This window comes from Phoca vitulina, unplaced genomic scaffold (assembly GCF_004348235.1).
Source record: "Phoca vitulina isolate PV1807 unplaced genomic scaffold, GSC_HSeal_1.0 scaffold7, whole genome shotgun sequence".
NCBI classification, from domain to species: domain Eukaryota; kingdom Metazoa; phylum Chordata; class Mammalia; order Carnivora; family Phocidae; genus Phoca; species Phoca vitulina.
In genome coordinates this window covers 44,169,309-44,455,296 of record NW_022589710.1, presented here as the reverse complement: position 1 = coordinate 44,455,296, position 285,988 = coordinate 44,169,309, and the positions used below count along the sequence as shown (strand labels likewise).

The 285,988-nt window shown below is 44.1% G+C and overlaps 9 protein-coding genes, 1 non-coding gene and 1 pseudogene across 16 annotated transcripts in view; 3 read left to right on the top strand and 8 right to left on the bottom strand.

The window, feature by feature from the left end:
- Positions 1-2,666, bottom strand: part of ZNF410 (zinc finger protein 410) — a 41,489-nt gene extending 38,823 nt beyond the window's left edge. Inside the window, exon 1 of the mRNA XM_032405536.1 lies at positions 2,588-2,666. The gene's annotated coding sequence lies outside the window, so the exon portion shown is untranslated. The remainder of the gene's footprint in view (positions 1-2,587) is intronic.
- Positions 2,667-4,675: 2,009 nt separating this feature from the next.
- Positions 4,676-28,357, bottom strand: PTGR2 (prostaglandin reductase 2). Of its 2 annotated transcripts, none has more exons than XM_032405540.1 (10): positions 28,237-28,357; positions 24,409-24,492; positions 22,596-22,714; positions 14,496-14,687; positions 11,530-11,700; positions 10,538-10,747; positions 9,510-9,631; positions 8,360-8,447; positions 6,757-6,796; positions 4,676-4,815 (listed from the first exon to the last, which is right to left on the bottom strand). In XM_032405540.1, the coding sequence occupies exons 2-10, from the start codon at positions 24,443-24,445 to the stop codon at positions 4,739-4,741; spliced, it is 1,056 nt and encodes a 351-aa protein (XP_032261431.1). In that variant the 5' UTR covers positions 24,446-24,492; positions 28,237-28,357; the 3' UTR covers positions 4,676-4,738. The 2 variants fall into 2 exon arrangements, with proteins under 2 accessions (XP_032261431.1, XP_032261432.1); XM_032405541.1 differs by lacking the exon at positions 28,237-28,357 and adding an exon at positions 27,990-28,224 and having other exon boundaries at positions 4,701-4,815.
- Positions 28,358-77,673: 49,316 nt separating this feature from the next.
- MIDEAS (mitotic deacetylase associated SANT domain protein) lies at positions 77,674-140,082 on the top strand. Of its 4 annotated transcripts, XM_032405533.1 has the most exons (15): positions 101,925-102,881; positions 117,521-118,779; positions 119,196-119,292; positions 121,030-122,711; positions 123,860-124,159; positions 129,260-129,605; positions 131,572-131,638; positions 132,130-132,272; positions 132,377-132,480; positions 133,012-133,087; positions 133,773-133,861; positions 135,993-136,142; positions 137,322-137,534; positions 138,974-139,170; positions 139,565-140,082. In XM_032405533.1, the coding sequence occupies exons 4-15, from the start codon at positions 121,263-121,265 to the stop codon at positions 139,743-139,745; spliced, it is 3,315 nt and encodes a 1,104-aa protein (XP_032261424.1). In that variant the 5' UTR covers positions 101,925-102,881; positions 117,521-118,779; positions 119,196-119,292; positions 121,030-121,262; the 3' UTR covers positions 139,746-140,082. The 4 variants fall into 4 exon arrangements, with proteins under 4 accessions (XP_032261426.1, XP_032261424.1, XP_032261425.1 ...); XM_032405534.1 differs by lacking the exon at positions 119,196-119,292 and having other exon boundaries at positions 117,521-117,630; XM_032405535.1 differs by lacking the exons at positions 101,925-102,881; positions 117,521-118,779; positions 119,196-119,292 and adding an exon at positions 77,674-77,791.
- A 3,778-nt stretch (positions 140,083-143,860) lies between these two features.
- PNMA1 (PNMA family member 1) lies at positions 143,861-146,484 on the top strand. The gene has a single exon (XM_032405531.1). It carries the CDS (start codon positions 144,637-144,639, stop codon positions 145,696-145,698), a length of 1,062 nt encoding a protein of 353 aa, XP_032261422.1. The 5' UTR covers positions 143,861-144,636; the 3' UTR covers positions 145,699-146,484.
- Positions 146,485-147,710: 1,226 nt separating this feature from the next.
- Positions 147,711-188,572, bottom strand: DNAL1 (dynein axonemal light chain 1). The gene is made up of 8 exons (XM_032405530.1): positions 188,479-188,572; positions 181,176-181,214; positions 177,892-178,001; positions 175,120-175,175; positions 168,649-168,704; positions 158,861-158,987; positions 157,422-157,562; positions 147,711-153,449 (listed from the first exon to the last, which is right to left on the bottom strand). Exons 1-8 carry the CDS (start codon positions 188,479-188,481, stop codon positions 153,409-153,411), a joined length of 573 nt encoding a protein of 190 aa, XP_032261421.1. The 5' UTR covers positions 188,482-188,572; the 3' UTR covers positions 147,711-153,408.
- A 2,456-nt stretch (positions 188,573-191,028) lies between these two features.
- On the bottom strand, positions 191,029-198,129 carry LOC116633143 (acyl-coenzyme A thioesterase 1-like). Of its 3 annotated transcripts, none has more exons than XR_004299576.1 (3): positions 197,328-198,129; positions 193,598-194,392; positions 191,029-191,433 (listed from the first exon to the last, which is right to left on the bottom strand). XR_004299576.1 is itself a non-coding variant. In XM_032405528.1 (3 exons), exons 1-2 carry the CDS (start codon positions 198,039-198,041, stop codon positions 193,817-193,819), a joined length of 993 nt encoding a protein of 330 aa, XP_032261419.1. In that variant the 5' UTR covers positions 198,042-198,129; the 3' UTR covers positions 191,029-191,433; positions 193,598-193,816. The 3 variants fall into 3 exon arrangements, 1 of the variants encoding a protein (XP_032261419.1); XR_004299575.1 differs by having other exon boundaries at positions 197,470-198,129; XM_032405528.1 differs by having other exon boundaries at positions 197,625-198,129.
- Positions 198,130-201,221: 3,092 nt separating this feature from the next.
- ACOT6 (acyl-CoA thioesterase 6) lies at positions 201,222-207,597 on the bottom strand. The gene is made up of 3 exons (XM_032405527.1): positions 206,447-207,597; positions 203,835-204,037; positions 201,222-202,308 (listed from the first exon to the last, which is right to left on the bottom strand). Exons 1-3 carry the CDS (start codon positions 206,901-206,903, stop codon positions 201,703-201,705), a joined length of 1,266 nt encoding a protein of 421 aa, XP_032261418.1. The 5' UTR covers positions 206,904-207,597; the 3' UTR covers positions 201,222-201,702.
- A 13,634-nt stretch (positions 207,598-221,231) lies between these two features.
- Positions 221,232-226,674, bottom strand: ACOT4 (acyl-CoA thioesterase 4). The gene is made up of 3 exons (XM_032405526.1): positions 225,843-226,674; positions 224,717-224,919; positions 221,232-222,121 (listed from the first exon to the last, which is right to left on the bottom strand). Exons 1-3 carry the CDS (start codon positions 226,294-226,296, stop codon positions 221,516-221,518), a joined length of 1,263 nt encoding a protein of 420 aa, XP_032261417.1. The 5' UTR covers positions 226,297-226,674; the 3' UTR covers positions 221,232-221,515.
- Positions 222,174-222,244, top strand: LOC116633435. The gene has a single exon (XR_004299713.1). It is a non-coding gene; the product is annotated as a small nucleolar RNA SNORD56 (small nucleolar RNA).
- A 44,217-nt stretch (positions 226,675-270,891) lies between the features above and the next one.
- Positions 270,892-276,243, bottom strand: LOC116633136 (acyl-coenzyme A thioesterase 1-like). The gene is made up of 3 exons (XM_032405525.1): positions 275,319-276,243; positions 273,225-273,427; positions 270,892-271,592 (listed from the first exon to the last, which is right to left on the bottom strand). Exons 1-3 carry the CDS (start codon positions 275,887-275,889, stop codon positions 271,008-271,010), a joined length of 1,359 nt encoding a protein of 452 aa, XP_032261416.1. The 5' UTR covers positions 275,890-276,243; the 3' UTR covers positions 270,892-271,007.
- A 337-nt stretch (positions 276,244-276,580) lies between these two features.
- Positions 276,581-277,410, bottom strand: LOC116632758 (annotated as a pseudogene).
- Between the last annotated feature and the right edge of the window lie 8,578 nt (positions 277,411-285,988).

The window sequence follows — 285,988 nt, the reverse complement described above, 5'->3', positions numbered from 1 at the left end:
AATTGTAAGCTCCATAAACAAGGGCAGGAACTAGTCTGTCTTGGTCACAACTTTACCTTCCACTACCTAGCACTGTGCCTGGCAAAGTATTATATGTAATTCATAAGGAATTTAGGCCTCCGAGTCATTTCTGATACTGTGAAGCCCTAAAGTTGGCTTTACTATGAGATTTAAGGGCTTCCATACAAACTTCCCTGCAAGCACCTAGTAAGCACTGAATAAATATCTGTACAGTGAACGAATGACATGCAAATAATACCGAAATTTTTGTCTCTACTCCTCTTCTGAACTCCAAATTTTCATTTCTAACTTCTTATCTCCCCACGGATATCCATCTCAAACCTAACAATGTCCAAAATCGAGATTATCATCTCTACCACCAAACTTTTTCTTCTTCCTGTATTACCCATTTCAATTATTGCCCAATCTTCTTCCCACTCAGCCGCAAATTCTAGGTCTTTAACAATGTCTCTCATCCTCCATATTTAAATAACCCCAGTAGTTCTGATTCCCCAAATTTATTCCTCTTGTAATACCCTGTTTAGGTCTCATTATCTTTCAACTACACTATTAAAACAGGCTTCTAACTGGTCACCCTGCCCTAAAAATTCCCCCTTTCAATCCACCTTTTAATGCAGCCACTTGAATTATCTTTCCAAAACAGAAATGCTTATGTTAGTTACTCCACTCACTCAAAATTCAGTGCCTCAGAATACTAGTCAAATTCCTAAGCATGGCATTTCAAATATTCTACAATATATCCTCAAATACTGTTCCAGTTACAGCACTGTCCATATTCTCCAATTAACCCTTTACTCCATCCCACATGGACTGGCTTTTGGAATGAACACCAGCCTATTTCAGTGCTCAAGTCTTTGCTTAGAATAGTTCTTCGACCAGTAATAAACACTCCCGGGGCGCCTGGGTGGCTCAGTCGTTAAGCGTCTGCCTTCGGCTCAGGTCATGATCCCAGGGTCCTGGGATCAAGCCCCGCATCGGGCTCTCCGCTCAGCGGGAAGCCTGCTTCTCCCTCTCCCACTCCCCCTGCTTGTGTTCCCTCTCTGGCTGTCTTTCTCTCTGTCAAATAAATAAAAATCTTTAAAAAAATAATAATAATAAATAAATAAATAAACACTCCCAATCCAGCTGTGATATTTTGAAATCCTTTCCAGCCTTTACAATACAACTCAAGGGGCGCCTGGGTGGCTCAGTCGGTTAAGCAAGTCGGGCTCCTTGCTCAGCAGGCAGCCTGCTTCTCCCTCTGCCTCTGCCTGCCGCTCCCCCTGCTTGTGCTCTCTATCTCTCTCTGTGTCAAATAAAAATAAATAAAATCTTAAAAAAAAAAAAAAAAACAACTCAAATGCCATCCTCCACTAAGACATCCCTCAAATCAAAACAAATCTGTCCTTTTCTTTGGTGTTTTCGCAACACAGTTTCACCTCTCTTTAGCAACTACTCCATCCCGCCTTGGCTGTTAGTCTACATGCATATTTTTTTCACCGGTTAAGGTCGTTGAATTTATTCATTCTAACGCTCATTAACCTAGTACGATGCTTTGAACAAACTAAGCATTCAGAAAGTATCTGCTGAATAAATAGGTAAGCCTCTTCACCTACACAGGAGGAACAAAAGCACTAGAGATCAAGTAACTTGTCAAAAATCAAACATGTACTTAAATCAAGAATTCTTAAAAATTAGAACCTAAATCTTCCGTTCAGTTGACTTTACTCTGTCCACACTAAGATAACACAAAGTGGAATTTCTCACTCCCTAACAACAAAATGCCACTGACTCTATTTCAAAATGTTTCTTTTACTCTCCTTGCAAATATGTTACATTGACCCATGTGCCAAAGTGATGAAGTACAAATTCTTAAGTCCCAGGTTAGTAATATTTAACTTCCAAATGGTGCCTAAATGCATTTCAGGCCTCATGAGCAAGTAGGATAAACTTTAATAAACTAACTCCATTCCTTCCTCTGAAGAAACTTCAGAGGATAAATTCAACCGGCGAACGCATACGGGCTGTAAACACAGCCCACAGCCTCGCCTTGAAATGACAGGCGAAGGAGAAGCCAGCAGCCAAGCCCCTCAGAGCCGGCAGCCTTCCTTCTTCTAGACCCAGGAAATAAGTGGACGTATGAAAGAGGGTAGCTCTGGGCTGAAATATCCAGGGCAGAGTCCTCTTGGCATCCTCTTTCCCCTTCCGCAAAGGCCTTAGTGTAGGGCCCCAAGGCCCGCGGGCAGGGCCCGGCTGCGGGTGCAGTCCAGCAGCCCCTGCCCTTAGGGACTCGCTGCTGACTCCAGCTTTCTCAGGACCGTCTTGTTCCTAAGTCCCTACCCCCAAAACCAAGCAAAGGAGCAATCACATCAGCCCCAACGCCGCGAGGGGAAGGGCCGAAGCCATAGGGCTTCAGACCCGCCGCTCCCGGGCCCGCCAGATCTGGGAGGGGTGCCCAAGGGGGGCGGTCTCCCTGTCCTCTCCGAAGGCGAACTCGGCCCGAGCCCCTGAGGAGCCGGTACTGGCTCCCTCCCTCTCGGGGACCACCTAGCTGCGCGGGTGTGGCCTGGCCCAGCCCGGAGCTCACCTTCCCGTCCGGGGCAGCCTGCTAGCCGTCAGGCGGTCCCGAATTCCGTCCACACACAGCGTCTTCCGGCTCCCGCCGGAAGCAGCGGCAGCGCGGGACAGGAAGTTTGGCCGGCCCCCAACGCTCACACCCACTCGCTCGCCCCAGGCAGGACCTCGGCGGCCCGGCGCGGGGTTCCGCCCGAGGCGTAGAGGGAGGGAAGGTGGGCGGGGGCCGGGCTGTCTGCGCAGGGCCGGGCCCCCGGACGCTAGGAGCTGTGGTCTCCTGACCCCTATTCATTCCGGGCCTTGGGGCCCCAAGATCTGCGAAGCCCAAAAAACGGGGTCAGTTCATTCCAGCCGTGACGTCACTGCTTCCTTGCAGCAGCAGATGGGGTAGTTTTTCCTGTCAGCTGAGAGCAGAACTAGTTACAATGGAGGCCAGCGAGAAAGAGAGCACTACTTCAACATTTACCAAAGTTCTCACTGAAGAGGACCTCAAAGCTTCGCTGCCTGAGAAGGTTCCCTTGCAGAATCTAGTTCTGCATTCCATTCGGGACGGGGTAAGAATTGAGACTCAGGTGTACAACTTTTCTTCTAATATGAATTCCCTTGAGTCTGGATTCCCTATATGAGGATGGAAAGAGCTCTCGAATATCCACACTGGGGACTAGAACACTTGAATTCCAGGCTGGATGCCACCACGTTAGAGCTTTATGCGGTTGAGACTTTTTTGAAATTACTAATTTTTAAATACTTGCTGTGTGCCAAAGGATGAGGAACTCAGTTACTAAGATAGTGGCAGTGGGAATTAAAGGAGTTCTCGAAGGCATTTTCAAGGGTGACAGGCCTGACGACAGGCATCTGAATGAGTGAAGGAGTATTAGTTTGGGTGCGCAATGGTGATTTAAAAACAAAGTAGAAACACGTAAGAGGAAGGTAATTCCTCTTTAGATAAACAGTTTATCCCGGGTGCCAACAGGATATTTTACTTGGGTGGTCCTAAGCTCAAGTAAGAGGTCAGAAATAGAGATGCAGATTTGGGAGTTATCAACATACAACGCTCTCTGGAGATGAAATGGTCCAGGAAAGGTATATAAAAGAAGAGGACACTGAGGTCAACTGGAGTGACTGATTACTAACACGGTTTGAATCTACGTCCTACATATGTTGCAGACAAAAGTATATAGCAGGGTGTAAAAAGGTGACCATAAACCAGCACAACACTTGAAAAATATCTTCAATTTTATTGTTGAAAAGGGTTGATTATAATTAATGAAACAAACCGTCTTATTTAGAGGTACATTAGATCTTGAACATTCATGTTTACAACCAATTGTTAATTTGCTCAGTCAGTCCTGTCATTTTCTAAAGCTGTCTTTGGTGCCTAAATCTTTCTAATCACCTAAAACTTCAAGTGATGTTTGTATCTATTTGCTCAAAATCTTTACACTATTTGACAGTATGTAACTGCTAACCTAAAACAAACATGCTTTTATTAATATACATTTGAGTTTTTAGGCTATACAGTAAATTATTTAGCAAAACTAGTCTGTAATAAACTAGTCTCTTCATCAACCTGACTGACCTGCTTTCTTCTTAACACAAAGCCTCTGCTCTCCTATCCTAAAAACTGCTCCACAAGCTCTAAATTCCCCCCAAACCCAACACATGCTCTGCCATTAAATCTCTTTTTCATCTACAATATAGAAAAGCCACCCCAATTCTATTCTTATACCAAGTTACAGTTCAAGAATTATGTAAAGCATTTTCAGGTCAACATATATTTACTACGTGTCTTCTCAAGCATTCTATTTTAAATAAAAGTTATTAACTGTAAAAATCGATTTATAAGGTTGACCCATTAAACACTTGTATCAAATCTCCAGTGGTTTCAGAATATCTGATCAAATATCATATATCAGTTTTAGTAAAAGAAAGAAAAATAGGTCATGTTGACTTCAATCTATTACTGTAAATAATCATGTTGGATATAGAGAACACATACGATATTGAAGATATAGGAAAAAATTATGCAACTAGAAAATATTACCAATGATCACATTTAAATAAAAAGCTATCTGTATTCTAAGATTTTTTAATGTATCTTAAAAATCTTTGTGCAAAATGGAAAGAAATCTGTGTATTTCCTTGATAAAGATGCTTATACAGATTACACAGAGGTTTCTTCTGAAATGCAAACTATCTGCTTTCCTATGTTACCTCCTGTCATCATGGACTGGAATGCAGCTAGAAAGAAAAAAAAAACCTAGGTTATATGAAAACATGAGTATCACTATCATACATGTTTATTAGTACATGAAACACATACAGTTAATTTGAATAATTTCTGTGATGATTTTAGTATTAAGAATAGAAGGAAACTGTCATGAAAAGAAGTTACAAGATAGGGCGCCTGGGTGGCTCAGTCGTTAGGCGTCTGCCTTCAGCTCAGGGTCATGATCCCAGGGTCCTGGGATCGAGCCCCGCATCGGGCTCCCTGCTCAGCGGGAAGCCTGCTTCTCCCTCTCCCACTCCCCCTGCTTGTGTTCCCTCTCTCGCTGTGTCTCTGTCAAATAAATAAATAAAATCTTTAAAAAAAAAAAAAAAAAAGAAGTTACAAGATAAACTAACCCAATTTATATCTTAAAAATGTGCTTTTACCCAAACTATAAATATTTATATCTACCTCAATATTCACTGTTTACAGAGTCTGAAGACTAGAATAAATAAGTATGAGGATAAAATGTCAGCAAAATCAATTTTTCAAAAACTATTAAAAATAATAGAAATCTGGGGCACCTGGGTGGCTAAGCGACCAACTCTTGATTTCCACTCAGGTCCTGATCTCTGGGTGGTGATCTCTGGGTCATGAGGTGGAGCCCCACATTGGGCTCTGTGCTGGGCGTGGAGCGTGCCTGGGATTCTCTCTCCTTCTGCCTCTGCCTCCCCCCACGTCCCCGCACTCCCTATCCCCACTCGTGCACTCTCTCCAAAAAAAAGAAAGATTATAGAAATCTAGGGGCGCCTGGATGGCTCAGTCAGTTAAGTGTCTGCCTTTGGCTCAGGTCGTGATCCTGGAGTCCTGGGATCTAGCCCCTCCATGGGGTCCCTGCTCAGCTGAGAGTCTGCTTCTCCCTCTCTCTCTTCCCCTCTTCCTGCTTGTGCTCTCTCGCTCTGTCAAATAAATAAAATCTTTTTAAAAAAATAGAAATCTAATCATAAAGTTTTACTAAGTAAAATACACATCTGTTTATGCCAGGAAAATGAGTGAAATTTATATTTCTGTTTGGTAAACATATTGATCAAATGTATTAAATATTTTTTCTGAAAAAGTCAAAAAATCAGTTTAATCTCTTTCATTTGAAACAAAGAATGTTGAAATCTGTGTATATTAGGGAAAAAAAAAACCTAGGGGCGCCTGGGTGGCTCACTTGTTTAAGCTTCTGCCTTCAGCTCAGGTCATGATCCCAGGGTCCTGGGACTCGAGCCCCATGCCAGGCTCCCTGCTCAGCAGGAAGTCTGCCTCTCGCCTTGTCTCTCCCCACCCCACCCCCCCAACTCGTGGCTCATGCTCACTCTCTCTTTCTCAAATAAATAAATAAAATCTTAAAAAAAAAAAAAGAAACTTGAAAATCTGTTTAATATAATCTTATGATGCCTTAGAACCATTCAACCTCGGGGCACCTGGGTGCTTCAGTCCCTTAAGTGTCTGCCTTGGGCTCAGGTCATGATCTCAGGATCCTGGGATTGCCCAGCGTTTGGGCTCCCTGCTCAGCAGGGAGCCTGCTTCTCCCTCTTCCTCTGCTCCTCCCCCCTGCTCATGCTCACTGGCTCTCTCTCTCAAATAAATAAATAAATAAATAAATAAATAAAACCATTCAATCTGAAAAAGTTACCTAGAAGCTAAATGACTTTCATGATTCTTACATTTTTTTCATAACTTGTTTCAAAACCAAAGAAACACTTATTTTACGATTTGAAATGTGAAAACAATACTTCTTAAATGCCTCTAAGCTGAACTTTAACAGAGTTTGATGAAGATATTTAAGTAAACCCGCAGGGTGGTTTTACAGGAAAGAAAGAAATGATTTAAAAAGAAAAAAACACCAGTGAAGTACAGTTCAAGGAAAAAAGGGAGTATTTGTGCCAAGCTCATGCATATAATAAATAAATCGACATCCATCTTACCTCCCATGTTTTCCAATCCATTTATCACAGTCTCTTTGATCTGAAAATCAAAATGGCTACATATAATACTCTTTAGGTCAGTGTATCTATTTATAGTTGACCCTGAACAACATGGGTTTGAACTGTGCACATCTATTTATACACAGATCTTTTTTATAAACACGGTACAGTACTATATATGTATTTTCCCTTCCTTGTGATTTTCTTAATAACATTTTCTTTTCTCTAGCTTACTGTAAAGAATACAGTATAGGGGCGCCTGGATGGCTCAGTAGTTAAGTGTCTGCCTTCGGCTCAGGTCATGATCCCAGGGTCCTGGTCCCTGGCTTCAAGCCAGTGGGGAGCCTGCTTCTTCCTCTCCAGCTCCCCCAAGCTTGTGTTCCCTCTCTTGCTATCTCTGTCAAATAAATAAATAAAATCTTAAAAAAAAAAAAAGAATATAGTATAAATTACACATAACACACAAAATATGTGGTAATCAACCGTTTATGTTATCAGTAAGGCTCCTGGTCAATAGTAGGCTATTAGTAGTTTTGGGGGAGTCAAAAGATATACCGGGATTTTCAACTGCATGGAAGGAGAGAGTGTCAGCACCTTTAACCCCTGAGGTGCTCAGGGTCAACTGTAATATTCTTCATTTTTGCAAAGGGCAGCAACACTATTTAGCACTTTCTGTCTAAAAATAGATATTCCTCATTTCATGGAGGTAGCACAGAAAAGTTTCCTATGAAATGATTTTTAAAAATAAAATCCTCTTGGGGCGCCTGGGTGACAGTCAGTCAAGCATCTGACTCTTGATTTCAGCTCAGGTCGTGGGACTGAGTCTGGCATCAGGCTCTAGGCTCTGGGCTCTGGGCTCTGTGGCGAGTCTACTTGAGATTCTCTCCCTCTCTCCTTGCCTCTCCCCACCGCTCACAACGGTCTCTCTCTCTCTCTCTCTCTGTAGAACAGGTAGATAAATCTTTTAAAGATATAAAAATAAAAAAATAAAATCCTCTTTTCCCACTGTCTCATCTTCAACTGGTAATATCACAAACTATACAATCTCTTTTCAAAAAACAAAGTACGTAAACATAAGCACATACACATATAACTTTGCCTATCATTTGCAAGTTTCAAGAACATCCTAGGTCAGGATCTCTAGACCCCAGATTAATAACTTGATCTTCAGCCAGCAACCAAGATATATCAGAATATCAGGGAGGGAACAAAAGATGTATGGTGCTAGAGGGTTAGGGGAACAAGGAGGTGCTTATAAGATTTTTGAGAAAGCAGAGCTTCTAACACATAGTAGCATTCCATAAATATTTGTTAAAGTAATGAATATTAAAATTTGGAAAAAAACACCTATTTACCTTGTAATATAGTCTAAGAAAAGTAAAGGTTAATGAAAAATGAAATCTTAGATAAAGGTACTAACAGGAAAGAGTTTCTCAATTAGGAGGTTATACTCACCTGGGAGTAAACTTAATTTACAATATTTAGTACAATTTTGTAGGAATTTTTATTATGAAGTTATGTTTGCCATCATAAATTCAAATAACATAAAAGTATATTAAGTAGCAGACAAATGATATTGATAAACAACAGAAACAAGTTCTACCTTTAGCTTCCCTTCTTTAAACCACTGACTCAGCTGTAGAATGCCAGACTCAAATTTGTCCTTATAGTTCAACACCAGAAATCTTTCTCTGTAGTGGGGAAGAAAAGGATAATGATCAGAGACTATGGAGGGTGAAATAGTCCAAAACCAAATCATTCCAGAACTCTAATATCTGTTAATCTTTCAAACATTAGGACTTAATCACACAGAGTCTGGTCAGATACAGTTTTAGGTGTAGTTACAGGTTTAAGTATAGTGAACTTCTATTGTTTTGTCTGGCCAGCATCCAGAACTCTGTTTGGTAATTAGCACTGTGATTTAACTTTGTGGGTAGTATCCTTTCCTCACCCATCTGTGACCAAAGCCAGGCCAGTCTGAGCCAGTAAGTATCAGCTTTGGGACTTAACAAAACCGAGAGGAGAGAGCTGTTCTCTTTTTGCTTGGGTTGCTAACCTGGTATAAGACAAGAGATAACAGTCATCCTCTTGCTGCGCTGCAAAAGAGCCTGCGAGGGAACAGAGCCAACCCAAAAGAAAGCACAGCCCAGAAGTAGAGAAAAACTGAGTAGCGATGCCACTACGCACACCTTTTATCCAGCCAAATCTAAGTCAATACTAACACCGGACTTCTCAGAAACACGAGCCAATAAATTTCCTTTGTACTTAAGCCAATGTGAGTTGAGTTTCTATCACTTGGGGAAAAAAAGACTTGCAAAAGACTGATAGAACAGATGCATTTTTAGAAAGTTTTCTGCCAGGGCACTAGTTGACAAAAACCTAAATATTGAACTGGCTTAAAATGTATGTTTTCAAGTTTTATTTAATAAGGGAAAATTATAGGGGCGCTTGGATGGCTCAGATGGTTGAGTGTCTGACTCTTGATTTAGGCTCAGGTCATCATCTCAGGGTCATAAGATCAAGCCCTGCAGTGTGCTCCACGCTCAGCTCATCGGGGAGTCTGCTCTCTCTCCCTTCTCTCTCAGCCCCTCCCCTCTGTGTGAGTACAAGTGTGCTCTCTCGCTCTCTGAAATACATAAATAAATCTTTTTTAAAAATAAAGAAAAATTATATATGAAGAACATACATTTTATATACATCTATGATCTTTAAACTCATGAACCTGGTAATAAGGGGAAAAGGGTAGACCATACCTTGTGATGTTTCTTTCTTTTTGGATTGCTTCTACAGCAGGGGGTAGTGGAGGAGGATAAGGCACATCTTTGTTGTACTGAGAAATTTGACCACACAGGATGATATGGCTGTTCTGATTCATCTGTTCAGAGAAAACTGATTATTATACCCTAAAATATATGCCTTACCTATGTTTCCTGATTTTATGGCTGCTTCAATGAAAGCCTCCTTGATTATTATATTTAATCAATTGGTGCCAATTAACTGATTTTGCTTTGCAAATTTATGCCTTATATGTTTTTAAGAGTTTTAATTAACTAGGAAACAAGTCCCCTCCAAAGGAACATAGAGGTAAGTGAGAGTTCGGTCACGTGCAAAAGAATTACACTGGTGTTGCCATTGTTGCTACCATCAGTAGTAGCTGTAAAGTCTTTTCTTGGATTTAAATAACCTCAACTGCAAATAATTTTACATATAGTAAAGGACAATGCAGTGTTAATAGCTAACATTCATATTTTATAAGCTTGTCAATAAAAATATGTAAATACCTGTAATCTATGAAAATCCTTTCCCTACCCGAAGTCAGAGGCCATGGCTGTGAGTTAGTTGATAGGGAATTAGGGTCAAAACTTCACCATTTGAACAATACAACTGTAATTTTTTTTTTAAAGATTTTATTTTTAAGTAATCTCTACACCCAGCATGGGGCTAGAACACACAACCCTGAGATCAAGAGTTCCATGCCTGACCAACCAAGCCAGCCAGGCACCACTACAACTATAATTTTTGACAAAAATAAATTGCAGGTAAAAAATATAATATTGCTAGCAAAGAACTGAAATTGATGCTCATGTGCAAATCTGCAAGCAAATGGAAGTAGGTGTCAGCAAGCTTTTCGGTATCATCTAATTACAATACTGATCATTACGTTATTTCTCACAATAAACCCTAGAATTTTACAGTTTTTTTTTCTCAGTATCAAGTAAAAAGATAGCACATCAAATAAAACATAGTATTCAAATTTATAACAAACAAATCGGCACACAACCTGACTTATCACTGCATCACTGATGTCACCACCAACATTGTCAAAGTAAACATCCACTCCAGCTGGGCATAATTCACGGAGCTGTTCTGCCACATTCCCCTTTTTATAATTAACTGCAGCATCAAAGCCTAGTTCTGAGGTCAGAAAGAGGCACTTCTCCTGTGTTCCACAAATTCCCACCACTCTGGAACAGCCCATCAAATGGCCAATCTAGGGGGGAAATTTTTAAAAATTAAACAATTTTCTGTTGCCACATTTAAGTGTAAAAATGTGAAAGCATACAAGATATTACAAGTATATGAGAGTATTCATCACAATTAGGTTTGATTACAGAGCTGTTGGCTTAAAGTAATTTGAAACCAAAAGAATTGAGACCAGATATAATGTCACTCCTAAAAAAATGAAGACTGACTAACATTAGACTTAGTTTTTAAATCACACAATTTAAAGCTGATTTCATAAAAGGAATAGTCAGACTCAAAACATCACTATCTTGCAGTTCAATATTTTTCAGGCCTCTGAGGAACTAAAAATCACCACTATGATAAAATGTTTTGTTTCAATGGTTTTCACACTATAAAGGCTGTTATTCATAAAACAATTTACTTTAAAATTCTATCATAACCCTTACTATATTTCTAGAACCCAGTAAGTGCCCTCTTACTTGAAGATTCTTTTCAAAAATATGAGTTTGCCTTTTAAGTCATGAATTCCAGATAGGTACTCTATGAGCTTCTTCCTTATATTGATTAAAGCAATGCTCTAGCATTTATCATGTCTATTTTTGGTTAACAGAGAACAAGATACAGAAATCTACGTTTTTCATGTTGTTATGAAGAGAGTCTAAGCACGTAATAACATCATTTCTACCCGAAATGTGTAAAATAACATTATACATTTGTTCAATTTTCTATTTTAAATTATATACATGTATCCAGAAATTTGATTATGACCACTTTTTTAGAAAATCAAGTAATTCTCAGAAATGTTACCTGCCCGGCCAAGGATCCACAAGCACCGGCAGCTCCACTAACAACCATTGTCTGATTAGATCCACCAGTTATATGACCTTTTTCCTGTATCCCAATCAAGGAAGTCAAACCAGGCATACCTATAGCTCCAAGAAAGTATGAAAGGTTCCCATCCACAAGTTGTGGGTCTACCTAAAATAAAATATATAACTTTAAAAAATAATACTAGGAATTCCTGTTTTAAGTCAACAAGGTAGAAACAACCTGTTATGGACTGTTGTATCCCCCCAAATTCTTATGTTGATGACCTATCCCTTAATGTAACTATATTTGGAGAAAGGGTCTTTATGGAGATAATTAAGGTTAAATAAAGTCGTAAGGAAGGGGCCCTAATCCAGCAGGACTTGTTTCCTGATGAGAAGAGGAAGAGACACCAGAGCTCTTTCTCTGTGTGTGCACAAAAGAAAGGCTGAATGCCCTGTGAGGACACAGCAAAAAGGCAGCCAACTGCAAGCCAGAAAGAGAGCCTTCACTACAAACCAAATTTTCCAGCACCTAGATCTCAAAGTTTTAGCCTCCAGAACTGTGAGAAAATAAATTTCTGTCGTTTAAGCCACCAGTCTATGGTATTTTGTAATGGCATTCCAAGCAGACTAATAAACAACCCAATACGGTTTCCAGAACAGTGAGCCATTCTTCAGTCTTGCTAAAATTCTATAATTTACTTGTACAAAGTAAAAAAGAAATGAATATTACTTCTCTTTATAGTAAAAAAACAAACAAACAAAAACTTTAAAGAATTCCCACATGGGGGGTGCCTGGGTGGCTCAGTCGGTTAAGCATCTGCCTTCGGCTCAGGTCATGATCCCAGGATCCTGGGACTGAGCCCTGCATTGGGCTCCCTGCTCAGCGGAATGCCTGTTTCTCCCTCTCCCTCTGCTGCTGCCCCTGCTTGTGTGCTCACTCTCTCTCTCTCTCTTTGTGTCAAATAAATAAAATCTTAAAAAAAAAAAAAAGAATTCCCACATGAAACACACTAACCATTCTTTCTTGTCAATGCCCCAAGTACATAAAAAGAGAAGAAATATTTAAGGGGAAAACACTAGGCAGAGTTGGAAGGTTTTAAAATCTCTGAGCAATTCCAAAGTAAACATTTATCCATATAAAAATCAGCTCAAACCCTACTGATGCTTAAAGTGTACCATAAAAATATAAGGAAAGTGTGATACATTCCTTTTAGTTTAATTACAGAATAAAATGAGGGCTCTCTCAACTTTTTAGTATGTAGCATTGATGTTTATATGTTTACCAGGCCCTATCAATAATTAATTATACTTCTACATTCTCTGTGTCTGTTTTCTTTTTTCCTTTTTTTCTTATTAACATATAATGTATTATTTGTTTCAGGGGTATAGGTCTGTGATTCATCAGTCTTACACAATTCACAGCGCTCACCATAGCACAAACCCTCTCTCTGTGTCTGTTTTCTTATCTGTAAAGTTAGGAGGAATTGGATCAAGAGAAATGATATGGAAAGACTCCCTACCATAAAAATTTTATAATAATTTTTTAAGAAATTGAATAGTTTGGTAAAAACTTAATAAACCACCAAAAGTAATTAAGATTCACCATCTTAATTTGATTTGTACTTAAACTGTCATAAATAAAATGGCAGTTTGTATTCAGCAGTCTTAAACAGCTATCAGTTAAATCTAGTATGTACATAAAGGTAATTGAGATATTAAAGTCAACAATACTTAGAAAGGTCTACACAGAAATATTTCATGTAGGTAATAGTTATTTATTAGTAAAGCCAATATAAAAACATTGAAAGATATGTTTGTGTTAGCAAATATCCTTTCTCCATCCCTTTTGAATTCCTCTTCCTCATTTCTAATACCTGTGCCTAAAGCCTTTTAAGCTCTCCCCAACTGCTCCATTTCCCACCATAGCACAATGACAGGGAAAACCAGAACCTGCTGCATATTTCTTTCTCACTTCCTGGCTAAGAAATTTCTAGTTAAATATATTTTACTAGTACCATTAAGTTGAAAATTATTGTATAACGTCTGCCACATATCATTTATATCTTGTCACCTTTAACTGACAAGAACTTGTAATAATAAAAAGTACTAAGGGCACCTGGGTGACTCAGTCGCTTAAGCGTCTACCTTCAGCTTGGGTCATGGTCCCAGGGTCCTGGGATCGAGCCCCATGTGGGGCTCCCTACTCAGTGGGGAGCTTGCTTCTCCCTCTCCCTCTCCCTGTGCCCCTCCCCCGCTCCCACTCGTGCTCTCCCTCTCTCAAATTAATTTTAAAAATTTAAAAATCTTAAAAAAAATACTAAAATTTTATAAAACTTTTAAGAAAGTCTTAGTCATATTTCTCATAGCATCTAATTTCCACACTCATTTGTGAGAGAGCTACTATTTTCATCTTGCACATGAGGAAACTAAGGGTCAAAGGCATAAAGTAACTTCCCTGACGACATATATGAGGTTGAATTACATGAAGCTGCCAGGTTTTATAGGTCAAAACAGACAAATAATGGTAATTTCACATGATTCAAGTAGTAGCAGAAACTGAACTCAGGACTTTCATAGAAAAAGTAATTTCAAGAACAAACCAAATGCATTTCTTAAGTCAAATGGCAATTTCTCAGGAAACTTTAAAGCACACAACTCTAAGGGGCCTTCTGGTTGTTGGCATAAAATATTTTTTGATGCTTACAATTCAGGTTTTATTTTATATATGCAAAATTTGAGAAATAAACACAGAAAACACCACCATCCACTAATAATCTTAAGAACTGTCATATATAGTTATGGCCCACAGTGCAAAAGAAACAGTTTTCCACATTTTGGAAGCTATCTAAAAGAAAATATATGCTTTTATTATTTTTCCCTGATAACAAACTGAATGCCAAATTCACAAAGTAAAAATTAATGGGGGAGGGGGGAATCCAGATATTGTATATTATACATCACCTTTTCAAGGCTATTTCCATCCAGAATAACCTTGGTTTGCCAGGGCCAATATGAAGAAATCACAAAATCGCCTTTGGTAAAATTTATGTGTTTGCTTTCTTCTACAATCCCAATACCTCCACCATCAACCACTTGAGACAACTGCCAAGCTCTTATATAATCAGTACCAGTGTCTTCATTCATTCTGCAACGCTAAAAAAGAAAAACGTTGATTAGAATAATTCTGCCTGATAATACTGGGCAGTTTATTAATTTACCTGGTGACTAAAAGAAAGGTATATAGTCAGTAATGTTAAATAAAGTCTTAGTCAAACAAATCATATTTATCTTAAATTCTATCTTCCTTTCAGTTATTTTTTATCCTGAAAAAAAGATGTATCCCCTCTCTAATCAGTAAAGAAGTACAATTAGAAAGGTCCACAACTTTGTGAACAGACTAAAAACCACTGAATTGTACACTTTATTTTTTTTAAGTTTATTTATTTATCTACTTATTTTTAGTCATCTCTACACCCATCATGGGGCTTGAACTCATGACCCCAGGATCAAGAGTCACATGCTCTTCTGACTGAGCCAGCCAGGCGCCCCTTAATTGTACACTTTAAATGTATAAACTGTATGATAGATGAATTATATTTCAATAAAGCTGTTAAAATTTTTAAACAATTAAAGAAATGTTAAGTACTAATACATTACACTAGCAAAAATAATACAAAATACTGTGTCAATGGCTTCAATGGATTGTGGCAAATTACCTACACTTACATGTTGCTATTACAAAACTGTATATTTTTTATAGAAAATAAACTGGCAACATATAGACCATAATACTACTCATTTCTATTGGCCTAGCAATTCTGCTTCCTCAATGAAAATAACCCAAGAAGAAATGAAACTACTTTTACACAGTTGTTCATCACAATTTCAGGCCAAGCATTACATCATACCCCAAAACCTTAGGTGGATGTTCTCTTTATTCTATGAAGACAAAATATCACAATGTTACCACACCTTTCCACAGGACTAGAGCTAAAGATCTCTCTGGGAAGCAATCAAGGCTTTCTTCTTCTCTGTGGCTCACTCTTGCCCACTCATGAAGGCCAAGATGTAGAGGCCCACAGTGTGGTCCAGGAGATAGAAAAGATAGAAGGCTACTTGATTAAGGGGCCCCATGTGGTATAGTATTCACCAGGGAAAAGGACCAAACAGGGAATTGAGGCAGAAGCTTCTATGACAATACACTTCTGCTAGTGTGCCCCTCCCAAGTATTCTTAGAAAGCAAGAGTAACAGCCACTGAATACTGCCAGACCAAAGACCTGACCCTCTTTCTCTTCTTTTTTAAGGTAATTTATTTTTATTTTTTAAAGTAATCTCTACACCCAGTGTGGGGCTCGAACTAACAACCGCGACATCAAGAGTAGTCACATGCTCTACTAGGACCTGACTCTTAAACAAGGCTAACAGAAAAAACAGGAACAAGTAATTCTCCATGGGTGAGCAAATGATGTCAACACAATAGAATATTATATAACCACCAAAATAATGATATTTGGACTGGTTTTTCATATGAAAGTATGTACATAAAGTCACTTAAATATCAAAGTAGTATATATACATTAAATACAACCATGTAAAATACTGTGTACACATGGTGATTAAAATTAATTATGATCTTGCTTAATAAGGGCAGGAAGTAATGATGCCAGCTGTCAGCACAGTAAGAATAAGAACTAATAAATGGATTTGGAAATTTGAAAAAATAAATAAATAAAATAAAATTAGTTATGAATTTGGATATATTATTTTTTTAAGAACAATGTCTAGTAAAAGCAACCAAAATTATTTTCTTTCCTCCTTCAATACTTAATAAACACCATGCTGGTGACTAGAAATATAGTGATAAATAAGACCTCTGTCTCCTTAAGTTTACTCTTTATTAGGGAAGACAGACATCTAGTAACTACACAGATAATTCTTCATTACAACTGGGATAAATGCTATAGATCAAGGTACTGTTTTGAGAAAATGTAACAGAGAGAGGACTAGTCTGAGGGATCAAGGTAATTTACCAAAGCAAATCCTTTTAATGCAGGCTTTGAGGGAATAACAGGAGTTGGCCACGTAATGGGAGAGGCGTGGGAGGAAGACAGAGGGACAGCATGTATGAAGGCCTGTTTTAATTTTTACTCGGGATTTTTAGTCAGGTATAGTAAAACAACAGACACGGAGACAACTGCCTCGAAGGAAGAGTTTATTACTTACAATTCCCAAGAGGAGGAGCCCTGTGTGGTAACACAGGGCCACACAGGGAAGCACCAGAGTTAGTCAGGAAGAAAAAGCAGCAACAGGAGAGCATGGCCCAGAGTCTTTTTTTTTTTTTTTTAAAGATTTTATTTATTTATTTGACAGAGAGAGACACAGCGAGAGAGGGAACACAAGCAGGGGGAGTGGGAGAGGGAGAAGCAGGCTTCCCGCTGAGCAGGGAGCCCAATGCGAGGCTCGATCCCAGGACCCCGGGATCATGACCTGAGCCGAAGGCAGACGCTTAACGACTGAGCCACCCAGGCGCCCCTGGCCCAGAGTCTTTACTGTGGTTTCAGGGGGAAGAAATGGGCAAGACAGGGTAGGCAAACTTGAGTAAGTTTAGGATTAGACAGTTTGAATAATTTCCGTGGGCTCTGGCTTATAGGAGTGGTCCCTAGTTGTCTGGCACCTGGCCCTTTGGTGATTTGGGGCACAGAAAATATTGGGTTGGTGTGTGAGAATTAGATGAAGGAGGTGGTTGGTATGTTCCAGGCAAGATGTTTGTTATCTCTAAAAATATGCTGGTAGGGGCAGTCTCTCCAGGATTAGGAAGACCCCTAAGATATGAAAGCATTAAAAAATACAGAAAAGGAAAAACAGGGCTAATATAAGGCTTGAGCAAAAAGGGCCACTGGTGTGTTATACACAATAAGAGGCCCAGTGTGGCCAGGGTACAAGAGGAAGAAGTAAAGTAGGGTATGGTAAGGCTGGGCAGGCAAACAGGGACCAGACTATGTAGCATCTTTTTTTTTTTTCATCAGCAAGTATTTATTTATTCTATGAGTACAGTGTTATGGTAGATCTTGTTAATAACTGACCTAACATTTCATTAGGCTATTTTGATTTATTTTTTAAATTTTATTTTATTATGTTAATCACCGTACATTACATCATTAGTTTTTGATGTAGTGTTCCATGATTCACTGTTTGCGTATAACACCCAGTGCTCCATTCAATACGTGCCCTCTTTAATACCTATCAACAGGCTAACCCATCCCCCCACCCCCCTCCCCTCTAGAACCCTCAGTTTGTTTCTCAGAGTCCATAGTCTCTCATGGTTCGTCTCCCCCTCCAATATCCCCCCCTTCATTTTTCCCTTCCTACTATCTTTTTTTTTTTTTTAAGATTTTATTTATTTATTTGACAGAGAGAGACAGAGCGAGAGAGGGAACACAAGCAGGGGGAGTGGGAGAGGGAGAAGCAGGCTTCCCGCGGAGCAAGGAGCCCGATGCGGGGCTCGATCCCGGGATCCTGGAATCACGACCTGAGCCGAAGCCAGCCGCTTAACCAACTGAGCCAACCAGGCGCCCTATCTTTTTTTTTTTTTTAACATATAATGTATTATTTGTTTCAGAGGTACACGTCTGTGATTCATCAGTCTTACACAATTCACAGCGCTCACCATAGCACATACCCTCCCCAATGTCTATCACCCAGCCACCCCACCCCTCCCACCCCCACCACTCCAGCAACACTCAGTTTCCTGAGATTAAGAATTCCTCCTATCAGTGAGATCATATGATACTTGTCTTTCTCTGATTGACTTATTTCACTTAGCATAATACCCTCTAGTTCCATCCACGATGTGGTGTGTATATATATATATATATATATATATATATGTATATATACATATACATACACACACACACACACACACACACACACACACAATGGAATATTATGCAGCCATCAAAAACCCCGAAATCTTGCCATTTGCAACAGACTATGTAGCATCTTAGACCATGTCCAGAACGTTAGTCTTTATCTCAAGACTAAAGGAAAGCCATTCAAGATAAAGGTGACATGATTAGTTGCTTTGTAAAAATATCTTTCTGGCTGCAGTGTGGAAGACCATGTAAGGGGGCAAAGAGTGTATGCAAGGATACCCCATTGGGAGAGGAAACAATGGTCATTCAGACTAGGTAGATGCCCTTGGAGTTTACAGGGAAGTGTCCTGAACTGAGATGTACTTAGAAGTAGGATCTGCAGGACCTGAGGTTGACTGACAGAATGACTAGAGAGAACAAAGAGACAAAATTCTCAAGAAAAACTCAGTGCTTTGTAGCATGAAATGAGTGGATGGAGGAGCTATATACTTCCCTAGAGGAAAAAGAGGTTTTCTGTTTTTGTTGTTTTGAGGTTGAGGGTATTTAGAAGTGGAGGTCATGAATTCAATTCATGTCATAATCTTAGTTGTTTCATCATCTCTCCTAAAATCTTTGGGTCATAAATTTCTCTCACTGTAAGACTCTCAGAGGGAATTCTGCTGAATAGGAAGTTTGTTCCAACTTAAAGAATACTGTGTAAAACACATCCTTTCTGCTTGTTTTCAACTATTCCTTTTTGACTGCTCTGTTTGATTTTTAAAACCCTTCTAACCTTGAACCTTGGCTTTATTTTGGTAAATTTTATTCTCTTAATTCACTTTGTACTTATTATCCTGGGCTTAAATGACATGCTTTACATTTTGTTCATCAGGGCATGGGTAATCCTTTGTGCCCTGAGCTATGTCTTATACACTGAAGAGGTGAAGTCTTAAGAAATCCAAACCAGTCATCATCAAGAATTGACTCTAAATACTAAATAGTGCACTGTCATTTTTCTCTTGAATTTGTGGTAATTATTCTCCTCATGTGATTTGCTTAGCACAGTGTTGAGTGTGTTGAGAGTGTTGAGGCCCATAGCTTGACTGAGCTTGTCTTAGCTGCCATTGAAAGGTGGAGCATCTTTAGGTCTGCGGGAAATCATTTACCCCTCTGTATCAACTTGAACATTTGTCTATTTAGAATGTTCTAGACCAATCACCACCTCATTTCCCTAGCCCATAAAGAAAAATTTCTTCCTAGCCCAGGTAAGAATTTTGAATGAAGTCATCAATTTGCTTTCCACTGTTAGCATAATCGAGTGTGACTGGTGTCACTCAAAGAGGCTGAACTGCACTCCTGGATCAGAGGGAAAAGGAGCCTTCCCAAAGCTACAACTCTCCTGGCAGAAAACGGCACTGTCATTGGGTATCCACTGTAAATGAAGCCTGAGAAGAGGCAAGCCAGGATTTTCTTTATCCCTTACAACGGCACTTTAAAAGCCAAAAGGAGGAGGCAAGCAGACAGTACAGAAACAGTAATACAGAAAAAGATTATAAATCGCTTATTTGTTTCTTTGGCCAACTTTCTACTTTTCAAAGACTAATGTATAGGAGCTTTCTGAATGTCATTCATTATCATCTTTTTTCTTATTTATATTGCAAATTTTTCTAAGTTTGCCATTTATCTTTTGATTTTGTACATGCTATTTTATTGTGTCTTACAAAACTGTTTTTTTAAGTAGTCATATTTATCAATCATGTTTTTTCGTATTAGCTGGGTTTGCTGTCATTCTTACAAAGTCTTTCATTCCCCAACACCATTCAATTGTTTACCCAGACATATATAGGGAGAGAGAATCTTTTTTTTTTTTAATGTTAGTCACCATACATTACATCATTAGTTTTTGATGTAGTGTCCCATGATTCACTGTTTGTGAATAACACCCAGTGCTCCAAGCAATGCGTTCCCTCCTTAATACCCATCACCCGGCTAACCCATCCCCCCACCCTCCGAGAGAGAGAATCTTAAGCAGGCTCCACATCCAGTGCAGAGCCAATGCATGACCTGAGATCATGACCTGAAATCAAGAGTCAGATGCTTAACAACTGAGCCACCCAGGTGCCCCCTAAAATTTTTTATAGTTTCATTTTTTTAATTTTTTTATTATCTCTTGGAATTTATTCTAGTGAAGGATTGAGATAAGAACGTAATTTTTTCCCAAAAGTATACAGTCAACTGATCCAACACAGTTTATTGAATAAGCTATCCTGATTTTCTTTCTTTTTTTAAAAAAGATTTTATTTATTTATTTGACACAGAGAGAGAGATAGCAAGAGAGAGAGAGAGAAAGAGAGAAAGAGCACAAGCAGAGGGAGCGGCAGGCAGAGGGAGAAGCAGCCTTCCTGCATGAGCAGGGAGCCCGATGTGGGGCTCGATCCCAGGACTCTGGAATCATGACCTGAGCTGAAGGCAGTGGTTTAACCAACTGAGCCACCCAGGCGCCCCTAAGCTATCCTGATTTTCTCTTAACTTTTTATTTTACATAAATACTCACAGGAAGCTGTAAAATTAGTACAACGAACAGAAATTAATGAAATGGACAATAGGAAAACAATATAGAAAATCAACAAAACCGAAAGTTGGTCCTTTGAAAAATTAACAAAACTGACAAAGTTTTAGCTAAACTGACCAAGAAAAAATAGACAAGACTTAAATTACTAAAATCAGGAATGAAAGAAAGGGTATTACTACCTATCTTTCAGAAATAAAAAAGGATTATAAGGAAATACTAAAAACTGTATGCTAATAAATTACACAACTTAGATGAAATGGACAAATACCCAGAAGCTGACTCAAGAAGAAACAGAAAATCTTAGTAGACCTAAAACAAAGATATTGAACTAGTAATTTTAAAACTCTCCAAAAAGAAAACCCAGGCCAGATAGCTTCATTGATGAATTCTACCAATCTATTCAAGAATACCAATTCTTCACAAACTCTTCCAAAAACAGAACAGGAGGGAATATTTCCCAACCCATTCTGAGGCCCATAGGACCCTGATACCAAAGTCAGGCAAACACATCACAAGAAAACAATAGACCATGAATCTTTAATGGACACAGAATTTCTGTTTTGGATGATGAAAAAGTTCTGGAAATGGAAAGTGGTAATGGCTGCACAACATTGTGAACGTTCTTAATGCCACTGAATTATACACTTGAAAATTGTTAAAATGGCATATTTTGTTATATATATCTTATCACAATAAAAACAAAAACAAAAAACATCCCTTTATGATAAAACATTCAACAAACCAGGAACCAAATCAGGAATAGGAGGAAATCTCCTTAACCTGATAAAGGGCATCTACCAAATCCCACATCATACTTAATGGTAAAAGACTGAATGCTTTCTCCCTAAGATCTAGGAACAAAATAAAGATGTCCACTCTCACCTCTTCTATATAACATTGTACTGGAGGTTCTAATCGGGCAAGAAGATGAAATAAAAAGCATTTGTACAGGAAAAGGAGAAGCAAAAACTATCTCGGTATAGTCTGAGTCCATGTGCCTGAGGGCTTCTCAGCAGCAGTCCTAAACAGTATTTTTCAATAAATCTCCTTTCTCTAAAAGTGAGTCTGTTCCTTCAAAAAGAGACCAACTAGTGGGGTGCCTGGGTGGTACAGCTGGTTAAGCTTCCGACTCTTGGTTTTGGCTCAGGTCGTGATCTCAGGGTCATGAGACTGAGCCCCGTGTCGGGCTCAGTGCAGAGTCTGCTTCAGTTTCTCTCTCCCTCTGCCCCTCCCCACCGCTCTCTCTAAAATGCATAAATAGGTCTTTAAAAAAAAGAGAGACCAACTAGAATAAAGGTCTTATACACAGCCTGCCTTGTAAATTAGATCAATCTGAGAGAATGTCCAATCCTAATTTACTATCTTTAAGCTTTATTTACTACTGGGAAGTGATCTGGACATTTGAAAGAACCTGATTAACCACATGTACTACTATTATGAAAACATTCTTTTATAACATTCCTTCATAACACTAGTGAATTTAAAAACAAAGGCAACCTGTAATTCCCAGGTATCAAGATATAATTGCTCAAATATTTATTAATCATAAGGATTACACAATAAAATTGAGATGCAACATGCAAAATATGAAAATAAAATTAATTTTCACCCAGTCGCAAAATCCTGATTCTTACCATGTATGGATCCACAGAAAGATAAAGAGTTCTCACTTGTACTTGTCCTTCATTGATATTATCTGATAAATTTACTTCTTCTACTCGGAAATTTTCTGCCACTGGATTACCATTTTTTCCTAAAATATTAAGGAAAATATAAAATCAAAAAGTTACCTTCCTATGTAGTTATTTATTATTCTTTAGAGGGTAACTCTAGGATTCAGATAACTCCCCTTTAATACAGACATGAATAAATCTATATTATTTTGTAATTTCTCTGTAATACAGTATAAATTCTTCAAATAGTTTCAATTGCTCTTGATTTTCCCCAAGAAGTTCCTGTGGAATATTGCTAACAACCTCAAAATTTCTTTTTAAAGATGATTACAGATAAATCACCTCATCTGTTTTAAAATTATAGGATTTCTAAACGTGAAAACTCACAGCCAGTTTAAATTATGAAAATCCAAAATTTACAAGATAGCAGAAACACCACATCAGCCAAAACAAATAGTTAAGTAAACTTTCCTTCCTCATTTTAAGAAGAAATGGAAACTTAAATGAATGCAATTTTTTAAAAAAGTAAAGTCTTGGGGCACCTGGCTGGCTCAGTTGGTGGAGCATGCAACTCTTGATCTCAAGGTTGTGGGTTCAAGCCCCACACTGGTGTGGAGCCTATTTTAAAATAAATTAAAAAGTCTTGAAAACTAGAAAATTTGAAATATTGAAAGAAAAATCTGTAAGCAGAATATGCCATCACTAATGGGCGCCTGGGTGGCTCAGTTGGTTAAGCGACTGCCTTCGGCTCAGGTCATGATCCCGGAGTCCCTGGATCGAGTCCCGCATCGGGCTCCCTGCTCGGCGGGGAGTCTGCTTCTCCCTCTAACCCTACCCCCTCTTGCGGTCTCTCTCTCACTCTCTCTCTCTCTTAAATAAATAAATTAAAAGAAATTAAAAAAAAAAAAAAATGTTTAAAAAAGAATATGCCATCACTAAAAATGTATTCTCACTCAGTTATGTTTAATATAAGCAAACTTCCTATTGATTAAATCATCAAATGTCTAAGGTGGGAACAGAATATAAACATTTTAATCTAACAGCTCACTTTGCTAAAACTGAAGTCAGAAAAGGTAAGTGGGGGCGGGGAGGAAAAACAGACAAGGTAAGTGATTTCCCCAGGCCACACACTAAGTAAACAGTAAAACCAAAGCAGCACGCACCCAAACCTCCCAGGTTATTTCCACACCTAAGTTCCTATGATTCAGGTTAGATGTCAGCACAGACATAGGTCAGTGCTTTTCACATAAAACAGAAAGGCAAATTTTAAGAATCAGTGATACATACTACAAAGAAAAAACAAAAGCTATATATATTTGTAGTATAACCTTTTAAATATAATAATTCCAAAATACCTTTTCTTCTTCAACAAACAGCCTTGATAAATAAGTAACCACTTTAAAAACTGATATTACATTGCTTAAAGAGTTTCTTCTAATATCTCTACTACGGTTAATATCTTCCTAACTTAATTTACCACATTGACTATTACTTTTTGTTCCTTCATTTTCATTAATAATTATCAAAGACTGGGGTGCCTGGGTGGCTCAGTTAGTTCAGTGTCCCACTACTGATTTCCGCTCAGGTCATGATCTCAGAGTAGTGGGATCCACCGACCTTGGGCTCCGTGCTCAGCAGGGAGTCTACTTGAGATTCTCTCCCTCCCCCTCTCCTTCTGCCCCTCCCTCTGCTCTCTCTCTCATAAATAGATCTTTAAAAATAACAATAATTATCAAAGACCACAGCTGTTCATTCATCACAGACAAATACATACCAGGTCGGGAATTCAGTACCACTCTTTGTACAATCATCACCTTGCTGCACAGTGGTCTCACAAGATTTCTGTATAAAATAACTCCTATAAACAGAAAAGTTTTTAAATCAGAGTTTTAAAATATTCAGCAATTAAAAAAAAAAAAAAAAAAAGCACATTTGTGTTTCTGAACAAGGAGAAGAAAAATCAAATTTAGGATCCAGAAAAGATATAGTCTACTGTCAGAGTTTGCCTCTGCAAATATGTAAAGAAAGACTAAATCTAGTTAGAATTTTTGGCTAATAGGAACAAGTTCAAAAGACTAAGACAAAATGTTTTTGGCCTCATAATTCAAGCACATTCATTTTATACCATCATGAGTAAGCCTCCCACTGTGGCTTGATTAAAAGAAAACATGATAATGAAGGGGGGGAAATCGGAGGGGGAGAAGAACCATGAGAGACAATGGACTCTGAAAAACAAACTGAGGGTTCTAGAGGGGAGGGGGTTGGGAGGAGGGGTTAGCCTGGTGATGGGTATTGAGGAGGGCACGTTCTGCATGGAGCACTGGGTGTTATGCACAAACAATGAATCATGGAACACTATATCTAAAACTAATGATGTAATGTATGGGGATTAACATAACAATAAAAAAAATTAAAAAAAAAAAAGAAAACATGATATATTCCTCCAGAGTCAAACAGTTAATCTAGTAGCAAAATAAAAACACTAGCTGCTTGAGATGTAACCAAATTTTCAAAAAATATTTTATTCATTTATCAAAATGGAAATTAACAGTTTTGTTTATAATAGAAGTAAAACATCAGAGGTGCTTGGCTGGCTCAGTTGGAAGAGCATGTGACTCTTGACCTCGGGATTCTGAGTTCGAGCCCCATGTTGGGTGGAAAGGAAAACATAAAAGCATTTTTAAATCCTCACATCATAGGAAATTCTGTAATACAGAATGGCACAATAAGAAAGTAAAGGATCAGTTTATTCTGGACTTTCAATTTGAGCTAATGAAAGAAACAAAATGGAGTTCCAGTGCTGGCACTATCTGACTTGGGGGAAACAGCCCTGATCTTAGGGAGTGTTACTATGTGCCAAGCACTACTGTGAGTGCTATGAAATATATACACACACATACAAACATACACACACACACACACACACACACATATTCATTTAATATTTCATGTATATATTCTTTTTTCAAAGATTTTAAGTAATCTCCACACCCAACGTGGGGCTCGACCTTACAACCCTGAGATCAAGAGTCACATGCTCTACTGACTAATCCTGCTAGTCCTGACTGATCCTGATCCCCAAATATATATACTCTTTTAATCTCCTAACAATCCTATTAAGTAGTATTATTATCCCCATTTTACAGAGGAGGAAACTGAGCCTTAAAGGGTTTAAGCACTTTCCTAAGGTGGTGGAGCTAAACATGTCTTTTTTTTTTTTGCCAATTGTAGGCAATTTATTTAGTTTATTTTCCCCCTTTTTAAATTTAAATTCAATTAATTAACATATAATGTATTATTGGTTTCAGAGGTAGAGGTCAGTGATTCATCAGTGTTATATAACACCCAGTGCTCATTACATCACGTGCTCTCCTTAATGTCTATCACCCAGTTACCCCATCCCCCCACCTCCCTCCCCTCCAGCAACCCTCAAATATGTCTTTTTACAATTGGTTCATTAGAATCAGGATTCAAGGTGCACATACTACCTTTTGAGTCTCCTCTCCTTTTTTATTTCATGCCATCGATTGTTGAAGAAACATTTGTTGCTTAATTCCTTTGTCTATGGAATGTCCTTTGATTGCTTCCTCATGGTGTCATTTACCTCATTCTTCTATCTTCCCCATCCATACCCCCCACCATCCCTGACTAGTAGTTAGATCTAGAGATTTGATTAGATGCAGGTTCAGTTTTTTAGGCAAGAATCTTTAAAGGTGATGCTGTGTGCATCCTATTTCATCACATCAAGAAGTCCAAAATGTTTTGTGGGGCTAAACATATTTTTAAAAGGAAATTTTCTATTGAATCACCTTATGTGTAAATTATGGAAGAATTAAAAAGCAAAATTTTCCAATTTGATGCTGGATCCAAAGGTAACTTGCCCCGAAGTGGTTATTAACAGCACCATAATTTTCAATCAAAGGAGTCTTCCCAAGTGAAGTTTCATATTTGCCCTCTTCCCTGATTACTTTCAATGTATGCTTTCTTTAAAATATGCATACTGTAGATTTGTCCAAATGCTGTTTCTCAGAATTAAAAGTACACTATCAAATTTCTCTCCTTCTGTATTAAATTAGAAAGTTTTCAACTGCCAAATACGAAAATTAACTAAGATAGGATAATTGCACAATATCCCTTGATAGGACAACAAACAACACATTTAAAACATAAAGAACTTGATTTAGTAACAAAATTAAAATCTTAAAATATGACACACCTAGTTCTAGAGCTGAAAGGAGACGTAGTGGTGGTGTTACATTCATCCCTAGTAGAGGAGTGGGGAGGGGACACTCAACTCTTTATTGACTGACATTAAGCACACCATGTTTGTTTGGTCTGATATTAAGTGGATTTCCAATTATGTTAAGTAATATACCAAAATAACACCAGATCAAGAATCAACTGAAAAATTCACTCCCGCCCCCGCATCAGGCGTCCCTGCTCAGCGGGGAGTCTGCTGCTTCTCTCCCTCTGCTGCTCCCCCTGCTTGTGCGCGCTATCAAATAAATAAATAAAATCTTTAAGAAAAGAAAAGAAAATTTCACTCCTGTGCTGGTCATAAAGAGTGTGTTGTTCGAGCGTCTACCTTGTAGCCTAGTATTAGGAAAAGGGCACTGAACTAAGGAGACAGAACTTGGCCGGGTTCTAATCACGTGGGATCTTAGGAAAGGCTCTTCTCTCAGCCAGTCTTCTGAAATGCTACTAAGTGCCAGGAACTGGGCTAAAGTTTTTATAATCATTGTCTCGCTTAACCCCTCTATGAAGATGGTACCGTCATTTATCCCCATTTTCTAGACGAGGAAAGGGAGTAAACAGAGCGGTCGAATAACTTGCCCATGTTTGCACAACTGGTAATGACCGACACTGGAACCCACACTCAATCAAACACAATACATCCCACTTCCATAACATGAGCTTCTTAATATCTTTTTAAACAAAACACTTCCCTATCCTGATCTCGTTCAATTATCCTGCCATAAACGGCTCTGCTGACACGGCCTTGTTATAAAAGGTGGAAATCTCTGGGATTTCCTCCACTCTTTCTGGCTCGCTGGTCGCTCCCTCTCCCTTTTGAGTGTTCTGGTTTCCTCCTGCTGCCCAAGTCTAATATCTGGGGATTCCTGCCTGGCTCTTCCCCTTTCCCATACTGACCTCCCCTTCCTCTCTGGCTCCCACTACCAACCATTCACATGGAAATTAATAAAAATCTGCGTCTACAGCCCAAATTTCAAACTGGCTTCCCTGACTGTAAGCGCCGAGAGGATACGGTTTGTGTCCACGATTTATGTTCACTCTCTGTATGGCACATGATAGGGGGCTCAATAAATATGTGTTAAATGAACGTCCCAGACGCACCTTAAACACGTCCAAACTCGAGGTTGCTTACTCCCAACAGTTAAGAAAAAAAAAAAAAAATCTGCCTCTGTTCCTTCTGGAGCATTCCCTAGCCTAGTGACCTAGGCAATAACGCCCGCGACGCCGCAGCTCCGGAAAAAAAATGGAGGCCACCCTGGCTCCTCGATCCTCCCACACCCGGAAGGCGCGAGCCAGCCCAGGGCTCCCCGGCCAGCAGCTGTGGGGCCGCCCCTCTCCCGGCACTCACCCCCACGCAGCTGGGGAGGAAATCTCGCGCGGCGTGTGGAGCTTGCGAGGGGCCTGCCGCGCGACCTCGGTCCTCCGAACCCAGTACGCAGGCGCACTGCAGACCTCTGCTCCTCGCCTCCGCCCCCTCCGCTCCAGCGGCGGGCTTTTACAGTTTAGGCAAGTTTCCTGGGTTCCCACGTTTCGGAGAGAGGTGGGGAAGGTGCGGAGTTTTAAAGGATCCTCACTTGTCTGGGCAGTGTGTTGTGGGGTTTTTTGTTGTTGCTGGCGGGGGAGGGGCAGAGGTCTGAGAGTCATGACCTGAGCCCAAATCAAGAGTGGGTGGCGTACCTGACTGAGCTACTCAGGAATTTAATTTGTTGTATGGACATCTCTCTGAGCCTCAGATTGGGGAAAATTACAGTGAGACAGGGGCCATCAAGCCTATCCCTGGTTTTATAGACAGGGAAACTGAGACTTGGAGAGCTGATGTGGTTGGACCACCCACTTTTCTGCTGGTTAGGGGCAATGTTGGGGTTAAAATTGCCTCTCCAGATTGCTGGGCTAGGACCCTTTCTCTTACAACGGGGCTGTCTTTTCTTTCACAAAGAATCCCAGCTTCCTCAAAGATGGATTACCCAATGTTGAAAGAGGAATTCAACTGCTTCCTTTTTGACTTTCTAATTGATTAAATTCTTTCAAGTCTATCTCCTAACTCAGGCAAAAGATCCTGCAGGCAAAGCATCCCCTCAAGCAGTAAGGACTGCCCTGAGCCAGCAAGACCCCAGTGACTGACCCCAAGACAATGACTGATGTGACCTTACTGCCCACCTGCACATACCCATGACCTTTGCCCCACATTTTCCTTATATAAACCTGGAAGTATTTTCAGCACTTTGGAGGCAGTCTTTGAGACACTAGTCCACTGTTTTCCCAGTGTTAGCCTCACTGAAATAAAATGCCTTTCTCCTTACACCATTGGTCTCTCTGCCTTTGGATTTTATTAGCGGCAAGTGGCCAAACCTGGTCAAGTCCCCAAAGCCAGGTACTCTTGCACCCCTGTGCCCCTGCTACAGTGTGAACTGATTTCTCAATTTCATTAATTATTAATTGCCTTTTGTGTTGAACTGGGTTGAGCAAGACTTATTCCTAAAACAGCTTGGATCCCCAGGGACTTTAATAAACCCTAAGAGAGACCATTCTGAATTAGGCAGGTGAAGGAATTGCTATTTATATTGTATTCATGTCAGAGCTAATAGCTCAGCATACATCATGGTATTCAGTAGCTGAATGATGACTGGGGTAGTGAGCAAGAGGGTAAGAATCATTCAACAGGTTGGAGCTTCTGGTAGCTTTATCTCTTAAAAATTTTTTTTAAGATTTTATTTATTTATTTGACAGAGAGCACAAGCCCGGGGAGCGGCCCGCAGAGGGAGAGGGAGAAGCAGGCTCCCTGCTGAGCAGAGAGCCCAACACGCCACTCCATCCCAGGACCCTGGGATCACGACCCAAGGCAAAGGCAGACGCTCAACCGACTGAGCCACTCAGGTGCCCCTCATCTCTGAAATTTTTAACTTCTTTGAGAAAGCTTCAGGAAAGGACTGGAAAGATTATAGTACTTTGCAAACTCAGGCAGGAGCTTATCTCTTATTGGTCTTGTACAGGTAGACCTTCAATAACATTTTTTTAATAACTTGAACCAATTGATGAAAAAAGAAAATGCTGGGCGCCTGGGTGGCTCAGTCGTTAAGCATCTGTCTTCAGCTCAGGTCATGATCCCAGGGTTCTGGGATCAAGTCCCAGATCGGGCTCCCTGCTCTGTGGAGAATCTGCTTCTCCCTCTACCCCTCCCCCCTTCTCCTGCTCTCTCTCTCACTCTCTCTCATGCTCTTTCTCTCTCAGATAAATAAATAAAATCTTAAAAAAAAAAACTCTAACAGACTAAAAGTAATAGCATAAAGTAAAGGTAGTCTAGAACTTGATCTTGAAAGAAACTTTTTTTTTAAGATTTTATTTATTTATTTGAGAGATAGAGGGAGCATGTGCGGGGGAAGGGGCAGAGGGAGAGAAACAAGCCGATTCTCAGCTGAGCAGGGAACCGGACCTGGGACTCAGTCCCAGGACTGTGGAATTATGACTTGATGACTTGAGCGAAGGCAGACACTTAACCGACTGAGCCACCGAGGCACCCCTAAGCATCCAACTCTCAATTTCAGGTCAGGTAATGATCTCAGGGATGTGGGATCTAGCCCCACATTGAGCTCCACGATCAGCACTGAGTCTGCTTGTCCCTCTCCCTCTGCTCCTCTCCTCACTCTCTCTCTAGAATAAACAAATAAAATGTTTTTTAAAAATAAATAAATAAATCATGATCTCATGAAAGGAGAGAAACCTATCCAGAATATACCTAGCTAAACTTCTCCCAAATTCCTGAACCTCAGAAACTGTGTGAGATAATAATTAATGTTATAAGCTGCTAAGTTTGGGAGTAGTTGGTTATGCAGCAATAGATAACTAATATGCCCATTAAAAGAGAATTACAACCCCTTAGAGAAATGGCTGATTCCAGGGCTGGGGCAGGATAGGTACCAAATGAGCCTAGAACATCTTTTTTGCTAGAAATTAAGGAAGTGTTGAAAAAATGAAGCATATCACGGGGACACAGAAGCCAGCTTGAAGGGAATCCTACTGGCCAAATCTGGGACAATTTGAGCACCAAAGTAATTAAGTAGAATAATGATTTCTAAACATTGTAGAAATAGAAATTCGTGATTCTGTAACAATAATAAAAAAGAGAGAATGGAGGGTTCTTGCTTACAGCAGAATGCTGAGGACCAGCTAATAAATATAAAGGAGAGTACTAGAGTTGGAAAGTTATCCTTTTATAGCTTTCATAGTAAAGATTGGATCAGATAAGAATTATCAATGGATGGTAAATCTAGGAGGACTAAGATTCCGCACCCAATCCAGTGGTGGGTGGGTACTTCCCACACACTGCCAAACAATGTTCCAACACCAGCTGGTTATCCTACAATTCAACTCAATTTCGGTGCTATCTATCTGGAGATAGCATCAGATCCCACAGGTTAAGGGCTCAATCCTACAAGACTGCCCCCCCCCACACACACATACACACACTTCAGATACTAATTGAAAGTCTAGGTTGTCACCTATGCTCCTGACCAAATGTCTATAGATTGGAGGTTCTAACAGCCCCTCCTTGGATTCGATTAAGTTGCTAGAATGGCTCATAGAACCCAGAGAAACACTTTACTTACTAGATTACCAGTTTATTATAAAATGACATAACTCATGGGGCACCTGCCTGGTTCAGTCAGTGGAGCATGCAACTCTTGATCTCAGGGTCGTGAGTTCAAGTCCCACAATGGGTGTGGAGCCTACTTAAGATAAAATAAAAACAAAACAAATAAAATAAAATAAATGATATGACTCAGGAACAGCCAGATGGAAGAGGTGCATAGGGCAAAGTATGGGAAAAGGATGTGGAGCTTCCATGCCCTTTCTAAGTTCCACACTCTCCGTGTATCTCCGCATGTTTACCAACCCAGAAGCTCTCCAAACCCTCATCCTTTTGGGTTTCTATGGAGGCTTCATTACAAAGGCATGATTGATTAAATCATTGGCCATTGGTGATTGAATTCAATCTCCAGCCCCTGTCCCCTCCCTGGATGTAGGGTGGAGGGAGGACTGAAAGTTCCAACCCTCTAATCACTTAATTGGTTACCCTGGCATCTTTAGGTTACCTAGGCTTTCTAAAAGTTACCTCATTTTTTTTAAGTTTATTTATTTATTTTTAGTTCTTTCTACACCCAGTGTGGGACTTAAACTCATGACCCTGAGATCAAGAGTGGCACACTCCACTGACTGAGCCAGCCAGGCTCCCCTAGAAGTGACCTCATTAACATAACAGAAAACACCTAGACCATTCTCATCACTTGGGAAGTTCCAAGGGTTTTAGGAACTCTGTGCCAGAAATGGAAGAAGACCAAATATATATTTCTTATTATAAATCACAATATAACAGGGACATTGTGTTGAGGAACAAGATATTTGCATGGTCATAAAGTAGAAAAATCGAACAATAACTTAAGCAGGTAATCAAAATTAACATCACCAATGAAGGACAGATGTATATTGAATGGCTCCAGACATGATAAAGTATACTACAGTATATTTCAAACTATGCTACAAAATACTATACTAGATGTAGAGTATAAGTATTAGATATGAAAATGATCTAAATCGTCTTTTTTCAAAAAATAATCTCTATACCCAACATGGGGCCTGAACCCACAATCCCAAGATGGAGAGCTGCACGCCTCATCAACTGAGCCAGCCAGGCTGCTCAGTGGGGAGTCTGCTTCTCCCTCTGCCTCTGCTCCTCCCCCCCGCCCCCCGCTCATGCTCTCTCTCTCTAATAAATAAATAAAATCTTAAAAAAAAAAGAAAACATTTTCAACACAAAAATAATCACATTAAGATTAAAAGTCAATATGTTCGATTATATTCCATGCTCTCTGTGTGTACCTAATATCTTCTTTGTTAAAGAAGAAAAGAATTTTGTTTGAATTTTTCTTAAACCAGATTTAACCGATGAGTCTAAGGGCTTTTATTCCAAGAAAGAACCATCTTGCTTTATGGTGTCAACACCAGTCACCATAGGTTGGAAAGAAGCTACTGGCATAAAATTGTTCATAATATTTCCTTAGTGAGCTTCTTGGATGTATAGATTAATGTTTTTCATCAAATTTAAGAAGTTTCCAGCCATTATTTCTTCAAATATTCTTTTCTTCCCCTTTCTCTCTCCCCTCTCCTTCTGGGACTACAATTGCATGTATGTTAGTATGCTAATATCTCATAGATCTCTGAAGTTCTGTTCATTTTTCTTTGATTTTTTTCCTCTCTGTATTCAGATTGGGTCATTTCTTTTTTCTTAGATTTGGGGGGCAGGCAGAGAGAGAGGGAGAGAGAGAATCTCAAGCAGACTCCACACCAAGCACAGAGCCTGACACAGGGCTTGATCTCACAACCCAGAGATCATGACCTGAGCCAAAACCAAGTTGGACACTTAACCCCGACTGAGTCACCCAGGTGCCCCCAGATTGGGTCATTTCTATTGATCTATCTTCCAGTTCATTCCTGCCACCTCAAATCTGCTGTTGAGCCCTCTAGTGAATTTTTCAGGTATTGTACTCTTCACTTCCAGAATTTCCATTTGGTTTTGTTTTAAAAATTTCTATATCTTTATTGAGAATCTCTTTTTGTTGCTACATTGTTGTGTGTTTTCCTTTAATTCTTTAAACATGGTTTTCTTTAGTTCTTTGCACATATATAATTTTTAATTTTTTATTGTTATGTTCCTATCTTTTTATTAGTTATTGCCCAATTGATCTATCAGTTTTTGAATAAGTTATATTAAAATTTTCCATTGTGATTGTGGTTTTGTTAATTCTCCTTGTAACTCCAGTTAGTTTTTTTGTTTTTGTTTTTGTTTTTAATTTTTTATTGTTATGTTCCTATCTCTTTATTAGTTATTCTTTGCACATATTTTTAATAGCCGCTTTAAAGTCTTTGCTAAATTCGGGGCACCTGGGTGGCTCAGTCATTTGGGCAGCATGCTCTTGATTTCGGCTGGGGTCATTATCTCAGGGTCCTGGGACTGAGCCCCATGTCAGCCTCCATGCTCGGCAGGAAATCCACTTGGGGATTTCTCTCCTTCTCCCTTTGCTCCTCCCCCTGCTCCAGTTTTCTCTCCCACTCCCTCTCTCTTAAATAAATAAATCTTTATTTTTTTAAATTTTTTAATTTTTTAAAGATTTTATTTATTTATTTGACAGAGAGAGACACAGCGAGAGAGGGAACACAAGTGGGGGAGTGAGAGAGGGAGAAGCAGGCTTCCCGCCGAGCAGGGAGCCCCATGAGGGGCTCGATCCCAGGACCCTGGGATCATGACCTGAGCTGAAGGCAGACGCTTAACGACTGAGCCACCCAGGCGCCCCAATAAATAAATCTTTAAAAAAATATATTGCCATCAGTTGTTCACCTCTGTTCTTCTTTTCATGTGCTGTTGCTATGGCTACAATGACCAGGACTTTTATAATAATGAATAATGGATCAAAACTATGCCGGTTTCCCACTCTTGTTACCAATCCAGCACTCGTTTCTAAGTCCTCATTTTTTTTATTTTTTATTTTTTTTAAAGATTTTTTTATTTATTCATTTGAGACAGAGAGATACAGAGAGTATGAACAGGCTCCCTGCTGAGCCAGGAGCTCCACGCAGGGCTCGATCCCAGGACCCTGGGATCATGACCTGAGCCGAAGGCAGACGTTTAACCATCTGAGCCACCCAGGCGCCCCTCTAAGTCATCATTTTTAACAAAAACAATACCAGATCTAAAATCTCAAAAACATAACAATGGACAGAAAAAGCAAGTTACAGAAGGAAACAACAGTATAATTCCATTTATATAGAGTTTAAAAACATGCAAAACAATACTGTATGTTGTTTTTTAATAAAACTTATGTTGTAAAAGCATAAACACACCCAAGGGGATGATAAACTCCCAATCCATATTGAGAATGGTTACTTCTAGAGGGAGAGAAATAAGATCAGGGAGGAGGGGACTAATACAACTGTATTTCTTAAACTTAGTGGTGAGTATCTGGATGTTTGCTATATCATTCTACAAACTGTGTTTATAAAAGATTTAATGAAAACAAACAAAAAAAAAGTTAAATACCAGACATATTGTTTTAAGGAGGCCATGAGAGTTACATTTCAAAGAAAAAGATCAAGTTGGCTTTTGGAGCTTACAAGCATCTAAATAAAACAGATTTTTTACCCTACTCAATGTCTTATCTGAGGAGACTGGAGACTTTACTTTTGTGTGGTTAATTTTCAAAGACCTTTTTTTTCTTAACCCTTTTTAGATAAACACTAAGCCTTCACACAATGAAGCCTTACATTGGAGGATAAGTTGAGGGGTCTTCTAGTGTCAGGAAAAATTGTGAAAGACTTTGAAAGACTGGGTGAAAAAGATTACTAGGTGCCCAGTCTAGCAGATTATCTTCACCTTTCATTGTCTTTGAGCTATTTTACAACTCTGAGTTACAAAAAAACTGATACCAGTAAAGATGATTCTTGCCCCTAAAAATGCAAATGCAAAGCATTCCTAGAGTACAACTGATCTCTCTCCTCCTCACCCAAGAAACCAGTGTTGTATCTATGAAGCAAATTAATTTCAGCATTGCTGATTGTCTATACATTGTCTGCTCTTTGGAATATCTTTTGAATCAGTTGTAATATCTTATGGTTCTCTCATTAATTAATGCATTTAATCAAATCTTAGACACCTGTTAATTTTATATTTCTATGAGTCATGATTTTACATTTAAAAAATAATTATCCTTTGGGCGCCTGGGTGGCTCAGTTGGTTGAGCAACTGCCTTTGGCTCAGGTCATGATCCTGGAGTCCCGGGATAGAGTCCCACATCGGGCTCCCTGCTCGGCGGGGAGTCTGCTTCTCCCTCTGACCCTCCCCCTCTCCTGCTCTCTCTCTCTCGTTCTCTCTCTCAAATAAATAAGTAAAATCTTAAAAAAATAAAATAAAATAAAACAAAAAAAATTATCCTTTAACTGGAGGGAAGAGGGCTCTTTCACCTCATTTCTGCCAAACCACATCAATTGCACAATACCTGAGGCAGCTCCTTCCTGGCTGGAGATGCCTGCCCCTCGGGTTACTTAATCCTATTATTTTTCTCTTGCTCCTTTCTTTTTTCTCTATGTTAGGGACTTTTTAAAGAATCTATTGGGATGTCTGGGTGGCGCAGTCAGTTAAGCCACCAACTCTTGATTCCAGCTCAGGTCATGATCTCAGAGTCCTGGAAGCAAGCCCCGGGTCAGGCTCTGCACGCTCAGCGCAGGGTCTGCTTGGGATTCTCTCACTCTCCCTCTGCCCCTCCCGCTCATGCTCCCTTTCTCTCTCTCTCTCTCTCTCTCTCTAAGATAAATAAATCTTAAAAAAATTTTTTTTTAATCTATTTTTAAACCTTGATTCCTTGCTCCCTTGCCAACTGGAAATAACAAATTTCCTTTACTAAGCTGGTAATAGATAAGGTTTTCTCCATCATTAAGACCATTATTTACAACTACTATATGATATAAAAAATTGCCGTAGTTATAGCAGGTTTAAATCAGACTCATTTCCCAGCTTCCTTCTCACCAACCTCCTTCCTCCCAAACTTCACATTTGCTTTTAACATTGTAAACACACTCTATATACTTGTTAAATTAATTAACAAGTAAATGGATGTCCACCGTGTGCTTAACACTACTTAGGTGTTACGTGGCATATCACATGCAAGTTCAAGTCCCTGACCCACGGAAATTTACAATCCAGTTGGGAAGGCAGGGAAGCGCCAGTATATGCCGTATATGATAAGTGCCAAATGGAGTGAGATTGGCAATAAATGCTTCATTCATTCATCCATTGAGCAAATAATTCTTTCTTACCCATTACATGCAGGTGCTGTGGTATGCAATGGTGAAAAAGACCGGCACAGACTCTCCCTTCACCAAGCTCCTTCTAGAAGGGACTAGAACAAGTAAGCAGCTACGTCCAATACTGCATTGCCGGGGCTACAATGGGGAAGTGCAGGATGTTGTGGCAGCACATGGGAGGAAAACTAATCCCTGACTTGGGAGGTTTGGAAAGCTCTTTAAACTGAAATTGGAAAGATCTTAGGCCAAATTAGGCCAGGAGTGGGCGGGGGGCAGAATGGGGTGTGGATGGGAATCAATCCAAACTGTGGGAATACTACGTATTAAAGTCTGGTGGTAAGAGACAGCAAAGCATATTCAGGGAACTTAAAGAAGTTTAGTACGGCTAAGGCAACGAGTTTGAGGGGAGAGCATGGAAAGGAATGAGGTAGGAGAAGCCGAAAGGGACCATCGGATTACATGGAGCCTTGTGAGCTGTGTTAAGGAATTTCAGTTTTATCCTAAGAACAATGGAGGAACTATTACAGATTTGTTGTTTTGTTTTAAAGATTTGGACCTGATTATATTTGCATTTTTTAAAAGAGTTTATTTATTTATTTATTTGAGAAAGAGAGTAAGCAAGGGAAGGAGCAGAGGGAGAGAGACAAGCAGACTCTGTGCTGAGCCCAGGACACGGGGCTTGATCTCAGGACCCTGAGATCACAACCTGAGCCGAAACCAAGAGTTGGACACTTAAACGACTGAGCCACCCAGGTGCCCCTGTACTTGCATTTTAAAGGGGTCAGCCCTGGCTGGAATTAGGAGAATGGATTTTTTTTTTTTAAAGATTTTATTTATTTATTTGACAGAGAGAGAGAGCGTATGCACAACCAGGGGAAGCGGCAGGCAGAGGGGGGAAGCAGGCTCCCTGCTGCGCAAGGAGCCCGATATGGGACTCCATCCCAGGACCCTGGGATCATGACCTGAGCCAAAGGCAGACACTTAACCGACTGAGCCAACCAGGCACCCTAGGAGAATGGATTTCAAATGGTGGGGACTGGAGGCAGGGAGTCTAAGCAAAAGATAGTGGTGCCCTAAATAAAAGTAATGGTTCTGGAAATGGGAAGAAAAGCACAGACCATGGGATGTTTAGGAGTTAGAATCAACAGGACTTGATAAAAGATTGAAGTGGACATAGCCAACAGGTAGAGATATACAGGTTTATCTGGATTTCAGACAGACAACTCAACTAGAGATAGAGTGGACAGTCAGGATTCCTAGGACAAGATTGCTCAGAAAGAGTAATAGAAATATAGGGAGAAAGCCCACTACAGAGTCCCGTAAAGGATTGCAAGAGTCTGCGAAGAAGCAGAGAGGTGGAAGGAAAACCAAGATAACAAAATGCCACGAAGGTCAAGGGAAGAGAGGGCCTCAAAAATAAGGACAAAGTCAACAGTGTCCAAGGCTGCAGAAAGACCAAGTACATGAAAACTGAGCGGTGACTTTCAGATCTGATGGGTCTGAAGCAGAATATGTCACCCCCAAATATGACTGTAGGAGTTCAGGACATGCTGCTGCAAAATAGGCTCCTTTGGTTTATGGGTTATTGTGAGCTGTAGGCACTTGAAAAACAGCAAATGCAGAGAGGGGTTTTCTCTGAACTCCCCTGTATGCCTAAAGACAGATCCTCTGAAAGGAACTCACTTGTCATAGATACCCTCCCCTGGAGTTTCATTAACCAAGGAAGACTGGCATTTATCATAGGAGAGGAGACTAGAAGTCGACACCACACCCAGACAAACTTTGTCACAAACCATCATACCTCCCATCTGTTCGTCTAAGGGCCCATTCATCTTCCCTAGAGACCTACAACCCTCCTCTCCTTTCCCTATTAAGATGGTCTTTGATCCTGAGTTCTAAACCATCTTGGGGAGTTCCTCATTTTTCCTGGGTATCTCCCATGTGTACATGAGGTATGTATGATAATACACTTCTGTTTGGTTTTCTCTTGTTGATCTTATTATAGGCATCCAGCTAAGAACTAGAAGAGTAGAGGGAAAATTAATGTTCTTCCTTTACTGATCATTTAGCCACAGGGACCTCACTGGTGATCTTGGTCAGAGTATTTCAGTGGCATGTGAATCGTGTTTGCAGTAATGGAGTAAACTGATGGTACTATTTTTTGACACTTGTTTTGTAATTACCAGAAAAAATATCTCTGTGGCCTCTCTATCCTGTATAAGTGTGTTGTTGCCCCATTTAACAATTATCTACATGTCTTTCTTACTACTAGACTTGAGCTTCTTGAACCTAGGAATTTTTACTCAGGTTGATAATCCCAGGGGCTAGCACAGTCTTTGATATATATAAAGAGTGTAATTTATATTTATGATTGGATAAAAAGTCTAGGGGCTGTCTTCCAAATCCAAGTTGTCTGCAATCTCTCAGCCAAACCTCTAAGCTCTGTGGTCAGAGTCTGGAACTTTAGGTAAGCAATCGAGGACAGGAGCTGAAACCAGGAATCCGGTATCTGCATCCTCCCTGCAACTTCTCGTTCATCCCAGGCCAGTTACAGAGCCTCTTGACTTAATTTTCTCATCCACGAAGTGACCACCTTTATATTCACTATCAGAGGCACCGAGAACCTTAATTAACATTTGGGAAAGAATTTGTAATCCTTATAACATGAGACCCATCTAATCGAAAGCCCATACCATTATCATGGCCCATTTCATTTTATCTGGATTTTTTTTTAACTGGATTGGTTTTACATTTCAACATGAATTAGTATGCAGTGCTACTGTTAAATTGAGTGTTGAATTTCACTCCCCAGAGTGTTTTCTCCTTCAGTAATGCAAAAATGAAGCATACATTATTGTGGTAATAACACCCTCACTGTGATCTTGTCATTTTCACAAGAATCTTAAAACAGGAGTTCAGCTGAATTATTGCTTAGAAGAGAGACCTTCAGAGAAAAGACATATGCTTTATGAACAACCTTAACTGCTCTTGCTTGCATAATCTTTTTCCCTTTTCTATTTCCACACTCAATTTGTGAGAAGCCAGGAGAAGATGAGGCCCAGCATCAGAGAGCCTCAAACACTTCTTTTAAATAGTTCTCATTTCTCCCCCCACCTGCGCCGCAAATCCTATAAGGCTCCTCTCGGGGACCTTCCAGTACTCCAGAAAGGACTTCCTAATACTTGGTCCCGGCTATTCCTCCTAGCTTGCTGGCCACTGAAAGAATAGTGGGCAAAGGCTTTTGCCCTAACAGCTGCGGGTCCACATGTCAGCACCCGCTCTCTGCAGCACCAGGATGAGATGCAAGGTGCTGCCCCGAACGCTCTGCTTCGGTGTTTCTCATGGCAAGAGATGGTTTCCTAAAAGATGTAAAGATGGAGAGATTATAGTGAAGTAAAAATAGTTGAAGACTGTGCGCAAGTTATCACGTAGTGTCTTTCTCTTTAGAAAGGTGCACATAATTATTCACAAGGGAAAAGGACCTGGCAGCAGGAGATGCTCACTACGCCCAGGTGAGCAGCTCATGTCACGCGAGCAGCGAACTCGAGTTTTCAATCAGTTATCAGTTTACAACTACAGCCTACATTTTTCCTGATACCACTAATAAACCTCCCTCCTCTAGCTGATTTCAGCATTTCATCAGCCTGAGCGCAAAATCAGGAAGCCAGCAATACACGAATGTCTTCTGACAGCACAATGCCAGAGAGCAGATGTGCCGGGCTGCGTGGCGGGTGGAGGGCATACCTAGGGAAGGGCAGGGGGAAGGGGCTATGTGAATAAAATCGCGAGTGAAATAACACGAAAGGAGTGTCAAGTGCAACTAGTCTGAAACACAAGTGCAACCAAATCCTTGGCAACAGTATGAAATTACTCTCAGGGAGAATATTCAATTAAGCCAGTATTTTCAGACTCCGGTTGGAAAAGGATTGCCAAGCAGCAGAGTACTGAACATCATCCCGAGCAGCAGCTAGATGACAGATACATAGTAAAAGTGGATAGGTGAACATGTATATAAAGATGTAAGCATTTTTGTGTGTTGGAAATTATAGTATTCTGAGTAAATTAGTAAGAATTTTATATTTTAGGGGCGCCCGGCTGGCTTATACGGAAGAGCGTGCAACTCTTGATCTTGGGGTTGTGAGAGATTGCTTAAATAAGTAAATAAATAAACTAAAAAAAAAAAAAAAAGAATAATTTAAGTCTCAGCCGGAAGAAACTAAGTAGCTCCTTAAGTGTCAACAGATGATGTAGCCATACCGTATTACTCTGCAGGCTCAGTGCTGCGCGCAGTGCTAGACTTGCTGAGGTTGCTATCTGAGACACCCGCATACACAGTCTCCACATATCACATATGTATGCAAATACAGTGCATCCTCTCTTACTGTAAACAGCATAACGTCCAGCTCATTGCATGTTGGCATCACCGGAACACCTGAAAGCTTGCTGCCTTTTTTCCTGGAGTCTTCCTGGGCTGACTTTAATTCTGCACCTTTAGGTAAGGTCTGCCTAGACTTGTCTTAAATCCAGCTGCTTTGGTGGTTCCAGGGCTTGGCCTAGGTGGGTCAGGTATCCACTGGTATGAGATCCACTGAGACGGTTTTTTCCCTTTAATTCATCTTTTTTCTCTATGCTTCTGTCACATATAATCTGCAAATGCATTTCATTTAGCGGGTCTCGCTTCGGTCAAGCCCTGAGTTGGTGGCTGACTGAGTGGCTGTAATTTTTTTGCTGGGAGGAATAAAAACCCAAGTGATCAGCAGGTCTCAGGGCGGGGTGGTCACCGAGGCAGGAAGGCTCGCCATGCCGGCAGAAGTCTGGACTACCGCTATGGGCAACAAGATGCATCATGTCCTCAACAGCGTGTCTGTCTCTCGGCCCCTCAGGGTATCCAGAAGTTTCCTGTGGACTGAAGGCCTCACGCTGGAGCCACTCCCTCCCCACATCGCCTCAGTACAACTGGGAGAAGCAGGCTGGGCAAGGGGGCAAGGCAGAGAGTGTGGTGACAGCCAAGGGGGATGCTGGCTTCCGGCTCTAGCTGCTGTTCCCACAAAGCGTCCTCATCCAGACACAAAGAAAGAGCCACCAGGTGGCTCCAGGTGCCTGGACAGTATGTATTTTAAGAGATTAATTTATGGGATTTTTTTTTCCCTCTGTCTCCCTGTATATTCTCTTCCCATCAAGCAGGGAGCTTTTATGCTTTACTGCTACAGAGAAAGTATATGAAATGGCAGAAAGCAGAGACTTCGGTTTCTCATTTACCAAGCACTTAGAAGAATGCGGATTTGTGGTAGAAGCAGAATGAAGAGAAAAGAAAAAGGTTCAAGAGTTTTACAGTGGAATGTCTTTAAGAAGGTTGAAAGGAACAGACCCCTTCAGTCTTGGCTTCCTGGCAAGGCCCCAGAGATGTGACAAAACTCCAGAGAAGAAAAGCACTGGGGCCCTCAGCCAGGCAAACAAATCCCATGTCCCAAGTGAGTCACGGAAACAATGACCCAGTGCCAGCAGGGCGCCGCCAACTCGGAATTGGGGAAGATTGCAAAATCTTCACCAGGTCCCCGAGGGGAAACACCAGGCATGACTGTCTGTCAGAATGGGGCTCCGAGGCAGAAACTCAATTGATGTGGAAAACAAAGAAAATGCTGTGCTGCGAGTCGGACTTTGTAGACCGAGAATCGTCTTCTCTGCACATTCATTGGGAGAATTGTGGAGGGATTTTACCGTGTCGCTGGAGCTACATTTTCCAGAACTCCCTCCCCAGTGTTGTACACACTGGGCTTGGCCACAAGAGAAAGATCCCGTGAGATTTGGAAGGCAGAAGCGAAGTGGCAGCCCTGAGGCTCTGGAGGTCGTTTAGGGCCCTGGGTGCCGCTGCCCACCTCCGAGGTCACCTGGCGGGTCGCGGGCAGCCACTGGGCCCACAGTTCCTCCAGGTCCACTGGCGCTTCCCGGGGTGCCTCCCAAATAAGTAACTCACACTCAAATCATCCCTGGCTGGCCTCTGACAAAACACAACCTGAAACAGACCTCACCGGGTGGAGGAATGGACTGAGCCTGATAAGTTTCTTTTTTCTTTTTTTTTAAATAAAGATTTTATTTATTTATTTATTTGACAGAGAGAGAGAGAGAGGAAGAGAGAGAGAGAGACAGCACAAGCAGGGGGAGCTACAGGCAGAGGGAGAAGCAGGCTCCCCGCTGAGCAAGGAGCCCGATGCAGACGCTTAACCTTAACGACTGAGCCACTCAGGCTGAACCTGGTAAGTGTTGATGTAAAGATGTGCCCTAAGTTTTCAAAAACCACATCTCCGTGGCTACAGAGGAGATGCTCTAATCACTGCTCCAGCCAGGGGGCCACCAGAGCAGCTGTCAGCCACGCCTGCTGGGAAGTCCAGGGGTTCCCCAGGGTCCCAGGTTTTCAATGCTTTTATGTCCTGCACAGCTATACCAGTGGAATACATGTTGTTTGTGCATAGGATGCTGCTGGTGCAGATAGAGAAGCACGTGAGTGTGACCCAGATACACTCACGCGCCCCCATTTCCTTCCTTAAGGCCTAACTTAGCACTGCATCCTGGTCAAAAGAAACACAAGTCTGGGGGTGGGGGGGATGGGGTAGCTGGGTGACGGGTATTAAGGAGAGCACGTGTTGGGATGAGCATTGGGTGTTATAAGCAACTATTGAATCGTTGAACACTACATCAAAAACTGATGATGTACTCTATGTTGGCTAATTGAACATAATAAAACATGTAAAAAAAAGAAAAAAGAAACACAGGTCTGACTCCAGGCAGCCTTGAAAGTCACTATGCCTTTAGCAAAAAATATCTCCCAGAGAGGTCAGTTGAGGAAGGAATAATACTATATTACAGCCGCTGCAAGTTCACCAGCCTCCAGAGTTCCACCCATAAGGCAGTTTCCTAAATCTTCAGTTTTCCAAAGGCTCCAGGCTGCAGGGGGCTCTCCCCCTCCCCCACCCCACCCCCCACCCCCGCGCCCCAGCATGCACCAGCCCACTGGCCATGTCACACAAACCAAGGTTGTCCTCAAAGAGGTCGGGATGAGTGAATGGGTAGGGTTGGGGGTGGGGAAGACAGCCTGACTATACTTCAAAAATTTTTGTCCGGGTCACATGTGAAAATAAACTGTTTAAATTGACCATAATTCCGGATCCACCACACCCTCCCCACCAGAGAGTCAGGCCTCCTCTCAGCAAGAATTAGCATAGAGTTACACTACATCTACAACCCAATTTACCTCTCCCTTCCACTGGAAGCTAGTCTCAAGTTCAAGTAAGTATTGCAGAAAGGGTTGCTAATGACCTCCAAGCCCATTAGCCACATGGTTTATGTTGGCTTCAAAAGCTGATGCAGGTAATGTGACCCACTGTCCCTTGGCACCACGCACACCTCTCCGTCTGCCCTGGCCCCATCAGGCTCACAGTTCTCAGGTAGCATTTACTCTTGTCCAGACAGTAAAATCCAGGCAGGTACAAAGGGTTTTAGAAGTTGGCCGACCTCTGCGTCCTTTCCTATTTTGTTCTTTTCGGCACCGTTGTATGAAGTAGAAGTTTATGTGGTTGAGACAGTGCCAAGACTCCATTTTCTCTGTTAATGGCAAGAGAGTAGGAGAAAACACAAAACAGGCTCCATTTGCACGGAGCTAACATCATCATTCTCACTGGGGCTCATTTGCTTCCTGGGCAGCTTGCCTCTGGAGAGGAGAGAAGGGCTGGTGGTGGTGGAGCCAGGAACTTCAAGTTGGGTCAGAAAGGGTAGCCAATGCCCATGAAGGCTGAGCAAATTCCCTGAGGCACCCAAGCAGTAGGCAAAGGAATTCAGAGGTGGCAAACCCTTGCTGCTTCTGTCCCTCCCACCTAGAAAAATGCAGGTGACAAGCCATAGAATGGGAAAAGATCTTTTCAACGAGCAAAGCCCTAATATCCAAAATATATACATATTCCAGTATATGAATAAGAAAAAACAGGCGGGTGCCTGGGTGGCTCAGTTGGTTAAGGGTCTGATTCTTGATCTCAGCTCAGGTCTGGATCTCAGGGTCGTGAGTTCGAGCCCCGTATTGGGCTCCACTATGAGAGTGGAGCCTACTTAAAAAAAAAAAAAAGATAACCCAGTAGAAAAAAAGGGGCAAAAGACTTAAACAGACATTTCACAAAGATAAAAAATATATACAAAGATGCTCAACTTCATTAATTATTAGGATAGTGTAAATAATAATGAGGTAACTTTACGCATCTCATAAAAGCAGTAAGGTTAAAAATCCAACAATATCAAACAATAGTGAGCATGTAAAACAATGGGAACACTACATCACATCCTTCCAGGGAGAGGATAAACTGGTTCAACCACTTTGGAAGACTGTTTGGCGGTATCTAGTAGCGATGCTATGAATATCCCCCTGATGCTATGCACAGAGCCTTTTGCCACCTGTCCCAAACCCGAGCCCCCTTCTTCCAGGTCTCCTAGAACCTGGTCTGGATTAGCTATGCAAAGAAATGAGGTCTAGTTTGAGGGACTGGCTTCCCTGCCCTCCCTTCCTTCTTTCCCTCCTTCCGTTTAGTTTTTTTCAAAAAAGTGAGATAAAACATATATCCATACAATACATAAAACGTATTTGTAGAGTTTAACAAATAATTGCAAGGCCACCGTCTGTGTAACCAGCACCCAGATCAAAAGCAGCAAGTGTCAGCATCCAAGAAGCCTCCTGTGGGTCCCCTGAGTCATCACAGCCCTCTCCCTCCTCATTAGAATTAACTACTATTATCCTGTCATTCAGAATATTAATTTTCTTTGTATTCTCTGTACTTTTACCCCCTATCTGAACTTCACGTGTAGGGGTTCCTATTGAATACATTCTTCTGTGTCAACATTATTTCCCTCAACACTATGTTTGTGAGATTCAAACAAGTCACTGGCCCTCGTGGCAGGTCACTCCTTTTCATCACTGCATTGTATTCCATTGGATGAAGACACCACAATGCGTCTTTCTCTCCTCTTCTTGATGGATAGGGTTGTTTCCAGTTTGAGTCTATTACGAACAATGCTGCCAAGAACATTCTTGCACGTAAATCCTGGTGTATGTGTGCAAGAGCTTTTCTAGGGCGATGACCTAGCATGGCTTCCTTTTAATCCAGGCTTAGAGCATTCCTGTTTTTCCCCTCTCTCCTCTTTCAAAACTAGCTCTCAGGAAAGACCACAAATTCCCTCATGCTAAGGTAGGAAAATGGCTGAGAACTTCTATGTAGCCTCTCCCATATCATTGTGAACTGACATCAAATGAAGTAATTTCTAACTGTAGAATTTTAGGTATCTGGAAGCTGAGGGAGAAACCCATCAGGGTTGGCCCTGGGTAGAAAGGGTCACATAGCTGTAAGGCCATGAATCAAGAAAACGAAACCCCAGAGAACCGAAACCACAACAAAACAAACAAGAAGAAAAAAATAGCTGAGGTATTACATTTAGTATTTTTTTAAAAAATCTTATTTCATGCTTTCCAGAATCTTTTGTGGAAAACAAGGAAAACTATAAAGGCTGTTGTTCTGTGTGAAAGGTCAGAAACCAGGCACAGGAGGTGACGCCTTCTCCAAGGGTCAGTTGGCAGTTAATGGCTAAGCTACCTGGAGTGGTGAAAAGGAAATCCTTAAGACCAGACACCCACGCTTGAGGCTGAATTCCATCAACTAGAGAGTCATCTTTTCCAAGCTGGTTTCCTCTGTGAAATTGACATGACGAGAGTACTTATTTCATGAGATGGTTGTGAAGATAAAGTAAGGAAATGACTGAGCTGCGTTTCACACAGTGCTTGCCCCTGGTAAGTGCTCAAACAGTGTTCGATGGTTCTGCTTCTTTTTATTATTTGAAGCTCAGTGTGGGCACTCTCTGTGAGGACAGGTAAACAGATGATCTGAGCAGGGTTCACTGACGCCATCCGGGATCCTGGCAGGCTTAAAGCATAAACGCAAGAGAAGAGGGAAAGAAAGTAGCACTGAAGCCAGAGAGAGACATGACAGGAGCGCATCTGCTGTGCAGGAGGAAAGGGCCCAGTTTCCAGAGGTGAGCCACTGAGGGCCAGCCAGGGGGTGAGCGAAGTGGGGGCTGGGGTTAGCGCGGCCCAGGGAACACTGCACTAGGTCCAGCCCCGGGAGAGGTTTGAGCGGGTCTCGCTGGGTCAGGACAGAGAGGTCAGATGGAGTCCAAACATGAATAGCAAGGTATGGCAGGGCGGGGAAAGTGGGTCAGATGAGAGCTGGCAGACAAAGATGTGCACACTCCCAGGGCAGCCAAAAGTCAACAGCTCCTATGCATGCTGATGGCTTCCATCTCAAGCACCAGCGAGTCACACAGCTTTTTTGCCTCGGGATTTCTCCTAGCTTGGAAGCTTGCTCAGTCGGCTTGCAGGCAGCTACAGCAGGAAAGTGTGGTGCATGTGGGTGTGGGGATGCCACCCAGGGGCAACTCTCAACCAATGGAGGATGAAGGTGGATGGATAAATGTCCCAACCTCCTATATTTCAGAGGGGCATTTCTAGGTGGTTTTTTTTTTTTAATATGGTATTTCAAAGGGTCTTGCCAGTTGTCCACAGTGATAACTAGCTCAATAATGCATCTTTCATTGGCTTTCCCCTCTTCCCTATGTCACTCTCCCTTCTTCTTCATTGTCTTCTTGGGATAGCCTCACAAATAAATGATTGTCACCCACGTCCTTACCTCAGTTCTGCTTGAGGAGGAACCCAAACTAAGTTATATTATTATCATCTAACATAAACTTGGGAGCTGAGATTCCAACAAAACGAAACAAAACAAAACAAAAAACCCAACCCCTGCTCAAACCCTAGCTCAAACAGTGTTCAAAAAACATGGTCAAAATGGAAATGAGGAATTAAGAAAATTTCAAAAACGAACAGAGTCAAGATCATAGCCAAAGCTCAATGTGCTGACATAGACTAATCAAATGTGGACGGGCATATAAATAGAAAAACAAACAAACAAACAAAAAACAACCCCTATACAGGTACTAGAAGAAAATGTAAGCAATCTGGAAACACATCCTAGAGGACCTCTCACATAGGACTGACCGTCCATGAGGTTGTGCACTGCGGGGCTGTGGTTATGGGAGTTCAGGCTCCAGGGGCTCACTGGTGGGGGAAGGTTGAGAGAAGCAGTTAGCAAGAAATAATATGTACCAGTCATGTGGATAGCTTGTAAAGCAGTGTTGAATGGAAATAGTAAGAAATAGAATCAGGTCATGGCATAGCATCATTTCCAAAAATATTCCATATATATACTACATACTTTATAAGGAAACATACAAATACTGTCATACCTATCTAACACATCAGAGTGATTATCTATGGTGGGCAGGGGGAATGGGAGCAGGAAAAGGGAGTTTAAAAAAAAAAGTGTCTTTCATGGACCAATGATGACTGTGTGGAGTTCATACTGAGGAGCCAAGGAGTGTGATCAACTCAGCTCTTCACCAGAGGTCCAAAATGAGGGGAAAAGAAGGAGGAGGAGGGGGAGGAGGAGGAAATATAGAAAGACACAATTCTAACCTTAGAATAGGGAAGGCCTCTTAAACCAGTGGTATAAAAGACACAAACTAAAACTATGAAATTATGACTTTGACTATATGTACAAGGAGGCATCTGTAAGGATTTCTTTTTTTTTAATTCTAAGATTTTATTTATTTATTTAATTGACAGAGACAGCGAGACAGCGATAGAGGGAACACAAGCAGGGGGAGTAGGAGAGGGAGAAGGAGGCTTCCCGCAGAGCAGGGAGCCCGATGTGGGGCTCGATCCCAGGACCCTGGGATCATGACCTGAGCTGAAGGCAGCCACTTAACAGACTGAGCCACCCAGGCGCCCCTATAAGGATTTCAACAAAGCATTTTAGTAACACCTAAAAACTGGAAATGACCTAAAGGTTCATTGAGAGGAAAATGGTTAAGCATGTCCTATTCATACCATAGAATGCTATTCAGAGGTCCCAAAGAAAGAGGCTGACCTGCGTGTAATGACAAAGGCCACAAAATGCAAGAAGGCCATTCTCAATGTCCTGCGGGTCTCAGTTGTCACACTCTGGTACTGGCCCTGCCCGGAGATATCGATAGGTGAAAACAGTAAGTCAGAGAATACAATTATTGCATTAATTTACAAAGTGCAACACAATACAATTTATACTATAAAACAGAGGGGGGAGGGACAGCACAAAAACATCTGTTTTTATCTGTACATTCTATCCATATATAAATGCTTAAACTAAAGTCTGACATTTAAAAAACAAATATATGTGTTAAAAAAAGGGGCAGGGAGCATGAAAAGATTGCTACATGAGTAGTGTCCCTGTGGCAAGGCCTTCCAGAATAGTTTTGAGCAATAAGGCCAGTTTTTCTAAGTGTCCCTGGGTTTGTAAACACTCACGATCTCTCAGGGTTTCCCCAGAGAAACTACCTGGGCCAGAGCCTGCACTTTCCAGAGTTGTCCAGCAGGGGGCAGAAGCACCATGAGTGGGCTGCCCTGAGACCTGACTGGCGTTTAGGGCTGGGCCAGCCTTCTCCAGCAGCGGACATTTGGCCTGCTTCTCCACCATTAAAGGCTGATTATTTTTAAGTTTTCCTGCAGAGTAGCAGATTCAAATATATACTCTTGGCTACCTATTTTAAAAATTCAGAACATGCATTTGAATTCAGGGTAAGATGTAATTCTTTTTCTTTTTTTTCTTTCAAAAATAGAAATCGTCCAATTATTTTTTTATTATGGAAGTAAAATATATTCATTACAATTATTTACTTATCTATCTATCTATCTATTTATTTACTTTTTAGTATAAACTGGAACACTTGTAGTTTTATTATCTGGAGAAACACTTTAACATATCTCTTTCCCAGACTTAAACACATATAAACAGTTTACAAACAGGGCCATCATACCATTTTATAGTTGCTTCTTTTCAACTAGATCAACAAGATCTCATAAGCTCTCAATTTTAAATCAATTTTACATACATGTTATTAACCCAGTTATTTCCATTAAAAGGCATTCTGACAGTGGGTGAGATGGGCCAAGACCCCATGCCATTCTTTGGGCTTTGGATCCTGGTTATGTTGTCCTGGCCACAAGAGCCTGGCATGTCACGGAGCAAATCAGCAGCAGAGGAAACCAAGTCCATCCTTGGATCGACACTTCTAAATGGCATGGAGTTTTAACAGCCAAGAGCTTATGTGCTCTGTGGTCTTTTGTAGGTTTCCCCACACAGTGGCTTCTTGGATGGTGGATGCGATTTCCCTTTATTGGATAACAAAAGATAATCACAGATCAGCTTCAGAATCTCTCTTGGAAGAGTGACTGAGCTGTCTATCTGATTATTGTATGGGCTGGCTTACTAGAAGGTGAAGATTTTGGATGGCCAGCTTCTAGCTGCTTCTCCCTAGGGAAGGTGATTACCTCATTGTAGAAAGTTATAAATGTAGCCCTTGCTCACTATGTTGTTTGGGGAGGTTTGGTTCAAAAAAGGATAAAATAATGGCTTCATATGTAAAGATATATCAGATTTAAACTATCTTTCTCTCTGGTACTCTTCTTCCAGTTGTGTTAAATCTAAATCCTAGAAAACTTAGCCAGATGAAAAATAGAGTTTGATTTTTTAAAATGAATTTATTTCTTGTTTTGGAAAGGATTCAAATAAATAGAAAGTTGAAGGATTGGCTGATGAATAGGAGAAAAAACATACCATTTTGAAATGACCAACAACCATACAAAAACCAATGTCCAAGGCAACTAAGACTAATTTTGTTATCAACTTTCAAAGACCAAGGAATGCAGGGCTTAGAGAAAATGTGGTATCATTTGCTCAGAGGCATAATAAAGGATTTTCAAACCCAAACATCTTTGCAGACAATGGCTCAGACAATGGCTGAATTGAAAAACCAAAACCATAGGAACAATAAGCCACAGATGCAGAAAGGGACCTGGGTGGTCCGGCTTGTGGTGAGGTGACAGCTTGCCAAGCATCAAGGTCCCCCGCTGATGAGTTCTGCAGTTGTATTCCTCCTTCCTCGAGATTGAGGTCACAGGAGATTATCTGTCCTGGTTTAAGCTTCAAACCACCTCCAAAAGGGTTAACGCCTGGAGTATCAGCCTGATTGGATCCTGAAAAGCATATTTTATTACATATGTGTTGGTTTTTGGCATGATGGAAGCCGAAGGTTGCTGAAGGTATAAATGTCTGTTTCACAGAACAACTAAATATGAACAACTTCTTTAAGGAAGTGTCTCATCCCAGGGTAAAGACAACAGATGAGGCAGAGAAGAGTACCAAACATACTGCTATGAAATGCTTTTGACCTTGGGAAATGATAAACCAAAAATAAGAGAGGGGATCATAAATCTAAATGTAAGAGCTAAAAACTATAAAACTCTTAGAAGAAAACAGGAACAAATTCTCATGACCTTAGATTGGACAAGTTTCTTAGATATCACATCAAAAGCACAAACAACAAAGGAAAAAAACAGATAAAGTGGACTTCCTCAAAATTAAGACTTTTGCTCTTCAGAGAACACCATTAAGAAAGTGAAAAGAGGGTGCCTGGGTGGCTCAGTTGTTAAGCGTCTGCCTTCAGCTCAGGTCATGATCCCAGGGTCCTGGGATCGAGTCCCACATCGGGCTCCCTGCTCGGCGGGAAGCCTGCTTCCCCCTCTCCCGCTCCCCCTGCTTGTGTTCCTGCTCTCTCTATCTCTCTCTCTGTCAAATAAATAAAATAAATAAAATCTTTAAAAAAAAAAAAAAGTGAAAAGACCACCCACAGAATGGAAGAAAATATTTGCAAATCCTGTGTCTGATGAAGGACTTGTAGCCAGAATATATAAAAATTCTTACAACTCAACAATAAAAAGACAACTCAATTTTTAACTGAATAGACATACAAATAGTCAATAAGCACATGAAAAGATAGTCAACATCATCAGCTAGCGGGGAATTGCAAATCAAAACCACAGTGAGATACCACATTACACCCACTAGGATGGTTAAAATAAAAAAGACAGATAACCCCAAGTGTTGACAAGGATATGGAGAAATTGGATCCTCATACAGTGCTGGTGGGGCTCCAAAATGGTACAGCCTCTTTGAAAACATTCAGCTGTTCCTCAAAAAGTTAAACAAAAAGCTACTGTGCACTCTTAGGTGTATATATATATATATATATATATACACATATATATATCCGAGATCATGGAAAATATATATTTACATAAAAACTTGTACATGAATGTTCATAGCAGCATTATTCAAATAGCCAAAAAGTGGAAACAACCAAAACGTCCACCAACTGATGAATAGATAAATAGAATGTAGTATGTCCAGAAGATGAAATATTCATCCCTAAAAAGGGAATGAACTACTGATACACGTTACAACATAGATGAACCTTGAAACTATTATGCTAAGTGAAAGAAGCCGGACACAAAAGGCCACATATTGGATGATTACATTTATATGACATATCTAGAACAGGCAAATCCATAGAGACAGAAAGTAGATTTGTGGTTGACAAGGCCTGGGGAAAGGGGGTTGATGAAGGACTGTTGATGGGTATGAGGTTTGGGGGTAATGAAATGTTCTGGAATTAGATAGTGGTGATGGTTGCACAATTCTGTGCATATACTATGAATATACTAAAACCAATGAATTGGTGGGTGGATTTTATGGTGTGGTATCTCAATAAAGCCATTACGGTAAATAAATAAATAAATCAGGAGGGACATAAATGAGTGAAAAAATGAATGAATGAATGAAGGTCACAGACAGCCAGATCCCTTCTCCCTAATGAGCAGGAGCCTGGGGCTCTAGGTATTGACCTGGGTCGGGTGATCAGACCTGGCCCACACACCAGCTGTCAAGGAAGGAGTGAAGAACAATCAGGAGATGCCCACGGGCAGAAGTGTAACCAGCGCCTCTTAACCCCTTCTCAGTGGGAAAATCCTGGTAGGTGGCAACCCATGGAAACTGAGGAAACCAGAACTGAGCAAGAGGGATTGGCATGAAAGTAGGAAGAGCCGCCGGGATAGTCCCTGAGTAAAAGAACACAGCCAATTTGATAACTGCCAGGAACCAGCTGTGAGTAGAGAAGGAGATGGTAAGGGCACCAAGCAGAAATTGTGTGTGACTTGTGGAAGTAGTCATCCATTGTCCCCAAAGTGATTTGTGACATTCATTTCATTCAGAAAGCTGGTGGTACCCACCAAGTGCTAGCCATGGGCAATAAAAGGAAACTAAGAGCCAGGAGCTTTGCAGCCTGGTAAGAAAGGCAGACAATAAGTTACTCTATAGTACAATGGGTGCAATGGTGAAAGTAGGTGCCAGAGCACAGAGAAGGGTCACCAGATTCAGGCTAGATGGTCAAGGAGGGCTGCCTGGAGGAGGAAGTACTTGAGAAGAATCTGTGCCTTTGAGGAGACGCTACCATTTCAGGAAACTGCAGCCTAGGGAAGCTGGCTAAATCTCTTCAGGTAACCCAAGAGAGAGCCAGTCAAGAGCCCATTCCCTGCTCACAAGCCAGCCATCTGTCCTCATGCTGAAACCTTCATCTTCCATGAGGAAGGACTTCAACCCGGAGAAGACTGTGATCCTGGGTTCTAGCTCGGATCCTGGACTAGGCTCTGGACTGCTTTGTGATCTTATACACTTTAGATCTATTCTAGATCTAAACTGTAAAGTTTCCTCTCCTAAGGAATTAGAACTGTGGCTGTTCTTCATAGAGATGATCCAATTTATGCTGGTTGTTTCCTTTCATATAGGTGAATTGGGTGTATGTGAGGAAAAAGTCTGGAGTCACCAAGTGGAGAGCCACTGAGGGGGAGAATTGGGGTGGTAGAGTCAGAGTCCTAGATTGACATCTGGGTACAATCATCTAGCCCTAGGCATCCCTTCCAGGACCCAGTAGGTAGGTGTCTAGAGGTAGCTAGAGGAGACTTGTCCCTTTTCCCTAGTGCTTTCCAAATGCTACCTTTTCTCCCTCTGTGTGCCATGATAGAATGATAGAATAGGAATGAGGAGCATTGATTTAGCAGCGAAGGCATTGCCAGCCATGGAGCTCATGAAGGGCCAGAGACTGATGAGTAAAGAAATTTTTTGTCCTAATGATGCATCTAATGATTGTTGAGCTTCTGCTCTAGAAGAAAAGGCAGGAAATGAGTGTGCCAGAACTGAGTTACCCACAGTTAGCATGACCCTTGGACTCGAGTTCTAGAAAACAGCTGGCCAGAAGGGCTTGGCCAGACGGGCTTGGCTAATACTTTGGGAAATTTGGTCAATTGGAGCCTGATGCTTCCTATCCACTTTCAGAAGGTAGTAACCAAACAGGTAACAATTTGATTTTCTGGGTCAACTGGGTCACTGAATCCTGTTTTAATTCTGACATGTTCCCATACTGCCCCTGTTATGAACTGGATTATGTTCCCCTCAAAAAGTTACATTGAAATCTTAATTTTAGTCCCTCAGAATCTGACCTCCTTTAGGAATAGGTCATTGCAGATGTGATTATTTAAGATGAGGTCATACCGGAGTAGGAAGAACCCCTCATCCAATATGACTGGTGTCCTTCTAAGAAGACAGTCGTGTGTAGGCAGACACACGGGGAGAAGGCTACGTGATGGCTAGAGGCCAAGATTTCTTGCAAGCCAAGAAATGCCAGGGATTGCCGACAAACCACCACAAGCAAGGCAAGGAAGGACTCTCCTACAGGTTTCAGAGGGAGCGTGGCTTTGCCCACACATGGGTTTTGGACTCCTTCCCTCCAGAACTCTGAGACAATAAATTCCTGTTGTTTCAAGCCGCCGAAGTTGTAGTACTTCCAGCAGCCCAAGGAGACGAATCATACAGACTCCCAAGCCTGAGGTTTTTCAGTGTGCACAAAAAAGCTTGTAGTCTTCATCTGAAGGGCAGCAATTTGGCATTTGTTCCCATAAAAATTATTTTTCACATCTCCTGGGACTCTGGTGCTGTTCTTGAGTGCTGATGGAATCCAGGGCTGTCTCTCCTGCCTCTTCCTCCTGTGACGTGGGCTCAGCTTCCTTGAGAAGCTGCTGGAAATGCCATTTTCAGATCCTCTGTGAGACTGACTGAATGAAAAAATCGGGCTTCTTTTTTCTAATTTTTAACACACATTGCACAACTTTCCTATGCACTGACAGTCTTTCTCATGCTCATTCATTCAGCAAACCCTACTGCACACCTGCAGCCAATCAGTGACGGACAGCCCTGGCCTCTGGCCTCCCTGGGCCTCCCGCCTAGGGGCAGCCTCACACTGCTCCACCACTCCACCCACATCGATGCTGCCCCTACACCTCCCCAGGCCTCCTTCCTGAGTAATGCTGGCCTAACAATGACATATTCCCAGTGGTAACAAACCTCCATCTTTGCAGGAAGAGATGAGTTTTTGGACCACCCAGAGTCCTTCAGAGCCATGTCTGGGGAATAAGATGTGTGATTAAGCTGAAAAAAAAAAAAGATAAAATATAATTTAAAAAAGTTTAGGTCTTTGTTTTTCCTCTAAAAACCTAACAAAAAAATCCCAAAATATTTTAATAGCAGTATCAATGGGATACTTTTATAACTTATAAGATGATGGTGTGGCAGGGCACCTGGGTGACTCAGTCGGTTAAGGGTCTGACTTTGGCTCAGGTCATGATCACGGGGTCCTGGGATCAAACCCTGCATTGGGCTCCCTGCCCAGCGGGGAGTCTGCTTGTCTCTCTTCCTCTGCCCCTCTCCCCACCCGTGTCTCTCTCTCTCTCTCAAATAAATAAATAAAATCTTAAAAGAAAAAAAAAGATGATGGTGTGGAAGAACAATGTTATTCAGATTTTTTTAAATGTCTTATTCATATAAGGAGACCCTTTCAACTCAAGCCCAAGGTCTTTACTCAGTTGCCTTTCATCATCTTTCTTTCTTTGTTTTTCCTTTGCTCTAGAGAGGGGAGCCGCTGAGGGAACAGGATCTTTATCTCTTCTTTCTCTCTTTTGATCTTACTCTTGAGTAAATAGATGGTGCCAGGCGCAGGTCTTTCAAAACAGCCAGTGCTTCCCAGAGTGAGACTCTTGATTGCCCAACTTGACCAGGGATCTCCTTCCAAGGTCGTGATATAATTGTGATGCAAGCCTCATCACAGCTGCCATAACACGTCACAAGACATGCACATGGCAGACACTCAGAATTGAAGCTATAAATCAAAACCGGAAGCAAGCTGGGCTTTCCATCGCGGACAGAAATGTCTCCAGGTGCCTGGGAAAATGATTCTCCATCTTCTGCTCCAGTGAGCTGTCCCTTGTTTCTAAGTCTAAAATATTCCTTTATGGTAGGACGCCTGGCTGGCTCAGTGGATGGAACATGCGACTCTTGATCTCAGGGTTGTGGGTTTGAGCCCCATATTGGGTGTAGAGATTACTTAAAAATAAAATCTTTAAAAAATAAAATAAAATATTCCCTTATGGTGTATTGAGATGGCAACAGTTAAAGTCCGTGTTTCAGGAGGCAATCATATATCCAATAATCACATTTTGTGAGATGGCCTGAATATAACCGGGACCAACCGGCTATGCCCTGGAGACCTATCCCAGCATTCAAATCACCTGCTGCAAAGGCATTCCCTGAGCAAGCAAAGGACAGGCACATACCACTCATCACCGACGAGACTTCCTAATCACCCTCTTTTTATTTATTTCATTGTTGTTTTCCGTTTGTTTGTTTTTAAGTACCCTCTACACCCAATGTGGGGCTCGAACTCACAACCCTGAGGATCGAGAGTCGCATGCTCTACCAACTGAGCCAGCCAGGTGGCCCTCACCCTCTTTTCAAAATGTCTCTGCTTCTTTTCTGAGGTGCCACTCGCCTTGCACTTGCCACATCCGGGTCTTATCTCATCCCACCCTGAAAGCAGGATCTTAGCCTTTTCTCTCCTCCCCACAATACCCCTCTGCTTGCAACCTGGTTTAGTAAAACAAGAATTGACCTCAAGTGTCTCTCAAGATTGCTTCTGGGGAGGGCGCCTGGGTGGCTCAGTTGGTTAAGTGACTGCCTTTGGCTCAGGTCATGATCCTGGAGTCCCTGGATCAAGTCCCGCATCGGGCTCCCTGCTCGGCAGGGAGTCTGCTTCTCCCTCTGACCCTCCCCCCTCTCATGTGCTTGCTCTCTCTCATTCTCGCTCTCTCAAATAAATAAATAAATAAATAATCTTTAAAAAAAAAAAAAAAAAGATTGCTTCTGGGGAGCCTCGATTCACTGTGTCTGCAGGATCGCGAAGTGTAAGGCAGGAGGCAGGAGACCAGAGAGGAAGCTGGAGTCAGTCACGTGGCCCTCATAAACCAGACCATTTTTCTTAGTGGCTGTTCCTACCCTTGACCTTCTGAACCAGAATCCAAGCAAACCTCCCCTGCTTCCCTCCCTCCTTCCCTCTTTCTCTCTGTCGAAAAAATTGGGTGGTCTGTCCTCACCAACTGCATTCTGCTGATGACAATGCCAAGGTGGTGTAGTTTTTAACATATTCTTCTGTCTCCCATATTTCCTGGTAGTTAGATTTTTAAGACTTTATCAGATTTAGGTCTGATTTTTTTTTTTTTTTTTTTGGCTAGACTACTTCTAGGGTTGCCAGGTATGGTAAATAAAAATATCAGATGCCCAGTTAAATTTGAATTTCAGATAAATAATAAATAGTTTTTATTATGTCTTATGGAATATTTGAGATATACTTATACCAAACATTATTTGCTATTTATTTGGAATTCAATCCTAACTACTTCATAAGAGATATTGAGTCCATCCATCAGGAGGCACATAATATCTCATTCTCTTGGTTTGTGATGTTAGCAGCTGTTGGTGATCATGGCCTAGATTGGTTATTTCCCTAGAGGTTGTAAAATTGTGATGTTCCAATTCTCTTTTTTTTTTTTCCTTCATTTCTTAGCTGGAATATGTCTATAAAGGGGAACATTCCCTCATCAACTATTTGGTTTACCTGGTCATTTTCATATAGGAAAGGTGGGATACATGCTTAATTCTTTACTTTTATTTGCTACTTCTCAGAATAGAACATCCTCCAAGGGGAGAAATGGGAGCAGTGGCTGGAGAGAGATGGAGGCGCAAGGAAAGGTATATTCAAGATGGGGGATGCTGTGTAGTAACAAAGATGGTCTTGTGTAGCAGGAGATTCTCATGACACTGTACCGAGAAGCCAGGGCTGTAGGAGACTGTTGGAGTAATCCAGGCAAGAAAAGATGTTCCAAAAATGCATCCTCCAAAGGTGACCAATGAGTTGTGTTCTTTCTTTCAAAATCATCATTCGGGTGCCTACGTGGCTCAGTCAGTAGAGCATGAGACTCTTGATCTTGGGGTTGTGAGTTTAAGCCCCATGTTTGGTGTAGAGATTACTTAAAAATAAAAAATAAATTAGAAAAAGAATCAGGGAAAGCAGACTATTAGTTCAAGAAGCTTTGTGGTAAAGGAGAGAAATGGAAGCTGGAGAGAGATGTAAGGGGAAGGAAAGGGTATATTCAAGATGGGAGATGTTGTATAGTAACAGAGATGACCTCACATCATGGAATATTCTAATGATGCAGGACTGAGAAGCCAGGACAGTAGGAGACTGTTGGCATAATCCAGGCCAGAAATAAGGGCCCGAACCAGGACGGGGAAACGGCACTGACTGAACGTATAAAGTGGGTTGACTAGAGATCTCCCGACTCCAGACCAGGAGGCAAATGTCAGGGTGTGTAATTTCCCAGGATCCAAACCTGCCTGCTAAACAGCCTTGCCCCTCCTCACCCCAAATAAACACACAGACCGAAACATCACACCCTTTCTAAAAGCAGAGAAAGCAGGATGCACACTGGGATCCTGGACAAATGCCCGACTGCCCCTAGGACGGCCTGATCTGGGTTCAAAGCCAAGAAAGCACGCAGGGTCTCCTCGTGTCCTCCACTGGATTTAAGTGAGTTTTTAAAGCTCCCTTCGCTGGCTACCCCGGGATTAGCCATGTGTTTCAGCAAGTGATTTAAAATCATTACTCGTCTCTTTTGGTTGAACCTCAAACTTTTGAAATGTACACAGCTTGGCAGGCTGGCCAGGGCAGCTGAGCTTCAAGAGGACGTGTCCCAGCCATCTGTTGCCCCACTTCATACCAGCCTTCTGCCCTTCCCACTGTCCAGGAGCGCAGGGCTTGACAGGCAAATGCAGCACAAGGCCAACTGCAGCCCTGGCTTCCAACAGTTGCCGCACAGTGGTTTGGGTGTGGTGGGGGAAGGGAAGAGAGTGTGTTTTGCTTTGCCTTGAGGTTACAGAGTTTTAGAGATCCAGTGTTCTAGGGACAGACAAAGGACATATCTGTGATTTTTCCCTCCATCAGAGCAGTTCAAACTGTACTCAGCTACTCAGAGGTAATCCAAGGATGCAATGTGAAGATTAGAAGTTTATTTGAAACAATAGTTCAGTATTTTAAAAACTGCTATTAAAAAGTGTTTAGCGTGTAGCAATGTGAATGCATGAAATATACACATCTAGCCGGTCAAGACCTCCGTGGTTTAAGTCGCACTGCCAGGTAAACTAAGTTTTTTGAGGCGAGGGCAGTCGATTTTATGATCCTTTTTTATTAATAGACTTTATTTTTATAATTATTATTTTTTAAGTAGGCTCCCCAAACAATGTAGGGCTTGAACTCAACGACCCTGAGATCAAGAGTTGCATGCTCTACTGACTGAGCTAGCCAGGCACCCCAATATAGATTTTATTTTTTGAGAAAAATTTTATTTATTTTTTATTTTTTTAAAGATTTTATTTATTTATTTGTGAAAGAGAGAGAGCGCATGCACAAACAGGGGGAGTGGCAGGCAAGGAGCCTGTCACGGGACTGGATCCCAGGATCCTGGGATCATGATCTGAACCGAAGGCAGACACTTAACCGACTGAGCCATCCAGGCATCCCAGAAAAATTTTAGATTTAGAAAGAAATTGAGCAGGTTGTACAGAATGCCCATATCACCCTCCCCCTTCTCAGCACTCACTTTCTCCCATTATTAACATCTTACATTTGTGTGGTACATTAGTCAAAATTGGTGAATTAATGTTGAGACATCATTATTAACTAAGGTCCATAGTTTATTCAAATTTCCTTCGTTTTTACCTAATGTCCTTTTTGTGTTCCAGTATCCCAAGTAGAATATCACATTATATTAAAGAGCCATGTCTTCCTGGGTTCCTCTTGGTTGTGACAGTTTCTCAGACTTTTCTTGTTGATGATCTTGTGAGTACTGGTTGAGTTTTGTGGGATTTTTGTAGGATACACAATTTTCTGTTGGGATCTGTCTTATGCTTTTCTCACAAGTAGACTGGGGTTGTAGGTTTGGGGGAGGAAGATAACAGAAATAAAGTGCCATTTTCATCACATCACACGTAGTGTACAAAGATACATACCACCGACATGGTTTATGATTATTGATGTAGATCATGACCATCCGGCTGAAGTAGTGTTTATCAGATTTCCCCACTGTCAAGTTTTCTTTTTTAAAAAACATATAGGGGCGCCTGGGTGGCTCAGATGGTTAAGTGTCTGCCTTCGGCTCGGGTCATGATCCCAGGGTTCTGGGATCGAGCCCCACTTCGGGCTCCTGGCTCAGCGGGGAGCCTGCTTCTCCCTCTCCCTCTGCCTCTCCCCCTGCTCATGCTCTCTCTCTCTCTGTGTCTCAAATGAATAAATAAAAAAAAAAAATCTTAAAAAAAAATAAAAATAAAAAACATATAAGTATGGACTCACAGATACTTACTTTATACTTTGGGCTATAATCTAATGCGACTTTACTTTGTTCCTCAAATTGTCCTAGCTTTGGCCCCTGGGAGGTCTGTCGGTTGATTCCTATGCCCCTGTGGCATACCCTCATCACTGTAGTATTTTTCTGTAAACTCAGTTTTGTGCTGACTCTGGCACAAGCTCCTGCTGGCATCTCTGAGCCCAGACTGGCATGGATCGTGGGTGTGCCTTGTGAGGTTCCGCGCTGCGCCAGCCTGGGCATGTCTGCTTACGAAGAAGAGCAGAGTGCTTCCTGCACGGGGTGCCCTGGGCTCCATAAACCACCAGGCTTATCCCAGCGAATACGAAGCGATAAAACCGTCTTGTTTGTTCAGTACTTGTAAGTTTTACTTGTTTATTGCCTGACTTCTATGATTATGATGCGAATAAAGAGCAGTTGTTGGATATTTTGATAGTTACTCATTCAACTTTGAAACAAAAATTTATACTACTCTTTCTAGCTTCTAGATCGGTTTAATTGAAGACTGTTGTAATCTCAAAGACAAACTGAAAAAAAAAAAGCTGTTAGCAGGAGTTAAGAGCACAGATCCTCATGTAGGACTGTCTTGATTTAAACCCTTGAGTTTGGGCAAATTATTCCATTCCTCTGTACCCCAGTTTTCCACTATAACAGGAGAATGTTAAATGATAGATCTACCTCAAAGGTTTGTTAAGTGAGTTAATATATGTAAAGTGTGTGGAATAGGGCCTGCCATGTAGTGGGTGCTATGTAATGGTATCTATCATTATTACTTATAACCATCTGCTATGGTCTGAATGTTTGTGTTCCCCCTGAATTCTTACGTTGAAATCCTAATCCCCAAGGTGATAGTATTAGGAGGTAGGGCCTTTGGGAGTTGATTAGGTCATGAGGACAGAGCCCTGATGATGGGGATTAACACCCTCATGAGAGAGGCCCCACAGATCTCTCTAGCCCTTTCTGTCGTGTGAGGATCTGACAGGAAGTCTGCTACTCAGAAGAAAGCCCTCACCCGACCATGCCTGGCACCGTGACCTTGGACTTGCCACCTCCAGAACTGTGAGAAACAAATTTCTGTTGTTTTGTGAGCCTCCCACTCTTCAGTATTTTGTTATAGCAGCCCAAATGAACTGAGATACCACCCATTTATATGATCAGAATTTTCTCAGAGCTGGGTGACCAAAGCAAAATAGAAAAAGAACTTGGATGCCCAGACTGACTTAAGACTGAATCAGCCAGGGCTTTGATTTAAAAGCACAACAGGAACTGGCTCTGGATGAGTAAAGCTGAAGAGGCATTTATGGAAAGGATGTTGGGTAGCCCATGGAATCTCCGGGAAGGCCGGAGAACCAGGCACAGGGCATGAATGAGAACGAAGTGTGCTCCGAAGCAGCCGCAGCCAAAATTGCGGCCCAGAAGCTCTCCAGAGCCCTGCCCTGGCCTCAGAACCCTGCGAAGCTTGTGCCACAGTGAGGGCTGGGCCTGAACGGTGACCCGGCTGCGGCTGCCACCCTGGAATCTGGACACGGCTGCCACAGCGGCTACCACCCGCGGGGGAGAAGGTTCTCTAAGGGGTTCTCTCTGCGCTCTCGCAGTCAGAATGCAGGTGGTGCTCCTGATTGGCCAAGTCCAGGTCACATGTCTGAGTCCTGCCAATGAAGGAGGCTGGGAAGCAGCCTGTCTTAGATTTCGTCTCTACAGTGAGAGGTGAGCAGCGAATTCGAACTTCCACTAAGACTCATAAGGTGGAGTCTTCCGGGGCGCCTGGGTGGCTCAGTCGTTGAGCCTCTGCTTTCGGCTGGGGTCATGATCCCAGGGTCCCGGGATCGAGCCCCGCATCGGGCTGCCTGCTCGGCAGGAGGCCTGCTTCTCCCTCTCCCACTCCCCCTGCTTGTGTTCCCTCTCTCGCTGTCTCTCTCTCTGTCGGATGAATGGATGGAATCTTAAAAAAAAAAAAAAGGTGGCGTCTTCCACACACCTGGGAAGGGATTCTGAAGCTGGACAGGCAAAAAGTGACAAATGTCACCTATCACTTCTGCTTTCAGATTTTGTTCCATCATATTATCATTGGTGAACTTTATAATAAGTAAAAGTTTGAAAAACACTGGCCCAGTGCTCTGGTGTCCCTTGTATTTTTCAAGCTGGAGGTATAAGAGACTAATTTCTGTGAGTTCTAAGGAAGATAAAAGCTCTACTGGTTGGATTTGGGTAGGAGCTTTTCACAGGGACTGTGATTCTGAGCCTCAAAGGATGTTGTACCCTGGGGTGCCTGGGTGGCTCAATCATTAAGCCTCTGCCTTCGGCTCAGGTCATGATCCCGGGGTCCTGGGATCGAGCCCCGCGTCGGGCTCCCTGCTCCGCGGGAAGCCTGTTCTCCCTCTCCCACTCCCCCTGCTTGTGTTCCCTCTCTCACTGTGTCTCTCTCTGTCAAATAAATAAATAAAATCTTAAAAAAAAAAAAGGATTTTGTACCCTAATTTTTATGAATGACAGTAGATGCTTCTGTGAATAACAAAATGCAGTTTCCTTTAAAGGATTCAAAAGTGACTTTTTTTTTTTTTAATCATTTTGCATTGTTTTTTGGATCAACAGGTACTAGATTACCATTGCCATCCTGTTGGGTCTTTGAAATCTGCTTTGAAAAAGAAGACTTCATATTTTAAGGTTGGAGAAACCCTTAGCACTCTCTCAACCTTCCTTTTCTTTTTTTTTTTTTTTAAGATTTTATTTAATTAATTTATTTATTTTTAGAGAGAAAGAGAGAGAACATGAGTGTGAGGAGGCGGGGAGGGGTGGAGGGAGAAGGAGAGAGGGAATCTCAAGCAGGCTTTACTCCCAGTGCAGAGCCTGGCGCGGGGCTGGATCTCCTGACCCTGTGATCATGACCCGAGTGGAAATCAAGAGTCCAATGCTTTAACCTACTGAGCCACCCAGGCGCCCCTTAAAGATTTTATTTCTAGGTAATCTTTACACCCAACGTGGGGCTGGAACCTACAACCCTGAGATCGAGAGTTGCACACTCCACTGACTGAGCCAGCCAGGCACCCCCCAACCTTCCTTTTCTAAATGGAGGCCCAAGAGGTGAAGTGACTTATGCAAGGCCACACAGCTGGTCTAGCGGCAGACTCCTGGTCTTGAGCCAGTCCTCAGCGTCCCCCGCATCATGCTGCCAACAGCTAGCCCAGGAGGAGGCCCAGCTGTCCAGCTCCACAGCCACTGCCTTCCTGAGGTAGGTCTTGACAGGAGACCCAAAGCTGCCTTATTTGCCCTTACTTTTTGGAGCAGGAACCCCCCAGTGACTTTCTCTCTGCTTTCTCTCTGCTTTCCTCCCTGGACAGAAGTAGGAGAAGGAGAAGAGGAGGAGGAGAAGAGGGAGGAGAAGAAGAAAGAACAAGCAGACAATAGCCCCCATGCTGGTGTTGGGCTTTACCTGCTGGATTCCGACCTTTGCCAGTCTCAATTCTGCCTTCTCTCAGTGTGGCTCACCTCCTGCCCTAACCTTGGAATTGCTCCAGATCCTGGGAACCAGATTCCCTGGTCCTGCATTCACGTCCTGGCTCCTAGCAGTGAGGCTAGGTCAGATCCCAACATCTGCCCTGTGTCCCTTGCAATGGGACTGCCCATCTCTTTGTCTGACCAGCCAGATCTGGACCTGGCCACCCCTGAGGAAGCTCCCTGGAAGCAAGGCTCATGCCCTACCCTTCCTGGCATCCTCAACACCCAACAGGGCATGACCCAGCAAACCCTTGTTGAAGGGATGACTGACCTGCTCTGTTTGGGTGCTGCCCACAACTAGTCATGACAAACTAGAACCAAGGGAGGTAGAGGTGCCAAGAGGACGAACTGCATGAGATCTTTTCCTTCTATACCACCTGGGGGTATTTCTGCTTTGTACTGACACCAGGTGTTTCCATCTGAAATCACAATACCATAGACAAGATTTGGGCTCTGGCCTATCCAGAGCAGGGAAAACTGTCTTGGGAATCCAAAGAGAGCTTCAGGATCAGGTAAACTCATCTGAGATAAACCAGGGAGCAAGACATTCATTCATTCATTCATTCATTCATTCTGAATTGAGTACTATATGTGTCAGGTTCTATGCTGGGCACCCAGAGATTCAATCATGAATGAGACACATTCTGTGCCCTCAAGATGCTTAGAGTGAGAAACACAAAGCAGGGGACTTGTATTTATAATAGATTATGATGCATGTTGAAATAATAGTAGCTAATATTTATTGAGGGTTTACTATGTGCCAGACTCTGCACTAGGCCATTACCCATACCTTGTTTCAGGTACTCCTCACTGGAATCCTATTAGTAGGTATTATTGTTATTTCCATCTTACCAATGAGGAAATGGAGGCACAGAGAGGTTAAGCGACTTGCCCAAGGTCACATAGGTGGGGTGAGTGGCATACCTAGAACTCAAATCCAAGTAGTTTGACTCCAGGGCCTATGTTTTCAGCTCCTCCGCTATAGTTCTGCCTCATCATGATAGAAGAAAGCACAGGATACTGTCAGAACACATAAAGATGCACCTAACACTGAGAGGGCATGGAAATCTTCTTTGAGGAGGTGACATGTAAGCAGAGTCCAGAAGAATCAGTCAGAATGGTTGGGAGAATGGGAGTGGGAGTGCATTTCAGACTGAGGGAACAGCACATGCAAAGCCTGGAGGCAAGTGGCCATGGTGCATTAATTACCGTTTGGTTAGCACTGACTGTATGTCAAGGATATCTAGAGGCACTCAGAGACTATAACTAGTGTCAACATGACTGTCTCATAGTAAGTGGAGAGAAGACTCAGTGAGAAGAGGCTGAAGGGTTCAGGAGACACCAGCTTACAGAGGTCTTTAAAAGCCAGGCTAAGGGGTCATGACTTTATCAAAAGGACAGTGGAGACATACTAAAGGATAAGCAGGAGAGTTTCATAATCAGGTTGCACTTCAGAAAGCTCAGGTTTTTTGTTTTTGTTTTTTAAGATTTTATTTATTTGACAGAGAGCTAGAGAGAGAGCACAAGCAGGGGGAGTAGCAGAGGGAGAGGGAAAAGCAGGCTCCCGGCCGAGCAGGGAGCCTGATATGGGGCTCGATCCCAGGACCCTGGGATCATGACCCGAGCCAAAGGCAGCTGCTTAACCGACTGAGCCACCCAGGTGCCCCCAAAAAGCTCAGTTTTAACTGTACTTTGGAGAAGGAATGGAGTCAAGCGAGACTGGAGGCCATTTTGGTTGTCCAGGCAGGAGATGATGGTGGCCTGAAATGGGCCGTGAGAGAAGTAGCCTAGGTTGAATTACTTTGTTGGAGGGGAGGTCATCATCAAACCAGAAGACTGGCGGGGACCTAGACACCTGGGTGAGCCTCAAAGGGTAAATGGTTAACTTTGGTCCAATGTTAGGCCACTGCTCAACGTCTCAACAGGGAAGTGGATGCTAGAAAATAAGTCCAGGGCCACTTGGCTGGCCCAGTCATGCAATTCTTGATCTCGGGGTTGTGAGTTCAAGCCCCACATTGGGTGTAAAAATTACTTAAAAATGATAAAGAATAATCTCTAAAAAAAAAAAGAAAGAAAATCCAGCAGAAGGTAGTGGGGACTCAGCAACAGGAATAAGAGGCCAATGAAAGAACTTCAGCCCCTGGAGAACTGGATGAGGAAAGAGAATTTTCCACTGGACCAGTGGAAACAGGAGATAATGGGAAACCAGAACCAGGAACCAGGGTCCCCATCACTGTCCCAGGGTGGCAGCAAGACCCAGGATGCTCATCTGTGAGACAGGGATGCAGAGTTCCCGTGTCCACCTCACTCCATCTAGAGCTGGGTGGATCCTATTTAGTCAGGTCTGGCTTCAAGGTTGGTGGGGACAGGGAAATGCGGTGAAGGGGAAGGGGCAATGCTCTGCCATCAGAGAGATGAGGGTTTGAACCTGGTCTGGAACCACTTACTAGTTGTATGACTCCAAGCAGGCTACCTAACCTCCTTGAGCCTCAGCTCACTCCTCTGTAACTTGAGGATAAGATATCTACTCCACAGGGCTCCTGAACGAGAATGACAGTACCTATTAAACGGGGTTATGGTAGGAATGGGGGAGTTAACACATGAAAGGACAGAGCTCAGTCAGCTGTCAACCATCCCCTTTATCAGAAGTCTATGTGCTGGGCCCCGGGCTGAAGGTTTTAGGTGCTATGTTCCCTCCCTCTTAACAAATCAAGGGAGATATTCTTATTCCCATTTCGTAGGTCAGGAAATAGGCTCAGAAAGATTAAGAGGCTTGTCCGAGATCACATTGTTAGCAAGCCCACCAGTGTTTTCCCGAACTTTAGTCCACATCTTCTGCACAACTTTTTCTCTATCAACTCCCCACCTATATTATTTTTTGCTTAATAGTTTATTTAAATCAGTCTCCCTTTCACTTTTTAATTAATTTAATTTAAAAACAGCTCTGAGATATTAATTCATATACCATCTAATTCACCTATATCAAGAGTACAATTCAATGTATTTAGTCTATTCACAGAGTTGCGCAACCATTACCACAATCAATTTTAGAACATTTTCATAATTAATTTACTTTTAAAGGAAACTATCATTCCCATAAACGGGAAACTTATTTACCATAAGTGGAAGGCAAAACAAACATAAGTAAAGCAACAAGCTGAGCGAGGCCATGTTACTGAGTGTTCTCTAGCCAGGGTTGCCTGTGCAGTGTCTAAGCTTCAGACTTCTTTCTCTTTGCCAAAAAGGGAGATTAACAGGTATTACAGAGCTGCTAAAGACACAATAACACTCAACCGAGACACTCTCTTTGGCATAATCAGGAAAATAAAAAGAGAATTGAAAGGAAACTTACTTTCTCACTGTGTAATTTCATGCCACATCCCTGAGCCACTGAAAATCATCTTTTGCGAAAATCATCTTCCCACGCTTGCCTCCTCCAGGTAAGTTGAGTGACTTGTCCAATGTCACACAGCAAGGTAGTAGCGGACTGGATCTAGAATTCAGGCTTCTTTACCCTTTTCTTTTTTTTTTTTTTTAAGATTTATTTATTTCAGAGAGAGAGGGGTGTGCGCACACTCACACATGTGCACACGCAAGCAGGGGGAGAGGCAGAGGGAGAGGGGAAGCTGACTCCCTGCTGAGCGCAGAGCCCCACACAGGGCAGGGGCTCAATCTCCTGACCCGAAGATCACGACCTGAGCCAAACCAAGAGTCGGATGCTTAACTGACTGAGCCACCCAGGCACCTCCAGGGCTCTTAACTTGTAATGTTATCTTCTTTCAATTAACACCACAGTCCTCTCTGCAATCATTATTTTAAATTAAGTCAAGTGCCTAATTCGTGTGCTAGACAGATGTGTTACAAATTCATAAAGCACATATTTTATAGCTAAGAAGGAACCTCAGAGAATATGAGCCAACTCATTCCGTATAGGAGAAAACCAATGAATTTGTCCTTCTAAGCATGTTTAGAATTGCCTGCCAGTCAGTTGAACATATAACCAAAAATGTAGCTCTATAAATAGTCCAGAATTGCAATTATTCTCCTCTAGTTTCAAGCTTAAACCAAACTTCCTGATATCTCAGTCCTGCCCTAGCTTCAGTCTTGCTCTTTAATTTGATCCTTTGGTCTGTCCTGAACTCTGTATGAGTAGTTTCCCCTTGGCCCAAACTACCAAGATGGCTTTAAGGATCACAGGCATGAGGGGAATTAGTTGGTGGGTCGAGGGGGTATGCCATATGAGAAAGAAATGAGAGGTTGTCAAGAACTCTGAAGGCTCTGAAATTTAACCCTCCTTGTAAGCTAACAAGTTAGCCTGCCACAGTTTCATGGAAGCTGGCAGAACACACAAGACTTCTGGGTCAGAAACAAAGGACTGCTTTACTCACAGCAATAGCAGCAGCAGGAGCATTGGCATTTTCTTGTGCTGGTTTCCCGATTCCCAATTCCCAAAGGCAATGCAAAGAGGACCATGAACATTTGTACACACAGTGAGGTCCATTGCAAGAGAGGAACCCAAAAGCTCAGGGAACCAGATCTTAAATAATAGACAGTAAGCATGCCTATACTTTGCTCCGAAAAAGATACTATCTTAAAAAAGATAGTCTGAAACAAAGGGCATTCCATGACTCTGCTCATAAGGCATGCAGAAATGTGATAGACCCATCGAGAATTGTCTCCCAACAAGTGTTAAATACAAATATGGAAAGTGAGGGGCGCCTGGGTGGCTCAGTTGGTTAAGCGACTGCCTTCGGCTCAGGTCATGATCCTGGAGTCCCGGGATCGAGTCCCGCATCGGGCTCCCTGCTCGGCAGGAGCCTGCTTCTCCCTCTGACCCTCCCCCCTCTCATGTGCTCTCTCTCTCTCATTCTCTCTGTCTCAAATAAATAAATAAAATCTTTAAAAAAAAAAAAAAGGAAAAAAAAAACAAAAAACAAATATGGAAAGTGAGCTCACAGTCCTCCAGCCATATCAGAAGACAAAGGATGAGGAAGATAGGGATGTGGAAGTGTAGGTTAATCAATCCTGTCCTTTCTGTATCGATTCTTACTGGTGGTCAGTTATGGCAAGAGCACGTGGAGGCTCGTTTGTGGAGTTTGTCATGTGTCTCCTGTTTTGATGTATGTAGCCCTCAATCCACTGCCTTAACAGGGTTTAGACGAATCAGATCATTTCTTTGCATAGCTGTTAGAAATCTCTAGAAGCTCCAAAACTCCACAGAAGAAAGAATGCAGCCTTCCAAATATTATCAGCTTCCTGGAGATAGCGTGTGCTGGGAGAACGCACAGTGGCCACACTGCAGGTGGGTGAGGGGGTGAGGGTTTTGGACCCATCCTTTGTATCATATCCATCAATACCTATAATAAATGTGGTAAGGGGTACTCGCCACTGTGACACAGTCCACAAGAGCCCTGACCTGGTCTAGCCTCTCATTTGAAACCACAGCTAGATGGGCCACGATGTCAGGCTTTATTTGTTACCTGTGCTCAGTATTTGAGGCAGCTATTTTGTATCTATAACTAAGATCCAGAATCCAGGCTGCTGGCTGACAGGCCTCAAGGCTGTTAATTTTGTTCCTTTGCCTAGAGGAGGATGAATTCCTAGGCTGAAGGCAGGACAACGCAGCTCAGGACAGGAGCTCATAGATACTGCCAGAACCACAACAGGACCTGGGATATGGTCCACAGAGGGATTCTGTGGCATTCCACTGGTCCTCAGGCTCTTTACAACCACATCAGATGGGAGTTAACCAATCAACTGGAATCAGGCAGTGAGAACCTGGCAGGTGAGTCACTGATCACACCCTCTATCTGGGGGCAAAGGGTAAAAATTATGTCAAGAAACTAGGCAAAGCCCAACACTGCCCAATACGGGGCAAAGGCTATTCAGGTGGGTTGGCCTTAGAGAGTGATTCTAAAAGCGTGATAGAGGGTGACCTCAGATGACCCAGCTGAGGTGGTGGGCTGCTCTAAATATAAATGTATTATAAATAATAATTTAGAGCTGGCCATCCAAAGTGGCCCTCCCATCTCATTAAAGAGCTCTATTTAGAATTTAGGAGGTAAGGGCCCCTGGGTGGCTCAGCAGGTAAGCGTCTGACTTTGGCTCAGGTAATAATCGTGGGGTCCTGGAATTGAGCCCCATGTGGAGCCCAAAGTTGGGCTCACAACTCAGCGGGGAGTCTGCTTGTCCCTCTCCCTCTCCTTCTGCCCCTTCGCCTGCTCGTGCTCTCTTTGTTTCTCTCTCAAATAAATAAATAAAATCTTTAAAAAAAAAAAAAGAGGGCGCCTGGGTGGCTCAGTTGGTTAAGCGACTGCCTTCGGCTCAGGTCATGATCCTGGAGTCGCAGGATCGAGTCCCGCATCGGGCTCCCTGCTCAACGGGGAGTCTGCTTCTCCCTCTGACCGTCCCCCCTCTCATGTGCTCTCTCTCTCTCATTCTCTCTCTCAAAATAAATAAATAAAATCTTAAAAAAAAAAAAAAAAAAGAATTAGGAAGTGGAAGGAAATGAATTAGAGGGCCCATGGGGTCTTTTGCACTGTTCAAGCAATCCACAAACTATAGCTTTTACACAGTTCCTTGGAGCTACTGTGAAGAATTTTAGTTCATGAAGATATCCCCAAAGAGCTGTAGCTTCTTACGGACAGACGCTATATACTGCCTCAGTATCCAGTCCCTTGTTGTAATCTCTAGATATTACCCCACCCAGGAGAGGAGGACTTCCTTCTTCCTGTAAGAAGTCATGAGACCCAAAGTAATCTCATGAATGTCTAGCAACTTCTTGGCCTGAGACATCAAATGACACTACCCATGTTAATGCTGGGACTCATGTCCCAGCCAATATATATTACTGGCATATGATTGTGTAAGGGCTTCCACCCCAATGTGCAGTAAGCTCAACCTTTGAGCTGTGCACACCAATAGAGAGTCACCTGTCTCAAACAGGAAAAAGCAACCTGTGCGGGGTGATTGAACCCTGGCATTGCTAGTCAACCTGGATCCCAGAAATGCTGTGCACGTTGCCTTGACCCTTGAGTTTGTGTTTTTCTCTTCATTGTGAAAAGAAAAATGCATTTACAAACTCTGGGTGGTGGTATAGCCTTGCTGGGGAACTGTGGTCATCAAATGCACAGAATTTCCACAACAGCTTTTGACAATTAACTCTGGTTTACTTTTGTTTGCCACTTCTACACTCCGCCTCCACGTTGTGGCCCGCTAGCAACAACAGTTAGCAAGTCTGAGAAGAAGCTCCAAGAAGTGGTTTGTGGATTAGCGTTCATGCCTAAGCCAGGGGACTGCTTACAGATTGAATGTCCAAGGTACTGGGTTTCTAGTGGCTGTTACTCATCATGGGACCTGGCCCAGCCAGCCAGCCTTCCTTTCCAAGTCATGGTCTGAAAACTGGAGCTCCTAATACACAATGTAGCACATGCAACTAATACATGAAGCAAATACTTCCCAGAAAACACCATATTTAGGAAATGCCATTGCATTCGTTTTCTGTGGCTATTGTAACAAATCACCACAAAATTGGTAGCTTAAAACAGCCCAGGCTTTTATCTTACAGGCTGAAACCAAGGTGTCCGTAGGGCTGCATTCCTCTCTTGAGCCTCTAGGAGACAATCTGTTGCCTTGCCTTTTCCAACTTCCAGAAGCCACCCACATTTCTTGGCTCATGACCCCTCTTCTCCAGCTTCAAAGCCAGCAACATGGCCTCTCTCTGGCCATTCTCCCAAAGTCGCATCTTCCTCTGACTGATTCCTCTTCTGCCTACCTCTTCTTCTACTTCTAAGGATCCCTGTGATCACATTGGCCCATCCTGACAATCCAGGATAACCTCCTTACATTCAGATCAAAACTTAATCCTATTTCAACCTTAATTCCTCTTTGTCATGTAACCTAATATATTCACAGGTTCTGGGGATTGGGACATGGGCATATTGGGGAGGACTATTATTCTGTCTACCAAGTCCCTTCCTGAATTACATTTGGACAATCAGAGGTGAGTGAATGTGAAGACTCGCTCAATGTCTATCTTCCCAGCTGGTCTGTGTAGAGGGGGCAAACATTTTCACTTGTACTATGTCGTGAATGTACGATCTATAGCTGATTTGATTCTCCCCATAAGCTGATGGTTGGCGGGGGGTGTGGATCTGTAACAGAAAGTCCAGTTTGGGGGTCTTGGAGACATGTGATATCCATATAGAATCCTTTTTGTTGGTGAATGATTTACTTATTTAACTGACACTTAACATATGTATCAGAGCTTTACAAACTAATTTATTCTTACAATAACCTTATCAAGTCCGTAAAATTGTTATCATCATCCTCATTTTGCAGATAAGGAAACTGAGGCATAGAAAGGCTAGGTAACCTGTCCAAGGTCAGACAGGTAGTATGTGGCAGAGGTGGGACTTGAAGCTAGGCAGTGTGTGGACAGTCCAGAACCCTTGTTCCTAACTACCATGCTAAGCTGCCTTGTCCTCTTGGTTTCTGCCTGTCCCCAGGCCCCTGCTGCTACCAGCTCTGGTAGGTGAACTGCTGGTCCATTCTTCAGCAACACCCCTTCCCACCTCCCATCACTGGCTTCTCCCCTTTGCAACTTAGTGCTCTTTCCCCCCTGTTCTCTGTGATGCAGACCCCTGACCCTCCCCAGGTTGCCTTGCCCCACCAGTGCAGTCACATAGCAGGCTGCTTGCTCTCAACGTGATGTCCATGCCACGTGGGAACCATGGGGACTCAGGAAAGCTGAGCCTCAGAGCCTCTCTGCTTAGCCAGGCTTGATCACCAGGTCACTTCGATGTGGCTGCCCCTAGTTTGGTATAAAACCACCTTCGGGGGCGCCTGGGTGGCTCAGTCGGTTAAGTGTCCGACTTCAGCTCAGGTCATGATCTCAGGGTCCTAGGATTGAGCCTCCCATTGGCAGGCTCCCTGCTCAGAGGGCAGTCTGCTTGTCCCTCTGCCCCTCACCCCGCTCTTGTGCTCTCTCTCACTCTCTCTCTCAAATAAATAAATACACTCTCAGGGCAGATTCCTCTCAGAATCCCAGTGGGAAGCTGGGTGAAGGCCCCTGCCCTGCTCGCTGTAACATTCATTAGGTAATGCACCTTTCCTGCTCTCACTGAAGACCTGGAGAGGAGGAAAAAGCATGATGCGCTTCTGACCCTCCCCTCTCTCCTCTTTCTCCTTCCCACCATCTGGCTGGCCAGAAAAGGGGTGGCTACTCTTTCCCTGCCTTAGAACTGGCCTAACAGTCCTGGGGGGCAGGGCCGGGTGCTCTGTTCAGAGAGGAGTCAAGGAGCTGCTCCTTCAAGCTTGGCCTTGATTTACTAAGGGAGGAGAACTTGGAAGGATTTGGAAAATCTCTTAAATCACAGCTAGTTTCTTCAACTACCCAATGCAACAACACTTTGAGCCAAGCCTGTCATAAGCCCCCAGTGTTTGGGGGTATTTATTACTCTCTAAACCTACAACTTTCACACTTCTTGGCCTGCATATAGGAAATATGTTTTACACTGTGACTCACACAAATGTATACATATATGTTATCAACAAGCGAACTAAAAGCTACACAAACAATACTTACTGCTTAATGCAATGCATCTGATCATTTTTAATGTACGCTTTTTTTAAGAAAAAGAAAAACCCTGGTGGTGACCCATCATTCCTATCCCCAAGCCAGCTTGCTTCCTTCTCTGGGATCCACGGTGCCCTATGCGAAGCTCCATTGTAGCGCTTCTCAGGTCACATTGTAATTTACATGCCTTTCTCTCCCACTAGGGAGAGACTTTGTCCTTTTCATCTTGGCATGGCCAAGCCCAGCTACCAGCAGACATTAGTAAGTGTTAATCAAAGGGGTGGAATGAAAAAAAAAGGCCAGTGTTTTCTCTTTTCATAGCACACATCACCTCGTTCTGGGGTAGAGAGCTTGGAGCCTGTCAGTGAGAGACCTGGGCTCGGGGCGGGATTCCTGCGCAAGTTAGTTCATACGCCTCCTGCAGAATGGACCGTAATGTGCAAAGCAGGAAGACCAGAGACTTTATTTCCCCTCCTTGGATTTTTTTTTCTAAGCTGACCTGTTTGCATCCCCATGCCGGAATGCCTTTATGTCCTCCTCCACGGTAACTGAAGGCTGCCAGACTGTGGGGACGCAAGATCCAGGGCACTTGGCATTTTTGCAAAGCCAGACTCTAGGAAATGTTCCCATTGCTGAACACACTGGATGTGGTTTAGGTAGCAAAGCAAATGACCTAACAAGGAATATATGTGCTGAGCCTAGTTCCTGTTAAATTAATAGATTCACGTTCTGGCACATCCACAACCTCACAAGTCATAGCAACCGGATGACGGCATGGCAACCCAGCAGCTGTGGCCATGGCACATGAGAAAAATCAGAGCCTGGTGTCTCCAGAGAGAAAATGATTTCTACGATTGCCAGCTTGTACGGGTTGGCCGAGGGGAGGGGGGACGCGGGGGCAACCACAAGTAGATGCCTGCCCTAGTTAGGGATGAAGGAGTAGAACATCTCTCCCGCTTCCTCAAACTTCGTTTTGTATTTTCAAAGTGAATAATTTGCTCTTGTCGGAGAGGAAATGATGTGGAGAGCAAGATACCATCACGTGGAGAGAATGTTCTTTGGGGCCCTGGAAGCAGTGTGGAGGCGATTCTTATCAGAGATTGTCCACCACCTGCTCTTCAGCTGCAGGCCCACGAGCCTTTCTTTCTAGTTTTAGACCTGCTCTGAATTCACCACCTCTTCCAGCTGCCAGGCTTGAAAGCCCTTCTTTCCAGCTCTCCTTCCAGGACCAAGGCCTGACCCCACCAGCCCCCGGGGGCGTGCCAAGGCCTCAGGAGCAGGGTAACTGCTCTGAGGAAGAGGGAGAGGACACCCGGACAGATGGCAGTTCTTGTGAAACAAACACATCTGCATGTACTATCAGGTGGGTGACACCCAGCCCCCCAGGGCCGCCTGGGCCTGAGCAGCAGCCCACACCCTCTGAGCTGGTTTAAATTCAAGGATGACCCCGGCTCTGCAAAAGGGGTGAAGGCTAGGCCTTCTGTACTTGGGACTCGCGTGTTCCCCTTAGGTCCGGTCCAGGCCCCTGCCTCTTCCTCCATGTTCTGCTTTTTCCAGGGAAGGGACCAGGAATCTGTGTGGGGTTGTCATTGGGCCCACATTGACTTCTCTTTTGGCCTGTGCATTAGTTACTCACGGCTCTGCGACAAATGACTATAAAACATCGCAGCTTAAAACAACAAACATTTATTACTTTACAGTCTCTGTGGGTCAGGAATCCAGGCAGCTTGGTCGGGTGCTTTTGCCTCAAGGGCTCTCTTGAGGCAACCATTGGTTGGGGTTGTAGGTCTCATCTGAAGGCTCGATTAGCATAGGGGGTGGGGGAGGTATCCCAAGCTAACTCACAATGGTTGTTGGCAGACCCTGCTTCCTCTCCACAGGGCTGCCTTAGGACCTGGCCACTGGCTTCCCCGCAGTGAGTGACCCAAGAGAGAGCAAGAGAGAGAAAGAGAGTGCCCAAGATGGAAGCCACAGTTTTTTATAACCTAATCTCAGTAGAGATATCACATGATTTCTGCCATATCCTATTTGTTGGAATGGAGTCAGTTAGTCCAGCCCACACCCAAGAAGACAGGATTACACAAGGGTGTGGATACCAGGAGGCAGGGGGTCATCAGCGGGGGATTGACTTTGAGACCTTTGAGACCGCCTACCCCAGCTTCCACACTGTGGTGCTCCAGCAAACGCCACTCTACAGAGAAAAAGCAATGTATGTGTGTGCATATATACGTGTCAGGCCTCCACACATTTACGCCATCTGCTAATTATTCCTGGGCATGCAGAAATCCTGAATATTCATGAAATTGTGACTGAGAATTCGGCATCACAATACGGAACAAAGAAATATTCTGCTCTAAAAAAAAAAGAAAGAAATATTCTGCTCTTGTCTGTATTTGCTAGCAAATACAGAATATCACATGATTGTTTTTAGAAGTCTGGGTGACATATTGTCTTTACTCCCCTTGATTATATTATTGCTTGCTGTAGGCAGAATGCACGAAGGAAGGACTTCTGTCTATCCCAAAACTGAAGTGGGCAATCTCTCCACCCCCATCCCCACAAGAGTGTGATGCAATAAAAATTTCAGAAAATTGTAATTATTAAGAGTCAATAATGCATGTATACTTCTCAAAGCAACATTATTTTTCCTACGTGGTACATTTTGTATTTATAATGTGCCGTTAATAATGTCTGGGTAGAAGTCAGAACTAGTACATAAGGGCTGCAGTGTGGGGGATTTCATGTTGCTAGGAGAGCTTCATTTGCATACTCCCCATCTTTGGGTGAGTCTGCATTTGTGGCTTCCCATTAGGTATTAACGCAGACCTGGGGATCATTGCCCAGATGTCACTTTTCATCAGTTTCACATCCATCTTTCTGGACAAAGCCTTCACTCTATGGAAAAAGATGAAGCATTAGAACGGGAGGTTCTGTGATCCTGCCAATGTGCTAGTAAAAGCAGTTATTTGGGGAAAAAGGGAAAATTGTTGAGCCCTAACAGATGCTTTTCAACCACCTTTAAAAAGCTCCCTGTTTTCCACAACAAGCTACAATGAAGCTAATGTTTCTGTTATGAAAGCCCTCCACTGCAGTTTCGAATGTCTGCTGCTTTTTTTTTTTTTTTTAAACCGCAGCAAAGGCTAACCCCATTTTCTCTCCAGCTTTACCGGAGAGAATTCTTCCCTAAAGACTGCTGTTTAACTACTTTGTTGCTATTTATCAGAAACCAAAAAGGTGGGGTTTTTTTGTTGCAGTTTTGAATACAGTGAGCGAATTTATTTTGGGCAACGGTAAATTTCACAATTATTATTGCCTGAAGCTCGTCTTCTCAGGACTCCACCCTCTCTACCTTCTAAGTCACTTTTGGCCCGCGATGAAACACGGAATGCATCAGGGCCCGAAGAGATCTTCTGAGAGTTGAGCGTAAAGGAAGAGGTGGAAGTCGCGGGGGAGGATGAGAACATTTTGCAGCCCCAGCTTGGACGCTGAAATAGCCCCCCTGAAGTGTGATAAATGGTAACCGTCCTGTGCACTTACAACCGGTGGAAATGACGAAGGACAAGCGTGCAGACCTTTGGAGGGAAAGTGGAGAGGAAACCCGGGTTTTAAGGCCCAGCTTAGGCTTTATTTGGCAAAACACAGAGCACTTCGCTTTCTGACTTGACCTTCTAGCCTCAGCGCGAAACTGAAAAACTTTCTCTTCCTCCTCTCCCACCCTTTTGCTTGTGGGGTGGGTGTGTTTCCCCTGGAACCCCCAGCTCGCCGGGGTCCCTGAACCCCAACACCACCTTCCAGACCCAGCCTTGAGAATCCAGGTTCGGTCGCATTTCTTCCGCGCGGAAACCACCCGGAGGGGTGCAGGCTCGCCGGACGACCGCCCGCGGCCCCCCACAGCCGGGGGCGCGCCAAGCCGGGCAGTCGGCGCCGGGGCAACCGGGGCGCGCAAAGCCGGGGGCGCGGGCGGGCTGGCGGCTGCAGGGCCCGGCGCGCCACCGCGCGAGCTGCTGGGTCACACGCTGGGCCGCGCCGCCCGCTCCGCGAGGAAGTGACGACTGCGCCGTCCCGAGAGCAACAAAGTTTTGAGTCTGCGGGCCGCGCTCGCCTGCGCCCTGCGCCCTGCGCCCCGCGCCCCTGCGAGCGGCCCCGGGATCCAGCGCGTAGGTGAGCCGCGGGCTGGGCGCCCCCTCTGCCGCCGGGGCGCCGGCGTGGGGCTCGAAAACGCGGGGGGCCGGGGCTTAGCCCCGCGGGCGGGGTTGTGGGGGGCCGGGTTGGGCCGGTCGCGCTGGGCGCGGGGGTGCGGGCAGCGCTGCACGGGGGCGAGGGGGGTGCGGCGCGCTCGGCGGCCCGGATCGGGGGCCCCAGGCTGCTCCCCTGCTGTCGCCGGTTTGCCGCGGGGCTTAAAACAGTCGCGGCTGCAGCCGGGCCTCTCCAGGCGCTGTTCGCGAGAGGAGGGGTGCAGGGAGGGGCTGCCCGCGGCCTGCGTGCGGGGCTGGTCCTCCGCCCGCCGGCCCGCATCCCCACAGGCTGGGCGCAGCCGCCCCCCTCCCCCCAGCCTTGCCCGGTGCTTCCCAGGGAAACGTGCTCTTCCTCTTCGCAGCCCTCGGTGAGGTTGCAGGAAGGAAGTTAAAGGAACTTTCCCCCCACTTTTCTTCGTTTGGCCCTGCAGTGACGAAGAGCAGAGCAACTCGGCCGTTTGGGAAAACAACCCTACGCACTTCCCAAAAGCAAAACCAGAATTGCCTCCCAAGCCCCCTTTCAACAAATCCCTCCCGACTCCCCCCCCCCCCCCCCACACACACCAACGTCCCGAACCTGACAGTGATCCCTAAGGCCTAACACTTTGCAATTTAGCCATAAAAACTGTCAGCACACCCACGTACATATGTGAGTGTTTTCTATATAAAACCCCGAAGCCCGCTTCCAGTGCACTCTGTGACATCTCGCTCTCCTGTTTTCTAAAACTGCTAGGGCTGCAGGATTGTGCTTGCGAACTTTGCTGGTGGTTCCCGCCGCCCTCGGTAGCCTCGTGGCGCAGGGCTTTTTAAAGACCAGCTGAGAAGTTTATGATATCTCTGCAGAGTAACGCGGGGTGGCAGGCCAGGCGGGGGGCGTCGGGGCTCCCTGGATGGGAGGCTGCAAGCGTAGCAGCCGCAGCGGCGGGACGCGTCGGGGTGTGCCGGAATGTCGGTCGGTGCCGTGGAGACTCCCGACGTGGGACGTCTAGAGGGTGAATGGTGCAGTTCCTAGCAGCAGCTTCCTGCCGGCCTGTAATTACAGCGTGATTGCACAGTCCGGCATTGTTGGCATGGATGTTTATACGCAGGCTATTGTGCAAGACCGTGGTGGCTGCGAACAGAACGCAGATTTGCATTGCAAATGCCCGGGACAGATCTGGGCTTGAGCTGCAAGTCACCAAGTTCTTTCTGGCCTTGCACCTTAGGTAGGTGATTTATTTCCGGGCCTCTCCCTTAATCTGGACCACTTGCCAAACACCAGAGAAGTGAGGTAGACCCAGGAGGGCAGCAGAGTCCCTCCACTCCCATCTTAGGCAGCCTAAAAACTATCCCAGGGATTGTACCCTTATTTGTGTCGGTAGAAAATGTGGGATGACGTCAGCAGGAAAAGGAGATGGGAGATGGCTATCAACCTCCCTAAACGGGAAAGCAGTTTGAATTAGCAAAGTTGCACGGTGGCTGAGTGGGGCCTGGTTGCGAAGAGGACACGTCAGACTTGTGTGACTGAGCTGGCAAGCTAGACTTTGAGCCTTGAAGTGTCAGCTGCAGAAACTTAGTAGGTGGGTCCTAATTCCTTTATTGTGTTCTGGGCAAAGGGAAAAGTGCTGGGGCTTGGAGACCGGGTTGTCGGTGACGGTGTCTGGGGTGGGCAGGATGGGGGTGGGGGTAGGGAGTGACAGCCCCCCCAAAGCAGTGACTCAAGTACATTTTGTCCAGAAGAGCCCCAGGCCCATTTCCTGAGCCAGGCCTGCAGCACAGAGAAGGGTGGGGGTCCTCATACCTGCTGAGCTTCTGTGCTGCAGGGAGGGAGCCAAGCCTGCAAGTGTGGAAAGAAGGCAAACAGGTTTTCCTGCAGGGCCTCCGATGTGGCTAACGGTAGTGGAGGGATTTAAAACACAGTCAAAAAGCATGTATAGGATACAGGCAGGGCTATTCTGCTCCTACCCCATGTCTCAACCCGCTCTCTCTTAGAGACAGAGCGGCCTAGGTGGAAGATTCTCGTGGGACCGCGCTCAGCCCCGCAGCACGGGGGTGCTGTGTGACTCCGGGGCACCCTCCCACGGTGCTCAGGCAGCCTCCCTGCTCAGAGTGGCAGGAACCGATAGCCCGGGCACCCTGGAGCTTCCCCATGCCTGGCCTTCTCCCCAACCCAGTAACTGAGTTTCACCTGGAGGGAAAATGCTGTTTTGCAGCCTCGTGCCAACTGTGTGTTATGGGCACAGTGACAATTTGCCAAAGCAAAACATTAGGGCACAGTCCCTGGCAGTCTCCTGTGTGCTTCCAGAGACTCGAGGAAACACATGTGAAATCAGCACATTTCTAGGAAGTCTGGGATATACAAGCCCAGTTGCCACAGGGCTTAGAGCAAAAACACCACTCTGGTAGGGGGTCCTGAGCTGCATGGCTCCTGTTCCTGGTGCGTTTGGGTTTTTCCTGAACTTGACTGTCAAGGTTCTGGTCAGCTGCATCCTCTGACCTGGTTGCTTTTGTAAGAACCTACTGGTGCCCAGCACTAGCCTTGAGGGGCAGAGGAGGGGAGCATTCCCTTATGACCTCAAAGAAAAGACAGCTTTGAGTCGCGGTACTTTGCGTTAATTTAGAACCTGCGGAGCCTAGAGGTGCGGAAAGGCCCTCCAGCGGTGTAGGCAGGAGAGCTGAGGAGAGGGACCCCTTGCTTGTAAAGGCCAGAGAAAGAAGGAAGGAGATTCCCCGGAGTTGCGGCCCCACCAGCAGCCGTTGCCTGCCCACATCTTCAGGTCGGCCTGGCTAATTTTTGTGCCTAACTCAGGCCCTTCTCTTGGCTTGCCCCGATTTGCCTCGGCGTTCAGAGAGCTTGCCCCGCAGCCCAGGGCAAGGCCGGAAACAATCCTGACTTCCTCTCGCACCTTACGGAAATGCTGACTTACGGCCCGGAGTTGCTGCCCAGTTCATGGCCTCTGAGCAGCCCTGCTGCCTCGCCATGCACAACTAGGAACGATCTTGAAAAAGCACTGAGTCAGAACCTGACAGTTTACAAGTCATTTTGTTTTAAGGGGAGAAACCATTGGAGGTAACTCGCAAGCTCAGCAACTCTGTCAAAAACCCCTGTGTGCCACTGAGACAGGCGGATGAAGTCCCCTGCAAGACGGTGGTCTCCAAAAGAAGGCCTTTTACGCTCCCCAGGCCTGATAGTTATATTTCTGCTCATCTGCCTCCTCCCAGCTGCCTCACTCCCTACGCCACAATCCAGTGTTTTGACACCACAACTAACCTCCAAACAAGGAGGCAGAACAGCCCCAGCTAAAAGAGGGCGTGCCAGACTCTGAAGAAGGTGCTGCAGTTTTCCAGATGCCTGGCGGTTCTGTGCTGCACATTTGTTTCCTTCTTTAAAATGTTCTCCCCTTCATTTCTTGTACTCGCTGAAGCATGTCTTTGTGAGACCCTTAAACCATTTTTTTCCTCGTCTACATGACACAGGGCTTTGCTTTGCGACTTTCTGTATCAGGTGCTACTTGAAATATACACAAGGCTTTGCATAAGCCCGGGATAAAGGGCTCTCTGTAATGTCACTTAAAATGCCTGGTTGCAAGGGTCACCCTCTTGCTCAGCAACCTTCAATGGCTCCCCGCTGTCTGCATGGTAAGGATCAAACCTCTAGGCTAGCAGTCAGGGCCTTCCACACAGGGGTCTGGCTACCGCTGCTCTCCTGCCCTAACCCTCTGCTCTGACCCAGTGACCCACTCTGTGTGTTTGTCCAAACTGCCGATGGCAAGCATTCCTACCTCTCATGCTTCCCCGGAAGACTGGAATGCCTTTTTCTTCTGTTCTGCTTGGCTCGCTCTTGCTTTCCCTCCAGCCCTGTTCATGTTCCCCTCTTTAGGAACTTCCCCTGTCCCATCCTGTGCTAACATTCGTCTGGGCCCTGTACTGAAGAAAACCTAAAAACCTGGACTAAAGGATTTTTAACATTGCCTTTGGGCTTCAGTCACACACTTCATTCGGCTTCTTTTTTTAAAAAAAAGATTTTATTTATTTATTTTAGAGAGAGAGAGAGAGTACGAGCATGAGGTAGGGGAGGAGCAGAGGGAGAGACACAAGCAGACTCCATGCTCACCATGGAGCCTGACACAGGCCTCTCGTCCCAGGACCCTGAGGTCATGACCTGAGTGGAAATCAAGTGTTGGACACTCAACCGACTCAGCCACCTAGGTGCCCCACCTTCACCCAGCTTCTTAAATATGCCTTTGGGTGGACCACTGTTAGTCTTTTTCAACTAAACTGGAAGTCCCTGTTTTAAGTGTATTTGTATCTCCAGGCCTGGTGCTCTAACTCGTCGCAAGTCCCAGTAACTATTTGGTGCTGATGATGACGATGATGATAAAATGGCAATAGCTGTCCAGTACCGGCAGCTTGTGTATAGACACACGCGGCCACGCCAAGCACCGAGGACCATGGTTCCTATCCTGTGTTCTGAACATTTACCCAGCTTTGTCTCCTCCTGCCCATTAGCCTCTCTGGCGCCTCCTGGTTTTGCACTTCATCGTTCTGTTCCATTTCCAGAACCTCTTCCTGTGGGTGTCAGATGGTATCTGTCCAGCTTCCACACTGGCTCCTCCTTGTCCCGATTTGAGCCCAGTTGACCTGCCCCACAGTGTCCTGTGCCTGAGCACCAGCTCTCTGGGGAGAGCCTTCGTCATCTGTTTGGCCTGTCCTTCCAAGGGAACCAGTCCGATAGGAGGTAGGGCCAACTCTCAGGCAAGACTTTGGAGGAAGACAAAGAGGTGCTTCCTGGTTCATTGCAGGTTTGTTTTGGCCAGAGAGGCATTGAACCTACAAAGCTAGGCTAAACTATAAAACTGAGTCTCTGGGATATCCTGGCTAAAACCCTAACATTGGCCTTGACTGGGCCAGTTCTCATGCTGTTAATCTCAACTTTGTCATATAAGCTAGATTCTTTTTGAATTGAGATATAATTCACAGACCATAAAATGTACCCTGTAAAATAGATTCCTAAAAAAATTGTTTTATTTCTTTCATTTTTTCAGAAGATTTTATTTTTAAGTAATCTCTACACCCAACATGGGGCTCGAACTCACAACCCCAAGATCAAGAGTCACACACTCTACCAACTGAGCCAGCTGGGTGCCCCCCAAATTTTGTTTTATTTAAAAATAAAATCTGGTAGATTCTCCCCCCCCATTTTCTATTTAAAAAGGTAATATATAAATAGGGTTCAAAATTCAAAAGAGATAAGTTATATAGTATAAAGTAAGTCTCAAAAGTCATTTCAACATTAGACAGGAGATTACTATGTATATTATGCCCATATACACAAATGCAGTAGAATTAGAAAAATAAATATCTATTTCAACCTTGAGGGAAGGAAGACCTTCTTAAGAAAGATATAAAGCAGAAGCCATAAGAAAATATTGATAGATCTGATAACACGAAATTTTCAAAACATAAATTTCCCATTCTCTAATGTTCCCCATTTCTTCAATCCTTCAGTGTCCTTGTCTTAGGCAACTATGATTTGTCATTTTTCAACCATGCTTCCAGAGGTAGCCTCTGCAGATTGAAGAAAATCTGAATATATAAGCAAATTCTGGCGTACTATACACAGGGTTCTGCGTTCTGTTTTTCACTTAATGTATCTTGGAGATTATCCTGTAACAATGTGTGTAGAGCTTCCTCATGTTTTCCTCTGGCTAGATTGTATTCTCCTGTATGAAAATGCCATCATTTATGTAACTAGTGTCCTACTGAAGAGCATTTGGGCTGCTTCCTGTCTTTCTAGACTACACACAATGTTGCAGTTAATATGTCTAATGGACTTTGAATTGAAAATTCTTGAACAACATACATGAGTGAAACTGGGATTTACATAGAAACTATTTCTGAGAAGTTATGCATCAACTACATTTAATAAACCAATAATCTCTAGAATCTGCGGTTTCATTAAGTAATCAACTTTTATTTATTTATTTTAAGATCTTATTTTTAAGTAATCGCTACACCCAACACGGGGCTTGAACCCACAACCCCGAGATCAAGAGTTGCACGCTCCACCGACTGAGCCGGCCAGGCGCCCCTAAACAATCAACTTTTAGAGTTGACTAGGACCTCAGGGACTCTTTCCATCTAGCCCGTTTTACAGTACCCATGGTAACAGCATCTCAGAGAATCTGAGGTTAAGAATTTAAAGCTGGGAAGGGCACTTCTAGTAACTCTCATTTTTAACTAAGGTTCAGAGATGAAAAGTGTCTTCTCTAAGGTCACACAGCTGTTGAATGAAAGGATTGGGGCACAAACCCCACAATCCATTTCTTTTTGCCATCATGCATGGATCATCTTAGTCACCATAATCATTAGTTCCACCATGTCTGTAAGTCAAGGATTCTATCTCTTCGGTTTCCTTAAGGCAGTACACAAAGATTTAAAAAGAAGAAACTTGGGGCACCTGGGCGGCTCAGTTGGTTAAGCGTCCGCCTTCGGCTCACGTCATGATCCTGGAGTCCTGGGACTTGATCCCGGGATCGAGCCCTGAGTCAGGCTCCCTGCTCAGCAGGGAATCTGCTTCTCCCTCTCCCTCTGCTCGCCCCTCATGCTGTCTCTCTCTTGCTCCCTCAGTCTCAAATAAATAAATAAAATCTTAGTAAATAAAAAATAAAAAAATAAAAAGAAGAAACAAACAGCAACAAACAAGGGGGGGTGGAGGGGGAGGTCTTTAAGAAGAGAGTGGGATGCTTTTTTAATAGACTTCTTACCATTTTATTATCTCATTACAATCTTCATTGATCTTAACTGCTATCAACATATTGAGTCCCTAAAAACTCCTAACCAGGCTCAGTTGGCCAATGAGATTACTTAGTATTTTCTAAGCGCAGGATGTGGGTTGGGCAACACTGAGGAAATGGAGAAATCCTCCCAGTTCCTAAGATCCCAGTCGTCTCATGAGGGTCCCAGGAGAAGGCCCAGGAACACACTTTTCTCTGCCCTAAGGCACTAGCCCTCTGTCCACTCTGTCCCCTCCCCAGTCTCCCTGTCGCAGGCCACTGTAAGGAGCCTGCACGGATCTTCCACGTGAGTCTGTGTCCACTTTCTCTGTGGCTTCCCAAGAGCAGGTGTTCCGTGACAACTGAGGAGGCAGCAGCCACTCCCCAACCCCGCTTCCACTTGCCCTAGATGTGGTAAAAAGCTCAGAATTTCCTCTACCATTTCCTCAGGAAGGCTGTGCTGAGCCACCCGGCTGGCATTTCGGATCTGACTTGCCCAGTGCCAGAGAAAAAGAAAACCGGCCAGAGCAGCTGTGGTAACCCCGCCCAGCATGGTTTGCAGGGTACTTTCCCTCGCGTTCTTGATTCGCTCACTCGCTCATGCAGCATGCATTTATTGAATCCCTACTCTGTGCTCTGGGCTAGGTCCTAGGGGTACAAAGATCAAGATTCAGCCTCCCCCTTCAAGGTGCTCACGGTCTGTGAGGGAGACAGACATGAGCAAAAGCCAAGGACGGTTAGTGGCATGGATGTCCGTGTGAATGTGTTCAGGGGTCTGCTGAGGGACTGGTCACTTCTGCCAGGCCAGAGGAGACAGGAGTGTGAAGAAAGGTCCAGGGTGGCCCCAGTGCCTTGCATGGTGCCTCTGCTTGGTGAATGCTGTGGAATGAATGAATGAGAGGCTTCCTGGAGGTCCTGATTTTGAGTGGAGTTCTAAGAAACGAGTAGGTGTCCACCAGGTGGCCAAGAGAATCAGGGCATTCTCCACATGGGGAGCAGCCCAGGCAAGTGGAGTGGAGGCGTGACATGGCCTGGGACGCTCTGGGAACTGCAAGCCGCAGGGTATGAGGGAGCACTGGTGGGAGAGAGTGCCGAAGGGGCAGGCAGGGGTTGGGTCTCGCAGCAGCCCTTCGTCGGCTAAGAGGTTTGGACCCTACTGTGAGAGCAGTGGGAGCCACAGAGGACTCTTGGGGGACGGGGGAGAGGGAGATTGATTTTCTTTTTGAAAGATCATTCAGCTGTGATGTGGAGGGTTGACTAGAGATGGGGGAAGATGGGCAGCAAAGAGACCAGTGGGGAGGTCATTGCCGTCCCTGGGGCAAGATGGAGGAGTCTGAGCCAGAGCAGTGGGGGAGGGAGGAACTGGATCAGGAAGCATTCAGGGAGTTGGGTTGACAGGCCTTGAGGACCAACCAAATGTATAGAGCAAGGGAGAAGTCAGAATATTTGCTCAGGTTTCTACCTGAGATATAGGAGGAAGAACAGATTTTAGGGGAGAGACAATGAGTCTAATTTCAGACATGTTGAGTTGGAGGTACATCCAACTCATGAGATGGGACATCCGAGAGAGAGAGGTCTAATGGGTAGTTGGACATACGGGTCCAGGCAGGAGATCCCAAGAGATGACGAATGGGGGATGTTGCCCTTCTGTGATCCCTAACTAAGCCATCCCAAATAAACATCATTTAAGTAAAAATGATTACTCACCAGGGCGCCCAGGCGGCTCAGTTGGTTAAGCTTCTGACTCTTGATTTCGTCTCAGGTCATGATCTCAGGGTCATGAGATCGAGCCCTGTGTCCGGCTCCGCGCTCAGCGGGGAATCTGCTTCTCTCCTTCTCCTTCTCCCTCTGCCCTTCCTCTCTCTCTCGCTCTCAAATAAATAAATAAATCTTTTAAAAAAATGATGACTTACTGTGCAGCTGCAGCTTCAAGACAAGTTCCAAAGAAACCCAATTACCTCCCTTTAGCCCCTCTGTCTATCAGACCTTCTGGAGCAGACATTTGGGGATCCCAGAACATAGATGGCAGTGGAGGTGGGGAAGCTGATGGCAACACCCAGGAAGAGCATACAGTAGAAGGTGAGAGGATCACCATTTAAGAGGTGCAGTGTGAAGGAATCAGCAGTAGAGACTGGGAAGGAAGGAATGGTGAGGAAGGAAGAACCCCAGGAGAGCATGGTGTCATAGAGCTGAAGGAGGGGGGAGCTTTGCATTTTATGAAAACAGGGACTGTGATTTTGTGCACCTAGTATGGCCGGTGGCACATGGAAAGTTCTCCGTCTAAGTATTTATTAAACTGAGTTGAAATTGATCAACTGTTGATCACTGGGGACGTCAAGAAAGAGAGGACCGAAAAGAATGATTGACCTAGGAATTAGGGGGCTTCTGGGGCTTTGCCATGGGGGCTTCTCGTTTGATTTCACCTCCCTGTGAAATAGGTGGTGCAGGGATCACCTGCCCCAGGGTTGAAGTGGCACATGCAAGTTCTAGAAGCCAGGTTTCCTGGCTCCACGTCCACCTTTCCCTGAGTTGGTGGAGAACTAGGGAAGAGTCCAAGGGAGTGGCAGTGCCTTTAATTTCTGATACTAATGCCCCAAACCAGTAGAACCAGGGATAGGGAGGTTGTTATATCCAGCACTTACGGCATTTGTCCATATTTGTGATGATTAGGTGGCTGCAGTCCTCTCAGATGTGTGGGTATTTAAATTAGACTGCCTTCACAGAGGAAAAGATAGAAGCTTGAGTGTAGGTGTTATCTTGGGGGGCCAGAGGAACCATTGTGGAGGTAAAAGGGCGTAGTGGGGTAATCCAGGCCTTAGGACTCTGGCTAAATTAGGGAGAAAAGGAATGCATCGGGACAATACACGATGGATCCCTGAAAGCCTGAAGAACAAGGGCTCGGACATCGGTCAGGACCGTGGGGGTGTTGGGTGGCTGGAACCAAAGTGAAGGGGGTGACGCTGCTGGCCTTGCATCTCTGCCACCGGCCGACCCTGGACACTGCTGCCCCCTCCAGAATGAGTTCTGAACGCTCCCTGCTTTTCTGTGCCACTCACTCCAGAGGCAGAACCCAGGCCGAGCATCTGGTTGTCCAGCTCAGGTCACGCGCCCATGATCTCCCTGCTGGGGGTACTGAAGAATGAGGCCCTGGAGGTTACGGGCCCCCCAGCAGCAGGTGGAGCTCTGCCTCCCACCAGGGCTCACACTGCCCGATGCCTGAAAGTGGACATGGGAGGAGGAGACGGAGCATCCCCCTTAGGCTATTGAACATATCTACATCTTGATCGTAATCTTTTTTTTGACATTTTTCTGAATCTTTTAGCCTCCAGCTAAACTGCAGGATTCTTATATGCTCTGGAGAGCTAAGCGTTTCATTAGCAATTAGATTTCTGCTCAAGGAGTCTGAATGATTCCAGTGGAAAAGAGAGGTTATCCCAGCATCTGGATCCTCCCTGCACATTTGACTCCACTTGGAAAACTTTATCGCTGCCTTGTGAAGATGGAGTCCAAGGCTTGGCTCTCCCTAGCTAATGGCTTGAGTTCTGTTTCTCCTCTAGGGTGGGGCAAGACTCTCAGGGCCATGAGGTGCTTGGGAGGTCCTACCTTGCTTTTCAGACTGGAGGTTGGCGGTCTGGCTTCAGGCTTGGTTTGTGGCATGATTGAGGTCCCTGGTGCCCCAGCTGTCCAAAGCAACAGGACTGGGCACCTCTCCAGTCCTGAAGATGTCAACCTCGTTGAGATGTTCTACCCAGTATCCTGCCTGAGAGGGAGAGCTCAAGGAGCGAGAACTTGTCTGCCTGGGGCTGTCAGCATCTGCGGTCACATTCCTGCCCAGTTTCCTCATCCACACAATGAGAGGGCATTGGGTTGGGTGAGTGCTGGCTCCCTTCTAGCCCTCCGATCCTCTGGTTGTAGCTCTTTGAAACAAGGGCACCTGGACCGAAATCTTGATCATTCAGTCCCAATAGCCTTAGACAAAGGATTTAATTTCCTTTAAAAAGAAAAAGGAAAATGTAGTTTTGAACTTCCTGGACTCAGGCTGGGGGGACTGCCAGCGATGCAAGAGTCCTTCCCCCTGGTCCCTGCAAGTGGGAGCTGCTGCCTGTGGGAAGCCAGGTCTGTCACAGGCTAGCTGCTGCTGCTTCTTTTTTTTTTTTTTTAAAGATTTTGTTTATTTATTTGACAGAGAGAGAGATAGCGAGAGCAGGAACACAAGCAGAGGGAGTGGGAGAGGGAGAAGCAGGCTTCCCGCCGAGCAGGGAGCCCGATGTGGGCCTCGATCCTAGGACCCTGGGATCATGACCTGAGCCGAAGGCAGACGCTTAACGACTGAGCCACTCAGGCACCCACGGGCTAGCTTCTTACAGCCTGGACTGGAGGCAGTCCTGAGGCGAGGCTTGGTTGCCCCTGTGGGGTCAGGATGGCCCTCCAGAAGGACAAGCAGGCGTGTTCCTGGCCGGGACCCTGGCACAGTTTATACTAACTTGTGCGTTTTTGCCCCCGTGACATGAAATCGTGTTCAAAGCAGCACTGAAATGGAGAAGAAATCTTGAAGGACCTGGTTATTTTACTAAAACAAAGCTTTGCTCACATCCCCCCTCTTACAGACCTTTGCAAGCTGCCCACGTCCTGCAGGAGAAAGCTCACAGTCCTCAGAATGGCGCGCAAGGCCCTCTTTGGAGGCCCAGTGCACCTTCCTGCCTCTTCCCCTGCCACCGTCCCCTTCCCCAGCGTGGCCCGTGTTCTCTCTGCTGCTCAGTGCACTTCTGCTCCTCTGTGCCTGGTGTATTGTTGCTCCCTCTCCCAGGGATGCCCTCCCTGCCCTTTTCCTCCTGGCAGACGCCCACAGGAGCCACCGGAAGTCACCTGCTTCCCCGCTGCCTTCCCGAGCCTCCACCCTAGCGTCTCTGCCATGGAACTTACCCACGGTCGGGGGCTGGCTCCTCACTGGTGCAGCACTGTGCCTGGCCACTGTAGGTGTCCCGTGGTGGGACCGGAAGGGCAGTCTGCGGGGACGGGAGGGAGCAGTGGGCAGGCCCAGGACCTGGCGTGGACCAAGTGGAAATGTGTGGTGGGTGAACTGTTGGTCTCCATGGCAGCCCTCCCTTTGCACCTTTTGGTGGAGTCACGGCCTTGGTGGCTTTGCTGTTTGTCTGAGCCTGCCAAGTAGGCCCCGGTGAGGGTGGGAAGGGAACTTAGGGCCCCAAAGCCTAGCACCTGGGTCCCCCTCACGCTGAGGAGGATTTTGAGGAGACTTCTGTGATGAGGAGCTGGGTTAAAGGTGGCACCCTCCTCCTGATCCTTAAAAAAGGATAAATACCAGCTTCCCTTAGAGAATCCCTTAGTTTTCATGCCTGGCGCTGTCTGCTGGCCTTGCACAGGGAAGGAAATAGGGAAAACGAGTCAGCAGACCATGAGAGAAAAGACTGAGGCTCTTTAAATTGAAAGCCTTATTTAGGCGCCTGGGTGGCTCAGTTGGTTAAGCGACTGCCTTCGGCTCAGGTCATGATCCTGGAGTCCCTGGATCGAGTCCCGCATCGGGCTCCCTGCTCGGTGGGGAGTCTGCTTCTCCCTCTGACCCTCCCCCCTCTCATGTGCTTGCTCTCTCTCATTCTCTCTCTCTCAAATAAATAAATAAAAAATCTTTAAAAAAAAAAAAAAAAAAGAAAGCCTTATTTAATCTGGTGACAGGACAGGACAGGCTGTGGCTCTTCATGTTGAGTGAGAAAGAGAACCAGATCCTCCTGACAATGATTGCAGGGCACAGCGGGAGCCCCAGAGCAGGGACTTGGGGTCTCAGTGTGTCTCTGAGAGGCTTGGACTACATGTGGTTCTTTCCTGCTCAGAAATCCCACAAGCCTATGAACAGAGTCTGGCAGGCGGTGTCCTGATCGTGCATCACAGTGAAACCTGATTGCTCTCAAGGGCATTCCTGGGATTGAACAGTTGTCTGGGGTCTGCATGCCACTTAGAGAGTACTGACGAGAAGCATCTTCCTGCCATGGCTGATGGGGTGGACTTTTTTTCTTAAAGTTGAACCACACTTAGGGCTGAGCCCGCACATGCATGGGCCTCCTTCACTAGTGGTGAGTGCATGGCTTGTATTGTTTGCAGAGTATGTTTCCAGAACTTAGAAACACGTAGTATTTCTAAGGTCTTTAGGAACCCATTCAAGCGTGTTTTTGTTCTTGGCTCCTTGAATCAGCTTAGGGGAAGCTTGGGTGGTAGGGTAGGTTTGATGTCTAGGGAGGTACTGGCTTGTTTTGGAAGGGACAGCCTGTGGGATTTGCCTTTGTTTCTGCCTCCATGGGGCCTACTGCTCCCTCCTATCCATCCCAGCCCTCTGCCTCCCTACCCACATCTCTCTGTCCTCCTTCTTCATCCCTCCACAACAAATCAGTTGAGTTACCTCCAACATCCATGCAATCCTAAGATGTGTGCTCCAGATGCCTGACCCAATGGGGACTTGTGGAAAGTAGATTTTAAGAGTAGACCTTGGAAAAAAAAAAAAAAAACAAGTAGACTTTGATTGGTAGGATTGGGAAGTATTGTCAGGAAAACTACCGTGGAAAATAGGCAATCCAGGTAACTGACACAGATATATATATATATGTATATATATATATATATAATTTTTTTTCTTTTTTTTGAGAGAGAGAGAGAGAAAGAGCATGTCTATGCAAGTGGGGGATGGGGGAGGGGCAGAGGGAGAAGGAGAGAGAGAGAATCCCAAGTGGGCTCCATGCTCAGTGAGGAGCTGATACAGGGCTCAATCTCACGACCCTGGCACTCCTGAACAATATATTTTTAAAATGTAGAATTTGAGGGGCACCTGGGTGGCTCAGTTGGTTAAGTGCCCGACTCTTGATCTCATCTCAGGTCTTGATCTCGGGTTATGAGCTCAGGCCCCATGTTGGGCTCCGTGCTGGGCATGGAGCTTACTTAAAAAATGTAGAACTCGAAGCTATTAAAAAAATGTTAATTTCCGGGGTGCCTGGGTGGCTCAGCCGGTTGAGCGTCTGCCTTCGGCTCAGGTCATGATCCCAGGGTCCTGGGATCGAGCCCCGCGTCGGGCTCCCTGCTCAGCGGGGAGCCTGCTTCTCCCTCTCCCTCTGCCTGTCTCTCTGCCTACTTGTTCTCTCTCTCTCTCTGTCAGATAAATAAATAAAATCTTTTAAAAAAAAATGTTAATTTCCTTTTAGCTGTAAGTATTACTCTTGGGAATTTCTTCTTTTTTTTTAAAAGATTATTTATTTATTTACTTATTTGAGAGTGAGAGAGAGCACACACACGAGTTGGGGGAAGAGCAGAGGGAGAGGGAGAAGCAGACTCCTTGCTGAGCAGGGAGCCTGACTGGGACTCCGGGATCATGACCTGAGCTGCTTAACCAACTGAGCCAGCCAGGTGCCCCTCTTGGGAATTTATTCTAAGGAAATAATTCTAAAGAGGAAAAAAGCTATATGCATAAAGATATTTATAGCAACATTGTTTAAAATAGCAACAAACTGTAAACAGCCTAAATGTTCCACATGGTTATGTAACTCATGAGTTCGTGATAACCTAGATCCAGTGGAATATTGTGCCATTGTTAAATTAATATGAAGGTGATACTAATTCATAGGAAAATGTTGATGAATTTTGGTGAAAGAGTGGTTTTTATTTTAGCAGGCAAAATTGCAGATACACTTGAGTGCATCAAAACTGATTACACTGGCCATAGTATAAATTGGCACAAGGTAAATACTGGATTTAGGTGATGTGGCTATGAATAGAGTATTTTGTGTGTTTGAAATTGCTTTAAAAATATATATACTTTATATACTTTTTTTAAAAAAAAAGACCTTCATGTATCAAAGACTTTGGCTCTGGGTGGGAAGGCCAGGGGGAGGGAGCTCCAGGCCTCCCATCTGTTACCGCCAGGAAGACAGAACTGCTGTGTCTTATCAGCCACCTGCACCGCGGGGGCTGGAGGCTTCAGATTGGCTAACTGAGTCTTTTAGTGATGGAAAGCCTGACCTCACAGGCTGGCTAATTGTATAACTTCGGGGCTCCCAGCGTGGACTCTGCCTGGTGGAGGTGACCTCCAAGTGGCCTCAGAGCCCCAGATGATTGCTCACACCTGGTTTTCCAGGGAACCAGCCCCTTGAGTACATGTGGCCCTGAGACTCAGCTCTGAGCCGCCCGCTCACCTCCAGGCTGCCTGCCTGGTCCTGGGGGCCTCAGCCACAGGGGGGAGGCAACCTATTCTCTCTTTTGCAGTTCCATAGGCAGCAGCGAGGGTGTGCTTTGCACACTGACCTCCTGCGGCCCTGCTTAACCCAGGTAGGGCCCTAGTGAGTTAGCGTCTTGGGTGTTTGCAGTATTGTACATATTTATTATAGGATTGAAACTTTGAGTTGCCCTTTATTGCAAGCCTTGGAAAGCCCCCCACATTTATCCAGTCTACCTCTACCTGCTTAGCAGTCAGGGCTCTCTGAACCCCCATCTTGCCATGAGCTCTGCTGGGACCTGCAACTGTAGGTGTGCCCTTGTGGCTGAGCAGCTGACCCTCTTCTGACCACCTTCTCATATCTCTGGCATCTCATAACCTTGGGACGCCTAGTGAATAGCCTTCTCACTGTCCACCCCACTCTGGTCCTGCCTCCCCATGTGTGTGTATCCTTTTCTTCTTAATGGGGCACTTTCTTGACATGTGGAGTGTCTGTGTGGAGGGCCCTTGATTGTCCTTTCCCTGTGGCCAGTGTGATTCAGGGCACGCAACGGAGACTCCTCGGTGTTGTTTGGAGTCCTGAGGTGGGTGGGAGCTGGAGAGCCCTGGGCAGACCTTGCGTAGGCAGGTCGGAGCCTGCTAAAACAGAGGCCACGGCAGCAGTGCGTGTGTGGAGAGATGTCGGGGCCCTGCTGGGGTCCCGGTTATCTCGAGCACCTATCTGCGGAAGCCAAATTCCAGAACTGTCAAAGGTCTGGAGTTTCTTTGTTCAGAGATCAGACCGAAATGGGCCCTTGTGGCTAGAGGTTGGCCAGGGTCAGGGAGAAGTTGGAAAGCTTGGGGGCTCAGGGCTCACCTGGATGCTCCTGAGGGGTACGGAGGCCAGTTTCATATCTTCCGTGATGTGTTTGGAGGCCGGGCGGGGGTGGGGGAGAATATCCATGTGCTTCCCTGGAATGTTCCTAGATGCCAAAGTCCCATCCCCACCCCATACAGCGGCCTCCAGCCTGCTCTCATGGGATCATTGCTGGTGGTGTGGACACAGTCTAAGTAACAAGCTGTCTTCCTGAGCCCAGGACCCAGCAGTAACTGCTCGTCTCAGTTCCCTAATTTAGAGACCACGTGCGTGCCCCAGGGCTGTCAGCAGCTAGATTTCTTGAAGCTTGAAACACATTTCCATAGAAACAATGCTATAAATGGTGGTTGGGTTCCTAGGCTAGCCCACAGAGAGCCCCGGTGTCACCTCTGAAGTTGCTGAAATAAGGTATTAGTAAAATTGAGAGCGAAAATGCAGCAGCGAGATCTAGCCCCAGGACGTTAGAGGTTAAATGGTGTGGGTTTATTTGTGTAACTTTGTTTCTTTAGCGGGAGGTATCTTTTCCAGCCCTCCTGCTAAGGGAAGCTCTGGGGCCATCCTCCTGCCCACAGTCATAGCCCTGTCTCTCCCAGCTTGCATCCGTTCTTCCTCCCTCCTCAGGCCAGGAGCCTGGGCTCACCTGCTTCCCGGGAGCTGGGCTGGGTATCTTTATGGTGAGGAAATCCTATTCAATGGCCCTGACGTTATTATCATCGTCATCATTGTTATTTAAACCATCTCCATCTATTTAGAGTAAACATCACACCTTTGCAATTTGTGCTGTTCAGGATTTCTCTTCTGACTGCTGCTAATGTTCCTGTGGATGTTTTAACCTAGTTTGTAAGTCCACCTTTACTATTTCTTTGTGCTGATTTTGTCACATAGCCTGATCAAATGGTTTCGTCAGATTGCTTCCATGTGCCGAGCCCTTTCAGGTTTTGTTCTGTTACCATACCATACCATAACCGGAGTGGATTTCAGTTTTGGAGGGTCTGCAAATAGGTGCTACGAGCATCGTTTGTAAAAACTCCTTTGTGATGCTATTTTAGATTATTTTCATGGAATCTGGTCTCCCAGTCATAATTACCTGATCAAGGTCTTCAACTCTTGCAACACAGTGCCAAGTCACATTCTGGAAAGGTTTGGACAGGTTCGAGGCACAGCAACATCTGTACGACTGTCTCCTGATGGCCCTGCCGTCAGCAGCTTTCTTATTTACTTATTTGCACGTGGAGTCCAGGTCATAATGGGTCCTTAATGGTGTTCTAATTTGCATATCTTAATTTGCTGGTGAGACTGTACATTCTTCCTCCTGATGATATACTGTTTGTGTTTCTTCATGTGTCAAACTCTGTTCATCTTTGTGTCTGTAGAACCTCCCCACTTCCATCTGTCTCCTTAAACCACTCTCCTATGGAGAGACACAATGTCCTGCCTTCCTTGCTCCCTCGCTCCCTCCTGGGTGGGGCCCTACCCATGGCCTGGGCTAACCGGACTCCGCACCTGCCTGGCTCACCCCCTAACTGGCTGAGACTGGTGCTCTGGGTGTGGAGGGAGGGGAAGGGGAGGGACAGACACTGGAGGCCCAGTAATGGAAGTCAAAGGGGAGGTAGGTGTGGTGCCGGGGCTTGCCTGAGTGGTTCCAAAATAGGTTCCTAAAGTGACCTCCTTGTGGGGGGCTGCTGGGGAGGTTCTGGGGGCAGCCACGCAGGTTGTTAGGGCTGGAGAAGGCATTGCAGTTCATCTGGTCTAAGCGTCACCCACTCCAAGGCCCATAGGGAACAAGGACATTCTCAGTAAGAGAGGCTGGCTGGCTATAGGAGAACAGCACAGGTGAGATGATAAGTGGCCAAGGAAGCAGTGGAAAATTGGGGTGTGGGAGTCCCACTGCAGTGCTGCTCCTGTCTAATGCCACCCCCCTCGTGTAGCTACTCTGCCCCACCTCCAAGTAGGAGGGCTCAGTGTGGCCAGTGTTCCAGTTTTTTTCATGACAAACCAGAAATCCTGATTTTTTTTTTAATTTTTAAAAAGATTTATTTATTTGAGAGAAGGAGAGAGAGCAGGGGAGGCAGAGGGAGAGAGAGTCCCAAGCAGACTCCGAGCTGAGCATGGAGCCTGACACAGGGTTCGATCTCACAACCCCAAGATCATGACCTGTGCTGAAACCAAGAGTTGGACACTTAACCAACTGCGCCACCCAGGCGCCCCCAGAAATCCTGATTTTTAGTTCAAATCTCCTGATTAAAAAAAAATGTTAATAGTAAGTTTAATTCACTTCAAATCAAACACATTATATGAGTCAAATAAAATATATCTGGGGGTGAGAATGGATTGTGAGCCTCCAGTCTGTGACTCCTAATTATTCACCTTCCTTACTGGAAAAACACAAGCCCAGGAAGGTATCCTCATATATCAGAGAGAAGGACTTGGAGAGGCCAGTGATTGAATTCCATCTGTGTGACCTTGGAAGAGGTGTTTAACCTTTTTGAACCTCAGTTTCCTTATCTGTATAATGGGAATCATGGCTTCCTCTCAGGGTGCTGGGTGGACCCATTGGGCTCACATCACATCAAGCATTTAGTAGACCTTTAATAAATGTGTTGCTAGGTGCTGCATGGGACCATCCAGAAAACTAGAGGAAGAACCAGGCTTAGAACTTTGCTCTCCTGACTCCCAGTCCAGAGCTTGTTCCACATCACATTGGCCTGCTTCCATGGGAGTTTCTGGAAGTGTCTGGAACAGGGGTCCTTCTGATCCCTGTGAAATTGCAAATCACTTTATGAAAGCTTGATTGCCGCACAGCTCCTGAGCCCAGGCAGTGGATCCTCTCAGCTCTGTGGACTTCGCCTTGTGGGCTCCAGAACCCAGGAGATTGAGGCTCGGTAGTAGTGGTGGTGGTAGGAGTAATAGCAGTAGGAGTGGTGGTAATAGTGGTAGTGGTGGTAGCAGTAGGAGTATTGAACCTGAGACACCAGTAATTATCAGATGCACCGTTATTTTATGTACAACTAAGAAAGAAAAAGCTGCTGATTAAACCATGACATGCACTCTGAAAAAAAATTTAAAAAAATAAACCATGACATGCTCTGTTGGTTGTAAGATGCATCCTGATTTCGGAGAGGTTAAAACGTGCATTTGGAATGGAAGAAATAGTAATGAAAGCAGTGATGATGATAATAATAATAATAATAATGTTACATTTTATTGCTTACCTCAAATTTTCACATGTATTCTTTTATTTGTGCATTTATCAACAAGAATTTACTGAGTACCCACCATGTGTAGGCGCCAAGGATACAAGGCGACTAAGATCTAGACTGTGCTCTGATCCTAGTAAGGAGATAGCTCAATAAGCAGAACAATATATCAGGATGGAGGAAAGATGAACAAGGGGGTGCCACGGGAGTTCCTTAGGAGCAGGGACAGAGGCAGTGAGGGGTGCCTGGGACTGACTTAGGAAGTGCTTTCGGGGAAGGGGATGAAGGAAGCAGGCTAGAGCTGGGGAGGACGTTATGCAAAAGCAAAAGAAGGATGTGCCGCAGCTGGAGCTCGATAGCTTCAGCCAGACCCCACAGGGATCCCAGAAGTATGACTTGCACCATCACAGAATTGGTTCCACCTTGAGATGAGGGGGCTGAACTTTTCGACCCATCCCCTTGCCCCACCCCCTAGTCAATCACTGGCTCTAGAGCTCTCTGCCAGCAAAGGCTCCCTTTGAAAAGGGGGCAGCTATGAACCCTTAGTAAGTAACACAGTAGCTGGGGGATTGTGCACCAGTCTGATAAAGGAGATCCAGGAGGGCTCCAGCTGTATGTACTCCAGTGGCCTTCCTCTGCTTGGAGTGGTCAAGGAAGGCTTCCTGGAAGAGTTGCCATTGAGCTCAAGTCTGATGGGAGACTAGGGGTGTGGGTTTACCTGTGGATGAAGGTGCGGGGAGGAGGAGCATGTGTGAGCAAGCAGGCGTCTTGAAGAACTTCAGCTTGTTTGGCTGTGTGGCCCTGGGGCTGGGAAGTAGGACAGAGCCAGTCATGCCTGAAGTGTCCACACCTAACAGTTTGGCTAACGGGCTCAGCCTTTTGCGGAAGAATGCTGGGAACTATTGAAAAGGGATGTAAGGGCTCTAATGGCAGTGAGGATGGTGAGTGTGCGAGGCCAGAAGCAAGGGGATCGATCCGGAGATGAGAAAAAACAATGGCCAACACTTACAAAAGACTTCATGTGTGCCACATACTGTGAAGCTCTTGTCTCCATTTTGCAGATGAGAAAACCAAGCGGTTAAGGAACTTGCTCAAGGTCATCAAGCTAGCATGAGCCAAGATTTGGATTTAGGTCTCAGCTTTTGCTCTTAACCTGTACAGTCCCATGAACACGAGCTTGGGATTCTAGTCCATGACCTATCAGTATTTGTTTTCATTTAAAAATAATGTTTTTAAAGCATGCCCCATTGCACACACTCGATCTTGTGGGTCCTGTTCCTCCTGGCCCACGGCCACAAGGTAGGGAAGCTGAGCTCCCGCGAATAGCCAGTGACGGAGTCCGTCTGGGGCTGGTTCCGCAGGGGGCGTGGAACCGCGCTGAAAGGAGGCCTTGGCTCTGTGAAGAAAGGGTGCTTCTGTCCCCGTGGCCCTGCTGGCCCGCCCTCCCTGGCAGCCACACCTGTTGTGTCCTTCCCACTACGCCCAGCCAGACGTTGCTCCCAGAGTGACAGCAGCAACTGGGGACATCTGCAGAAGCTCCCTCTCAGGCCTGACAATGGCACTAAGAACCTAGCCCGGGCCTGCAAGAGAGGGAGGTGGAGGCGAGGGTAGGTGGGAGGGCCAAAGGATGCAGCCAGCTGTGGGCTGGTGTGGCAGGCGTGGCCCTGCCCCAGAACAGGTGACGTAAATGTGAAAGGAGGAGGAGGGTCTCCCGGGTGTTCAAGGGTAAAAGAGAAGACAGTGCAGGGACTTCGTGGCACACGGTGGCTTAACTTACTGGCTGGGGTGGTTTTGAGCTCCCTGCCCCCTCAGAAAGGACATGACAAAAAGGGGTGAGGAGAAGGCAATGGCCATCCAAAGAGCATCCCTCCTCAGGCTGGTGGGTGGCATTGGGGAAGAAGAATGGTGGAAAGGACACGAAGAGACTGGGAGGCGAGCCTTGGAGGGACACCCGGATGGAACTCTGTGTCAGGGTTGGAAAGAGTCTGGGCTGAGCCCAGCAGAGGGTCACCCTGAGGCGGATGGGGATGGACTCAGGGGTCTTCAGGGGGGAAAAAGATCTTGCCTGGACTAGGTTCTTGAAAGAAAGAAGCTAGTTTTCGGAGAAGGGGATATAGGCTAAAACAGTAGAAATAAGAACAGTTGTAAGCCCTTAAGTGTACATAGCATGATACCGTCATAAAGCAGTTTTGTTGCCCTTGGAATTCTCCCAAGCCCATAGAAGGTGTGTGTGCTCTCATTGTCCATGTAACAAATTCAGTACATCTGTTATGGGCCCGAAAAAGTGAGGCTCAGAGGTGTCAACTTTCCTAAGATCACGCAGGGTGTTAGCGGTAGTTTGGCAAGACTCCGTCCTGGTTCACTGTTTTTCCCACAACCTGTCTTTTCTTCTGTTGTAACTGTAGGTAATGAGGTCTTCGAGGCGGCGCCTTTATTCTGCAAAGGGAAACGACAGCGGGGACACAAGGAACCCAGCACTGTCGATTTGTAATTTCCCCAACTGTATTTGTTCCTCAGTTCCCCAGACTCCAGTAAAGGTTGCTTATTCGCTGAAACACACCATTTGTGCTGGCCTCCATGGAAAGATCCTGACAGAGAAGGGACAATGGAAAAAGGGCAGGAATGCAGGCTGGGGTTTGGGGGGAAGAAAACCCCTGTTGAAATAGTGACTGATGGCAGCAGAAAGTTCATGGAGGTGGGTGTGTGGGTAGGGACGACCTGGCTTCCTTGGAAGCTTTTTTTCCCCCTCTTAATAACACCTTTATTGGAATATAATTCAATACCACAGAATTCACCCTCGGAAGCTTTTTAATGGTCTTGGGCTGTCCCAGAAGTGGACACTGCTGATGGCCACTCGGGGCAGTGACGGGCACTCGGAGCCAAGTCCAGAGAGCTGGTGCAGCCCCAGGAAGCCTCTGTAAGGCCATTTTCTGCCCTCATCGGGACCCAGAGTTTGTAAGCCTGTCTTGGGTGCTTTGCCTCCCACACTCCCTGGGACCTGGAGCTCTGTGCTCCTCTCTTCCCTGCAGCTTGTAAAGGTCGAGAGAAGCCCGCTCTATGGGGAAAGTCCCTAGAACACCTTATTTTCTTCTCCAAAGGGCACCCTTCTTGGCTGCCCCAGAGACTAGAGCTTCTAAAACCAAAACTTTCACTTCACATGTCAGTGATTCTGCACTGTCATATCTGCAGCCAAACTGACCTCCAGGGCTTTCTCGGAAGAGCTGCAGCTGTCTGTGCACATCCTCATCGGCCTGCCTGTGGGAGGCGGACTTCTCCTGCAGGGGGGTGGGGGGGCGTCGGACACCATCTTGAGCCCTCCTCCCCTGCACGGACACGTGCCCCTTTCCTTCCTCTCCTCTTTCTGAAATGGCCTGAGTCTGGAAGTTGAGTTGGGGTGAAGGGATGTGCTGTTCCCAGATGAGTGGGACTCCTCCGGGTCCCTGACTTCTGTTTCTTATGCACCCCTGCCACCTTCCCCCCCTACTCCTCCTGCTGCTTCCTGGGCCGGGGGCCCAGCAGCCCCGGGCCCAGCAGCCCGGCGTGGGACAGGGAGGAAGTCCTGGCGGGACGAGGCTGAGTGAGGAGTGCCCTTTGGAGTGGCTCCCACTCGTTCCCTTGAGGTTGGGCCCTGGCTTCATGGTGGCAGGCTCTTCTAGGAATGTGCTTCCCAGCTGGGTTTTCTGGTTGGTTGGGAACATCCCTGGGCTTGCTCTGGGCTGGCTTGAGGCCAGATTTCAGGGTTAGGCCCTGGGGGTGGGGGAGAGGAGGACAGGATGGCCAGAGGCCTGCAGACCTGGCAGCCGTGGGCACTGGACACCAAGTGGCTTTGCTTTTGCTTCCCTCACTTGGATGAGGTGTCAGTGGGAATGAAGAAATCAGACAAATGGAAAAAAACAAAAAGCCTTTACACCAAACCCCTGCCTAGGAGTCCTGAGAGTCTAGCCTCTACTTGGGGGCCGGGCCTGCATGCCTGAGCACCCCAGTCCCTCAGCTGCTCACTGTCTTCCTCTGGGGGAGCTGGGAAGAGGAACAGAGAAGTGACAAATGTTTGGCTTGCCCTGTGATCTTGCGCAAGTCACTTAACCTATCCAAACCTCCATGTGCTCGTCCATAAAACGAGGGGGATAAAACTCTCACACACGTAGGGTTGTTGAGTAGGCTGTGTGTGGGGACGCACTTTGAGTATTGTCAGGAACAATACCGTCATTGCAGATGCTAAATCCTAGAGCCTGGGCTTTTCTTTGTTGGAGGCGGGTTCCCTGGCTCCTCCATTCACTTTTTATAATCACGGAATCCTGGATTTTAAACTGGAAGGGAGGTCATCTGGTGCAGTCCCCTGGCATAATTATCTCTATTTGGAAGATGAGACTGCTTTAGGTAGTTCTTCTTTTGCCATTTCTGTTCTACCCTCGTACAGTAAGCCCTCTTCCTCCTGGGTGAGGTGTGAACTCTGGGTGCACAGAGGTGCTCCAGCCAGCAAAGGGGTGCTCCTCAGGAGCAAGGGTGGGTCTCTGTCATCTGCTCCCCAGGGGCAAAGGCCCTTGCCCTGCAGGCTCAGAGGATCTGGGAGAATCCCATTCCACTGCCTCTCCCCCTTCTCCCTGAGAAAGCAAGAGATGCACTTGCTCCTCAGGACTGGCCACGGGGGAAAGCAGCTGCCAGGACATGGTGTTTTTTCCTTCAAAGGCAAACCTCCTTCTGACCCATCTCTTTGGGAAAAAAACCCCAAAAACAAATGGAAAGAACCTCCCCTGGGCTTTCTCCTGGCCCTGGAGCTTCACTGAATGTAGGGGCCAAGAAGAACCTCCTGAGCAGCAGAAATGTTTCTCATCTTCCCACCAGCCAGGCAAGGGGGCATGGGATTGGGGGGGGGGGGGGGTTAGGAGGGAAGGGAGGGGAAATGTGGGCATGCAGTGAAAAGCTGCCCCAACTGCCTTCAGTTGCTATAATGAAACCCAGGAGCTTTTCATCACCTCAGTAACTGGGTCTTTTATAGGGGCTGGGACGTTTCTCAATAACCTTTACACCACTAGGATGCTGGTGAGCCAAAAGTGAAACTTGGGGAAACTTAAATAAAGTGCCTTAGAGAGGACTGTGCATGATTTACCGTATCCCAAACCAGAGTTCTCTTTGTGGAAGAAAGCGACTTGTGTCCTCCCCAACATCACATACACACTTTCCTGGCAGGCCCGATGGGTTTCCAAGCATTTCGTCACCGTCTCCTTCTGACCTTGATGTGAAAGGAACGAGCCGCGTGGCCTGTTGGTTCCAGCAAAGCCATCGGGGGCGCCGGCCTGGGCTGAGGGAGGAGGGCGACCCACTCGGGAGTGGAGGCGAGGTCTGCTGGAAATCCCCAGCCCGGCCAGCCGCCCGAGGTTTAAGGACGCCTTCTCCGGCCTTATTTGGTCGCAGGAAGTGGGCGGCGCCAGGCCTGCCGGCTGTGAGGCCGACCCGAGACAGTTGTGCTGATGAAGTGGTGGAGCTGGTTCCTGCTCGCCGCCGTGCCGCGCGCGCCGGCCGGCCGCTGGGCGCTCCGCGCTCCCAGCCCGGAGTTGTGCAATCCTTTGTAGCACGCCAGAGAGTCCTCCTCCTTCGCTGTTGCCTCTCGCCCTCTCTCTCTCTTTTTTTTTTCAAGCTGTGAGCTCAACCGATGAGTCAGAGCAGTGCAATCCTGACACTGCATCGCAGGACTGGGGGTGACACGGAGGGAGGGAGAGCGATCGCGAGGCAGACACCGCGGGCGCGGGGTGCGCCGAGGCTCCTGCGCCGCAAGCGAGGGGTGACAGCCCGCGCGTCCCGCCCGGGCCCCGCCAGCAAACTTCCCAGCCTTGGGAGGCGCGGGCTGGCGGAAGCCCTGCGAGCGCCGCGGGGAGGCGGAGGCGCCTGTTTGTTTTTAAAATCGGGAGTGCGTGCAGGCGGCTGGAGCCTGGGAGGCGACCGAAGGCGGCGGCCCGCGGCGGAAGGGGGACAGCCGATGCTGGAGCTCGGGCAGGAGCGGGGTAAGTGGGGTTGCCCGGCCGGCGGCCGAGGCCTGCACGCGGCGAGGCGCAGCCCGCCCTGGCGGCGGCGGCCCAGGGACCCCGGGCTGCGCGCAGGCGGTGGCGGCCGGGCGCGCGGGCTGCAGCTCTGCAGGCGCGGCCGGGCGCGGGGGCGCGGGGCTGCGGGGGGCGCGGCGCGTCAACTTCTGCGGCCTGGGCGGCCGGGGCGGGGTGTGCGTGTGTACGTGCGTTCGCCGCCCCGCAGCCCGCGCCTCCGCGGCCCGCACCGCCGGCCCGCAGCTCCGTGTGCCGCGCCAGCCCGCCGTGTTTGTGCAGCTACGCAGCTCGCGCGCGGCCCCCGCCCACCCGGGCGCGGCCCCGGCAGGAAAACCCTCTCGAGCCGCCTGGCCCGCCGCGGTGGCGGCGGCGGCGACTCGGTATTACGGCTGCTCCTCCGCCGGAGAGAAACGTGGTGTCCGGGGGGACCGGCTTGCGTGACCGAGCCCAGGCCCCGGAGGCGTCGGGAGGGGCTCGCGCGAGCTGCGGGAACTTGGCGCGGGAGCCCCTTCCCCACGTCCTGCCAGTGTGCACGGCAGAGTGGACAGGGAAACTGTGCCCGCGCCGGGAGTTTGGGGGAACAGACGTGCAGGGGCGGCGGGGAGCTGGGGCAAGTGCAGCAGAGGCCTAAGCTGGAGCGCTTAGGGCGGGCGGGCGGGCCGGCCTCACCCCGCGCACCCCGGCGCTGCGGGCGCACCTCAGACCTGTCATCCTTCTCGCCCGCCCCCGCACGCCCGCGCCTTTGCGGCCTGCCCAGCTCTCCGCGCGCCTCACCGCGTGCTGTGTTTGTGGGTGCCCGCCCGGAACTCGGGGGCCCGGGTTTTGTCTGGTCCCCGCACATGGCCGGCTTGGTGGAGGTAGTCATATCCTCCCAACTCAGGCTTACAGGAGCGTGTGCACCAGGTTGCTCCCTCCTTGGGGCCCCCCACCCAAGCCTCTGGCTAAGGGCCTGGTGCCGCCCTGGGATTTTGAAGCCTCAGCCCCAAGGAAGGCAGACCTGGAGGAAGTACCTGCCTCCTGCCAAAGTGGAGGCTCCTGGGTACTCCAGCCCAGCCTCCAGAGCAAGCTGCTGGAAGGGTGAAAGGGGAAGTTAGTCGCCCCATTTAAAACTTTGTTGGTCACAACTTTGGTGGCTACTTCCTGCTTCCACCATCCCACATCGGATCAGTGTGCCAACCTGTGGAGCCTGGCTCTGGGGCCGGTGGGATGGGAGGAGAGCTGGCTCGCCGTGGCTGACTGTGGAGGCCTCCGTGGCACGTGTGTGCAGGGGATCCCTGTTGGCAATTGTGGCTGGGGGGAGGGGAGGTCTGGCTTGCTCCAGCAGGGGGAGCCTGGCCTGGTGGCAGCCTGGAGGGCTGGCCTCTCCTTGTCCCTGCAGCTTCAGGATTGAAGCTCAACTGGAGGCCTGGTGAAGGTGGAGGGACTGCAGCTCTGAGGAGAAGCCTCTCCTCCCCTGTGGGGCCAGGCTGAGGAGAGAATGCCACCTGTCCTGCTCCAGAACCTCCCAGGAATGGTGTGGCACAGAATCAGAGAAATGCACCCTTTCCACAGGCAGTTAGATGGCTTCAGGACCAAGGGGGAAAAGAGAAACCTTTCCAGGTTGCGAATTTACCGGTCCTCTTTTTCCTCCTGCTCTGGACAGTGAATAATAGGGGTGTAAACATTCAATTACTGTGATAAACCATCTCATTGCATGGTCCAGGCCCTGTCTCCATTGTAATTGGATTGGCCTCTGGCTGGTTACTGTGATCTGAGTAGCTCCTAGGGGACAAGGGGGTGAAGAACCTAGAGGGTGCCCCCCCCCACCATACAGCTTGCTCTGGGACAGTCTGCCCACTGCCCGCTGTGGCTTTTCCAAGTGCCAGGCAGAACTCTCACCTCACTTTAGGAAAGGGTGCCCTGGAATGAAAAAAAAAAAAAAAAGGCATATGCAGTTACAGATTCAGTTAAGGGCTGCCTGTGCCCGCAGAACCCAGGGAAGGGCTGCCCTGTGGGGCCAGGAGAAGAGAGGAGTGGGAGAAGGATGGGGGGGGAGCACCTGGGGCATAGTATCTTGGAAGGGGAATGGGCCAGTCTGGGAATCTGGCCTTAATGGCCCCTCTCCTGCAGCTTGGGTCCCCCAGGAGGAAACCTTGCTCGCGGAGCCTTGCTCGCGGAGCAGTGGGATGGCCACAAGTAGCTGGGAGATTCCTGCTGATCCTTTTAGGCCTGTTTCAAATGACACTTATTTGGAGATGCCTCAGCCTTCTTCTGAACACTCATTTCCGCCTTATGTAGTCATCTGTGTACATACTGTACTGCGATGCTCAAAACATAAACTCACAGAGTCTCTGAACTCCTTTGCACGGTTGCAGTGAAGTTTCTGTACGTGAAACGCCGAAAGTCCATTTCGGGATTACCATAATCTCTGCCCTAGTGTATGTTCTGTGTTGTTCTCACAGTGCCTGGCTTCTAGTAGGTGTTTAGTATATGTTAGTTGAACAAATGAATGAAAGATCTCCGTGAGAAAAATGAGGGCTTGTGTGGGGTGGGCCCAGTGAATCCCGATGCTGGGATTCATAACATTGGTTTCAAGAGGGTCAGTCCACGAGTGAGTCTGGTGCCGGTGAACCCAGTTTCTTGGCCCTGCACTACAGCTGGCCTTCCAGAGAGCTGGAGAATATATCTGATCGTTCTGACCCCAGAGGGACCTCGGAGTGAAAGAGTGTGAAGCCTCCTGCCTGGGAATCTGCTAACCTGGGCATTTCCTTTGGCCAGGCCAAATTGGCGTCCTTTCTGTGTGTGTGTGCATGTGTGTATGCACGCGAGTATCAGTGTAGAAGCAGCTGGGGGGCTCCATTCCTCCCTGACTCACCATAGGCTGCAGGAAATGCAGCCAGGGGTTGCATTCCAATGGAGGGGTTGCTCCTGCCCAGTGGAGCAGTGACTCTGTGCGGCTGAACTAAATAAACTGCACACAGGGCTGGAGCTAGGTGGACCTGAAATCCCCAGGTCTTACTTAAGGGATCTGCGTTTGCATTCGAGGCAACATTCAGGATACCCTGAGACTGTGAGCTCATTTTATGAATCAGAGGCATTACAGCATAACTTTGGTGTTGGAAACTGCTATTTGGAATCCAGATCACCCTCCCTCTACCCCAACACACGCACACTTACAGGGGCTCTCACAGCCACACACTTGGGAGTGAGAACAGTTAGTGGGGCGTCAGTTCGGATTCCAGAGCCATCAAGCAAAATTTGGCCACACCCAGTTCCGCCCCCACACTCAGAACACCATTCCTGGATGGTGTGTGGACAGTAACCTGGGCAGTGACTATGAAGGAAGCTCAGTAGGTGCACAGGAACGAGGACTGGGCAGACCTGGGCTTCCTACTCCAGCTTCTCTACTTCCTGTGTGGCTTTGGGCATTGCTTAACTTCCTGAGCCTCAGTTTCCTCACCTGTAAAATGAGGATGATAATAGGTAATAGATAACCCTTGACTTCGTAGGGTTGCTGTGCAGGTTAAACAAGATCATGCATGCAAAGTGGTGCATAGTAGGTACTCAACAGATGGTGGCTATCATTTCACTGGTCCCTCCCAAGTTCAGCTGTTTGCCTTTTGCTCTTCCCAGGGAAGAGGAAATGAAGCGTGTCCTGCTTATGGTAGGAGGATGCTCCTCCAGGGCATTGGGGCCTGTGTGAATGAAGCTCCTTTTATAACTCCCTAGGCCCTGGGTAGAGCTGTGTGATCCTCGCCCACCTAGATGGGCCCAGATCCTGGTGCCTATGTGCTTTTGCAAGGGATTCTGTCCCTGCAGCCCAGAGTTAAGGGCTCAACTTCCCAGAGATCAGATTGTGCTCTCGGGAACCTACCCACCCAGGCCTCAGGCTGAACTGCTCACGTGGGTGGGAGGAAGGCTGCTTTCTCAGCCACGGAAAAAGTCCCCTTGTCTTTGCTTCACCTGAAGCCTCCCAGTGTGACCTCAGTGGAGGCTTGGGTGGAGCTGAGGGTGGGAGTTGTCCCTCTAAAGAGCACTTTGGCTCTTTCACCAATTGAAATAGCAGGGGTGGAGTGGGGTAGGGGGGTGGGGGAGACACCGAGATATTATATAAGAAGAAAGTTGGCACATGTCAAAAAAGAGCTGGGTTTTTGCTGGGGTGGGGGTGGCGGGTCTCCCTGAGGGACTCGATTACCGGCTGTGGTTTGCGAGGGGAGTGGGGAGCTGGTGGGGAAGAGGGGGGCTGGGGGCCTGAGGCTTCCCTGGCAGCCCTTCTTGCTCTTGCTCTTCCTGGAACATAGCCCCGTGCTGTGGCCGGCTGGGGAAGGTGCTCCCTGTTCCCTCTGCCTTTCTCCCCAGCCGCTTGTGGGGAGCTTGTGGGTTATTTTTTCCAGGCTGTGCTTCTTCCTCCAGGAGTCTCACGAAGCGGGGGAGGGGAGCAGCCAGGGCAAGATTTGACCAGGCCAGAGCTTGGAGAGGGGGAAGGATACCAGGCTTGCAGCCAGAAGGGGGTTCCCTGTGAGGCTGCCCAACTTCTCTGGGGAAATGGGGTCCGGAGAGGAAGGAAGATGGTGAGGGATTTCGATTCCCAGTTTTTTCCAGCAGTTGGGCAGACAGAGGCCCAATCCAGCCTGCTGTTGCCAGAATTTGTCAGTTCCTTGAGGGGGAGGGCCCCCGAGCTCAGAAAGGAGCTCAGAAAAGCTTAAGTGATAACTGGCAACTCTTGAGAGTGCATGTAGGCTGGCTTTTCTCCCCCCTTTCTTCTCTCCTACCTCTTCCTCCTCTTCCTCCTGTCCCTGGTCCTCCCCCCCCCCCCCAGCCTTCTGGCAGCTCCTGGGGAATGTACCTGACTACTGCTCAGCTCCTCCTCCCCACCTGACCTTACTGTGTCTGACCTCCGCAGCTGGGCCCGGGTCACAGTCCTGGGCTCCCCAGCTCCCAGGAGTCATGCCAGAGCTGGAAGACACTGTGGGACATGGAATCCCACTCCTTCGTTTTCAGATGGGGAAGTGCAGAGACAGTGAGTTGCTTGAGGTTCCCCTCTGTGTCCACTTTCACCTGGGGCGGGTGGAAAGAGGAGCTGCTCCAGCGTCCCGCCCCTGGTCCCTGTCCCTCCCAGTTTGGAAGGTGGGAGGGCTGCCCGGAGGAGTCGTCTGCCGCTCCTGGGTGTGGCTCAGTCCCCAGCTGGCTGCTGGCTCCCTGCTTATTTATTTGTGTGTGTGTGCATGCCTGCGTGTGTGTGTGCGTGTGTGTGTGTGTGTGTGTGCGCGCGCGTGTGTGTGTGTGTGTTTCGTGGTTGGGAGACTGGATCTGAGTGAAAGCAGAAGTACCCATGCTATGTCAACTATGTGACAGGCAGATGGGACCTTATGGGGACAGTCGGGAGAGGAAGAAAGGGGGCCGAGGCCTCCGCTGCATGGTGCTCTTTCTGTCCCCGCCTCAGTGCTTGCACGCTGGAGCATAAACAGCCCTTCCATGTTGCTAGCAGCTGCCTTTCCTTGCTGGCTTTGGGCAGAAGAGGTGCCAAAAATAACCAGGCGGGCACTTGCACTTGTGGGACATTCACTGTGGTCGCCTTGGGACAGGCTTACTGGCCGTCTACAGGCCGGGGTGCCCTTGGTGTCCCTGCTCATACTTGCTCTAGCCACCCCTCTCCCCAGCTTCCCTCAGGTGATGGTACTTTCCCTTTTATTGCTTTTCTTCGGGTGAGCCCAGGAGGGTGGAGGCTCCATGATGGGCCCGGATGCTCTGCCCGGTATCATCCGGGGACTCTTGTCTCACCACGTCCCTGTAGGCTCTGCCGGCGCAGCGGAGCCCGGGAGGGGCCTGTGCTGGGTGTGCCCCTCCTGCGTCCCTAGGCCAGATGCCCCGCGTGCCTGCAGAACCCGACACCATCGCTGGGACCGCTCAGCTCCTTGTCCTGCTCTCGAGGGCCGGCCCTGTGCTCAGCCAGCTGCGGGACTGAGAGCATCAGACGATTCAGGTCCTCCCGGGGTGTTGAAGACTGATAATGATGCTACTCCTGCCCAGCAGAGGGGAAAGGAAAGCACATTTATCGAGCTTTTACTTTGTGCCAGGCACTCCATATATGTGCTAACCTCATCTAATTCCATGGTAACTATGAGGCGAGGATATTGTGCCCATTTACTGATAGGGAAACTGAGACCCACAGACAGGCTGGTGATTGGAGAAGCTGGGATGCATTTTGTCAGACCCTAAAGCCCTGGCTCTTTTTACCCTGCAGCTCACACTTCCTTGGGCTGTTTTCACGTGCACAGGGAACAATGCTTTGACCCTTGGAATGAAGTGCTGATGGTAGGAATTCAGGCTCCTTTAGACCCGCTGATTAGGGGAGATATTTTGGGCTGGGAAGGGCAGGGGAAGACCCCTCTGAGGCCTCCCTCTCCAAACACTTCACAGGGCCGTCAGAAGCCCAGCCTGAGCCACAAGGCCCTCCTGCAGAGGGCAACAGACACCTGAGGGTCAGCTGTGGGTGTGTTGGCTGGCGGGGGGGGGGGGGGGGGGTTGCTCATGCATGGGAGGGATGGAAAGGCTTGGCTTAGGTCTCCCTGAGACTTTCCAAGTATCTCCTCCTCCCCAGACATCCCAGCCTCTGTAGTCAGCCCTGGGATCAGTTCTAGGACCATAGGCCGGGGGTAGGTGGGATCTTGGGTCTCTCTTCCTGGCTGTTGGGTCTGACCCCTGGGGTCCATCATTCCAGCAGGCTGGGCCCTGCTCTCAGGGAACCTGGTTGGTGTGTACTTGGGGCCTGGGCTGGATGATCTGCCGGTGCCTGGTGCCAAAGGCCTCTGGGTGTATTTCAGGAACAATAAAGAATAAATCAACACAGGAAAAAAGGCCCTGCAGCAGCTGCTCAGAGACTGAAGAAATGCATGGAATGTGTGAGCATTTGGCAGAGGCCCTGGATCTTGACCGGGGCTTGAGAAAGGGCGCGGCTCCGACTGGCTGGCTGGGCCAGTGAGGCAGGCGGCTCTGCCCACCTCGTAGCTCTTCGTGGAGGCCCAGGCAGCCATGCTGACACCCCCTCTGCTGGCAGCAAGTTTTTGTGCTTTTCAGTCACTAGCAGATATTGGGGAGCCATATTGTCCCCACTCTTTTCCTCCAGACCAGCAAGACACCCTCCTCACTGCCTGCCCCAAGCCACCAAGTTGGTCTTGGTACCTTCTGGAGCTGACCACACAGGAGATCCTGGGCCGATGCAGACACCACACGCTAGACAGCCCTGTTCACCTCCCTCCCAAGAAGGACATGAGCCAAACATCAAGAACCTGGGATTGCCCGGAAGTGCTGGGTGTGAGAACATCCACCTGGGAGGCCCCGACCACGCCTCTACCCCAGTAATCAGCTGTGTGTCCTTGGGCAAGTCACTTCACCTCTTAGGGCTTCAGTTTTATTCACCATGAAATAGAGATGTGGACCAATGATTTTTGGAGCGGATGGGCATTGTCTGTCTCCCGTAATTAGGATGTGCAATGAACAGCCCTTATTTAGGAATTCAAGTTCTTGAGAGGAAGCCTTTCCGAGAGCGCTATGCAAGAGGCAGGTTGCTAGGCTTGGGGCTGATACTCAGTGTCCTGGGTAGGGGAGGGGGCATTGTCACCAGGAGGAACCCAGTCACGGAGCTGACCTGAGCCAGACTTTAGGGTGCCAGGGGAAGGGACAGGAGCCTGCGTCCCTTGAGGGCTTAGGTTGTCTGACAAGCAGGGGAGAGTCAAGGTTTTACGTGTAAAGAGCTGTTTGCCAGCCGTGGATGTGGGGTTGGGGAGTGTGGGAGGGGTGTGGCTTCCTCCTGAGCAGAAGGTGTTGGGCCTTCGACAGACGGTCCCCTGTGGTGGTCACCAGTAGCCTCTTCATTTTCAAAGCTGCTCACTTTCCGCGCCTCTCTCAGCCACCATACTTGCCCAGCCACGCTTCCAGAACACCACGGTGGTTCTCAGGCCCGCTGAAGCTGCTCTCCAGGGAGATGTGAGCAGTCCAGGGGCTGTGCCATGGATCCCAGCTGCCAAGCAGGAGGCTGAGCCTGAAGCCCTGGGGAGGAAGTTTGCAGAAAGGGCCGTGGGTTCCAGTCCCTGCCTCACCTCTATACTCCTGTGGCCTCGGGCAAGTGACTGGACCCTTTGGATCTTCAGGTTCCTCCGTGGAAAAAGGGGGAGAATACTAACACCTACCTTGTTTTTTAAGCAGCGTCACGGGTAGAGCGCTTAGCACCATCTTGGCACATAGTAGCACCCTCAGGAAATGTTAGAGATGCTGATGGGGGTAAAGGAGAAGGCCTTATTTTTTTTGTGATGTTGGGATTTCACCTTGGCTCCAGGCCCTGCCCAGTGTCTTGCCAAAAGGTGTGGCCTGCCTAAGTGGAAGCAGGAAGCCTTGTTATTGGAGTTCTTGATTCTGGGCCCTGCTCTGCTCCCGGCTGTGCATCCGCAGCCTAATTTCTTTCCTTCTCTGGCTGCTTTGTGGAACGAGGAATGGACTAAGTGAACATTGGCAACCCTTAATATTTGGAATCTGTTCAGCTTCCCCAGCTGGGCCCGGCTTTGCCGGTTGGCTCTGAAGAGAGGCACTAACCACCTTTCTCCATGTGGTATGGAGGCTCTTATTCCAGCGAGTGAGAATCTACTGAGCCTGCTGCTCCTGACTCACCTCTGCTGTCCCCTTCCCTCCAAACCCTGTGGGCTTCCGGGGACTTTTACAGATAGCCCGTTTCTGACAGACTGGGGCTGGGATCATTTCTTGGTGGGAGTGTCACAGACTACGCTCCACTTGGAAGTGCTCCCAGGAAAAGCAACAGGTGGGAGGGAGCGTGATTGAAGGGGAGGGTCCACAGCTGGCTTTGGGGGGTTCTCATGTGTAGCATTCCTTCTGAAGCCCACAACAAGTGTGGAATTGGGATTTTTCTGGAAGAATGGTGGAAAGACCAGGAACTTTGAAGGCAGACAACAGGGACCTGCATCTTGCTTCTGCCACTTGAGCAGCAGAGCCTCGGGTTTTTTTGTCTAGAATGGAGACAATAAGATGCCTAGATGGGAAGTTTGTAAGCATGGATTAGGGCATGTCAAGTGCCTGGCATGGGGCAATTGCTCTATAAATGTTTGCTTCCTTCCTTTTGGATATTCTGTAGACTGGCAGGGGGAGTGAAAATATTTGCCTGTGGCCTTTTTCCCCGGGGAGAAGCAGGCTGCATAACAAGCTGTTACAGCCCCACAGGCCTCTCCCTCCCACGGCTGTTTTGATTCTAGGGTCAAGCTTGGGGTCAGGTGCAGTGTGTGTCTGGTATGGGGGATGGGAGAGGGGCTACCCGGGCATTTGCAAAACTCTTGAGATCTGCAGCTTCCTAGGGCTGTGTCCAAGGCGTAGAGAGCGTGATCTGAGGGAGTGGACTTGCTGGGCTGGGAGAACTTGACAAGTTACTTATAACCTTCATTTCCTGTAAATTCCCCACATTTCCTTCTGTTGTTGATTTTTAATTCCGTTTCATTTTGATTGGAGAACATGCTTCATATGGTTTCACTTCTTTTGAATTTATTGAGACTTGTTTTATAGGCTAATTTATGATCTATCCTAGAGAATATTCCATGTGTTCTTGAGAAGAATGTGTATTCTGCTGTTGTTGGGTGGAATGTTCTGTAGATATCTGTTAGGTCTAGTTGCTTCTTGGTGTTGAAGTCTTCTGTACCTTGTTGATCTTCTGGCTAGTTGTTCGGTCCATTATTCAAAGTGGACCGTTATTGAAGTCTCCAGCTATTACTGTTGGGTTGTCTTGTCTCTCCCTTCCATGCTGATAGTTTTTGCCTAGTATACTGGGACTCTGTTGTTAGGTGCATGTATGTTTCTAACTGTAATATTCTCTTGAGGGATGAATGCTTTTATCATTATAAAAGGCCCTTCTTTGTCTCTGGAAGAATTTTTGTCTTAAAAGTCTATTAGCATAATATTAGCATGGCCAGTCCTGCTCTCTTTGGTTACCCTTTATATGGTCTATCTTTTTCCATCCATATACTTTCAACCTATTTCTGTCCTTGAATCTAAAGTGTATGTCTCTTGTAAACAGCATATAATTGGATCGTGGTTTCTTTTTTTTTTTAAACCCATTTTCCCCACCTCTCCCTTCTAAATGCGTGTTTAGTGTACATTTAAAATAATTATTGATAGGGTAAGGTTTATGTCTGCCATTTTGCTATTGATTTCTGTCTTATGTCTTTTTTGTTTGTTTCTCTGTTACTCTATTACTGTCTTCTTTTGTGTTAAATAGGTATTTTCGAGTGTATCGTTCCTGACTTATAAAATAGGACCGAGGAGAGTGAGGGTTCAGTGAGATGTTGCTGGCACTGCACTTAGCACCATGCCTGACAAACAGTAAGTGCTCAGTAGACACGGCACTCCTGTGGGCTTCTGGCACTGTCAGAGTCATGGTCACCCCGGGGCTAACTGAGAGCAAAGTCCACCCAGGGCTCCATGGGACTCCTCTCATCTCCTGGGCAGGGTATGGCCCTCTGGCAGTTGGCTCCTTGGGGGAGGAAGGAACAGTGGGTCCTTGGAAGCCACCTTACGCCCTTCCCTGACCCTCTGGTCTTTCCCCTGCTCCAGCACATGGCACCACCTGGGCTGCCTAGGAAGCATCGCAGCTTCCCACCCCGACCACTCCTCACCAGACCCATAAACCCATCTCTTAGGGTGGGTTTGAGAGATCTGGTTTGGAGTTGGCAAACTTAGATTTGAACCCTGGCTCCTCACTGTGTTCTCAGGCTGTGACCTGGAACAAGTGACTTTTCAGAGCCAACCTTTTCTCATCTCTCAGATGGGAACAGTGGTTACACAAGTGAGCAATACTCACACTCATGGGGCATGTGCTCAGTGCTGGTGGCTAATGTTTCATGTCGCAGTTGCGGGTTAGGAAGGTGTTTGTCCTGCCTTGTGCCCTGCCCCCCACACCCCGCCCAAAGCTCCTAAGCTCCTCAAAGGCAGGAACCGGGGAGCTGCAGCTCCTTGACCAGACACCTGTGACCTGACAACCAGTCCATGGCACTCGCCATTGGGCCACACTGCCTCCAGGCCCTGAGTGCCCCAGTCTTGGTGCAAAACAGAGGGCATTGAAGAAGTAGTTTGGGAAAGTGGTTAATATGGAGCAAGAGCATGAAGATTCAGAAAGGGTGAGAACTGTGCCCTAGAGGCTGCCCTTAGGGGAGCCTCTTCCTACCTTGAAGGAAGGTAGACTGTCAGCCTGGAAGCAGGGGAGGGCCGTCCAGGTGGAGGGAACAGCACGGTCAAAGGCTCAAAGTCAGGGAACTCTCCCCAGGCCACCTGTTCCTTGTATTTCTTGCCCCTGCATGGGCTACTGTGCATTGTAGTCAGTGTGTGTTTCTGTGTCTGTCTTCATTAGACTGGGAGCTCTGTGCAGGTAGGGACTGTGCCCGGTCTCCCTTGTCTCCCCAGAGCCTGGAGGGCTGCAGAGGTGTGTGTGTGTGTGTGTGTGTGTGTGTGTGTGTGTGTGTGCGCGCGCGCGCGCGCGCGTGCGAGATGGGGGTGGGGAGTTGGGTGGGGAGGGGGAGCTGTTAGGTAGGCAGGGTGAGGCCATGTTAAGGGAGGCCCGTGTGAGATAGCTTGTCTGTGTCCTGGCCTGGGGCAGACTCTAGCACTGGGGCTTAGTTAGGCGCAGACTCCAGAGAGCCCTGCCCTAGACCTGCTGGGGAGCCCGGCCTTTCTAAAGGGGAGGGAGGGGTTGGAGCAGCCTGGGGGGTGTGTGTGTCAGTCCCTTAGGGCACAGAGAAGGTTATCAGGAGACCAAGGGCTCCCCACGAGGCCCTTTCCAGAGGTTCAACCACTTACGGACCTTAGTGATACTTGCTTTATCTCTTCTGGAGAAAGCCAAAACCTGCCAGCTTTGACCTTGGTCCCCTGGGACTCCCAAATCCTGCTGGAAGGGATTTTCCTAGGCTGCCTGTGATTGTTGGTGGCCCTTGCCTAGGAGGGAGGCAGCCAGTCCCCTCCATGTGGGCAAAAGCTGAGCCTGGAGGTTTGATCCTTTCCAGGCTCTTCCTGGGACTCTGTTTTCTCTTTCCTCCCCCCCCCCCCCCCAAAACAGACCTGGCCCTCGTGGCTTCTCATGGACATCCTGGCTTCCTATGGACTTTCGGAGGGTGCTTGCTGGCAGTGGAGGAGAGGGACAATGAAGGCAGATGCCTGAATGAAGCCCCGAGAGTGCCTCATAAGACAAAGGATTCCCCTCTCACACACATCCCTTTAAAAGCATCTCAGTGTTGACATTATTACCGTCACAGCTCAGGCTGCAGCCAGCTGGAACCCTGGCCAAACCTTCTGAGCCTGACCAGCCTCATGGCTGAGACCTGATCGGCCTGGGCTCTGCATTTCAGAGCTGAAGCTGAGTCCGGAGAAGTGCTAATCTGGGGACTTTCTGGACTGGGAATGGGTAGATCATATGGCCTGCTTTCTCATGCCGCCCCCCCCCCCCCGGGGGAAGTGACACTTGTCAGAGTCAGGTCTTTGTCCCTGTTGCTGGTGTCTCCTTCCTTACCAGTTTGCAAACTCCTTATGAACAGGACTTATGTGTCCAGTGGTTTGGAGACATGGGGCCCTTTAGCCTGGTATGAACTCCCAGTTAAAGGGGGAGGGGGGTGCAGCATTGCAGATGACTGCACTATGTCCAGAGGGAAGGTTTATCTAGGGCCTGGACAACTCTAGCCAGCCCAAGATGATAGTTCCAGGCTACTTGCCTAGTCTGGTTGTAGCCACAGACCCAAGAGTATCTGGGAGAGAACTTTCCAGGATATGAGTGTAGGCTAGAGGGCCAGCTGGGCCATGCTGGGCTCCTCTAAGGAGGGCCCCTCATCACTGCCCCTGGCATCCTAGCCAGACACCTTGGTGTCTCGAGGCCCAGCCCAGCCATGTCAGGGCATGAAGTAAACAGATCCACAGGCTCATGTCCCTGGCTATGGTCTAAGCAAGGGTGGGAAGCCATGGGGGAAGAAAAATTGGACAGGGCAACAGAGGGGCTGGCACTTTTCCAGTTGGCCGGCATGTGGTGTGGGGCAGCAGGTGATAGTCAAGGGGCAAGGAGCTTGTGGGCCAGCAATTCGAAAAGGATTCATGTTCAGCTTCGTTGGAGATGGCCTGGGGCTACTACTGATGGGATGAGGGGGGGTGGGTTTGGGAGGTGGGACCTTTTCACTTCATCTCAGGATCGTGGGGACGTCTGATGTGCATCAGGGAGAGAGACTGGGAGCCAGGGTGGGGCAGGAGCCCACGGTGAACACGCTGGCCATGAGTGGTGTGTCTGCCTGGGCACGACTCTGACTCACCTTGGGCGCAGTCTTGAATGAGCATCCCATGAGGCAGGTACAAGCCAAGTGCCAAGGTGCAACGGTCCGCACACTCTGCTCCATGGAGCTTGCTGTCTGCTGAGGACAAAGAAATAGGCATCCGGAATTGCGTGCGCTGAGCGTGGTGGGGGGCGCGGGATGGTGGTTGGGAGGTGTTACGGGTGCATAGGGAAGTTCCTGTCTCGGCCCTGGGGTGAGGGAGGACTTCCCAGAGGAAACAGTGTCTCAGACCTGGAGGACAGGTAGGACTTGGCCACATGAAATGGTTGGGAAGGTGTCATAGGCAGGGGTGCCGCCTCGCCAAGGACCTGGACGCAAAGCGGGAACACCGCTGAATGAGGGCTCAGGCATGGCAGGTTGAGAGAGGTGGCAGGAGTCTGCAGGACTTGTGGGCAGGATAGGGAGTTTAGACTTTGTCCTGACATAGCCTCTCTGGTGCTCAGGGAATTGGCTGGTCTAGAGATTTGTTAGATGCCATAAATAGGCGTGTTCTGTCTTGGTTGCGGACGCATGAGCTCTGACTCTCCGTCTCCTAGCGCTGAGTTTGTGGGGCTGGGAGTGGCCCAGGTTGTGAGAGCAGGAGCTCTTTAGCAAGAAGGGTCAGGAGGGTCCTCCAGTCAGCTCTGATTCCTGGGTCAGAGCTGAGTCCCTGAAGCTGCTAGGACCAAGTGAAGCACCTCCTTCCTGGCCTTGTAACCTTGACTCACAATGGTCTTGTCTCTCAGATGGCCGCAGTCAGTGTCTCGAGCTTGTGGGTGGCCCTGGTTTCCTGGTGGGCATGGCCTGGCCCCGCTGCGCTGTGGTGAGGGTTCACTGGACTCTCCAGCCAGTGTTGGGCATGTGGCGGGGCTGTTGAGGGCACTTGGGGAGCTGCATGTGTTCTAGTTTGCCCTCCCTGGAAGGCATGGTGTCACCATCAGCATAGAGCGCCCAAAGACCTTTCCGGCACCTTCCCTCATGTGTCTGCAAAACACATATGCGGGTTCAGCACTGTTTTCTTTTCTTGCACGTTGCTTTCTTCTGTAGAGAGAAAGTGTTTTCCACCACAGATCCTCCTGAAAGCCTCATAGGTCCCTGGTCATTGATAACAGACTTTTGCCTTGTCTTCAGCCCAAGGGCATCTCTGGGTCTGGTCAGGGATTGGTTACCGCAGTGAGGTGCCTGGAGGAAGGGAGAGTGAATAGAGCTGGGACAGACAATCAAACAGACTGATAAGTGGGTTGCACTGTCTGGGGCCCCTTGGTGACTGTGGGTTTCCTTTTGCAGTGTTCCTGCATCCGCTCTTAGAGACCCTGCAGCTGGGCCCGTGGGTGAGCTGCCTGCAGAAGTTCCTCATTACACCCTCTTCCCTGTACCCTCAGGGAGTTGGGCCACAGGTCAGTAGCCTTCGGAAAAGATGGCTTCCTTCCTCTTCCTCACTGGGAGGAAGGCCAGGCTGACTTCCACCTGAGGAACAGAGAAGTGGGGCTGGGGCACAAGAAATGAGAGGAAGTGGCTTAGTCCTGCCCAGAGTTGCAGGCTGTGAGGTACAAGTAGGGTATGAGAGCTGGAAGCCCCACCAGCAGCAACTAGATCTGAGGCAGGAGTGAGCTTGCAGGGGCTGGAGAGTCCAGGCCCAGAGGGCTGGGCTGAAGTGGCCCGTGCAGTCTCAGACCTCCTTGTGGGTGGCCCTTCTGTGGTGAAGCCCCATTTCTTGCCTTCCTTCCTGTAGGACTGAGGACCTCAGCTGTATGGGAGGAGAAATAGGAGAGGTTTACCTGCCGACGGTTTGGGCAGGGGTGAGGGGCCTGTCAGTGAGGAGGGATATTTGTGTCCAGAAATCCTTGCTCTGAGATGGTGGGGACTATGTTGTAGAAGGGGGGGATGCAGAGAGGGACCTGGTGTCCTTGTGGCATGTCGTAGGGACAAGGAAGAAGAGCTTGGCCTTGGAGGCAGACAGACCTAGGTTCAGGTCCTGGCCCTGCAACATAATTACTGCGTGACCATTGCCAAGTCACTTAGCCCCTCTGAGCCTCATCTAGCTCATCTGTAAAATGGAGGTTAAAATAGCAGTGCTTCCTGCTTGGGCTTCATGCTGCCTTAGAATGCTGTTGTGGAAACTAAACCTATGCAAAGCACTTGGACAGGCCTGGCACAGGTGCCTTGTTCTGCTGCTGCGGCTGCGGCCACCCCCGCCGCTCCTTGGAGCCCTGCTGCCTTGGTGTGGCTCCTCCCCTCCTACCTTTAGGGTTCCCAGGCATCTTTCACTCTTCTCATCCCCCCAGATCGTGACCTTTCTTCTCTGAGGGTCCCAGGTCTGGGTGTCTGTGCTCTTGATACTCTTAGCCTTCCAGTGGGGGTGACAAGGAAGGCCTCTGCAGAAGCTTCTGGGGTGATTCAGCCTCCCCAGAATTTGCCCCTTTGGTTTCTTATAAGCAAGTTCCCAGCCCAGCTTTGGAAACCTACTGTGGGATCCTGAGTGCTGGTCCTTCCTGACATGCAGGGCGGAGGATGGGAGGCCGACCAGCCTGACCAAACAGCTGCCGGTGAGCCAGCGGTGGGGCCCAGGGCCCCAGGGCCGGAGCAGCCCTGTCCCGGAGCTCCGTCCACAGACTCCGCCTCCATCTCCCTCAACCCAACCTGCAGCCCCCCCCCCCCCCGCCCCGAGCGGCCATCCCCCCGTGCCTGTGTGCCCTCCACCAGGTGCACACTCACACGTGCACACAGCCTCATCCGCCACGTGGCCCTCCCTTTCGTCCAGTCCCCGAGCGAGCCCGAGACAGGGCTGTAACTGCGGAAGGGGGGCAGCCTGTGCCTGTCAGCGCAGGGGAGGCACAAGGGCACGTGAGCACCTGAGGGGCACCCGGGCCCCCTCGAGGCACGTGCACAGGCCAGCTCCCCTCCTGGGCACCCTCCCCCTCCCCTCAGGCACATTCTTCCTTCCTCTGTCTTGCTTCTGCAGATGCACACGTCTAGTTTGCTCACGCTGATTGGAGAGGCAGAGCCTGATGCCTGCAGCCGGGACAGTCGCAGCCTGCAGCTTCACCGTGGCGCCCAGGGTTATTTTCATCGGGGGAGGGTGGCTTTGGGGTCTCTGCTCTGAAACGGGCTGCCTGTCGGGGAATGAGAGTTTAAAAGCAAGAGAAAGGGGTTTGTTCTAAAGGTGGTTTCTCTGGCCCTCTGCACTCCCTGCTTGTCCAAATTGTCCCCCTGCTGCCAGGGCCAGGGTAACTTGGATGTCCACCTAGTCTCTTCCTCCCTCCCCCGATGTCCATAAGTGAAGACGAAGGGGGTGCTGCTAGTGGGAAGCACGGTCTGCTTATTGCAGGGCCCGGAGCTGAGGAAGGAAATGGAGGAGGAAGTCCCTCCCCTTCTGGGTGCTGGTGAAAGTGAAAGGCAGGTGGAGGGGGGGGCTGGAGTGAGTCACTGCAGCTCCGGGAGGGGAAGGGAGGGGAAGGGAGGGGAAGGGCTGGGAAGCTGCGGAAGCCTGTGAACGGGTGATAGGGGGCCTCGCAGCACTGAGAGCCGGCCCTTACCGCCCAGCCCCAGCCCCAGCCCCAGCCCACCCTGGCTGGGCTGGTTTCCCAGGAACTCCTGGGACTACTAACTAGGTCCTGGAGCTTCTAGGGTCTGAGGCCTGAGGTTGGTCTGGACCTGCAGATTTATTCCTCAGGGCTTCCTGAGCTCCCCTCCCCTCCTTCCTTCTCCCTCCTGACCTGACTGGCCCAGGACCAGAATCTTAGCAGTGTTGGGAAGAGGTGGGCTGCGTAGCTCCCACGATCACAACTTCCCAGGGAGGGAGAAAAAAAACCCTCTGAAGAAAGACAAAGTCTTTGAAAATACACGTAGGTAATAAAAATACATGTAAGTTATAAAATCCTGGTCTTGATTTTCACTGTCCTGTAGCAGGATAAATAGAGCAAACTGTTTTTTTTTTTTTTTTTTAATCAAGTTAGAAAATAAACAAAGACACTGTGAACGCTTTAAGTCATACCATGTCACAGAAAAACATTTCAGACCTAAGTTCTAGCAATCTGCATCTCCTCAATATCGTAGTTGTGCTAGTCCTTTGCTCAGGACACCAGGAGCTCTGGCAGTGGAGGAGGGTAGGTGAGGATTGCTGACCAGGTACCCGGCTGGATCCTGCCTCCAGCCAGCCAGGGCTGCAAAACAGGTTCTGTGCTGGTTTGGGGAAGACTCTGGCAGCCACAGTCCCACCCAGCAGCTCCTCCCAGGGGTGGGGCTAGAACTGCACATACCCTTCTAGGGCCTCACCTACATGCCTCCGCGCAGAGGACGTGAGCCTAGCCCTGGGTCCTGGACTCTGCAAGGACCTGGTGGGCTTCCCACCCTGGAGCCCCATAGTTAGGAATGACCCCTGTTGTCTCCACTTCCTGCATCTGAGATATGCTTGGAGCATCAGAGGAGGCACGGTCTGGATAAAACTCCTTCTGGGTCTGGTGGGGAAGCTACTTCATGGACAGACGTGCTCAGCCCATGGGCAGCCAGACCTAGCCTAAGAGAAGGCCTTTGTTGCCCCTTGAACCATCGTGGCTGGGTCTCAGCCCCACTTGTTCCCTGGCAGGTGCCTTCGTGCAGTGTACAAATTACACACCCAAATGCTGCAGGGCGAGGTGGTGGGACAGGAGAGTCACAAAGCGCTGTCTTTTCGTTCCCCCAAGGCCCTGGCTCCTGCCTCACGAGGGCTGCTCTGTGAACGTGGGCCCCTCCTGCACACTTGCGCTGACGTCTGGGGCTGGGATGCCATGGCTGACACTGTCGTTTTCTCTCTGCAGGCTCCAGGGCCCTGTGGAACATCATGAGCTGGGAAGAGTAGCCGAGCCCAAGAACCTCTCCACGACGAGCAAGGAAGAGCCGACAGTTCTTTCTGCCTGTGCCTGACCCCACCTCCCTCCTGCTCTGCCCCCACTGGCTCCTGGACAAGAGCTGGACTTCCAGCAGGACCTTCCCACGGGGGATGGGCAACTGGTGAAGTCGGGCTCACTGCCGGGGCCCAGCTGGCCACACCATGAACCTCCAGGCCCAGCCCAAGGCTCAGAACAGGCGGAAGCGTTGCCTCTTTGGGGACCAGGAACCAGCTCCCAAGGAGCAGCCCCCACCCCTGCAGGCCCCACCGCAGCCCCCAGCCCCTCCACAGTCCACCAGAGTGAAGGAGGAGCCTTACTTTGGGCACGAGGGTCCGGCGGGGGCCGCCCCGGTCTCCCAGCCTGTGGAGCTGCCCCCTCCCAACAGCCTGGCCCTGCTGAACTCCGTGGTGTACGGTTCCGAGCGGACCACGGCAGCCATGTTGTCCCAGCAGGTGGGCTCCGTCAAGTGGCCCAACTCGGCGGCGGCTCCCGGGCGGGGCCCCGAGCGCGGGGGCGGTGGGGGTGTGAGCGACAGCGGCTGGCAGCAGCAGCCGGGCCAGCCTCCGCCGCACACGACGTGGAGCCGCCACAGCCTGCCCCTCTACAGCGGACCCAAGGGGAGCCCGCATCCCGGCGTGGGGGTCTCGAGCTACTACAACCACCCCGAGGCGCTGAAGCGGGAGAAAGGAGGGGGGCCGCAGCTGGACCGCTACGGAACTGCGGTGCGGCCGGTGATGCCGCAGAAGGTGCCGCTGGACGTCGGGCGGCCCCAGACGCCCCTGAACTCTTTCCATGTGGCCAAGAAGCCCCCAAACCAGACACTGCCCCTGCAACCCTTCCAGCTGGCGTTTGGCCACCAGGTGAACCGGCAGGTCTTCCGGCAGGGCCCACCGCCCCCCAACCCGGTTGCGGCTTTCCCACCGCAGAAGCCGCCGCCGCCGCCGCAGCCCGCCCTCCCCCAGATGCCGCTCTTTGAGAACTTCTATCCCATGCAGCAGCCCCCCTCTCAGCAGCCCCAGGACTTCGGCCTGCAGCCGGCCGGGCCCCTGGGGCAGTCCCACCTGGCTCACCACAGCATGGCGCCCTACGCCTTCCCCCCCAACCCTGACATGAACCCAGAACTGCGCAAGGCCCTCCTGCAGGAGTCGGCCCCACAGCCTGTGCTACCTCAGTCCCAGATCGCCTTCCCCCGCCGCTCCCGCCGGCTCTCCAAGGAGGGTGTCCTGCCTTCCGCCCCCCTGGATGTGGCTGGCACCCAGCCCGGACAGGAGCCCACCAGCAACCTGTTCCTGCATCACTGGCCCCCACAGCAGCCGCCCCCCGGCCCCCTGGGGCAGCCCCATCCTGAAGCTCTGGGATTCCCGCTGGAGCTGAGGGAGCCGCAGTTGCTGTCTGATGGGGAGAGGCTGGCACCCAACGGTCGGGAGCGGGAGGCTCCCACGATGGGCAGCGAGGAGAGCGTGAGGGCCATGGGCACAGGGGACTGTGGGCAGGTGCTACGGGGTGGGGTGATCCAGAGCACTCGACGGAGGCGCCGGGCGTCCCAGGAGGCCAATTTGCTGACCCTGGCCCAGAAGGCAGTGGAGCTGGCCTCACTGCAGAACGCAAAGGTGAGAGTGGCAGGGGATGGAGGTCTGGCCTGGCAGAGGGTGGCGTGAGCCTTGTCTGGGGCCAGGGGAGAACAAGGGATTGCAAGTCCACAGGGCAGTTTTCTCACTTCGTTGAAGGAAACAGAAAGAACCCATAGGCTTCAGGGAGTTCTGAACTCCCTGCGTGCAAAGAATCTCCGCATAGGTACATCCATACCTGAAGGACAGGGGAAGTTTCTACACACAGGCTTGCAGGCGGGAAGGTGCAGTGCACCATCGTGGGTTGGCTTCTTCCATTTGGCACATGAAGGATTGGGAGTAGGGGCAGGTGAAACCATTGCCAGATCTGGGATACTAAGACAAGGTGGCAGTGGTTACACAGGTGCTTATACTTGTCAAAATGCTTCAAACTAATTAAAAAGAGGTGCATTTTGTTGTATGTAAATTTTGCTGCAATCAAGTTGATTTAAAAGAAATGACAATAACAGTGGGGAAGAAGAATGAACAGAATCTGAGCACCTCTCTTGTAGTTTCTTATACTTGATCACAAATAATTTGTCATCAAACCCTGTGACAGGGATGCTGCCATTATCCCGTTTTATTGCTAAAGAAGCTGAGGCCCCAGGAGTATTTCCCGAGGTCACATAAAAGTGTAGTATCTGGCTCCAAAGCCAGTGTGTGCACCTTCCTTCCCTAGGAGTGTCAGCCCTCCCACACTCCCTCCCCCCATGCCTATGGGCCAGGCTGATATGTCAGAGGCTGTAGAATTTGACTTCCCTCCAGCCAGTTGCCAGTGGGGAAAAGGTACAAAGACCACCATTACCTGGTAACGCTTCCTTGCTTACTTTCTTTTGCAGAGGTATGTTTTGAATTTAGATACTATTTCATGTGCCATGCCCCGTGCAGGCCAAACAAAACATATCTGTAAGCCACTTGTGGCCTGAGGTGGCCATCTGGGGACCCCTGTGCCAGGCCAGAATCAGAGGCCCTGGCAGAAGGGAGGTTATGGAGAGTATTTGGGAGTGTAGTGAGAGAAAAGGTATTCAGGGAAAGACCATTGGGAACCATCATGGGTGTCTGAGTTCCTGAATCAAATGTGACTAGGGGTCTTGGACTTAACAGGACTTACCTTCTAAACCTTACCTCTGTTCCCCCTCCCTCTCCTCCAGGATGCCAATGGCTCCGAGGAGAAGCGGAAAAGTGTGTTGGCTTCAACTACCAAGTGTGGGGTGGAGTTTTCTGAGCCTTCCTTAGCTGCCAAGCGAGCACGAGAGGACAGCGGGATGGTACCCCTCATCATCCCAGTGTCTGTGCCTGTGCGGACTGTGGACCCAACTGAGGCGGCCCAAGTTGGAGGTGTTGACGAGGACGGGAAGGGTCCTGAACAGAATCCCACTGAACACAAGCCATCTGTCATCGTCACCCGCAGGCGGTCCACACGTATCCCTGGGACTGATGCCCCAGCCCAGGTATGAGAGGCTCCCCATGCAAACACCTATAGTCCCTGTGTGCTCCTGGGGGCCTAGTACACTATGGGAAAAAGGAGAACATGGCAATATAGGAGGGATTCAAGCAACCCGTGGAGATACTATTTATATTTTCCAAACCAAACTTATGGATAAATGCACTTATGGGAGACAGTGAGACAGTTTTATACTTGAAGTTGAGACTGCCTAGGAGAATGTAGGATGTGTGAATCTCTTCATTTCAGGTCAGCAAATTTTGGCTTCTAATTTGGGTCAGGTTTTGTGCTAGGCACTGGGAGGCAGAGATGTTTACTTGTTCTGTCAGTACAGATATATATATGTTAAAATCTCTCACTAAGATTGAGGTTTTATCTATTTCATCTTTTAGTTCTGTCAGTATTTGTTTTATACATTTTGATGCTGTGTTATTAGTTGCATACTCATTTAGAAGTAGATTAGAGACTTCATCATTATGAAGTGTTTTTTTTTATCTTTAGTAATCTTTTTGTCTCTTAAAGTCTATTTTGTGGGGTGGCACCTGGGTGGCTCAGTTGGTTAAGCGACTGCGTTCGGCTCAGGTCATGATCCTGGAGTCCTGGGATCAAGTCCTGCATCAGGCTCCCTGCTCAGCAGGGAGTCTGCTTCTCCCTCTGACCCTCCCCCCTCTCATGCTCTCTATCTCATTCTCTCTCAAATAAATAAATAAAATCTTTTAAAAAAAAAAAAAGTCTATTTTGTGAACATCTGGCTTTCTTTCGGTTACTGTTGCCGGGTTCGGGGGGCGGAGGGGATGGATGAGATGTGTATCTTTTCCATCTTTTTACTTTTAGCCCTTCTGTATCCTTATGCTTAAGGTGTATCTTTCAAGTGGCCTATAATTGGAGTTTGTTATTATCTGTTCTGACAACCTTTGTCTTTTAGAGCATTGATACAGTTTACTTTTAACGTAATTACTGAAATACTTGGGTTTAAATCGGCTTTCTTACCGTTTGCCTTCTATTTATCCCGTATTGCCTTTTCTGTTCCTTTCTCCCACCCTCTCACCCCCTTTGGATTGATTGGGTTTGTTATTCCATTTTCCCTCTTTATTAATTTATTAGTTATATACTTGTTTATTATTCTTATTTATTTACTTAATTATTACTCTTTTATTTATTTCTTTATGACTCTTTTAGTAATTATCCAGGCAGCCTTTCTTTCCTGGATTAATGTGAGAGAACTAAGCTCCACAAAAAGGAATTTGAATAACTACCTTCTCAATTCACTGGAGGACGGCACAAAGCTAGTACCATTCTAGATGCATAGGCGAGAAGCTAAGTCATTACATGCAGTGAATGCCTTGTGACATTAGGGCTTAATTCTCTGGTTGAAAAGAGCTACTAGAGAGTAAAACACGCATTCTTGGCTTATTGAAATCTGATATAAATTAGTATTTTACCTCTTCCAGAACAATGCAAAGTTCTTACAACACTTTTAACTCCATTTTTCACCAATCTCTTAACTTGTAGAATTATTAACACGTGTTTTCATTCTCTAAACATTTTAACATCACCAAGATGTTATAACATCATTGTTTTTATTAAGTTTTTAATTTTAATTCCAATATAGTTAACATACAGTGTTATTTTAGTTTTGGCTGTACAACCTTGTGATTCAACAATTCTATACATTCCTCATTGTTTTGTTCAGTTGTTGCTCATTTTAGATTTACTGAAAGACTTAGCATATTTGTTGCTTTTCATTTCTTTTCGTATCTCCAAGCTTCTAGCTCAGATGATTTATGTGCTGCTTGAAAAACATCCTTTAGTATTTCCTTTAGTGTGAGTCTATTAATGATGAAATTTATTAGTCTTTGTCTGAAAATTTTTATTTTTTTAAGATTTATTTATTAGAGAGAGAGCAAGAGAGGAGGAGGATAACTTTGCTGGGTGGAGAATTCTGTTTTGGTAGTTATTTTCTCTTGGCACTTAAAGAATATCACTCTATTGTCTTCAGACTTCCATTGTAGTTACAGTGTTGGGAAATCATCATAAGCCATATTGTTGTTTCTTTGAATATAAGGTGTCTTTTTATCTTACTGCTTTTAAGTGCTTTTTTTTTTGTTGTCATTGGTTTTTAGCAGTTTTGCTGTTACACCTAAATATTGGTTTGCTTTGTGTTTATCCTTTTAGGGTTTGTAGTCCTTCTTAAATATTTCTTCTGCCCCATTTTCTCTCTTCTCTCCTTCTGGGACTCCAGTTACACACTTGTTAGAGTCTTTCACCAATCCCCTATTTTGTCTGTCATGCACTTTTCTGTATTTCCACTTTTCTCTTATTCTGGCCTTTCAGTTCACCCATTCTCTCTTTAGCTATATCTAATATGTTGTTAAGCCCACTCATCGAGTTCTTATTTTTAGTTATTTTTTTCGGTTACTGAATTTCTATTTGGTTCATTTTTAGAGTTCCTAGTTCTTCGATGAAATTTTCAACCTTTCATTTTATTGCATAATTTAGGCGTAGTTTTCTTAAAGTTTATGTCTGGTAACTCCATTAGTGGGATCCTCCGGGGTCTCTTTCTGTTATGTTACTTTTTGTTTCTAAGTCACATTTTGTTCTCTTGTATATCTGGTTACTTTTAATTGCATGAAAAATTGTTGAGGTAATTAAAGACTCTGGATGATATTCTTGTCTTCCAGAGAGGATTTATCTTTGCATCTGACTGGTAGCAAAGGGCATTAGCAATCCTGAATTATTTTAATTTAATCAGCCGTTGAGATGATTTTAAGTTGAGCATTATTCTATGTGAGGACTAGTCTATTTCTGATTTACCTTTATTCTGAGATTTAGCCCTTTGGAGCCCCAGTCCAAAGCCTGGGGTTTATCAGGCTCTCCTTCCTTGGCAAGGCCTAAAGCCCAATTTTTATTCTGCTAGCTCCTGGATTTGTTAAAAACTCTGTTTAGTTTCACAGCTTCCCAGTTACCTCTTCTAGTAATGCACCCACCTCTAGGGAAAACACAGCTCCAAATGCCGCACTCACCTCTTTCACTTTCCTTTTTTTCCTGTATCTTGGCTCTTCAAGTCTTTGCCAACTGATTTGCTCTCTGCTACTTTCAGAAATGTGGTTTTTATATAGAGTTTGGATTTTTTAGTTGTTCTCAGCTGGAGAGTTGGCCTTTGAGCCTGTCCTCTGTAATAGAAAGGGGAGCTTTAAGATTATCCTGAACAGCTCAGTGTCCACTCTCTGGGGTCTTATTCCCTGGTTGTGATAGAGATTGGAGGCTAGAGGCCTCAGCTTGTCCTGAGGATGGCCGGAAGGAGCCTGAGCAACTACACAGCTCTGCATGCCCATTTCATAGATGAGGAAGTAGGTCCAGAAAAGGCAAGAGACCTACCTAAGTTCGTACAGCCAAGTAATGACAGAGCTAGCCCTGGAATTTGGACCTCTTGAATCCCCACCCGTGGGTACTTTGACTTCACCAGGCTTTAGGAGGAGGTTTATTTATTTATTTTTGGTTATTTGTTTACTTATCTTTCTTTGTATTATAGATATTTTCAATCTTGCACAAAAGTATAGAGAATGGTAAAATGAACCTCAATATTTAGCCATCCCCTGGCTTTAACGGTTTTCAAAATATAGACATTCTTTTTTTATTTGTATCTCCACTTCTTCCTGCCACTGGATATTTTTTTTTTGAAACAAACGCCAAACACCATATCATTGCATTCATACATACTTAGGTTTGTATCTGAAGTACACAATACATAAGCTTTCTCCCTTCCTTCCTTCCTCCCTCCCTTGCTCCCTTCTTCCTCCCTTCCTCCCTCCCTTCTTTCCATATATAATCTCAATATTATTATCACACCTACAAAATCAATACAAAAAATATTGTCAAATATTCAAAATAGTTTAATTCCATTTCCCTTATTACAAAATTACAAATCATTACAGCTAGCTGAGTTCATGTTGGATTTCTTGTCTGGCAAGTTTGGGGGCCTTCGACTCCATTGCGTTTTTTTCTGTGCAATCATCTTGTTCCCCTAAGGGAGGAAGAATGAAAAATTTCATTTCTTCCTAGTCTATAGAAAAGAAAAGAGGGCACCAATGGGTAAAGGACATGGCCAGGACCTCACAGAGAGTCAAGGCCCTCTGCTGAAAGGGGTTGTGGGAGCTGGACCCTGGGAAGGGGAGAAAGCCTGCTGTTCCCAGGCCTCCTCAGTCAGTGTGGCCAGCCTCACCTGTTAGCCCGCTCTACACCCAGGGAGATGATGTGGATGTTGCTCTTCCCCATAGGGTTCCGTCCTCTCTTGAGAGGACAGGGATGGGGCAGAGAGAGGCCTCTATTCCCTTACAGCCCTACCTACCCTCTGTCATGGGACTGAACGATGAGGACAAGTTCTGTGAGGACAGGACCGTCCTGTTCATTCTGTGGTCCCTGCTCAGGTCGTGGCACCCAGTTGGCGCCTCCATCTAATACAGAGCTTGAGAGCAGCCAGTATTTATTGAGCAATTACTACATATCAGGTAGTGATTTCCATGTATTAATTCATTTCGTCTTCAGAGCTAACCCATTTGGTAGGTGCTTATTATTCCCATGTTAAAAATGATGATGCCCAGAGAAGTTAAGAAATTTTAGGTGGTAAGTAAAGGAGGTAGATCCCATACCAGGCAATCCAGCTGCAGAGCCTGGACCCGTAACTACTATGGTTTCCCGTCCAATAGCATACTTCACCTCAGGGGTTGGGAACTAGGGCCTGTGGGCCAAATCCAGACCTAAGAATGGATTTTACATTTTATTTTATTTATTTATTTATTTGGATTTTACATTTAAAAGTATTATTTGAAAAGGATGGGGAGGAGGGGAAGAAGAAGAAGAATGGAGACGGGCGTGCAGCCCACAAAGCCTAAATTCGCTCTCTGGCCCTTTACCGAAACAGTTTGCCGACCCCCAGCCTAGAGGAGACAGTGAAAGGAATTTTGGACCTGTTCTCTGTCTCAGGTTTGCCTTGGCGGGTGTAGTGGGCAGACTAAGTTCCAAAGGGGAGACTGACAAGCAGTGGTCAAGTCTTCGGTTTTCCCAGCACATAGGAGGCTGAGCCATCTTGGTTCTATTCCTTCTCCAGGCTGAGGACATGAATGTCAAGTTGGAAGGGGAAGCTTCAGCGCGGAAACCAAAGCAGCGGCCACGGCCTGAGCCCCTGATCATCCCCACCAAGGCGGGCACTTTCATTGCCCCTCCCGTCTACTCCAACATCACCCCATACCAGAGCCACCTGCGCTCCCCTGTCCGCCTAGCCGACCACCCCTCAGAGCGGAGCTTTGAGCTGCCGCCCTACACCCCTCCCCCCATCCTCAGCCCTGTGCGGGAAGGCTCCGGCCTCTATTTCAATGCCATCATGTCAACCAGCAGCATCCCAGCCCCCCCTCCCATCACGCCAAAGAGTGCCCATCGCACCCTGCTCCGGTCTAGTGAGTGACCCGCCCTCAGGGGCCACGGGGGCAGGGAATGTGGGGAGGGAGGGCGGTGGGCAGGGATGAGACTCCACTTACAGGGCTGCTGGAGATGGGGCTAAAGCACTGTGGGCAAAGGGGCTCCACTCTCTTCTCTGAGAGAGAAAAGGAGATTTTCCTGGTTCAAGAACAGGCAGGGGTGCAGGGGTGGGGGGGTATGAGCCCAACTGCTTGGGTTCGAATCCCAGTTCTACCATTTACTGTTATTTGTGCAAGTCATTTAAACCCTCTCAGCTTCAGTTTCTTCAGTATTTAATTGAAGATATTAGTAGTATTGGGTTGATGATGAGATTGCCAATTTCAACTGTTTTGGGATCCACAAATAGCAGTTTCCTAGGGTTCAACCTAATGGCCACCTCACAGGGTTGTGGTGAGGTTCAGATGCATTAACAAACAAACGTAAAGCACTTAACGTCATGCCTGGAGCGTCATGTTTGCTCTTATTCTGTGGTAGATCCTGTCTCCTGGGTCTCTTAAACAGTTGTTTTGGCCAAGAGCAGACATTTTGGCAGGCCTGGCTAGTGAAGTGTTGAAAAATGTTTCCCACTCCACAGAAGGATCCGTTTCTTCTGAAAAAATGGGATAATCCTATCTCTCAGGTAGTGGAGGATTAAGTGGGAGGTAGAAGGGTGAGGCTGCGCCATCACCAGATTAACCTCTGACCCTGACTCCCTTGGCGTAGCTCTCTGGTGCCCCCTGGTGTCCGTGGGTGAGAAATGGCTCACCCTGGGCTGGCTGACCTGCCCTCCCACGTACCCTCCAAGCTTGGAGCTTCTCTCCCTGCCTGGGTTGTGCAGGAAGAAGTCACCGTAGAGACCGGACTGGCAGCAAAGAGAGGCCTCCCGTCCATCTATGAGTATTTATCGAGTACTTGGGTGTAAAGCGTTGAACTGGGCTGGTGAATGCTCCAACAGTGCATGGGACAGCATGGTCTGTTCTGAAGAGAGTACAGGGTCATTAGGGAGTTGACATGGGAACCTGGGAGACAGAAAAGCAGAGGTTATGAGCAGAGTGGGATCAGTAGCCAGCGAGTGAAGCAGACCCTAAGCTCCAAAGCCTGCAGAGGCTCCTAGCCTGGGGTGGTAAGAAAGCATTCAAGAGAGGGTGGGGCTAGAGCTGAGCTTAAACTAGGAAGGGGGTGGGGAGGGCCCACTAGGCTAAGGAAAACGAGTGGTACAAAGGCCTGGAGGTGGGATGTGCAGGAAGAGTGATGAGCCGTGAGTAAGCAGTCTGCTAGGATCTGGGGTTCAGGCAAGGGGGTAGGGGGAGGTATAGATGGAAGGGGGACTGCATGAGCCAGCTGAGCTGAGGAGTTCAGGTTTTATCTCAGGCTGCAGAGGGGAGTCAGCCAAGGTTTTGGTTTTGGAGCAAGGGAGTGTCTGGATGACATGGGGCACTAAGATTAGCTCAGGAGAAACTGAGGCTGAGAATCCAGCGTGGAAGTGAGAAGATAAGTGTGAAATGGGGATCCCCTTCACCACCTTGCTAGTGTGCCAGAAGTTTCAGGCTCTTGACTAGAGCAGGTACAGTTTAATGTTGGTGTTAATTCTGTAGTGTGGGAGCTCCCGGGGCAGGGACCCAGCTTTCGGTAGGAGTAGTAGTAATAATAATAGCTGATATTTATTGAGGGTGAGGCTCTGTGTGTGATTTCATTCAGTCCTCACATTAACCCTAGGAGGTGGGTAGTAATAGCCCCTTTCAGCAGGTGTGGAAACAGAAGCACCCACATGTTTGGCAGAGTCTCAGTTAGTCGTCACAGTTGCAGGCTGAGGAGCCAGGATTCAGGGGGCCTGATTTCCAAGTGTGAGTCTCTGTGAGTCACTGCTGTGGGTCTTTGCAAACAGAGCAGCCACGTAGGGTGGGGGTGGGGGAGCTTGCTGAAGGGAGGACAGTGCCGTTCACCAACGTGCCTTTTGTCCCATAGATAGTGCTGAAGTCACCCCACCTGTCCTCTCTGTGATGGGGGAGGCCACCCCAGTGAGCATCGAGCCGTAAGTGCAGCCCTTCCTCTGGCCCACGGCATGAGGGTGGCCGAGTGGGGTCCAGTGCGTGCGGGTCCCGTGAGGAAGAGGAGGGTCGTGTGGGGCCCACAGAGGGCTGAGCGGGCCTCTGAGATTCTACAGTGGGCTCTGGGCTTTACTGTCCCCACCCTGCTTCTGTGTGGAAGTCACAGGGAAAGGAAAGGACGAGTGCAGTTTAAATTTGCCTCTGAGGAGAATTAGGAGGGTAGAGTCCAAGAGACTCCTTCCTTCTGTGTCTGGAAACCTGGAGCTTCTCCCCTTTCCAACCTCTGGGCTTTGTCTTTCTGGCCGGACCAGGTGCCCTTTGCCAGGCTTCCTCATGGAAGGCAAATTCCCTTACACGCAGTTGGGGCCTTGCTGTGCTCAGCCTCTGCCAGCCACCCCTTGCATCTTCTCCGGGGGGAAGGGTTCCCTATCGCCGCGGGGTGAGGCCTCACTCCCTGCCCTTTCCACCCCTGCAGACGGATCAACGTGGGCTCCCGGTTCCAGGCAGAAATTCCCTCGATGAGGGACCGTGCCCTGGCAGCTGCGGACCCCCACAAGGCCGACTTGGTGTGGCAGCCGTGGGAGGACCTTGAGAGCAGCCGGGAGAAGCAGAGGCAAGGTGAGAGGGGACCGGGGCCAGGAGGTGAAGGCGGGCTGTCGGGCAGGTGGGTGGGCTAGGCCCGGAAAATGATTTCTTCTCCTCCCTTCCCACACGTGCTCCAGTGGAAGACCTGTTGACAGCTGCCTGCTCCAGTATCTTCCCTGGAGCTGGTACCAACCAGGAGCTGGCCCTGCACTATCTGCATGAGTCCAGGGGAGACATCCTGGTGAGACAGCAGCCCTGGTGGAGGGAGGGACCCTCAGGGAGGCTGGCCTGGATCCGGGTCTTCCGCGCAGCAGCCAGGACTGCTGACATGCTGATCTGAGGCAGGCAGGAGGGCTGACCGAGCTGGGGGTTGTAGGGGCTCCACCCACGGCCATCTTACTTCCAAAGTCCAGACTTTGCTGCACAGGGTCCTCCCGTCTACCCCAGTCTCCGATTCTGGGTCAGTGAGTCCCCACCCTTAGAAAGGCTGTCACTGAGGGCTTTCTCTACCTGTGGCTGTCTGTCCTGGGGGCCGCATGTTCCCTCTTAAGAGGCCCACGGCCTGGTTCCAGAGCAGCCCCACCCCCCATGACCTCATCATCCTGCTAGACCTCTTGGCCCTCAGCAGTTAAGCAGGGGCAAAAATAAAGGCCCACCCTACTACTCAGAGGGCTGAAGAAGCCTTCTGGGGGTTTTGCCTGGCACCTAGGATGCTCAGCCTACCACTGAGACCCCTGCAGAGCCCTGACCCTTTTCCTCACTTCCCCTTCAGGAAACGCTGAATAAGCTGCTACTGAAGAAGCCCCTGCGGCCCCATAACCACCCACTGGCGACGTATCACTACACAGGTGGGCCTGAGACCTGGAGCCTCGAGGGGTCTCCAGCATCAGTGGGGCCCAGCTTCGTGCTGAGTCACAGCCCTGGGTGCGGGGGAGGAGGTGGGGGGTGGACAAGCCAAGAGCCAGAGTGAAGGAACCGACACCAAAGCTGGGGTAGTTCTCGAGGGGCCTCCTGTGCCCTGGAGGGGAAGGGAGAGAGGTGTGGGCAGGTGGGAGGCCATGCAGGCAGAAGAGTCCATGGCGGGGTGCAAGGGACAGGAGTCTAGGGAGTGCCATCCGAACTAGCGTCAGGTGCCTGGAACTTAGACAGCCCCTGGAGTGCCCTGTCCCCTGCTGGGCGCTGTGCTCTAAAAGGGACACTGACCGAACGGCCTAGTCACAGCAGCCACTGTCCTCGATCCCTGTTGAGCGGTGCGTCTTGTGTGTGCCCGGCAGAGCATCGAGGGTTCCCCAGGATTACCTCATTTAGTCTGCACCACAGCAGGCGCGGTGGCTTCTAGGACGAGCTCCCAGTTGGAGAGTGAGGGGAGTGAGGCTCAGAGGCAGGTTAAGTGGCACAAGCAGGATGTGGATCCAGCTCAGAGTGCCTGCAGAGACCACCCGTGGATGCCCTCACACTTCTGTGCCACTCAGGATCGCCCCCTGCGGGGTGCCCAGCTCCACCTCACGACCTTGGCTCCTCTCTGCCCCACAGGCTCTGACCAGTGGAGGATGGCGGAGAGGAAGCTCTTCAACAAGGGCATTGCCATCTACAAGAAGGATTTCTTCCTGGTGCAGAAGCTGGTAAGCTGGGGCAAGTGAAGGCCAGGAACTGGCTGCATGATTTGGGGCTCCCTCTGCCGGTGGTGGGCCTGCAGTCCCTTACCAGGCCCTCTGAGAAAGCGGTTAGGTTAAGGCCACTCGGTATCCTCAGAGACAAACAAAACAAGGGGGAAAGATTGGGCCTTTCCTCCCCTTGGTTCCGAGCCTTCTTCCCTCAGGTTAGGGTAGCGTGGCCATGCTCTGGGATCTCAGAGGGAGGCCTGAGTGGGCAGACCCAGCGAGGTCAGACTTCAGAGAGTGACCTGCCTCGGGGGGGCGGGGGACAGGAAGAGAAGGAGGGCTGCAGACAGATGTGAGCCATTCCCCAAGGGGCTGGAGTACTTCAAAAGCCACAATCAGCATGTGGAGGAGAGATCACCCTAAGAATGAGGGGAACTGAGAGCCAGCAAGGAAGAGACTGTGTAACTGACCTGGGGGGCCGCTGCCCTCTTCCTGCCAGACCAGGGCTTCCTTCCAGTAACTCAGCTGACCAAGTAGAGGAGGCCAAGCCTAGTTTTCCTAGATTGGATTTATCTTGCCCTCTCCCTGTGTTCTTCTGGGAGAAGAAGAGTGCTTTGCTAATCCAAGGACTTGCATCTTTCCAGCAGCCCTGCCTCACAAAATCTGAGCCTTGTGGACCACTGAGGAAAGAGGGTTTCCAAGAATGTGTTCTCTCCTCCTGGAACTGTAGATTGTGCCAGGACAGCTCTGGGGACTGGGCAAAGTGCTGATGAACTCTCCTACAAGGGCCCTATTGTGAGGACAGTCATTTGCTGGGGTTTAGCAACATTGCGTTCCCAGATTGGGCAACATTTCTGCGAAGTACATGCCCGTGAAATGCACTGCGGGGCGACTAACGCCTTAATGAAAAGAGCAGACCATTAGTCATACAGATGATCAAAGAGAATTGATAGCAAAAGCGTAAACAGGATCTAATTAATACATTTGTGACTTGGCCATTCCTGTGAGATTGGAGCACATCTGTTTCCTCCTCGGGCACTGAAGACTGTCACTGACCCCTTGGGCTCTGTGGCTAGGACTTCCCAGCTCCCTCTGCAGCCCCACGTTGGCTGAGCTGCCTGGGAGCCTGAGGCAGAAAGGGCAGAGTCAGAGCAAACAGCCTCTGTGTGTGGGAAACGCTCCAGAAACTAAACCCAGGAGCCAGATGCATTTGTGACCTGGGAGTGCTAGGATTTCAGAGGCCGGGAGGCCCCTTGGAGGCTCATCTACACGTGAAGAGACTCGCCTAAAGTCACACAGCCATTTAGTGGCAGAGTTAGGAATAAGACTTGGGCCTTCTGCTTCCTTTTCAGGTTTTCCAGAACTTTCTTGTTAGTGTCCCTTCAGTCCCTCCCTGACATAGGACGGTTTAACATTTCTCTAAGCCTCACTTGCCAGTTGCAGCACCCTGGGGAGGAATGACACTGTTGCCCGGCTTCATGAAGGCAGTTTGTGTTGCCAGGTCTCCGCTGGCTCTGAACATGGATGGTGTCCACGCTTTTTCACCCTGAACTTTTTATTTTGGAAAAATTTCAGACTTACAGCAAAATTGAAAAAATAGTGCAATGAACACCCATGTACCCCTCATATACATTTACCAATTGTTACCGTTTGCCATACTTGCTTTCCCTCTCTCTCTTTCTGTTTATATATAAATTTATATACACCCTACTTCCTCTCCCTCTGTTTTAACTAATCATTAAAAGTTAGTTACAGACATCATGACACTTGACCCAAATATCACTTAAAAACAAGGATATTCTCTTGCAAAACCACAATACCGTCATCATACCCAAGAAATTTAAACTGATACAATAATATTCTCTAATATGCAGTCCCTATTCAGATCTCCCCCAATGGCCTCTTGTTGCTTTTAGCTTTTTAGCTTTTTTAGTTTTTTTTTTCTTTTCTTTTTTAATAGTGCTGAAGCATTGGTCAGTGGTTTGTTCAGAGTGGGCACTGGAGAAATGGTTATATTTCCTGGGTTTCTCAGGTTTAGCATTTGTTGCCGTTGGGGGTGGGGGGAACATATGCGTGGACGGGAGAGGCTGGAGTCTCCCCAGGCAGGTGAGCTAAACCAGGAACTCTGACCTCAGTTTTGGCTTCAAACCAGATCCAGACCAAGACCGTGGCCCAGTGCGTGGAGTTCTACTACACCTACAAGAAGCAGGTGAAAATTGGCCGCAATGGGACGCTAACCTTCGGGGATGTGGATACAAGCGACGAGAAGTCGGCCCAGGAAGAGGTTGAAGTGGATATTAAGGTGACTCCCTTCCCAGCTTTGGCTGCTTAGAGCCTTGGCTGTGTCTGGGGCCAGGGGCTGAGTTGGGAGCCTGAGGCCAAGCTCTCTAGAAGTCCCTGGAGGGTCGAGAGAGGAAGGCAGTGTCCCTGACAGCCTCAAGGAGCTGATGTCCTGGGCACTGGACCTGGACCTTTTAGGTTCGCCTCTCTATCTGCCAGTGTCATGGTAATAACAGGTTGTGTTGATGCAGAACCCCGGGGAGTTTTCCCGCAGTATTTGCACCAGTGCTGACTTACTGTCCCCTCGCAGCAGATCTCTAACACTGTTGCCCAAACTGGAGTCATTCTTATACAGCCATGAATATGTTCTCTGCATCCCGACCACACGTCACTGTTACCGACTTTGTCATGTTCACATACCACCTGTGCTACTAGTTCATATTTTTCTTTAAATCAACTCATTTTTTACTCAGAAGAGAAACATTGTATCACAATCATAAATAGATAACTAGTATTGTTTGCCATAGAAGGTACTAGTGAAAATAAGTAGATAATGAAAACCAAACAATGTTATTAAATTCTAGGTAGATACTCTTACCTGCCAAGGCTCTGAGTCTTGGCCCTGATCTCTGTTCAATTAAATCTGGAGAAGTATAGAAGACACATTAAGATCCAACTCGAAACTTTGTCCTTGACACAATCAGGATTGAAAGAAAATTGAAAAGTGAATGTTACTTAATTCTCTGTCCATGTATCCACCTAACATCATCTTGGTGATGCGCTAAGCAGGGAGTGGTTTGGTCCCCAGTGTGCATATGGGAAGTGGGTGCAGGTCCCGAAAGCATGAGGAAGATGGTTTAGAATTGCAGCTAAGGCTGCTGCCTGGCCCCACCAGACAACCTTGCTGAAGGATGTGTCTCTTGGACTGGCATGCTCCCTCCCTGCCCCTAACTCAGTCTCAAGTGCTCCGTCTCTTCCTGAGGGCTTCCAGGGCTTCTAGGGCTCCAGACTCCATCGTCTTTCCCAGGCAGACTAGCGGGGGGAGGATACAGAGCCGCAGCACGGGAGGCCACGCTGGGCCGGGCCAGGCCAGGCAAGCAGGGTGAGCAGGGGCTAGTGGCCCCGGGTTGGGTCACAAGCAGGGCAGTGCAGCTGTGTAACCGAGCTCCAGGCTCACTGCCCTCGTTCTTGTCCCCTATAGACTTCCCAGAAGTTCCCTAGGGTGCCTCCTCCCAGAAGAGAGTCTCCAAGTGAAGAGAGACGGGAGCCCAAGAGGGAAGTAAAGGAGACCAGGAAGGAGGGGGAGGAGGAGGTGCCAGAGATCCAGGAGAAGGGAGAGCAGGAGGAGGGGAGAGAGCGAAGCCGGAGGGCAGCGGCTGTCAAGGCCACACAGACACTACAGGCCAATGAGTCGGTAAGTGTGACCTCCGCTGGGGGAGCCCAGGGCCAGGAGGGGGGCTGGAGCTGGGCCTGGGGGGTGGGAGGGAGGGCAGAACAGGAACATGGAACCCTGGGTGGTAGGCACTGTCATTATGCCCATTTTACAGATGAGGAAATTGAGGCCCCTACGTAAGACAACTAGTAGGCAGCCTGACTCCAAAGTCTGCTATTAATTTTTATACTATATTGCTTCTGGATCTGAGACTCAAGAAGAAGGCTTTGTGAAGACCTAAAAGGCATGTGGGACGTTGGGGAAGCATTTATGAGTTGTAGGTCAGGCAGGCTCTCCCTAAGAGAGCTGTGTCCCCACCAAGAACGCCTGGCAAGAATGAGCTGAGACCATGAGAACAGCAATGGCCCCTCACACATGTTCTCCGCACAGTGCCTTCCTGGCCATTATCTCTCGTTGATTCCTCACAGTAGCCGCATAAAGTGTTAACACCTACCTGGAAGATAGAGGACACTGGGTTCAGAGATGCTGAGTGACTTTCCTGAGGTCCCACCCGCGGTCCTTGTAGTGAGGTCCTCTGTCCACCATATCGCAGACCAAGAAGCCAGACATACTGGCCAGATGTGTTCCTTGTCAGGGAGAGGTCCCCCAAAAGAGAGTAGGGATGGGAAGGGCCTATTAGGGAACTACCATGAGAGCCTTTAAAAAAATTTTTGTGTTGTACACTTACGCTTGCAGGAAGACACCCCCCAACCCTGCCCCAGACTGTAGACAACAGCTGTGTCCTCTCTTCTGAGACTTGGCTGGGTTCCTCCAGGAGCTGTGCTCTGTGTACAAGCTCCAAGTTCTGCTGACTTCTGTGAATACTTCCCTATGAGGGTCAACCCGTGCACATACTTCCGACTTCTGATGGCCATCTGAGGCTCCCCTAACCCAAGGCCCATGATTCCTATATCCTGAGCAGCACCCCTCCAGTTCTGTGCCGGGGTCCTCTACTCTCGGTCGTTTGCTTGTCTACTTGGCATTTCCGCTGGTGGCTCATGTTGTCTGTCCCGTTCACTAGATTTCGAGCTCTCTGAGAGCAGGGGTCCCTGTCCGTCACCTCTGTCTGTATCCCCAGCATCTGGCACAGTCACATGGACTTGAATCTCATTTATGGAATTAAGGCATGAATGAATGGGCTAAATGACTGAAAACATGCAAACATCGTTAATTGAGACACCAAGGCCCCCCGTCAGATAGATGCATGGAGAAGTCCTAGCTGCCATAGGCTGTCCCACAGAATGACTGTACCAACAGCCTGACAAAGATAGAGTTGGCCAAAGACCGGAATGGGCTGCCAGAAAGCAGTGAGTCCCTTGTCACTGAAAGGATTCTAGTGGATTCTAGGGGACCATTTGGCAGGAGTGATTCAGGAACCTCTTTCCCAGACCTCTCACCTCTCCTTGTCTGATCCTCTCCAGGCCAATGACATCCTCATCCTCCGAAGCCATGAATCAAATGCCCCTGGGTCTGCTGGTGGCCATGCCTCAGAGAAGCCAAGGGAGGGGGCAGGGAAGTCACGGAGGGCACTACCTTTTTCGGAGAAGAAGAAAAAACCAGAGACATTTAACAAGACCCAAAATCAGGAGAACACTTTCCCTTGTAAAAAATGTGGCAGGTAAGATGGTGGCCCTTCCTCCACTGGGACCTAGCAGGGTGGCCACGGCTGGGGGGCAGGGGAGAGGGAAGAGGCAGTCGGAACTTTGCCCTTGTCTTCTGATTGGCAGTGAGGGTTTCTAGGGCAGTGATGTCACCTGGCTCCGAGAAGACGGATGATGGCGCTGAATCAGGAACCCCTCCGTTTGTTCCCTAGGAGGAGGGTGGGGGTGGGCCGAGTGGCCGGAGCCCGGCAGGCGGGCTCAGTACGGACCCAGGCGGGGCGCACACTGCACACACGCGCACACACGCACGCACACACGCACGCACGCGCACACGCACGCACGCCCTAGCCTGGTGGTCCCAGGGGCGTGGGGACGGCCCTCTGACTTGAGCCCCTCCTGCCCCGGCTACAGGGTGTTTTACAAGGTGAAGAGCCGCAGCGCCCACATGAAGAGCCACGCGGAGCAGGAGAAGAAGGCCGCCGCTCTGAGGCAGAAGGAGAAGGAGGCGGCGGCCGCCGCGGCCACCGCAGCCGCCGCCTCTCCGCACCAGCCGGCCCTGCGCGAGGAGAGCGTCGCGGGGGAGAGGGGCTGACGGCCCGGGGTGGGGGAGCTCGGCCGCGAGGCCCCGGGGCCGCCCCTCTCCCGGACCCCCGGCCCTCCCCGCACCAGCCTGCCCGAGCTCCGGCAAGCACCCCGGGACCTCCGGAGGGAGAGGAGAGATCACGTGGACTTTTCTCTGCAAAACGAGACAATAAAATAAACGGCTCTTTTATTTATCAAAGGCCCGGGAGCAGTCTTCAGGGCTGCAGGATCCAGTTCTCTTGCATTCGGTGTCGGAAGTCGCCCTTACGCTTTCCTGGAACCGCCGAGGTCCCTGCCGGCTGGGGCTGCCCCCTCGGGAGGGCCTCCAGCGCCGCCGCCGCCGCCCACGCCGGGACCTCGGCCGCCGCGCAGCCTCTTCCGTCCGCGACCCCCCCTCCCCCCCCCCCCCCCCCCGGCCCCACGGAGAGCCAAGCACTAGCTCACCCTCCTGGCAGCATTATTTCCCCTCCCCAGAGGCCCTCAGAGGCTGCACAGGCCCTGCCCCAAGCCCCGGGCAAAAGGGACTCCCCGGGAGGGAGTGTGGTGGTCTCTCTGAGAGGGAGCTCAGCCTGGTACCTGTGCTGTCCCCTACACGACAATGCCCAGGCCTGCGCCGCTCCCGTGACCCTGTCCCAGGCCACCTCCTCTGGGAGGAAGGCTCCCGGAATGCCCGTACGTCAGAGGACAGGTACCTGTCCCTTTGCTGCTGGTGAGCAGCCTGCTGGGGCTGAAGTGTTCTCAAATGTGTGGCCGAGGGACCGGCGTGCCTCCCGAGCTCTCAGCCTGCGGGAGGGAAGGCCGCAGACGGTGGAAGCTGCAGGGTGGGGCTGGAGGGAACTTTGTGAGAAACCTTGGCTCTTCCTGCTTCCCACCTTTTTGCCAAACGCCTTTGGGCCCTGGAGGCTGCTAAGGGAGCTTATCTGGGGCCCAGCCTGCTCCTCCTCGGTGCGAGTTCCTCCCTGCCTCTGTCCTGCCCTTGGCAGCTGCCCTCTAACCCCATCCCACCTGGTCTAGTGCTGATACCCACAGCCCAGCCCCCAGTCCTGCTTGCTGGAGATTTCTGGATCCTTCCCTGGGAGGGGGAGGTTTCCTAACCAGATTGGACAGGAGCCTTCATTCCTTGACTTGTGTCATTTGAGAGCTATTTATTTATTCTTAATATTTAATTTTTAACATCCTCTCAGGGACCAGGGGCCTCCTGCTTTCCAGAGGCCCAAGTGCATTTATCCCAAAACAAGGCACCTTCTTGGCATCCACCCCACCCCCATTCCTAAGACCCTAAGGTCCCTCACCTCATTGCTCTGGAAGCTTTTGCCAATAGGAGTGATAGTAGCCCTGGAAGAGGGTGCAAAGGTGTGAGGTGTCACCAAAGCCGCAGGAAGACTAGCAGAAGCAAGGGAGATCAAAGGCAGTTCTTATTGCTACCTCTTCTCTGGCTGTATTTTCAACTTGCCTGAGGGGACTGGCTGGAAGCCAGAATTCTAGTCTTGTTTCTGGCTGGACGAAGCCATATTTGGCATGGAGTCACTGAAGTGAAGGGCTGGAAGGTTCTAGAGGCCCCATCACTTGCCAATCCTATAGGAGTGCTGAGTTACTTTTCTGATCTTGATATTCAACTTCAGTTGTGTTAAAAGTTCCAAGTGAATGCAAGTATATGACAGGTTAGCAGGTTAGGAAGGAGCTGAAAATTCTGCCACTCTCCTTACGAGATAGCCTATAGGCGCCATATTTGGTAGCTGGGAGTGAGGAGGGAGTTTTGTTTCTAAACTATGCACTAGCAGGTGTTCTTCAGCATTCATTTATGCACTAATATGGTTCTTCAGGACCCCAGCGATGGGAGTAACAAAATTCTTCTCCCCGCCAGACTCCAGGAAGCTACCTAGATCTTCAACTTCCCAGTTTCCCCCAAAGCCTTCTTCAAGGTCCCAAGACTGCAAAAATCTGGTATACCCTCCAGAAACAGGAGGGTGGCAAATTTAGGCTGTCTTCTAAATCACTTGTGTAATAAGAGTGCCTTCGCAGCTTCGCCCCAAAGTGCTACTTATGTTTCCTGAGGTTTTTTCTATTTAAATAGTATTTAGTTTCAGGCCCCTCTGTGGACGTGTGGTAAAAGGAACCCCCTTCATTTAGAGTGATTCTCCTCTTCTAAGCTCATAGAAATCAGACTAGGTGAATGTTGGGGGAGAAAATCAAGCTGGTACCTCTGTATTAATTCCACCAGACACTATTTTCGAAGGGCTCATGCTCCATGATGGATTCATATCTAGACTATAAGGTGAAAGTTAAAATGTGTAGAGGGCAGTTGCCATTTTTCTGAGTGACCTGCCAATAAAGTAGGTGCAGCCATAAGAGCTGGGATAGGTATGTCCTTTATGGTGCTTTCTCCCTGTGAACACAATAGGCTCGTCTTCTGTTTTTTCTTTCTCTTTTCTATTCAGAGCTGTTTAAGAAGTTAAATGACAAACACCTCCAGCTTTATAATGCCCTCCCCACACCATCTCCCATATCCATCTTCCAGTCTCCATCTACACTTAGCTAAGGGCATGAAACTAACCTAGTGCCTGTGTTCCAGACCATTTCTGAGGTCTCTTACCCACCCAAGGAGACTGTGCTTCAGCGCACTGTTCTCCATGCCTTCAGCAGCCCCCCCTCACAGCTAAGGTACACCCTCATCCCTTCTGCCACCCCCCAACCCCGGCACAGAGGTCGTGTGCTGCTTATGTCTAAAGAGATCCCCTATATTTCACTGCCTCAGTGACCTAACCTCTTTCTTCTCATGTGCCAGATGTTAAGATGAAGGAGGAATACGACACATAACCAAGCCTCAGCTGTTTAAATATATTTTCACTGGGGCTCTCTTTTTTCGAACGGTATTTATTACCAGACTGGCAAGCCTAACTCCTTAGGTTTACGGGAAGTATGCGTATTTTTATAAAACAATTGTATGTCCTCCCCATATTTTGCTGTGTTAATATTTGCCTCTAACAATTTGCAGCTGTTTCACCTTTCCCTCATTTGTCTCTAAGTTGAAGGCCTTGTTTGGAGGGGACAGCACAGGAACAGCCTTGACAGTCTGTAATTATTGTACAAATATTTTAATAGCATATAAATAAGTATATTCCTTTTATTTTGGAAAAAAACATGATCAGACACTGCCTTTTGTGTGTTTGCTGCCTGTGGCACCCTTTTTAAAAAAGACTGTTACATATTAAAATAGTGTATATATATATATAAATATTACCTCTTTTGCTGTACAGTTGTGATAGACAAGACTGAAGATTTTATTTTTTGTGTGCTTTTTATAAAAAAGAAAAAATAACACACTAAAGTAAATCTTGCGGATGTGATTGTAATGTACCTATGTAACTTATTTACTTTTGAATGTTCTTCTGTATCTTTAAACCTTTTATTAAATAAGGTTTTAAAAATTCAGAGTTGAACGCTGTGTTCTTTTGGGGAGATTTTCACCACCTGGGATTGACCCCGTTTTGCTTGCAGGGGATTACATGACATTTTTAAACTACAAGGATTCTCTTTTATCACCTCTTTGTCAATGATGCCAGGGCAGGAAAAATAACACGCTAACGTTTGCCTGGCTACAAAGATTACTGAAGAGATAAGAGATATTTTTACAACATTTTAGACAAGAAAAAGCCTCAACTCAGTGTCTCACACAAAAACACGGACACGGCACACTTCCCACGTGTTAGTTTCGTTGAGATGAAGTATGGAGGGTGCAGAATGCAATCCGGTGCCGCAGAGGAAGCCGCAGTGCTCACGACGGTATTTTCCTACGCAGCGGTAGACCAGTCTGCCTGATGGACGCATTTCAACCACATCACCTTAACTCCACTCCAGAATTATATTATCTTTTAAACACGGTCCTTTGTTTAAAAAAAAAAAAAAAATCTGGAAAATGAAAAAGGAAATGCGCCATCAGAGTAAGCAGTGCCCGGAGCGCCTCGCTAGCACCATGGCAACCGCTCGACCCCGCGAACCACGGGAGCGCGCGGAACTTGCGTCGTCAAGGCCACCGTTGCCATGGCTACGCTCAGCCGCGGGGGCGGGCCGCGGCGGACGCCGCTCCCGGAGCCGGCCCCGCCCCCCACTGCGGCAGGAACGCCTCCGCTGGCTGCGGGTCGGAAGACCTGGCTACCGAGCTGCGCCCCACCGCCGCAGCCCGCCGCAGCCCGCCGCTGCCTCCGCCGCCTGTAGCCTCGCTTCCCCGTCCTTCTGGCGCCTCCGCTGTCCGGCCTGTGTCCGCGGTCCTCAGCCGCCCTCGCCGCCTGGAGCCATCACTGCGTCTGCAAAGAAACCGCTTGCGGGCTGGCCTCGCCACCGCCGCTGAGACCTCAGAACTGTCTCTTCCTTCGGGGACGACACAGCCCTCGTCTGCAAAGCAGCCGCTCCTCTCCCGACTGAAGGCCGGGCTCCGACCGCGAACGCCGAACGTCTCCGGGAGGAGCCCCGAGTTCCCCGCGCCCCGGCTGCAGGGAGAAGGCGGCCACGCCCCGCGATCACACCCCGGCGCCTCTCCAGCCCCGCGCTTCAGCCTTCGCCACCCGCCCTCGCTCCTCGCCTTCTGCGCTGCGACGCGACACCCTGCCTGCAGGTGGGGGACCCGACCGGAGACGCAGGGTGGCGGCGGACGCGTGACTGACTGCTTGAGCCTCCCAGAGGCTTCGCTGCGAGAACGAGCCGGCAGACTGACTGACTTTGGGCGGGGGGCAGCGAAAGGACAAGAGCAGGACTCTGGTGTCATTTGTTAATTGTGATTGCGTGAAGCTTACCTCCCTCGGGCATATTGGGGGGAGTGTCTGCTGCTGTCCCTAAGTCCTAGAGCACAGGGAGCCACAGTCTAATCTGTATTTGTAGAATTGGGATCCTTGGTAGTTGGAAAAATGGCGATGACACTGTTGGAAGACTGGTGCAGGGGGATGGATGTGAACTCCCAGCGAGCCCTGCTGGTCTGGGGGATCCCAGTGAACTGTGATGAGGCTGAAATCGAAGAGACCCTCCAGGCTGCGATGCCCCAGGTGCCCTATCGAGTGCTTGGGAGAATGTTTTGGAGGGAAGAGAATGCGAAAGCAGCCTTGTTAGAGCTCACTGGCGCTGTCGATTACGCCGCGATCCCCAGGGAGATGCCCGGTAAAGGAGGGGTCTGGAAAGTGGTCTTTAAACCCCCGACTTCCGATGCTGAATTTTTAGAAAGGTTGCACCTCTTCCTAGCGAGAGAGGGGTGGACCGTGCAAGATGTTGCCCGCGTCCTTGGGTTTCAGAACCCCGCTCCGGCCCCAGGCCCAGATATGCCAGCGGAGATGCTAAACTATATTTTGGATAACGTTATTCAGCCTCTTGTTGAGTCCATATGGTACAAGAAGCTGACGCTGTTCTCCGGGAGGGACATCCCGGGGCCTGGGGAGGAGACCTTTGATCCCTGGCTGGAACACACCAATGAGGTCATAGAGGAGTGGCAGGTGTCTGATGTAGAAAAGAGGCGGCGGTTGATGGAGAGTCTTAGAGGCCCTGCCGCTGATGTCATCCGCATCCTCAAGACTAACAACCCTTCGATAACCACTGCCGAATGCCTGAAGGCGCTTGAGCAGGTGTTTGGGAGCGTCGAGAGCTCTAGGGATGCGCAGGTCAGGTTTCTGAACACTTACCAGAACCCGGGAGAAAAGTTATCTGCATATGTCATTCGTCTGGAGCCTCTTCTGCAGAAGGTGGTGGAGAAGGGGGCCATAGATAAAGATAACGTGAACCAGGCCCGCCTGGAGCAGGTCATTGCCGGGGCCAACCACAGCGGGGCCATCCGAAGGCAGCTGTGGCTGACAGGAGCTGCGGAAGGGCCTGCCCCTAACCTCTTCCAGCTGCTGGTGCAGATCCGCGAGGAGGAGGCCAAGGAGGAGGAGGAGGAGGCTGAGGCCGCCCTCCTGCAGTTAGGCCTGGAGGGGCACTTCTGAGGCCCAGGAGTTGGGCTGTAGTGCAGATGTAGATCCCAGCTGCTTTCCTTGTCTCCGTGCTGTCTCACAGGTGTGTGTCTTAGTTGTAAAGACTTCACCATGTTCTGTTGTTTGGGGGGGTGGGGGGAGTCAGGCCTGGGTATTCATGTAACACTAGTACAGTGGTGCCAGTGAGCCCCCGGAGCTGCTACAAGTGAGTCATCCTAGCCACAGTGCCAAGTAAAGACCTGCACACAGGTGCTCAGTGCGAGCTGTCGTGGCGGTCATCAGTTGTGAACCTGTGAATCCATGACACTGCCCACGGAGGTGAGCAGGTGGGAAACTGCATGTTCAGATGTTCAGGGCAGGGCCTGGCAACACAGGAAGTGTTCAGTAAATATATGAGCTGTCCTTACTAATATCATGAATAGTTTTTGTGTTTACAGTAAATTGCTCCTCATTTATATTAATGGAAAGAAATGTGACTTAATTAGATACTATTTATTCAGCCTTACAAATTTATTTTTCATCTTGAAACATCTGGATCAGTTTAATTGAAAAGTATTCTGAGACTATGGAATGGGGTGTTAGAAAAATACCACAATTCTAGAATTATGTAAATCAATTTTTCTCTGTACAAGATACAGAAATAAATTGCATGGGGAGGTTAATAAGAACCAGTTACAGTATCTGTTCCCCCATTTCAAATCTTTGTCATTGAATAGTTCTTGTTCATGCTGATTCTAAGTGTTCTAAATTTGAAGTTATCAAAATACATGTATATGAATAAAAGAATTTTAAAATTCTGTTGTCTTGTTTTTCTGACACATATACAAAATTTCAGTGTAATTAAGCTCTATATTCGCTTTTCTTAGGAAGACTTCCCCATGTCACTAAAAAAATCAAACTTCAATTACTTTAAGCTTTATAGCATACTGTGTAAGTATAAATTGCAGAACCTTTCAATGTATTCCATTTTTGCATGTTTTCTACAAGGCAAATGTTAGAAGGCTAAACAGATGTAAGTAAATATTAACTTACTATAAAATGTTAGGAAATACTGAAATGGGGATGTTATCTAGCAATGCTTTTTCTCCCCTTTTAAATCCCTTTTCAGCTAAAAATGTTTGTTTTGCTACAGAAATAATTCCTCATACCTGTTTAAAATGAATGTTTCAGATTTATAGCAGCCATTTTATATCCAGAGGATATAAACAGGGAAAGAGTTTAAAAACATGTTTGCAGAGAATCAGGGACTGAAGATGTTTGTCTTGAGATCCCAATAAATCCAGAAGTGGTTACATGAACATAAGAGTTCAGTGGGGTTTTCCCCTAGTAACAAGGCTTTAAAATTATAGCCAACCTATTTAACAATCTTAAGGCAAAAAAATTACCAAGGCTAATACTGGTATACAGTCTAAAAGATTTTTCTGTACACTCACTTATGTCCTCATCTTCCATATCAGGTCTGTTCCACCCTCACAGTCTTCTCCCAACACACATCTCCACATATTTGACCCTTAAAACAGATATGCAAGTCTTCGCTTCCCCCACCAAACATGTCCCCTCATTCCTCCACGCCCCAACTCACAGAGCCTCCCCCTCCATTCCCATCAGCATGGGCATGGCACTGGGTACACGCAGCCCCCTCACTTCTCAGAATCTTACCCGTACACACACACACACTCCCACCTCTCCCCCGCAGCACTCCATCGTACCCCACCCCACGCATACAGTGCAGCAGTCTCCCACCCCAACCATACATTCCTGTCTCTCCACACACGCGTGCACACGTGCTCCCACTGCTGCTCACACCAGCCGGCCACCACATATACACACATTCTCACCCATACATACTACATTCATAATAAAAGTGATTGCGGTCTTCATTTTTTTCACCCAATGTTATAGGCATCCTTCTATGTCTGTACGTAGGGATACACCTTTTTATAGCTGCAGAGTTGACTGCAATTTAGAAAGGAGGGTTATCACGTGGGATTCTTTTATTATATATAATAATTATATACCTACATATACATACATATATATTTATATAATACATATATATGGTATACATGTCAGGATTCTAGATAGCCACCCTTTATTCTAGAAAGTAATGAACTAAAAATAATGAGCTGTTTCTAACCTGAATTAAGGTTTTCTCTTTATAGGCTCAGAAATTAAAATCTGCTTTTTAAAGGAGGACAGCAGAAAAAAAATCCTTATAACCAAAAAACTGTGGAATAAAGAAGTAGAAACTGCACTACAGTACCATTCTGAGACCAAAATTATATTCAGCCGATAGCACAGAATATGTGCTAAGACAATGTGTAATGTTGCGGCTGTAACTGGGCTCTTCCCTGTTTCTTGTGCATCACAAAGGGGATGGCCAATGTCAGGTTATTCCAGACCACACATCAGGGGCCTATCAACCAATCTTAACCTTGTATACTACTAGTGAGGAGAGGACTAGGAATGGTCAAGTGCAGTAGTAACTTGCTGTCCTGGGAAGCACTCTTTCCAGGATACTAATCATTGAAATGGTGCCCAGAGAACTTACGGTGAAGACTTACAAACCTGGGAGAGGAGATTGTCATTGGTGGTGAACTACAGGAAAAACAAAAAACAAAAAACATAAAGAAATGAGTCAATCTCTCTTCCCCTCTCTTTCATACACATGCACACAAGCTGTGTGGAACGTTTGATCCAAAGACCAAATTTCTTCAGAATTGAACGTCATTGGAAGTTCATGTGGTTGCTCTGTACTAGCTAAAACTAATGGTCATATAACCAAAACAGATACATTTTTTTTATAAAATAACACAATTTATTACTATTTTAAAACATGTCTCACAAAATAACATTCAGAAACTCAACATTTCTAAATAATTTAACACAATAAGTTTAGTCATAAAGTCATGCTACAAAATTCCTGCATATAAAAGATTATTACCAAAGTATTAATAGATGTTAAAATGTTCTTCAGAATGGAGTTGGTTCTAGAGGCCAAAGATTCTGGAATGACGCTCGTTATCATGCTGACACCCTGGGAGAAGCAGCTAGCTATATGTATATGCTCTACAGCTACCAACTCACCAGTCTGTGGACGGGATTGATCCCTCCAGGCAACAGCACCTCAGAGGCAGGTACCCTGCAGAGCAAAGAAGCAAAGAACTTCCCACCCTTGTAACATGAGCCACAACTTAATTTAACCAACATCTAAATTAATTTTTCAAATCTAGATGTGGGAAAGATAACTCACAAAGTTCCTTTTCTGAGTAAGAGGATTCTACTTGACATATTCCCCAGAGGGATGACTGTCAATGTAGCAGACGTGGAAGGTGACACCAAGGAGGGAAACAGGGAAATCCTGACTCTGATTATGTCAACAGACAACTACTGCGCAGGAGCGCTTACAACGAGCAAGGATGAAGTTGGGTTCTCTAATATCCACATGCAGGCTAGGTACTTACCTGCCTGCCCTCTGGGAGTACTTTCCACCAACATCCAGTTCATAATTTTAAAGTGCAAATCTACTGCAAAATAGTTTACTCTCTACCACCCCCTTGTTAAATTTGCTGGAGCACAATTTGGTTGGCTGGTTCCCCTCCACTTTAGCCCAATATGGGAAATTAACTAGAATCCAGTTATGACTTCTCTAAGTGGCAAGAGAAAATTTTTCTTCGTTTAGAAAAAAGTAAGACTCAGTCTCATTTTTTCTTTCAGTCTTCTTCCTTTGTACTCACTACTTTATAAAAAGGCAGGAATGGAGATTTAGATGTGGGATTTCTAAAAGTTCAGTGATTTTTTTTAAACACACCCTTTTTTTTATTGCACCTATTTTATGGTTTTACAAAAACAAAAACAACAACCTCATGCTACAGTGAAGGTAAAGGAATATGGTCAAGTTAGCTGTGTCAGAAGCTCCAACTCCACTACACTGAATCTTGTTTTATATTTAATTATTCACAGACACATTAAGCAGCCTAAATAAAGAAAATGTGTGCCAAAGGAATTAATTTCAGTTAAAGGATAACTTTCAGTTCAGCAGTTAGTTTTTTCCCTTTACCAATACTTACAATGTAAGGTCTTCACAAACTGACAAACTGCAGTTAGAGAGACACTAACTACTCATATGATCAATATTTTGACACCCCCCCACACACACCAATTTTTAAAAGTTAATGATTAAATCCAATCTTTCTAGACCCTACACTTTTCCCATTTAGTCCTAAGAAAAACCCAGGTGGAAGGTTCTGGGTCAGAGAGATGATGATCTTCAATTCCACTTACACATCACCAATTCTGAGAATAAGTCAACAGTTACAATTAATTTCTTATTCCTTGTTACTCTACTTCAGACCACTGGTAAAAGGTATAAGAAGAAGCATCTATTCAAGCCAAAATTTCTTTTTCCTCACAAGAACCACATTTAAGTATCTTATAACCGTACCAAGTTAGTGACCAATTATCATGATCAGACATTCCTCTGATCACATTCAAAATTGGTGTCTACACCAGCTAACTTTCATATATGATTACCAAATTTTGCCAAATTTTATACAATATTTTTCTGTATTTAATGACTGCTACAGTCTGGAAAATCCTATGCATTAGTGGACAATGAATGAACACTTAAAGAATGAACACTTAAAGAATGGTCCATTTTCTAAAAGCACACTCAAAAAGTTCAACATTAGAGATAAAGAAAAATCTATCATAAAGTTGAATTCTGTTATAGTAAGACAGAGGTAGGTTAATAATCACTGTCCTAAGATAAGCAAGAATGCTAAGAAATAAAAGTTGAGACCCTGCTGAAAAATGTAAGTTGAACCTTCTAGCCCTGAGTTTCTAATGTTATATGAAAAATTATTAAAATGACCATTACAAAAAAGCAAAACACCAAGGACCATTTTCCTTCCATCCATGATTATTAAATACATCAGCTTCTCTCATACAACAACTCAGGTGGCATATAGGACTACAGAGTGAAAATAAATGCACCCTGGACAAAAGGAATGTTAGTATAAAGCACTGGTTCTTAACCAGGGGCGGATTTGTTCCTACCCCTCTGCCAGAGGGGACAGATGGTAATGTCTGAAGACATTTCTGGTTGTCACAACTAGACAGGGGGTTCTACTGGCATCTAGTGAAGCCAGAGATGGTGCTAAACATCCTGTAATACACAGGACAATATCATCCAACCCAAAATGTTAACAGTGCCAAGACTGAGAAACTCTGGTTTAAAGGAACAAAATCGTATGAACAGAGAACACAAAAACCTTTCAAGGTCTGACCAGGTAATACACCCATAAGCTTAGAGTTAGGGAACACAGAAAAGTTGAATTCCTTTGTAGACTAAAATCAAGTTACCTGTGAAAAATTAAAATGCTGAACTGATTCTAGAGCTCTACCATCATTATGAGAATAGAGGAAATTTAAATGAGCCACTAAAATGGCATAATGCTTTAAACCAGGAGCACAGAGAGAATCCATCTAATCCATAAACCAAAGGCATTTAATATCAGCTAAATTTGCAACAGTAAAGGATGACTTAAGGAATGACTGGAGAGAATGTTCTGAACTTATACACCCTTATCTTCCATTTTCTAATGGCATGGATTCTGGCTTTAATTCCATGAAAAGGATGCACAGAAGTCATTCAAATATTTGTTGAGTGAAACTAAGTATGAATTTTGTGTGAAATGAACACAGAAAAGCACCTTACATTTCTCTGAGAACTATCAGTGATTAAAAGACATTAAGAAACAAGGAGAAGCAGAAAAAATTCGTTTCTATATTACAGAATTCAGAAAACCACACACCAACACCGTAAGCCATTTTACAGATTCAATATGAAGTCATCCCTTCCTATTACATTCACTTCCAGAGTAACTTTTGAAAATATATCCATAAATAGTAAAATGGCTTCAAGCTTGCCTACTGGATGAATGCAAACTACAAGTGAAGAAGATCATCTTCCCTCCTAGTTTGGGGGACTTAAACATTACCACAGGGAATACTCATTGTCTACAGCTCACAAAAGAAATACCCAAAGGCTTTGAATGTATAAGCCAGAGTAAAGATTTCTTCCTATGAGATTATAAGGAAGAACTAAAAGGAAGCTAATAAAGTGTTGGACTAATTTTTCCTCTTGCTGTTTGTATTTAGAATTGATTGTCAAAGCAGTGGTCCCTTTAGATCAGAGTGACTCAGAGAAATCACGTAATTCCTACTTAAATGATAGCTGAAGTTTTCTGAAACCCAGGACTATGCAATCACTTTAAAAAAATGACTCTCTCCTCTTTGACTGATTTTACACAAGTAAATGGGGAAATAAGAATCAGTCTCTGGTTGAGGGACTTTAGGCACAATTTGGCAGAGCGCCTCTGACTTCTTTTCTGGAATCTGTCAGTAATTCAGTCATGACCTGCTATGGACTTCATCTGGTTACTGACTATACCTTGTACTTTCTAAAAAGATTTTTTTTCCTTACAAATTCTTAGCTCTGTATCCAACTATTGCTTTGCAATTTTGAGGTTAAGTCACCTACCATGCTTCATAGAGAAGGCGACCCTCAAAAATATTGCCATTTGCCTGGGATCCCATAATGAAATATCTCTTCTCTTTTCCCTCCACAATCACTTACATAGTTCATTTTAAGAGCTAACTTAGAAATGTTCTAAAAATATATTTTGAGATTCTAAATTTAATCTATTGAAAGGTATCAGATGCAGTCTTTTAAGTTCTATATCCTTATTTATAGCAATCACTTCTCCCAACATGAGGGTCCACAGAACAAAGTTATTAGAGAAAATTTTGATACATATGAATGGCCAACATTTAGGCTAGGAATTCAAATATAACTACTGTTTACATGTATTTCCTTATATAACATATAAGGGACTATAAACCAAAAAGTGTGCCTAAGATCAGGTCCACGTGAGTAACATGACCAGAGTAGTGGTCAAAGGAATGATCGTGACAGTCATTTTAACCACTGACCCAGATCACAGCATGACTGACTGTGCACAGTGACTCAAGTGGCCAGGTGTACAAACACAACCTAAATTCCAGTTGACAATGCACACATTTTTGGAAAAACAAATAAGTAAATATAACATGGGCTGTAAGGCCTCCAAGATATTAATTTTTCCTTTTTTCACCATAGCTTTTCCAATTGGACTTTGGGAGTCTTGGTTCTAGGACTGCTCTGTATTTCTTCTAAGAGGAACTCTTTCTGTCACCGTGCTGCCTTCTGAACCAAAAGCATGACACATTTGTGCTTCTGAGTCATAAGGACATGGACCTTCAGGAAAGATGGTCTACAGATTCAAAAGTTAAGTATATATATTTAAATGCCTGGTCTGAAAACAAACAAACAAACCCTAAACAAACTGAATAAAGAAGCATATTTGTTGTTCTTTGTTGTTAAAAATGACTGGTCTATAAAAGTTTTGGTAGATGGGGCCACATAGTACATAACTGGGACTGAAGACAAAAAATTGAAAATTCGAGTTTCTAAAAAAAGTACTAGAATGTATGAAGTTGGTGTTACTGTTTTGGGGGGAGAAACACTCAATAGGTTTAAAAAAAGATAGGAATGAGAGATTTGTTTTATCTTAAGAACCTTTTGCCCCACACAGGATCTTTAAAATAGACAATTATACAAAACTTATCTATTGTTCTTATGACATTTAAATAAGTTAACACAAAGCAGAAAACGTGGTGTTAGTTATCTTCTTCTTCATCCTCTTTAATTACTGGGGTACCTAAAATGAAAAAGAAAGTATTTCTGGTCATTCTCAACAGATTGCTAAAATTCTAAATGAAAATATTTTCCTGTTAACCTGAGAAGCTATGAGATGCTACGAAGTGTGCCATAATAAAAATAATCTCATAAAATAATCTCTTTAATTTCAAATTATCCAAAAAGCCTCTCAGGGAAATTCTCAAATGGATTAATATAAGTACTTATGAATATTTGGCTCCCCAAATGCAGAGTTGCAAATAAAATGCCTACAGGTGCCAGGCAGAAAAATAAAGCCCTATACCCAGTAAAAACTTTGTATGTTAAACACAAAGAAATATTCTTCATTTCTCACAATAAAATATGCAATCCCAGTGTTGCCAGAAATCTGAATTTTTATATTACTCTCCCAAATATTAAGCAATAGGGACAAATTTGGGAAAAAATAAAAAGAACCAAAGCACAAAAAACAAAACACATCTGCAGCCTGTCACTGGGCCAAGGGCCACCCATTTCTGAGCACTGGCATTTGAAGCCTGCCCACAATTTGACCCCAATCCACTGTTCTGTCTTAACTCCTCAGCCATGCACCTTCTTCACCAGCTAAACTGATCAATTCACTGTCTCCCAAACTCACCTTGCACAGGCCTACCTATGGACCCTTGTTCAACAGAGTTCCTCCATTTTGGAATGTCCTCCCACAACAACTCTCCTTCCATCTAAACCCCACCCTTAATAAGGAACCAACTCTAGTGCCTCTTCCTCTCTGATCCTTCCTTAATGAACATTTATGTTCTTTATGGTAGCGAGCAGAGTTTCATCTCTCTGTACTCCCCACACCATCTTTTCACAGGGGGAGAGTGAATGTGTTATTAGAGTATAACATACAAAGTACACAAATTATGTAAGTGTACAGATCGATAAATAAACACAAAGTGAACACATCTGGTAACCAGCACCAGAATAGGTAGAGAACATTATTAGAAGCCCCAAAACTTCCTCAGGCCCCCTTCCAGTCACTATCCCCCCACAAAAGGCATATTCTATCCTGATGTCTAACAACGTAGGTTATTTTGCCTGTTTTTGAAATTGATATGAACGAGATGGTATAACATACACACTCTGTCTGGCTTCTGTTGCTCAACATTATGTTTGCATGATCCATCTATATTGTGTGAAATTTGTAGTTCACTCATTCTCATTGCTGTTTAATATTACATTATATGAATATGTCATAATTTGTTCTATTGTTGATGGGCATTTGGGTTGTTTCCAATTCATAACTATTAAAATAGTGCTGCTAAGAACATTCTCATACATGTCATTTGGTAAACATATATATCCTTTTCTTTTGGGTATATAGCTAGGAGAAAAAGTGCTGGGTCATAATGGATATGTATGTAGAGCTTTTACAGATAATGCCAGTTTTCTAAAGTGGTTATACCAAGTTACATTACCATTTGGCAAGGTCTGAGAGTTCTAGTTCTCCACATCCCACTAATATTTGGCATTATCTTTTTCATTTTAGCTTTTTAAGATTCCCTAGTTTTGCTTATAAGCAACAGAAGAGGAGCAAAATAGGCAAGTTAGCAGCTGTAGCTGTCTCTGTTCTGGTCTATCCTATAGACCAAGCTGGATCGTAGGGGCTGTTCAGATTGCCCTGAGGTCAGTACTTGGTCCAAAAGGCTATAATGTGGCTTGGTCTACTCAGGGTCTACTTGAGGGGTTCTGTTCCATGTTTAAGGGAAGAGTTTTACTTCCTGTATGCAATCCTGAAAGAAGACAAATGACTTCAAATGGTTTCTAGAATCCAACCAAAGTTAAACATAAAAAAGCTGAAGTCCAAGACTCTAATGTCCTTACCCCCTTTTTTCTATTTTATTTTTAAATTGTGAAATATTCATTCATACAAATACAATATAAATAATTTAAGGACTAATAAAGCCAATGATTGTATACCCACTACCAATTTAGGAAATAGAATATTACCAGCATCTTAGAAACCTGTTTGCCTCTTCCCAATTATTCCTGTACCTCTCCACAAGAGATAATCTACAGTCTGTCATTTAACCCCTATGCATCCAGAAAAAAAAGAAAAGAACATTCTGCATGATTCCACTGATATAAAACTTTAGAAAATTCAAATTAATCTATAGAGGCAGAAAGCAATCAGTGATTGCTTTGGGAGGGATGATGCAAGGACCAGGAGAGAGGGATTACAAAGAGGCACAAGGATACTTTTGGGGGTGATGCATATGTTTATTCCCCTTTCTCCCCCAGCTTTATTGAGATATGACTGAGATAGCATTGTGTAAGTTTAAGGTATGAACGTGATGATTTGATACATATTATGGAATGATTACCACAATGTTAGGTAATACATTCATCACCTTACATTGTTACTTCTGTGTGTGTGTGTGTGTGTGTGTGTGTGTGTGTGTGTGTGGTGGTAACTTTTAAGATCCACTGTCTAAGCAACTTTCTAGTTGCTGTAAGACAGTATTGTTAACTATAGTCACCATCATATATTCACTATCTTAACTGTGGCGATGGTTTCAGAGGTGTATATGTATATCAAAACATACCAAATTATACACTTTAAATATGTGCAGTTAACTGTGTGTCAATTAAACTTCAATCAAGCTGTTAACATTTTTTAGGGTAGGAAAATAGATGGGTAAGAGCTTTTCACATCAATAATTCTCAATTAGAGGACAGATGAGCACATATCTTCCAGGGAGGCATATTGGAATCACCTGTGAAACTTTTTCAAACTATAGAGACCTCTTCACTCTCTCCCCAGAGATTCTAAAATATCCAATATCTTCATAGGGGTGCAGTCCCATTTAAGAACAACCACTGCAGTAAGCTGGGGTGGATAAAAGGGTTGTATACTGAAGCCTTGAAAGAGGTAGTAAGGGAGCAATGGGGAGACAAAGAATATAGGAAGGGTAGAATGACAAGGCAGCAGGGGTGGTAAAGAGAGAAGAGAAGGGCTGAGGGACATGGAGGCCTCAACCATAGACAACTAGGTCCTTTTGTTTTGGATGTGACTATCAGTATGAGTATGGTGCTGAAGACAGTAGGGCAAATATGTATTTGGTACATGGGATGATGATGATGATGATCACATAGCTGGATATTACTTATTTGTTTCTTCTAAGTATTTCCTTTCCCTCCATTCAATCAGGTAGCCTAGTCAGTTCTGGATCACTGCTTCGGGGGCAATGCGGAAAGTAGAGAAAGACCATCAGACTTACTGGATTTTGTCTTTGAAAAGCCTAAGAAGATCACTGGAAGACAGTTTGTGAGAAGATGCAGAAAAATGTGGAAAAGAGGGAGGGGGATAGTGATTCTCTTCAGATTAGAAAGGTTATTTCCCTGGGCTGGCAGAAAAGAGAGAAGTTTGTGGGTTCTGGAACAGTTGGGATCCTGGCCTGGCTTCCTGGGAGGAGGTAAGATCCAGAGAAGTCTGGGAGGGACTATTATCATTTTCAGTTTTTAGATTACAAAAGAACAAGGCTTGGTGAAATTAATTAACTAGCAAAATGACAAAAAAGCTATTAAGTGGTAGAACTAGAACTTGAACCCAGTCAGTCAGGGATATCTACTGACATTGACATCTATCTTAAATATTGGTTAACTAAAATTAGAGGGTAGGGGTAGAGAGAAAACTACAATTTTGATCCAGTTGTGAAAAAGCAACTGCTTACCATTTATGTCTAATTATTCTGCAAAATAATACCTTTGTGACTTGAGAACAAGCCTGGCTTTCTTAAAAATTTTTGGTCAAGGGATGATCTTATACCAGTCTAAGTATCCTAGGAGGTTTTCATCTCACCCAGACTCTAAAATTTCCTATGGAATGAAATGGCTTTGGAGATTAGAGACAACCTATTTCTTTCTTAGTTTTGCTCCTTTTCATGATTCCATGTCACAAATTCAATCCTTATGCCTAGAAAGCATTGCCCCAAACTAGCCCAGAATCACTCACCATCCAGCTTTTTCAGTTTGGGGACTCTCTTGGTCGCCTCTTCAATCCAGTTCCCGTCAGCAGAATGTTTCTCTTCCAAGGGATTGCCTACAAACACCAGGTCTTCCAGGCACGGCAATTCTGCCAGCTTCACAAATTCAGCTACAAGTACAAAGAATACATTCTATAATAAAATGGAAAATTCTCCTATTATGATTTTGGGGATTGAACTCCAGTATCACTAGCCCTCAGTTTGTGACTATTCAGAACAATTTGTTGTTTAAGATTTTGAAGAAAGTAAGGGAAATTATACCATATGAAGTCATTCTCTGAAGACATCACGGAAAGGGAAGGAAAAAGAAGACATACCTCTTCTACCTTTATGCTAGCCTAAGGACGGGATAAGAAAAGGAGATGAGGTTCAGAATCACAAAGAACAACATATCACTCTCCAGCGACAGGTCTTCTCTATGCTGTATTGCATCAGTATGGGTTAAATCAAATTTGTCTCCACCCATTCCCTCATCTTCGAATTCTTTATTTAAAAGAAGATTTATTTATTTGAGAGAGAGAGTCAGCATGGGGTAGGGGGCAGAGGGAGAGGGAGACACAGAATCTCAAGCAGACTCTACACTGAGCACGGAGCCTGATGTGGGGCTCAATCCCATGACCCCGAGATCATGACCTGAGCTGAAATCAAGAGTCGGAAGCTTAACCAGCTGAGCCACCCAGGTGCCCCTCATCTTTGAATTTTTTTTTTTAAGATTTACTTATTTATTTTAGAGAGAGAGAGAGCAGGGTGGAGGGGCAGAGGGAGAGGGAGACAGTCTTAAACAGACTCCCCACTGAGCACAGAGCCTGCAGGGCTTGATCTCACAACCCCGAGTTCATGACCTGAGCTGAAACCAAGAATCCAACACTTAACTGACCAAGCCACCCACATCCCTCATCTTTGAATTCTCAAAGCAACGCATTCACACACCTACTGAAGAACTCATTACACAGTTTATAAACTACTCTTTCCCCCTAAGTTGTGAATTCCTTGAAGGCATGGACAGTGCACTATTCAACTATGTATCTCAAGAGCCTGGCATAGCTCGTAACACTTAATAGGGCTTTGGTAAATGCTCAATGAATAATGTACTATAAAAAAACGAAGTCATGTAGATGGCAAATACATATTCCATCCAAGAATTATTAAATTTAAACTGATTCCATTCAGCCTTTGGACTATAATTTAATTTTTTTCCATGATGAAGAGGACCAGGATCTATTCAATATAATCATTTTAAGTAAATATTTAAATGTAAATTTCAAGCATTCAGCTGAAAGATAGGAACTCCTATAGCTATTTCCCTGTGTGCTTAGAAAGAAATGTCCCCATTTTGCATCTTGTTCTCTGTTGGGCTATTTTCTATAAACAGGAGGTAGAAGGTTAAAAAGAGCCAGCTTCAGCTTACCCCAGTCTTTCACTAGGTTATTAGACATGTAGAGAATCTTCAATTTCTTCATTACATGGATCCCTTTCAACTTCTCAATAAAATTGTAGGAGATCCACAGTTCTTCTAATGTGTCCCCTACTGCTTCCTGGAAAAGAAAGCAATTTTGGTTTACAAGCTTATTTTTCCTCTGTCCCCTTTCTTATAAACATAAAGACAATGGTCTTCAGAGAGAACTGAAACCCACCTGTCCATTGGCAGGGGGGCTGAGGCTATGTGGGAGTTTTTTCTCATTAAGGCAAGTACAACATTTTCTTCCTCTCTTCAAACTGATATGAACTAAGAATAGCTACTGAAATCACCAAAAGGGGAAATAATAGCACTATTTTATCATTTTTATTGAATTGTATAGATTTCAAATTATTTCCCTGTATTATATGATTTGATCCTTATAATATTTAAGATAGGCAAAGCAGCTTATTTGATTTCCATTATAGAGATTAAAGGCATTTTCTAAGATCACAACGCTATCAAATAATAGATCTAGGTCTAAATTTCAGGGTTTTTGTTTCAATATTTACTACAGAAACTTTCAAACACAAAAAGTTGAAAGAATCTTATAGCAAATATCTATGTATCTACTACCCAGATTCTACCATTAACATTTTACTATTCTTTTCCTATCACATATCTGTCCATCTATCCATCCACTATCTATCCATCAATTCCTCTTATTTTTTTGATGTATAAAATTCAGTTTAAAACCTACAGTCTTTCCATTACAGTATAAAGATCATGCTGGCTCCTAAATGCTAGATATAATCAATGTGGTACAAAGACTCTTCCTGCTTTTATAGACATAAGACAAAATGTAATGATTATTTTCTCTATAAAAAAGAAATGAGGGGGGCGCCTGGGTGGCTCAGTCGGTTAAGCAGCTGCCTTTGGCTCCGGTCATGATCCCAGGGTCCTGGGATTGAGCCCCACGTCGGGCTCCCTGCTTGGCGGAGAGCCTGCTTCTCCCTCTCCCTCTAACTGCTTCTCTGCCTACTTGTGCTCTCTCTCTGTCAAATAAATAAATAAAATTTAAAAAAAAAGAAATGAGGGGCACCTGGGTGGCTCAGTCAGTTAAGTGCCTGACTCCTGATTTCAGCTCAGGTCATGATCTCAGGGTTGTGAGATCAAGTCACGCATCAGGTTCCGCACTGGGCATGAAGCCTGCTTGGGATTCTTTCTCTCCCTCCCCCTTTGCCTGTCCCCCCCCCAAAAAAAAGTTCTAGGCAGGAACAATTACATGCTCAATTTCCTCCTATCCCAAAAGAATTTACCTACATCCACATGGTAACGTCTAGAATGTGGGGCCTAGGTCTATGTCCTGGTAACTTTCCCTTCAAAGACCACAGAGAAAATAAGTGTACCCTGGATAAAGATCCCTAATGGATTTTCCATACTGGTGGAACCAGGGGGAAGCCGAGAAGGGAGTGGCCTGAATTAGTCTGTGTGCCATCCCAACTCCCACAATTCATCATAGTTTCAACTTTCGGAGTTGAGAAGAAACACAATTCAAAGTAAAAAAAAAAAGTTTAAATCAGTATATCCTGGCACTCATATATCAGAACTTTGTGATTTAACCAAACCCCCTCATCTAGTAGTATTCTGATATCTTCTACCAAAGGACCTAATTAATATATCCTACCTTTCAGAAGAGGGGAATCAGTCTTCAAACAATTTAAGCTGTTTTGCATACATTTTCATCTCAATGCATCCCTAATCATCTCATGTTTCCAATTTAGAAAGTATGAGGTAGCAGGAAAAATACTGAGTAAATATGGATTAGAAGATTTAGGCTCAATTCTGGGTTCTGCTGCTTAGTTTTGTTTTAGTTTTGTTTTATGTGTGCACCTGAGGACTCTCGGTCAATTTCACATAGCCAATTTGATCAATTCTCCAAAGAGCCAATTTGCTGAATTTACTCGTTCACTGATTTACTGAAAAACTGTTCACTTATAAATTATAGCAATTTGTTTTATTTTTTTTTAAGATTTTATTTATTTATTTGACAGAGAGAGACACAGCGAGAGAAGGAACACAAGCAGGGGTACTGGGAGAGGGAGAAGCAGGCCTTCCGCGGAGCAGGGAGCCTGACGGGGGGGCTCGATCCCAGGACCCTGGGATCATGACCTGAGCCGAAGGCAGACGCTTAACGACTGAGCCACCCAGGCGCCCCAGCAATTCGTTTTAGATAGGATAAGATATGATATAAATTGGGGCGCCTGGGTGGCTCAGTCGGTTAAGCGGCTGCCTTTGGCTCGGGTCATGATTCCAGGGTCCTGGGATCGAGCCCCATGTTGGGCTCCCTGCTCAGCGGGGAGTCTGCTTCTCCCTCTGCCTCTGCCTCTCCCCCTGCTTGTGCTCTCTCTCTGTCAAATAAAGAAATAAAATCTTAAAAAAAAAAAAAAAGATATGTTATAAATTCCTTTAGACAGGGTAACTTTTGAAGATGTCTGTGATGTTTTATTCGAGTACTAATTTAGTTTTAGTTTAGTTTTCAGCCATTTGGATGTAACTGTTTTGCCATTACCAAATTGCAGTGCACTTGGGGACTTTGCTTGGCAATATGACTTTGTGGAATGAGAATTTCCTATGTATACTGACTTACTAATGTATAGATTTTGGATGCCCAGAGCATAGTTTTTTCAATATATTTTCAATCTATTCCACTGTCTATTGTACTTCTGTAAATGTAAGGATTTACTAACCAGCTCAATTAGATTACTATTTTTATGTGTTCTAATCATTTGAGAAGTGATTAGTGTCTAAATTATGAAACTGAATTCTACAAAGATGGACTGACAAAAACAATAGTTGAGATGAAACAGCTGTATATTAAGACTAAATTAAACCTTAAAGAAAAATTTTAAAGGTGTTGAAACCATTCCAAGCAACATAATTTTCTATATATTTGTAAGTAGGTAATAGTGATAAGATTTTGGTGAAGCAATCTGGTGACTATCAACTAGTAAACCTGGCTAAGTTTGTGTAAATCAGTTCAGTGGAATCTGTCATTAAATACACTGGCTCTTTGGAGAACTGGACATGGAGTAAACAGGTATTTAGCAAACTGGTCTGCTTCTGCATGCGAACAAATCATTCCTCCTCCTAGTTTCTTACTCTGTAAAATGAGGAGGTTGGCATATTGAGATACCATTTCACACTCATTAGGATGGCTACTATCAAGCAAATGGAAAGTAACAAGTGTTGGCAAGTATATGAAGAAATTGGAACCCTTGTGCACTACTGGTGGGAATGTAAAATGGTACAGCTACTACAGAACAGTTTGGTGGTTCCTCCAAAAATTAAAAAATATGATCCAGCATTCCCACTTCTTTTTTTTAAGATTTTATTTATTTATTTGCCAGAAAGAGAGAGAGCACAAACAGGGGGACTGGCAGGCAGAGGGAGAAGCAGGCTCCCTGCTAAGCAAGGAACCCAATGCGGGACTCAATCCCAGGGCCCTGGGATCATGACCTGAGCAGAAGGCAGCTATTTAATGAACTGAGCCACGCAGGCATTCTGGCATTCCCAATTCTGAGCATACACCCAAAAGAATCAGAAGCAGAGTTTTGAAGAGATATTTGGATACCAATGCTCACAGCAGCATTATTTACAATAGTCAAAAGGTGGAAGCATCCATTGGTGGATGAATGAATAAACAAAACATGGTATATACATACAATAGAATATTATTCATCCTTAAAATGGAAAGAAATTCTGATACACGCTACAACAAAATGAACCTTGAGGACATTATGCTAAGTGAAATAAGCCAGTCACATGAAGACAAATACTGTATGATTCCATTTACATGAGGTACGTATAGTAGTCACATTCATAGACAGAAAGTAGAATGGGGGTTTTAGAACTGAGGGGAGGGGACAAGGAAATTATTGTTCAATGGGTACAGAGGTGCAGTTTTACCAGCTGAAAAGAGTTCCGGAGATAGACAGCATTGATGGTTGCACAATAATACAAATATACTTAATACCATTGAACTGTACACTTAAAAATGGCTACCATGGTAAATTTTATGTTATGTGTATTTTGCCACAATAAAAAAAAGGAAAAGAAATGAGGAGGTGGGACAAGAAGTTCTCTAAGATCCCTTTCAGCTATTAAAGTTTATGATTCTTTGAGGTCAACAAACCACTATGTACTGAAAACAAAAAAAATGTCTGTTCCGTAAATAGTATTACATTGGAAGTTACAGGAATGGGAAGGGCTTAATGAAGTTCTGTAAAACCTCCATTTTGGACCACATAAAATTATGATGATGATTATTGTTTGCTTTTTATATAAAGTAATGAATTCAGATAACATAATGTTGCTTAGAAGTCTTTAGGAAGATCTGGGGGGCGCCTGGGTGGCTCAGTCGTTAAACGTCTGCTTTCCGCTCAGGTCATGATCCCAGGGTCCTGGGATCGAGCCGGACATTGGGCTCCCTGCTCTGCAGGAAGCCTGCTTCTCCCTCTCCCACTCCCCCTGCTTGTGTTCCCTCTCTGGCTGTGTCTCTTTGTCAAATAAATAAATAAAATCTTAAAAAAAAAAAAAAAAGAGGGGCGCCTGGGTGGCTCAGTCATTAAGCGTCTGCTTTCGGCTCAGGTCGTGATCCTGGGGTCCTGGGATTGAGCCCCGCGTCGGGCTCCCTGCTCAACCGGGAGTCTGCTTCTGCCTCTCCCACTCCCCCTGCTTGTGTTCCCTCTCTCGCTCTCTCTCTCTGTCAAATAAATAAATAAAATCTTAAAAAAAAAAAAAGTTTTTAAGAAGATCTGATTCATAAACAGTCAAGAACTGTTCGTAGGCAATTGATTATAAATATACAAAACAAATAGCTTTTATATTATAAACAGGAAGTGAATAGAGAGAAATTACCTCATTCATCGTAGCAACAAAAAATATAAATTACCTGGGAATACATTTTTGTAAGAAGTGTACAGGCCTTATAGGAATTAAAACTAAAATTCTACTGAAAGACATAAAAAAAATCTGAATAAATCTGCCTATGAGGAAAGTCTCATTATTATAAAGATATCAATTTTCTCCAAATCAATCTATAAATTCAATGTAATTCTAAGGCTTCCAAAGGGAATTTATTTTTGTGAACTTGATAAACTGATTTTCAAGTTTCTCTCGAAGAGTAAATGTCTAAGAAAAGCCAACAAACATTTTGAACAAAGAAAGAGGACTTATCCAAATAGGTATCAAAACATATTATAAAGCTAAAGAAAATTAAAGCAGCATGATATTGGAACTGGAATATATAAGTAAAACAACAAATAGAAAGAAACTTGGCCATCCAGGAACCCACCCATGCATACACAGAGTTTAGTAGGAGGCATTTACAGTGGGAAAAGGAGATTTTTCAACATATGGTTAACCATTTGAAGGAAAAAAAATAAGGTTTGATACCTGCCTCATACAACATATAAAAATAAACTCCAGATGGATTAAAGATATAAACTTTAAAAATTTACACTTAAAAAAACTACAGAAGTACTAGAAGAAAATATAACACTATATCTAGAAGTAAAGACCTTCTATACAAGATACAAAACATAGAAGTCATAAAGTTTGACAAATAAATTTGACAATTTTTTTTTTAAAGATTTTATTTATTTATTTGACAGAGAGGGATAGTGAGAGCAGGAACACAAGCAGGGGGAGTGGGAGAGGGAGAAGCAGGCTCCCTGCAGAGCAGGGAGCCCGATGCAGGGCTCAATCCAGGACCCTGGGATCATGACCTGAGCCGAAGGCAGACGCTTAATGACTGAGCCACGCAGGCACCCCAAATTTGACAAATTTTAAAATTCCATTTGGCAACTACAAATAAAGTAAAAAGACAAGGGACAAACTAAGAAAAATACATTTAATAATTCTGAAAACTGGGTTCCCTGGCTGGCTCAGAGGGGCATGTGGCTCTTGATCTCAGGGTTGTGAGTTTGAGCCCCTTGGTTGGGTGTAGGGAGTACTTAAAAATAAAATCTTAAAAAAAAATCTGAAAACTGTTTGCATTAAATTGAAGTGTGGAATCTGGAATCAGATTGCCTAGATTTGACTATCTTGGCCAAGTCCTCCACCCCTTCCCTCTTCTTCCCTCCTACCCTCCGCCACTCTTCCATCATTTTCTTTTTTGTTTATCTGTTCATCCATAGAGGTACACTTGGGTTGCTTCCATCTTTTGGTTACTGTGAATAATGCTGCTATAAACATGGGTAAACAAATATTTTCCTTGTATTTTAGGGGGAATCATCTGTTTGTTTCTTTTTGGGTAAAGAGTAACATACAAGATAACAACAAACAAACAAACAAACAAAAAACCCCACACAGTACAAATAAGCATAAAAAGAAAAGTGTTTCACACCCCACAACTCTTCCTTTCTGCAGAGGCAACAGCTATCACCAGAAATATTTGTGTATGTGTGTGTGTGTGTGTGTGTAACATATTTGGTCCAACATCTTTGTTCATGTATGTGAGTATGAAAAACTCCTAGATATAGAATAGCTGGGACAAGGTAAATACATATTGAAGACTGTGATAGCTACTACAAACTGCCGGTCTCAGCAACAGTGTTTAAGAGTGCCTGTTCACTATACTTGGGCACTTTACATAAATACCTGAGACCAAGTGTCTTTATCCTGAAATGAGGATTTTTTTTTTTAATCTTAAAATGAGGACATTATCTACTTGTGAATTTCAAAGGAGACAATGCATATAAAGAGTCTGCTATTACATAGTTAATAAATGTTAACAACAGTTACAGTAATAATATTCTCAACAATAGATATTAGAAATATTGAGAGTGCTTAGAATTCAATAAGAAAAAAATAAAGCCAATAGAAAAATGGGTAAAAACTATAGTTGGTCAATTTCCAAAAGAGGAAACATACATAACAAATACATAGGAACACGTTCAAAGTCACAACTAACTAGAGAATACAGATTAAAACAACACAATACTCCATTTTTGCCTATCATATTGGCAAATATTAAAAAAATGGATAATACTCATGGATATTAAGGGTGGAGGGGATAATCCTCACCCATATACCATTGATGGAAGTAGAAACTGGCACTAGCATTGTAAGAGCAATTTGAGGTACCTATCAAAAATTTAAATGCACACAAATATTCTCAGCATTTCTACTTTTAGCAATCTAGCGTATATAAACATTCAAATAACTGTTGAAGGATAGATGTGTGAAGATGTTCACTGCAGCATGATTTGTAATAGCAAAAAAAAGACACACCCCTGGGGCGCCTGGGTGGCTCAGTCGTTAAGCATCTGCCTTCAGCTCAGGTCGTGATCCCAGGGTCCTGGGATCGAGCCCCGCATCGGGCTCCCTGCTCGGCGGGAAGCCTGCTTCTCCCTCTCCCTCTGCCTGCCGCTCTGCCTACTTGTGCTCTCTCTCTGTCAAATAAATAAATAAAATCTTTAAAAAAAAAAAAAAAAAGACACACCCCTTCCTCAAGAAAATAATCTAAACACTCAGCAGTACTGGAATAAATACATTGTTATATACTGAAACTGTGTAAAACTATAAAGCTATTAAAAAATAATGCATGGGGGGGTGCCTGGGCGGCTGTCAGTTAAGCATCTGCCTTGGGCTTAGGTCATGATCCCAGGATCTTGGGATTGAGCCCTGCACTGGGCTCCCTGCTCAGCAGGAAGCCTGCTTCTCCCTCTGCCTGACACTCCTCCTGCTTGTGCTCTCTCCCTCTCTCTCTGACAAATAAATAAATAAAATCCTTAAAAAATAATAATAATGCATTTGAGGGGTGCCATGGTGACTTAGTCTGTTAAGCATCTGCCTTCAGCTCAGGTCATGGTCCAGTCCTGGGACTGAGCCCCATGTCAGGCTCCCTGCTCAGCAGGGAGTCTGCTTCTCCCTCTGCCCCTACCCCTGCTTGTGTGAGATCTCTCTCTGTTTCTCTCTCTCAAATAAATAAATACAATCTTTAAAGAAAAGAATAATGCATTGGGGCGCCTGGGTGGCTCAGTTGGTTAAGCGTCCCACTCTTGATTTTGGTTCAGGTCATGATCTCAGGGTTGTGAGATCGAGCCCTGCATTGGGCTCCACGCTCAGCGAGGAGTCTGCTTCTTTCTCTCTTCCTCTACCTCTGCCCCTCCTCCAGCACATGCTCTCTCTAAAATAAATAAATCTTTAAGAAAAAATACATTAGATCTTTATATTTTGACATGGAAGGATATCCCTGATACACTGTTGAATGAAAAAGCAGAAAAAATATGCCCTATATATTATCAGTACAAACATATATAACATATATATATACACACATACACATGCACACACACACAGATATCTGTAGGTAAAAAGAGGGAAGACTTTCACAGTGTATTTCATATATTTATGAATGGCTTGATTTGTTTTTTTATAATTAACATATATTACTCTTAGAATTAAAAATTTAACCTAATAGTTTTTGTAATTAGGAATATATTGAGTAATTCAGTAAATATTTACAGAGTGCCTACTACATGTATCAAGCACTAATACAGATGCTGATGAAAAAAACTAATGTACTCATTAGGATTCGTGTGCATGTGTGTGTGTGTGTGTGTGTGACATGACAGAAAGAGAGAGAACAAACAAATGAAAATTTCAGATAATAATAAGAAAGATGAAAAAAATTTTAAGTAGTTAGAGTTATTGCCTAGAGGGCTACTTTAGATATAGGGTAGCTGGGACACTTTTGTGGAGGTGACATCTAAGCTGAAGTGTGATGGCCAGTAAGGTAGAAATCCAAAGTAACAGAGTTGTTAAGGCAGAAGAAATAGCAAGTACAGAGTCTTCAGGTGGGAACAGACTTGGTGTGTTCAAGGAAGAGAAAGACCAGTGGCTGGAGATTACCAACTAGGAAGAAGAGTAATATGGACTGAGATCTGAAAGGAAGGCAAGAGGCCAGATCATATATACAAATGGGCTTCTCAGCTTCAGGACATTTACATTTGTTGCCCCACCTCAGTCTGGAGCACCAGTCCCTTGGTCAGCTCTGTTGCTTACATCCTCACTTCCCATCCATCTATGCTCTTGTATATGCCTTATTTTTCTTCATTGCCTTCGTCACCACCTGTATTATACAATCTATTGTATATGTACCATACAAATATTTTCTAGTCTGCCTCCCTCTACCGTAATGGAAGTTCTAGGAGAGCAAGGATTTCATTTCATATTCTTCTGTATCTCTAATGCCTAGAACAGCACCTGGCTTAAAGTAGGCATTCAGGAAACATACCAAATGAATTTGTTAAATGAATAAATAACATGAAAAAATGATCTTTACATATTAAGTAAAAAAAAAAAAGAGATGCAAAACAATATGTACATACCCACCAAAGAATAGAAAAAAATGCAAGAAAGATGACAATCAAAATGTTAGCAATATTTATGAGGTGCCTGGGTGGTGTAGTCAGTTAAGCATCCAACTCTCGGTTTTGGCTCAGGTTGTGATCTCAGGGCCGGGATCGAGCCCCCACCTCAGGCTCTGTGCTCAGCGCAGAGTCTGCCTGTGACTCTCTCCCCCTCTCACTCTGCCCCTCCCCCTGCACACTCTCTCTCTCAAATAAATAAATCTTAAAAAAAATAGTTACCAATATTTAAACTGTAAGTGATCTATAGGTACCTTTTACAGTTGCTTTTCTACTTTGTAAAGTTTCTGAAATGGACAAATATTACTTGTATATTAAGGAAAAAAAGTGCATGCTTTTTTAAGGAAATATATAACAACCTACCAGTCCATTTAAGTTCTTTATGTTGTTTCTTCCTAAAGACAATATCCTCAAGTTTTCTGCAGTGGAAAAAAAACAATTTTTTGTTTATGAGAATCATATTATAACAGTTGTAAATCTAGTATAATAAAGTATTAATAAATTTTATATAATAAATATACTTATATAGTAAGTAGAAAGGCTGTATTAATTAAAAGTGGTATTCAAGTCAATTCAATTCAAGAAATTGACTTACTTATCATCTAAGGCAAACACTACAACTATAATTTCACATCATGACAATATTAAATTTACAAACGGTTAGCTATTTTGAATGCATGGTTTTAAACTGCTGGCTAGTAAAAATATTTCAGGGCTAAAATAAGAGTAAAGAAGATTTGAACTTTAAATTTGGAAGCATATATATTTCAAATCTACTACAGTATAAGGACTCACACTAGAAAATAGGAACATATTTATGTATAGCCCACCTCACTCCACAAAGGATTAAAAGTGAAATCAAATTAATTAGTATTTAAAAAATCTTTTGCTTTCAATCTCTTAAAGAATTAGATTGTGATTTGCTTTAAAAATTCTTATTTGTATTTTTTTTTTTTTTTTTTTTTAAGATTTTATTTATTTATTTGACAGAGAGAGAGATAGCGAGAGCAGGAACGCAAGCAGGGGGAGTGGGAGAGGGAGAAGCAGGCTTCCCGCCGAGCAGGGAGCCCGATGTGGGACTCGATCCCAGGACCCTGGGATCATGACCTGAGCCGAAGGCAGACGCTTAACGACTGAGCCACCCAGGCGCCCTTATTTGTATTTTTTAAAAGGATGGTTCTATTTGTGTATCTGTAGGCTATTTCTAGAAGAAAAAAAGAAAATAGAAAAGTAGTTGCTTTATGGTCAGAGGAAAACTTAGTTTCCATTGTAACCTTTTTTGAATTGTTTGCATAAAACCGTGTGCATGTATTATTTTTCAAAATTAAAAAAAGATTTCTAGCAAAATAAAGGAAACTTCATTTCTGTTCTAAAAACCTGTTGATTACTTATGCATAAGTTATACACTTAGTTTTCACAACGTAACCTTCTGTAACTATGTTGTCCAATATGGTAGTTACTAGCCACATGTGGCTATTTAATTTAAATTAATTAAAATTAAATACAATTTAAAATTCAGTTTCTCAATCATACTAGCCACATTTCAAAAGCTTAACAGCTGTATGTGGCTAGTGGTAACTATACTGGGACGGTGCAGACAGCTCTATTGGATTGCACTGTTTTACAAAATCCATAATTGAATGGTTAAGAACACAAATTCACTCAATTGAGTTCCAATCCCAGCTCTCTAGGGAAGCAACCAAACTTCTTTGAATCACAGTTTCATCATACATAAAATGAGGAAATATAATATCTACCTTATAAGGATATCAGGATTGGGGTGCCTGGGTGGCTCAGTCAGTTGAGACTCTTAGTTTCAGCTCAGGTCATGGTCTCAGGCTCAAGAGATGGAGCCCTGTGTTGGGCTCTGTGCTCAGCACAGAGTCTGCTTGAAATTCTTTCCCCTCCTCCTTCTCCCTCCCCTTCTGCCCCTCCCCCCAACCCCCACTCACGCTCTCTCCCAAATAAATAAAATAAATAAATAAAATCATTATAAAAAGAAGAATATCAGGATTAAATGAGATAATTTTCTAAAACATTCAGCATAATGCTTAATCCATGGTAAGTACACAATAAATGATGTCTGTGTGTATGTATGTGTTTGTGTGTGCATGTGTGTATCAGGCGTACACGGTTATATAAACTTTGTTTTAATTTATTTAATTTAATGAATTATTTTAAATTCTGTTATGAGAAACATTTAACTTTCAGGACAAAGTATTTTAAGAGTGATCTAATTCATGCAAAATGCTTTAATCGTTGAAAGAAGACCCCTTGTTATGGACTGAACTGTGTCCCCCTACCCTAAAATTCACAGTTGTAGTCCTAGCACCCAGTACCTCAGAATATGACTGTATTTAAACACAGGATTTTAAAGAGGTAATTAAGGTAAAATGAGATCATTTTAGGTAAAATTCAATATGACTGGTGCCCTTATAAGAAGAGGAGATTAGGACACAGACAGAAACAGAGAAAAGACCATTAAAGACCAAGGGAAAAGATGGTCATCCATAAGCCCAGGAGAGAGGCCTCAGAAGAACTCAATCCTGCCAAAACCTTGGTCTTGGACTTCTAGCCTCCACAATTACCAGAAAATAAATTTCTATTGTTTAAGCCACCTAGTCTGTGGAATTGATTATGGCAGCCCTAGCAAACTAACACATCCCATATAACTATAAATGTGTGAAAATTAAATATTTAAGAAAATCACATAATCAATTATTTTTTAAAGCTTCTCGATATGGAAAGATTGGCATTTTATTTTTTCTATAAAAAAAGCTTATTCAAAAAGTTATTTGGAGCGCCTGGGTGGCTCAGTCGGTTAAGTGTCTGCCTTCTGCTCAAGTCATGATCCCAGAGTCCCAGGATAGAGCCCCTGGGCAGGCTCCCTGCTCAGTGAGGAGTCTGCTTCTCCCACTCCTTCTGCCCCTCCCCTCTTCATATTCCCTCTCTTGCTCACTCTGTCTCTCTCAAATAAATAAAGTCTTTAAAAAAAAAGTTATTCACGTAATTATTGAGCATCTACTATATGGTAGGAACAGCTATAATCACTCATGATATAACAATGAATAATACAGATAAAAATTCCCGCTGACATTGAGCTAATAACTTGCCAGATGATAAACAAAATAAATAAGTATATTAGATACTGACAAGTGTGAAGGAGAAAAAAAGGAGGTAAAAAGAATGAAATGTCAAGGGGTTGGGAGCAGTTGACATTTTGGATAGAGGGTGACTTCTAAGACTTAAAGGAAGTGAGGCAGCTAACCATGAGGATCTGTGGAGGAAGAACATTTACAGGCAGAGGAACTTCAAGGACAAAGGCTTTGAGGCAGGACCACATCAGAAGTGTTCACAAAACACAAAAAGCTGGCTGAGAGAATGGGAGGAGAGTAATAGGAGATAAAATTAGAAAGATAATGGGTCTTGGGGATGTGTGAGAAAGGAGTTAAGAAATTACCAGGGAATTTGGCCTAAGCAAAGAGAAGAATGGAACTGTTGCTATCTGAGAAAGACATACAAAAAGTTGGTTTGGCTGGGGCTGGAGAAGGATATCAGTACTTAGATTTGGACATGTTAATTATGAGATGTGTAGGGATGCCTGGGTGGCTCAGTTGGTTGAGCGACTGCCTTCGGCTCAGGTCATGATCCCGGAGTCCTGGGATCAAGCCCCGCATCGGGCTCCTTGCTCTGCAGGGAGCCTGCTTCTCCCTCTGACCTTCTACCCTCTCATGCTGTTTCTCTCTCTCTCTCAAATAAGTAAGTAAAATCTTTAACAACAAAAAAATATTAATTATGAGATGTGTATTAGACATCCAATGGAAATATCAGGCAACTGACCATGAATCTGGAGTTCAGAGGACATGCCTGCGTTAGAGGTACAAATGTGAGAACCATCAGCATATAGACAGTAAAGCCATGACCTGGATGAAATAATCCAAGGAGTAGGTGAAAATAGAAAAGAGAACAGATCCAAGAACTGGGTCCTGGGGTACTCTAACACTTAAAAGTCGGGGAAGACCGGGAAGGAGCAGTCTAAGAAATCAGGAGGGTACAGCATCCCAGAAATCAAATATTGAAATTGCTTCAAAGAGGAACAAAATCATCCATGTCAAATATGCTGCTAGGTCAACTAAGATGAGGACTGAGAAACAACCTCAGGAACTGGAGATAACAAATATATGCAACTCTTCCAAAGATAATATCGAACTTAACATGTAAAACTCCTTTAAAAAAATACAACTCCTTAAAAAAAAAATACACATGAAAATGGTGACGGAAGGCTAAAAAGATCTTACTTATTACTGTATAAGGAAAGAAATTATGATATCAAAGTTAATGACAATGAGAATAATATTTTTAGAAAGAAAACTCTGGGGGCTCCTAGGTGGAGCATCTGACTGTTGGTTTTGGCTCAAGTCATGATCTCGGAGTCGTGGGATCGAGCCCCGAGTGGGCTCAGTACAGAGTCTGCTTGGGATTGTCTCTCTCCCTCTCCATCTGCCCCTCCCCCAGCTTGTGCACTCGCACATGCGCTCTCTCTAATAAATAAATAAAATCTTAAAAAAAAAGAAAAGAAAACTCTGTTATTAGTATTGAAGGTCAACTGAAGAGCAGAAAGATAGGAGACAAAAAGATCAATTAGGAGGCTATCACAAAAGTCATAAGGTACTGTCTTTCAAACTATGGGTGATATGAAATCAACTTAGTGGGTTATGACAAGCAATTAAAAAAAGTATATTGTCTCATTATCATTCCTCCAAATCAGAGATCTTTAGTGGTTCCTCTTTGCCCAGTGAAGACCAAATGCCTTAATGTTGCATTCAAAGTCATTAAAAGCTGTGCCACCCTATTCACACCTGAACACATCATTCTTTTTTATGACTCTTTGCATTCATTAATGCAGTGCTTTTTTTCTTTGAGAACAGCCCCTTCCTCTAACAGGAAAATCCTATAAGAAACAAGATTAAGAATGTCAAGTTTAGGGGCGTCTGGGTGGCTCAGTAGGTTAAGCATCTGCCTTCAGTTCAGGTCACGATCCCAGGGTCCTGGAATCAAGCCCTGTGTCAGGCTCCCTGCAGAGCGGGGAATCTGCTTCTCCCTCTCCCTCTGCCACATGCCCCCCACTTGTGCACGCGCTCTCTCTCTCTCAAATAAATAAAATCTTAAAAAAAAAAAGAATGTCAAGTTTAAATGTCATTTCTCCCTCTAAAGACTTCTCTAGTCATCATCATAATTACACTTTCTTTAGGAACATGGCATTGGATTATAATAATAAATATCCACTTCATATAGTTATTGTGAAGATTAAATGAGTTCGTATATATAAAGTGCTTTGAATAATGCCTGGTGGATATATGCTCAAGAAATACCAGCTATTATTACAGTTAGTGAGGAATATGTTCTATCACTTTAGATAATGAGTTCCTTGAGGGCAAGCATTACATCTTACTACCATCTCTTCCAAATCTCCATCCCCCTCCCAGGACCCTACTCAAAGTTGGCATTCAGTATCTATGTAGTCCCGGAGAGGGAACATTTACTAACAGAGCTATGCATAAGATGAGTCAATCTATTCCAGTTAGGTTTGTAAAAAAAAAAAAAAGAAAGAAAGAAAGAAATCTTTTAAAAATTTATACTGGAACCTATGCTATAAGGGTAAATATTGTTTTACAAACCTATTCCACTTCATGTGTGTGTATATATTAGATATGTGTATTCATATGAATATATGTACTGAGTCATGAATTCATATGTATTCCTTACTGTGGAAAAGTGGTCAAAAGTGTTTGAAAAACACAATCTAAGGGAGAGATAACATGGGTCTAAATTAAAGCTGTAACTTCTGGAAATGGAAAAGCAACAAATTATTTGAGAGCTCTTTCAAAGAGTAGAGTTAACAAGACTTCATGATGGACCTGGACGTAGGTCTTAAGGGAAGTAAAGGACGAGGATGGTAGGTTAAATAATGACTCTCCAAAAGATACCTAAATCTTAAACCTTGGAGCCTGTGAATGTTACCTTATATGGGCAAAAAGTACTTGCCAGATGTCATCAAGTTAAGGATCTTATTAAGATAAGGACAGTATCCTTGATTATCCAGGTATTCCCTAAATGCAGTCACACATATCCTCATAAGAGGAAAGCAGAGAAAGACTTGACACAGACAAAAGAGGAGAAGTCAATCTGACCACAGAGGCAGAGATTAGTGATGCCCTCATAAGCCAAGGAATATGGCAGCCATCAGAATCTAGAAGAGGCAAGGAACAGATTCTCCCCAAAAGCCTTCAGAGGCAGCGTGGCTCAGTCAAAACCTTGATTTTGATCCACTGAAACCAATTTTAGACTTCTATCCTCCAGAACTGTTCTTTTGTTGTTCCTGTTGTTTTTCAGAACTGTTGCTTTAAGCCACCAAGTTTCAGCAACCATAGGAAACTAGCAGGAGTCAGAACCCTTGGCAACTGGGATGGTGGCAATGTCATTAACACAGATAAGGAGCACAAGAAAAACAATGATGGTGAAGAATTAAAATTTAAATACAACAAGTATGAAACACAAGACAAATTTGAACAAAAAATATATAATTTAAAAATCTAATTCTATTTAATTCTAACTCTATAAAAGCTTTAAAATGTCTTTAAAATGTTTAGATCTTGTGTTCTAATTTTCTTTGGATAACCAAATTTAAGACACATGGTTTATATATTCTCTCTGTCATCTAACAATTACTGTGGTTAAAACAGGTGCCAGCTTCTGGGATTACATAGTGTCTCTGGAATGTTTATTCCAATAACGAGAAAATCCAAGAACCATCTGTTACTGTGGATCACTTACTTAAGCCATTGAGGTTGGCAATTTTTTCAATGCAGTTTGTAGACAGTGAAAGCTTCCTTAAAAAGAACAAAGGAAAACTTGAATTAATACAAAACAATTTTAAATGGTGTAGCAGATAAATAAATAAATAAATAAATAAATAAATAAATACATGGTGTATCAGAAATTATTCCTCAAGTGCCCATACAAGATAATATTTAAGTCATGTTTTCTTTTTACACTGAATCCTTTTTTCCCTCTCAGACATGGCATGTATTCTTTCATTTTGAAATCCTCATACTTTTTTTCTGATTACAGAAGTTAATACATATTCATTGTAGAAAATTAAAAAAAAAAAAACTTTCTGAAGTAATTTGGTGTTTTCTATTAAATTTTTTAAATGCATGTGTTCTTTGACCCAGTGATTCATTTCTAGGAATACATCCTACTGAAATACTAATACCAATGCCAAAAGATATATAAGCTAGATTATTTAGAGTATTATTGTAACAAATAAAAATGGGGAAAAAGTCTATAAACATCTAGCAACTGAGGGATAGATAATGGAAAAACTATGCTGTCACTAACACAGATTAAATTGGGCTCCAGATACCAGCTTGGGAAGATGTCCATGATGTGCAGTCAAGTTAAAAACCACCTAGCAGAACAATACATTTTATAAGATCCCTTTTGATAAAAAAGCAGATATATGCATGTGCAAAGATATTTATTTGCTCATGTGTTAAATCATTCAGAAATGTATACTGAAGAAGTCATGTGTAATCCTAACCACACAGATTCCCTCAGAGAGAACTACTTTTAATGGTTTGTATATATTTGTCTAGGTTTTTTCTACTCATAATTTAATTATGTAAAAAAATTTTAGGGGTTCCTCGGTTCTCAGTTGGTTGAGCATCTGACTGTTGATCTCAGCTCAGGTCTTGATCTCAGGTCATGAGTTCAAGCCCCGCATTGGGCTCCACGCTGGGTGTGGAGACTATTTACCAAAAAAAAAAAAAAAGAAAAAAATATTTTACAGGGAACATAACCACACATTCTTAGTCTTCCTTTCTTGACAAAATATTTAATATTTTAGAATATTTCATGCAAAAAATATAATAAAAGCTAATTTTGTTGAACACAATCTGTGCTCAGTATTCTTCCAAGTACTTTACATAAACTGTTTTAACCATCACAACAATCCTGTGAAATAAGTACTATTATTATCAGCCATATTTTACAAATGAGTAAACTGAGGTACAAAGATGTTAAGCAATTTGCCTAATATTACATAGCCAGAAAGGGGCAGAGTCAAATTTAAAACCCCCCAAAAACTGACTCTAGAACGTGTGATCTTATCCTTTCTGATATGACTTGAAGAATTATTCATTTTTTTACAAAAGCAATTACTGTACAGTGTAAATTATTGGTCAAATTGTATATTTTCTAGTAATCCCCAACTCCTGACAACTACCAGTGAAAAATGGAGTGCCTTAAAACTGGGAATATGACTGGGGATGAATTCTTTAATTGTTGTTTAGGCAACCTGCCCAAAGAGATTGTCAGCAAAAATATGAACAGGCTGACTCTTTCCAAGCAGTTTCCAAGGTACTTTGGTACTAAGAACAATACCTTCTCAAATGTTTGCCTTTGAGAAGGCTTTATGATAAAAAGATATTTGACCACTTTGAAACAGTGCTCTTTGAAATCATGTTTTTGAAGCAAAAAAAAAAAAAAATCTAAGGTGGAGTTTTATATAATACACTGTGCTGTCATCATAAAGGACAAGTTGCATACAATAACTATGTTTGCTTTTCCCATTTCCCTAAGGGAAATGAAACATAGACAGATATTAGTCTAATTCATAGGTTCACAAATTATGTGTCTAAGAGGTACTCAAGTTGCTTATTATAAATACAGATTCCTATATTTCATCAGTAGATATTCTGTTTCTATAAATTTGGGGTGGGGCTTATCTCCTGCATAAGGAGATTCTTATGTAGGCAGTCAGTGCACTACACTTCGAAACACACAGGGTGGAGAAATCAAAAAGAACCCCAAGTGATTCTATCACATTCTACAGCTCTGAGAAGAGACACTGCAGCCTGAGAGCATGGTCACAAGGTGTCATGGTATAATTGCCTCAAATTAGCCACAGAACCTTACTAAAAAGTACGTAGAGTATTTAGAAAATAAGAGGAATTAATAAAGATCTGATACTTAAAGTCACAGGAAAATAGAATTACAAAATAATAAGTATAATTTGATCCCAATTAGGAAAAGAAATTAGAAGGCTCTATATCAAAATGCTAACACTGGTTCTCAAGAGGTGGTGCAATTTTGGTTGATATTAATTCCTTTCCTTTGTGCTTTTTATATTTTCTGGATGTTTTACAATGTATTTTTATAATTTGAAGAAAAAATTTAAAGCAGCATCTCTTAGGCTACTGGTAAGTATAGTACTGACTGGCTAATTTTATAAGAGAAAGTATTAGATTTTATGTCAGAATAATAGTCTTATTGTGTTATTTAGTTTCTCCCAAGAGACAAGGAAACTTCTATTTTTCAGGCACATTATACAAATTCTACTGTAAAAAAATACTATATTGTTCAGGGTTACTTTATTAGTAGTCCCATAAACCAATAATCTCTTATGTTTGGCTTTGCCAAAGGGGGAATTACATTAACCAAACAAACAAACAAAAAAAGAGAAATGAAGATCACAGGAAACAAACACATTTTTTCTAGTTTGTGTATTTAGAAAAGAAAGGGAAAAAAGACGAGAGAACTTACTCGCAATTAGCAAGTGTAGACAAGGATGCATCCATCTTCTCTATAGGGGGAATCTGAGCATAAAGCTTTATCTCTTTGGCTTCGGATGGCTTTTGACTGGTTTTCTCTTCCTATGATAAAAATTAGTTTGGAAGAAAGTGAACCCAGATTATAATACAGAACTAAAAAAGTCCAGAATATCCTAAGGCTTTTAATGTTTATTTCAAAACAATTATTAGAATTTCCTAACTCTGTGCATTCTTTACAATTCACTTGCTGACATTTACTAACTGACCCTGATAACCAGGCTTCTACATGGCTGGTTCAGATAATTTATTGTTAGGTCCCAACCAAATGGAAAGGAGGAGGAAAGAAAATAACTTTCATTTCTGTAATATTTAAAATCCTTGGGATGCCAGGGTGGCGCAGTCAGTTAAGCATCCACCTCTGGCTCAGGTCAGAATCCCAGGGTGCTGGGATCGAGCCCCGCATCAGGTTCCTTGTTCAGCAGGGAGCCTGTTTCTCCCTCTGCCTGCCACTCCCCCTGCGTGTACTCTCTCTCTCTGACAAATAAATAAATAAATAAATAAATAAAATCTTAAAAAAAATAAAATCCTTTAAGAGTCTATCAATAAACAAAAACAAAAATACAACAACAATAATAACATTTTCTTGGGAAGAACTCTTTTTCTTTTTCTTTTTTTTTAAGATTTTATTTATTTGACACAGAGAGAGAGAGAGCACAAGCAGGGGGAGCAGCAGGCAGAGGGAGAGGGAGAGGCAGGCTCCCCGCCGGGCAGGGAGGCCGATACAGGGCTCGATCCCAGGATCCTGGGATCACGACCGAGCCGAAGGCAGTTGTCCAACAAACTGAGCCACCCAGGCACCCCATCTTGGGAAGAATTCTTTGTCCCTAAAAACCCTTTTCTTAAATATCAGATTTAGATCTATAAGATCAACTATTTTGTCATCTCGTCTTGCTTTTTCTTTTTTTTTTTTCAATTTTATTTATTCATTTGCCAGAGAGAGTACAAGCAGGGGGAACAGCAGGCAGAAGGAGAAGCAGGGTCCCTGCTGAGCAATGAGCCCCATGCGGGACTCAATCCCAGGACACTAGGATGATGACCTAAGCCAAAGGCAGACGCTTAACCAAATGAGCCACCCAGGCGTCCCTCTTCTTGCTTTTTCTATACACAGTTCAGTCTGAGATAGAACCCCAAAATGCCAAGAATTCTGGAAGATAACATCCTTACAACACAGCTGAGGTCAAAGCTATTTGCTCTACTATTACTTAAACTCTATCGCAGATTTTCAGTACTATGTACACAATTTAAAATTTAATTACCAATATATGCTGCCTAATAATATTTTTGAAGTACCTCAATACTTAGTTAGTTCTCTCTCTCCAACAAAACAGGAAGCTCCTAAAGTGAAGGGCCCATTTCCTTTGCTTTCCTGTATTTTCTATAACATAGTGCACTTCTAAGACACACAGAGGCTTGTTTTTAAAAATCAAATCATAACATGTCAATACTAGAAAATACATAATTAAAAAAACAGAAAAAGAAAATACACAATAAGTTGAAAGGAAAATATCTAATATACATCCACTCAGTACTTATTTTTCTGTCATACATTTGTAGGTTATAAGAGGGGAACTGATACATAGTAGATCCTCAATAAATGTTAGCTTAATCAGTGAAAGAGTGAGCTTAATGTCTTCAAATAATCTTAAAGTCAATGATTTATGGCCACAATATAATCTAGAAATAGAACCTACAATGCAAAACAAAAAAGCAACCACTTATTATTTTAAGTAAATAAAGACCTAAAATCTGATTCAAAGAAAATCTAATACTAAATTTATTCCATATTTACTTTTCTTCTTTAACAAAACAGATTTTTCATTAACCAAACAGAAATAAATTTTTTTTTTTTTAAAGATTTTATTTATTTATTTGACAGAGAGAGACAGTGAGAGAGGGAACACAAGCAGGCAGAGTGGGAGAGGGAGAAGTAGACTCCCCGCTGAACAGAGAACCCGATGCGGGGCTCGATCCCAGGACCCTGGGATCATGACCTGAGCCGAAGGCAGACGCCTAACGACTGAGCCACCCAGGCGCCCCCAGAAATAAATTTTTTAAATGCAAAGTACAAAGAAGTTTATAAGCACTAAAACAAGAATTCAAATATTTCATTATCCTATCCACCCTATTTTCCCTAGACACCAAGCTTCTGAAAGACTTTTGATTCAAAGCTCAGCCTCAAAAGCAAAAGATACATTATTATACAAAAAACTATTGATAATATCCACAAAAAAGTTATCACTTGGCATAGAAATTAAGGTGCTATCTCTATACTCTATGGAAATTCTATTTATGATGCTGAATTACAACTGTTCAAACTTTATAGAATGTTTTATTCAAAATATTTATAGTTTATATTCAATTCATGTTTTTTATAATGCAGTTTCCTTTCTTATGTTAGTATATGCTGTAGTATTTTTTTCCAGCTTTAGTGACATGTAACATTGTATAAGTTTAAGGTGATGATTTTATACATGTATATATTATAAAATGATTAACACAGTAAGGTTAGCTAACACATCCATCACCTAATTTTTTTTTTTTTGGTGCTAAGAACTTTTAAGATCTACTCTCTTAGCAGCTTTCAAGTATATAATGCAATATTATTAACTATAGTCACCATGCTGTATATTAGATCCCCAGGACTTGGCTTATAACTGGATGTTTGTACCCTTTGACCAACATCTCCCCATTTCCCCCACACCCCAGTCCCTGGCAATCACCATTCTACTCTTTGTTTCTGAGTTCAGCTTTTTTAGATTTCACATATGTGTGAGATCACAGAGTATGTGTCTTTCTCTGTCTGATTTCATTTAGCATAATGCACTCAAGGTCCATCCATGTTGTTGTAAATGGAAGGATTTCCTTCCTTTTTTGTGGCTGAATAATATTCCACTCTGTATATATACAATTTTTTTATCCATTTACACACTAATGGACATGTAGGATATTCATATTGATATAATCCACTGATTTTAATCAGACTTTCCCAGTTTTACTAGTACTCATTTATACACGAGTATGAATGTGTTTGTATGTGTGTATTAAGTGTATATAATTTTATCACCTATATAGGTTCACGTACCCAACACCACAGTCAAGACAGCTAAATAGTTCCAGGACCCCAAAGATTCCTTGTACTGAATGGTCAGGTTTAAATAACTATCCAATAATTCTCCTTGTATGGTTTCTAAAAGAGGTAAAAATTCATATACTCACCCATCTGGCTAGAGCTTCTTTGATTGTTGTTGCTTTTGCCTTAAAAAGAGAAGAAACAAGAGTGTCTTTATTGGTATGATTTGTTGATTCAGTTTTCATGCAATGATTATTAGCCTCAGCATCTACCATTGAAAAGATTAACTTTTTTCTTTGAGACTTTATATGCAAACTGAGTGTTTTAATTTCCTGAAATCAGGATGATTTATTTAAATGCCTCTCAGAGAAATTAAGGAAATCATGATGTAATGCCCATATACTTCACTCCCACTTGGTTTACAAAAAAAATATAGCTTTCAACATTTGATATTAAAATAGATCTCATTTCATTGATTCTAAGATCTACATCTTTTACATTTTAACATCTTTGAAATTTGGATGCATTTTAAAACCAGGAACAATTTACAATTACTATGGCCAGGTGGCAGTGGTGATGACCTAGAAAAATATTAACCATTTTATTTCATATACATAAATTCCTTTTTATGTTTGCAAAGAATGACATATGATAAAAATCTACATGCCTAAATACATTTAAAAGAACTCTGTCGTATATATATACCACATCTTCTTTATCCATTCATATGACCTCACTGATATGAGGAATTCTTAAAACTGAGGGTTGCTGGAGTGGTGGGGGGTGGGAGGGATGGGGTGGTTTGATGATAGACATTGGGGAGGGTGTGTGCTATGGTGAGCGCTGTGAATTGTGCAAGACTGTTGAATCACAGATCTGTACCTCTGAAACAAATAATACAATATATGTTAAAAAAAAAAAAAGAAGAATATAGCAGGAGGGGAAGAATGAAGGGGGGGATATCGGAGGGGGAGATGAACCATGGGAGACGATGGACTCTGAAAAGCAAACTGAGGGTTCTGGGGGGGCGGTGGGAGGATGGGTTAGCCTGGTGATGGGTATTGAGGAGGGCGCGTTCTGCATGGAGCACTGGGTGTTATACACAAACAATGAATCATGGAACACTACATCAAAAACTAATGATGTAATGTATGGTGATTAACATAACAATAAAAAAATTTTTTAAATTAAAAATAAAATTAACTTATGATCCAGTGGGAAAAAAAAAACCTCTGTCAATAGGTACAAAACAAAAATTCTAAGTGATAAGAAATTACTTGTTATGGTTTAATTCCAACTTCTTATTTTTCTTTCTTAGAACATAAAATAATGTTGCACCTTATAATCAATAGTATCTTAGATTCAATTTAATATGACACTTAAAACTTTAAATGTGAGAAAAGGAAGACATCCTTTGAATTACGCTAGAGTTCATTTAAAAAAAAAAATCCTAAACAATACCAAAAGGAAAAGTTTAAAAATACAGTTGACCCTCCAACAAGACAGGCATGAGGGACACCAACCTCCCCACCCCCACCCCCTGCAACACAGTCAAAAATCTGAGTATAACTTCTGACTCGCCAAAAACTTTACTAATAGCCTACTATTGACCTGAAGCCTTACCAATAACATAAACATTTGATTAATACATATTTTGCATGTTATATGCATTATATACTATATTCTTACAATAAAGTAAACTAGAGAAAAGAAAATATTATTAAGAAAATCATAAGAGGGGTGACTCGGTGGTTCAGTAGGTTAAGTGTCCAACTCTTAGTTTTGGCTCAGGTTATGATCTCAGGGTTGTGAGATCGAGCCCCATATTAGGCTCAGTGTGGAGTCTGCTCAAGATTCTCCCTCCCTCTCAGCCCCTCCTCTGGCTCACATGCTCTCTCTCTCTCTCTAAAATAAATTTAAAAAAAAAGAAAAAAAATCATAAGAGAAAATACATTTACAGTATTGCAGTGTATTTTTTTTTTAAAGATTTTATTTATTTATGGGGCACCTGGGTGGCTCAGTCGTTAAGTGTCTGCCTTCAGCTCAGGTCATGATCCCAGGGTCCTGGGATCAAGCCCCACATCGGGCTCTCTGCTCAGCGGGGAGCCTGCTTCTCCCTCTCCCACTTCCCCTGCTTGTGTTCCCTCTTTCGCTGGGTCTCCCTCTGTCAAATAAATAAATAAAATCTTAAAAAAAAAAAGATTTTATTTATTTGAGAGAGAAAGAGAGAGCACAGGCAGGGGGAACAGCAGAGGGAGAGGGAGAAGCAGGCTCTCCGCTGAGCAGGGAGCACAATGTGGGGCTCGATCCCAGGACCCTGGGATCATGACCTTAGCCAAAGGCAGCCGCTTAACCGACTGAGCCACCCAGGCACCCCTGCAGTGTATTTATTGAAAAAAATCTGCATGTAAGTGGATCAGTGCAGTTCAAACCTATGTTGCTCAGCTGTATATGTCATTATGTCTAGAAAGCAAAGACACAGTGATAAATAATCCTTGGGTTAAAAAGTAAACTATAGGGCACCTGGGTGGCTCAGTCAGTTAAGCATCTGCCTTCAGCTCAGGTCATGATCCCAGGGTCCTGGGATCGAGTCCCACATCAGGCTCCCTGCTTGGCAAGGAGTCTGCTTCTCCCTCTACCCCTCCCCCTGCTTGTGTGCTTGCGCTCTCTCTCTCAAATAAATAAATAAAATCTTTAATAAAAAAAAAACTATAAACTATAGTAAAACAATAAAATAAAAGAAAAAATATCAAAATTTGAGGAATATAACATTTAAAAGGAAAGTTATAGTTTCAAATATATTTATTTATTCAAAAATAAGAGAAAATAAGAGACAGAAAACAAGCTAAGCATTTATTTGAAAAAGCATGTCATTGCTAACACAAAGAAGGCTAAAGAAAATACAAAGGAATAAGTCAATGAAAAACAGACCTGAAGAAAAAAAAGATTAACAAAACTAAAAGTTGGTTCCTAAATCTCTAGGAAGCCTGACTGAGAGAAAAGAGAGCTAGCTGTACGACAAAAACACAGAATCAGAGGAAATAACAGATACCACAAGGACTTAAAAATAAAATATTATAAGCAAATATATGGTAGTAAGTTTGAAAACCTAGACAAAGAATGCATTTCTAGAAAATAAAACACAAAAGTGCCAAACTGTCATAGGAAGAATCAGAAAATATGAATAGACCAATAACTATTTTAAATGTTAACAAGATAATCAGAGATTTACTCTTACTCTCTTCTCCTACATCTCTAAGCCTAGATAATTTTACAAGTAAATTCTGCCAAGTTTTCAAGGAACAGATATTCCCTGTTAGACAAGTTATTTCAGAAACCAGAAAAGGAGGGAAAGCTGCCAGTTTATTTTATGAGGCTAGAATAACCTTGATGTCATAAAGAGATGAGGCCCTCTTTACTTCTCAACACAGATTTGAAAATCCTAGATACAACATTAGATCTCCAAAGCCAATGGTGAATAATAATCGTGATCAAGAATGGCTGATCCCAGGAGCATAAGGATTGTTTAACAAAAAAAACCTATAAATGTAAATCATCTATTAATGGATTAAAGAGGAGGAAATCACATTTATTTCAGTAAAGTGAAGAAAAAGTACTTTATAAAATAGTTCTACATCCGGGGCGCCTGGATGGCTCTGTCAGTGAAGCGTCTGCCTTCAGCTCAGGTCATGATCCTGGGACCCTGGGATCAAGCCCTCCCTCTCCCACAGGCTGCTTCTCCCTCCCCCTCTGTCTGCCGCTCCCCCTGCTTGTGCACTCTCTCTCACTCTGTCAAATAAATAAATAAAATGTTAAAAAAATATATATATAAAGTTCTACATCTAATATTAAAAGCTCTCAACTAAGAGTTACAAGGAAATTCCCTACTTGATAAAAGCTACATACCAAAAAGCTATAGCAAACATCATACTTAATGAAGAAATTCATTCATTTCAGCAAATATTCATTAAGGGTCTACTATGTACCAATCATACTTTTACATGCTTGGGATATATCAATGAACAAAACAAAGATCCCCGCCTTCGTGTAACTTACATCTACTGGCGGGAGACAGATGGTAAATAATATATTTAATAAATAAATAAATTATATAGTATATTAGAAGGTGACAATTACTAAGGAAGAAGAAAATACAAAACAAAAACAAAAATGTTGAATTTGGTAAGAGGTATCAGGATGTGTGTTTATGTGTGTAGAGTATGTTTATTTTAAATAAGGTGGTCAAGAAGAGCCAAATTGAGAAGATAACACTAGAAGTATTCTCTTTAAGATCCCAAATATATCAAAGATCCTTACTATCATTGCTACTGTTTAACATGGTACAAGAGATCTTTATCAATGTTAAAATAAAAGAAAATACAAATTGGAATGATTAAAAGGAAGAAATAAAACTCACTATGCTCACATGATCATCTACACAGAAAACACAATAGAATAAACTGACAAATAGAACAAATGGAATTCAGCAAGTGAAGAACACTGTTGAGAGAGTTAACAAAAAAGTTGGGAGAAGATATTTACAACATAAAGCCAACAAAAGACTAATAGAGAATATAGAAGGAACTCCTAAAATTCAAAAAACAAAAACATCGAAAAAATTAGCAAAAAATATAAACAGAATTCACAGAAACTGAAATCCAAATGACTAACAATATCATGAGGTATTGGAACTCACTGAAAATCAGAGAAATGAAGAGTAAAACAATGGAATACTAAAATACATCCTCAGATTGGCAAAAGTTAGAAATTTGGTGAGAATGTATAACTCTCATGCATTACTGAACGAAGTAAAAACTAGCAGAGCCAGGGGTGCCTGGCTGGCTCAGTCAGCAGAGCATACAACTCTTGATCTCAGGGTGGTGAGTTCAAGACCCATGTTGGGGGTAAAGCTTACTTAAAATCAAAACAAAACAAACTAGCAGAGCGATTCTGGAAAGCAGTCTGAGAGTGCCTAAGGAAATTAAGTATGCATAGGCCCTATGATTCTGAAATCCCACCTATGCGTAGATTTCCCAGAAAAATCCCTTTATGGGTCCATGAAAAGATACATATAAGAATACTTTCAAATTGGAAGCAATCTAGCTGTCTACAAGTTGGTTTATGAGGTTTCTAGTTCCCCTAGAGATAGCAGGAGTCAAAAACTGAAATGCCTTGGGGCGCCTGGCTGGCTCAGTCGTTAAGCTCTGCCTTCGGCTCAGGTCATGATCCCAGGGTCCTGGGATGAGCCCCGCATCGGGCTCCCTGCTCCGCAGGAAGACTGCTTCTCCCTCTCTCACTCCCCCTGCTTGTGTTCCCTCTCTCGCTGTGCTCTGTCAAATAAATAAATAAAATCTTTAAAAAAAAAAACAAAAACTGAAATGCCTAGGGAACCAATGGACATCTTTAATGGGTAAAGCTGGCCATATAAAGAGGATAACCTCTACTCTGGCATTAGAAAACAGCGGGCAGGTGGGACTTGGGACAAGATTTCTTCAAATATTAAAACTCCATTATTGAAAATAACACCCTTATTTTATGTACCACTAAGAATGAAAAGATGCTGCCAATGATATGACACCACCATATTTTAGTAATACAAAAATGGGGCAAAAATGTGTATAGTGGTGAAATATGGTATTTCTCATTTTTCAGAGAGGCCATAAATCTGGGTTTTGATGTGAAATACAAAATACAATCATTTAAAGACAACGAAAGCTAAGGGTTTTGTTTTTTTTTTAATAAAGATTTTATTTATTTATTTATTTGAGAGGGAGAGAGAGCAAGAGCACAAGAGCAGGGGGAGGGAGAAGCAGACTCCCTGCTGAGCAGGGAGCCGACACTGGGCTTGATCCCAGGATGCTGGGATCAAGACCTGAGCTGAAGGCAGACGCTTAACTGACTGACCCACCCAGGTGCCCCAGAGGCTAATGTTTTGTTAATTAAAAAACTATGTTGGCCTGATTTCTCCAGGGCTCTGGAACTACCAGTTTCCAGACTTAGCTAGCTTCATCTAATTACTGGTTCTGATTCTCTATTTGCAGATTTTCAGTAATTCTCCTGGATCATGCTTTCAGAATCATTTAGGGCTGATTATTTCTTCACCTGAGTATAAACCTAGGTTCCAGAACTTTTTATTTTCTTTGGCAGTGGTTTTCAGATAAATGCCTGTGGAATAAAGTAAGGAAAGTGTGGGGGGAAACTTTTAAAAGAGTGGTATTTATGGGGTGCCTGGGTGGCTCAGTTGGTTAAGCGACTGCCTTCGGCTCAGGTCATCCTGGAGTCCCGGAATCGAGTCCTGCATCAGGCTCCCTGCTCAGCAGGGAGTCTGCTTCTCCCTCTGACCCTCCCCCCCCCATGCTCTCTCTCTATCTCTATCTCATTCTCTCTCTCAAATAAATAAATGAAATCTTTTTAAAAAAATAAAAGAGTGGTATTTAATCTTGTGGTTGAGGGCAGGCACAGACTTCGTCATCATTTCAGTTTCCTGGGCTCAATTTCTGCTCACTTAAACAGCACTGGAATCACAAAAAGAAGACAACTAATTATACTTATTCTTCATAAACATCCCCATCAGGCAGGACAATCACATACATCGCTAAAACAGCTTTGACTGGGTCTGTAATCAACCAACAACATCCCTTTCAAACTACTAGGTGGAACTACCAAATCTGTAAGCAAAACTGCACATTTTAAGTAGGAGTTGAGGAGCATCAGTAGGTAAAAATCACTACTTCATAAAAGGCTTTGATTGGATAGATCACTGATAGATTTCAAATCCAAGGTAGCAGTATTTCTCAAAGTGTGGTGGGACGCCCTCCAATTTCTGAATCACTTGAGGTGCACTGTCGAAATGCACGTTCACGAATCCCATTATATTAAAATTTCATAATCTGCATTCCAGCAAGCTCAATCTTCAGCCGACTATACTTACCCATAAAATCTGAGAAACGCTATCCTAATATATTCTATCCGAGTGGGCTTTACAATGCTACCTAATAACTGCACTTACAGTCATTCAGAGGACAACTTGGGCACCTCACAGGTTAGGAATACAGCTGCACTCGGTGTTACACACACTCCCCGCGCCCCATCTCACCAGGGGGAAAATTATTTCCATGTCCAGAAATATCCTTATTCACACTCTGCCTTCCATCACCTTTCCCACTCTAATCCGCTCTTTTTGGAGAAATTTCTGCTCTTTGCGCCCCCTTTCTCTGTCAGAGTCCCTCCACATGAACCAACCCCCAATCCGCCCCAGGCCGCCCTCACCCCAGACCACCCGGTGCCAGGGCTTCTCTTTCGCCTCAGGCCTCTCACTGCAGAGCTAGCGTCCGTTACCGGCTTCCTTCCGCTAATCGAGAACCCCCCCAACCCTCAACACGCCACAGTCACCCTTTTCCACCTCCAATCTCCTCTCCTCTTTGACTATGAGGCCTAGAAGGTACTCACCATTCCGGCCGTTGCTACTGTCACTGCTCTGGTTGCTAGGGCCCGCCGAGATCAGTGCGCGTGCGCACTTCTCGGAGCCCTCCGCGGATCCCACCCCCGGCAGCGGTCCTTTCTCTCCGCCCTCAGGGTGGCGCGTGCGGGGCATTGTGGGACCGCGCGGCGGCCGCCTCGGTCCTCCGGCCGATCGGCAGCTGGCGTCCCAGTAGCTGTCGTTCGCAGGATGCGAGAGCTTAACCGCGCAGAGTGGTCAGGAGATGCTTTCTACCGAAAGCAATTTCAGCTGATCTGCAGTGAGGTATCTGCCTAAAGTTTAAAACTTTAAAACCTCGCTATAAAAATTGTCTTTCGCATAAAATAACTTTAAAAATTCCCTTCTCTTGCAGATTGCCCCTCCGCATCCCCTCCACCTACTGTGATTCACCTGTAGTCTGACTGAAACTAAATTCAGCTGAATTTCCTTGGTTGCCTTCCCCCAACCCCTCAAGGGAGCCAGAGGCGAATTAAAGCATAAAATGCTGGTTTTATATAACCGAGATGTCTCCCTCTTCCCCTTCTCGTATTAAATTAGACAAAAATATTGAGTTGCTAGAGGTATGGATAAATGCGGATGCGTATATACACTGCTGTTTATAATTGACAGCCTTTCTGGAGAGCTGTTGGCAATCGTATTAAAAGCTTTAAAAACGTGTGCACCTCTGTGACCCAGCAGTTCCACTTCTAGGACTTCATCCTGAAGAAATAATCAGACAAGTGCACAGAGATTTATGTTCAAAGTTTTAATAGCAAAAAGAAAACCCAAATGTCAAGGAAAAAAAGAATTGGTATTATCAAACACCCAAACGATGAAATAATATACTTCCATTAAAAATGTTGCTGAAATGCATCTATTCACATGCAGTCATGATGTACTAATTTAAAATGCAAGTTACCAAACAAAATAGTTGGTATAATCTTCTTAAAAATGATATAGGGGTGCCTGGGTGGCTCAGTCCGTTAAGCCTCTTACTCTTGATTTTGGCTCAAGTCATGATCTGGGGTGCTGGAGCTCATCCTGGGCATGGAGCCTGCTTGGGATTCTCTCCCTCTCCCTCTCTCTCCCACTGCCCCTCCTCCCACTTGTGCACGAACTCTCTCTCTCTCTCTCTCAAATAAATAAATCTAAAAAATATATATACTGTACACACATTTATACATAACATATATCTAAAAGAATATTATGAGGGTCTAATGTTTGCTGCAGATTGAATTGTATCCCCCCCCATTCAAATTCGTATGTTGAAGCTCTAACTCTAATGTGACTGTATTTGGAAAAAAGGGCTGTTAAGGAGGTAATTTCAGTTAAATGAGGCCATAAGAGTGGGGCCCTAATCCAATATAACTGATGTCCTTATAAGAGGAATAGATATACTAGGAGTGGTGGTCACAGAGGAAAGGCCATCCAAGGACACAGTAAGAAGATGGTCATCTGCAAATCAACAAGAGAAGCCTCACCCAAAACTAACACTGTCAGCATCTTGATTTTGGAATTCCAGCCTCCAGTACTGTGAGGAAATAAATTTCTGTTGTTTAAGCTACCCAGTCTGTGGTATTCTGTTATGGCAGCCTGAGCAGACTAATACAGTGTTCATTTTGCTTCTCTATTTTCTGATTATTCTATTCTGCAATGTGGAAAAAAAAATATGTATATAAATATAAATATAAATATAAATATATATATATATATATATATATATTTTTTTTTTTTTTTTTTAAGATAGCCTCCACACCAGGCATGGAGGCCAACATGGGGCTTGAACTCACGACTCTGAGATCAAGACGTGAGCTGAGACCAAGAGTTTGACCCTTAGCCAACTAAGCTACCCAGGAGCCCCTGCAATGTGGATATTTTAAATTTTGAAATAACAAATTCCATTTTGAAAAAGGTAATTTTATCATATTTATTAAAAAACAGGAAAAACTAAATTGTTTATTAAAGAAAATTAAAATGGGTATTCATAGGGGTGCCTGGGTGGCTCAGTCAGTTAAGCATCTGCCTTCAACTCATGTCATGATCCTAGGGTCCTGGGATCAAGTCCCTCATTAGGGCTCCTTGTTCAGTGGGGAGCCTGCTTCTCCCTCTGCCTGCCACTCCCCTTGCTTGTGCTCTCTCTGACAAATAAATAAATAAATAAAATCTTTAAAAAAAATAAAAATTAAAAAAATAAAATGGGTATTCATAATATATCCAGCCTTTTTTCTTGTAGTGTTTTATTTTGTTTTGTTTCAGATCTCCACACCTCCACACCTCTCCAAACTAGAATTTATCCTGGCTGCCAAAATCTCCACCAGTTTTGTTGATGTGGCTGAAATGGGAATTTAATCCTTGAACATATCTTATAACCTAACAGAGTATGCCTTTTACTCAAAACTGTGGATTATGGGCACCTGGGTGGCTCAGTTGGTTAAGCAACTGCCTTCGGCTCAGGTCATGATCCCGGAGTCCTGGGATCGAGTCCCACATTGGGCTCCCGGCTCAGCAGGGAGCCTGCTTCTCCCTCTGACCCTCTCCCCTCTCATGCTGTTTCTCTCTCTCTCTCTCAAATAAATAAAATCTTTAAAAAACAAAACAAAACTGTGGATTATATCATAAGGCATTGGCATTAAAGATGAAATATCATTAGTAAATCAATTTTACCTTCATGCTTGCTCAGAGTGTTACTTTTACTTCCTCCTCATCATCGGAGGAGTAAATGACTATGAATGTCTTATTTACCTCAAAATAAACTATTTACCACTATATAAGCAGACATTTGCTGAGTTTCAAATTCTCAAAGGTTAAAAATATTCACACAGGAAAAGGAAGAATTATATAACGTGGATCCTTTGTTCTTTTAAGTCCTGCAAAATGGCAAAATAGATTTGAAAAGCTGTTCACCAGAGACTATGGCTTTGGATCTACTTGCTCTTTCTGCAGGCCTAGAAGAAAGTTGAGAGAAAGGTTAAAAAGATTATTGAAACAGTTTCCCCAAATACAGAAAATCTGGCAGACCCGTTGAAAAGTAAAAGTAAAATAGTGTGAAATGATAGCAACCAAATATGTTAAGGAATCTTTAATTTTCTAAACAAGAATATGGGTTGAATAAAAGAAAAAAAATGTCACATTTAACAGCTGATTAGAGATTGAGCAAAATAGCTAAAAGTTACATACCCTAAAATTTAAAAAAATGTAATAACTTAAAGCCTAAGAGAGTCATTAATCTTAAGGTTATTTATACAGTCAAAAGGTTTATCAGTTCAAATTAGAATGAGCATTGTAACAAATTTCAATAGTCAATTTCCCAGATTATTATTCTCATTATAGTTATTTGATAAAAACCCAATTTCCCCCCTCACTATGTTTTTGGTCTGTTTTTTAAAAAAAACATCTTTTAAAAATCTTACATGAATGGGGCACCTGGGTGGCTCAGTCAGTTAAACCTCTGCCTTCAGCTCAGGTCGTGATCCCAGGGTCCTGGGATAGGAGCCCCACAAAGGGTTCCCTGCTCAGCAGAGAACCTGCTTCTGCCCCTCCCCCTTGTGTTCTTGCTCTCTCTCTCTCAAATAAATAAATAAAATCTTAAAAAAAAAATCTTACATGAATAATCCAAAAATCAGGAGGTAATACATATGTATGTAGGTATATATATACATATGTATGTAAAGTATGACATATATACTTTCTTGTCGATGTTAAGAATTTGAAACATGGGGCGCCTGGGTGGCTCAGTCGTTAAGTGTCTGCCTTCAGCTCAGGTCATGATCCCAGGGTCCTGGGATCGAGCCCCACATCAGGCTCCCTGCTTGGCGGGAAGCCTGCTTCTCCCTCTCCCACTCCCCCTGCTTGTGTTTCCTCTCTCGCTGTGTCTCTCTCTCTCTCTCTCTGTTAATTAAATAAATAAAATCTTAAAAAAAAAAGAATTTGAAACATGTATTACATTTTAAAAATAATGTTAATTTGGGGGAGGGAAACCATTAATACTACAAATTAGGGTGACAACACTTCATCCTCTGCCAAGACCCCAAAATATAGTTCTGACAAGATCCACTGATCAACCAAAATCAAAGGCTGATAATTAATACTTTCATCTTTCCCTTCAATTATGTGGAAGAAAAAAACACTAAACTGAAACTAAATTATGAGAAGGCCAGAACTTTTAACATTTTCTAATTCCACACATATTTTTAAAGTTTAAAATCAAATCTCAGAACTTCAATTAAAATTATTTTAATATATTAAGGCTCATCCACAAAGTGCAATTAAAGTTTTGGTGAGGGTGGTGGAAAGTCAAAGGGATGAACTCTGTCTTTCCCTCAGATAATTACATTGTCTACTTGTGTAATTATCAACTTGGGAGGAGAACTGGAATGTGCCTATTTTAAAATATATTTTTGAAGCAAAGTGTGAAGGAAAGTTTTTTAAAGTACAGATACAGAGATAAAGGAACTGTAAAGAATCATTGTTTCTCAGTAATTGGTCGGCAGTTTTAAAGCAAGTATTTTAGGATTTCTAACTTTCTTTAAAGATCCTAGAACAGATGGCAACTAGAAAAAAAAAATCAAAACCTGATTAACAACAGAAAGGATTCTATGACTTCAGTCTACCACAAATTAGCCTCTGCATCATCTTGTTAGAATTCACTCCAGCCTCTATTATGAGAAAGTTATCATAGCCCAGTGGCTCCTCATCATAAAACCAAGGACCTATATTCATGTATTCACCCCTGTTCAAAACAGTTTTGAACCTCTGGGACACATAATAGCAAACTAATTATCATACACCAGTTTTTAAAAACCTTTGGAAGTACAGGTAACAGGGAGGGTAGGTGGGAAGGGTGGGTAAATGACAGATTGAAAACTGGTTTTCGGGGCGCCTGGGTGGCTGTCATTGAGCGTCTGCCTTTGGCTCAGGTCATTATTCCGGGGTCCTGAGATCAAGCCCAGCGTCCGGCTCCCTGCTCGGCAGGAAGCCCACTTCTCCCTCTCCCACTCCCCGCTGCTTGTGTTCCCTCTCTCGCTGTCTCTCTCTCTGTCAAATAAATAAATAAAATCTTTTAAAAAAAAAAAAAGAAAGAAAGAAAACTGGTTTTCACTTAGCAATTACCTTGAGTTCAAGCTCAAACAAACCAACCATGGAGAAACATGGATAGTAACCAAAGTTACAGGCTCCGATGAACTTGAAGCAAATATTCTTACTTCTTTTAAAAGCTTGCAGATGCCCGCGAGAAGTCCAGATTTCAGTCAGCACTTGTTAAAAATATTCAACCTATCCCTTAATTCATTCTGTGCATACTCTAAACTTAACTGTCTAGTTTGTTAGACTTTACCCTAGATGCAAGTGCAAAAACTCCAAGATCTTCTTCCAAGACTCAATCTGAGCAACAGCATGAGCTTTGAGCTGTCCACCTCCCAAAACAGGCACTCCCAACACGGGATCCAGTGATACAGAGAAAAAAGGGCTGTAAGGGGCATCTATTCTGTGGCCAGCGTTAGGGTAGCTTAAAAGAGTGAAATCCGTCTTCCCATGCTCTGTGAGGTGCTTCACAGCTAGGTCCGCATAAACAGAACTCTTCCAATGCCTGTCATCCTCTCCAACTATGACAAGGAAATGGGCATTGGCTTTTTCAAGGGGGATACGGCTTTCCCGGTAGGCTGGGTCCAAGGGGTCCGCCAGTGCTTCTTTAACATCGTAAACCCCTGAATCCATGGCAGAGATTTTGTCTAGGTTGAAAGGCAGTCCCGGCAGGATGAATCTACCACATGTAAGGGCAGTAGTTGTGTTAGAGATGCAGCCATTGATGCTCACAACTGCAGCTATATTTGGGAGAAAGCTAGCCATGGAAAATGCCAACTCGGCCCCTTTGCCAGAACCAATCACTCCAATGTTTGGACCTTTAACCTAGAGATTGAAGAATGAGAAGACAAACAAGGAGAGAGAGAGAGAAAGAAAAAGCATGATTGTTAATGGCGTCGCAAAGCCCTCAATAAAGAAAAAACATTTATGTATTTATCAGATGGCTTATTTATTCATTTATTTATCCATTCATTTATTCATTCAACAGGTATTTGTTATAGATGTTTTCCAGCCCATTAGTACCACTTTCTTTATTCACTCTCTCCTGGACCTAAGGAGTTAATTTTAAATACATTTCTCTCTACAATCCCACTCACCTTTGGGTGACTTTGCACAAATTTAGCTGCCTCCTCAAAGTAATCTAAATTTAAGTACTTCCTGATTGGAGGTAGATCTTCATAGCCAAAAAATGGCAAAGCCAAAGTAGCAAAACCTTGACAAGCCAGGAGACTAGCTCGAGATTCATTTAATCCTCCATCACCAAATATATCAATCAAACCAGGAAAAGGACCGTCTCCTATAAACCAGCAAAGAGGATTAATCTGGGATTAGATGACAGGACATTTAATGGACTATGATACCTCGCTAATATTTTCTAAAGCAAATTCTAATTGTATAATTTATATTTAAAAAATTATTTTTTAACTTTAAAATTTTTTTAATCTTTTTTTTCTGTTTTAAAACATTCACCTATTTGCCTTGGGAAAAAAAACATCTGTTTTGGCTGAAATAGGTTTATTGTTGTGGTTGAAATAGATACGTGTTTCGGCTATTTTGAAGCTATAAATATAAGAATGTTTTTATCTTTTTTTCCTATGAGAAAATCACTCGGAAATGGGAAAAAATATGAAAATTTGCACCAAAGATATGGAAAATGTTTTGGTTTGAAGTGTAAATCCTAATTAATCTAAGCAAATAGTTCTGGCAGTCTTGGAGTTATGAAAGTATAATACCTCATTAAAAAAATCCAACTCTAAAGGGCCCTTTGAGTTCTCATTGAGCTTAAGAAACAAAGTCACCAAAACCCCTAAATAAACAAAGCTTACACTATTTTAAAGGTCTAATGATGGTGTAATATAAATGAACAACATGTGCGGTGTAGGGGTCAAGGACAGCCTGCCCCTAGATTAACCACTTTGGTATATAATGATTATTTTGAGTTTGAAGGAATTCAGGGGAGTTCCCCTCAGAATATGCCACTTTGGCATGTGGATTATTTTGAGCTGAAGGCAATTGAGACCCTGCAGGTTCAAGAGAAACTTTTGCCCTCCCTTAATGACATGGAAAAATCTAAGTTGGGGGTCTTTCTCAGAATGAGGGTTATTACCAGAGATAAATTTTATCTGAGTGCCATCTATATGGCAGGGCAAAAATCTAATTTCCAAACATCTGCTCTTCTTACTGCCCTGTGAATTGCATTCCTTCCCTTCGAAGTCCTAGACCCCTAACCTTTTCTCCTTAGTTCAGGATGACATATATACCTCGTTTTGCCTGACTGTCTTTGGAATTTCCATGTCTGTGGATTCCCCATACATACAAAATTAAATTTCATTTTCTCCTCTTAATCCGTCTCATGTCAACTTGATTCTTAATCCAGCTAGAAGGACCTTGAAGGGGACAGTAAATTCTTGCTCCCTCACAGTGGAAAGGGAGTAAAATGTCAAACTATTTCCTTCTAATGTTGATGTTATTTCTCTTTCAACATTCCCATTGTTCACCATTCCAAGAGAAGAATGTCTCAGCTAATTGCCTCCTAGTATTTTTCAGATATATTCTTCTGTGTTATTCCAATAAAAGTCTCAGATAAATCTATAAAAATGGATTAAGAGGCAAGACCATTAGAACCTAAACCAAACTAAGAGATCTAAAATTCCAGTGCCAAAGGCCGTTTCTAAATTTTCAAATCTAGAAACAAGTTAAGGTACATCTAGCCACCAAATTGGAAGCCAGGGTGTATATATCAAGGTAGTGATTTTTACAGGGTGGTTTTCTTAACATTCAGATATCTTGGCATATCTTGATCTGCTCTTTTTAAAATTAGATAAATCTCAAGCATCTCTGGATTCAAGATTACTTTCAGAAAGCCTAAAGCAAACCATGAAAAAGACATAACACACAGATCCTCAAATTATTCCAGCAATAGATTTTTCCAACCACAGGTCTACCACATTAAAATAACTGAGAATTTGTTTATTTTGTTTCAATTCAGTAACTAGATCCCCAGTATGTAAATTTGCTAGTACCTTATAGGCTCTAAAAAAAAAAAAAAAGCCCACCCACCCTCAACAATGAAAATGTTTTAAATCTCTCATTTAAAAGATTCTTAGTTGGTCCTGAGGATCCTGAGAGTGAGAGTAGAAAATAAGCCAGACTATTTTGTTGTTTGTTTTTTTAATAAAAACCTCACTATTTCACTCATTCACTCAGCCCGTTTGTGGTCAGTGTGGCTCTCAAAGAATTTGACTACACCCTGATTTTAGCACCATCTAGCTGTGTGATTTGGTTAAAACACTTTAGGCCTCAGTTTTCTCATCTATAAAGAAATTGTTCTTTGATCTATGAAATGAGCAACAGAACAGTTTCTTCATCATGATGAAGGTCTCCAAGGAATCAGAGTATGTCAGAATTAACTACAAAAAGATCATCTGTATCCTAACGTAAAACCAGTATAAAAAAAAGTGAACAATACATGTAATAGGACTTCAGTTATGTTGGAGCTTGAACGGATACCAGTGAAAGATTTGTATCCACTATTCTCGTCATTTTTACAAGAAATAACTGAAAAAGTCAAATTACCACAAAGCTCTGCCTACTAGAGAGGCAAACAAATACTTCATGCTAGAAACTATAGCAAAGATGCTCGCAAGGAAAAGCATCGGCAGCACTAGGAGTTTAAAGAGGGCGGCAGCTGGCAGAAAAGAGGTACCCGAGCAGATTAAATCTACATCCCAGTCACCATTTAGGAGAATGACTGTCCCACCTGGTGTCTAGGGCGACAAAATAAAGGAATTAAGGCGCCCGCTTTGTTTTCAGAAGATAAATTAGCCAGCAAAGCAAGTCAGCTTTCATAAATCGACTTCCTAAATCCATGCAAAGCCCTCTGCGGAAAAGACCTCACGCACCCGGGGGCAGCAAGAAGACGCCCCGCAGGCGGCCGGCCTGCAGCCGAGCACGGCGCAGCTCAGGGCTGGAGAACCAACCAGCGCTGCACCTGGGCGGAGGCCAGCGCCGGGCCCAGCGACACTGCCGGCTGCCGCGGCGCGTGGTGGACGGTCACCTCCACTTTGAGGGGGCTTTTCATCACGCCCCTCGGCATCTGGTTGAAGCAGGGATCCTCTGAGCCGACCGGCGTGAGGCTCCACAGGAGCCCCAAGGGCTCCACGCCCGTGAAGTCGCCGCCCAGAGCAGCCGGGTCCCTGGCCAGGTCCAAGCCCCCGCGGCCGTCCGCCTCGCAGTGGGCCAGCGAGTGGAAGAGGCGGCCTCGGTAGCTGACGGCCGACGCTCGCAGGGTCACCCGCTCCCTCGGGCGTAAGCCTTCCACTTTAATGTCCAGGAGCTCGTCGGCCAGCCCCGTCGTAGGCGTGACGGTCAGGGTCGCAGCCTTCTGGAAGAGAAGGGCCGATGTGGACATCGACCTCCGGAGTGGGAGGGGGATCGCGGGGGTTCTGAGCACGGCCTGGGCAGCCTTCCACATGGCCCCGGGATCTTCGCGGTTCCGGGGAAAGACACGCGGCCGCGCGGCGGCCGGAGGCAGAGTCAGACGTCCCCGCCCGCAGGGCAGGCGGGGGCCGGGCCGGGCGGGGCGGGGCGGGGCGGGGCGGGGCGAGCCGGGCGGGGCCGGGCGGGGCGGGGCCCAGCGGGGCATCCTCGGGTCCGGAGGGCAGTAGGGCCCCCGGCTGGTCCCTGGGGCGCCACTCAGCAAAAGGCTGCAAGAAGAGGCGACTTTTAGGAGGGCCCGGGGTCGGTTATGCTTTTGGGGTCCCTGTAGTGGGACCGCTTAGAAGAGGCAGGAGCTCATGCCCTGCCTACCGCTCGACGCGGTGAGAGAGAGGTTACTGATCTGACAGAATGCTGGCGGGTCTCTTTCTTTAAAGTCCCTCCCTGGCCACCAGGGGTCACAATTCCCTAAACCTAGTTGAAGGAAGCTACGTGTAATAGGCTTCTGCCAAATTCCTTCCTTGAAGTTATTTTTGCCTGGGATTAAGAAAGACTGCCAAGGTTAAAGTTTAAACGTTTTAGATGAGGCAGCACTACAGATGTATACACTATGGAAATAATTTTTATTGTCTTGGGGCCTGGCACAAGTATTAAAAATGTGTTTTTATATGCAGAAAAAAATTACATCATGACTTCCCCCCCCACAAGAAAAAGTCATGGGACTCACAAAATAAAACCATATTTTTTACATTCAAACAAATATTTGTATGTACATGCACATAAAATGGTTCTGGAAGGGTATACTTCAAGTTGATAACTGTAATTAGCCCTAGGAGAAGGCTGGAATAGGGTAATAAATTAAGAGGGTTAAATTTAATCTGTGACCGTCATGTCCAACCTCAGAATGCAAGTACAAGTCCAAAGTTCTGGAATCCAGCACCTCTGAGAATCTCAGAGTTGAAAGGCACCTGAAAGGCACTTAGTCCCTCTCTCTTAGGATCTTTCAAGTTGGAATCCTCACTTAGATTTTGTAGGATCCATTACTTCTCTGTAATGAAATTTAAATGTTATGTTTTTTAAAAGACAAATTTTTTAAATGCTTCACCCGGATTATCTAATTTAATCACAACAACCCAGAGAGGTAGTTTCTATTATCATCACTATTATTATCCCCATTTTATAGATGAAGAAATAGAGGCTTAGAAAGGTTAATAACTTACCCCTGGTCACATGGCTAATAAGTAGTGGAGCCTGGAATTTATATCTACCTCAGAGGAATCATTGAGGATACTACCATTTACATCACTTAATGTTTCTTAGCATGACAACCTTTGGAAGAAATTAATTGCTAAGCTTTGCTTTTATTTTATGAATGCTGTAAAGTTTGTGTAACTGATTAGATTTCCTTCTTTGCATAAGCCATTGGAAAGCATATGACTGAATGAGTGGCCCAGTCAAGGCAAGTATATAGGACTTCATAATAAGCGCTATTGTGCTTATTGTGCTTATTATTATAAATGAGAAGCCTCATTTCTGGCTTCATTTCATGGATACCTTTTCTCTTCCTGCCTTCCTTCTTAGTCACAATTACCATATTTTAGGTAGCTTTTCAACAACCTGAAACTTTAGGTAGCTTTTCAACAACCTGAAATTCCTTTTGAAATCTTAGAAACAGGTGGCCATATATAGAGTTAACTCTGAGGGGAAAATGACCAAATATCTTTAGTCAGTGTAGGGCATTTCTAGGCTATTTTATCAGTAAGGAAATCAAGGTGGAGAGCTGTCCCTATACCTAGAAATTTAGTACCTGGAGATGGTTAGTTGTCATCCTTATGCTTAGCTTCTGGAGCTACCTTTTGGCTCTCACATCTCTCATACCCCCAGCCATGTTCCTTATAACTTTTTCCTGTGATTCCCCATCCCAAAGGCATCTGTAGCAGGACCACCTGGCAGTGAGTTAAAACAGAGGCTCCAAGAATTCACGTCATAGTAAATTATTATACTACATAATGAATAACTACACTCAACACATATTTTTAGCAATTGGTCAAAGTTAAGTTACCTCTAAGGAATCTTTCTTTTCATTAGTTAAGAACTAATGGGCAGTTGTTTGGATAGACTGAAACTGGTGAAAGATTTTGTATGTGCCCAGCAAACCATGTGATGTGTCTCAGGAAAATTTTCTTGCACTCAGGGAGGACCCTCTGCTCTGGTCTCTTATGAATCTAGACAGTGCTCAGTACATTGCAATGAGTTGAAGCAGACTGATCCCAGTACTTCCCAGTAGGAAGGCAATAGGAACAGATGATGCTGGGAGGAAGTCTAATTTGGCAAGTATATATGACATCCAAGGATTAAGGCCGTGGCCCACACGGTAGTCTTAAAAATCTGTTGTATCGGGGGGCACCTGGGTGGCTCAGTCGTTAAGCATCTGCCTTCGGCTCAGGTCATGGTCCCAGGTGCCTGGCATCGAGCCCCACATTGGGCTCCCTGCTTGGCGGGAGGCCTGCTTCTCCCTCTCCCACTCCCCCTGCTTGTGTTCCCTCTCTCACTGTCTCTCTGTCAAATAAATAAATAAAATCTTTTAAAAAAAAAATCTGTTGTATCGGGGTGCCTGGGTGGTGTGGTCGGTTAGGCATCTGACTCTTGGTTTTGACTGAGGTCATGATCTCAGGGTTGTGGGATCAAGCCCTGCATCAGGCTCCATGCTGGGTGAGGAGTCTGCTTGGGATTCTCTCTCCCTCTCCCTCTGCCCCTCCTCTATCTTTCTTTCTCAGATTAATAAAGAAATCCTTCAAAAATTGGTTATAGGGGTGCCTGGGTGGCTGTCGGTTAAGCGTCTGCCTTCGGCTCAGGTCATGATCTCAGGGTCTTGGGATTGAGCTCCATGTTGGGCTCCCTGCTCACCAGGGAGTCTGTTTCTCCCTCTCCCTCTGCCCCTCGCCCCTTATGCTCCCTCTCTCTCAAATAAATTCTTTTAAAAAATTGGTTAAATCAGTATATCAATACAGTTTTGCTTACAATAAATTTTGCTGTAAAGAATTCAGCTTTACTTTGTAAAGTTATCCTTTATAAATGTTGAATTTTGTAAATGATACATTATCAGTAAGGAAGAAATTGAGGTTTCATTCGTAGAAAAAAAGCAAAGCTTTGCATTCATAAAATAAAAGCAAAGCTTAGCATATGAAAAATATCAATGCCCCCAATCTTCAGAGTGGGGTTCCGAGACAAGTCTTGAATACACATTCAGGAACGTGTACTGGCAAGAAAGAAGCAGAGTCCATTCCTTAAGGGATTCAAGTGGGTATGTTCCCAAGGTTCAGACATGGTCAGTTAGGGTCCAAAGGGGATATGGAACTCTCAGCAATACAGAAGCTCAGTCTTCACAACCAGAACACAGGTCAAAGCTAGGCCAGCAATTGAGAGTTGGGTAGGCACTTCTTACATTTCTCCTATTTCAGGTTAAGATGGATCCTATGGATAAAATCAGGGTTAAGCCTATATGGTAGGTAAAGTTCAGGGGAGAGAGGGGTGGCAGTGAAGAAAGGAGGGTTGCAAAGCCTTGGAATCCAATAGGACCTGACAAGGAGCTGAGATAATTATTTTGTTACCAAAAGTCCCCTATGTGCTTTGGAAAACCCAACACATGTTGTATGAATTAGATTTTTATTAATAGTATCTGGTCTATGATTACAATGTTATATTTTGCTGGACTGGACAGATTTTTTACCATTGAGATGTTTATGGAAGAAAGTTTGAATTTGCTGCCAGGCATCCACCTGTGCCCTTGATTGAGCCTTTGGCTCACCTCCATGGAATATTGGCTGGTGTAACACTGTATGTACAGAAGCTCTACAAGGAGGAAAATAAGCTGGTTCAATACAATGACCAGTTCCTGGGTAGTAGATTATCTGGGGTCTGTCTTTCCCATGGGCTTGTAACCGTTCAGAGGCTATTTGAGCATAGAAGTCACTCCTCCAGTTATGATCATCCATGCCAACAAGAAACAGGAAGGGCCCCTGGGCCCTTTCCAGTGGAATAATACTTGGGTGATTGCGTTCCTCCAGTGGATTGTCCCAAACATCCAGAAAATTCCAAAGTCCTGATTCATTAATTGTACATCTTCCTATGTCACTGCCAAGACTGGGAACAATCATATCCTTGTAATGCAGAGCAACTATTGTGTTGGCCACACAGGAATTGATAAGTACCGTGGCAGTGATGCCTTTCAAGAAAGAGGCCATGGAGAGACACAGGTCACCTCCTTTGGAGAAGCCAAGAAGTCCAACATTAGGGCCTTTCACCTGAAGAAGAGAAACAGAACAAGCTTAGAATTTGTAAGTGGAGGACATAAATGGTGATTTTATATTCTCTAGGTAGCTTTCTTAAATTTCATTTGCTTTCTTTCCTTATGCAACAATCCACAAAGCTCAACTGTCTTCTAATAAGCAAATCAATTGATTTCTTAGTATACAGGCCTTCCACTAATATTTATGGTGACTGGGTCAAGAGTACACACAGAGACCCATACACCCCATACCTAAATATTTAAACGTTATAAATCAAATGAACAAACTCTTCAAATATATTCTTTTTTCCCACCTTGATAAATATACCTCCATAACAGAAAATTTGAAAGCTTGGGAATCCCTGAAGTTCTGTACTGGAATGTGGCCTGGGGGAGAGCTAGCCCCAGTCCTTGGTCCCTGGTCCACCTTCCTTCTTTTCCCATCCCCAGTTCCATCATGTACTTTAAGGGGCCTCTCACACATGTATGTGGACACCCCAGCCTACATGGTGAAGGCCTAGGTGTATTCACATTGATAGACCAGAGAAGCCTGGAAGCAGGATTAGTGCTATTTGGCAAAGAATTCTGGGGTTCCATATCACAAGGGCATGGTGTGTGTGTGTGTGCGTGTGTGTGTAAGGCACATGAATTCCAGGTGGATACATTCCCTGGGTCCCTTGGATTCCTCACCCTGTGGGCAGGGATGCAGCCTAAAGGCAGGCCAGAATGTGGCCATCTAAAACAAAAGGTCCAGGACAGAAGCCCCTCTTGCCTAGGTCTAAGGGCACAACTGAGTATATACTGGTCTCTTCTTTTTCCCTGGGGCCTTATCTCCTCTAATAAACCAATAATCACAGTTCAAGATCATCTAGGTTGTAGCAGCTCTGCTAAGAGACCATTCCCTGAATTCTGGCAGTGTTAGACTATCCTATAGAACTTATAGAACATTTTATTACTTAACATTAGAATATTTGGGTTTCTTTAAGTCTAGATAGTTGCAGAGTATGTATTCCATTTATAATCAGACCAAATGTTTTGATTATTTTTTTCAGTCTCAGATAAGAACTCTCTATAAAAACATAATACCATTATCACATTTAACAAAATTAATGATTCCTTAGTATCATCAAATACAGTCCCTATTCAAATGTCCTAAAAATGTCTCTTAATAGTCAAATGTTTTCCTCTATACATTTACATTAGCCTTATAAGTGAGAAAAACTGAATCTCAGAGAAAGCAGTTGCCTTGTTCAGGATTATAAGGCCATGTGGTGGTAGATGGAGAACCAGCATTTAAGGTTAGTAACATTTTAGTAGAGTGCTTTGAATTATGGTCAAGAATTAAAGGGAAATAAACAGATGAGTCTTAAGAGATTGGAGAGAAATGGGTAGAAATGAAAATAATAATCCTAGTAACTTTTGAAGGAACTTTGGTGTTCATGACATATTTCTAGCCCCTGGTGTCCTGGGAAGGTTTTTGAATCCAGTCCTGTGTCTGCTCTATCCCCTCTCCTCTGCATTCAGGCAAACACTAGAACCCACCTTTGGATGCTGCAGCATGAAGTCCACGGCTTCTTCAAAGTACTCCAGGTGCATATCATCCAAATATTCAGGGAGGTCTTCAAATCCGAAATAAGCCAAAGCAAGCACAGCAAAACCATGTCCAGCCAGGAGGCTGGCCCTGTATTCACAAAGGCCACCACCACTTCCAAACAGATCGATGATCCCAGGGAAGGGTCCTGCACCTAGAAAGCACCACAAATCATAAGGAGCTTTAGATTCTCAAAAGACAATCTCGAGTTTCAGATATTGGCAGTCAGCAAAGAGAAGTTTCTGAAGCAGGGAAGGTTGGGGGTGGGGGAGTGAGTGGAAAAAGGATCCTTTTTTAAAAAATTTTCCTTTTTTCTTCTTTTAGTAACCTTCAGGGAGAAGGGAGGGGGAACAAAATTATTTATTTTCTCCAGAATTTTTCACATATTTTCATATATATACATATATATATATATATATATGGTATATGTATGGTAGTGTATATATACACACCATATATATATTTATACCAAATTAGAAATAGCACATGATGAAATGTACATTTCCCACAAAATTTTCCTCAAAAAAAAAATCTATTTGAGAATACTTTGAGAGCTGTAAAATGTTCTACATACATAAGGGTTTATTAGATGTACTCCGCGTGTCCTTGCACTCTCTGCTCCAGCCTTAAATAACACCATCCCTAAATGTGCTATTCTCTTTGGCTCCTGAAAGTGGTATACACTAGTCCCTTCCCCTCTCTAGTTTTTATGATCTGGTTGACCCCTCAGTTTTCAAACCTAAATTTAGATCTCCCTTCCCAGAAGAATTCCCAGATCTCCCCCAAGGCTGAGTTGAGTCAGATAGCCTTTTATATGTTCCCACCAGCACCCTGGGCCTCTCCTTCTCCCTATCACAGCACTTGCCACATCTATAAGTGCAAGTATAGTTACCTGGGTCCTTTATTAGGCTGTAAGTACAGTGAGGACCATGTCTGACTTTGCTATCTATTCCATCCCAGTATGTAGCATGGTCCTTGACTTAATATGTATTTGTTAAATGATTGAACTCTTCTACATTATTTACAAAAGCCTTTGAGACAGAAAACAATTTTTAAATGGACCACATAGTAGACACTGAAATAGTTAACAGAAGATTGACTTGACTGGGATATCAGATACCGTGATGGGTGGTGAAAGGTTTTTTTGGGGGGAGATTCTTTTTAAATGTTTTTTTTTTAAGCTTTTATTTATTTGAGAGAGTGAGCAAGCGCTCACGTGAGGGAACAGGGGAAGGGGCAGACGGAGAGGAAGAGAATCTCAGGCAGGCGCCCTGCTAAGTGCAGAGCCCGAGACAGGGCTCCCTCCATCCCAGGACCCTGAGATCACGACCTGACCTGAAATCCAAGAGGTGGTCACTTAACTAACTGAGCCACTCAGGTGCCCCTGGGGGAGATTCTTACTGAATCAGTCGGTATGATTTATTGAGCTCCTACTATATCCCTGGGCAAGCCTCTAGGAATATAGATATACAGAGATGTGTTAAATCTGATCGCAGCCGCAGGAGTTCACAGTTGAGTGTGCAGCCACTAGTTAAGGTTGGGAATTGCTGACGAGCTGTAAGAATAAAGCAGGGCCTCTTGTTTTGGAGAATGACAGAATTGTTTAGGGATTCTGTGAGATGTGGCAACTCCAGCATTTCTATATAGGAGGGGTTTCAACCAGGAATTTGGTTGTAAAAGTTGGGTCAAGGGTCTTGTTTCCAGGCCCCTTTTACCTAGTAAGCACCTTTTTACTTAGACCAGGGTTTCTCAATCTCAGCACTGTAGACATTTTGAGTAAGATATTTCTTTGTTGTGTGGGCTGCCCTGTGCATTGTGAACGTTTAGCAACATCTCTGGCCTCTACTCACTAGATGCCAATAACACCCCCCGCCCCCACCCTTCAGTTGTGAGAACCAAAAATGTCTCCAGATATTGCCAAATGTCCCCTGGGGTGGGGGAAAATCAACCGAGATTAAGAATCACTGCCAGGGATGCCTGGGTGGCTCCCTCGGTTAAGGGTCTGCCTTCAGCTCAGGTCATGATCCCAGGGTCCTGCTCAGCAGGGAGCCTGCTTCTCCCTCTGCCCTTCCCCCCTGCTTGTGCCCACTCTCTCTCTCAAAAATAAATAAAATCTTAAAAACACAAACAAAAAGAATCACTGACAGACTGTTTATGATGGGAGAAGGTGACCATCAGTTTGCTTTTTAGGATAATGGGGCACTGCCTCTATCTGTGGGTTTTAGCTTCCTTGGAAGTTTCATGTGAAAAGAGGCAAAGCAGCGTAAGTCATTACTTAATACTGGTATCTGACACAGCCGCCTGGCGGGCACTTGAAATAAATGCACTTTTTAGCATACAGCTAAGGAGTTCCGGTAGTGACTCTAGGAAGTGCCATGAAACTTAGAGGAAAAACGTCTATCCAGAATCCATGATAGGCTCTGGAGTGCGGGGATGAGCTTAGGAAAGTTCCACAACCACGTGGTTCCCCCCCCGCCCCCCCCCCGCCATGCAAGAGGCTGCCCAGGGTCCCGGGACTCCTCCACCCGGTTCTCCAGAACAGCCTGGGACCCGGGGCGCTCACCTGGGGGCAGGAAGAGCGTGGCGCGCACCCGGCCCGCGCGCACCGGCTCCCGCCGCACGCCCGGCCGCAGGAAGTCGCGCTCGTGCACCGCCCGGCCCAGGACGCGCCCGGCGTCCGGCTCGTGGCCGTCGAGCACCTCCAGCTCCACGGCGAAGGGCGTCTGCACGTCCCGCTTCACAAATCGCACCAGGGGTTTCTCGGGCTCCAGGGCCCAGAGCAGCCCCATGGGCTCGAGCCCCGTGAAGCTGCCGCCCAGCGCGGGCGCGCGCGCCAGGTCCAGGAGGCCGCCGGCGTCGGCTTGGTACCGCGCGTGGGCCCGGAAGAGCGTGCCCTTCTCGTCGCGCAGGGACGCGCGCAGCGTGACGGGCTGTCGCGGGGCCAGGCCGCGCACGGCGATGCGCACGGGCTCGTCCCAGCTGCAGCGGCCCGCGGGCTGCAGGATAACCGTCGCCGCCATCTCGATTTCTGCGGAACAGGGGAGTCAGCCCTCCTCGGTCAAGTGTCCAGCCAGGCGCCTTTCCACCTTCCTGGGAAGCAATCGCAGTTGGAACCTTTGCGCTTCTTCTTTTGGACTCACGTGAGACACTCTAAGCCGCTGTGTGAGGTCTCCTAGTGTTTGTGCAAATCCACTAGCGTCTGATCGGAAGAAAGTAGCTGCTAAAATAAGAGTTCATTATTAATTGTGCAATCCAGCGCAGTGAGTGTGAAATAGAGGTACAAAGACGGCTGAGATTGGGAAAGATACTGGCAGTTCCAAGAATCTGGAGGTCGATAAAGCATCCCAGGTGATTGTAATTCAGATGATCAGTGGGGAAACAGCCTAATCCTTCCCTTGCCTCAATCCTTTACCGAGCCGTTTCCCTAAAAGCTAAGGGTACCAAGGGTGGCTTTCAGAGCAGGTAGATGTTTATGGAGTGAGATCTACCTGAGTTCCAGTCTGATCCTGCTCAATAGCCTGGTGATCCTTAGCAAGATATGTAATTAAGTCTCTGAATCCAGTCTCCTTGTCTGTAAAAGGCATATTGTGATGATTACATGGGCTAATATAGTTAAAACACCGCACTGATAAAACTATATAGCAGGTGCTTAGTAAGAGTTTTGCTTTTCTTAAGACTTATTATTTTTATTATTTGAGAGAGAGAGAGAGCACAAGCAGGGGAAATGGCAAGCAGAGGGAGAAGGAGGCTTCCCAACTAGCAGGGAGCCCGATGCCCGATGTGGGGCTCCATGCGGGGCTAGATCCCAGAACGCTGGGATCACGACCCTAGCCAAAGGCAGACGCCTAACCACTGTGCCACCCAGGTGCCCCAAGAGTTTTGCTTTTCAATTCACAAATCTGGTCACTGGCAGTGTCAGTGTTGTTGTGTCAGAGTTCTGGCAGGAAACAAGTGGCACTTTCCAATTGGGTAATTTGTGGAGAGTTTCATAAAGGGACTATTTACAAAGGCATTGGCAAGGTCAAAAAACAAACAAGGTTGGGTGCAGAACCTTGGACCCTGAAGGCTCAAGGGCAGAGGGCTGCCTGGCAGGAGGCTGGTAGCCATGGTGGTGTGGTAGGAGGAGTGGGGAGGGAATAAATACCTTGACCTCACTCTCCTCTTGCCCTTCACATTTTTGCCAGTGCCTTTCTTTAGCTGAACCTGACCATTCAGCTCAGCCTACTTGGTTACACAACAAGGTGGATGGAACACACAGAAGATGCCCAGCAAGTGGAAACTCAATACATATTTTTAAAAACTGAACAAAAAGAAGCCAGACTAGGTCCCAGATCTCAGAATTTCAGTGAGCTTTGACAGCTCTACCTCCTGAAGTAACTGCTGTTGGGTATTTAAAATACCTGTTGTGTAAAGTGTTGCAGGCTGGGGCGCCTGGGTGGCCCAGTCGGTTAAGCATCTGCCTTCGGCTCCGGTCATGATCCCAGGGTCCTGGGATTGAGCCCTGGGTTGGGCTCTCTGCTCAGCGGGAAGTTTACTTCTCCCTCTCCCTCTTCGTGCTCTCTCTCTCAAATAAATAAATAAAATCTTTTAAAAAATAAAGTGTTGCAGGCTGTGCTCAATCTAGGAACACTCAGCTTACAAAGAATTTACCTGGGCTGCAGCAGCCACCAGCACAGTTGACATCTGCCCTCAGGGGCGCCTGGGTGACTTAACAGGTTAAGTGTCTGACTCTTGATTTCAGCTCAGGTCATGATCTCAGGGTCATGAGATCGACCCACACATCAGGCTCCGTGCTGGGTGTGGAGCCTGCTTGAGATTCTCCCTCTCCCTCTGCTGCCCGCCCAAAGAAAGAGAAAGAGAAGAAGAAAGAAAAGAAAAAGGAAATTTAAAAAATGATATCTGCACTCAGATTTCAGAAAGGCAAAGAAAAAGGTGGCGTCTCCCTCTCCCTTCCCTGATACCTAGGTTGCTGTGAAGAGGCACAGAAATGGCACATGAGGGAAAAGCAGCTAAGAGGGAGGCCTTGGGTCCTGGGATCGAGCCCCACGTTGGGCTCCCTGCTCAGTGGGGAGCCTGCTTCTCCCTCTTCCTCTGCCATTCCCCTGCTTGTGCGTGCTCTCTTCTATGTCTCTGTCAAATGGATGAATAAAATCTTAAAAAAAAAAAAAAAAAAAGGGAGGAGAGGCTGGGCCATTCAAAATGCCTTCCTGTGGGGAATTCTGCACTTAGGAACTCTATGGAAGAAATAGGTACTTTAGAGGCCAACTGCCGGGGTGGGTTGCCCATAATCTGAAAAAGAATCAGTTGCTATAAGAAAGGGGGGTGGCTTCATACAAATTCTAATGTTTGTCTAGTGACTTGATGAAGTAGCTGTACCTTAAAACCCAGATATGTAGCATACTATCTCCAATATTAAACATAAAAATTAATTTTTGTGTCCCTATTTTAGGGGTAGGGACTTTATGGGTAACATTTGCCTGATATAGAATCTCTCTGGTTACCCCCAGATAATTACACTCCCAGAAAGGGTTCTGTCTGAGAAGGCCCCTGACCTTTTCCATGCATAATAGTCCGCTGACTTTTAGTTATAAACTCAATATGGAAAGGCTGAACTTCAGAAAGTTACTTCAGTGTCACCTGATCAGTATGCTATCAATATAATGAGTAATTTCCTATCTGAATTAGGCTTAGGACACCTGTTTAAATATCACCTTAACAGATTATGTCAAATGTTAGAGAGTTGAAATATCTTGGAGGCAAGACTGTAAAGGTAAATCACTGGCCACCAGTGACAGCAAAATGTTGTTGATGTCTAATATGTAAAAAAAAAAAAAGTATTGGGATTAAAAACAATGCCCTAGTAAGATCAATAAAAGGATACCAATCAAGGGATGATTTTTTTTTTTTTTTTTTTTTAAAGATTTTATTTATTTATTTGAGAGAGAGAGAATGAGAGAGAGCAAGCACATGAGAGGGGGGAGGGTCAGAGGGAGAAGCAGACTCCCTGCTGAGCAGGGAGCCCGATGCGGGACTCGATCCAGGGACTCCAGGATCATGACCTGAGCCGAAGGCAGTCGCTTAACCAACTGAGCCACCCAGGCGCCCCGAAGGGATGATTTTTTTTTTTTAAAGATTTTATTTATTTATTTGACAGAGAGATACAGCGAGCAAGAGAGAACAGTGGGAAAGGGAGAAGCGGACTTCCCACCGAGCAGAGAGCCTAATGCAGGACTCGATCCCAGGACCCTGGGATCATGACCTGAGCCAAAGGCAGACACTTAACGACTGAGCCACCCAGGCGCCCTGCAGTTAGGGATGATTTAGAAAGATCTTCCTATAGAAAAACAGTTACAGATTCATTACATTAGTTTTCTGTAATCCTCAATTGACATCTGAGATCCATCTATTTTTCCAGTAACCCAACTGAGAGTTGAAGGGGAAAAGGTTGGAAGTGGGAATGGATTCCCAGTTACCCCAGTATCAGCTATGATTTCACTCATGATCTGGCCTGGTACTATTTCCTGTTTACAGTTTTGGTGGGACAAGAGAGCTCCACATTTCCATTTTTTAGCAGCCAGTATACATTTGAGGAAGTCCTTTCTCCAAGATAGCAATAACTTAATTGCAATAATAGTCTCATGGTTACATAGTATTCTATCAATGTTCACTTCCTGACTTCTATATTTGTGGTATGGTTATGTAAGGTGCTAACATTAAGGAAAGGGGAGGAATGGTATAGGGAACCCTGTACGAGTTTTGTAACATTTCTGTGGGTCTAAAATTATTTCAAAATAAAAGGTTTAAACAACAAAGAACAGTATTAGGGCCTGATGAAATCACCAAAAAGAATACCTTTGATCTTCTGTGTCCCACTTTGGAGTTAGGAAAACCTGTCCACCTCAGGCCCTTCCTCGTCCGTATCCTTGAACATTTAGTCTTTCCCATTTGATTGAGGTTTCCAAGAATGCATTATCTCTGATTCTGTATCTAAATACCCTGAAATACTTGAATATTTCCCTTGTCCAAAGCATCTGGACTCAGGCATATGATTTCTCCAGAGGAATCTGATATTGTAACAGGTCTAGAGAGAAAGGACATCAGGGCCACATGTCTCTCCCTTTGAGGGGCCTTGTCCTTAGTCTTTAAGGAAAAGTTCCCTACATTCAGAGAGATTAAATGGAAAGCATAGTTTTCAAAATAGCTACTTGCTGTCTGGATACAAAAACAGCTTTATTCTTAGCCTGGTGAGCCTGCTCTTGGCTCAGTTTCCAGAACTTTGAATTACAGAAGTTATGTTGAGTGTTTGCCAGGAGTGTTGCCCTAGTGGCAGCTGTTACTGGGGAGTTTGAGAGATTAACTCTTTCAGGTGCTACATCACTTACTGTTGTAATTTTATTAAATCACTAGTAAGCAATAACCAGATAGTTTGACAAAGAAACAGTTGTATGAACAGAATGAAACACTAGCTCACAAAAATACACTCTTTAAAGGATCTTATTTTTTTAAGATTTTTATTTGAGAGAGAGATAGAGCATGAGAGAGAGAGATTACGAGCAGGGGTGTGGGGTAGAGGGAGAAGCAGACTCCCCCCCCCCCCCCCCCAAGCAGGGAGCCTGATGTGGGACTGGATCCCAGGACTCTGGGATCATGACCTGAGCTGAAGGCAGATGCTTAACTGACTAAGCCAGCCAGCTGCCCTTAAAGGATTTTATTTTTAAGTAATCTCTACACCCAACATCAGGCTCAAACTTACAACCCCAAGAGTTGCATGCTCTACCTACTGAGCCAGCCAGGCACCCCACAGAAATACATTTTCTATTTGCCCAATTCTCCAGCTATTCACCACCAACACCATCCATGCCCTGCAATAGCTCTGCTTCTAACTGTTTGGAAGAGCAGGATGTAAATCTTTGAGAAAATAGGAATGCCAGTTTCTTTGCATTTTAGTGAAAAGCAGATTATTTGGGCAACTGGGGCAGCCTGTCTCAGGCTGATTCAGATGGCCTCTTTCATCATTCCTGATTCCTTCTGTTATAATTTTCCAAGACTGCAGTTGTTCTCTAACATCCCATACGAAGGATCATGGTAATCTCCATAATCTCATCAAACACAGAAACAGCATCTAACTCTTGGAACATCATATTCAGAGGAGAGTGCTCACTGTGAGACCCCCTCTCCCCCAATTCAGTCTGGTCAATCTGAATGTCCTCTGCCCTTATCCTATGATCCTAGTAGCCGACATAGATTTTCCAGAAGTCTGGTTCTATATTATAGTGAGAGCTGGATTTCTGGTGAGTCATTGGGTCTCTTCCCAATAGTGTATCTATTCATTGGCCCTTGGAAACCTTCTTCTTTTGCCTCTATTACTGGGTAAGTTTGTGGTGATCTATGGAGGACTAAATAAATTTGCCCTTCAACATCCTGAGAAGAAAAGTCAGAGAATCTGGTCTGGGGAGAGACCAGCTGAATGCTTCCTGCCTGTTCTGATTTCTTGAAAGCCCAGGAAAAACAGCCAGAAGACAGTGCTCTCATCCCCTCATCTTTTTACCCTAAGCTTTAAACTCCAAATCTTCTCCCCAGATAGACTTTCCTCTTATAATATCACAATTTTCTATTATAATATTGTCAATATCAGTCAGACTCAGGTCCTGCTAACTGGAATTATCTTTCCTGCCTAATGTCCTGTCAGTATTTCCTCCAGCTGCACAAACTAATTCTGCCCTACCCAATGGACTACATAGATTTAGACTACATAGCATTGTTTCCACTGGTGGTCCTTCACATCTTGAGTGTGGTCTCTAATTAGGACATCTGGAATTTCTACCATAGGACCCTGAACTTGTCTAGGAGGTGATAATATCCTTGGATAAACTGAATGGCATTTGCTGGGTCTTAGAAGAATGTCTTATGCTCAAATCATCAAGAACAACATGTAAAAACTTGGACCTTCCAGCAAGAATTACTAGGAACTAGTAGAAACATCAATATTGGCTTAGGATACACAGTGACTATGCAATATTTACTTTAACCAATGCCAAAGCTCATATAGCTCCAGGCTTTGGCCATACCTGAGACCAAATAAAAGCTATAGTCAGAATCCTGGGATTATGAAGAAAATCCAAAAAAAATATTGATACTTTCATGCAGATTATATATAGTTAGTTCACCTTAGAGTAGACCAAAGCCTTCTCATTTCTTTCTGAGCATGAAGTGAGGTAGATATATAGACGCTGATTGGCATTTCTGTGATCGGTGAAGATCTTAGAAGGGATGGCATAATATGGGAGACACTCCTTCTGAAGAACCCCGTTGTCCCTTCTCATCTCTTTATGTGATTAAAGTTTAATGGTGTCGGGGCACCTGGGTGGATCAGTTGGTTAAGTGTCTGCCTTTAGCTCGGGTCATGATCCCAGGGTTCTGAGATCGAGCCACATCAGGGTCCCTGCTCAGTGGGGAGTCTGCTTCTCCCTCTGCCCCTCCCCCTGCTCGTGCTCCCTCTCTCTCTCTCTCAAATCCATTAAGTCTTGGAAAACATTTTTAAAAATAAAATTTAAAGGTCTGAAATTATAGTTGTAATGGGCAAGATATTGTATCATATATATGTGTGTATATATATATATAAATATAAATATATATATATATATATATACACACACACACACAAGTTAGTAGAGAACAGCATCATAAGACAAGAGAACCATTCTGTATCAAGAGCACCACCCATTCATGTATTTATGAGATTAAAATGGGAAGACGGGTGCCTGGCTGTCTTGATCGGTAGAGCATGCAACTCTTGAATCTCGGGGTTGTGAGTTTGAGCCCCACCTGGGGTGTAGAGATTACTTGAAAATAAAATCTTAAAATAAAGTAAAATGGGAAGATGTAGGGGCACCTGGTTGGCTCAGTCAGTAGAGCATGTGACTCTTGATCTCAGGGTTGTGAGTTTGAGCATTTTCGGTGTAGAGATTACTTAAAAAAAAATAAAATTTAAAAAAATGGGAAGATGTAGAGGAATTGCAATGCTAATGGATACTTTTTTAAAATAAGATTTATTTATTTATTTGAGAAAGAGAGAGAGAGAGCATGCCGGGGGAAGGGCAGATGGAGGGAGAGAGAGAGAATTCCAAGCAGACTCCCCACTGAGTGCAGAGCCTGACATGGGGCTTGATGTCACCACCCTGAGATCATGACCTGAGCTGAAATTGAGAGTTGGACACTTAACCACCTGAGCCACCCAGGTGCCCCATTTTTGTATCTTTAAACAATATATTTTTTACTTTTACCAATTTTTGAATCTTACATAAAACATTTAAGTTTTTATTCAGCTGAAAGCAAATCTTATGAGTGTATTCTACTTAAAAGAAAAACATCTTTATGTAGTATGATTTAATTTACATACCATACAACTCACTTTATTTAAAGTGTACAATTCAGTGGTTTTAGTATATTCACAAGGTTGTGCAACCACCACCACCACTAATTCAAGAACAATTTTATCACCCCAAAAAGAAACCCTGTACCCAGTTTCTCCACATCCTCACCAACACTTGTTTTTATCTTTTTTTTTTTTAAGTAGGCTCCACGCCCAACATGGGGCTCAAACTCACAACCCCAAGATTAGGAGTCACATGCTCTACCGACTGAGCCAGCCAGTTATCCCTCTGTCTTTTTCATTATAGCAGTTCTAGTGGTGAGAAGTGGTATCTCACTGTGGCTTTGTTTTTTAAAGATTTTATTTATTTATTTGAGAGAGAGTGAGAGCCAGAGAGATCACAGAGGGAGAGGAAGAAGCCAACTTGCAGCTGAGCAGAGAGCCCGATGCGGGGCTCGATCCCAGGACCCTGAGATCATAACCTGAGCCGAAGGTGGACACTTAACCGGCTGAGCCACGCAGGCGCCCCTCATTGTGGCTTTAATTTGTATTTTCCTAATGATACTGAGCATCTTCTCATGTGCTTATTGGCAATTTGTATATTTTCTTTGGGGAAATGACTATTCAGAAGCATTGCCTATTTAAATTCCCTCAGCCTGAAGTTTGACTCACTCCCTCATCCTCCAATCAGGACTCTGCTCAAAGACTACCTATTCAAATACTTCCTTCACCAGTCTATTTAAAATATCACCTCTCGGGCACCTGGGTGGCTCAGTTGGTTAAGCGACTGCCTTCGGCTCAGGTCATGATCCTGGAGTCCCGGGATCGAGTCCCACATCGGGCTCCCTGCTCAGCAGGGAGTCTGCTTCTCCCTCTGACCCTCCTCCCTCTCATGCTCTCTGTCTCTCATTGTCTCTCTCACAAATAAATAAAATCTTAAAAAAAAAATAAAAATAAATAAATAAATAAATAAATAAAATATCACCTCTCTCATCATGCTCTAATATTTTTTTTATTCTTCACAGCATTTATCATTTTATTTTCTCACTTCCCAACTAGAATAAATGCTCTTGACAGCAAAGACTTTGTTATCTTTGTTCATCTGTGCCAGGAGCTTAGAACATTGCGTCCCACGTAGCAGGCTTTCAATAAATATTTGTTGAGTGAAGTTGAATGACTGAAGGCAACAACAGAAAATAAAAGCTTTTCTGTTTCTTTTGGAGTTCCTTTCAACAAGGTACTCAGCAGGTTTATTTCCCCTTGAAAAAGTAAATGCTATATAATTAATACCTAATATGAATCCATTTTGAATATACATAGGAGATAGAGTTTAAACAGATTGGTTAAACTGACTTTAATTCTCAGTAAGATTTTATTTCATTATTCATCGATGACAAATTCTTAGAACAAGGTTTAACTGTTATAATTCTGTTATTTTATACCTTTACTTTATAACCTGTACATATACCTACTCTCACTTGAGGTTAAGGTGTCCATCTCTTACTCTCTGACAGGAAATCAATACTATATATGATCTAAACCCATTTTTTAGAGCAGAAAATTGAACATACTAGGAAAATCAACCTGATATTTTGTTCTTTACTGGAATGTATAGTCCATTTACATTTAATATAATTACTGATCTATCTGTTTGAGTTTAAATTATTTATTTTCTATCTGCTTATTCTATATTTTTTATCTTCTTTTAGCTTTTTAAAAATTATTCAGGATGGCCTGGGTGGCTCAGTTGGTTAAGCGGCCGACTCTTGATTTTAGCTCAGGTCATGATCTCAGGGTTGTGGGATCAAGCCCTGCATGGGGCTCTGTGCTCAGCATGGAGTCTGGTTGAGAATCTCTCCTTTTCCCTCTGCCCCTCCGCCACTCATGTGTGCTCTCTCTCTCTCTAAATAATAAAAACTTTATATAAAAATTATTCCATTTACCTCCTGTATTAGCTTATGGTAATAACTCTTGATTTATTAACATTAAATAAAAATTAGTATTTTTACCACCTTGTGAAAAATGCAGTGATCTTAGAACATTTCCACTCATTTCCTTCCTACATATGCAATTTAATCCTATGTGTATTTTAAACTCCATAGTATATTATTTGTAAATATTTATTGGGGCACCTGGGTGGCTCAGTTGGTTAAGAGTGCCTTTGGTTCAGGTCACGATCCTGGGGTCCTGGGATCAAGCCCTGTGTTGGGCTCCCTGCTCAGTGGGGAGCCTACTTCTCCCTCTCCCCACCCACTCCCACTTGTGTGCTCTCTCTCTCAAATAAATAAAATCTTAAAAAAAAATTTATTTAGATTTCTCTACATATTTAACCTCTTCATTATATTCCATTTCTTCCTTCATCTATGTGGTCTCCCCTGGAATCATTTTCCTTGTGCTTGAAGAATACTCTTTAGTTTTTCCTTTATTGCAGATATGCTATATTATCTCAATTTATATTTCTCTGAAAATGACTTTATTCTGATTTCATTCATTTTTTTTCAATAACCTTTATGAAAAATAAATGCTTTCATATTTAAGTATCTCTTTTGCTAGTATAGGCTTCTAGGTTGTCACATATTTTCTGTCAACACTTCGAAGGTATCATTCCAGTGGTTTGCCGTTTCCATTATTGCTGTTTTTAAGTCAGTTGTTAGATTTATTGTTGTTCCTTTGAAGGTTGTCTTTTTTCTGTGGCTGCTAGTAAGGTTTTTTTTTTTTTTTTTTAAATATTTTATTTATTTATCTGACAGAGAGAGACACAGCAAGAGAGGGAACACAAGCAGGGGGAGTGGGAGAGGGAGAAGCAGGGTTCCTGCCGAGCAGGGAGCCTGATGCGTAGTAAGGTTTTTTTAATCTTTAGCTTTCTTTTCAGCAGTGTTCCTACATAACAAACAATTCCGTGGACAGATTGCCAAGATCACTGCAAAAACAACTCCCATCTCAGATGCTCTTCTAGGAATCTTGCAATTCCCTTATCAGGAGATAAGAGTCTATAGCCACTTTCCTTGCACCTGACGTCTTTGTGTTTACCCTCGAACAATGGAGTACAGTTGAAGTGATGCTATGTGACTTCCAGAGCTAGGTCATAAAAAATGCCATGTATTTCTGCCATCCTTTCTTGGGACATTCATTCTTGAAAGTCAGATACCATGCTGTGAGAAAACTCAAGCAGTCCCTGGACCTGCACATTTACACAGGAATCACAGTTGCCTTTAGGACTAGGTGGCAGGTGGAAGCTGGAAGGGCTTCAAGGAGACTGTTAGTGAAAGCCTAAAGGACCCCATGGAGGCTATTATTGAGGGCCTAAAGGAAAGCAGTAAAAACTTACTGGAAGCTGAAGGCAACACTGACACTTGGCAGTCATGTGAAAAATGGAAAATATACCTAAATGAATTCAATAATCTGGCTGAGGGGATTTCCCAGCAGAGTACTGATAGTGCCATCTGGCTTCTGCTGCCTATGATAAAGTGCAAGAGAAAGAGAATGAACTGTTACATGTGAAGGAACCAGGACTTGCCAAGTTTGACAATAATACTATTTCTCTTTCCCAGCCTCCCCATATGGTAAATTAGTCTTTAATTAAGACAGGACCTCAGACCAAAGTCAAATCCAGAGTGGGTCTATGGAGGATACTTTGTAAAGACCTCAGAAAGATTCGAGGTAGTGCTTCATAGAACATTTCAGACTGAGAGAAGGCCCTCTGAAGATTTTAAGGTGTCCCCAGCAGATCCTATCTATTAAATAATAGATTCTAAGAATCTTAAGGGTATTACCCTCCGCATACTCACAGGGAGCCCCAGGTAGAGAACTTCTTGCCTCAAATAGATTTATAGTGGTGTGTTTTATCTAATAAAGTGAACCTCACTAAGGTTTTTAGAAAACCCACATAGTTCTTAAGAGAATTATTCTGGTAGCAGTACAAATTTGAACTAAAATAGAAAAGTGCAGAGAAGAAAAGAACTTTGGACTCCTGATCTTTTTCGTCTAAGAAGCTGACGGAGGAGGTTTTGTTGTTACTCAACAAAGGTTTTTTTTATGGAAAATAAAGGTTTTAACTCCGAGGGCAGAACCAAGAGCTACAGAGAACAACTTACAGAGAGTGTATGGGCACCACAGAATTGGCAAAATGTTGTCAGCTGGATTTCAGAATTGCTAGGGGCCAGTGACTGTTGTGTGCCTCCCATTTCCCCCATTTTTTTTTTCCTTTTTTTCTCCATTTTTTTTTTTTTTTAAGATTTTATTATTTGACAGAGACACAGCAAGAGAGGGAACACAAGCAGTGGGAGAGGGAGAAGCAGGCTTCCCGCGGAGCAGAGAGCCCGATGTGTGGCTCAATCCCAGGACCCTGGGATCGTGACCTGAGCTGAAGGCAGACACTTAATGACTGAGCCACCCGGGCACCCCCACTTTCCCCATTTTTGAACAAGAATGTAAGAGTTATCTTATACTTATCCCACCGTTGTATTCTGTGTGTGTGTGTGTGTGTAGTTGTTTCTTTAGTTCACAGATTTTCACTTTGAAAATGATACTCGAGGAGCTATACCCAAGGAACTATACCCGAGGAGCCTCATCTGTACCTAGATGTGATATAGATGATGCAATCTTAGACCTTGAGCCTGAGCATGACACTAGAATGGAATGAGATTTTTGAGGAGCCTTGAAAGAGGGACGGGTGTATTCTAACTATGGGAGGAATGCGAACCACTGTGGACAGAAGGCAGATTTTCAAAAAATGATTACAATGTTTCCCATCCTATATTCTTCTAGAACCTTGCCACTCTCCTTTTAAGAGGTGGACTCTATGTTCTCCTTGAACTTGGGTGGGGCTTTGGGACTGCCTTGACCACTAGAGTATGGCAAGAGTGATGCTATGTAGCTTCCAAGACTAGGTCAAAAGAATGCCATGCAATTTTGCCTTGCTCTTTTGGGATGCTCACTCTTGGATCCAAGCCCAAGTAGCCAGTGAAAAAACCCATGTGTAGAGATATTGGGAGACCCTCCTAACCCATAGGACTGTCTGAATTCCCAGATGATGGCCACTACCAACCTCCCTGCCATGTGAGTGAGAAAAATAAATGGTTACTATTTCCCCTCCCCCCCCCCCTTTTTTTTCCCGGAGAGTGTATGCAAGCACACTGGGGAGAGGCAGAGGGAGAGGGAGACAGAATGTTACGTAGTTTCCATGCTTGGTAGAGTCCGATACTGGGCTTGATCACACAACCCTGAGATCATGACTTGAGCCAAAATCGAGAATGAAACGCTCAACCGACTGAGACACCCAGGCACCCCAAATGGTTACTGTTTTAAGCCACCATGTTTTTGAGGTAGTTGTTACATAGCAACAGCGAACTGAAACATACCCCAAAACATTGTCACATGAAATAATCATTTTGCTCACAAATACACAATTTGGACAGGGCTTGACAGGTACAATTCTTCTCTGCTTCAGATAATCGAAGCCTTTGTTGGCTTCAATTTTAAATGGCTTAGGAGTTAGAATCACCTGGAGGTTTTTCACTCACATATCTGGTACCTGGGTGGAAATAACTTGAAGGCTGGGCTTCATTGGGACAATCACAGGGAATGTCTACAGTTGGCCTCTCCATGTATTTTTGGCTTCCTAACATTGTCACAGCCTCAAAGTAGTCAAACTCCTAAAGGTGGCTCAGGGCTCCAAGAGCAAGTGTTCCCAGCAGAAAAGGTGGGATCTTCATAGCCTTTTATGATCTAGCCTCTGAAGTTACATAGTACCAGTTATGCTCCACACAACTGATTGAAACAGAAGCACAGCCAGATTTGAGAGAAGAGTATAGATCTCCCACCTCTTGGTGGGAGAAATGTCAAAGATTTATGGCTATGTTATAAAACTGCCACAAATGATTTTTCTGTGGTAAGTATGGCATTCTTTATACTTGTCTTGTCTGAAGTTTATAGTTATGAACCGAATGTGTCACCTCAAAATTTGTTATTTTGAAATCCCAACCCACAATGTGGTGGCATTTGAAGCTGGGGCCTTTGGGATGTTATTAGGTTTAAATGAGGGCATGAGAGTGAGGCCCCCCATGATGGAATTAGTGCCCTAATAAAAAGAGGAAGAGAAACCAGAGCTCTCTTTCTTTGCCACAGGAGGACATGGGGAGAAAGCAGCCATCTGTAAGCCAGAAAAAGGCCATTACCAGGAACTAAATCTGCTGGAATCTTGATCTTGGACTTCCCAGCCTCCAGAAAAAAATAAATGTCTGTTGTTTCAGTCAACCAGTCTATGGTATTTTGTTATAGCAGCCCAAGCTAAGATGTAGTGCTCCTTGAATATGTGGCTTGATGTCTTTGTCAGTTTTGAAACAATTCTCAACTATTATCTCTTCAGATACACTTACACAATGCTTTGCAGCCCTCAAACAAAATGAGGAATGAGGCCTCTAAGAATGTCACACTATGATTTTCCAAAGTCTATTCTTAAAGCCAAGGAAGCAGGAAAATAAGTCAGTCATTCATCCTTGAAACAGAGTTTAGACTTACCTATTCTAGAGATGCTCCCCATCTTTACCCCAACTCCTCCTCCCAAAGGATTCTTCTCTGATCTCCATGAGGAAAAGGTCAGCCTGGCTTCCTTATACCAACACCTCTCTGTAGGTTTGGCCAATGAAAATTCTACCCTGCTACCAGTATTTGAACCAGGAACAAACATTTGATGGCAATTCTCCCACAGTGATTAAAAAAAAAAAAAAGTGGGGCACCTGGGTGGCTCGGTCATTAGGCGTCTGCCTTCGGCTCGGGTCGTGGTCCCAGGGTTCTGGGATCGAGCCCCGCATCGGGCTCCCTGCTCCGCGGGAGGCCTGCTTCTCCTTCTCCCACTCCCCCTGCTTGTGTTCCCTCTCTCGCTGTGTCTCTCTCTGTCAAAGAAATAAATAAAATCTTAAAAAAAAAAAAAAAAAAAGTGACCTAGTATTTGTTCAGCTTTAAATTTCATCCATGGCTCAAAGTGTTAAGTAAAAAAAATCTAGAAGAAAATACAAATTTTAACAGAGGGGATGCTTTTTACTTTTTGTGTTGTATACCTCTAATTGAATCTTCTACGATAGGCATGTGTTACATTAGTAAAATTAATGAAAACATAATGTATTAAAAATGTTACCTAGAATACATCATTAATATCCATGACATGAATTTAACATTATCCAGGGGACAACTGATTCACATATGATTATTAAATACCAGAATCTGACCTCGAATTTCTCATGTCAACAACAGACCAACACATTACAATTTAGGGGAAGCTATATTCTGGGTACCTCCAAGATGTTTGCAGAAAAAGGTTAGAATTTGTTTCCAAGCATCTTCCTGAGCCTTAGAATGAGCCCTGGGCTCCCCACCCCAGATTATGGGTTTGTTCACTAATGTATGCACAGAAGCTGGGCATAGGGGGAAGTAAGGAGGCTCAATAAAATGCCCAGTCCCAGGATAAGAGATGATCTGGGGTTTTTCCCTTCCATGGGCCTGTAACCGTTCGGAGGCTATTTGGGCACATAACTCACTCCTCCAGTTATGGTCATCCTGACCAACGATGAAGAGGATGGGCCCCTGGGCCTTCTCTATTGGAATCATGCTGGGGTTCTCATGCCCTCCTACAATATCATTCCGAATATCCACAATGTCCAGGAGGCCTGAGAAAGCTACCTTGATTCTCCTAAAATCATGGCCCAATGATGGGATGCAAGTCTGCTTATAGTATATGGCTCTGTTTCCACTGAACCCAGATCCATTGATGGAAACTGTGGCTGAGATGTTCTTCAAAAATGAGGCCATGGAAAGACAAATATCAGCCCCTAAAGAAATGCCCAGAAGCCCAATGCCCGGGCCCTTTACCTGGAAAAAAAGAAGAAAGAAGAGTCAAGAACGTATCTCATAGAAAAATGTTCTACAATGATGGCAATATTTTTCATCAACATCAATTCACCTAGTGAGTGTTGATACTTTGGGTCTGAGTTAAGCTGAGGGTAGAGGGAAGATGGGGGCTGGGAAGAAGCTGTCCCTTTAGAGGCTGACAGAAAAAAAATAAAATGGGGCTCCTGGCTGGCTCAGTTGGTAGCACACATGACTCTTAATCTTAGGATTGTGAATTCGAGCCCTACACTGGGCAGAGATTACTTTTAAAAAAATAAAGGCATTACCTATTAAAACACTTTTTTGGGGGGCACCTGGGTGGCTCAGTCGGTTGAGTGTCTGCCTTCAGCTCAGGTCATGATCCCAGAGTCCTGGGATCGAGCCCCGCATCGGGCTCCCTGCTCCGTGGGAAGCCTGCTTCTCCCTCTCCCACTCCCCCTGCTTGTGTTCCCTCTCTCACTGTGTCTCTCTCTGTCAAATAAACAAACAAAATCTTAAAAAAAAAAAAAAAAGAATAAATAAAACACTTTTTTTTAACGTAACTAGAGATGCTAACTTTAATTTGTGAGTTGTCCACAAGAGTATCAACCTCAGCTGACAGGAGTTTCTTCCCACATAAAAAATATCTGGGTGAACACATGGCAAATGAATTGTGAACTCACTGGCAAGTCTGGGTATTGATTACAAATGTTCCAGACTATCATCCACTAGAGAATGCTGAGTCACGGAGCCTGTCAAGTTCAGGTCCTCATTTGGGTGGACATGATCTAAGTCTCACTGTGCCAAGGTATCTAACTCTGTGGAACCAAGTTCTGTTCTAAGTGAATGACTCACCAGACCCCATCTAAATATACTGGCAAATGATTAACTTTATAGAAACAAAGTAAGACTTCAGAGTCAAATTAAGTAGTTCTTAGCTTCTGAAATATGTGGGCAAGTTCTGATCAAAATCTAAGAACACACTGATATCAGAAAATTAAAGATTAAAAAATCAGAAAGAGTCTGCACAGAAAAGTAAACAATCAACAAAACTAAAAGACAACCTAAGGAATGGAAAAAGACATTTGCAAATCACATATCTGATAAAGGGTTAGTATCCAAAATTTAGAAAGAATTTATAAAACTCAACACCCAAGGCACCTGGGTGGTTCAGTGGGTTGTGTCCAACTCGTGATTTTGGCTCAGGTCATGATCTCAGGGTCCTGGGATCAAGCCCTGCATCGGGCTCCCTGCTCAGAGGGGTGCTTCTCCCTCTCCCTCTGCCCCTCCCCCTGCTCATATTCACTCTTGTGTGCACTTTCTCTCAAATTTTTTTAAAAATCTAAAAAAAAAAAGATGTTCAACATTACTCATCATCAGGGAAATGCAAATCAAAACTACAATGAGATAGTACCTCATACCCATCAGAATGGCTAAAATCAACAACACAAGGAACAAGTGTTGGCGAGGATGTGGAGAAAAAGGAACACCCATGTACTGTCGGTGGGAATGTAAGCTGGTGCAGCCACTGTGAAAAACAGTATAGAGGTTCCTCAAAAAGTTAAAAATAGAGCTACCCTACAATCCAGTAATCACACTACTGGGTATTTATCCCAAAATACAAAAACACTAATTCAAAGGGATACACGCCCCCCTATGGGTATTGCAGCATTATTTACAATAGCCAAGATATGGAAGCAGCCTACGTGTGCATCAATAGATGAATGGATAAAGATGTGATGTATATATATACACAATGGAATATTATTCAGCCATAAAAAAGAATGAAATCTTGCCATTTGCAACAAAATGGATAGAACTAGAGAGTATAAGGCTAAGTGAAATAAGTTAGTCAGAGAAAGACAAATACCATGATTTCACTCATATGTGGAATTTAAGAAACCAAATAAAGAAAGGGGGAAAAAAAAAGAGAAATCAAGAAGCAGACTCTTAACTACAGAGAACAAACTGATGGTTACCAGAGGGGAGGTGGATAGGGGGATGGGTTAAATAGGTGATGGGGATTAAGGAATGCACTTGTGATGAGCTGTTGAATCCCTATATTGTACACGTGAAATATAACACTGTATGTTAACTATACTGGAATTAAAATTAAAAACTTAAATAAAGAAAGCATGTAGGGGCGCCTGGGTGGCTCCATCAGTTAAGCCTCTGCCTTCAGCTCTGGTAATGATCTCAGGGTCCTGGGATCAGGCTCCCTGCTCAGTGGGGAGTCTGCTTCTCCTTCTCCCTCTGACTCTTCCCTTTGCTCATGCTCTCTAATGAACAGATCAATCTTTTTTTAAAAAAAATGTTAAAACTAAAAATTAGAAACTCATTTTGCATAACAAATGCAAATTCCTGAATAATACCTTTAAATAAAACTTCACATGGATTTTTACAATTAATCCTGTCTTACTAAGTCATCTGACAGAGAAAGTGTAAATAGGCACCTAAAGCTAAGGAAGTCTCCAAAAGATATTTCTGTAAAAGAAGAGTCGAGCAGCAACAGGGCACCTGACACAGGTGAGTGCAAAGTGACACCCTCCCTGGATGTATTTCTAGAGAGAATGATACACTAAAGGACATTAGGAGAACCTTGGAGTGTTGAAGCATGTAGCACAGGGCTTCTTCAAAGTAGTCCAGGTATATGCCATCAATTTCCTTGGGGAGATCTTCAAAGTTATAATAAGCTAGAGCCAACGTGGCAAAGCCATGACCAGCCAAAAGGCTGGCTCGATATTCCATGAGGCCCCCTCCAGTTCCAAAGATGTCAATGATCCCCGGGAAAGGTCCAGGTCCTAGAGAAGAGATTATAAAGGAAAGGCATTATACAATTTAAAGAATTTGCTTTCCTTTTAGAGATCTCTTTAGTGGGTTCCTATGAATCAAAGGGAAAAAAACACAGCTCCCTGAGTTATGATGCAAAAGGAATACAAATACCTTGTAAGGAAAATCTACAAGGTACCTTCTCATTAATGAGTTTATCCTCCATATGATTCTATAAATTATCTACAAGGTTCTAAGAATCTTTAGTTATCAAGGGCTAACTTGAGTTACAAAGTCTTTCATTACTGACTACATCATGGAAGGAGGAATTTCATGTTTTAGACAGTGTTGATTCATAGTGTTCTGTTAGGGGATTGGACATAAAATTAAGAATCTTGAAATAAAGCTTTATGTTGTGTTGCATTGACCCTTGGCTTTGTGTGTGTGTCTACTGATATTTCAGATGTCTATTTAGAGATAGGAAAGAAAAATAAATATCCAGAGATGGCTTCAGGTGAGAAAACCAGTAGAATCTAAAGTGTGATCTGTGGTACAGAAGGGCATGAAGAAGTGGAGAAGAGGCCCAGTGTACCCAGGGCGCTACAGAAGGGTGACATGGCAATAGCTTCCTTGACTGATAGGGCTGATGAGATCTATAAAGTAGTTATTAAAGTGGACCACATACCTACCCATCCTGACCCTTTTTATTTTAATCTGCCGAATAACAGTACTCACCTCATTGAGATATTATGGAGATTAAATGAGATAATGCAAGCAAAACGCGTAACACAGAGCCCAACACATCAAAATACTCCATTTTGGTTGTTTGGCTACTGGCTTAGTCATTGTCAGCTTCTCTGTCCTAACGGATGAGCTAAACTCTGCCTGCGGTAGTACCGGAAACCACTGGCCGCCACGGCACCCAGCCGCGCGCCCCCTAACAGCCCACACTCACCAGGGGGCAGGAAGAGCGTGGCGCGCACGCGGCCCGCGCGCACCGGCTCCCGCCGCACGCCCGGCCGCAGGAAGTCGCGCTCGTGCACCGCCCGGCCCAGGACGCGCCCGGCGTCCGGCTCGTGGCCGTCGAGCACTTCCAGCTCCACGGCGAAAGGCGTCTGCACGTCCCGCTTCACAAACCGCCAAAAAGGCTTATCTGGCTCCAGGGCCCAGAGCAGCCCCATGGGCTCGAGCCCCACGAAGCTGCCGCCCAGCGCGGGCGCCCGCGCCAGGTCCAGGAGGCCGCCGGCGTCGGCTTGGTACCGCGCGTGGGCCCGGAAGAGCGCGCCCTTCTCGTCGCGCAGGGACGCGCGCAGCGTGACGGGCTGTCGCGGGGCCAGGCCGCGCACGGCGATGCGCACGGGCTCGTCCCAGCTGCAGCGGCCCGCGGGCTGCAGGATAACCGTCGCCATCCCGGCTGCACGCGGCTGCCCTCTGGACCTGGAGCAGGGAAGCCGCAGGTCGCGACCGGCCGAAGTCTGGCGCAGGCGGCGGAGTGCGCTGCGCAGGCCCGACGGGGTCAGGCGTCCCCTGGCGCAGGAACGGTGGGTGGCGGAGCCGCGTCAGGAGGCGTCTGGGCGCTGCAGACCCGTGGCCTGCGCACCCGGGACTCGCCTGAGTTAAAAGCAGCAGCAGGTCGTTCTCCCAGCCCGGGGGGTGGGGGGTGGGGGGCGCACGGAGCGTCCTGAAAACTGGGTGTGGTGCTGAACCCTCCTCCGAAACGCTTCTCTCCCTCCGGCCGTTCTCAGTTGTTGGAGTGAAAGTTGGGTAATCGATTCGTGTTGAAACCAGAACTGAATGAGTTTAGGCAGAATTCCAAGAATCCCAGGCCCTCCGTGGAAAAGGGTAACTTTTTTTTTTTTAACTTTTAGTGAATTATAACATACGTACAAAAAGCGTGCAAACCCTAAGCGTACAGTCCAATGAATTTTTACAATCGGAACATAGCATACCTGTGTAACCAAGCACAGGAATCCAGAACCCTCATTACCAGCACTCCAGCAGCCACCCTCATTCCTGCTCCAGGCATTTCCCTTGTCCCCAAAGGTACTCTATCCTATTCCAACAAAATGAGTTATTTTATGGGAATGAATCCTTCGGTGCGTCGTTTTTAGTGTCTTTCTGCTTTCAACAGTGTTTATGAGATTCATGTCTATTGTTGGGTGTAGTTGTACATCTTTTATTATCACTTCTAAGAGGTTCCATTTTGTGATAGGACAAGTGTTTGTCAACTTTACTACCAATGGACAGTTGATAGTTCTCAGATTGGGACTATCTGGTGCTATGAACATTCAAGAACCTATCTTTTGATGAACATACATGTGCATTTCAGTGGGGTAAATACCTGAGAGTGGAATTGCTGTATGATAAGGAATGCATATGTTCAGCCTTAGTAGACACTAAAAGTCAACCTTTTGAGTGGGACCCTAGAAGCAATATCGATATAATGTTCAGAGATGCCCAGTGTTTTATTTATACATACGACAGTAAAAGCTACTCTTTATCAATATCCAAATGCTTTACATACAAAATTCAACATATTCACAAAACAATGGGAGTATTTTTAGAATATCGCTGAGGAGGATCTTGAGGCTTGGAGAATATTAAGCCACTGAAGTTATCTAATTAGAGCCTTGACTAACTCCAGAAGTGGAACTCAAAGGTAACAGCAGCATTGTGGTGAGGTGTAATCAGAGTTCTAGCTCTGGCTTTATTAACTAGTTCTGTAGCCTTCCAACAAGTTTTTTATTTCTCTGGGTCTCAGAGTTCTTGTTTGTAACATAGTAAAAGTCTCTCATAGAGGATCAAACATGATAGTATATGTGAAGTCTTAGAGTATGTGAAGCAAAACGTAAGGTTTGATTTCATAATCGCCAGAGACTGGGCCCATGTGTTTCATTTCTCATGGTCTCCAGATAGTTGCCCTAGGTTTGCATATGGCTTTCTAAACTGCTCTTATAAGAAAAACCAAAATAAAGATATTCTTTTTTAGAGAAAAAAATACATATTTTTTGAAACAGATGTAAGCAGTTCTGAAAAGTTTAAAATGTGAAATGATAGAATCTCTTCTCTTTCCAGTTCCCCTTTTCCCTCAAAGGTGGTTGCATACATCTTGATTTTTTTCCTGTATGTTTGCAGTATGTAAGCATATGGGAGTGTAAACCTACCAATCCACTGTTCTGCAAGTTGCAGACCTATGTTTTCATTTTTCTGTATATACAGGAATAGAATTGATGGGTCGTATGGCAAATCTATGTTAAACCTTTCGAGGAGCTGCCAGACCATTTTTCGAAGTCGCATTTGAAATCCCACAGCAGTGTATGAGAGTTGCAATTAATCCACATCCTTGCCAACACTCGTTATTATCTTTCTCATTATAGACATCCTAGTAATAGTCTCTTTGTAGTTTTGATTTGCATTTCCTTGGTGGCTAATGATGTTGAGCATCTTTTCTTGTGCTTATTGACCGTTGTATGTCTTTGGAGAAATGTCTATTTAGATCCTTGTCCTATTTTTTTAAGTTGGGCTGTCTTTTTATTATTGAGTCAAAAGAGTTATTTATATATTTACATATAAGTCCCTTATCAAATATGTGATTGACAAATATTTTCTCCCATTCTGTGAGTTGTCCTTTTATTATTTTTTTAATTTTTAATTTTTTTTTAAAGTAGGCTCCATACCCAATGTGGGGCTTGAACTCACAACCCTGAGATTAAGAGTCCTATGCTCTACTGACTTGAGCCAGCCAGGTGCCCCTATATTTTTTAATGGTATCCTTTGATACATAGAAGTTTTTAGGCTTCTTTTGTCTTTGTTTTTTTAAGTAAGCTCCATGCCCAGTGTGAGGCTTGAACTTGTGACCCGGATATCAAGCGTTGCATGCTCCACCAACTGAGCCATCCAGGTGCCCCTACTCCTTTATTTTCTTCTAGGAGTTCTGTAATTTTAGCTCTTATGTGTAGGTCTTTATTGAGTCAGTTTATGTATGGTTTGAGGTAAGGATCCAAATTCATTATTTTGCATGTGGTTATCCAGTTGTCTCAACACCATTTGTTGAAAAGATCATTCTTTTCCCCATTGAATTTTCTTGGCATCCTTGTCAAAATTCAATTGACTATAGATGTGAGGGTTTATTTCTGGACTCTCAGTTCTATTCTGTTGATTTTTATGTCTGTCCTTATGTGTGTGCCATGTTGTCTGATTGTTGCTTTGTAGTAAGTTTTGAAACTGGGAAATAGGAATCTTCAACTTTACTCTTTTTCAAGATTCTGGGTCCCTTGAATTTCAATAGGAATTTTAGGATCAGCTTGTCAATTTATGCCAAGAAGCCAGCTGGAATTTTGTTGGAGATTGCATTGAATCTGTAGGTCAATTTGTAGTCTGCCAAGGTGACCATAACAAATCCCAGAGACTGGTGGCGTGAACAACAGAAATTAATTTCCTATAGTTCTGGAGGATAGAAATTCAAGATCACAAGGTGTCAGCAGGGTTGTTTTCTTCTGGGGACCAGGAGGGAAGAATCTGTTCCAGACCTCTTTCTTAGCTTATGGATGACCATCTTCTTGTATCTTCACATGGTTTTCTCTCATACATGTTTGTGTCCTAATCTCTTTTTATAAGGACACTAGTCATCTTGGATTAGGGCCCCTTCATATGACCTTATTTACTTTAATTACCTCTTTAGAGGCCTTGTCTCCAAATACAGTCACATTCTGAGGTGCTGGGGATTAGAATTCAACATGTGAATTTTGGGAAGCCACAGTTCAGTCCATAACAGGGAACAGTGCCATTTTAACTAAACTGAATTAATTAAGACTTAATATTAAGTCTTCTGATCCATGAAATGGGATGTCTTTCCATTTACTTAGATCTTTATTTTCTTCCAACAATATTTTGTAGTTTAGGGACTGCGTTTGAGGAAACTCAAATATAGATACTCTGAGTGGGAAATAACTTCCTATATTTTCTTCAAATACTATTATCATTTATATTTTGAAGTGATCTTATTAAATGCAACATGTTTAGTGTTTTATCTTCTTGGTGAATTGAATTTTTTTTTTTAAATCATGATCTTCTTTACTTACAGTAATACTTTTTTTTTCCCCCTTGAACGGATGTGGACTGATTAATACAGCTACATCAGTTTTCTTTTTTGTTAGTATTTGTCATGTGTATCTTTTTCTCTGTTTTTCCTTTTTTTTTTTCTTTCTAATATTTTTAAGTATTTGGTATGTCTCCTAGAAATAACTGTAATAAATTAAAAAAAATCAAGCCTGGCATTTCATTTATGTTAATAGGCAAGTTTGATCCATCAGTAATTATTGATTACTGATATATTCAGATGTTTCTATCATTTTATTGTGTGCTTTCTCTGTGCTTCTTTTGTACTTCTTTCTTGCCCTCTTTTGGACTGATAAAATTTCCTTTTTTGGCAAATGGGGCTTGATTGGCTTTTGCCTTTCAAAAATGGAGGGCTAGGGGAGGGGGACTACTAGAAAAAAATAGAAACTCTAAGATTTAAAAAAAAAAAAAGTCCTCCTGTACATAACAAGCCAGCATCCGCTCTCCAGGGCCTGAGACTGAGAGCAGGGGCCTCAGGCAGGCCAGAAAAAAAAAAATTAAAAAGTAAAGAAACAAAACAAAACAAACCCCTTTTTTTCTTATGTCTTTTCTTTATACAGAAATCAAACATTCTTTTTTTTTAGTGGTTACTCTTGAATTTTTAAAAAGGTAACTGTTGTTTCAATGGTTACTGTTAAAATATTAACAAAGTGAAGAGTTAATATATTTACTTTTCTCTCAGAAAATGACAAATACCTTAGAATACTTTAACTGTCATCAACTTTTTCATCTTTCATATGTTTGTTGCTCTTTGTTTCTGTTTAATATCTACTTTGATTTTTTTTATCAGTGCTTCTTTCCTGTGTTTATATGGCTATATTTTTATCTAATTTATTGAGATAAATTATTGGTTCTTTTATTTTTCTTATATTCTAATAAGTCTATTTAGGACTGTACTTTTCCTCTGAAGAGTGTTTTCATTATTGTTTCATCATAACTAATTTTTTTTAAGATTTATTTATTCAGACTCCCTGCTGAACGCAGAGCCCATCACAGGACTCGATCCCAGGACCCAGAGATCATGACCTGAGCTGAAACCAAGAGTCAGACGCTTAACCAACTGAGCCACCCAGACAACCCATCATAACTTTTAAATAGTTTTTAACTTTCTACAGCTCCTTTTTAATGAGTTATTTGGAAGGAACTTTTGTTTTAATTGAAAACTTAAATTTTTCCCCAACTAATTTCCGCATTGTAAAAATCTAAGAGTAGGAAAGAGCTTAAAATGGAAATCAGCAGTCTTTTCTCCCACCCCTCTTCTGTCACCAAGTTCCCTGTCCTTCAAGCAGCCTTTTTTTGGGGGTGGGGCAGGGGGGCAGAGGGAGAGAGAGAATCTTAAGCAGGCTCCACCCCCAGCACGGAGCCATGGGCGGTGGAGGGGGTAGTGGATCTCAGGACCCTGAGATCACAGCCTGAGCCAAAATCAAGAGTCTGACACTTAACTGACTGAGCCACCCAGGCACTCCTAAAGCAACTTCTTTAACTGGCTCTATTTTCACTTGCTTTTAGGGTTATCTCCATTTACTAGATACTATGCCTAGCCCTCTCTTTCTTAATTTTTGCATTTTAGAATTATCTATTGACTCAGGAGTGTTCAACTTACTCTTTCTTCCCCTCTCAGTGTTTGATAGATGTATTATTACTTTTGGTTATAATGTTGGTTATTTTTGTTATTTATTTATTTGTTTATTTGACAGAGACCGTGAGAGCACAAGCAGGGGAGCAGCAGAGGGAGGAGGGACAAGCAGACTCCCCACTGAGCAGGGAACCTGATGCAGGGCTCGGGTTGCAGGACCCTGGGATCATGACCTGAGCTGAAGGCAGATGCTTAATCGATTGAGCTACCCAGGTGCCCTACTTTTGTAATTTTAAATAATATATTTAAGTCTTTATTTCTAGTTCCATAAATCTACAACTTTTAAAGATAAAGACTTTAGCAACCCGTATGTTTTCCTAAATGCTTCCTTCCACTTTTCTTGTCTCCCAGAAAACTGTTAATGCTCCAAGTAGTTAACTAACTTCTTGTTAATTTCTGATTAAACACCTTGCATAGTGTTTAGAAAATAGAGTCTGCATCATTTCTACTCTTGGGACTTTATTGAACTTTTTTATGTTCTGCACATTGTCAACTTTTATATATTCCAAGAGTATTTGAAAAAAATGTGTTATCTGTTGCAAAGTTCTCTTCTCTCTCTGACTAATCAAATTTATTAATTATGTAATTTAAATCTTCTATATCTTTACTTATGTTTATCTTAGATCTGTTAGTTTCTGAATGGTTGAAATACATAAATGATTATTGGAGGTCTGTAAGTTTCTTCTTGCATTTCTAAAATGTTTGCTTTATAGGGGCACCTGGGTGGCTCAGTCGGTTAAGTGTCTGCCTTCAGCTCGGGTCATGATCTCAGGGTCCCGGGATGAGTCCCGCATCAGGCTCCCTGCTCAGCGGGGAGTCTGCTTCTTCCTCTCTCTCTGCCCTTCAACCCCCCGCCCCACTCGTGTCCTGTCTCTCTCTCAAATATATAAAATCTTTAAGAAAAAATGTTTGCTTTATGTATTCAAAACTATATTGAATAGCTATATAGACATGACTGTTCTGTTGTCTTGCTGGATTGTGTATCTTATTGATACTTGCCACAGAGAATAAAGACTATATTTCCCCACCTCCCTTGCAGCGAAGAGTGGACATGTAACAAAGTTCTGGCCAACAGTACAGAGGCAGAAGTGGAATGTGAAACCTTAGGAAGGTATTCCCAAGTGAGAGCATGCCCTTCTCCTGCCCTTTTCTTCTTCCTGCTGGCTGGATTTGTATATAATAGCTAGAGCTGGAGAAGCTAGCCTTCCTTATTGTAGAGAACAAAACGGAGTCTCCCATGTCAAGCAGGGTCCTGTGTCAAGCAATGACGCAAGCAGTTAAAGGTACTGCCCCTCAAGATATCCCCAGCATCAGCTGACACCTCAGAGCTGATAACAAGCAGAAGCACAGGAGGTCTGTAGGGGCCCAAGATCCATTAAATCCCTAAAAAATGTTTGCAGCAAACTGTCAGACTCTTCAAACTCTTCAGACGCTGACCCCTCTATGTCTGACCACTTTAAAAAGGCAGCTGCCACCAAAGGCCCTGCCCGGTTAATCTCTAAACAGAACTTAGATCCTTCACTGCTTAAACTTAAGAAGCAGTAAGTGCCGAGAATTGACCCAGACCAGACCGAGGCCTCATCTCAACCGTGTGCCCACAGACTGACTTTATGTTTGGTTCGTTAACTTCTGTTATCTTATTTATTGTGTGGCTTGTCTGGTGTTCTGCTCTGTGTGCTTTGAAAGAAGCCAGGTTCAGTCACGTGGTGAAATGTCATTGAATTTGAAATCTGAACCTGATTTATAATTATGATTTAGTTTGCTCTATGATTGAATAAAGCTGACATCGTGGAAGGACACAGCTCGTGTGTGCATCTTCATAGTGTGCTCATGACACTTTTACCATGATATGGAAGCTACGTAGTGAGGACAGCAGAGTTTGGGGCCCTGACAGTGTGGAAAATAATCCTTGTACTGTGCCACTTGCCTGGAATATTTGTGAGAGAGAAATCAGTGTTTATCTTATTTAACTGTTCGGGGGATTTTCTGTCACTAGCAACCACCTCTAAACCAAATGCTCTTTTTAACTTCTGTGGTGATAGTTGGGTTCTTATTTCAGCAAGTTGCATAAGACTAATGGGAAATTATGCTAATTTAGAAAGAAGGTTCAGGGGCAGCCTGGGTAACTCGATCAGTTGAGCATCCAACTCTTGGTTTGGCTTGGGTTGTGATCTTGGGGTCCTGAGGTTAAGCTCTGGGTGGAGATCTGTGCTCAGTAGACGTCTACTTCTCTCCCTCTCTCTCTGCCCCTCCCCTTGCTTGTGCTTGCTCTCTCGGAAAGAAGGAAAGAAAGAAAAAGGAAGGAAGGCAGGAAGGGAAGGAGGAAAGAAAGAAAAAAAAAAGAAAAAGAAAGAAATGAAGAAAGAAAGAAAAAAAGTTTCAGATGCTAGGCAGCCAAAGAAATGATAAAGTACCCATTTCATTATGATTGGTGCAGGGAGTTTGGAGCAAACTACCAAGTTAGAGGAAATAGTCCTTATAAGAGATCACCCTCACTTCTGATACCAACTGCAAGTTTGTCAGGAGGGCAGGGTGGTCCTCAAAACCACCCATAGAGTCAATAATATGCTGAAACAACCCAGAAAACAGACTGAAAGCTATTATATTCATGGTTGTGATTTATTACTAGAAAAGATTCAGCTTAAAATCATCCAAGAGAAGATGTGTACAGAGTGGCATGTCCAGGGAAGTTTCTAACATGTAGCTTGGGTTGTCCTCTCCAGTCAGGTCAAGATGTGTTATTCTCCTGACATTGATGTGTGATATTTGCATAACCAGAAAATTCATCTGAAATCTGGTGTTCAGAGTTTTTATTGGAGTTACATTACATAGGTGTGATTGCTTGACTGTCCACACAGTTGAATTCAGTCTGCAGTCTGCAGGTGGACTGAAGCCCAAAGCCCCCACCCTAATCACATTGTTGGTCTTTCTGGTATGGCCAGTTCCCACCCTAAGGTGTAGGCAGCCTCTACCCTAAATCATCCAGTGTGACCCAAGACCCCTAAGCAACGATACTGCTATCAGAGGTAACCATTTTAAGAGCCTACAATCACCTTCTAGTAGCTTAGGGTAAAGGCCAGATCTCACTTCTGTGCAGAGCCTTTAATCTGAAGCCTGAAGTTGTCTGCATATAATTAGCCTCATGTCATGTGACCACGTGCATCTTGAGTGTGGAATGACTTTATACTGTGGCTGTGTTTTCTCTTATCCTGAATTTTTTTTTTTTTTTTAAGATTTTATTTGTTTGAGTGAGAGAGATCAAGAGCCTGTTCTCTTTTGTAAATTTGTTTAATCCAAAGCTGAGACCACTGCTGCTAGAACAGTGTGCTGGATGTGTGGCGGTCTCCTTGCATGGAGGCCAGTGGCGCAGGTGGTGAAAGAGTTCACCCAAGGCACAGAACAAAGGAAGTTTACTGAATTCACGGCAGGGGAGCAGAGAGCCGGACAGCAAGGGAGAGACTGTCTGCAGGGCGCAGGGGAGGTGGGGGGTGGGACTGAGGAGGTATGGGAATATATGCAAGTTTCCTTTTTTGGTACCTGTGCCTGGTTGTAAGTAGCCCATTGGTCAGCTCGGGCTCACGGATATTTTGAGGTGGGTCACCTGACGGGCCTGTTGGTATTCAGCCAGGAGATCACTGTGGGCCTTTCTACCTCGCTCAGGTTTTCATTGCTCAGTTTGGTTGCCTAAAAGTGGCCTCTACACTGGGATTTTTCCATGCCTTAATTTTTTCCTCATACATTTCCCATCTCTTGTTTCAGCAAAATTATGAGAGATTTTCTTTTTTTTTTTAAAGATTTTATTTATTTATTTATTTGAGAGAGAGAATGAGATAGAGAGAGCATGAGAGGGGGGAGGGTCAGAAGGAGAAGCAGACTCCCTGCTGAGCAGGGAGCCCGATGCGGGGCTCGATCCTGGGACTCCAGGATCATGACCTGAGCCAAAGGCAGTCGCTTAACCAACTGAGCCACCCAGGCGCCCCAGATTTTCTTAACTCTTCCTTCCAAATTCCTAATTTGGCTATTAGCCATGTCCATTTTGTTTTTCAGCTTACCTACTGAATTGTTTATCTCAGCAATTATATTTGTAATCCCTTTTTTTTATTTACTTAAAATTTTTTTTCAAGATATATATATTTTTAAGGATTTTATTTATTTATTTGACAGAGAGAGACACAGCGAGAGAGGGAACACAAGCAGGGGGAGTAGGAGAGGGGGGAAGCAGGCTTCCCGCAGAGCAGGAAGCCAGATGCAGGACTCGATTCCAGGACCCTGGGATCATGACCTGCGCCAAAGGCAGACGCTTAACGACTGAGCCACCCCGCCCCCCCCCCCCTTTTTTTTAAAGATTTTATTTTTAAGTAATCTCTACCCCCAACATGCAGCTGGAACTCAACCCCGAGATCAAGAGTTGCACACTCCACCGACTGAGCCAGCCAGGCACCCCATATTTGTCATTTCCAATAAATTTTCTCTGATTCCTTTTTAACATTGCAACTTTTTCTTGTTTTCAGGTGAAATATTCTCAAATACCAAATCTGAGAATGCTGAGAATGTTTCTAAGTTATCTGTGGTTCACTGGATCATCTGTTTACTTTTGAGTCAGTGGTTCTGTTTGCTCAATGTGGTCCTTGTGATCCGTGCTGTTGGTTGTCCTCATGAACCATTTATATTTATAAGCAAAGAATTAGACTCATTGGTATTGGTAATTTGTAAGCTCTACCTGCAGGGGTAGAAGTCTTTTTTCCCAACAGGCCTGCCTTCTGAATGGGGAGTAACTGTAAGCTCTGTGTAAATGTGTGGGGTGTTTGTCATTAATCAGGTTTAACTTCAGGTCACTGAACAGGCTGGCTTGTTGGGGACAACTTCCCCCTCCTTTCAAAAAAAAAGAGGACCTTATTACTTACTACCTTCTTCTAGAGTATTCAGTATAGTGCTCCCTTCCCCCCGCCCCGGGCAGAGGTGCCTTTGTTCTTTTTTCTGCCCCTTGCTCTGTCTACTGTGGACATTTTAAGCCTCTATATTTATAACTTAGATCCTTCCCCTGGCCAATTCTTCACATTTTATTGAATGGATATTGAATTGAATGGAAGTGCAAGCTAAGGTTCATTGCCCCAGGGCCTGTAGTTCAGCAGGTGTTTGCAGAAGAGCCTGACAGGTTCCCAGTGCCACAGCCATCCCGAAACTGGTTTTTATTTTATTTATTTTATTTATTTATTTTTTATTTGAGAGACAGAGAGAGAGTGAGTGAGAGAGAGCATGAGCAGGTAGAGAGGCAGATGGAGAGGAAGAAGCAGACTTCCCCACTGAGCAGGGAGCCTGATGCGGGGCTCGATCCCAGGACCCTGGGATCACGACCTGAGCCGAAGGCAGACGCTTAACTGACTGAGCCACCCAGGTGCCCCCGAAACTAGTTTTTAAATTAATTAACATTACGGGTAAATTTCCTCTTCCTTCTGGAAAACAGTACGACAGTATTTCCCGGCCTCCTCTGTAGTTTTGTTGGGTTTGAATGACTAAGTTCTACTAATTGGGTGGGGGCTAAAATGATATACCCTGGGCTGGTCCTAAAACATGACTTCCTATTCTCTTTCCTTCCGATGGCAATTTTGGAAGCCAACCCAGTTGTTCCAAATGGCAGGGCTACATCATAGAAGCCTGGATCTGTAAATCAATGCTTGAATAAGAGTTACTGAAGATTGGTGCCCAGCTTGCTTCAAATTGTGAAGAGAGTGACAAAATAAACTTTTGTTGTATTAAGCCACTGAGATTTCAGTCATCAGGGCATAATCTAGCATAACCCAAATAACACAGTTGCCCTGCCCAAGGCAATTGGTACACAGAGCCTTCCTGTTCTTTGTGTTTATTCATTTTTTTAAAAAGATTTTATTTATTGGGCGCCTGGGTGGCTCAGTTGGTTAAGCGACTGCCTTCAGCTCAGGTCATGATCCTGGAGTCCCAGGATCGAGTCCCGCATCGGGCTCCCTGCTCGGCAGGGAGTCTGCTTCTCCCTCTGACCCTCCCCCCGCTCATGCTTTCTCTCTCTCAAATAAATAAATAAAATCTTTAAAAAAAAAAAAAAGATTTTATTTATTTATTTGAGAGAAAGAGAGCATGAGCAGGGGGAGGGGCAGAAGGAGAGGGAGAAGCAGGCTTCCCGCTGAGCAGGGAGCCCAACATGGGGCTCAACCCCAGGACCCCAGGATCATGACCTGAGCCAAAGGCAGATGCTTAACCAACTGGGCCACCCAGGCTCCCCTGTGTTTGTTCATTTTAAGTAAGTTTTTTTTGGTTGTTATTTGTTTGTTTGGAGCAGTTCATTTTTGAGTAGTCTGCCCGTATTTGGCCTATGGTTTCCTTCATTCTTATCTATCCCATTTCTTTTGTGCTTTTTACCAAGAAATCTTCATATTTTCTAGACCTTTAAATAGCAGTCATTTTTCATTTTCTAAGATTGTTACGGATTTTTAAAAAACATTTATTTATTTATTTTAGAGCGAGCACGAGAGTACAAGCAGGGGGGACAGAGGGAGAGGGAGAGAAAATCTCAGGCAGACTCTGCTCTGAGTGTGGAGCCTGACAATCTTACGACCCTGAGATCATGACCTGAGCTGAAACCAAGAGTCCGTTGCTTAACCAACTGCACCACCCAGGTGTCCCTGGATTTATTCTTTTAAAAAATATGTCTTGGAGTGCCTGGCTGGCTCAGTAGCTGGTGTGTGCCCCTTGATCTCAGGGTTTTGAATTTGAGCCCCACACTGAGTGTAAAGATTATTTAAAAATAAAATCGTTTTAAAAAAGTATCTTTTCTTTCCTTTAAAGGGATTTGGGAGAAGACAGGTTATGAATTTCGTCCATCAGGTTGAGCCATTTTTATTTCCTATATTTATTATCAATTTGTATTTTACCTTCTGAGAGCTGTCGTTTTATATCTTTTGGCCAAATTTCTTATTGGTTTGTAGAAGGACTTTATTTATTACCTGTCCATTATGTGTTCTATTTTCTCCTATTCTCTAACTATCTTTTAAATTTTTTGTCATATATTCACATTTTATGATGTTCAATCTCTTGGTCTTTTCCTTTATGGTGTTAGAAACCAAAATTCAACCAAAGAAATTTGAAGATCTAAACCCCCCCCCCTTTTTTTTTTAAGGATTTTATTTCTTTATTTGTCAGAGAGAGAGAGAAAGCATGCATGTGCAAGCACAAGCAGGGGGACAGGCAGGCAGAGGGAGAAGCTGGGTCTCCACTGAGCAGGACTCCATCCTAGGACCCTGAGACCATGACCTGAGCCAAAGGCAGACACTTAACAGACTGAGCCACCCAGGCGCCCCAGAAATTTGAAGATCTAAGTGACTTTATTAAGCATGATTCATGAATTGGGCAACATCCCATCTATCAAGCAGAGGGGAGCTCAGAGGAGTTGTACAAAATGGAAGGTTTTTCTAGGAAGGAGAGTTGGAACAAGAAGATACTTAGCAAAAGAAAAGAAAAGGTTTGTTTCAGGCAAGATAACCCTTCCTTAGGGAGAAGATCAGGGGGTCTTATAATGCAGATTACTTCATCTTCCTTTGGGGGTTGGATAGGGCCTTGTGACTGATTCCTCACTGACATTGATCAGAAAATTCCTGACTGACCAGTTAAGACTATGTATCTGGGAGAGGTTGGAATTGCGGTTAGGTTAGGTATTAAGCCCGGGTTTGGTGATTCAGCCACACCATTTTACGCCTGGTCTTTTCTTTTTAACAAGTTTTTGGGTTTTGTGTTATGCTAAGGAATACTTTCTCCTACGTATGATTATTATTGCATTTTCTCTCATATTTTTCCCTAATGCTATACTTGTATGGCTTTATTTTTAACAATTAAACTTTTATTCCCTCCAGAATCCAGTTGGTCTTTTTTAAGAATTCTGTAGCCATGTCAGTGAATTTATAGTAGTTGGGCTTCTTTAGATGGCAAGTAACAAAAACACACTCAAACTGGTTTTTAAAAAATAAGGAAATTATACATTGTAGGGGAGGAAAAATTATTTCCCTCTACCCTTCAAGGTCTCCTAGCTGGTCTAAGAATTAAATTGCCATGAGACAGGGGCGCCTGGGTGGCTCAGTCGTTAAGCGTGTGCCTTCAGCTCAGGTCATGATCCCAGGGTCCTGGGATCGAGCCCCGCATCGGGCTCCCTGCTCCGCGGGGAAGCCTGCTTCTCCCTCTCCCACTCACCCTGCTTGTGTTCCCTCTCTTGCTGTCTCTCTCTCTGTCAAATAAATAAATAAAATCTTAAAAAAAAAAAAATTGCCATGGGCACCTGGGTGGCTCAGTTGGTTAAGCGACTGCCTTCGGCTCAGGTCATGATCCTGGAGTCCCGGGATCGAGTCCCACATCGGGCTCCCTGCTCAGCAGGGGGTCTGCTTCTCCCTCTGCCCTCTTCCCTCTCATGCTCTCTGTCTCTCATTCTCTCTCTCTCAAATAAATAAATAAAATCTATAAAAAAAATTAAAAAAAAATTTTAAAAATTGCCATGAGACAAATTAACAGGAAAAAAAACCAAAGTTTTATTATGTGCATATGGAGGCCCAATAATGAAATTGAGACCCAAAGAAATGACCAAGGCAGGCATTTTTTAAAAAATTATTTTTACAGCAAGCAGTCTTTATACATTGTTGACAAAGAGACAATACGTTTGTGAGGAATTGACAGGACAAAGAAAACTTGTGTTTGGGAGCTTAAATCAGTAAGGAGTTCTGGGGGCGCCTGGGTGGCTCAGTTGGTTAAGCGACTGCCTTCAGCTCAGGTCATGATCCTGGAGTCCCGGGATCGAGTCCCGCATCGGGCTCCCTGCTCGGCAGGGAGTCTGCTTCTCCCTCTGACCCTCCTCCCTCTCATGCTCTCTGTCTCTCATTCTCTCTCTCAAATAAATAAATAAAATCTTTAAAAAAAAAAAAAAGTAAGGAGTTCTGAACAGAATTTGGGCTAAGGTAGTAAATTAGAAAAAGATAACAAAGTTGGTGTGGGGCAGTCTCATTGGGTGGAGGCCAGCAGAGCGGTGGTGAAAGAATTCACCCAAGACAGAACAAAGGAGATAGAAGTTTACTGAATACACAGCAAAGGAGCAGAGAGCAGGACAGCCTAGAGAAACTGTCTGCCAGGAGGCAGTGGGGGAGGGGGTGGGAGCTGTAGTTAAGGTGGGGGCTGAGGAGGTATGGGAATGTATACAGTTTTCCTTTTTTGGTACCTGTGCCTGGTTGTAAGTAGCCCATTGGTCAGTTAGGGCTTATGAATGTTTTGAGGTGGGTCACCTGTTGGGCCTGTTTGCATTCAGCCCAGTGGTCACTGTGGGCCCTTTTACCTCATTCAGGTTTTCATTGCTCAATTTGGTTGCCTAAAAGTGGCCCCTACAGTTGGTTTATACAGCCTTCTCAGCTCTAATTCCCTATCTCTGATGATAAGGATGTCTCTTTAGCTCCTGGTACAGGGAGAGTGCCTTTCACATGGGAGATTATTTCCTGCTTTCAGGAGGACAGAGGTGGTTCTGAGGGTCCTCCTTGCACAGGCTGTTTTTTAAAATAGTTTTACTTAGGGTGCCTGGGTGGCTCAGTTAGTTAAGCACCTGACTTTGGCTCAGGTCATGATCCCAGGGTCCTGGGATTGAGCCCTGCACAGGGCTCCCTGCTCAGCAGGGAGCCTGCTTCTCCCTCTCCCTCTGTCTGCCGTTCTCCCTGCTTGTGCTCTTTATCTCTCTGTCAAATAAATAAATAAAAAGAAAATCTTAAAAAAAATAAAATAGTTTTAGTTAGAAATAATCAGTATGCTATTGTGGTACATCTGGGGGTGGTCTGTCCAGGTCCCCTACAACATCTATTAGAATGTCCAAAATGCAGAACACAGACAACACCAAATGCTAGCAAGGATGTGGAATAACAGGAACTCTCATTCATTGCTCCTGGGAATGCAAAGTAGTATAGACACCTAGGAAGACAATTTGGCAGTCTCTTACAAAATTAAACGTACTTTACTATATGATCCTCCTTAGTATTTACCCAAAGATGATGAAAACTTACATCCATACAAAAACCTGCACATGGATGTTTATAGTAGCTTGATGCATAATTTGCCAAAGTTTGAAGCAACCAAGGTGTCCTTCAGTAGGTAAAAGGTTAAACAAACTTTGGTACTTCCAGACTATGAAATATTATTCAGCAATAAAAAGAAATAAGTTACCAAGCTATGAAAAGATATGGAGGAACTAAATGAAAGAAGCCAATCTGAAAAGGCTACATATTGTATGATTCCAACTCTCTGACATTCTGGAAAAGGCAAACATGGCGAAAAGATCAGTGGTTGCTGGGGGTTGCCGGGGTGGGAGGAATGAATAGGTGAAGCACAGAGGATTTTTAGGGCAATGGAACTATTTTGTATATTATAATGGTGGATTCATGTTATTGTACAGTTGTCCAAAGCCATAGAATGTACAATACCCAAGGTTAAACTTAATGTAAACTAAGGACTTTGGGTAATGGATCAATGTAGTTTTGCTTTTTGCTTTTTTTTTTTAAAGATTTTATTTATTTATTTATCAGAGAGAGAGAGAAAGAGAGAGCATATACAAGCAGGGGGTGCTGCAGGCGGAGGGAGAAGCAGGCACCCTGCTGAGCAAGGAGCCCGATGTGGGACTCAATTCCAGGACCCTGGGATCATGACCTGAGCCAAAGGCAGATGCCTAACCGACTGAGCCACCCAGGCGCCCCTGGTCAACGTAGTTTATCAGTTACAATAAATGTAGAACTCCAGTGGGGGATATTGGTATTGGGGGAGGCTGTATAGGGGCAGGAGGCATATGGGAAATCTCTGTACCTTCTTTTCAGTTTTACTGTGAACCTAAAACTGCTCTAAAAAATACTCTTTTTAACAAAATAAGGAAATATATTGAATGGGAAATCAGGAATAGGTCTAATATCTGATTGATCCAATAGTTCAAGGATGACAACAGGAACTGTTTCTGTTTGCTCTGCCCTTCATGTCATAAGGTGGCTGCCAGAATGATTGGGGCTTCATACTTCTTCATTCATGTTTAGTGGGAGACAACATTCAGATCTCCACGTATGTGACCTAAGTCACATACTGTTCCTTGAATGGAATGTTGATATTGGCTTGAACCAAACAGGGATTACCATCACTGCCCTTGCCTTCAGGGTGGAGTTACTTTTCCCTGAAGCCCATAGCTGTGGGGAATGGGTGATACCTGAATGAAGGTCAGGAATTGTTATAAAAGGGAGAAGGGTAGTGTTTGCTGGGTAGGTACTTGACAATATCCTTGAGAGCAATGGAGGGCAGGCCCATTATGGTATTGATGGCTTTTTAGAAGTTAAGGCAAGAAAGGAAATTTTTTAAATTTAGAAAAAGAAAATGGGATTAATAGGAGTTATGCCTATTAATGGAACTAATTAAGGAATTTGGAGGTTGACTTTTAGAAGACTTGTGTTTTTTAGATTTGAACAGAGAATTTGACATTAGAAAATATGTTAGGAAACAAGAAATTAAGCACATAGCAGTATTTCACTGTGAGATGAAAATTCTCCCTCAGTTTATCTTCAATTCTCAAAATCGAGTATGGATGAGAGAAACACTATGGAAACAAGTCAGGAGAAGGGGTTCAGGGGAGGCTATCCCAAAATATGTCACTTAGACATATTGCTTCTTTTGAGCTAAAGGCACTTGAAAAACAGCAGGTGCAAGAAAGGCCCTCATCCCCTCTTCCCCCTGAAACAGGAGATGAAACTCCTAGATGAGAACCACTCTCCCTGTACCAGGAGGAAAGAAGCAGTCTGAATACCAGAAGTAAGACTCAAGGCTGAGAGAAGTCTGCACAAGATCTTATTAAAATACTTTTCTTCCTTTAGTTTCCCCATATACCTTACTTTTCCACAATTGCCACTCTGCTCAATCTAGTGTGTTAGTACTTAGGTTTTGCCACTTCTTTGGGTCTTCCTTTTCTTGTGAAGACTTCCTTGTGCACTTAAAAATCGAGTTGCTTTTCTTTTGTTATTCTGTCTTATGTCAATTTAATTCTCAGGCTCAGGCGGAAGCCCCAAGAGGGCCAGTTTTGCCTCTCTACACAAGTGAGTGAAGGTAAACCCACAGGAAATTCCTAACAGAAATTTTGTTGATAATGGAATATAATGAGTATTGAGACAGAGCACAAACAAGTGGATGTTGCTGAAATGGGGAGTGAGGCCAGAAGTCTGTCAAATTCCTAGAACCTATTCTGATGAATCCTCAACAAGTATGGAAGATACAGAATTCTTATCAGTAAGTCTGTCCTGACACTCAGAAGAGCTGATGCAGAGCTGCCCAAGAGTGGTGGGCAGCTGATTGTGGGGGGCTGAAGAAATCATCTACTTATCTACGTCAGTCATGGAATCATCCAGTTTTTCTATATTAGCCAAGAAATGAAGTAAACTAAATATTCTGTGGTAGTATCACCACAAGACTAAGATAAAATGTAGAAACAAAGTATTGGATACTGACAAACTTTTTTTTTTTTTTAAAGATTTTATTTATTTATTCATGAGAGACAGAGAGAGAGAGGCAGAGGGAGAAGCAGGCTCCCAAGGAGCAGGGAGCCCGATGCGGGACGCGATCCCAGGACCCTGGGATCATGACCTGAGCCGAAGGCAGACGCTTAACCATCTGAGCCACCCAGGCACCCGGATACCAACAAACTTTAATATGAAAGTAAGAAAATAAACTGTTTTCCATGAGAATCCAAGAAATTACAATGGTTTGACAGTTTATGCATCCTTAAAACTCCAATGAGCTGGTTTAGCTCTCCCACTTATTTTTTTCCACAGTTCTCAATTAGTGGCCTACTTTAAAGTTTGCTGTTCCACAAGGGTGAATTTTTTATTATAGATTCAAAAACTTCAATTTTATACTGATTAAATTAGTACTATAGTATTTGATTAGCCAAGTTCCTACAGACTGTACTTCTTAGATTTTTTTGATGTGAGGAATGTTTATTTATGGGTAGTTTTCTTTCAGTGATTTTCCAACATTATTCTGCTGAATGTAAGAATTTTTTTTTTTTTTAAGAAAAGTGGGTATTCGGAATTAAAAAAACCAGCTACACATTGGACATGGGTGTTGGCTACATGGATGTTTTCTTTAAACTTATTCATTAATGGTATATTTGTTTAATGCACTTTTCTGTATATTTCACAGAGAAAAATGCATTTTGATGTTTTACATAGGTTGAAAATGAAAAATGCTAATCAAATAGCTAATAAAGACTAATTGAGGGGTGCCTGGCTGGCTCAGTCAGAGGAGTGTGCAACTCTTGATCTTGGGGTTGTGAGTTTGAGCCCCACATTGGGTGTAGAGATTACTTAAATTAAAAAACTTGAGGGGTGCCTGAGTAGCTCAGTCGGTTAAGCATCTGCCTTCAGCTCAGGTCATGATCTCAGGGTCCTGGGACGGAGCCCCATGTCGGGCTCCTTGCTCAGCAGGGCATCTGCTTCTCCCTCTCCCTCTGCCCCTCCTCCTTGCTTGTGCACATGCTCTCTCTCTTGCTCTCTCTCTCTCTCTCAAATAAGTAAAATCTTTTTTAAAAATCTTAAAAAAAAAAAAAAGACTAGTCAACTGTCAGGAAGTGAATAGGTAGGTAATCTGAGCCCTTGTGGTAGTTTGGAATCCAACATTCACCAAACCGAATTTCTAAGAGTGGGAAACAGGGCCCATAAGGTATAAGGAGGGTTTTGACTGACTCAAGTTCGGAACCTGGCGTTTACTTAGAACAAACTTTAATAACTGCACTTTTCTAAGATAGTCATATATTGTATAATGGCAGGGGTCAAGAGAAACCAACATACCTTGAAATTCTGCCTTGTTGCCTGGCATATTGGTGGTGCCTTGCCGGGCCAGCTGTGAGGGGTTTTCTTAGACTGAGTGCTCTCTAAGGGTTGTCAGAGCCCTAAGCTCTGTGTATTCTAAATGGGGATCCGTGCCCAGCATGGGAATGCTCATGGAAGTTTGGACAGGCATGGCACCAAAACATGGTTGAGCTTCACCATTGGATTGGAGTAATACGTGTTAGGCTTCATCTCAGGAAACCATTTCTGTACTGTAGATGTGGCTGTATCCTATTGCTATAGGACTGTGAATTCCTTTAAACAGAAGGTGCTGGAGTTTGGCTCAAGGGAGATCTTATGTACATAAGTAGGGGTAGGGACATAAACAGGGAGAGGTAGCCAGTTGATGCTGGGTATTTAGTCAAGTACATCTAGTTAGCTACATATAGTACAGTCAATGGCCTCCAAAGGGATGGAGAAGCCTGAAGAGCACTGTCCCCTCCTGGAATGCAGTTTACTTAGTGCCTGCTCCTGGAGCCTCTCCAGATCCATCCTGATGTCTATGCAGAATGGACCTCCAGGTGCTGTTCAGGACCAAATCTCTTTTAGGAAAGAGAACAGTTCTCCTCCCTCCCTACATCTTTTGGGTCTAACTAGAAAGTTCCAAGAAAGTATGAGATCCCATAAAGTGTGTAAGATAGAAAGGGTCTACTCTTCCTTTAAACCATTGTAATACTGTCTCTGTGGGTACTGCACACCATATTTTCTAAAGTATGATGTCAACTATATCATTTCCCTTGCAAATCTTTAAGGTGTCCCTTTGCCTGTCTAATTAAATACATTTAAGGCTGCCTACCACATGGCATGCTCCTACCTTTGTAGTTTTAACATACTGCTATTTTATCTGTACCCTGTACTCTACCAGGAACTACCTGTACTTGAACATGCTTGACTTTTTCCACCACTGAGTCTCTAAGTCTGTTACTTCCACTTCATAAAATGCCTTCTGTATATTAGGGAAAACCTGCAGTTCTCATCCGATATCTTGTCTTTCCCGTGTGTCTCCTTTATGACTCACACAGAACACTTTACTTCTGACACTTCTGGTCACTAAATGTGTGGAGGTTTTTCCCCACACTAAACAATTTTCTGTGATACAAGCTGGGTGTCCTATCCACCTAGAGATAGTGTCAGATCTCGCAGGTTAGGAGCTCAGGCCCACAAGACTGCTCCCGCCCTATTTCAGATGCCCATTCCAAGTGGTAGGGCCCTAGGTTACGCACAGCTTTTTCCAATTTGACTACAAATTGGAGGTTCCCACAACCCTCTCCTCAGGTTCAATTAATTTGCTAGAGCAACTCACAGTCTCAGGGAAACATGTACATTTACCAGTTTATTACAGGATATGATAAAGACGACAGATGAACAGCCAGATGATGAGATACATGGGGCGAGGTCTGGGAGGGTTCTGAGCACAGGAGCTTCTGTCCCCATAGAGTTGGAGTATGTGTCACTCTCCCAATGTGGATGAGTTCACCGACCTGGAAGCTCTAAAAATCTTGTACAATTCGGATTTTATGAAAACTTCCTCACATCGGGATGGTCAATTATCAACTCAATTTCTAGCCCCTTTCTCTCTGGAGGATGAGAGGTGGGGCAGAAAATTCCAAGCTTCTAATCATGGCTTGGTCTTCTTGGTGACCAGCCTATATACAGAAGTCCACCCAGAGTCACCTCAATAAAACAACAGATGCTCCTAGTGCTTTTATTAGGAATTTACAAGGGTTTAGGAGCTTTGTGCTGGAGTGGGGGAGCAGAGACTAATATATATGTTTCTTCTTGTTTTATACCTTCCATCATTAACTCCATCTTGCAAGACCTAATACACATATATATTAATGCACATACATGTACAGTTGACCTTTGAACAACATGGGGGTTAGGGGTGCCAAACCTGGTGCAGTTAAAACTTCACATATAACTTTTGACTCTCCCAAAACTTAACTACCATTCATCCTATTTATAGGAAATAGTGGAAATAGAGAAATAAAGAGAGGGAAAAGGAAGGGAGGAAGGGCAAACTACTTACACATTGTTAACAGTCAAGGCAAGGGGGGCACCTGGGTGGCTTAGGTGTTACGCGTCTGCTTCTCCCTCTCCCACTCCCCCTGTTTGTGTTCCCTCTCTCCCTGTCAAATAAATAAATAAAAATCTTTAAAAAAAAACAAAAAAACAAGACAAGGGATGTAGGCATTTTTGAGTTGGCTGTCAGCTCCTCCAAACCTTACTACTACATCAAGGCCAGGGTTTAAATGTATTTTCAGATCTACTCTTATATGTATTTTTAACATCTGGCACCCCGAGACACACACCACCATGCTAATCCCACCCCACACTGCAAATCCAGGAATTCCACTGACAATGTATATAGGAGAAAAAAGAGCCACTTCCTTTACTGTGGCTGGGGCTGTTATCCTACAGAAAGCATGGATGGGCTTTAAGGGAATTCATGATAATGCATCTGATGTTATACAACACTGTGCATAGGAATATAAATACACACAAATGTGCCTTCTACCCGGTGGATGAGAAGAGGCAGAAATCGATGGACAAATGGTTCTGTTCCCAAATAAAATGAAGAACCACGAAGATGAGGCCAGGTTAACAAATAACAGCCTACAACAGATAAGCAGCCTAACAAAGAGAAAAAACTGCATTTGGGGATACTGAATCCCAGTTCTACATTCAATATTTGAAGAACTTCTCTGAGACTTGGTTTCTTCAATTGTAAAATGAAGGTGACACCTGCCTCACAGATCGGTGAGGATTAAGTGAGGAGCATACAGTGGTAAAGAAGAAAAAGCTGACAAAAAGAGAACACAGTGCTTTTTTAAAAAATTAATTAATGTTATTTTTTTAAATTAGTTTCAGAGGTAGAATTTAGTGATTCATCAGTTGCATATAACACTCAGTGCTCATTACATCAAATGCCTTCCTTAATGCCCTCACCCAATTATCCCTTTCCTCCACCCACCTTCCCTCCAGCAACCATGTTTGTTTCCTAGAGTTCAGCATCTCTTATGGTTTGCCTCCCTCTCTATTTTCATAGAGTCCTCCACTCCTTCGACTGAGCCAGCCAGGCGCCCCACGAAGTTTGTTTTTGTTTTTTACTTTGTGTTTAAGATGGGAGAAATAACAGCATGTTTTAAGCTGATGGGAATTATATAGAAAAAAGAGGAGAAAAATGTTGGAACTATCTCCTTGAATAGACAAGAGAGTACAGGAAATAGTAAACAAGTAGAAGGGTTGAAAGATAGGAGCATGAACTGTTCATCTGTAATGATAGGAAAGAAGGCAGAGTATAGGAGTACAAATGCTTTTAGGTAGGTCAATGTGATGGTGGGAATTTGTGTAAGTTCAGTGCTCAGTGCAACAGAAAATGAAGTCCTTTATACCTTGGTCATTGCAGATAAAGAGAAGGCAGAGAAACTGAAGCAATTCCTGCCCCCAGGTTTGGCAGTGAAGGAGCTGAAATGAACCAGGCACACTGACTATTAAGGGCCTACTTAAGGTTTATGGATATGAGTTTAAAGTGATACCAACAAATAGAAAGCAAATGATAAAATGGTAGATATAAACTCAATATGTTAATTACATTAAATGTAAATGGACTAAATACTCCAGTAAAAGACAAAGACTGTCAAACTGGCTTTTGAGGGACGCCTGGGTGGCTCAGTCGGTTAAGCATCTCCCTTTGGCTCAGGTCATGATCCTGGAGTCCTGGGATCGAGTGCCATATCTGGCTCCTTGCTCAGTGGAGAGCCTACTTCTCCCTCTGCCTGCTGCTCCCCATGCTCATGCGCACTCTCTCTCTCTCTCTCTCTGACAAATAAATAAGTAAAATCTTTTAAAAAAATACAAAAACAAGGGGCTCCTGGGTGGCTCAGTTGTTAAGCATCTGCCTTTGGCTTGGGTCATGATCCCGGGGTCCTGGGATTGAGCCCCACATCAGGCTCCCTGCTCAGAGGGAAACCTGCTTCTCCCTCGCCCATTCCCCCTGCTTGTGTTTCCTCTCTCACTATCTCTCTCTTTGTCAAATAAATAAATAATCTTTTCTCTCTTTTTTTTTTTAGATTTTATTTATTTATTTGACAGAGACAGCGAGACAGGAAACACAAGCAAGGGGAAGCAGCAGGCAGAGGGAGAAGCAGACTCCCCGCAGAGCAGGGAGTCCGACGTGGGGCTCCATCCCAGGACTCTGGGATCATGACCTGAGCCGAAGGCAGACGCTTAACAACTGAGCCACCCAGGCACCCCAATAAATAAATAATCTTAAAGAAATACAAAAACAAAAACAAAAAAAAAGAAATACAAAAACAAAACAAAAAAAACCACTGGCTTTTGAAAAATCAAGCTAAATGCTACCTTTTGGAGGAGATACAACTTGAATATTAATATACAGAAAGATTCAAAGTGAAAGGAAAGAAAAACATATATAAACGCCAACAAAAATAAAGCTGCTGTGGCTATACTTTAGGGCAAAAAATATTAGAAAAGTCATTTTTTTGGTTAATAATTAAAGGTATAATGATGAAAAAGTTTGCTTAAACAGGAAGATACTGTTTCTAAAAACAGTCTGAAAATATAAAATGCAAAATCATCATAACTGAAAGAAGAGAAAAAATCCCCAATCAAACTGAGAGATGTTTACTCATCTCAGTGACTGAGAACAGAGATTTTGTTTTAGTTTAGTTTCTTTATTTTGATTAGGCAATGTTTAAATTTTCTTTTTCTTTTGATAAGGTATGATTCCTCAAGGAAGTGATGCAGTTTTGCACATTATTTCATAATGAGAGGAACTACATCTGTCTCTGCTTGTGCATTGGGTTCATTTTGCAGTAGATGAGCTAGTGCCTGCACATCTTTGCCGAGTAACAGTCCCTGCGGTGATCCTTGATTACACACTTGGCCTTGAACCTCAGGGCAAGCTGCAGGCTGGGGAGGAGGCGGCTGGGAGGTTCATGGGCATCATGGCCCAAGTGCACTGGGCTTCACACCAGCAGGACCTGCAGTGCATAGGGGTCCTGGAAAGACAGTGGAGAGTGTGTGGGGGTTCACCGAGTGAGGGAATGAGGACTCTGATAGAGCGGAGGGCTCAGGGCAAACAACAGTGTTACAAGCACAGAAGTTGTGTTGTCGCTGAGTCTGGGAAGAAGGTGCCTGGGAGACTGCTGGCAGTGCACCTCACACATGCCTGTGCAGTGGGCAGGAAAAAAATTTTGAAAATCTGTAAGAATATGAGATTTAAATTAAGACAGTCAGTATGGTTGGGTTTTTTTCTCCAGTCACATTCAAGTGCCCTGGTGCAGATGCAGAATTCCTAGAGAGTAGAATTTAACTAGGACTGGAATTTTGCCAAACTAGTATGAAGGACAAGTGAAAGTTAATGGTGTTTGAAAGGAAATGGTTATAATATTTGACTTGCTAAGAAGGGGTACAGTAAAAAGTTGGAGGGATCAGTGAATTATAGGCCCTGGTGGGTGGAAGGATTTAGTTAGAATACTAGAGACATTGAGTTAGAAGACAGGGAGTGTGAGAGAGTGGAGGTAATGGTCTGAAAATGGGATGCTTGAAATGGAGATTATGGAGGAGTCATCATTGGCAATGACCAGGTCTATGGTAGGAGCAAGTGATAGGAAGATATGGGTTCAAGAAATGGAGAAACCACAGTGTTGGAAAAATCATATATATGAATATTGAGATCATTAAGAATTAAGATGAGAGTGGTGATTTATATTCAGTGGAGTATTTTTTATATCTAATCAGATTCATTTACTAGAAATTTACATTTAAAAATGAATAAAAGTTGGGGCACCTGGTTGGCTCCATCAGTTAAGCCACCAATTCTTGATTTCTGCTCAGGTCATGATCTCAGGGTCGTGAGATCCAGCCTATAGGGCTCTGAGCTGAGTGTAGAGCCTGCTTAAGATTCTCTCTCTCCCTCTCCCTCTGCCCCTGCCCCCCCCAATAAATAATAAATAAATAAATAAAAGTCTACAAAAACTCAATAAAAAGACATATAACCCAACTGAAAAATGGGCAAAGGCGTTGAAGAGACATTTCTCCAAAGAGATATACAAATATGAAACTCTTCAGTTTTTTCATTTATCATTCTTTTCTCATATGTAACATTTTTTTACAAACTTTAATATTCCATATCATTTTTAATTATATAAAACAATACTCAAAATACAGTATCTCAAACATTATAAAAACCTTAGTTTAAGGCATAATCAAATCATATTCAAATAATATCCACAATGAACTGCTTTTTAAAAAAAGACTTTTTTAAATTTTTAAAAAATTTTTATTTATTTGAGAGAGAGAGAGCACAAGCAGGGGGAGGACAGCAGAGGGAGAGGGAGAAGCAGGCTCCCCACTGATCAGGAAGCCCGATATGGGGCTCAATCCCAGGACCCTGGGATCATGACCTGAGCTGAAGGCAGATGCCCAACCGACTGAGCCACCCAGGCGCCCCCCAAAAAACTTTAAGAGCAATTTTAGATCACAGCAAATAGAGAAGTACAGAGATTTCTTGTATACCCATGGCCCCCGACATGTATAGCCATCCCTGTTATCAATGTTCCCCACTAGAGTCCTTCATTTTTTATGTTTGGTGAACGTACACTGACACATCACCCAAAGTCCATATTTTGCATTAGGATTCACCCTTGATGTTTACATTTTATAGGTTTAGACAAATGTATAAGGACATGTGTTTATCATTATAGTATCTTACAGAGTATATTCATTTCCCTAAAAAATTATCTATGCTCCACCTATTCATCCTTCCTTTCCTCCAACCTTTGGTAACATTTGATCTTTTTACTCTCCATGGGATTTCCTTTTCCAGAATGTCATAGAGTTGGAATCATACATTATGTTGTCCTTTCAGATTGGCTTCTTTTACTTAGTAATATGCATTTAAGCCTTCCCCGTGTCTTTTCATGACTTGCTAGCTCACTCCTTTTTTGTGATTATTATTCCATTTTCCGGGTGTGTCAGTTTATTTATCCATTCACGTACCAAAGCACATGTTGGTTGCTTCCAAGTTTTGGCAATTATGAATTAAGCTGTTATAAACAACTATGTGCAGGTTTTTGTGTGGATATAAGTTTTCAGCTCCTTTGCATAAATACCAAAGAAGGGGATTGTGGATCATATGGTAAGAGTCTGCTTAGTTTTTTTAAGAGATTGCCAAACTGTCTTTGAAAGTGGCTGTACCATTTTGCATTCCCACTAATAATGGTTGAAAATTACTGTTGCTCTACATACTTGCCAGAATTTGGTGTGGTCAGTGTTCTGGATTTTGGACATTCTAATAGGTGTGTAGTGGTTTCTCATTGTTTTGATTTGTCATGCTCTAATGACAAATGATGTTGAACATCTTTTTTTCTTTTTTTTAAAGATTTTATTTATTTACTTGAGAGAGAGAGCACATGGGGGGGGGAGGGTCAGAGGGAGAAGCAGACTCCCTGCCGAGCAGGGAGCCCGATGCGGGACTCGATCCAGGGACTCCAGGATCATGACCTGGGCCAAAGGCTGATGCTCAACCAACTGAGCCAGCCAGGCACCCGTCTTTTGCCCATTTTTCAATCAAGTTGTTAGTTTTCTTAAGTTTTAAGAGTTCTTTGTATATTTATGATAATACTCCTTTATCAGATGTGTCTTTTGCAAATATTTTCTCCCATTCTGTGGCTTGTTTTCTCATTCTCTTGACAGTGTCTTATGCAGAGCAGAAAATCTTAATTTTAAGGAAGGTCAACTCCTCAATAATACTTTCACAGATCATGCCTTTGGTCTTGTATTTAAAAAATCATTATCATATCCAGGTTCATCTAGATGTTTTTCTGTGTTATTTTCTAGTAGTTTCATAGTTTTGCATTTTACATTTAGGTCTATGACCCATTTGAAGATAATTTTTGGGGGGAACAAGGTAAGACCTGTGTCTAGATTAATCTTTTTGCGTGAGGATATCCAGCTGTTCATTTGTTGAAAAGACTATCTTTTCTCCATCACATTGCCTTTGCTCTTTTGTCAAAGATAAGTTGACTACATTTATGCAGCTCTCTATTCTACTTAATTGATCTACTTGCCTATTATTTTGCCAAACCACACTGTCTTGATTAATGTAGCTTCACTGCAAGTCTTGAAGTAGGGTATTATCAGTCTTCCAACTCTGTTCTCATCTAATACTGTGTTGACTATTCTGGGTCTTTTGCCTCTCCATATAAACTTTAGATCAGTTTGTCAATATCCACAAAATAACTTTCTGGGATTTTTATTGTGTTGAATCTATAGATCAAGTTGGGAAGAACTGACATCTTGACAATATTGAGTCTTCCTATCCATGAACATGAAATATCTCTCCATTTTTTTAGTTGTTTAATTTCATTCATCAGTTTTGTAATTTTCCTCATAGATCTTGTACATATTTTATTAGAGTTGTTGTACCTAAGTATTTCATTGTTTTGGATGCTAATGTAATGGTATTGTGGGGTTTTTAATTAAAAAAAATTTTTTTTTAAGTAATCTCTATACCCAACGTGGGGTTTGAACTCACGACCCCAAGGTCAAGAGTCACATGCTCCACTGACTGAGCCAGCCAGGTGCCCCTGGTATTGTGTGTATGTGTGTGTGTTTTAAAGATTTTATTTATTTATTTGAGAGAGAGAGTGAGAGCGCAAGTGGGAGTGGGGGAGGGGCAAAGGGAGATGGAGAATGAGAAGCAGACTGCCCACTGAGCAGGGATGGAGCCCAAAGGGGGCTCAATCCCAGGACCCTGGGATCATGACCTGAGCTGAAGGCAGATGCTTAACCGACTGAGTCACTCAGGCACCCCGGTATTGTGTTTTTAATTTCAATTTCCACTTGTTCATTGCCGGTATATAAGAAAATGATTGAGGGGCACCTCGTGGCTCAGTTGGTTAAGCAACTGCCTTGGGCTCAGGTCATGATCCTAGGGTCCTGGGATCGAGCACCGCATCAGGCTCCTTGCTCAACAGGTAGCCTGCTTCTCCCTCTCCCTCTCCCTGATATTCTGCCTGCTTGTGCTCTCTCTCTCTGTCAAATAAATAAATAAAAAATCTTAAAAAAAAGAAAGTGATTGAATTTTGCATATTAACCTTGTGTACTGCAACCTTGCTGTCATTGCATATTAGTTCTAGTTTTTTTGTCAATTCTTTTGTATTGTCTACTAGATGATCATGTTATCTGTGAACAAAGACAGTTTGTTTTTTCCTTCCCGGTCTGTATACTTTTTATTTCCTTTTCTTGTCTTATTGCATTAAGTTGGATTTCCAGAATGATGTTAGAAAGGAGTAGTAAGAGGGGACATATTTGCCTTGTTCCTGATCTTAGTAAGAAAGCTTCTAGTTTCTCACCATTGAGTATGATGTTAGCTGTAGGGTTTTTATAGATATTCTTCATCAATTTGAGTAAGTTCCCCTTTATTCCTACTTTTCTGAGAATTTTTATCACGAATTGCGTGTTGGATTTTGTCAGATGCTTCTTTCTGCATCTATTGATCATGTGGTTTTCCTTTTTTCGCCTGTTGGACTCCATTAATAGATTTTTGAATGTTGAACCAGCCTTGCTTAGCTAGGATATATCCCATTTGGTTGTGTTGTATAATTCTTTTTATTTTTTTTTTAAGTTTTATTAATTTAAGTAATCTCTACACCCAATGTAGGGCTTGAACTCATGACCCTGAGATCAAGAGGCTCACATTCTTCCAACTGAGCCAGCCAGGTGCCCCTAATTCTTTTTAAATATCAACTGCTTTATTATTGTTTCATTTAGAGTTTTAAGAGAGTTTAATTTACATTGAGACAAATATTTATGTCTGTCTGTCTATTATCTCTTATCTATCTACAATTATACATAGATTATGTGGTGACTGTGGATTTTTTCTCTTTTAACTTTATAGAAAGTTCTTTATAAGAAGAGATAGTATGAGCACAGGTTGGCTCAGTTGGTTAAGCGTCTGCCTTCAGCTCAGGTCATGATCCTGGCATCCTGGGATCAAGTCCTGCATCAGGCTCCCCGCTCTGTGGGGAGTCTGCTTTTCCCTCTCCCTCTGCCCCTCCCCCCTGCTCATGCTCGCTCTCTCTCTCTCTCTCTCTCTCACTGTCTCTCAAATAAATAAACAAAATCTTTAAAAAAATAAGAAGTGATAGGTTTAGGATTGAACTTCAGTTTTGTTTAGTTTTATACAAATATAGGTATTTATTAACTTTATATCATATTAATCTTTAGCTTCTCAAAACCATTTAAGAGTATCAGAAAATATGAAAACATTAATATATCAATATCATTAGTATTACTTTAATAGCTATTAAATATTCATTAGAGCGTTAAACTTTATTCAGAAAGTTTCAGCATATCAATTTTTGTAGATATACATAATTTTGTTTTTTTCTGAATCTTCATAAGAATGAAACTGGGATGCCTGGGTGGCTCAGTTGGTTAAGCATCTGCCTTTGGCTCAGGTCGTGGTCCCAGGGTCCTGGGATCGAGTCCTGCATCCGCTCCTTGCTCAGTGGGGAGCCTGCTTCTCCCTCTGTCACTCCCCCTGCTTGTGTTCCCTCTCTCTCTGAAAAATAAATAAATAAAATCTTAAAAAAAAACCCATAAGAATGAAACTTAGAAGGCTCTAGTGATTTAAATTATAACACATCTTAAGTATAAATCAATTTTTCTGTTCTTTGAGTGATCTGCCACAATAAATGTAATGTCATGGAGAGCTGGCACTTAGTGTAGTAACTAGGAATTTATCTTATTGAGTGAAGGATTATGTTGAAATGCAAAATGATTGATTTAAAATAGTTTAATTTTATGTGTTTCTTTGATCTAAATATATTACATTCTAAAATTGAGGTTATAACTTCTTTATTTTATTTTTATTTTATTTTTTTAAAGATTTATTTGACAGAGAGAGACACAGCGAGAGAGGGAACACAGCATGGGGAGTGGGAGAGGGAGCAGCAGGCTTCTGGTGGAGTAGGGAGCCGGATGTGAGACTTGGTCCTGGGATCATGACCTGAGCCGAAGGCAGACGCTTAATGACTGAGCCACCCAGGAGCCCCAAATCTTTTTTTTTTTTTTTTTTAAGATTTTTAATTTATTTGTCAGAAAGAGAGTGCACGAGAGAAAGCAAGCACAAGCAGGGAGAGTGGCAGAGGGAGAAGCAGGCTCCCCGCTGAGTAAGGAGCCGATGCGGGACTCGATCCCAGGACCCTGGGATCATGACCGGAGCCGAAGGCAGACGCTTAACAACTGAGCCACCCAGGCGCCCCTATTTTTCTTATTTTTAAAAAGTTTTAATTTTAATTCCAGTTAGTTAGTAACATACAGTGTTATAGTAGTTTCAGGTGTACAATATAGTGATACTACGATTCCATGCATCACCCAGTGCTCATCATGACAAGTGCATTCCTTAATCCCCATCACCTATTTACCCCATTCCCCCACCCACAACCCCTCTGGTAACCATCAGTTTGTTCTCCATAGTTAAGAGTCTGTTTTTTTATTTCTCTCTCTCTCTTTTTTCCCTCTGCTCATTTGTTTCTTAAATTCCACATATGAGTGAAATTATATGGTATTTATCTTTCTCTGACTTATTTCGCTTAGCATTATAGTCTCTAGCTCCATCCATGTTGTTGCAAATGGCAAGATTTCATTCTTTTCTATGGCCAAATAATATTCCACTGTATATGTATACATCACATCTTCTTTATCCATTCATCAATCGATGGACACTTGGGCGGCTTCCATTTCTTGGCTATTGTAAATAATGCGGCTAAAAACATAGGAGTACACATATCCCTTTGAATTAGTGTTCTTTTATTCTTTGGGTAAATACCCAGTAGTGTGATTGCTAGATGGTAGGGTAGTTCTATTTTTAATTTTCTGAGGAACCTCCATACTGTTTTCCAGGGTGGCTGCACCAGTTTACATTCCCACCAATCCTTCAAGAGGGTTCCCCTTTCTCTGCATCCTTGCCAACACCTGTTGTCCCTTGTGTTGTTTTTAGTCATTCTGACAGCTGTGAGGTGATATCTCACTGTAGTTTTGATTTGCATTTCCCTGATGGTAAGTGATGATGAACATCTTTTCATGTGTCTGTTTGCCATCTGTATGTCTTTGGAGAAATGCCTGTTCATGTTTTCTGCCCATTTTTTTTTAAAGATTTTATTTATTTATTTGACAGAGAGAGACAGAGCGAGAGAGGGAACACAAGCAGAGGGGAGTGGGAGAGAGAGAAGCAGGCTTCCCGCTGAGCAGGCAGCCCAATGTGGGGCTCGATGACCTGAGCCGAAGGCAGACGCTTAACGACTGAGCCACCCAGGTGCCCCTCCTGCACATTTTTAAATTAGATTATTTGTTTTTTGGGTGTTGAGTTGTATAAGTTCTTTCTATATTTTGGATACTAACCTTTTATCAGATATGTCATTTGCAAATATCTCCTCCCATTCTGTAGGTTGCCTTTTAGTTTTGTTGATTGTTTCCTTCACTGTGCAGAAGCTTTTTATTTTGATGTAGTCTCAATAGTTTATTTTTGCTTTTGTTTCCCTTGCCTCAAGAGACATATCTAGAAAGAGGTTGCTATGGCCAATGTCAAAGAGGTTACTGCCTGTGATCTCTTCTAGGGTTTTTATAGTTTCAGGTCTCACATTTAGGTCTTTAATCCATTTTGAATTTATTTTTGTATATGGTGTAAGAATGTGGTCTAGTTTCATTCTTTTGCATGTTGCTGTCCAGTTTTCTCAACACCATTTGTTGAAGAGACTATCTTTTTCCCATTGCATATTCTTTTCTGCTTTTTTTTTTTTTTTAAAGATTTTATTTATTTATTTGAGAGAGAGAGACACAGCGAGAGAGGGAACACAAGCAGGGGGAGTGGGAGAGGGAGAAGCAGGCTTCCCGCCGAGCAGGGAGCCCGATGTGGGACTTGATCCCAGGACCCTGGGATCATGACCTGAGCCGAAGGCAGACGCTTAATGACTGAGCCACCCAGGCGCCCTTCTTTTCTGCTTTGTTGAAGATTAATTGACTACATAGCTGTGGGTTCATTTCTGGGTTTTCTATTCCATTCCATTGATCTATGTGTCTATTTTTGTGCCAATATCATACTGTTCTGATTCTACAGTTTTAATATAGCTTGAAGTCCAGAATTGTGATGCCTCCAGCTTTTCTTTTCTTTTTCTTTTTTTTTTTTTTAAAAAGCTCTTAAAAAAAAGATTTTATTTATTTGACACAGAGACAGAGATAGTGAGAGAGAGAGCATAAGCAGGGGGAGCGGCAGGCAGGCAGAGGGAGAGGGAGAAGCAGGCTCTCTGCTGAGCAAGGAGCCCAATGTGGGGCTCGATCCCAGGACCTTGGGATCATGGCCTGAGCCGAAGGCAGCCGCTTAACCGACTGAGCCACCTAGGCGCCCCTGCTTTTCTTTTTCAAGACTGCTTTGGCTATTCAGGGTCTTTCATGGTTCCATTCAAATTTTAGGATTGTTTACTCTAGCTCTGTGAAAAAATGCTGTTGGTATTTTGATAGAGATTGCTTTAAATGTGTAGATTGCTTTGGGTAGATAGACATTTTAACAATATTTGTTTTTCCAACCCATGAGCATACAATGTATTTCCATTTCTTTGTGTTGTCTTCAATTTCTTTCATCAGTGTTTTATAGTTTTCAGAGTACAGGTCTTTCACCTCTTTGGTTAGGTTTATTCCAATGTATCTGATTAATTTTGGTGCAATTGCAAATGGGATTATTAATTTCTCTGCTGCTTCATTGTTGGTGTATATAAATGCAACAGTTTTCTGTACATTGATTTTGTATCCTGTGACTTTACTAAACTTATCAATTCTAGCAGTTTTTTGGTGCAGGCTTTAGAGTTTTCTGTATATAGTGTCATGTCATCTGCAAATAGTGAGTTTTACTTCTTCCTTACTGATTTGGATGCCTTTTATTTCTTTTTTGTTGTCTGATTGCTGTGGCTAGGACTTCCAGTACTGTGTTGAAGAAAGGGGTGAGAGTGGACATCCTTGTCTTGTTCCTGACCTTAGGGGGAAAACTCTCAGTTTTCCTCAATGAGGATGATGTTAGCTATGGGTTATTCGTATATGGCCTTTATTTATTTTTTTTTTTTTTTAAAGATTTTATTTATTTATTTGACAGTGAGAGATAGTGAGAGAGGGAACACAAGCAGGGGGAGCGGGAGAGAGAGAAGCAGGCTTCCTGCGGAGCAGGGAGCCTGATGCGGGGCTCGATCCCAGGACCCTGGGATCATGACCTGAGCCGAAGGCAGACGCTTAACGACTGAGCCACCCAGGTGCCCCTCGTATATGGCCTTTATTATGTTGAGGTGTATTCCCTATAATAACCCTACTTTGTTGAAGGTTTTTTTTTTTTTATCATGAATGGATGTTGTACTTTGTCAAATGCTTCTTCTGTGTCTATTGAAATGATCATATAGTTCTTATCCTTTCTCTTGTTGATGTGATGTATCACACTGATTGATTTGTGAATATTGAACCACCCTTGTGACTCAGGAATAAATCCTACTTGATCATGGTGAATGATTTTTTTTTAATGTATTGTTGAATCAGTTTACTAGTATCTTATTGAGGATTTTTGCATCTATGTTAATCAGGAATATCAGCCTGTATTTCTCATTTTTAGTGGTGATCTTTATCCAGTTTTGGTATCAGGATAATGCTGGCTCATAGAATGAATTTGGAAGTTTTCCTTCCTGTTCTATTTTCTGGAATAGTTTGAGAAGAATAGGTATTATTCTTCTTTAAATGTTTGGTAAATTCACCTGTGAAGCCATCTGGTCCTGGACTTTTGTGTTTTGAGAGTTTTTTGATTACTGATTCAATTCCTTTCCTGGTTATCAGTTTGTTCAAATTTTCTATTTCTTCCCGCTTCGGTATTAAAAGGTTATATGTTTCTCGGTATTTATCCATTTCTTGTAGGTTGTCTGATTTGTTGGCATATAGTTTTTCATATTCTCTTATGATTGTTTGTATTTCTGTGGTGTTGGTTATTTCACCTCTCTCATTTGTGATTTTATTTATTTGGGTCCTTTCTCTTTTTTTCTTGATAATTCTGGCTTGAGGTTTATCAATTTTATTGATTTTCTTCAAAGAATCAGCTCCTGGTTTCATTGATCTGTTCTATTGTTTTGTTTTGTTTTAGTTTCTATATCATTTATTTCTGCTCTAATCTTTATTTCCTTCCTTCTGTTGGTTTCAGGCTTTGTTTATTCTTTTTCTAGCTCCTTTAGGTGTAAGGTTAGGTTGTTTGAGATTTTCCTTGCTTCTTGAGGTAGGCCTGCATTGCTATAAACTTCCCTCTTAGAACTGCTTTTGCTGCATCCCAAAGGTTTTGCACATTTGTGTTCATTTTCATTTGTTTCCATGTAATTTTTTATTTCTTCTTTTATTTCCTGGTTGACCTATTCATTGTTTAGTAGCATATTATTCAAACTCCATGTATTTGTGGTCTTTCCAGATATTTTCTTGAGGTTGACTTCTAGTTTCACAGCATTGTGGTCAGAAAAGATACATGGTGTGACTTTGATCTTCTTGGACTTGTAGAGGCTTGTTTTGTGAGCTAATATGTGATCTATTCTAGAGAATGTTCCATGTGTACTTGAAAAGAAATGTATTCTGTTTTAGGATGAAATGTTCTTAATATATCTGTGAAATTCATGTGTTCCAGTGTGTCATTCAAAGCCATTGTTTCTTTGCTGATTTTCTGTTTAAATTATCTGTCCATTGATGTAAGTGGGGTGTTAAAGTCCCCTATGATTATTATTTTTTTTTAAGTATTTTTTTTAAAGATTTTATTTTTATTTATTTGAGAGAGAGAGAATGAGAGAGAGCACATGAGAGGGGTTAGGGTCAGAGGGAGAAGCAGACTCCCTACCGAACAGGGAGCCCGATGCGGGACTCGATCCAGGGACTCCAGGATCATGACCTGAGCCAAAGGCAGTCGCTTAACCAACTGAGCCACCCAGGCGCCCCCCCTATGATTATTGTATTATTATCGATTAGTTCCTTTATGTTTGTTATTAACTGTTTTATATATTTGAGTGGTCCCATGTTGGGTCATAAATATTTATAATTGTGATATAACAATTCTTATTGGATTGTCCCCTTTATTATTATATAGAGTCCTTCTTTGTTCCTTGTTACTATCTTTGTTTTAAAGTCTATTTTGTCTGATGTAAGTATTGCTACTCTGGCTTTCTTTTAACATCAATTTGCATGATGGATGTTTCTCCATCTCCTCTCTTTCAATCTGTAGGTGTCTTTAGGTCTAAAATGAGTCTCTTAAAGACATGTATCATCTGACTCACTGATATGAGGAATTCTTAATCTCAGGAAAGAAACTGAGGGTTGCTGGAGTGGTGGGGGGTGGGAGGGATGGGGTGGCTGGGTGATAGACATTGGGGAGGGTATGTGCTATGGTGAGTGCTGTGAATTGTGTAAGACTGTTGAATCACAGACCTGTACCTCTGAAACAAATAATACATCATATGTTTAAAAAAAGAAGAAGAAGAAGAAGATAGCAGGAGGGGAAGAATGAAGGGGGGGAATCGGAGGGGGAGATGAATCATGAGAGTCTATGGACTCTGGGTTCTAGAGGGGAGGGGGTTGGGGGGATGGGTTAGCCTGGTGATGGGTATTAAAGAGGGCACGTTCTGCATGGAGCACTGGGTGTTATATGCAAACAATGAATCATGGAACACTACATAAAAAACTAATGATGTAATGTATGGTGATTAACATAACATAATTTTAAAAATAAATAAATAAATAAAATGAGTCTCTTATAGGCCAAGATGGGTCTTGGGTTTTTATCTATTTCATCACCCTATGTCTTTTGATTGGAGTGTTTAGTCCATTTATATTCAAAATGATTATTTTTTTCAATGTAATTATTGATAAATATGTATTGTCATGTTATTATTTGTTTTGGGGTTGTTTCTGAAGATTTTCTTTGAGCTTTTCTTTTTTTTCTTTTCTGTGCCTCCTGGATCGGGTATTTGTTTCCTTCCCCAGATTAGGGAGGTTTTCAGCTATTATTTCTTCAAATAAATTTTCTGCCCCCTTTTCTCTCTCTTCTTCTGAGACTCCTATAATACGAATGTTATTATGTTTGATGGAGTCACTGAGTTCCCTAAGTCTATTCTTTTGCATAATTCTTTTTTCTCTCTGCCTGATTACTTTCCATTACTCTGTCTCCTTAGGTCACTAATTCGTTCCTTTGCTTCTTCCATCCTGCTGTTCATTCCCTCAATCATGTTTCTCGTTTTGCTTATTGAGACCTCTATCTCTGCTATGGTATTCCTTATCTCTATGTTTAGGGTCTCACTCATGTCTTCCACTCTTTTCTCAAGTACAGTGAGTATCCTTATAGTCATTGCTTTAAATTCTCTATCAGTCATGTTACTTATATCCATTTCATGTAGATCTCTAGCTGTGCCCTTGTCTTGTTCTTTCATTTGGGATAAATTTCCCTGTCTCTTCATTTTGCTGCCTCTCTGTGTCTGTTTCTGTTAAGAAAGTCAGCTATGTCTTTTGTTCTTGAAAGTAGTGACTTTATGAAGACGAGGTCCTGGAGTGCCCTGCAGCATAGTGTCCCCTGTTGAGCAGAACCTGGCACTTCAGGAAAGTATCCTATGTGTGTTGCTTTCACTCTGCTGTTGTGTCTGAGTCACTTTTCCTTTAACTGTAGTAATCTGCACTGACTCTCGGCCTGTTGGGAGCAGTTAGTGGGACTCAGGCAGGCCAGTTCTGAGGGGACGTGCTCAAATTTGTTCTGGGCCACTGGTCCTACGGAAGATTCCCCTGAAGGGCTGCAAAATGCTGCTGTGGCTAGGGGCCAGGCATAGGGGTGGCTAGGAGCGAGAAACTGGGCTCCAAGTTGGGCAGTGGCTGGGCCCGGCTGGGTGCAGTGTGCAACGTTGGCTGGGGCTGTGTGGTGGCAGCTGTGAGCAGCTGGGCACAGCACGCAGTAGTGGCTGGGCACCCCGCACAGGCTGCAGCCAGCTCAGCTCACCCTGCGGCTGGGCAGGACTGGTGTGCAGTTTTAACAAAATTTGTCTTGAGTCCAGGGCCAAGGAGGTAGGCTTGGAGTGGGCGAGTACGTGGTGCACTGCTAGCAAGTTAGGTAGCAAGTTCTGTGCAGCCCTGCCTCCTGCAGATGGCCCTGTGTTTATGCTAGGGGGTGGGGGAGAAAATGGCACCTGCCAGCTTCCTCGTTTTCCAGGTCCCCCCACATGCTGCGAAATCAGTATGAATATACCTGTCCCCCATTTGCTCTCCAGCATTGTATAATCTGCTGTTTTTATGTTGCCTCTCTGTGCATGCTACGCTTTAGGGGCAGCAACCCAGCTATCACTTGCCCTGTTGGGTGGAAGTGCTGAGGCAGCTAACTTTTAAAACTCCAGGCTCCATTTGCAACGACGTGGATGGAACTGGAGGGTATTATGCTGAGCGAAATAAGTCAAACAGAGAAAGACATGTATCATATGACCTCACTGATATGAGGAATTCTTAATCTCAGGAAACAAACTGAGGGTTGCTGGAGTGGGGGGTGGGGTGGGAGGGATGGGGTGACTGGGTGATGGACACTGGGGAGGGTATGTGTTCTGGTAAGCGCTGTGAATTGTGCAAGACTGTTGAATCTCAGATCTGTACCTCTGAAACAAATAATGCAATATATGTTAAGAAAGAAAAAGAGAAGAAGAAGAATGTAGCAGCAGGGGAAGAATGAAGGGGGGGAAATCGGAGGGGGAGAAGAACCATGAGAGACAATGGACTCTGAAAAACAAACTGAGGGTTCTAGAGGGGAGGGGGGTGGGAGGATGGGTTAGCCTGGTGATGGGTATTGAGGAGGGCACGTTCTGCATGGAGCACTGGGTGTTATGCACAAACAATGAATCATGGAACACTATATCTAAAACTAATGATGTAATGTATGGGGATTAACATAACAATAAAAAATTTAAATAAAAAAAAAAATAAAATAAATAAATATATCTCTTAAAAAAAAAAAAAAAAAACTCCAGGCTCCAAGTCCCATTCATTATACAAACTCAAGGAATTCAGCCCCTCTGTTATTCAAAGCCAAATCTTATGGGGAATGGTGCAAGGGCCCATTTCTCTGCCCCCTCTCTACATGCAACTCCCTCCCTACTGCAAGCAGCCTTGCTCTGCATTTCTGGCCCTCCTAACCTTTTAGATGCAGCTTCCTCTCAATAATTAGTTGTGGATGTTCTGCCAGTCTTTTGATGGCTCTCTGTTTTGGTGATTTGGATGTGGCTGATATCTAGTTGTAAACATGGGATGGAGTGATCTCAGGGTCCTCCTAGTCTGCCATCTTCCCCTCACCAATAACTGTCATTTCTAAAACTAAGACTTGGGCTAGTTCTCACAGATAAAAATCTCACTTTACAGAAATTTAAAAATAAGTTTTATTGAGGATTGTAGAGTTTGGCACTGAGACAGACTACTTCATAAAACTATGTCAAGTTACAAGGTACCATTGATTGTCAAAGATACTGATTAAGCAAACAAGATATGCATTGTGTATATGATTTAAGAAAACAATCAGCATGTGTGTGTGTGTGTGTGTGTGTGTGTGTGTGTATAAGTAAGCTCCATGTCCAATGTGGAGCCCAGCACGGGACTTGAACTCACGAAGACCTGAAGTGAGATCAAGAATTGGATGCTTTGGGACATTTGGGTGGCTCGGTCAGTTAAGCATCTGTTTTCAGCTCAGGTCATGATCCCAGGGTCCTGGGATCAAGTCCTGCATCGGGGTCCTTGCTCAGCGGGGAGCCTGCCTTTCCCTCTGCCTGCTCTGTTTGCTGATCCCCCTGCTTGTGCATGCTCTCTCTGACAGATAAATAGAGTCTTAAAAAAAAAAAAAGAGTTGGGACACTTAGCGGACTGAGCCACCCAGATGCCCCCAAAATTCTTATCTTTTTAAAAGCAAAATGTAGGGTGCCTGGATGGCTCAGTCAGTTAAGCATCAGACTCTTGGTTTTGGTTCAGGTCATGATCTCATGGGTCATGGGATCAAGCCCCACATGGGGCTCCACACTCAGCTGGGAGCCTGTTTGAAGATTCTCTCCCTCTGCCCCTCCCCCCACTCATGCTCACACGCAAGCATGTGCACTCTCTCTCTCTAAAATAAATAAATCTTTAAAAAAATAAAAAGGGCTTCCTGGGTGGCTCAGTCAGGTAAGCATCTGACTTCTGCTCAGGTCATGGTCTCAGGATCCAGGGATCGGGACCCGTATCCGGCTCCCTGCTTGGCAGGGAGTCTGCTTATCTCTCTCGCTCTCCCTCTGCCTTTCCCTCAGCTCGTGCTCTCTTTCTCTCTTAAATCAAATCTTTAATAAAAAAACAATTAAAAAAATAAAAGCAAAATGTTAGTCAACTAGTGACCAGTAGCTTCCTATACAGAGACACTAGGAAATAAATTAACTTTGCAACTTGTTTTTCCTTAAAACTATAAACTTGCTGAACTAGAATCTTCTTTTAAACTCTACAGAACCTATTCATTATCCCTAAAGAAGAAACTTACATTTCAAGCCTTACTCTTTCTTGAGTTAAAAGGGAAGTCTTTTACATCCCAAGGAAATGGTCTGAGATCTACATAGAAATGAATTTACAAAGATAATCATCACAACGCTAATTATTACAGCTAACTTGTTTTTAAAACCTAGATGTCCAAAAATAGAAAACCACTTAAGTAATTATAGATTATGAAATACTGTCAACATTCAGAAGGTTTGGTATCATGCTCAATGTGTGATGTTAGGTCAGAGAAAAGCAGGATAAAAATCTATACACATGGTTAAAATATGAATACACGTGTATGTATATATATATATAAATATATATATATATATATTTATACACATATAGAAAAAAACTGGAAGGAAATGAAGTACACCAAAATTTTAATTGTGCTTTCTTTTTAATTTTTATTTATTTATTTTTAAAGATTTTATTTATCTGACAGAGAGCACAAGCAGGGAGAGTGGCAGGCAGAGGGAGAAGCACGCTCCCTGCAGAGCAAGGGAAGCCCGATGTGGGACTTGATCCCAGGACCCTGGGATCATGACCTGAGCCGAAGGCAGTCACTTAACCAACTGGGCACCAGGGTGCCCTATGCTTTCTTTTTAAAATACTTAGATAAACCTATTTTTTTTAAAGATTTTATTTATTTATTTGAAAGAGAGAGACAGAGCAAGAGAGGGAGCACAAGCAGGGGGAGTAGGAGAGGGAGAAGCAGGCTTCCCGCGGAGCAGGGAGCCCGATGCGGGGCTCGATCCCAGGACCCTGGGATCGTGACCTGAGCCGAAGGCAGACGCTTAACGACTGAGCCACCCAGGTGCCCCATAAACCTTCTATTTTAAAATAGTTTTCAATTTACAGAAAAGTTGCAAAATAACAGAGTTTCTGTATACCCAGCACCCACTTTCCCCTTTTGTTAGTATCTTACATTACTACGGCACATTTGTCACAGCTAATGAACCAATACTGATATATTAGTATTAACTAAACTCCGTACTCTGTCCATATTTCCTTAGTTTTTCCCCAATGTCCTTTTTCTGTTCAAGTATCCCATCTAGGGGCGCCTGGGTGGCTTAGTCGTTAAGCGTCTGCCTTCGGCCCAGGTCATGATCCCAGGGTCCTGGAATCGAGCCCCGCATCGGGCTCTCTGCTCCGCGGGAGGCCTGCTTCTCCCTCTCCCACTCCCCCTGCTTGTGTTCCCCCTCTCGCTGTGTCTCTCTCTGTCAAATAAATAAAATCTTTAAAAAAAAAAAAAGTATCCCATCTAGGATACCATATTACATTTAGTCATGTCTCCTTAGGCTCTCCTTGGCTATGACGGTTTTTTAGACTTTTTGTTTTTCATGACCTTGACAGTTATGAGTATTGTGGTTAGGTATTTTGCAGAATGTCCCTTAATTTGGGCTTGCTTGAAGCTTTTCTCATGATGAGACTAGGGTTATGGGTTCTTGGGAGGAAGACTGCAGGGGTGAAGTGCTTTCAACACATTGGTCATACCATTTCAACACATTGGTCATACCAAGGTTACGTGATATCAACACAATTTATCCCTGATGTTTACCTGGCTAAGGTAGTGTTTGTTATGCTTCTTCATTGTAGAGTTATTCCCTGTCCCCCTTTCCATGCTGTACACTTTGGTAGTGTAACTAAGTATAGCTGCCTGCCTTTTGACTTCTAAGTTTTCAGTATTTTCTAAATTTCTACAATAAACGTATATTTCCTGAAAAAAAAAAAGCCATAACCAATTTTAAATCCTACCTATACTTCAAGTCTCATCTGAAATGCCACTTCTCTTAAGTCCTCCCCACCTCTCCACCAAGTTAGATGTGGTTTGTCCCATCCTTATGTAATACTGTCCCTATGGCACTTTTATTCTGTTCTATCTCTACACTAAAATGTTATTTCCCCCACTTGTTTATACATCCATCTTATTTCAGAAGGGATTAGAGGGGCTCCTCTCCTCCCTGTGTCTGCTGCAAGGCCTAGTCTGCAAGGGACATGGTCATCCACCTCTTAACTTCTTTTCTTCTGTCCTGAGGCTCTCTCAGGAACCTGCTCCAGAATCTTTGAGGACACTAAGTATTCCAGCATGATAAACAGTGAAGAAATTACCTTGGAGAGTATAGTTAAACCAGTCCGGTTTTTCTTGCCCATGTGCTGAGGAAAGCATGCAGAAAGCACAATCGGTAGTACGAAGAGAAGCCCCCAGCCCCACTATTAGCTTCTTGGCCATGGGCAGAGGCATCCCTGAGCCCACTGAGGTGAGTGGAGATTAGAAACTATAAGCACCACATTTTCTTCATGTAAAAACAAACAGCCAATCTTCGACTCTTTCATACCTTTTTGTTTCTTTTGGCTTTCAATTTTCTTCTGGTTTAGTCCTGGCTTGGTAGAGCCAGAGACCACAAGCCTCTCTAATTAGCACCCCTACTAAGAGCTTTTTTTTTTATTAAGATTTTATTTATTTGACAGAGAGAGACAGAGCGAGAGAGGGAACACAAGCAGGGGGAGTGGGAGAGGGAGAAGCAGGCTTCCTGCTGAGCAGGGAGCCCGATGTAGGGCTCGATCCCAGGACCCTGGAGTCATGACCTGAGCCGAAGGCAGTCGCTTAATGACTGAGCCACCCAAGCGCCCCAAGAGCTCTTTTTCAAGACGACATTTTATTTATTTAGGTGCTGTCTGAATCTGAGGCAGGATTCTCTGTCATGTAGCAATTTAGAAAATTCAATGATAAAACAGAAGCGGAAGGGAAATATAAATAAGTCATAATCCATATTAAGAAAAAAGATCCAGTTGCCATATTTACATCTTAATAATCTTCCTGTTCTTCTATAATTGTAAATATGTTTCCAAATGTTATTTGTAAATATTTTCTTGAAGACATCTCCGCTCTGGAAGTTTAATCTTAAGGCCCATGGATGTAACCATCAATTTCCAAGCCTTCCTAATTAATTACCAGAAACAACCTTGCTAGTGTATAATGCCCAATGTGCAAATATCTGAATTTTCTTTGTTAGGGAGAAGAGTTTTAGATTGATATCACAGTCATCTTTTTTTGGTTAAACAAATGTTAACAGCAATCACTGACTCTAGCAGATTACATTTGCTTTAAAATGTGAACAGGGGCGCCTGGGTGGCTCAGTCGGTTAAGCGTTTGCATTTGGCTCAGGTCAGGATCCCAGGGTCCTGGGATGAAGTCCCACATCGGGCTTCCTGCTCAGCCAGGGAGTCTGCTTCTCCCTCTGCTTCTGCCCTCCCCGTGCTGGGCTCTCCCTCTCTCTGTCAAATAAATTAAATCTTAAAAAAAAAAAAAAAAAAAAAGGTCATGAACAAGAGCTGTGCTTGCACATATTCTTTCACTTATCTCCCAGAGTTGTGAGGATTAAATGACTGGCATAAAATTGGTGCCTTGGAAGCATATTTCCTTTCCCAACTGCTCTCCCCCTTCCTGGACTAAAATAAAACCACTGTCAGTTCCATGTGTTGCTGTGGCATCAGGTTTGTGTCAAGTAAAAGCTGCCTCTTCCCAGCACTTACTTGTTTTGTAAAATCAATATTTTTAAAATGACATTTATGCAACAAAACACCTTTTTTATTGGTATATATATATATATCCATGTTAAAGCAAGATATGTGAAAGGACACACATGAAAATCATCACAAAGATTATTTTGTGGAGGATAATGGTAGCCTAGGGATTGATGGGCCACTTTGGCTAGATTATTTTGAGCTGAAGGCAATTGAGACCCTGTGGGCTCAAGAGAAACTTTTGCCCTTCCCTTAACTACATGGAAGAATCTAAATTGAGGGTCTTTCCCAGAATAAGGGTTATTAACAGAGATAAACTGTATCTGAGTGACCCATCTGTATGGCAGGGCAAACATCTAATTATCAAACATCTGCTCTCCTTATTGCCCTGTGAAGTGCATTCCTTCCCTCCGAAGTCCTAGACCCCTAACCTTTTCTCCTTAGTTCAGGATGATGTACATACCTTGTTTTGCCTGACTGTCTTTGGAATTTCCATGTCTGTACGGATTTCCTGTGCATATGCTATCAGATTTGATTTTCTCCTGTTAATCTGTCTCTTGTCAATTTGATTCTTAGCCAGCTAGAAGGACCTACGATGGGACAGGAATTCTTGCTCCCCGACAGTAGTGACAGTGGCAAGAACACTGAAAGGAGACGGCATCTTCACTTGTAATGTTCCAATATTTAATCTTTAACAAAAGTTGCTTATACTTACGGCTCTCTTTTCATTCCTGACATAACTTGTATGGAGACTATTTTTTTAAGATTTTTTTTTATTTCTTTATTTGTGAAAGAGAGAGCACAAGCAGGGGGAGCAGCAGAGGGAGAGGGAGAAGCAGGCTCCCCGCTGAGCAAGGAGCTCAATGCAGGGCTCAATCCCAGGACCCTGGGATCATGACCTGAGCCAAAGGCAGACGCTTAACTGACTGAGCCACCCAGGTGTCCCATATGGAGACTATTTTTAATGGTGATGTCATTTAAAGAGAAAGGAATAGGGGCGCCTGGGTGGCTCAGTTGTTAAGCATCTGCCTTCGGCTCAGGTCATGATCCCAGGGTCCTGGGATCAAGCCCCGCATCGGGCTCCCTGCTCAGCGGGAAGCCTGCTTCTCCCTCTCCCTCTCCCCCTGCTTGTGTTCCCTCTCTCACTGTGTCTCTCTCTGTCAAATAAATAAAAATCTTTAATAAAAATAAATAAATAAATAAATAAAAAGAAAGGAATAAAACCCCAAAAGTTATAATAATACAGCGGGTGAACTGTCTTTAACTGTTGCTGCTTAGCATATATTAGTCTCACCCTCCTAAACTTCAAATAGTGGGTTATATTTTCAGGAGGGTCCCCCTAACTTTTCTCCACCAAGTGTTTGTGGAAGAAAGTCTGGAGCTGCTTCCAAGCATCCACCTGGGCCATGGCATGAGCCCTGGGCTCCCCTCCCCAGATGACAGGACCACCCACCAAGATGTGTAGGGAAGCCCGGCACATGGGGAAGTAAGGAGGCTCAATGTAGTGCCCTGTCCCAGGGTAACAGATGATCTGGGGCTTCTCCCTACCGTGGGCCTGTAAGCACTTAGAGGCCTCATTAGCAAAGAATTCACTCTTCCAATTGTGGTCATCCTGACCTACAAGGAACAGGAAGGCACTCTCAGCCCTTTCCACGGGAATGAAACTCTTCTGGTCAGCTCCTTCCAAAGGGCTGTTCAGGACATGCAAAATGTCTGCCAAACCGTCTTTGGTCAGCCTCACTCGACTTGGGTCTATGCCCAGAGGGGGCAAGGTCTCATCTTTGTAGTGTAAGGCTCCCCCGACAACGGCCATGGAGCCATTGATTATGACGGCAGCGGTGATACCCTTCAGGAATGAGGCCATGGACAGGCAGAGTTCACCTCCTTTGGAACTGCCAAGCAGCCCGACTCCCGGACCCTTTACCTGAGAAAATGACAGAGGAAGGAGAATGAGGCCATGAACAGTGCAGTGTGATGAGCAGTGCCTGGAATTGGAAAATAGGTGCAACTGAGCCTGAGTCTGGGCTCTACCATTGGCCAAGTTTTGCAATCTTGGGGTATTCACTTATTCTTCCTCTCTATCTTCCTTTCTGCAATTTCTCCATCATCATTCTTGGTGACTTCAGCAACCATGTGGAGGGTACTCTGGTTTCTCAGCATTCGTTTTTCCCATCCATCCTGCCACATTTCACTTATGTTTGCTTTCCACTTCCCCAAAAGACCATGCCATACCTCTCCTACAACCTCAAGCCTCTTAACCTTTAACCCTGTTCTCTTTCACTGTGAGCTCTTCACACCAGATGGAGAAGATAAAGCTCTCCAGTAGGGACTCCGCCTCTTTTCACCCTGTGGCATCTACTTAGTTCCACAGGAGCTCAAGCTCTCTGCCTTCCCTTGGTTTCCAAAGTTCCTCTGTGCTTACCCCTGCTGCCTGCACTTGGAATCTCCTCCACTCTCATTCTCCAGGACTTGCTCCTACAATTACATCATCTCTCTCCTTCTTCATCACTTTCTTCTCTGGCCCATTCCCATGGGCATACTTAATGCCCTATTTTCATAACATTTCCATAACAAACCCTTGACCTCACATCCACTCTGCCCTAGTTTTCTACTCTCTTTCAGAGCAAAATTTGTGGGGACCAATTGTCTGAGTTGTTCTTCTAGTCTTCCCTTCTCTACCCCATCCCCTCAGGGTAGTTTGGGTCTGCACCATCCCATGAGGACTGCTTTTGCCACAGTTACCAACATCTATTATAAATGGCCCTCCAATTCACCTCTCAACAGCAGTCCTTTTCTCCTTATGGCTTCTACAACAGCACCCTTGACTCTTTTCAACCATTTATTCCTCCTAGAGGAAAAGTACTAGGAAATTAAATGATATATTATATCATCCCAACTTTTCAGAGGAGGAAAGAGCGGCCGCAGGATCATGGGGCTGGTTGGCAATTGGTGAAATAAAAACTTAGATTTAACTCTTGTCTATCCACATCTCATGCTGGCGCCACTGCACACTATCACCTTTTCTAAGAGTTCCAAAGCTTCCCATCCACTGAGCTCTGAATTGTAAAATAAGCAATGTTTATCTCCTGATCCTCTGATACCCTGAGCCTATGACCCTCAAAACACTTCCTAGTACCAAGGTTTTTGGCTGCCCAGTTCTTCTTGAATACTTAACACTGTGCTCTCAGAGGGGCCACAAAGAAGAGAGGGTTGTTATACACGAACATTTAACGTAGGGCCTTCTGGAGACAGTGATCCCCTTCCCCTTTTCCTCTACTTTCTGTTTCAAAGCCAGGGTTCTCAAATATGTTTGGGCTTATTATGATATCCTGTAAAATACTGGAATTTAAAATTCCAAACCAACTAAGAACATCTTTACTAGCAGGAAATACGAGAACATAAAATTGCATAGAAACGGTCTATGAGAAGTGACTCTAAATGGTAATGTGTATTGGGGACTGGGAGTGGCAGTGGTGAATTTGTCATGTTCTGTGAAAACTAAGAGCAGTTATGAAGACACCGATACATAGATCATAAAACCTTCAGAAGTTCCAACCTGAGGGTGATCCAGCAGGTAGTTCACAGCTTCTTCAAAGTAGTCCAGGTGGAGGATCTCTAGGCCTTTGGGGAGGTCTTCATAGTTATGATAAGCCAGAGCCATCACAGCAAAACCCTTGCCAGCCAGCAGACTAGCTCGTTGTTCCAGAAGGCCACTTCCAACTCCATAAATGTCCACAATCCCAGGAAAGGGCCCCGGTTCTTTGGAAGAAACAAAACACAAAACTGAACTATTCCCCAAACTCTCTGCAGTGGGGTCAAAAGCCCTGTGTTGCCTACTTGGTGATGTCAAAGTTTTCTATTGACAATCAGAAATGCTAGAAGACCTCTCTGGTCTTCAAAGATCCAGACAGTGGCATAGGCTCAATCCAGATTTCTCCTATACCCAGAGCCTCAAAGCCCCACAGATTTTTTACAAAAAGCATGCTTTACTTTTGTAATGAAAACTAATTTACAGGCAGACAATGAAAAGAGCAAAATCGTTACCCCCTCCACCCCTAAAGCTGACAATGCCAAATGCTAGAGAGCAGGTAGAACAATTGGAACACTCGTACACTGCTGGTGGAAATGCAAAATGATACAGCCACTTGGGAAAACAGCTGGGCAATGTCTTAGAAAGTTAAACACGTACTTACCATATGATTTAGCAATCTCATTCCTAGGTATTCACCCAAGAGAAACGAAAATTTGTGTTCACACAAAAACGTGTATGCAAAAGTTTGTAGTGACTTTATTCATCATCTCCAAAGACTTGAAACCTAGCCTGGAAACCTGTCCTTCAACTGTTGAATGAATAAAACTGCTTTTGGGTTTTGTTGTTGTTGTTGTCTTAAAAGATTTTATTTGAGAGAGAGAGAGAGAGAGAGCGCGCGCACACACACACAGAGTGGGGGGAGGAGCAGGGAGAGAGAGAGAGAGGAGAGAAAAAGCAGCAGAGACTCCCTGCTGAGCAGGGAGCCTGGGATCACGACCTGAGCCAAGGCATCCATGCTCTACTAAGCCACCCAGGCGCCCCTTTCATGCTAATTTTCTTAAACCTTAATATACTGTGAGAGTTAGAAGCAAAGTTGCTATAGTGAGAAATCATTTAAAAAAATCATTAAAGGGGGGGCGCCTGGGTCGCTCAGTCGTTAAGCGTCCGCCTTCAGCTCAGGTCATGATCCCAGGATCCTGGGATCGGGACCCGCATCGGGCTCCCTGCTCAGCAGAGGGCCTGCTTCTCCCTCTCCCACTCCCCCTGCCAGTGTTCCCTCTCTCATTGTGTCTCTCTCTGTCAAATAAAGAAATAAAAAATCTTTTTAAAAAATCATTAAAGGGATGCCTGGGTGGCTCAGTCGGTTAAGCGTCTGCCTTTGGCTCAGGTCATGATCCCAGGGTTCTGGGATCGAGTCCCACATTGGGCTCCTTTCTCAGCAAGGAGCCTGCTTCTCCCTCTGCCTGCCTGTCTCTCTCTCTCTCTCTCTGACAAAGGGGCGCCGCCTGGCTGGCTCAGTTGGTAGAGCATGGGACTTTTTTTTTTTTTTTTAATTTTTTAGTGTTATGTTAATCACCATACATTACATCATTAGTTTTAGAGAGCATGGGACTCTTGATCTGGGGGTTGAGTTTGAGCCACAGGTTGGGTGTAGAGAATACTTAAAAATAAAATCTTTAAAAAAAACCAAAACGAAAAAAAAACGACTTGGAACCACCGGGGCACCTGGGTGGCTCAGTCTGTTAAGTGGCTGCCTTCACGCAGGTCATGATCTCAGGGTCCTGGGATCCAGCCCCCCGTGGGGCTCTCTGCTCAGCGGGGAGTCGGCTTCTCCTTCTCAGTCTTCCTCTGTGCTCGCTCTCTCAGATAAATAAATAAAACCTTAAAAAAACAAACAAACTTGGAACTACCTATGTTTTTGTTTTCACTTACAACTGTCTTGTCCCTTTCCTTACGTCTTCTAACTGACCTCTCAGTTTTGGAGAGGCAGAGCCATCTCCCCACCAGAGCCCACTTTGAGGCCCCCACAGACCTCTGTAATGTTGGGAGCTACCTCCTTACTGTCTGTAGAAGTGCAGGAGACAAGAGAAAGGCAGGCCTGGGACCCGGGGCGCTCACCTGGGGGCAGGAAGAGCGTGGCGCGCACCCGGCCCGCGCGCACCGGCTCCCGCCGCACGCCCGGCCGCAGGAAGTCGCGCTCGTGCACCACCCGGCCCAGGACGCGCCCGGCGTCCGGCTCGTGGCCGTCGAGCACCTCCAGCTCCACGGCGAAGGGCGTCTGCACGTCCCGCTTCACCAACCGCACCAGGGGTTTCTCGGGCTCCAGGGCCCAGAGCAGCCCCATGGGCTCGAGCCCCGTGAAGCTGCCGCCCAGCGCGGGCGCGCGCGCCAGGTCCAGGAGGCCGCCGGCGTCGGCTTGGTACCGCGCGTGGGCCCGGAAGAGCGTGCCCTTCTCGTCGCGCAGGGACGCGCGCAGCGTGACGGGCTGTCGCGGGGCCAGGCCGTGCACGGCGATGCGCACGGGCTCGTCCCAGCTGCAGCGGCCCACGGGCTCCAGGCTCCAGGTCGCTGTCTTCCGGGCAGGGGCCCATGAGACCCGGCCGCCAGACCACAGCTTTGGAGAGCCCGGCAGGTGGCTCCATCGGCCGAGTCCGGAAGCTCGCAGGATAACGCCGGCGGAGGACACCATTTTGCCTTTTTGATTTTAGTTCTCGTGTCAAGTGAACAGGGCAGTGAAGAAAGTTAGAAACTGCTCAAAGAGCCTCTAGCGGCGGGCTGCCTCATCCGCATGTTAAGCGCCAGTGGGGCCGAGTAGCGCGCCAAATTGATCTTGGAGGGCCAGACTCCTGTCCCACCAGGTCAGTGGCTTACCTTTAAAAGCAAGAGCGAAAATGACACACAAGAACTTCATGCTGAAAAACCTGCAGTTTAGGTCGGGGAAGACTTTCCTAGCTCTGCTTCTCAGAAGCTCATTGGCCTGTGCAATGTTTGCCGCATAAGGGCTGGCCCTGAAGGATTCTGGCAGTTTGGAAAGTCTCCAGTCGCCCCCAAAATTTTTTTAAGTTAATTTTGAGTGGGTTTTTGTTATTTTTCCACTGTTTTTTTTTTAAATAATTTTTTAAAAAGTTATTTGAGATAGAGCACGAGCACGACTAGGGGCGGGGGGCCGGCAGAGGGAAAGGGAGAAGCAGGCTCTTCGCTGAGCTGGGAGCCCGATGCGGGGCTGGGACCCTGGGATCAGGGCCTGAGCTGAAGGCAGAAGCTTAACCATTGAGCCACCCAGGCGCCCTTCCAGTCGCCAGATTTTTTTTTTTTTTTTGCATAACAGGTTTATTTTTTTAAAAGGTATATAGATAGTAAACAAAGTAAACAATCAGATCTTCACTTCTACCCAGTATTATCTGTCCTAGAACTCTTCCATTAAGTTCCAGTCTCTAAACATCTTAAATTTCAATAATCGTCCTCTTCATCAGAGTCCATGACTTTTCTTCTGTTGAATTTAACTGTGGTTTTCTTTTCTGTTTGTTGGCTTACTTTTTCAAGGATTTCTATTAAATCTTGTTCTGATACCTTCCCACTTAGTTGTCCCTATGTTGCCATCTGTATGAGGTAATTCTCTACTGCTTTAGGTTTTTCGGGCTTTACAAGTGCTAAGTTACTGAAGCGGGACCTGGCTGACTGATCCAGGGCTTGGGCTAAGATACTGTTTCTCATTTCTGCTTCCCTGTGCTTTGTTTCCCGTTGTGCTGCATCGCCAGGACCCCCGTGCTTCGCCCGCAGTCCGGCCGGCCTCTGATTCCTCAGAGCCTCCAGCCCCTCCTCCGCCGTGGTGCAGGGGTCCGGGGTCGAGCAGCCGCGACCACACTCCTGGTCGCCAAATTCTTAACAGCTAAGAGGACTGCAGGACAGGAATTGAATTTTATCAGTTTGTTGAGTAATTCACTGTCATTAATTATCATAAGACCTTTAAAAGTGTGCATCATGGTGTTTTGCTTGTGTATTACCTGTGTATAGGCTTAACTTCCTCCCCCATCCCCACATTTAAGGGGCCTGGAGTTTTACTAGCTGTGTGACCACAGCTTCATTCCTTATAGGTGTAAAAATAGCCGAGTGAGATCTAAGTTATTATACTGCCTTGTTGAGTTTGCTGTACTTAGGCAAATGTTCTCTCTCTCATCTGGGACCTCTCACCTTTTCCCCACTTCTTCATAAGCTATGGATGGGTTCCACCTAGTGGTGGGTTCTTCATCAAACTTAAGGCCCTTTCCATGACCTTGTATTTGATTTTACATTCATGACTTTTTCATACTTATTAGGGAAACCTGCAAATTGTTTAAGCTCGATTCAAGCGCACACCTGTTTGCCACTGCTCCCCATGAGACCACCCTCAAGGACCTTCCCAACCAACCCTTTTTACCTAGTTTCAAATGTTCTTATGTCCTGCTGGTTATTAATCATGCAGTTCCCTGTAGCTCTAATTAGTTTTGCACTGGTTCTGTGGGATATTTCAGTGTATTCTGTGCACAGAAACTAAAGAAAGTAAATAATTATAGTTCTTAATCCTTACAAGAACCTTATGAGAAAATTAAGGCCTTGAGGAAGAGAGGAACTGATTTGCTGAAGATCAAACTAGAAATACTGGGATTTATTTATTTTTAAGGATTTTATTTGTCAGAGAGAGAGTGCATGCGCACACAAGCAGGTGGGGGTGGCAGGCAGAGGGAGAAGCAGGCTCCCCACGGAGCAAGGAGCCTGATGCAGGACTTGATCCCAGGATCCCGGGATCATGACCTGAGCAGAAAGCAGATATTTAAACGACTGAGCCACTCAGGTGTCCTGAAATACTGGGATTTATATCTTTGCAATCAGATTCCAGTCTGTGCTCTGAACCATTATGCTTTAATTGTTCTTACATGATATGTCCTATGTTAAAGATTTGTAAAACATATTCATATATGGTTGATGGATGCATAAACTGGTATGACCTTAAAAAAAAATATTTAAAAAGGTACATTCCCTTTGACTCACAATTCCACTTCTAGGAATTTCTCCTAAGTAAGTATTTGTGAATGTATGTATATATTGGCTATAAGGATGCTTATCATATTGTTGGGGTTTTTTTTGGTATTTTTGTTTTTTTTTTTTAAGGTTTTATTTATTTGACAGAGAGAGACACAACGAGAGAGGGAACACAAGCAGGGGGAGTGGGAGAGGGAGAAGCAGGCTTCCCGCTGAGCAGGGAACCCGATACGGGGCTCGATCCCAGGACCCTGGGATCATGACCTGAGCCGAAGGCAGACGCTTAACGACTGAGCCACCCAGGCGCCCCATATTGTTGTTTTAATAGAGGAAAAGTGAGAAACAAACTAGCAATATAAATTTGGTTTAATCAATTTAATTGTGATGCAGTCATATAACAGAAGAGATATAGCCATTAAAGATGTTATAGCAGAATATGATGAGGAAACTCTCATGACGTTGAAAGCAGGTAGAGATCCATATAACCTTAAAAAAATGTGTATCGATACCTTTAAAAAAAAAAAAACTAGTCAACAATTACCCAAACTGTTGTTTCTTAGGCTTTGGGGTATTTTGGATAGTTTTAATTTTCTTCTTTGTCCAGAATTTCTGTCAGAAATAACATGGCTGGGGTGCCTGGGTGGCTCTGTTGGTTGAGCATCTGACTCTTGATCTCAGCTCAGGTCTTGATCTTAGGGTTGCCTTGGGCTCCACATTGGACATGGAGCCTACTTAAAAAAAAGAGAGAGAGAGATAAAAGAAAAAAAATAACATGGCTTTCACAATTAAATAGGGTTTCTAAAAATGGTGGTATTATACAAACCTAAAACTTATCATTTTAACCATTTTTAAGTGTATAGTTAAGTACACTCACAGTGTTATGCAACCATCACCACTATCTCCAGAACTCTATCGCCCAAGCTGAAAACCCTTGCATCCCCTGGAAACCACTATTTTATTTTCGGTCTCTAGGAATTTGACTATTCAAAGTACCTCGTATAAGTAGAATCATACAGTATTTCTCCTTTTCTGTCTGACTTATTTCAGTTATGTCTTTCACGTCCATCCATATATGTAGCATGTATCAGAATTTCCCTCCATTTTAAGGCTTGTCTACTGACATCCTGGGCTGGACAATTCTTTGTTGTGGGGGGCTGTCTTGTGCCTTGTAGGATGTTTAGTAGCACCCCACTGGATGCCAGAAGCACTCTCCAGTTGGGACAACCAAAGATGTCTCCAGACATTGACACATGTCCCCTTAAGGGACCCCAATCACTCCTAGTTGAGAACCATTGCCTTTAGAGGGATTGGTTCCTGGCCTTTCCTAGCAGACTGAGCTATTTTGCTGTCTAGGTGCAATACATTTTGTTTATCCATTTATCTACTGATGGATTTTGGATTGTTTCCACAATGACCATTGTGAATGTACTGCTATAAACATGGGTATGCAAATACCTGTTTAAGAATCCCTGCTTTCAGTTCTTTTGGGTATATACTCATAAGTAGTAGAATTGCTAGATCACATGGTAATTCTGTTTAATTTTAAGACTTTCAGTCTTTTCCCCCTTTTGTAAGGGTCTCAGGGTATTTTTTTTTTTTAAGATTTTATTTAAGGGTCCCAGGGTCTAAGCACAGCTTGAGCCCAGGCACTAAAGTGAGTGCTCAAGTTGGTCAGCAAGATCCAGTGACCACCTGAACAGCCCCAGGTCAACAAGACAGACAGAACCTCATGCCCAGAAATCTTTTCTGCTGTCAGGACAAATTCTTTTCATAAGGAAACTCCTAAAGACCAGTATTCTGGAGGCCTGGGATTTTACTAATAGAAATATGGGATTTGAAGAGTCCCCTTGTAAAAACAGTGTCACCACCTGATCATCTAGCCAGGATTTGGGGAGCAGGAGAGATGGAATTAAACTATGTGATCGAAGGAGATTAAGTGGAGGTGGAGATGAAAGGGGAATGGAAAAGACCCCAAAGACAGACCCATTCTACTTTACTATTTGTTCTATCAGCCTAGTAATCTGAAGCATGCCAGAGTGGGCTGTTCATGTGTTTCCTCTTTCTCAGCAGGACTTATGAATGCTTGTAGGGGAAAAAATATTGAGCTGCACAGACTTAGAGGTTTATTTTCAAAGAATGACCAAGAAATCCGTTGTGCCATCCATCAATAAATACAATGCAGTTTCCCAAAGTTGTTTACAAAAGGAAATTAAATAAATAGCTGAGGATACCACTGATTGAACCTGCAAATTCTGTTAGTAGACCCATGGAATTCTAAAGAGGTGGTTGCCTGGTAACCAATATAAACAGCTTTGGAACCTAAGAAACGAAGGAAGGTTTAAGATGCAGAACCTTGCTTCCCCTTGAAGACTGAGTTGCAGGAGGCCGTCTTGAAGGTAATTTCAAAACACTGCTACTTTACCAGTATTTGAAAAGAGCTTTTAGCATCAGCTGAATGAGAGGCAGTCTGAAGTAGTTGAAAAGATTTTGGATCAGGTGTCAAAGGGGTCAGGACTGCTTCAGGGATTAACCAGTACTGTGATCTTTATAGTATCTCTTCTCTCTAGGCCTCAGTTTTGAAATCTGTAAGATAAGAGTTAGAACAGAATCATGTTTATGGCAGAGTTTCCGTAGTAATCTCAGAAGACAGTAGTAGATCTGTGTGAGGGCATGGCAAGGGACAGGAATTAGAAAGTAGAGGGGGAGAAATGAAGGACCTTTCTGATGAGAAAGAGGCAGCAGGGGGGGGAGGGGTCTGAAACGAGCCAGGTTAAGAGGCTGTGTTCCCTGATCCTGCTCTCCCCACCATCATGCTTCCTTCATACGCCCCACAGATACCTATTGGGGCTGTGGCTTCTCTGAAATTAATGTGTATAAACACCTGTGAGAGCTGGTTGAACTGCAGATTTCTAGGCTTCACTTATGGCCTACTGGATCAATATTCTGGGATGTAGGACACAGGATTCTGCATTTTAACAAGCTCCTCAAATGATCTTGTTACAGAAGGTCCTTAACCATTAATACTGTCCTGGAAGCTGACTGTCCCCTCTTGGGCCCTACCTTAAAACTTCAGAATCTGTGGGTGGAGGTGAGTCTATTACTTTTTAAAAGCTCTCAGAAATACTGTGCTAATAAGGTTTATTGCTTTTTAGCCTCCTCTGGTGGTTTCTGCTGCTTTAATAACAAGGAAAAAGCAAGGTATTACTCTTTTTAGCTTGAATTATTCAGCCCACTTCAATTATTTCTGCAGAATAAAGGTCCCATATCAGGGGGTGAGGGCAGGGGACTGGGAAGGTGAACCGAAAGGTGGAACTAAATTTGGAACCTTTGAGATATCACTCATTTGAATCTGCATTCTTCTATTAGGCTTTACGTGGAGGCATGTGGCCTAACCCTTCTAACCTGACTCCTGCCTGTCTAGCCAGATTCCTAGAGGTGCAGAGATAATGCTAGTGATAGCTGTTTACCAGATTACCTGGTCTGCAGTTATGCCAGGTTTGACGGACTACAGGATGCTGTGTATTCGATTTCTTTTATGTCTATTTGTTTGTTCAAAGATTTTATTTATTTGAGAGAGAGAGAGGGAGAATGGGCGGTGGAGAGGAGCAGAAGAGCAGAGAAAGAGGGAGAAGCAGACTCCCTGCTGAGCAGGGAGCTGGACGCGGGGCTCGATCCCAGGACCCTGGGATCATGACCTGAGCCCAAGGGAAGCACCCAACCAACAGCCACCCAGGCGCTCCTCAGTTGTTTTTTTTTTTTTTAAGATTTTATTTATTTGACAGAAAGAGAGATAGCGAGAGCAGGAACACAAGCAGGGGGAGTGGGAGAGGGAGAAGCAGGCTTCCCGCCGAACAGGGAGCCCGATGTGGGACTCGATCCCAGGACCCTGGGATCATGACCTGAGCCGAAGGCAGACGCTTAACGACTGAGCCACCCAGGTGCCCTTGGCGCTCCTCAGTTTCTTATGCTGTCCGTACATAAAGGCACCTGGGATGTGCCACTCTGCTTTGGCGCTTTTTTAAAAAAAGTATTTATTTCTAAGTAGGCTCTATGCCCAGCACAGAGCCCAACACAGGGCTTGAATTCATGACCCTGAGATCAAGACCTGAGCTGAGATCAAGAGTTGGACAGCTTAACTGGCTGAGCCATCCAGGCACCTCCTGCTTTTGGTTCTTAAGAGGCCATTTGTTGGGAGAGGACCTTGCCTCAATGTTGGTCTAGGTAACATTTAAATTTGGATAATATGGAGGCTCCAAACTCCATACATAGGTTTTTTTCTTCCCTCTCTATCCACCTTCTCTTTTAATTGCCAAGGGCCCCAGTATTCCTAACCTGTTCCCTAAATGCCCAATGCACCATCTAACTGTGGGACCCCAAAGACTTCCCTTTAGGGGCAATAGTCCATGCTCTAAATCAATGATAATCCTTCACAGTTATGTAATACTATGAAGCTTGCAAAAAAACTTTCATACATGTTCCCTAATTTTGAGCTTCATATCTACACTAAATTACAACAGATATCACACTCTATTTTCAGACTGGCACACTGAGGCAAACCAGGTGGGCTGGGAAGTGCAGAACCTGGCCTTACACTTGTCTTCTGACCGTAAGTCCATCTAGGATAAAACTCTTTTTTTTTTTTTTTTTAAAGATTTATTTATTTATTTGAGAGAGCCAGAATGAGAGAGAGTACATGAGGGGGGGAGGGTCAGAGGGAGAAGCAGGCTCCTCGCTGAGCAGGGAGCCCGATGCGGGACTTGATCCCGGGACTCCAGGATCATGACCTGAGCCGAAGGCAGTTGCTTAACCAACTGAGCCACCCAGGCGCCCTAGGACAAAACTCTTGACTAAACCCTTTGACATTTTGTCCTGTCCTCTTTCCTTTTCAAAACACGGGAGTTTCCTGCTTTTCAACAAGCCATCATATTAGATGAGAATCACTATCCCTTGACAATTTATAATAACTGATAATGCTAATACGGTATTCTTTCTGGGATGCTGGCATTGTAACCAAAGATTCTGTATGCCACTGGCTAAAGGGTATATATATCTGGGGACACCCAAAATCATTCTGTGTAGTCACCTTGGGGTGAAACCAGTCCTCATCCGTTTTTCAAGTGTTTGGGATCAAAATGCCCCCTGCCTTAGGAGCAAGAATTGACACACTGATATGTTAAAAATGATAAAATGTGGGGCACCTGGGTGGCTCAGTCGGTTAAGCGGATCAAGCCCTGCATCAGGCTCCATGCTCAGCAGGGAGCCTGCTTCTCCCTCTCCCTCTGCCTGCCACTACCCCTTCTTATGCTCTCTGTCAAATAAGTAAATTCTTTAAAAAAAGTGATAAAATATTCTATTAGGCAATACACAAGGCACGAGCACATGAATATTGTTTTCATCTAATAATTCATCTTCAACCAGTGAAAGTAGGCATTGTTTCAGAAAATTATCACTTATGACCCCCTTCTACCCTTGCCATAACTTTTTTGGTCTAACTTTTAAAATACTCCGTGCCCTTATGGCCATGTTGCCTTCAAAGTTGTGAAGAGATGGAACAACTAAATGAGTTTTCTGTGCAAAAACTCCTGATGTCATATTAATCATGTATGATTTAATTTGAGTGAGGTTATCAATTCTGGCCTAGTGACATCTAGATAAGAGCAGGCTGAGAACAAAAAGAAATATACCCACCAGTCAGATTTAATAGGCAGAAGAAAGTGGACCAAATTGAGTCCTGAAGAGAGAAGGTCCTGGAAAGCCAGCGTGGCACCGAGGTTACGTGCTCTGGAGTTGCAGTCTGGCAGCGAGGTTTAAAACCTGGCTCTTCTACTTCCGGCCTGTATGACCTGAAGCAATTCATTTACCCCCTTGGAGCCTCCGCTTCTGCCCAGACACGTTAGAGTATCTTCCCTATGTAAAGCCCTTGACAAAGTGCAGGCATACCTCATTTTATTGGGCCTCACTTTATTGCACTTCACAGATGCTCCCGTTTTTGACAGATTGAAGGTTTGTGGCAACCCTGTGTCTAGCAAGTCTATCGGTGCCATGTTCCCAACAGCATTTGCTCACTTTGTGTCTCTGTGTCACATTTTGGTAATTCTTGCAATCGTTCGGACTGTCTCATTATCACTGTATTTGTCATGGTGATCTCCGATCACAACTCGCTGAAAGCTCAGATGATGGTTAGCATTTTTTAGCAATATTTTTTAATTAAGGTATGGACGTTGGTTCTTAGACATAATGCTATCACGCATTCTGTCAACTACAGTATAGTGTAAACCAAACTTTTACATGCACTAGGAAACCAAAAAATTCATTTGACTCACTTCATTATGATATTCATTTTATTGCAGTGGTCTGGAACCAAACCCATAATATCTCTGAGGTATGTTTGTACTTCCTAATTGTCAATTATCATTATTAGACCAAGGAATGACTTCAGAAGGAAAATTATTTTTAAAAGCACTAAATGTAGGGGCGCTGGGTGGCTCAGTCGGTTAAGCATCTGACTCTTGGTTTCAGCCCAGGTCATGATCTCAGGATCTTGGGACAGAGCCTATGTCAGGATCCGCACTCGGAGGGGAGTCTGCTGGAGATTCTCTCTCCCTTTCCCCGTCTCCCTCTACCCCTCCCCCTGCTTGCGCGCACACACTCTCTCTTTAAAATAAAATAAACCGGGGCGCCTGGGTGGCTCAGTTGGTTAAGCATCTTCCTTCGGCTTAGGTCATGGTCCCAGGGTCCTGGGATCGAGCCCTGCATCGGGCTCCCTGCTCAGTGGGGAGCCTGCTTCTCCCTCTCCCACTCCCCCTGCTTGTGTTCCCTCTCTCGCTGTCTCTCTCTGTGTCAAATAAATAAAATCTTAAAAAAAAGAAGTACTAAATGTAGGCTGTAGTTCTCTACAGTGTTTTCTTTTTTTTTTTTTTTTTTAAGATTTTTTTATTTATTTGACAGACAGTGAGAGAGGGAACACAAGCAGGGGGAGTGGGAGAGGGAGAAGCAGGCTCTCCGCCGAGCAGAGAGCCCGATGTGGGACTTGATTCCAGGACCCTGGGATCATGACCTGAGCCGAAGGCAGACGCTTAACGACTGAGCCACCCAGGCACCCTCTACAGTGTTTTCCATGCTAGCTAAAACCTGAAAACAGCTTGCCCAATAATTAAGGAAAAGGTGATTTACCTACTTGGTAAAATATTCTGTAGCTGTTAAACATTTTAACAATGAAGACCATGTAGCAATATGGAAAGCAATGTAGCAATACTGGGTGATATTGAAGGACAGCAGAGACAGAAGACATGGTCCTTGGGCAATATAGTTAGAGAGCCAAATAATTAACAGTGTGAGGTGTCATAGGATTGAGAGTTGAAAGTACTGGTACGCAATCATGATTGTACCCCGAAACTAATTTAACACTGTATGTTAACTATACTGGAATTAAAAAAAAGAAAAAAAACTGGTACAGACTAGGAGTGATTTATAAATTTGTGTGGGATATGGAGGCCTGGATAGGTCAAGAAAGAGTTCTGGAGTGGGTAGGAACTGACCTAGGCCTGGAAGAATGGATAGAATTTGTCAAGTATGGAGGAAAGGCTACTGCAGATAGAGGGCACAGAAGGAAGCTCCACTGTGTAGAGGGAGGAATACGCAGAGAGGAGTTAAGAGACTCGAGAGGTTATGGCCAGAGAAGGTCATAAACAGGGGTCACACTCATGAAGAACCCTGAATGCCAGACTGAGCTGTCTGAACTTTATGCTATAAGCCCTTTAAATACACAG

Bases quoted from the DNA above. Each gene is read 5' to 3' on its own strand.
- PTGR2 (XM_032405540.1), bottom strand. From the start codon at position 24,445: ATGATTGTACAAAGAGTGGTACTGAATTCCCGACCTG. The intron at 22,715-24,408 runs GTATGTATTTGT...TTAATATTTTAG, and splicing joins GGTACTGAATTCCCGACCTG to GAAAAAATGGTAATCCAGTG. The intron at 10,748-11,529 runs GTAACATTTCTG...TTTCCCCCCTAG, and splicing joins GTGGATCCTTGGCCGGGCAG to ATTGGCCATTTGATGGGCTG.
- MIDEAS (XM_032405535.1), top strand. From the start codon at position 121,263: ATGAACCTCCAGGCCCAGCCCAAGGCTCAGAACAGGCGGAAGCGTTGC. The intron at 122,712-123,859 runs GTGAGAGTGGCA...CCTCTCCTCCAG, and splicing joins CCTCACTGCAGAACGCAAAG to GATGCCAATGGCTCCGAGGA. The intron at 124,160-129,259 runs GTATGAGAGGCT...TTCCTTCTCCAG, and splicing joins GGACTGATGCCCCAGCCCAG to GCTGAGGACATGAATGTCAA.
- PNMA1 (XM_032405531.1), top strand. From the start codon at position 144,637: ATGGCGATGACACTGTTGGAAGACTGGTGCAGGGGGATGGATGTGAAC.
- DNAL1 (XM_032405530.1), bottom strand. The intron at 168,705-175,119 runs GTAAGTGATCCA...TTTCCACTGCAG, and splicing joins TGCCAACCTCAATGGCTTAA to AAAACTTGAGGATATTGTCT. The intron at 158,988-168,648 runs GTAGGTTGTTAT...TTTCTTTTCCAG, and splicing joins TAAAGAACTTAAATGGACTG to GAAGCAGTAGGGGACACATT.
- LOC116633143 (XM_032405528.1), bottom strand. From the start codon at position 198,041: ATGTGGAAGGCTGCCCAGGCCGTGCTCAGAACCCCCGCGATCCCCCTC. The intron at 194,393-197,624 runs GTGACCGTCCAC...TTCAATCTCTAG, and splicing joins AAAGCCCCCTCAAAGTGGAG to GTTAAAGGTCCAAACATTGG.
- ACOT6 (XM_032405527.1), bottom strand. From the start codon at position 206,903: ATGGCGGCGACGGTTATCCTGCAGCCCGCGGGCCGCTGCAGCTGGGAC. The intron at 204,038-206,446 runs GTGAGCGCCCCG...GGTGCTTTCTAG, and splicing joins CACGCTCTTCCTGCCCCCAG to GTGCAGGACCCTTCCCTGGG. The intron at 202,309-203,834 runs GTGGGTTCTAGT...TCTCTTCTTCAG, and splicing joins TCATGCTGCAGCATCCAAAG to GTGAAAGGCCCTAATGTTGG.
- ACOT4 (XM_032405526.1), bottom strand. From the start codon at position 226,296: ATGGCGACGGTTATCCTGCAGCCCGCGGGCCGCTGCAGCTGGGACGAG. The intron at 224,920-225,842 runs GTGAGTGTGGGC...TCTCTTCTCTAG, and splicing joins CACGCTCTTCCTGCCCCCTG to GACCTGGACCTTTCCCGGGG. The intron at 222,122-224,716 runs GTTCTCCTAATG...CTTTTTTTCCAG, and splicing joins ACATGCTTCAACACTCCAAG to GTAAAGGGCCCGGGCATTGG.
- LOC116633136 (XM_032405525.1), bottom strand. From the start codon at position 275,889: ATGGTGTCCTCCGCCGGCGTTATCCTGCGAGCTTCCGGACTCGGCCGA. The intron at 273,428-275,318 runs GTGAGCGCCCCG...TTTCTTCCAAAG, and splicing joins CACGCTCTTCCTGCCCCCAG to AACCGGGGCCCTTTCCTGGG. The intron at 271,593-273,224 runs GTTGGAACTTCT...TCATTTTCTCAG, and splicing joins ACCTGCTGGATCACCCTCAG to GTAAAGGGTCCGGGAGTCGG.